Here is a 288,358-nt window from a genome sequence, read left to right as displayed (position 1 = left end):
GAAAACAGAAAGGGGTGGGGGGGGGGGGGGGGGGGGAGGAGAAGATGTGGCCAGTGGTGGTGGGATCACGTTGTAGCTGCCGGAAGTTGTGAAGAATGATAAGCTGGATGCATAGGTTGGTAGGGTGATAGGTGAAGACCAGGGGATCTCTATCGTCGTTCTATCTGGGGGGGATGGGATAAGGGCAGAAGTGCAGGAAATAGAGGAAATATGAGTGAGGGCTTCATCAATAAGTGGGGTGAGAGCCCCATTTTCCGGAAAAGGACATCTCAGATGTCCTGGAGTGAAGGCCTCATCTTGAGAACAGATGTGGCAGAGATGGAGTAACTGAGAAAAGGAATGATGTCCTTGTAAGTGACGTGGGTGAGAGAAGCTATAGTCTAGGTAGCTGTGGGAGTTAATAGGTTTGTAGTAAATGCTGGTGGATAGTCTGTCTCCTGAGATGGAGACAGAGAGATCAAGAAAGAGGAGAGAGGTGTCAGAAATGGACCAAGTGAATTTGAGGGCGGGCTGGAAGTTGATAGTGATGTTGATGAAAATGATGAGTTCTGCACAGGTGTAGGAGACAGCACCAATGTAGTTGTCAATGTAGCAGAGAAAGAGTTGGGGAGTGGTGCCAGTGTAGGTTTGGAACATGGTATCTTCACATAACCAACAAAAAGGCAGGGAAAGGAGGCCCATGCAAGTGCCCATGTCTACACCAGTGGAAGGAGTCAAAAGATAAGTTGTTCAGGGTAAGCATAAGTTCTGCCAGGCAGAGGAGGGTGTTAGTAGAGGGGAACTGGTTAGGTCTGGTGTCTACAGAAAGTTATAATGCCAATAAAGTAGGCAGTTATTAACGCAAATAGTACATTAATCTTTATTGTATGGGTGTTAGAGAATAAGAATAATTAATTATATAGGGCATAGGTGAAACTATACCTGGAGCAGTGTGGACACTTTTGGTCCCCTTACTAATAAACAATACATTTGGCTTGGGTGGTGTGTAGTGAAGGTATATTAGAGCAAATCCTAGGATGACAGAACAACCCTGTGGGAAGAGATTAGGTCAATGGGTATTTATGGAAGAATTGATTCCTGAAAATTATTGTTTTTAAATAAGAAGATTTCATTGAAATGTACAAAATCTTATATGCTGGAAGGTGAGGATCTGTTTCTGCCATCTGGAAAGTGTAGAATTACATGTTGTAGTTTCAGGCTAAGGAGTAGGCCATTTGTGATTGTGATAAAGAAACAAAAATCATCATTTAAAATTGTGATACTGAATTGATGTGAATACTTAATGCTGCTTTCTGTTGTAATCTACCCAGGAAAAAGAGTATGGAATCAATGCCTTTTGGCACCAGGACTTTTGATGCTTCCTAGCCAATGAGAGACTGCCATCTTTGTTTCTCTCTGGGTCTTTTGACATGACCAAGCAATCTATATCATCTTTTAATTTTGTTTGACAAGATTATACAATGGGAATTTGTCAAGAAAATGCAGAACCTATGCAGAACTAAAATACATACTCCATGTCTTATAACTCTGGTTGTAGTTTCCTATGAACATATTTTGATTTTAGTAGTTGTTGATCTGTCAGGCAGCTTGTTCTTTCAGCTGTCCTGAAGCTGAACAACAGTTGGCAATGCCCACTCCTCTCCCATATTAAGTACAAATATGTTGCAGGATTGTGTTCATCCAAATCATAAGCACTAATGGTCGCAGTAGTATTTTTGCTCTTTCCTCACTCACTATAAAGTTTCCTATGTCTGTTGGTGGCCAGGAAGGAATGTGGCTTTTAAAATGTGTCCTGACCACAGAATTAAAAACCAATAGAATGATTGTCTTAACCAAGCTGGTAATAACATTCTTTTGCTGGCACCTGATATGGTTCAGTGACGGCACTTGTCCTTGCCTCAGAAGATTGTGGGTTTGCATCCTCTGAAGACTTCATTACTTAATTCTTATAAACAGTACATAAATATTTGCAGTCTGGTACTCGAAAAGGGGTACACTATTGAAGGTCCCATCTGTTGAATGAGACATCACACCAAGAGTCCTTGTCAAATGAATTTAAAAGATTGCATGGCAATATTCAGAGAAGAGCAGAGGAGTTTTCACTGGTGTCTCAGATAATATTTATGCAACCAATGTCACTAAAACAGATTTTCTGTTTACTTTCATATTGCTGTCTGTGGGAGCTTGCTTGAACAGATTGGCTGCCATACTTCCAAAAATACAACCCATTTCAAAATTTCAATGAACGACAAAGAACTTAGTTATTTTCTGAAATCATAAAAGTGGTGGATATATGCAACATTTTCCTATCTCTAGATCTCTGGCATTTCATAATAGTCATAGAGTACCATAGCACAGAAACAGGCCCTTCGGCCCATCTAGTCCACGCCAACCTGATCTTCTGCCTAGTCCCGTCTACCTGCACCTGGACCATATCCCTCCAAACCCTTCCCATCCATGTACCTCTCTTAAATGTTACAATTGAACCAACATCTACCACTTCCACTGACAGCTCATTCCACACTCGCACCACCCTGTGAAGAATTTCTCCCTGAGATTCCCCTTATATATTTCATCTTTCACCCTAAACCTATGTCTTCTAGTTCTAGTCTCACCCACCCTTTGGGGAAGAAAGCCTGTATGCATTCACCCTATTTATTCCCCTCATAATTTTGTACACCTCTATAAGATCTCCCCTCATTCTCCTGCACTTCAGGGAATTAAAGTAATGAGTAGATATGCAGAGAGCAGCTTACAACGAGTTGCCAAGCTCCGGCGTAACCTATTCAACCTTTCCCTATAACTCAGGTCCTCAAATCTTGGCAACATCCTTGTAAATTTTCTCTGCACTCTTTCAAGCTCATTGATACCCCTCCTGGAGGTAGGTGACCAGAACTGCACACATACTTCAATTTCAGCTGCACCAACGTCTTGTACAACTTCAACATAACATCCTAACTCCTGTAGTCAAGGGTAAAGTGCCAAAAGCTCTCCTTACAACCCTATCTACCTGTGACACCACTTTCAAGGAACTATGGATCTGTATTCCCAGGTCCCTTTGTTCTATCGCACACCTCAGAGCCCTACCATTCACTGATTTGTTCTCCCAAAGTGCAACACCTCACACTTGTCTTCATTAAATTCCATCTGCCATTTTTCAGCCCATCTTTCGAGCTGGTCAAGATAACGCCGCAAGCTTTGATAGCCTTCCTTGCTGTCCACTACGCCCCCAATCTTGGTGTCATCCATAAATTTGGTGATCCAGTTAACCACATTATCATCTGAATCATTAATATAGATGATAAGCAACAACGGACCCAGCACTGATCCCTGTGGCACACGACTAGTCACATGCCTCCAGTCAGAGAGACAACCATCTACTACCGCTCTCTGGCTTCTGTTGAATGTTGAATCCAATTGGCTACCTCATCCTGAATGCCAAGCGACTTAACCTACTGGAGCAGCCTCCCATGTGGGACTTTGTCAAAAGCCTTGCTAGCATCCATGTAGACAACGTCCACCACCTTTCCCTCATTGACCTTCTTGGTGACCTTCTTGGTAACCTCCTTGAAGAACTCTATAAGTTTGGTTAGACATGACCTACCACACACACAAAGCCATGTTGACTATTCCTAATCAAGCCCTATCTGAATATTTACATATCCTGTCCTTTGGAATACCTTCCGGTAATTTACCCATGACTGACGTCAGCCTCAGCAGCCTGTAATTTCCTGGCTTATTCTTAGAGCCTTTCTTGAAAAACGGGACAACATTAGCCATCCTCCAGTCCTCCGGCACCTCACCCATGGCTAAGGATGTTTTAAGTATCTCTGCCAGGTTCCCAGAAATTCCTGCACTAGCCTCGCACAAGGTCTGAGGGGGCACCTTATCTGGCCCTGGGGATTTATCCACCTTCATTCGCCTCAAGACGGCCAGCACCTCCTCTTCCGTAATCTGGATACTGTCCATTACCTCACTACTCTTTTGCTTTAGTCTATAGTCTCTGTGTGTCTCCAGAGTAAATACAGATGCAAAAAATTCATTTAAGATCTCCCCCATCTCTTTCGGCTCCATGCATAGATGACCATGCTGATCTTCAAGAGGACCAATTTTGTCCCTTGCTACCCTTTTGCTCTTAATATAGCTATAGAAACCCTTGGGATTCTCTTTCACCCTGTCTGCCAGAGCAACCTCATGTCCTCTTTTTGCCCTCTTGATTTCTCTCTTAAGTGTTGTCTTGCATTTCTTATACTCAAGCACCTCATTTGATCCTAACTGCCTATACCTGATATGCGCCTCCTTTTTCGTCTAGATTTCAGCATCTGCAGTCTTTGTTTCTCCTTTTTCTTTACCAGGGCCTCAATATCCCTTGATAACCATGGTTCCCTAAACCTGTTAGCCTTGCCTTTTATTCTAACAGGAACATACAGATTCTGTACTCTCAATACTTCACTTCTGAAAGCCTTCCACTTACCAAGCATCTCTTTGCTGGAAAACAGTCTATCCCAATTCACGCCTGCCAGATCCCCTCTGATGCCATCAACATTGGCCTTATTCCAATTTAGAATCTCAACCCAATCCTTAAGTCCTATCCATAATTATCTTGAAACTAATGGAATTATGATCACTAGATCCAAAGTGTTCCCCTACACACACTTCTGTCACCTGCCCTGTCTCATTCTCTAAGAGGAGATCCAGTATCTGGCTCTCTCTAGTTGGGACCTCTACATATAGCTTCAGGAAAGGTTCCTAAACACATTTGACAAACTTTATCCCATCCAATCCCTTTACAGTATGGGAGTCCCAGTCAAAATGTGGAAAGTTAAAATCATCTACTATCACAGCCTTATTTTTCTTGCAACTGTCTACTATATCTCTACAGATTTGTTCCTCTAAATCCCGCTGAATATTGGGAGGTCTACAATATAGTCCCATTAACGTGGTCATCCCTTTTTTATTCTTCAGTTCCACTCATATTGCCTCAGTAGACGAGCCCTCCAGTATGTCCTCTTTGAGCACTGCCATGACATTTTCACAGATGAGTAATACCTCCCTCTCTGTCATGTCTAAAACATCAGAACATTATGATTTATTTGAAAGTACCTCAAAGCAGTGAAATAGTGTTTTGTATTTTAAGGTATTGTCTTTTCCATACACAGGTTGATAGACGCAACCAAACTGGATAGTGGTGTTGAAAGGTTTTCTCTGGTTTATAACTGGGCTTTCCCAGAATCATGCTAAGATTCCATATCCTACGAATAAAACAAAATGCCAGGTCATGTTTGGTAGAAAGGATGTAAATGATGGAAGGTAAAATCACTTTTCTGAAAGAAAGCTACTGCTGTCTTTTTCATTCTATCTCGTTACCCTTGATCCAGATATGCATTGTGAAGGATTGTCCACTATCAAGAAGCACAATTTGGGTTATTTGTGGTTCGTAATAGGGTTACGCTGCTTTGATTTGGTTTTGATGTCCTAGATTACCCTTCTGCTTTATTAAAAGCACTACTGGTTGAGGTGTAAAAATAACCAAAACATTTATTTGAACAAGTCTCAAATTTTATTTTTTTCCCCATCTGCATTTAGATACTCTTTCTCCAGCTTCTAGTCCATCATCAGTAATCTTACCTGTTACTCCATTAACCCAAGATGAAGCTTCCACCTCTGGGCTATGCATAGAATGTCGAGTGTGTGGAGACAAGGCTTCTGGCTTCCACTATGGTGTCCATGCCTGTGAGGGCTGTAAGGTTTGTGTGTTATCTCAGTGTTATTTATTGAAAATTTGTGAGGCTTTTTGCTGATTTTGTTAGAGTAATGTGAGAATTTATTGTTATCAATGTCTCCCCCAGGGTTTTTATTGCTTTGCATTCAATTCTGACAGTTTCCTTCATTTGCTCAGCAGTTTGGTACCTTGGTTTCAGTTGCTTGGCTTCTGTGATTTGTCAAATCAATCTTGGAATTGGCTAATGTACTTGCTCATCTGTTTTGTATATTAGCAGTACTAGTTGAAATGAAGTCTCCACCTTCCAGGAGTGCAGTTTACTCAGACCTCTTCCCCATCTTTCCCACCCAGCCACTTCCCACCTATTCCCCAGATAAGAGGTTTGCATTTGATTGATTGAATCATTCATTGTGTTTTTAAGCAGCTTTATCCAGTCCAATTTAAGTTCTCCAAGGGAAATGTGCAGTCAGATGCCTATTGCAATATTATCATCTTCTTGGTGAGACAGCTGTTGGAAAGTATTAATCAGTAAAGCCCCTATATATTTATCTTGTACACATTAACAATACATCATCTATTGTGAAGATATAGGTTTAACAATTTTAACAGCTTCCACACAAAATATCTGAATGCATTTTTGAGGTCTGCATTTTTCTGAAAAATTAGTTTGATCAATAGCTTAGTCTAGATATTGGATGCTATAACACTGTTATTTTCAGTGCAATGCAATCCAGTATACATAATTGATCACCAACTCGCCCTGCTCCTAACTGCAAAATCTTAAACCCCAATCATGAAGTCCTATCTCTTTGTTCTCCAAGGTCAGACATAGCCCCATTCCCTGAGACACTGACCCCACTGATGACCATCTGTCAACCATCTTCCATTAATTTCCCACCCAACCATCCGGTCCACAATAACTCAACCTAATCCCTCCCCTCCCAGACCATCATGATTTTTTGACTCCAGTAGTAGGTGACACCTTTTGAGTTACACCACAATCCTAAGCATTATCCAATATTACAACAATGGGTCTATAACCTGAAGAGTTGCAAGCATATTGCATTACTCTGAGTGCCATTGTGATACCATTCTCCCTTATCTAGGCACCCAAGTTCGAATATACATGACTAACAGCAGGTTTTCAAATGGTGGTTGCTTAGAACCTAAGTTACATTTTTCCTCCTGACTATAATTTCTCCAAATTTTGTGGAACTTGACTGTTTGAAGGTTATATTTATTGTCATAAGAAAAATAAAGTGATTGTCAGAAAGATTCATTCCTGAGATTTTAGGGCTGATTTCAGAATCCATTAGGTGTAACAAAAGAATGCATAAAATCTGAATGGTAATAACTATATGCCAAGTGACAGAGAATCTAATTCCTCAAGTCATTGCTGTTTGGTTTCTATGTACCGTGCACTACAAATGAGAATTGACTAAAATGAGTTAGTCTATGTAATCGGACAAATAGCTCAAACCACGCGAAGCCTGATCAACTTTTATCTTACGGTATCAAGTATGTTTTGGTGTTGATACACTCAATCCATCAAGTACTTGCAAATTTGACTGTTTTGGAATGCCTCCACCATCTGCAAAATTTGAAAATGAAGTGTTTTGCATATTTTTGAGGCAAAAAGTTGTTTATAACCTGGAACTTGCTGTCTGAAAGCAAGCGCTGCTAGTAGTTTACTGTTGAGCCTGAGAGCTTCCAACTAAGTTCTCATGCTGAGCCTCTGGCAATTTCCACTTTACCTGTCAATCGTCGTGTAGTGAAGGTCACATAACCATGTTCCCATGTTAACCACCTGGGAAAAGGGATATTCCCAAAAAATCTTACAACTGGCTTTAAAATTCCTTAAACATCCACTGTTCCCTGGTCATTGCAGAAAAAGCTGAGAACTTCATACTTCCTTCATGGACAAGTATCAGCAAACCACCCCCACCCTTAATTTCACCCTCTGCCCTGCCATCTTTCAAATTCCAAATGAAACAAGAGACTATATTCCTTCCTGGGGTCTCATTCAGAGACATTTGACTTCGAGGCCTCTCACCAATCAGTGATGCAAATGCACCAAAAAATCTCAGCAGACTCTGGATTGCTGGAAGGGATGGAACTCACCGATGCATAGGACAGAAGAAGCAGCCCTAATTGGCAATACAATAGAAATCCAAGGTGGAATCAATGTTTCAGTCTTTTAATGATCCAACAATGGTTTTAATTTGGAAAAGTGTGCATAATGAGTTCATCTTGTAAGTAACACTACTCTATATGAGAGTCGGATAAATGACTACAGGCCATCCCCGGGTTATGAATACCTGAATTATGGTACCCCTATCTACGAATGATCTTCCATCATATTATTAAATTCAAAAGTCTGACGTATGTACATATGTTTGTTCCTATGAACGGCAGAAGTAGTTTCTCTCCACTTTTAGAAATTGTTCTTTCAAATTAGTCTTATGTGCTTTTGATGCCATTTGTTACAATACTGTAGGGGTATGGTTACTATATTGAGTGATTTTTGTGTATTTTCTAACTTACAGACAAAATCGACATAGATGTCTGTAAAAACGGCACCCATTCATTACCCGGGATAATCTGTACTTTGCTTAAATTGGTGAAAAAACTATGCTATTGCATTGTTCAGAATTGTTAATCATGGTATCAATAGACTCATTATTGACAATTGACTCAGTTGACAATTCATTTTGGATTATGGCTTCAATTCTAGCTGAAACCATGGCTGTAGAATGACAAGTTTATAGTTCTTATTACCTACTGTTTTCAGAATGTGTAGTTACGTTGTCTGTGTTATGAAAACAATAAGGTTCAGAGGACTATTTGGGACAAGGGATCAGATTAACAAGTCAATATTTTTCTCTGAATGTTGTTTGAGAAAGTCACAAAAACAGTAATTAAATACTACTGTTCAAGTCAAGATTTATTCAACTAAAATCAAGCTGCTTCATAATTGCCACTTTGACTTTTATTTTACAGGGTTTCTTTCGGCGAACAATACGATTGAAACTGGACTATGATCAGTGTGAGCGCAACTGTAAGATTCAAAAAAAGAACCGGAACAAGTGCCAGTGCTGTCGTTTTCAGAAGTGCCTTTCTGTTGGAATGTCACATAATGGTACGTGAAGGTGGCTTTCTGAATATCTGGGGACAAAATTGAAACATTATGTTTGACTCTGATTAAGAAGTGCCGACGTTGTTTGCTGGTTCTGGATTAATGCATCCCTCTTTACCATTAACATATTCATGTTGTGACCCATATTGTACACAGCACATCCCACTTTGGCTGTATTATCTAAATTTTGTATGGTGGATAAAAGCAGCGGCTGGTTGATGGGTTGGTCAGCAGTTGCTTGGAGCTGCACTTTGGGAAGTGGAAAAAAAAGCAGCTGAGACAATGCTTCGGAGAGAGAAGAAAGGCAAGTTTTGGCTTTAGTAGTGGAATAAAGAAAGGAAATGTCAGCAGTAAAAGGGAATGGAGGGAAAGAATAACATACTAAAGGTTAGAATATAGTTAGTACTGCTCTAACATTTCTCAAAGACAGGAGGATTCTGTGAAAGCTAAATTAATTTACTGAAGTATGTGAGCAACTTATTAAATATCAGTAGTGCTAGTATAACTTTATAATGGATGTTAGATAATGCCATCTATTATAAGAAAAATAATCTTTTTACAGTATATTCCATAGTAAAACTTTGAAATATTAATAACATTAAATGGTATCAATCTTCCCAGATTTTCTGTGCTAACTGAGGGGGTAGGGATTGCCAGCGTCATCTGAAGAGAGAGATGTCATCTTGGAGTGGAAGTGGGAAAGAAGAGTGCCCACTTGAACTAAAAGAATGGACAGTGATTTAGTTGCCTCACTATCCTCTAGATCCTATTACTGTTCCCCAACTCTTAGCTTCTTAGAACCATGAGTCTATATCTCCCTGAGGAATTGCTCTTCATGTCATCCATATTCTCGCTGCTACCTGAATTGAATGAATTCTGTCTTCCTCAAGCCAGGCATTGAAAAGATTAGAGATGCCATTTTTGTCTTTATTTCTCCTTGAACAGAGAGCTAACCTGTCTTTCTCAACCACCACCCTCCTTTATTTGGCTGAATTTGTTCTTACATTGAACAATTTCTTCTTTAACTCACTTGCTGTAGTGGTAGAAAGCCATATAGGCCAAACTATGCCTATTTTTTTGTGGGCTATCGGGAGTGTTTCTTCTTTCATTCCTACTTGGGTTCCCACACTAAGCTGGCAATATCCTGCTCTCAGCATCAAACATTCTTTTACCAAGTCTTTTACCTTCCTTATCTCCATTTTGGAGAGACATTAGCAACCAGTGTCCACTACAATGCCATGGTCTTCCACAGCTACTTAACTACACTTCCCCTCACCCTTCCTCCTGCAACTAATTCCAAAGCGCATCTTCCCCATCTCTGTTCCATCTATTCGATCAGCACTGTCTTCCACACCAGTGCTTTTGTTATATCTTTCCTTTTCCTCAGTCATTGGTCCTCTCTCCTGATAGATGACATGTGTTTCAACTGCATCTATTCCATTTCCCACAATTATACCCTAACACCCTCTTCTAATGAACTGAAATAGTATAATTCTCCTTGTTCTTGCCTTCCATCCTACCAGCCTCTTCACTCAACAAACCATCCACCATGGTATCCACTACATCTCACACCACCAGATGTTTCTTCCCTTTCCCTTTAAGCATTCTGAAGGGACAGCTCCCTTCGTGATGCTCTGGCTCACTCTTCCATCTCCTCTAATACTCACTCCCCTTCCCAACAGGAATTTTCTGTTCAAACAAAAGAAGATGCCACGCTCTCCCTTTTGCATCCTCCCTAACCACCCTTCAAAGCACCAAGCTCTCTTTCCAGGTAAAGTTCTAATTTACTTTCTTACAATTTAGTGCACTACATTCATTGGCCACAAAGTGATCTCCTCTGCACTGAGAAAGTCAAACACAGACTGGATAACTGCTTTGCATAAGGCCTCCATTCGGTCTGCAAGGTGACCCTGAACTTCCACAGCTACTTAACTACACTTCCTTCCACCTGATCTCCTGGATTTCATTCCAAAGTCCAACATCCCCATCTCTATTTCTCTATCTCTATCTCACTGGTGCTCTTGAGCTCTCTGTTTTCAGCGTCTTGCCCTATTCCACTGAAGCCCAGCATAAGCTCCAGGAACAACACTTCCTTCAGACAACATGTCTTTCAGACTCATTAAGGAGAGGAACAATTTTAGATAATCAGCCAATCCAGGCTTTGCTTCTTACATTTCCAGTATTCATGTTTTTTTTTAAACCCCTTCTGGTAATTTTAGATAATTATTTGTATTATTCTGCTTATACCTCCAACAACCTGCCTTTTGTTATGAACTAATGCCTTCACCACGCTATTTCACACCTCCTGTCATTTGATCCTGCCTTCCCTCTATCCAGAACAGAAATTTGCTAAATCTCTGCCCCAGCTTCCAGATTCTTTGCATCTTAAAACCCTGTTTTTCAGTTCTGATAAAAAGTCAATTAACTGAAATATTAGCTCTTTTGCTTCCTCCTGACCTGAATATTTCCAGCATTTTCTGATGTACTTTAGGTTTCCAGCATTTGTAGTATTTTGGTTTCACATCATTTAAAACCCTTCTGCCATGGTTGTTCCTTTTTCACAAATTCTGTCCTGCTCCCTAACCACTGACTTGGATGGAACCCAATAGTTCATAAGCTTGGATTGAATCTGAACAGAGGTTTAGATCCAGGCTGATAATTGCCCACTTTCACTTCTGCACCACTGCTTTTCTAAGCTCACATATTAACTGTTGTGCTGTCCAAGAAGTTTTATGTGTTTTTGCCTCCAGGTTTGATGCTGCACTGCTTTCCTTACTGGCTTCATTTTCCCCTCTCCATAAACTATAGATTGTCAAAAACGTCAGTTGTGGCTCACTGATTTCAAATTCCACTCTGGAATCTTGGTACTGCTGCCTCACAGCTCCAGGGACCTGGGTTTGATCTTGACCTTGGGTACTGTCTGTGTGGAGTTTGCACATACTCCCCATGACTGTGTGGGTTTATGCTACGAGCTCCAGTTTTCCTCCTCCTATTCCAAAGACAGGCCGATACATTAACTAGCTGCTGTAAATTATCCCTTAGCATAGGTAAGTTGCAAATGATCCACAGGGAAACCTGCCCAATGACCTCGAGATCTCCAGCCAGCTACACAACCTGTCACCCCCCCTCATCACTTTGATCTGAGGCCCCTTGACCCTGCAAATCATCCCTGATTTTAAAAAAAATGTTTGACTTCCCATGTCTGCTTTCTCCAAAGCACAATCCCAGCCCTCTTTAATCCCCTCTATGCACAATTTCAGTCCTCCACGATTTCCCCACCCAACCATGGGAAATCTTCGTGTATTGAAATTGTGCCTCACAAGTTTGATTGAGTTTTGTGAAGAGGTGACAAAGACGATTCACAAGGGCGGGACACTGGATGTTGTACACATGGACTTTAGCAAGGCCTTTGACAAGGTCCTGCATGGTAGGCTAGTCCGGAAGATTAGATCACATGAAATCTAGGGTGAACTAGCCAATCGGATACAAAATTGGCTTGGTGGAAGGAGTCAGAGGGTGGTAGTGGAGGGTTATTTTTTCAGATTAGATACCTGTGCCAGTGGTATGTCACAGGGATTGGTGCTGGGTCTGCTGTTGCTTGTCATATTAACAATTTGGATGAGAATATAGTTGGCATGGTTAGTAAGTTTGCAGATGACACTAAAATTGGTGGTATCGTAGAGAGTGAAGATGATTATCTAAAATTACAATGAGATTTAGATCAATTGGGGAAGTGTGGCACTTTGGTAAGCTAAACCAGGGCAGGACATGCATGGTAAATGGTAGGGCCCTGGAGAGTGTTGTACAACAGAGAGGCCAAGGAATACAAGTATATAGTTCCTTGAAATTGGAGACACAGGTAGACAGGGTGGTGAAGAAGGCATTTGGCATGTTTGCCTTCATTGGTCAGGGCATTGAGTACAGGTGTTAGGACACCATGTTACAACTGTGCAAATTGTTGGTGAGACCACACTTGGAGTATTGTGTATGGTTCTGGTTGCCCAGCTATCAGAAGAATGCCACTAAGCTGGAAAGAGTGCAGAAAAGATTCATGAGGATGTTACTGAGACTGGAGGCCTTGAGGACCAGATAAGCTGTGAGTTTTTCCCCTGAAGAGTAGGAGGCCGAGGGGTGACCTTACAAAAAGGTATATAAAATCATGAGGGTCATAGATAAGGTGAGTGGTCACAGTCTTTTTCTCAGGGTAGGGGAGCCTAAAACTAGAGGGCATAGGTTTAAGGTGAGATTGAAAGATCTAAAAGGGAATCTGAGAGGTCACATTTCCATACAGAGGGTAATGGGTATATGGAACGAGCTGCCAGAGAAAACTATAGAGGCAGTTACAATTACAATGTTTAAAAGACATTTAGACAACTACATGGATAGGAAAGGTTTAGAGTGATATGGGCCAAAAGTAGGCAAATGGGACTAGCTCAGGGAGACAACTGGGTCGGCATGGACGAGTTGGGCCGAAAGGCCTGTTTCCATGCTGTATAATGCTGACTCTGTAACCCCTTCCAAGCACGTTGCTAGTTTTTTTCCATTTTCCCCCAGCACATTACCTTTGCTCCCTATTCCTCCTACATAGCCATACACAAGGTCAGTGCTCCCTGGTTCTTCCTCCTCAAGTGCAATGCTCTTTGTTCTTAATTTTCCACATCCCAAACACAAAGCTGTTTCTTCCCAGCTTACCTTGCTCACAAGCTTGTTCCTGGTTCTTCCCCAATCTCTCAACATAATGGCAGTCCCAGTAACGTCCTATTTCGCTGTTCCTTTCTGATTCTAGTTTCTGCTCTTTCACCACCGCACCCCCCCAAATTCAAGCCACAAGCTCAACTAATACATTTTGGTTGAAAAATTGGGTCTTCAAGTTGTTTTTGGCAAGTTTTACATTACTGGCTAGCATTTGGCCAGAATGGGAGTCTTAAAGGTATAGAATTTTGCTGCAGTATAAGGTTCTGTATGTTGGTCAAGGGTTAGGACAACCTAATAGTAATCATGAAGTTAAGAATGCAAGTGGATAAGAGTGAGCAGCCTACTTCGAACCATGGGTTGTGACCGCAAGTGAGATTGCAATACAAGTTAATGGGTTGACAATGCACAGGCCATACTTGACCTATCATTTTCTCAAACACTGTACCACACCCCCCACCAACCACCACCCACCCACTGTCAAGGGACCATTGACACCACCGCACCTCCAACACTATCAGGTCCCTCTTTTCAACTCCTGCTTCCTTGGTAGCTGATGTTCACAATTGCAGGACCGTTACCCATCTCAAGCTCTTGCAATCTCTTTGCCAACAAGAATCCAGAAGGTGGGGGAAAGAAAGTGATTGGGGTGTGGAGGAGTTGGGGGAGAATGAACGAGTGGGTGAAGGCCTTCTTACTTGCTCTGGTGGGTAGCAAGACTCCCAGGGGAGAGAGGTAGGGATGATAGAGAGTTTAAAGAAAGGACACAAGTAGGCAGAGAGAGTGGAAAAATAAATATGTATGTGTCTTTGTGTGTGTGCATGCATGACCTCCATCTCCTTTCTGTTGCTTGGGGGCCCAGATCTTTTCACGAGCTGGGAATTATGAAACAGTAGTGCAGACATCCTGTGAAAGGATGGATTTGTATTTCATGAAGCACTGCCACTTTCCTAAGATGATACCCAATGGTCTTAGTTTGTTGGAGAACAGATTGATAGACTTCTGTGATATTCCAGAAACCAATCTGAATACTCATCAAGGCAGCATTCTCAGCTTGCCAGGCTTCCTCTGCAGTACACAAACATTTGATGGAAGTTATTAGATTTTGTATCCTTGTGGGTTCCATGGGTCATTTAGTGGAGGTAATCATATATTTCATATCGGAATGAATGGATTCCAAGGGCAAAGCTCAACTCTTCCGTTTCCATACAATTGGATGTGGCCTTTCTGGCAGGCTTCCCAGTGCATTACTGACTTGGTTATATATACCTAACAGTCACCTTCTTCAGCATGCCCATTGAAGTCTTCATTTCTCTCTGCACAAATCTAAGGGTAGATGTACTTGTGTCATCCTGTCACCTTGTCTTAGCTCCCATGCATTTGTAAAGCAAGAAAGTAGCTTTTTTTTTGATAGGGTTTCTTTCTTGACTTCCCCAGATTCTTTACAGCCAACAAAGTATTTCCAAAGTATAGTCACTGTTGTAATATATGATTTGAGGTAGTCAATTTGCATTCATCACTGTCCCACAAAAAGCACTGTAGTTTTGATCTGATTGGTAACGTAAAAATCATTTTTGAAAGGTCAGAGCTTCACTGTAGATCTAAATTATATTGAAAGACCTACAGGCTGTCCTTGGGTTAAGAATACCTGACATATGGATACCTCTACATACGAACAAGCTCCCATAATATTATTAAATTCAAAGGTCTGATGTACGTACATACTTTCGTTCCTATGAACAGCAGAACTAGTTTCCTCTCTCTTTCCACTGTTGTTTTTTATTGGTCTTGGGTGCTTTTGATGCTATTCATTACAATATTGTGGAGGTACGGTTACCACATTGAGTGATTTTGCGTATTTACCAATTTGTGGACAAAATTGACTTATGGACGTCTGTAAAAACTAAACCCATTCAGTACTCGGGGATGGCCCGTATAGCAATTTAGTAGTCATAGAGTTTACAGCACGGAAGCAGGCCCTTTGGTCCATACCTCTTTAATCCTTCTTATTCATATACCTATCGAAATGCCTTTTAAACTGCTTCCTCGGGCAGCTCGTTCTGCATACCCACCATCCTCTGTGTGAAAAAGTTGCCCCTCACGTCCCCTTTAAATTTTCCCCCCGCTCACCTTAAATTTATGCTCTCTAGTTTAGACTCCCTATACTGGGACAAAAGAGTGTGACTATGCCACTCATATACATTAATTCAGTTCTTAATACTGTATAGGACTGCAATTCTCAAGAGGAAAAAATCTCCAATAATTTTAAATCCAGTATGATTACAAACCTCAGTGTTTGTACATGGTTATTCTGCTACTAGTTTGCATAGTGTTGTCCAGTAGGTTTGACCTTCTTATGAAAATCAAAATTAACTGCAAATGCTGGAAATTATGAAGTAAAAACAGAACATACTGGGAACATTCAGCAGGCCAGGCAGCAAAGAGAAACAGTTAATGTTTCAGGTCCAAGGCCCTTCATCAGAACTGGGAAGGAAAGAAAACAAGTTGCAGAGAAGGTGGATGGGGGGATGGGTAGAACAATATCTTTGTTAGGGTGAGTCCAAATAAGTAAATTGTAGGAGCAAAAATGATGGAGATGAAAGAAAGTGGGAGAATGGATTCCTACAGGAGGTGGGGGGGGGGGGGTGGAGAAGTAGAGGCAAGATAGATGTTGATAAATGGGCTTGTAATGGATGTTTGTGGCTAGTCTATCTCCAGAGATGATGGAGAGAAGGGGAAGACAAGAGTCAGAAATTGACTATGTGAAGGTGAGAGCAATGTGGAAATTGGCAGAAAAGATGGTGACATGTTTGAGTTCTGCACGAGTGCAGGAAGCAGCTGCAATGCAGTCATCAATGTACTGGAAAAAGAGTGGAGGGAATGGGCCTGAGTAGGACTGAAACAAAGACTGTTCCACATATCCCACAAAAATATAAATGTAGCTTGGGCCCATGCTAATGCCTAAAGCTACACTTTTAATCTGGAAAAAGTGAGTGGAACTGAATGAGAAGTTGTTCAATGTTGAGGGCAAGTTCAGCCAAGCGAATGAGTGCCTGACAATGAGGTCTGACTATGAGACTGATTGGAATCTGTGGGCTATGATAGAGTAATATGTCTCACTTTATTTATTTTGCTTTTCCATTACTCAGCCCATTGGCCTTGGATTTTTTCACCAAGGTAACATAGTACGTATGAATACGAGATCTATAACCCTTATTTAAAAGTAAAAGTTGTGTAAGATTTTCTAAGTACTTCAGTTAGAATTGAAAGGGTAGGAGATGCAATTGTTGCCGGTTAATATTTTCACAGTGATATATTTAGTTTATATGCAGGTGTACCATTAATTATACTTGCCAAATAGATGTTTCTTTTATTTCTTATAAACCAGTGATTTAGTAATCCTTTCTGGCTTTTTGGCCTTTCTGGCTCTACTTTTTTAATTTAAACTCTAGCTGCTCATACTTCCCCACCAAAACTTCTTTCTTAATTTTACCTATGTTTTCGGCATGGACTAAGACAACTGGATCTGTTCCCTCCCAGTCCAAGCTCCACTTCAATCACAAGGTGATGTTCTTAACCCTGGAAAAAAGATAAGCAGCACAGCCTTCAAGACTTATTCTTGTGGTTGCAGAACACTATCTATTCTCCCAACTATACTGTTCCCTACCTTAACAGCATTCCTTTTTATTTCCTGAACTTGAATGGCTCCCTTTATCCCAGTGCTGCAGTCATAAAACATAGAACATTACAGGAACAGGCCCTTGGCCAACCACGATGCCAGTCTCACTAATCTGCCTGCACATGGTCTGCGTCCCTCTGTTCCCTGCCTGTTCATGTGTCTGCCTAAATGCTTCTTAAACATTGCTGTCATATCTGCTTCTACCATCTCCCCTGGTAGCACCTTCCAGGCACCTACCACTCTCTGTATAAAAAAAACTTGCTTCACAAATCTTCTTTAACCTTTTCCCCCCCCTCACCATAAACCTAAGCCCTCTAGTATTTGACAGTTCTGTCCTAGGAAAAAGATTCTGACTATCTCACCAATCAAAGCCTCTCATAATTTTATATAATAATAAAGAAGAACAAAGGGGTGGCTCCCACATGCAATGGCTGGAGTACATTACCTGCTCTGTCATTTCTTTCATAATTTAGTTTATTCATTTTTTTTCATTTGGCTATTTATAAATTTTTAATTAGAATTTAGTCCAGGTGTTAATCTGATTTTGATTATACCCTTTGCTCTTAATTATAAGTTAGAGTGAATCTCTTTAAGGTAGAGAAAAAAAATCTATAAATCACACCATCCAGTTACCTTCCTGCAATCCTGGCTGTTGGAAGAAGGCTGAGGAGTCATTTGACAACTTTGGACTCCCTTCTAAGGTTAATTCTCAAGAATAGTTCAGTCTGACTTCTCCCCTCCTCTGCCTTCTCTCTTTCTCTATTGATCCCCAGGTCCTATCTTCTTAACTGTCTCTGTTTATATTCTTTATTTCAGGAGTTTTGAACCCACATGTCAGTCACTAAATTAATTGTACACAGCTGTTCGGTGGCCTAAATACATGGGAACACGAGCACAAGGGCAGGTCCTTCCAGCTTATTTTACAGTTGTGAGAATCGGTCCCTTCTCTTACCACCAACCTCTCCACCTCCTCACCCCCATATCTGCATTCTATTAGTTTTTCTGTTAACTTATGAGCATGACCATGGCATTCAAATGTGGCTGATATGATAGAAAGGTCTTTGTCTTGACTAACTACCCAGGCAATTAATGATCCATGTGACAGGCCATGCACTGCTGTTGTGAGTGAGAAGACAGATTTGGAGGGTCTCAAAAGTAAAGGACTCTGAACACAGTCTGGCAGGAAAGGATTTTATTTACAAAGACAAACGCGGGGAAAAGGTAGTGGGGGAAGCACACACACATGCACCGGTGATAGCGAGTGTGGGAGAATGGCAACAGGGATAAAATACACACACACACAATGAACTGGGTACATACAATCAAGGAAAAACAATACGACACCCACCAGCCTTGACTCAGTGCAGGCACAGCTCTATGCTATCAGGGATACTAACTAATTTCTCCAGCGCCGTTCTACGGTTTCTCGGCCTGGAATGAAGCAGATGCTCCTAATCCTATTAAACAGTGCACAGCTTACCAACAAGGCATCCCTCAGAGACAAAAGAAACAGAACCAAGCACATGTGGCACTCTTTATCGTGCTGGAGGGCTTGGGGGTCCAACCCAGGTAGTTCAAACAGGCCAATGGCCTGAGGCCAAGTACAAAAGGTGCTTAAAGGGACCAATGGTCAGGTGTTCACTGATGGGTGGGGTGGAGCCAAACCTTGATTGACAGTGGTGTGTCTTCTGACCAGGTAGGGGCAGTGCTGTCATGTGACAGCCACGATCCTTCACAATACAACTGCAAAGATATTACTCTCCCTGTTTTTACATATCTAGGAATAGTTGACCTTGTTCTGTAATAAAACAGAAAATGCTTAAAGTACTCAGCAAGTCAAGCAGTATCCCTAGAGAGAAAGAACTAAGTTATTTTTCAAGTTACTGACATTTTTCATTTCACCACATCTATGGCTTTGGTTGGACTCTCTAATATAAATGTTTAATGTTTTATTTGAGTATTGGTCTATGTTTTATTGCAGTGCTCCATTATTTTTACTTGCCATACCTTGTGTTTCTGTTTATCATTCCAATTCCTGGTTATTTTTTTAATCCTGCTTCTGTTTATAAATGTGTCTTTCCTTCTTTACTCTTTTCCCCCTACATTTACCTCTCATCTTTTCTTAATATCTACCCAAACACCCCATTTTGTTTTCACATCTCATATCCATATTTGTTCTGCATTGATTGCCACCAGATTTTTGAAGACTGCTCCTCCCTTACTTTATTGCAATTGTTGTTTTACCATTTACAACCACAAACCTATGCACAACCCAGTCATTTTCTCATTTCCCATGTTTCATACCTTTCCATCAGTTAAGCAATACCTCATCTCTAAATGTGACATACACAAATTTAAAAGTACATGTATGGTGAGAAACTTACAAATAAAATAATTCACAAGACTTATTTTAGACGCAAGATGGTGCTTAAATTTATTTCAGTTACATTGTAGAAAGAGTCCATTAACTTAGCAAATAAAAGTATTACATATTTATACTTTCTACATTTCACACTAATTTACATTCACTGTTAACTTTTTCCCCGAATATGTCTAATCCTATTGTCCTTAATCAGATAACATATATTGTCTAAATTCCAGTGTGATGCCAGTAAGCATCCAGATTTTAAAAAAAAGATCTTTAGTGATCCATGTTATTATGATGTGATACGTTTATCCTTTATTGCCTGCATCTTAGAAATTTGTCCCTTTCCTTGAACTAATTTCTAATCCATTGTTGCATTTTCTGGGTATTGTGTATCTGCCTGTGTAGAAGATTATCAGCCTTGGAACTGGCTGCTGCTGTTGCCAGAACTTGCCAGAAGCCAAGGAATGGTGATGGGGGTGGTGCAAGAGCCTTGGAACAATGGAGAGGAAAAAGGGAGATGAGGAACTATGATGGAGAAGGGTTGGGAGTAGTGTGGATCTGGATTTGAGGAAGGATGAATCATCTGGAACGGGGCTGAGTAAGGGAGAGAGTGTGGCAAAGTGAATGGCCATAAGTATCAGCAATATGAACTAGAGAGGAGGAAGTGGGGAAAATTTGGCAGCGTGCACTGAAAGGGAAAAGGGTGTGGTGGTGGTAGGAATAACAACACAAACAAAAAGCAGAAATGAGGGAGAATAACCAAAATAATGACAAGTGACACCATCAGCTGAAAGGGGTAATGAAGGAGAATAGTACCTGCATGAATGATGGAAGGGCGGTTGAAGTTATTTCTTTTCCTACCTGCACAGCTATTCGTTTTGGTCGAATGCCACAATCTGAAAAGGAGAAATTAAAAGCAGAGATCCTAACACTAGAGCAAGATGTACAGAATTCACAGATGGCTGATCTTGTATCTCTTGCCAAACATATGTATGAGGCTTACCTAAAGAATTTTAACATGAATAAGACCAAAGCCAGAGCTATTTTGACAGGAAAAGCTAACGTCCCGGTAAGTCATTGTGATTATTCTTCTCTAACCGAGAAATAATGTGAAAAATTTGGCTCATTAATATAACCATGGTGCTCACTTTCTATCCTGTCATTTTACCCATTTCTTCCAATGGGCAATACCTTGCTTTTTAGTTTTGAATTTCATTTCGCATAAATTGTCAATTGCAGTTAATCATAGACTTTAAGAACTTATCCCATAGGAGGAGCCATTTGGTTCATTATATCTATACTGGCTGTTTAAGTGTGGTGGTCCTTAGTCCTGCATCCTTTTTGTCCATTATCTACTAGGTTCCTCATCCTCAAGAACCTGTCCTACTCCCTTCTAAAGTTACTTATGGAATTAGTTTCCACCCCACCTTTTCAGGTAATGCCCAACAATTCTGAGAAGACATTCTCTGGATTTCTGCCTAATGATATTAAAACTGTGGCATTTTGTTGCTGATATCATTTGTGGTAACCACTCAAGTAAGTGGGGGGGTTGTGGTCGTGGGAATCTCCAACTAAACTCATGATGACCTTTTGACAATTTCTGTTGAATTATAGAAAGCTAAATTTACAATGTGATATCAAACATTCCACATGATACTTTCTTATACTACTGGACCAGATCTAGAAATCTGTGCAAGATATAGAAGACAAATGAAGAAAAGGTGAAATTAAGGAAGGGCAAATAGCTGTGGTACATGGTGTAGTGAAATTATCATCATCTTAATATTCCAAAAACTTCTTATATTATTGCTCCTCCCAGCTACCTTTCTTCTCTTTTGCCTATCACCTTGTTATGCTGTGTCTGCAATGTAAAGAAAATGAGGTGAGAAATGGTGTGCAATACTCAGAGTGATGAAAGCTTTGTAGTTCCTTGTAGATTTGTTCTTTAAAGTTCAGTAGCATGGAAAGTATTATAAATGACTGGCCTCTGATCACATTTTGGAATGAATTGAGAGTGTAACAGCTCAAAATATATTTTAAAATGTTAATTCAGAAAAAAATGACAGCTTTTTAATAACATATTTTGTCATTCCAGTGTAGGAGGTTTGTTCACGATTAGCATTGGGTATTATGGGTCTACAAAATTTAAACTGCTTTTATTGTCTGGTTATTATTTTCCCAATATGACCCTACATGTTCTCCTCTTCCTTGTTGGTTGGTTTTCATAAACAAGTTAATTAACATCACCCATCACCATTGAGTTGACTTGATGGACCTGATGGTCCTCTTCTTTCTTTTCGTATGTTCATCTTTCCTTTGCTGTAAGTGCCATTCTAAGTGATGTGTTTATGGTATGGACAAACTGATCCATTATCGATGAGTTTTTCCTTTTTCAGTATGTCCAAGATTAATAAATGCACAAATTTACCTCAAATAAAGCCAAGTTGATCTAAAATAAAAAATCCCTTTCAGTACCTGGCAGTGCTGCTGTGAACATCTGTATATCTGATATACAACCTATCTAATTGAACTATGGCTGCTTTTATACTTATCTGGATTCTTCAACAATGACTGCTACATTTGCTCTAAAAAGTACTTAAATGATTTTTCTTTGGTTTGGGAATTTGACACAGAAGAATGTTATGATGTTTACTAATTCTTGAATAATATATTTTCAGCCTTTCGTCATTCATGACATGGAGACATTACGCCTAGCAGAAGAGAATTTAGTATCAAAGCAAGCAGTAAATGGCATCCAGAACAAAGAAGCTGAAGTTAGAATCTTTCATCGCTGTCAGTGTACATCAGTGGAAACAGTAAGAGAACTGACGGAATTTGCAAAAAGTATCCCTGAATTTGTAAGCCTTGACCTCAATGATCAAGTGACCCTATTAAAATATGGAGTTTATGAGGCCATGTTTGCCATGTTGGCATCAATTATGAACAAAGATGGGCTGCTGGTGGCCTATGGAAATGGTTTTATGACTCGGGAATTTTTGAAAAGCTTGCGGAAGCCTTTTAATGAGATAATGGAGCCCAAGTTTGAATTTGCCATGAAGTTCAATGCATTAGAGTTGGATGACAGTGACCTGGCTCTCTTTGTGGCTGCCATCATTCTTTCTGGAGGTAAGAATGAGCAACATAAGTAGCATTTTGTTGAACAATGCTTATTTAACTGTCGAAAGTGCTCAGTGTATTGGACTTAACAGAAAAAAATGTTAATAATCTTAACAGCAACAGAATCTATGATAAGTCTCAAATTTGTTTACTCAAGGACATTTGCTTTGGTGTTGCAAATCCAGAATGCAAAGCAGATAAGAAACTATTTTTCACCATTCCAAGCATAGATAATAAAAATAGAATTCAGAAATGAAACACTCTCCATAAAATTGTTTGCATTCTCCACCTGAGCTCATTGTATAGCTGTAGTTTGCACATTAAGTTCTGTAGCTACACAATGTCAGTTGTCTCCCTGTTAATTAAAGGTAGCACTATGAACAATACTGTTGTAAAGGAGACCACAAACTGAAATAGTTTCATTCATATAATTACAGTGGAGAGGTGGGAGCATTGTTTAAAATAACACTCTCTTAATTGTTTGTTTTCCTTAATCCTCTGTGTTGCTGGACAAAGCATTTTTCAGTATGATGCTACTAGATCCAATCTGTTCAAACGTTTTGTTTACATTTTTTAAATATTGTTTCATCTAACTCATTGTGATGCAAATAAATTCATGATGAAGATTTGAGACAGACTATGTATATAAGTGGTAAACCAATTAGATTAAGAACAAGTAACAAATTATTATCTTTTAGATGCAAGTTGTATCTAACTGCTGAAAGAAATGGGCATCAACCTGAATTTAAGTGTTCTACATTTTAAGTGAAGTGTGGCTTTTGTGCAAAGCTAATATTATTCTTGTTTCTGTGATATCAGTTAAGAACAAATTAATACTTCACATTAGCATTTATCTCTGTTCCCTGTGCAATTAATAAATTATGTGTATTGTGGCGACTCACCGTCTAGTCGGGCGAACCGGCTCGGCAGTCGGGTCGCGCGGCGTCGGAGCGACGAGGCCCAAGATGGCGGCGGGCCTCGTCTTTCCGAGCGACGGGGAGAACCCGCGCGCGGGAAAGTCCTGATGACGTAGGACTTACGTCATTGCCGGTTGTTTTGGTCGGGAACATTCTCCCTTAAAGGGCCCGCGCAAGGCGGGAAAATAAACCAGTTCTGTTCGGCAATCCTCCGAGTAGAGTCTTGTTTTATTCCGTGGTAGCAACCGCTACATTGGTGACCCTGACGGTCCAAACGGCTTTTGGACCCGCGAAATGGACGACAGCGCAGCAGCCAACGCAGTGGCCCTCAAGCTTGCCCACCTTTTGGTCACTTCGGCCCAGCGTCTGGTTTGACCAGGCCGAAGCGCAATTCCACCTTCGGCAGATCACCTCCGACTCCACGAAGTACTACCATGTGGTTAGCTCTCTGGACCAGGAGACAGCCGCCCAGGTTGGAGACTTCATCCAGTCGCCTCCGGAGGAAGATAAGTACCCGGCTTTCAAAGACCTTTTGATCCGGACCTTCGGCCTCTCCCGTCGTGAGCGCGCCGCCCGCCTGCTTCATCTGGATGGCCTGGGGGACAGATCCCCATCCGCCCTAATGAATGAGATGCTGGCATTGGCCGAGGGACACAAGCCACGCCTGATGTTCGAACAGGCCTTCCTCGAACAGCTCCCCGATGACATCCACTTGTTGTTAGCTGACGCCGACTTCAGCAACCCCCGTGAGGTGGCCGCCCGGGCAGATGTCCTGTGGAGGGCCAAGCGCGAGAGCGGTTCGTCCGTCAGTCAAATCACCAGGCCGCGAGCCCAACGCCCACCTCGCCCGGCCCCAGCAACCGAGCAGCCACGCCCCAGGAACGCAGACGACGACACGGGTGACCAGCTGTGCTTCTACCATCAGAGGTGGGGTGCGGAGGCCCGTCGATGCCGCCCACCCTGCAAGTTTCAGGGAAACGCCAGGGCCAGCCGCCGCTGATGGCTACGGCGGCTGGCCACCGACAGAGCCTCCTCTTCGTTCAGGACAAGAAATCTGGACGGCGTTTCCTCGTTGATACTGGAGCGGAGGTCAGTGTTTTGCCCCCGACAGGCCGCGACACTCGTGACAGGCCACCAGGTCCTCTACTCAATGCCGCCAACGGTACAACGATACGGTCTTTTGGCACCCGTACGCTTCAATTACACTTTGGCGGCAGCCGTTTTACCTGGACCTTTACCCTTGCCACCGTCGCCCGACCACTCCCAGGAGCTGATTTCCTTCGGGCCCACAACCTGTTAGTCGACCTGCGAAGGAAGCGGTTAGTCCACTCTAGCACTCTCCGGACCTATCCCCTGGGAGAAATCAGCCCACCAGCCCCACGCCTGGACTCCATTTCCCTTTCTGGCGACGATTTCGCCAAGCTCCTCGCCGAATTCCCATCGATTTTGGCACCTTCGTTTACAAATTCTAGGCCCATACACGGGGTACGACACCACATCATTACCACAGGGCCACCCCTTCTAGCCCGTGCACGACGATTACCTCCAGACAAGCTCCGCCTGGCAAAGGAAGAGTTCCGTCACATGGAGGAGCTGGGGATTGTTCGCAGGTCAGACAGCCCCTGGGCCTCCCCCCCTGCACATGGTCCCCAAAGCCACCGGAGGGTGGAGGCCCTGCGGCGACTACCGCAGGCTGAATGACGCCACCACCCCGGACCGCTATCCCATCCCTCACATCCAGGACTTCGCAGCGAACTTACACGGGGCCCGCATCTTTTCCAAAGTGGACCTCGTTAGGGGATACCACCAAATCCCGGTCCATCCGGATGACGTCCCCAAAACTGCCATTATCACCCCATTCGGCCTGTTCGAATTCCTTCGGATGCCGTTCGGCCTTAAGAACGCCGCGCAGACCTTCCAGCGGCTGATGGACGCGGTAGGCCGAGACCTGGACTTCGTGTTCATTTACTTGGACGACATACTGATCGCCAGCCGTAACCGCCAGGAACACCTTTCCCACCTCCGCCAGCTGTATTCCCGCCTCCGCGATTTCGGCCTCACGATCAACCCATCCAAGTGCCAATTTGGACTTGACTCTATCGATTTCCTCGGCCACAAAATCACCAGCGACGGGGCAACACCCCTACCCGCCAAGGTGGATGCTATCCGTCATTTTGCCCGCCCCGACACAGGCAAAGGCCTACAGGAATTCCTTGGGATGGTCAACTTTTACCATCGTTTCATCCCTGCAGCAGCCCGTATCATGCGCCCTCTGTTCTCGCTGCTGGCTGGTAAGGGCAAGGACATCACCTGGACTGACAAGGCTGCGGCTGCTTTCGTTAAGGCCAAAAACGCCCTGGCAGATGCCACGATGCTGGTACACCCCAGGACTGACGTCCCGACTGCCCTCACGGTAGCCGCATCCAACACCGCGGTAGGTGGAGTACTGGAACAGCTACTCGAAGGCCGCTGGCAACCCTTGGCATTTTTCAGCAAGCACCTTAGACCGCCCGAACTGAAGTACAGCGCTTTTGATCGGGAACTTCTAGCACTGTATCTGGCGGTCCGGCATTTCCGATACTTTTTAGAAGGCAGGCCTTTCACTGCTTTCACCGATCATAAGCCTCTGTCCTTTGCCTTCTCCAAAGTCTCCGATCCCTGGTCAGCTCGTCAGCAGAGACATTTATTCTACATTTCCGAGTTCACAACTGACATTCAACATGTCTCCGGAAAGGATAATGTCGTTGCTGATGCACTTTCCAGACCAACCATCCACAACCTATCCTTGGGTGTCGACTACACGGCCCTAGCTGACGCACAGCAAGCCGACGACGAACTGCCCAGCTACAGAACCGCAGTCTCGGGTCTGCAGCTCCGAGATTTCTTGGTTGGTCCAGGTCAGCGGACCCTACTTTGCGACGTTGTGACTGGTCAGCCCCGCCCTATAGTCCCTGCAGCCTGGCGGAGACGCGTTTTTGACTCGGTACATGGGTTGGCGCACCCGTCCATCAGATCAACTGTCCGACTGGTCGCCAGCAAGTTTGTCTGGCATGGCCTGCGCAAACAGGTCAGTGAGTGGGCCAGGACTTGTCCGCACTGCCAGACGTCAAAAATCCAGCGACACACCAAGGTCCCACCACAGCAGTTCGAGCCTACCCGTAGGAGGTTCGACCATATACACGTCGACCTCGTGGGCCCTCTGCCGGTTTCAAGAGGAGCCCGGTACCTCCTTACCATTGTGGACCGGTTCACGAGGTGGCCTGAGGCAACCTCCCTGACTGACATCACAACTGATTCCTGCGCCCGGGCGCTGCTCACAACTTGGGTCTCACGTTTTGGCGTTCCGGCCCACATCACTTCAGACAGAGGCACCCAATTCACTTCCAGTCTCTGGGCTGCATTAGCGAACCTGCTCGGGACGCAGCTGCACACCACCACGGCCTACCACCCTCAATCAAACGGGTTGGTGGAACGTTTTCACCGCCATCTGAAATCGGCCTTGATGGCTCGCCTGAAGGGTCCTAACTGGGTTGACGAGCTGCCTTGGGTCCTGCTCGGCATACGCACTGCCCCCAAAGAAGACCTCCGCACTTCGTCAGCTGAGCTTGTATACGGGGCGCCACTAGTTGTCCCCGGGGATTTCATACCTGCCCTTCGGGACCAAGGGGAACAACCCCCAGCAGTCCTACAAAGACTGCACGAGAAGCTTGGCGCCTTGGCCCCGATTCCCACCTCACGGCACGGTCAAGCCCCATCCTGCCAGCCCAAGGAACTACGGGACTGTAAGTTTGTTTTCGTTCGCAGGGGCACACCTCGGGCGCCATTGCAATGACCATATGAGGGACCGTTCCGAGTCATACGGAATAACGGATCCACTTTTATTTTGGGCATTGGAGGCAGGGAACAGGTTTTCACGGCGGACCGCCTCAAACCGGCCCATTTGGATCCGCAACAGCCTGTCGAGGTTGCCACGCCGCGACGTCTAGTCGGGCGAACCGGCTCGGCAGTCGGGTCGCGCGGTGTCGGAGCGACGAGGCCCAAGATGGCGGCGGGCCTCGTCTTTCCGAGCGACGGGGAGAACCCGCGCGCGGGAAAGTCCTGATGACGTAGGACTTACGTCATTGCCGGTTGTTTTGGGCGGGAACATTCTCCCTTAAAGGGCCCGCGCAAGGCGGGAAAATAAACCAGTTCTGTTCGACAATCCTCCGAGTAGAGTCTTGTTTTATTCCGCGGTAGCAACTGCTACAGTATCTTTTTAAATATTCCATAACAAAATGAAATACCTTCACTGGGCGTCATAACAAATAATAGAGCATGGAAACAGGCCCTTCAGCCCAACTGGTCCATGGTGACCATGATTCCCATCTAAGCAAGTCCCATTTGCCCACGTTTGGCCCATATCCTTCTAAACCTTTCCAATCCATGTGCCTGTCCAATTACCTTTTAAATGTTGTTAATGTACCTGCCTCAACCAGTTCCTCTGGCAGCTCATTCCACATACAGACCACCCTCTGGGTGAAAAAGTTGCCCCTCAGTTTCCTATTAAATCACTCTCCTCTCACCTCAAATCTATGTCCTCTTGTTCTTGATTCCCCATCCCTGGGGAAAGACCCTATCTGTGCCCCACATGATTTTGTACATCTCTATAAGATCATCCCTCAATCTTCTATGTTCCAATGAAAACAATCCCAACCTGTTCAACCTCTCTCCATAACTCAGTTCTGGCAACATCCTCGTAAATCTTCTCTGCACCTTTCCATCTTTCCTATAGCAGGGTAACCAAAACTGAACACAATGTTCCAAATGTGTCCTCCTGAACATCTTGCAATATAACATCCCAACTTCTATACTCAATGCCCCAACTGATGAAGGCCGGTGTACCAAAAGCCTTCTTCACTACCCTGTTTACTTGCAATGCAACTTTCAGGGAACCATGTACTTGTACTCCCAGATCCCTCTGTTCTACAACACTCCCCAGGGCCCTACCATTAATTGTGAATGTCCAACCCAGATTTGTCTTCCCAAAGTGCAACACCTCACACTTAGCTGAATTAAATGCTTATTTGCCATTCCTCAGCCCACTTACCCAGCTGATCAAGATCCCTCTTTAAAGCCTGATAACTATTTTCACTGTCAACAGCACCACCTATTTCAGTGTTAACTGAAAACTTACTAACCATCCTATATTCTCATCCAAATCATTTATATAGATGACGAATACCAATGGGCCCAGTACAGATCCCTGGGGAACACCATTAGTCACAGGCCTCCAGTTCGAAAAACAACTTTCCACCATCATCCTCTGCTTCCTACCATCAAACCAATTGTATATCCAATTAGCCAGCTCTCCCTGGATCCCATGCAATGTAACTTTCCATGGAAGCTACCATGTGGAACCTTATCAAAAGCCTTACTGAGGTCCATATAGACTATATCTACTGCCCTGCCCTCTTCATAATCATATTTTATTTATGAATTTAGATTTGCCAGCATAGTTTATATGTAGCATCTATTATAGTATTTCGTGCTTAACATTAAGTTAAAAATTTATTTTGGCACCGTTTGGTGAATTGACACAGTAAATGTCAACCGTGATTTGACACAGTAAATGCTTTGGAAGGTTTTCCTATCACCATACTCAATAGCTTTAGTTGCACTCTGAAATTTTAGTAATAAAAACATTTGCTCATACTTTCTCAGGATTTTTTATTTGCCCCTCTTGATTCTTTGATTTCAAATATCTTTGAGGAATCTTTCAACTTCCTGTATATTGTTCCTCAAAACTCCATTTTAACTCATTCACACAAAAGCAGAACAGATTTTGGCACTGTTGAGTTAACCTGTATTTTAATAGTATCTGATGGTAATAACAGCTTACTGAAGTAAAGTTTTTTTTTTAATACATTCCCTATCTCAGTTGGCATTTTTAGTTGTTTTAATACTTCCCTCTGGCCAGGAATCAACTTCCTGTCACTGCAAACTTATTAAAATACAATCATATTTCTGTGTAGGATGAAGGATTGAGCCTCAATTTCCAGTGCAAAAGTTCTTGCCTATCTTGACAGCAAGATCTTGTCATCATTTTTTAATTCTTCCCCTTGTCTAACAGTAGGCCAAATGGACAGACAGGCAGAGGGAAACACCGGTAGTGGGAGAATGTAGATGGAGAAATTTTGGGAGATAATAGTCGGCTATATAGGAAATCATAATTCAATCAAAATCAAATAATTTTATGAAAGGGAAATTATGACAAAGTTATTAGAGTTCTAATAAGTAGGGTTGATAAGATGCCACATATAAGACTATTGCATGATGTCAGAGCTGTCGGCATTGTGGATAACATGTTAGCATGGCTAGAGGACCGACTGATTAGCAGAAAACAGAGTCAAGATGGTAATTTTCAGGATGACAAGTTGCAAAAAGTCACAGGGACAATGCTAAGGCCTCAACTATTTACAATTTTATTGACCAAGAATATTTTAGTGAAGTTTGTTGTTGATATAACAAAAAGAGGGAAAGCAAGTCATCAGAAGGACACAGAGTCTGCAAAGGATCATAGAAAAGTTAAGCAAGTGGGCAAATTTTTCAAGATGGAGCTTAAAGTGGAAATGTGAGGTTTTTCACTTTGTTAAGAAGAAAATTAAAACAGAATATCGTTGAAATGGACAGAAATGATCTAAATGTCCTCCTACACGGTTCATAAAGTTAGTATGCAGGTATAGCTAGTAATTGGGGAGGTAAATGGAACGTGGCTTTTATTATAAAGGACTGAATATAAAAGAAGGAAACTTTCTACAAACTGGAGATCACACCGGGAATACTGTGTTATCAGGTTATTTCAGAGAAAGTTCAAAAGGTTGATTTCTGGGATGAAAAGGTTGTACTGTGAGGAAAGACTGAGCTAGTTGAGATTATACTCATTGGAGCTCAGAAGAATGAAGGGTAATGTTATTGAAAACTACAAGATTCTGATAGGGTTTGACAAATGCTGAGAACATTTCTCCTCAAGGCAAAACTTAGAATTACAGACCAAAGCTTCAGAATAAGGAGTTCCTTTTAAAACATAGATGAGGAAGTTCTCATGATGGTTATAAATCTTTGGAATGCTCCACTCGAGAGCTGTGGAGGCAATAGCATGAGATGGACAGATTATTGAACCACAGGAGCATCAAAAATTATGGAGAGTGGACATGAAAGTAGAGCTGAGGCCAAGATCAGATCAGGCATCTTACTCCATGGCAACGCAGGCTTGAGGGACCTTATTGGCTACTCTTTTGTCTTATGTTCTTGTAAGACAGTAAAATAAAAAAGGGTTTGGGGTGAATGATTGGCAATTCAGTGGCTTGACAATCAGGAGATGGAAAGTGACACTTGTTGGGGGAGAGATCAGCAATTGAAGGGCTGTGGGGAGGAGGCCAGTGATCAGAAAGACCAGGCTGAAATTGGTTGGGTTAAAGTTGGTAATTGGGGTTGAAGGAGGCAGAAAGCCTGTTGAAATACCCAAGTTCTGTTTTAACATACATTTTTCAAAAGACGTATTCACAGTGAAATTTGTTTCTTTTCATACAATTTAATGTCAAAGTAGAAGTCACATTAAAAATGGAAACACCAGCAATTACATATCCTTGCATATAGCATGTGCAATATGCATGAAAGTTGGTTGAATGATTTTTAATTTTAATTGTTATATTTAAGTAAAGTTTGATTTTTACTATTCTTAAGGCCCCACCTGTTTATAAAAAATTCTTGATTATGCCAATTTTGGGTACACACAAAAGACAGGCAGGATGAGATTTAAAGGGCAGTTGGTATCTGCAAAATGCGCAACTATTGTGTGTAATTTTGGCTATAAATTATAAATTAATCCCCCACAGGAATGCCCACCTCATTTATATTAAACACACATAGCTTAAGAATGAAGTTTTCCCAAATTGGGTAATAAATTTCATCCATGAGCTCCCATTAATTAAATATAAACTTAGTCTGAGGCTCTTTTAACCACCATCTATGTTTACAGAATTCTTTTGTTCCACTCAATAATATTAAGTTATTTATTTCATACTTAATGCCATTACAATCTTGAAATTTAGGATCGTAGAATGACTACATAAAAAGAATAGTTGGCCATAAAATCTGCATGAGTGTTTTCTCTGCATGAGTGGTCTGGTCTAATCTATTCTTCATGGTTTCCCAGAATGTTTAAATATATACCTTTGTTGAACAGCCATTTAAAAAAAAACCTATCATCATGTGTATAATTCATAACAAAAACTTAATTGAAGAAATTTCCGTATTCCAGTATCCCCTATATACAGAAATTTCATATGTACACACTGTAATTCTGCAGTGGTTCTATGTAAGCCTTTTCTCTATTGTCTCACCAACTAATTGAAAGGAATTATCGCCATCCACCCAATAACAATATAAATTGAAAACTTCTGGCAGGTCACATTACTCCCTACATCCCTAGGTAAGTAACCTTTACATCTCTAGTCTCTCTTCATACCAATCCTTACTCCTGAGACCATGCTATTGAGCCGTTGAGAATATGTTGAAACTTCCTATCAGAACTGAAATGTGAATTTTCCAGCCAAATGGAATTTTTTGTAATGCATATAGTACGGGAATTGCTGTGTGCTATGGATCAGTTTCCTTGTTATAAGCGGAGCTCGTAATTTTCAGGGAATGTCACATGGAAAATCTCAGAAGACCTTTTATACAGCTGATACAGCCAAGACACCAACTCTTATATGAACAATCAGTCTGGAAAAGAATTTGCTGTATCCTGTATTGTAAGTCAGCCCCTAGAGGTGGAGAGTAAGATTTTTGACATCTCTAACAAAAAATACAACTATTGTGAATCTTTTGAATTGTTGGTGTAAAAGGTATCTTTGATATGAGATAGGGTGTACACAGGAAAGTTTGGTAAAAGATAATGTTCATGATAAATGAGAGGTTCACCCATGGAACATTAGGGTAGTGACAAAATGCTGGTAATGCATTAGATTTTATTTCAATTTCCAACATCCTCGGTATTTTACTTTTTTCATTAGAACATTGAAATAGTTAATTCGAGAGTTAACAAAACCCTTGGACGATGGTTTGAGCAGAAGCTAAGCAGAGGTGGGAAAGGGTTGGAAACTTAGCTTGTAGTCAGGTAGGGCACCAAACAACAATTTGCATTTATATAATTCTTTTAATTAGTAAAATTCCCCAGTCACTTTTTGGGTGCATTATATAACCTCAGACCATATATGGAGATATTTGGGCAAGTGACCAAAAGCTTGCTTTGAGAGAAATTGGTTAATGAATGAAATTCCAGAATTTTGGATTTAGGCAACAGTCACTAGTGGTAGAGTGATTAATGTAGGGCTTGTCTGTGAGGCCAAAACTGGAAAAGCACAGGGATCTCAGAGGGTTGTTGGGCCACATGAAGTTGTGAACTTCTATTTCCAGTGTCAATGGCCAGGGAGGAAGACGAAATAAATAGTGAGTAGGGATTTTCTGGTAGGGACTGAAGACTAATGCTTTTATTTGTCCACAAGGTTTGAAAAAACTAAATTATTATCATAGAATTTTATTGGCCCAGTGAGACCATTGGGTCTATTAATCCTTCACTCCTGGACCACACCAGATGACTTTGCAGTTGAAGCTAAGTTTTATAATACTTTATAAAAAATAAAATGAGAAGTTTAGCATTAAATGTTTAATTTTTTTAATAGATCGGCCAGGTCTGGTTAATGTATCACAGATTGAACAGATGCAGGAGAGCATTGTTCAAGCCCTTCGCCTCCATCTACACAGCAACCATCCTGATGCCATCTACTTATTTCCCAAACTTCTCCAGAAGATGGCTGATCTCCGCCAGTTGGTTACAGAGCACGCACAACTTGTCCAGAAGATTAAAAAGACTGAGGCAGACACTTTTCTACATCCACTTCTACAGGAAATTTACAGGGATATGTACTAAGATAAATGCAGGTTGTCACCAGTATTAGACGTTACAAATCTTCGAGCACTACTAAGAATAATTAAGAGTGCGAGGATTACTTGTTAGCCAATAATTGATACACAGTGCTTCTCTCAGGTTTGCTTGACACGATTGGCTGAATTTTGTGCCTTGAGACAATGTAGTTTATTTCATCTGATCAAAATTACAGTATATTTTTAAATTGATTAATCCAGTGTATAATTGAGACATTTGTAATTAAAGCAGATTTGTTACAAGCTAATCTATAGTTAATTACAGTAAGTTATCAAGAATGCTAAATTATCTATTTTCATTGCCCTAAATATTGAACCTAATCAATTGTGTTCCAACAAGATGAAAATCAAATAGTTTACTATGAAACTTAAACTGAAAGGATTATTTTCCATAAATATCAATCATTGCACTCATTAAAATGCAGAGTGAAAGAGTCCACTGGTATTTCATGCAACATTTTGTTTTCAAAGATTTGATGTATGTCTTCTGATTTTTACATTCAGTAATTCAAACCATACAGCCAGAAACTTTGTGAATAAATTTTAAGCCTTCACAATTTTAGACAATTGATGAAATATTTATATGATTTATATACTTTTATATTTTCACATCATATAAGTCAGTTATAATAAATCTGATTCTGATTGTGCAGAAAAGGAGAAAACCACTACAGAAGGGATTAAATTTCTGAACACTGAATACATTAGGATCCTTATTATACTTATAACAGAGTAATTAAGTCCAGATCCATTTCTAAAAAATGGAAAGCTTTCTGACCCGCAACTGAAAACTATACTCTAATGAAACTGCTAATAATAACATTTCAATATTCTTCAGACCTCTACCTCTGTTTAAAAAAAATCCACACTGCTGTAATTTTATGTGATGCATTTATGGTTATTTCATTCCATAAATTAAACCCCTTCTTGCAACATCTTTGTAAATTTATGGTGTTCAACCTGAGATTGAAATAGTGAGAATGGTGTTTTTTTTGTGGTAGTGAGGTTCATGTTTAAAATATGATTTACAGAATTGGGTAGAGGTCACTTCTGTCAGATCATTAGTGGGGATAAGAGGTGAAAAGGAATTTGAGTACTTATTGAAGTTATAAACCAAAGTAAGATTACCATGCAGCACAAAAGAACAGTGACCAGATTTTGCTGACAGAGCAGGTTGGTTATGGATGCCTCTGGTAGATAAATTAGATTAATCTATAATCTGTGCTTTTCAGTGTACAAACAAAATGTTCATTGTAGATAAACTATTAAAAGTGATGACATATGATCTTTTATCTCCTACACATCCACACTGCAAATTTAGTGCAGGTATTTTTAGTTAGGTGGTTATTATCAGACTCAAAATGTTAAATCATTTTTGCACTTGGAAAAGCTTTGACTAAAGGTTAATTTTTTTTATTTAAAGGGAAAGAAACAGAATGCTTTCGCCAAATTTTTGAAGTTAGTTTCAGTCTGTTAAATAGTCCTTTAATAAGTGGTCAATTTTTAAAATAAATTTTAAAGCTAATGTTATGCTTATGCAGTATAATTCACATTAAAATTAATTACAACTTGAACTTTAAAACAAAAGTTTTATGGAAAGTATAAATTAGTATTTATGTAAATTTTGAGGTCATATACTCTGACAATTCTGGAAATGAGATTTTTTTCCCCTCTTCAGAGACTCATTTTTAAAAAAAATTATTGTGGAGTGGTGAAATGCCTTAAGCTGGCTTTCTAAGTACTTCAAGATTGTTCACTACTGTATGCTATTTCCCTCATTCATGATTAAATGTAAATAATTGAAAACACTAGTGGACAATTTTACTTTGGCCAACATTAAAACTAATACAAAAAAACAAATGTATAATTTGAGCAATTGTGTATGTGTATTTGCATGTATAAAATTGAATGGTACTGCCAAATGCTTTCTCTCTCAAAATAATAGTAATTTGCCTTCATGTTTGGGGCTTGAGCACTTTCTTAACTCTTGTATGTCATAACTATATATTTGTTGCACAAAACTGTATTTTTCTACTGAAACTTTTATGACATTGTACATTCATTACAAAATGCCTTTTCTTGAAATACACAATTTCTAAGTGTCCTTTAGGGATTTGTACAAGGACATTCCAATCTTCCACCAATTGACTCTTAACCATAGGAAATAGACTGAAAATAATTTAGATTGTGAAATATCAAACTTGATGAGGGAAGACTGGAATAATACAATGTCAGAAAAGTATAAATCCAACATAAAAATATTGAATTTCCTATTTTATTGTTTATGTGGTACAGTTTTATTTCTACAATAAATTGGTAAGATAATTCATTAGATTTTCAATTCTAACCTCATCTTATTTGACTCCTGCAGGATACTTTTTTTTATAAATATCCTATTCTTTCCCATAATCCTTTTGATTCTAACATTTAGATTTAACACAGATGATTTCTTTCATATGCTGGACTATAAATTTCACATTGTATACAGTTTTCATTCAGTAGAGTTTTCCACAGCGTAATCACTTATCCTAGGTTCACCTACTAAACTCCTGTCAGTTTCTTAATATGAATCTTTAACAAATAATGTTATTTACCCTTTGTAATTGTTTATCCAGCATATGAAAGCAAAAAAAAAAATCATGGCCTTTCTTGTCTTTTGCTTGGTATATTTTCATTGTGCCTACCGTACACTTTCATTTTTCAGACCTTTTTATTTTTTTTAAAGGGAAAGCAAACCGGTATCGGTTGCTAAATATGAAAAGTAAGAGCTTTTTAGATGAGCTAATAGTTTAGGAAATTATATTTTCCCAGCTCTGAAAATATAACATACATTAATTGTTACATTTAAGTTAAGCTAAACCAACACAAATGAGGTACCTGTTTTACGCATATATGACTAACATAGTGCAATCACTAATTTCTTATGCCCAAGCATCCTTTGGTGTACCTGTAAGTTCTTAATAATGGTACTTAAACAATCTTGGTTTCCAGATGCTTTCCTACTTCTAAGATTTTCAGTATAATAACTGAGGCATAGAACAGTAATTATTAGATGTTAATTACATTGGAATTCAAACTCTGTAATTTAAAAACAGATTTTAGGTAAATCAAAGCCCATTTTGAAAAGTGAATCCAATTGTTTGCAAAACCACTGGGAATCTCAGTATAATACTGGATTCCCACGATGCTCTTCACCTTCCCAGGAAAGTAATTACACTTGAAGTTTGATTACAGTAAGACAGAGAGTATGTTTTGTACAAGTCGGGTAGCATTCAACACTGTAATTTATCAGTTTTAGGGATCCAAATATGACACATTTAGAGAATTTTGATTTTGTTTGTTATGCTTTGTGCCAGTCTTTATGCCTTTCCCTCTGTCCCATTGCTTGTTTGCCATCCGTTCAATTTAAGGAACATCTTAATTGTTAATTAGAGGACAGTGTTTAAATTTAGTGCTGTACTAAATGTTGATATTGCCAAATTGGTGAAAATCTAAATAGTCAATCAAGAGTGCTTCCATTGAGTAAAGAGGTAATACTCAACTCTAAAATATTCTACCACTATTCACTAATATCCTATGTACAGAAGTAAGCTAGTGATTTATAAACTAACAAAGATGGCACTAAATAGCAATATCTGCTGTCAATTAAGGTATGCTTAGTTATTTTATACTTGTATTGATTTTCTCCTTTTTATGTATTGCATGAACATTACAAGCATAAGTGGCATTAAATGGATAGCTAGGAATAGTCAACAAAACCTAATGCAGAAATTAGTTCTCAGATTCCCGCAGCAAAATCTGAGAGATTTAAAGCTTTGTCAGAACACTTGAGACTGAATAAAACCCTACAAACACACTTAGTAGGTAAACATACAGAGTAGGCATGACAATGTTTTTACGTTTGTGATTGCTTTTATGTTACCAGTTGTTTTTGTTTAACAGTTTTCATTGCATTTACTATTTTTAAAGCAGGAAACAAATTGAAACAGACTATGAATGTTCTTAGTGTTGCAGCATCATATGACAGAGGTTTATATTGCTGCCAAGATATTCCAACATGATGCATAATGGATAAGTGTGGCATTATTAAAAGGATTTTTTTCAGCAGTAGCTCTAATATTAGGGGAAATCTGAAAGTTCTCACAGAATATTGTATTCTTTTGTGACATGAGCCTTGAGTTTCATGTCTGGATGTTTGAGTGTGTTGCATACATTTAATTTCCAGCATGGATGTTCTCAGAAATATGTGGGCTTGGTTTCCTTTTCAGTGATATATCCATTATTGAAAATGATGAAATTTGGTTATTTTTTCTCAGTGATGCAAAAACAAAGTCATGATGTCTAAAATCGGCCGTTTGCCTGACCTTCAAACAGATTGTTGTCTGTTTGAGATACTAGCCAATATAATGTTCAAGTGCCAGAATCCTAAATTCATACAGCCAAAAGAAGTTAATTTCTAACCTTTATTGCTAATGTTTCTTGCAAACTATTATCAGTAATATTACAAAATATTGTATCAAACTGTATCCATGTGAGTCCAAGTAGCTTATTTCCTCAGGTTAAATCAAAATCTTATAGAAGATGTGTAAATAGAGAGGGATGTTGTTTCTGAAAAACAGATTGATAACCTTGGAATGGCATACAGACCCAAGACAGAACAATATTACTTTTGCACTTTATCATAAACGTATATTGATTAATTACTGAATATAGTTCATGCTGGCAACTATTTAAAATATATTATATGCATGGAAAATGCATGGGGAATATTGCCAGTAGGAGGATCATTAGGTTAGGTTTCATAGCAGTTGTTATCCTTTTCCACAATAAAATTTATACTCGGATGTGTTCTGTAACTTAAAAATAAGGGATAGTGCTTCAACATCCAAGTTAGATAATAATGCCTTTTTTGAGCTGTGATTATTTTGTGTGCGCGCGCGCGCAAGAAGTTGGTGTAAATACAAACGAAACTTGTGTTGTTGAACTCAATGGACTTTGAAATCAAAAAATGTTTGTACTTTCACTTTTGAAAATCAATAAACTGAATTTAAATGAAATATGAAAATGTGTCACGTTATTTATGGAAGTTTCATAATCTAAATATGGACAACTACAAATTTGCTTCTTCCACGGCAGAAATTGCTAAACGAGTCAAAGTCGGGACGAAAGAACAGGGCTCACTGCCTTCGAGGCAGATCTTAGGTTTGACAATGACAGGAAGGTATCACGTTGTAGGATTTAATTCAGTCGTCGGAAATGAAAACTTGCAGGCATTCTAATTTGGATTATCAAAGGCTATGAAAATAAGAACATAAAAAAAACAATTTTTAATTTGTACTAAAATTTGTGTCAGAGCTGCGGTGCACCTGGTCTTGCACCTAGATGCCACACCACAGACACGCATGCTCTTGCTCCACCCTCTCGGCACCTAGTTCCCTGCTTTCCCGTTTCACCTCGCCATCCTCCGGTTACTCGCTCTCCCGGGGTTAGGCTGTGCTCTGCCCCACCAATGCCTGCCGCCTAGCTCCCTCGATTTTTCCCCAGTCTAACCTGGCAGGAGCTCCAGCTGCCCATCCAATGGCGCCTACACTCGGCGAGTTGTGGCTGTAGTTCACGGTGCAGGCGAAAGGTGAGTCTGGACATTCAAAATGGTGGTGGCCGACTGAGGTGCGGCGCCTGCCGGAGAAACGGCCTCCATCCTCCGGCAGTACCTGAGATCCCCAGAAAGGTGTTCGCAGCCTCATAACTGATGAGCCGCAGTTCTCGAATAACCAAGGGCGCCATGGAACTCTGTGCAACCAAGTACCAAGAACAGGTCAGAACTTTTAAGTACGTAGCTATCATTGGTTTCAGGAGAATAGTGTGCAATTTATATGTATATCGTACTTTTATCATTATAAGTCATGCAGCGCTGCTAAATTCTATCAAATAAACAATTTTAAAAGTTCAGTTATTAATGTTATTCGGAAAACCTGAGGCAAAATTTAGTTTTTGTTCGTTTTCAAATAGTAGTTTGTTACAGTTCCCATCTTAAGTAGCATACTGGTGTCGCAAGGTATTGAATGCAGTATTTCCCTTTTTGAAATTCCAGTTAATATTTTATTTCTTTAAAACAAAGTTCAATCGTCTGGTTATTTTCCTGCTCATTTTCGGTATGTTAGTTATTGCATTTACAATGACATTCAGTCTGACATTGGTTTATAGCTACACCTAGCACTTGCACTGTTTATACCCTATCTGTACACGTTACCTATATAGGAAAGTTAAATTTGTAATCTATCAGTAATATTATGTAAAGTGTGTATGCTATCTCTATGCATCCGAAGACATGTAGTACCTCCAACTTTGTACCCATTGTGGGTACAATTACAATGTTTAAAAGACATTCTGACAGGTATTGTACATGGGTAGAAAGGTTTTAGAGGGATATGGGCCAAACACAGGCAAATGGGACTAGCTGTGGTCAGCAAGGAAAGAAATAAGGTTGGTCTTCCAAGTTTAGGTTCTAAATTGAGGGAAGGCTGATTTCAATAGCACAAGAGAAGTCCTGGTGAAAATAGACTGAGAGCAGATGCATGCAGGAATAACAAGATCTCACAAGTGGGAGTCTTTAAAAAGAGTTAGTAAGAGTTCGGGGACAGCATATTAAGATATCTTTATTAATCACATGTACATCGAAACACACAGTGAAATGCATCTTTTGGGAAGAGTGTTCTGGGGGCAGCCCGCAAGTGTCGCCACGCTTCCAGTGCCAACATAGCATGCCCATAACTTCCTAACCCGTACATCTTTGGAATGTGGGAGGAAACCAGAGCACCCGGAGGAAACCCATGCAGGCACAGGGAGAATGTACAAACTCCTTACAGACAGTGGCCGGAATTGAATCCAGGTCGCTGGTGCTGTAATAGCGTTACGCTAACCGCCAAACTACTATTCTGGTAAGGATGAAAGGGAAAGATGCCAAGGTTAGGGAACCTTGGAATGAAAAGGATATTGAAGATTTGATCAAAAAAAAGGAAGCGTATCACAGGTATAGGCAACTACAATCAAGTGGGTCCCTTGCGGAATACAGAGGGTGTAGGAGAGAACTTTAGAAAGAAATTAGGAGGGCAAAATGGGGCCATGAGATATCCATGGCAGGCAAGATTAAGGAAAATCCCAAAACGTTCTAATAAGTATATTAACAGCAAGAGAGTAGCTAGGGAAAGAGTGGGTCTCCTTGGGGCCAAAGGGGTCATCTACATGTGGACCCAAGGGATGTAGGAGAGGTCCCAAATGAATACTTCACCAGAGGACATAGAAGGTGGTGAGCTCAGGGTAGAGTGTGTTGATATTCTGGAGCATGTCAGTATTAAGAAGGTGGAGGTGTTAAATGTCTTGGGGCAAATGAGTGTGGATAAATCCCTCGGACTGTTTGAAATCTATCCCAGGATGATACGTGAATCAAGGGAGGAGATAGAATGATAAGATCTCTTTATTAGTCACATGTACGTCGAAACACACAGTGAAATGCATCTTTTTGCATAGTGTTCTGGGGGAAGCCCGCAAGTGTCGCCACACTTCCAGCGCCAACATAGCATGCCCATAACTTCCTAACCCGTACATCTTTGGAATGTGGGAGGAAACCGGAGCACCCGGAGGAAACCCATGCAGATACGGGGAGAACATACAAACTCCTTACAGACTTCCAGAATTGAACCCGGGTCGCTGGCACTGTAAAGCGTTATGCTAACCGCTACACTACCAGAGAGGCTGTGAATTTAGTTGAGAAGGAAAAGGAAGCATATATAAGGTTTAGGAAGCTAAAATTGAACAGGGCCCTTGAGGAATATAAAGAAGCCAGAAAAGAACTCGAAGGGAATTAAGAGAGCCGGGAGGGGCCATGAAAAGTCCTTAGAAAGTAGGATTAAAGAGAATCCCAAGGCATTCTATACGTACACCCAGAGCAAGTGGATAACTAGGGAGAGGGTAGGACCACTCAAGGATAAAGGAGGGAGCATTTGCTTGGAGGCAGAGGATGTGTGCGAGGTCCTAAATGAGAACTTTGTGTCAGTATTCACCAAATATTCACCTTCACAATGATGTGAAGGACGGTGAGATTGATGTGGAGCATGCTAATATGCTAGCGCATTTTGAGATGGATAAAGAGGTGATGTTGCATCTTTTGAAGAATGTTAAGGTGGATAAGTTCGCAGGGCCTGATGCGATATATTCCAGGTTACTGAGAGAGGCAAGAGATGAGATTACCGGGGCCTTGACCAAGATCATTGCGTCCTCTCTAGCCACAGCGAGGTCCCGGAGGACTGGCGAGTAGCTAATGTTGTTCCTTTGTTCAAGAAGAGAATTAGGGACAGTCCTGGAAACTATAGACCAGTGAGTCTCACGTCAGTGGTAGGGAAGCTATTGGGATAGGATTTATGAGCTTTGGGAAAAGCGTTGCCTAGTTAGGGACAGTCAGCATGGCTTTGTGGTGGGCAGGTCATGTCTATTTAACTTGATTAGTGACAAAGGTGACGATGAAGCTAGAATAGTGGATGTTGTCTATGTAGACTTTAGTAAGGCATTTGACAAGGTACCTCCTGGTAGCCTCATTCAGAAGATTAAGATGCATGGGATCCATAGTGAATGGGCCACTTGGACTCAGAAATGGTTTGCCTGTAGACAGAGGGTAGTGGTTGATGAGTCTTTTGCTGGCTGGAGGTCCATGACTAGTGGTGTTCCACAGGGATCCAAACTGTAAACTTTGCTGTTTATGATGTATGTGACTTGGATGAAAACGTAGATGGGTGGGTTATTGAGTTTGCTGATGACATGAAGATTAGTGGATAGTGTAGAAGTTTGCCAAAGGATACAGCAGGATATAGATCAGTTGCAGATATAAGTGGAGAAATGGCAGGTGCAGTTTAATCTGGCCAAGTTGAGGTGTTGCACTTTGGGAGGTCAAATGTAAAGGGAAAGTACACAGGGAAGGTCCAAGTCCATTGCTCCCTGAAAGTAGCGCCAAAAGCCGACAGGGTGGTAAAGAAAGTGTATGGATTACTTGCCTTTATTAGTCGAAGCATTGAGTTCAAGAGTCAAGAAGTTATTTTGCAGCTTTATAAAACTGGTTAAGCTGCATCTGGAGTATTACATTCAATTCTGGTTGCTGCATCAGAGGAGGGATGTGGAGGCCTTAGAGAGGGTACAGAAGAGGTTCACCAGGATACCGCCTGGATTAGAGGGCATGTGCTATAAGGAGAGGTTGGACAAACTTGGGTTGTTTTCTCTGGAGTGGCAGAGGCTGAGGGGAGACTTGGTAGAAGTTTTCAGATTATGAGAGGCATAGCTAGAGTAGGCAGCTGGAATCCTGTTCCAAGCATCCAAATGTCTATTACTAGAGGGGATGCATATAAGATGAGTGGGGGAAAAGTTCAAAGGAGAAGTGTGGGGCAAGTTTTTTTTACACAAAGTGGTGGGTGCCTGGAATGCACTGCCAGGGGTGGTGGTTGAGGCAGATATGATAGAGACATTTAAGAGGCTCTGAGATAAACACATGACTATGTAGAGAATGGAGGGATATGGACTATGTACAGGCAGGAAAAGATTAGGTGTCATTAGCTTAGTTACTTCAGCACAACATTGTGCGCTAAAGAAACTGTTCTATGAGATTGCTGGGCCCGTCGGAGCCACAGGCAAGGTACTGGAGGATACTATTGTTCCTTAAGAAGGGCATCGTGTATAAGGCACATGCTAGGGACATTACTGGAGAAAGTTCTAAGCGATAGGACTTACGTACATTTGGAAAGGCAGGGCCTGATCAGGTATAGTCAGCATGGCTTTGTGCAGTGGAAATCGTGTCTCACAAATTTGATGGTTTTTTTGAGGAGGTGATTAAGGGTGGTAGACATTATCTAAATGAACTTTAGTCAGGCATTTGACACAATTTTGTATGGTAGGCTGGTCCAGAAGATTAAGACACATGGATCCAAGGTGAGCTGGCTAATTCAATCCAAAACTGGCTTGCTGATAGAAGGCAGAGTTGGTGGAGGAGGAATGTTTTTCTGATTGTGAGTCTGTTACCAGTGGTGTACCACAGGGATTGGTGCTGGGACCTATTTTGTTTGTGAAATATATTAATGATTTGGATGTGATCGGTATGGTTGGTATGATCAGGAGGTTTGATCAGTAAGTTTGCTTACAGCATAAAAATTGGTGCGTTGTGGATAGCAAGGAAGGTTGTTGAAGGCTACAATAGGATATCGATCAGATGGAGAGCTAGATGGAGTATTGGCAGATGGAATTTAATCCCGACAAGTGCAGAGTGATGCATTTTGGGAAATCAAATAAGGGTGGAACATATACAGTAAATGGTAGTGCCCGAAGTAATGCTGATGAACATGGAGACTTTGGGGTACAAGCCCAGAGTACCCTGAAATTGGAAACACAGGTAGATAGGGTGATGAAGAAGGCACAGGTCAGGACATAGTATTTAAGAGTTGGGACGTCCTGTTGCAATTTCACAAAACACTGGTTAGATCGCACTTGGAGTATTTTGTACAGTTCTGGTCACCACTCTGTACAAAGGATTTGACTGCACTGGAGAGGGTGCAGAGGAGATTCACCAGGATGTTGCCTGAATTGGAGGACTTTAGTTATAAGGAGAGATTGGACAGGCTGGGCTTGTTTTCCCTGGGACAGAGGAGATTGAGGGGTGACCTGATCAAGGTATGTAAGATGATGCGAGGCATAGATAGGGTTGATGGTTAATCCTTTTCCCATCAAAGGACAATCAAAAACAAGGGAATGGGTTTAGTGTGAAAGGGAGGAGTTTCAAACGGGATCTGAAGGATATGTTTTTTTACACAGGGGAATGTGCTGCTAGAGGAGCTGGTGGAATTGGATACAGTCACAACATTTAAAAGGCATTTAGTCAGGCACTTAAGTAGGCAAGGCATAGAGGGATATGCACCCAATGTGAACATACGGGATTAATGTACATGGTCAAAATGGTTGATCTGAACATGTTGGACTGAAGGCCCTGTTTCTGTGCTGTACATCCCTGACTCTATATGGTATGCATGTATATAACAATGTGTTAATGTTTTAGGATGTGGTACACACACATTTCTTGGAAAGAGCTACTCCACATTTCCGATTGAAGTTTTGCAGCTACCTGCAGGAGTTGTGTTTAAAATCCCTGCACTTTCCACATAGTGAATTATTTATCTGTGCTAGGAGGGAGCAGTTTGATGTCCTCAGTGAGCAGAATGCCATTCTCAGTTACAAGAGATGCTACCCAAGGGCAGCTTTCAGTTCTCCAGGATGTTACCCAGCTGTTGTCTGCACAGAGAAGGATGTTGCAAGTCAGTGGATTCCCCTCCTGCATGATCATAAATGCCACATGTGAATTCATTCCCTCTCCTGCAGGAGCAGAGATTTGTGTGCTCCAGTCATCTATCCTTCCAGTGTGACAGAGAGTCCTGCTGTGATTGCACAGACGGCTTTGAAGAGAGGAGCAGGGGCCAGACACCTGTGACTCTGGGTCTGTCAGCTGCCTCAGCTTCTATTCTGGAGGATGGTAAGATATCTTTATTAGTCACATGTACATTGAAACACACAGTGAAATACATCTTTTGCATAGAGTGTTCTGGGGGCAGCCCGCAAGTGTCACCACGCTTCCGGCGCCAACATAGTATGCCCACAACTTCCTAGCCTGTACAATGATGGTTGTGTGGTCAGGGTCCCAGCAGATTGGTGCATAATTGTCTACTCAGTTTCCTGGGAGTTCACCCGCTGTCAGGTTCAGGACACTGTTCACCTCCTACCATAAACTCTTGGCCAACGCACTTAGACTTACCTCAGTGTTTGCCATCCCAGACTGCATCAGCTGGACAGGAATAGTAATCTGAAGCTAGCCCATGAAAGGCCAAGAGCTGCTCATGGTTCATCAAGAGCATTGGGAGCAGATTTAAAGAGAAAGGGAGTAGTCGTCCAATAGCCAGACTGCAGACACAGTGGGAACACCGCAACATAATCTTAGCTGTCAAAACCAACCAACAAGTTGGTTAAAAGGGAATGGTAATAGGGTATTTAACTTGGAAGACAAACAAGTTTCTGGTGATGTTTTGATTTCACTTCATTATGAAATAATTTTCAATATATAAGTAACATTTAGGTTTGAAAAAATCTTTTGGGTTCCTGAACAAATACAATGTGTGGAGGCTGCTTTGGTCCTGCAGTCACTTGCCTGCTGCATAACAGTGATATCTCAGTAAAGATACTAATAGTACGCATTTTATATCAAATGACTTAAAATCATGGTGGATTGCAACAGGGCACTGAGGGATGCTTTTCAAATAATGAGTGCTTCACTACTGCGCAGGATGGGAGTGTGAAATAAGAATGACTGATGCCATTCCTGTTATGTAATTTGGGTACTAAATCAGTGTGAGTTGAAGTTGACTTCTCTCACAACTCTCCTCCCCTGCTTGGTATGAGCATCACTTTTAATGACTTTAGGGGGAGGAGAGGGTGGAGAATATGAGCAAGTGCAACATCCACTTAATGTTGCCTTAATCTGGAGTCTCTTCATCTCTGTCAGACACAAGGTGGTAACAGCAGATGAGATGGCATTAGAAGCAATTTCTTGAGCAGGATAGCGTGAAGATAGTAATCACAGTTGATTGGTCCAAGAAGAGTGATGAATCAGAGTTATTCATTAGCTGCCCATTGTGCATCTTGGTCTCGTCAATTAAGACTGAAACTCCTGAGAGTTTTCTAACTATTGATAGAGAATAGATTACATTGGCTTGAACTGTTAACCCTTCAACAATCCATCTCCCTAACCTCTGCCTGCTAACTAACTGTGTTGAGATGTTTGTGCACACAGCTGCATTGACTATAATGGTAACATTTGACCAATGAGGATCAACAGTAAAAGTGTTAAAGCTTTTGATTATTGTTAATGCCAGCAGAGTGCTCTTGCAAGGGAAGTGGATTGTGTGCAGAGTTCAGAATGCTTTAAAATATGATCCATTGTAGCAGTTGCTACCGCGGAATAAAAAAAAACTCTACTCGGAGGATTGCCGAACAGAACTGGTTTATTTTCCCGCCTTGCGCGGGCCCTTTAAGGGAGAAAACTCCCGCCCAAAAAAACCGGCAATGACGTAAGTCCTACGTCATCAGGACTTTCCCGCGCGCGGGTTCTCCCCGTCGCTCGGAAAGACGAGGCCCGCCGCCATCTTGGGCCTTGTCGCTCCGACGCCGCGCGACCCGACTGCCGAGCCAGTTCGCCCGACTAGACGGTGAGTCGCCACACAACCCCCCCCCAGAACCGGCGAGACAGTCCCCAAGGTCCGTGGGCTGTGCCAGCGGCCGCTTAGGGGGGCGGCCTCTGCGTCGCGGCGTGGCAACCTCGACAGGCTGTTGTGGATCCAAATGGGCCGGTTTGAGGCGGTCCGCCGTGAAAACCTGTTCCCTGCCTCCAATGTCCAAAATAAAAGTGGATCCGTTATTCCGTATGACTCGGAACGGTCCCTCATATGGTCGTTGCAATGGCGCCTGAGGTGTGCCCCTGCGAACGAAAACAAACTTACAGTCCCGTAGTTCCTTGGGCTGGCAGGATGGGGCTTGACCGTGCCATGAGGTGGGAATCGGGGCCAAGGCGCCAAGCTTCTCGCGCAGTCTTTGTAGGACTGCTGGGGGTTGTTCCCCTTGGTCCCGAAGGGCAGGTATGAAATCCCCGGGGACAACTAGTGGCGCCCCGTATACAAGCTCAGCTGACGAAGTGCGGAGGTCTTCTTTGGGGGCAGTGCGTATGCCGAGCAGGACCCAAGGCAGCTCGTCAACCCAGTTAGGACCCTTCAGGCGGGCCATCAAGGCCGATTTTAGATGGCGGTGAAAACGTTCCACCAGCCCGTTTGATTGAGGATGGTAGGCCGTGGTGGTGTGCAGCTGCGTCCCGAGCAGGTTCACTAATGCAGCCCAGAGACTGGAAGTGAATTGGGTGCCTCTGTCTGAAGTGATGTGGGCCGGAACGCCAAAACGTGAGACCCAAGTTGTGAGCAGCGCCCGGGCGCAGGAATCAGTTGTGATGTCAGTCAGGGGGGGGGTTGCCTCAGGCCACCTTGTGAACTGGTCCACAATGGTAAGGAGGTACTGGGCTCCTCTTGAAACCGGCAGAGGGCCCACGAGGTCGACGTGTATGTGGTCGAACCTCCTACGGGTAGGCTCGAACTGCTGTGGTGGGACCTTGGTGTGTCGCTGGATTTTTGACGTCTGGCAGTGCGGACAAGTCCTGGCCCACTCACTGACCTGTTTGCGCAGGCCATGCCAGACAAACTTGCTGGCGACCAGTCGGACAGTTGATCTGATGGACGGGTGCGCCAACCCATGTACCGAGTCAAAAACGTGTCTCCGCCAGGCTGCAGGGACTATAGGGCGGGGCTGACCAGTCGCAACGTCGCAAAGTAGGGTCCGCTGACCTGGACCAACCAAGAAATCTCGGAGCTGTAGACCCGAGACTGCGGTTCTGTAGCTGGGCAGTTCGTTGTCGGCTTGCTGTGCGTCAGCCAGGGCCGTGTAGTCGACACCCAAGGATAGGTTGTGGATGGTTGGTCTGGAAAGTGCATCAGCAACAACATAATCCTTTCCGGAGACATGTTGGACGTCAGTTGTGAACTCAGAAATGTAGGATAATTGTCTCTGCTGACGAGCTGACCAGGGATCGGAGACTTTGGAGAAGGCAGAGGCTTATGATTGGTGAAAGCGGTGAAAGGCCTGCCTTCCAGAAAGTATCGGAAATGCCGGACCGCCAGATACAGCGCTAGAAGTTCCCGATCAAAAGCGCTGTACTTCAGTTCGGGCGGTCTAAGGTGTTTGCTGAAAAATGCCAAGGGTTGCCAGCGGCCTTCGAGTAGCTGTTCCAGTACCCCACCCACCGCGGTGTTGGATGCGTCTACCGTGAGGGCAGTCGGGACGTCAGTCCTGCGGTGTACCAGCATCGTGGCGTCTGCCAGGGCGTCTTTGGCCTTAACGAAAGCAGCCGCAGCCTCGTCAGTCCAGATGATGTCCTTGCCCTTACCAGCCAGCAGCGAGAACAGAGGGCGCATGATACGGGCTGCTGCAGGGATGAAACGATGGTAAAAGTTGACCATCCCCAGGAATTCCTGTAGGCCTTTGACTGTGTCGGGGCGGGCAAAATGGCGGATAGCATCCACCTTGGCGGGTAGGGGTGTTGCCCCATCGCTGGTGATTCTGTGGCCGAGGAAATCGATGAGTCAAGTCCAAATTGGCACTTGGACGGGTTGATCGTGAGGCCGAAATCGCGGAGGCGGGAATACAGCTGGTGGAGGTGGGAAAGGCGTTCCTGGCGGTTACGGCTGGCGATCAGTATGTCGTCCAAGTAAATGAACACGAAGTCCAGGGCTCGGCCTACCGCGTCCATCAGCCGCTGGAAGGTCTGCGCGGCGTTCTTAAGGCCGAACGGCATCCGAAGGAATTTGAACAGGCCGAATGGGGTGATAATGGCAGTTTTGGGGACGTCATCCGGATGGACCGGGATTTGGTGGTATCCCCTAACGAGGTCCACTTTGGAAAAGATGCGGGCCCCGTGTAAGTTCGCTGCGAAGTCCTGGATGTGAGGGATGGGATAGCGGTCCGGGGTGGTGGCGTCATTCAGCCTGCGGTAGTCGCCGCAGGGCCTCCACCCTCCGGTGGCCTTGGGGACCATGTGCAGGGGGGAGGCCCAGGGGCTGTCTGACCTGCGAACAATCCCCAGCTCCTCCATGTGACGGAACTCTTCCTTTGCCAGGCGGAGCTTGTCTGGAGGTAATCGCCGTGCTCGGGCATGAAGGGGTGGCTCTGTGGTAATGATGTGGTGTCGTACCCCATGTGTGGGCCTAGAATTTGTAAACGAAGGTGCCAAAATCGATGGGAATTCGGCTAAGAGCTTGGCGAAATCGTCGCTAGAAAGGGAAATGGAGTCCAGGCGTGGGGCTGGTGGGCTGATTTCTCCCAGGGGATAGGTCCGGAGAGTGCGAGAGTGAACTGACCGCTTCCTTCGCAGGTCGACTAACAGGTTGTGGGCCCGAAGGAAATCGGCTCCTAGGAGTGCTTGGGCGACGGTGGCAAGGGTAAAGGTCCAGGTAAAACGGCTGCTGCCAAAGTGTAATTGAAGGGTACGGGTGCCGAAAGACCGTATCGTTGTACCGTTGGCGGCATTGAGTAGAGGACCTGGTGGTCTGTCACGAGTGTCGCGGCCTGTCGGGGGCAAAATACTGACCTCCGCTCCAGTATCAACGAGGAAACGCCGTCCAGATTTCTTGTCCTGAACGAAGAGGAGGCTCTGTCGGCGGCCAGCCGCCGTAGCCATCAGCGGCGGCTGGCCCTGGCGTTTCCCTGAAACTTGCCTCACCATCCCTTAGGAAATAGATATTTAATCCAGTTTTAGATTTCCCTACACCGGGAGAAAGACTCTATCTGTGCCCCTCATAATCTCTGTAAGGTTTACCCATCAGCCTCTGACACTCCATTGAAAACAAACCCATCTTCTCCAATCTCTCTTTGCACCAAAAGCCCTGTTTCAAGCGACATTCTGGTGAATCTCTTGTTCACTCTTTATAATGTTACCACATCTTTCCTGGGGTGTGGCGACCAGAACTGTACACAACACTCCAAGTGTGACCTAACCAGTGTTTTGTACAGTTGCAACACGGCATCCCAACTCTTCATGCCTCAGCCTATGAAGGCAAGCATGCCAAATGCCTCCTTCACTACCCTATCCACCTGTGTCACTGTTTTCGGGGAGCTGTGAACTTGCACCCTTGGGTCTCTCTGTACATCAACACTCCTTGGGCCCCTTCCATTTACTGTATATGTACTGCCAGTATTTGATGACCAAAATGCATTACCTCATTTGTTCTGATTGAAGTCCCTCTGCCACTGTTCCACCAAACTTTCCAGCTGATTTACATCCCTCTGTATCCTTAGAATACCTACTTCACTGCTACAACGACCAACTTTTGTGTTGTCAGCAAACTTACCAATCAGACCAATAACTAGTTATTTTTATATAACATGACAAACAACAAAGGTCCCAGCACCAATCCTTGTACACCACTGGTTACAGACTTCTAGTCAGAAAAACAACTGTCCATCACTACCCTCTGCCTCCTATCACCAAGCCAATTTTGGTTCCAGTTTGCCAACACATCTTGAATCATATGTTTTAACCTTTTGGATCAGCCTACCATGCAGAATCTTGCCAAAAGCCTCGGTGAAGTCCAGGTCTATCATGTCTACTGCCCTGCCTTCATCAATTTCTTAGTTACCTGCTTACAAAAACTCATTCAGATTTGTGAGACAACACTTCCCTGCCCAAAACCATGCGAAATCCTCACTGGCCTGTAGGTTCCTGCCTACCCCTACTGTCTTTTTTGAACAAGGGAATGACATTTGCTATATTCCAGTTTTCTGGTACATTACCTGAGGCTAACGAAGATACAAAAATCTCTGTCAGAACCCCAGCAATCTCCTCCCTTGCTTCCCATTGTATCCTGAAACGGAGCTCTTCAGGCCCTGGGGGTTTATTCACCCTAATGTAAGCCAGTGTCTTTATCACTTCCTCCTCCCTGATACAGACATGTTCCAGAATATCAGCATCCTTTCCCCTAACTCTCCAGCTCCACTCCCTGGTGGATACTGATGAGAATTATTCATTTAGGACCCCACTTGTATCTCCTGGCTCCACACAAATTTCCTCATTGGTCCCTGAGGGCACCACCTCTATCCCTGACTACCCACTTGCTTCTAATATACTTAGAAAAAGTTCTGTAATTCTCCTTAATCCTGCTTGCCAAGGCCATTACATGTCCCCATACTTTGTTTCCTACTCTATCCCCTATAAACTTCAAAGGGCTCAGTTGATACCTGACATATGTTTTTCCTGAGGAAACCTTCGATTTCCTTTGTTGGCTAAGGTTCCCTAATCTTACCATCTTTGCCTCTTACCCTAAAGGAACACGCTGCGTATGAACTCGGTCTCACTTTTAAACGCCTCCCATTTATCGGATGCTCTCTTTTCCCTCCAGCAGCTGCACCCAATCTCCGTTCACCAGGTCCTGTCTTATACTATTAAAGTTGGCCCACTCCCAATTTAAGACCCTAACGCTAGGACCAACCTTGTCTTCTTCCATGACTACCTTGAAACTTACTGAATCATGGTAACTGTTCCCAAAGCGTTACTCCATAGACACTTCCATCACGTGCCCATCCACATTCCCTGAGACAAGGTTGAGTACAGACTTTCCCTTGGAGGGTTCTTTACGTACTGCGTATTTAAAAAAAGCATCTTGGTTGCATTTTACAAATTCCATCCCATTTATGCTCCTTGGACTAAGCCAATCCCAGTCACTATTGGGAAAGTTACCCTGCCCCATAACTACAACCCTATACATTTGACAACCAACTACAATTTGCCTACGTGTTCTTCTAACTCCCCCAGACTATTGGGAGGCCTGTAGTATAATTCCTAAGTGATTGCCCATTGTTCATTAGGCCAATCCCTCCAGCATATCCTCCCTGAGTATTGCCGCAATGCTGTCCCTGATCAGCAGTGCAACACCCCTTCCACTTTTGTACCATCCATATCACAAATGAATTTTCTCTACCCCAGTAGTTCTCCAAATCCACCCCGAAGTCAGCCCTGTCCCCCAACAATGACTATCAATATGGATTCTAAGAATGGAGGCAATGTTTGAGCTCCAGTGTAACAAACTTATAACACTGGAGGCCTTCAATCTGTCAGGCTCCTAGCAGAGTAATCCCCTCGGTCCTTTTCTCTCCTTACTTTCTTTTAACTTATTTTCTCTCTCAAATGCCCAGTAACTTTCCTTTGATTCTTTTGATACTTGCCTATAGCTATTCTTGTGCTACTTACAGGAGGCAATTAAACTTTGGGGATGTATTTGGGATGTGGGAGAAAGCTATGATCAAACGCAGGTCCCTACTGCTGCGGGGCAGCAGCACTTGATGACTGCGTCAGTGCAGCTGATACAAGACGATCTCTGGAAGAAAATTCTTATTCTGAACTAGCTGTCCATTAAGGGAACAGAAGCCTATTCTATGCATTATGAGCCCCTGAGTTTTCTGAGGAGTGTACAGGCAATGGCAGCCCCAACCTTGTAAGCTGCTATTGCTGGCAAATCTCAGAGCATTGAATACCACCTTACCCTTGTCAGAATTAAAGAGTACAGAGTTGTCCCTCCATACAGGCGTACAGAGAACCAGGTGACCTCTAATGCTGTCATAAACAGTAAGCTGTGATATATGGCTGAGATTAGCAGCGGCTGCTTGGCATGACCTCAAGGCCAGGATGTTGGGTTACTATGACCGTCATCATTGCAGTGTGAACAAAAGTAAAGCTGAATGTCACCCCATTAGCATGTCATACAAATCAGTGAAACACAGCTACGCTGTCTCTGAAAACTTTGAGTTGTTGCACTTGTACCTTTCTGCACCAGGGTCCTTTACCCTGCCTGTGATACCTAGGCTGAAACTCCTATTCACTGAAATAAGTTTAATCATACTGAGGATTTTGACAGAAGTTTCACTAGGTTGTAGTCAGTTGTGTATTGTGCATTGGCTTGAGACGTGCAGTGCAAGGCAAATGTCGTCATGGACCTTGTGTGGCTGATGTACAAAACATTCTCAATGTGTGCTGAGCTGTACTAATAGCATTTTACATTTATTTAGTTCATGTGCCTTAATGAAAAACCTTTAAAGATTATAATTAAATTACTGATTGAACATAGCTGTGGTTGTGAGGTACATATACCATTCAAAGTATAAATGGTAACATGTACAAACTTCAAAAAGCATCAATGCTCTACACATTTCAAACACACATCAACATTTGAAATTTGTTAATTATGAGATTTTTTCATTGTTAACAATCTTCTGCAATGCTTCACAGTATCACATACAGGTTAAAGTAGTAAGACTCATTCGAGCCAATGCAAATCTTGATGCAAGTTAACAAGAAACTTTCTCCTCTATCCCATCAAAAACCTAAAAGCAGATAAGCTTAAGGGCAGACATTAGAGTCATGAAGATGTTACAGTTCCATTATGAACACAATTATCTAGTTAACTGAAGAGCAGAACTAAATTCATTCAAATACTATTCATACAAATATTAATAGCTATGCATTACCTTCATGGACACCCAACCTTGTTACTTCAATCTTGGTGTTAAACACGATTGGCTGAATGTAATCAGTAAATAGCTGACCGACCACAAGCATGGGAAGATCCCAGCTTCAATTCCTTGTATGTGCTGATACAATTGGTTTCAGTCACCAGTTAAGCTCAGCACTGTTGATTATCCAGACAACTATGCTGAAAAGATCTAGTGTAGACATCAGGTCAAAAATCAGTTGCAAAGTTTTTTTTCTTATTATTGTTTATTTCTTCTTAAATATCTACTGTAAAGGGAAGAAGTATGCTTCGAAGTATTATTTTCTTCCACTTGGACTTCAATAATTCTCTCTTCTTAAGCAAAAAAGAAACTACAGAACTACTGTAAAATAACCAATTGCATCTTCCAGTCACTGAGGTGGGAAATTTCTTCTCAGTTGCTTGTGCTAAATTTGCATAAGCAGTGCAACCTAGAGGTAGAGGTAATGTACCTCATGTTTATATGAAACCGTGATATAAAAGGTATTATGCCTGGCAAGATGTCACTTGGATAAATGTTACTTTCACTTGTAATGATGGGTAGCTTATAATGTGGATGTTAACATTGTCCCTTGACCCCCATATTATGTCCAGGTTGCACTGTATTTAGATTTCTAATCCCTCTCCACAGTTCAGTTACATTGAAATCAAAGGAGCTGAACTTGAGGCATTTAGTACAAATGACAATGGATGAAATGTCAATCTTGGTGCAGATGGTTTCTACCATACCCACTGTGTTCATCATTACCAGTGGAGTGTTTCAGTTTTCATTGGTTTTATTGGTAAAGATAGCACCACAATTTGATATAGTTTACTAACTTCTTAATTAATTATAAAAGGACAGTGATGTTTCAGAGAAAAGCTCTCTGCTAAAGAATAGATACTTTTATTTTCCCTGTAAGTAGGTGGAGAAGACAGTGCTTCTGAATTTGATTCCCCCAACAATGATTATTTTAATTCAGTATTATTTGTAGTTTTAAATCTAGGTCTCTACTAAAATTATTTTTTGTCTGTCTGACATCTGATTACATTGAATTAGTGATTATTACAATAAAGTTCACTAATTCAAGTGTCATTAAATGACTCTACCTTATAATGTATAAATCACAACATAAGACAATAGCATTAATTTTATCTGATCCTTTAACCCACAATCCAGAGACAGTTTCCAGACAACTGTAACTTTAAGTTGACCAATGGTTTTTAAAAAAATTTGTTCTTTTTCAGATTTGAATCTTTCTTAGCTTATCTAACAGAGCTTGGAGTTGTTTGCATTGGAGCAGACAATTACGGTCAAACCCCTCCATTTTTTTCATAGTACAAATACCATGCTTAGCCTTATTACTTTTCAGTCCTTTGCACTAAGATTAAATGGCATCAACTTTCATAATCCTGAATGTATTCTAGTTCACTTATTGTGATGTTTGCACCAATTTCTCAGCCTCCAACCATCAGCTTCTTACAAACCGGCTATATTGTAAACCGTTATTCTGTGTATTATTAATGGATTGCTTGCTCCTATGCCAGTAATACAAAGAGCAGCTAAGATCAGGTGTTGGGTGCTCATAAAAAAGGTATTGAAGGTGCTTGAGATACTACTAATCAAAAAGCTGTTAGGAACAAGTAGCTGCACATCTCTGGAGCCTAGAAGCAATGTTGGTTGATTCATGACTCTTGATATCTGTATTAACATTTTTTACTTTATTCATTTTGAGCAGATGAATGATTGATAACTTCCCCTGAATTCAAAGGATTTTTTTTTCCTGATAGTACATCGGATCTGGTCTGTGTTGAATGTTAAATTACAAAACAAATGGAAAAATTACATTAGTGTAAGATGTATTGTGCTAAGTGACTTTTATGACCTTGATGACTTCAGTGAGATACCTAATGTCTTTCTGTATCAACAAATTTACTTTACATCCCCCCAAAAACAGAAACTCGACAATAGTAAACCCGCTACAAATAAAAGTCAACAGTTGCATCTGGCTTGATTGAGGAGCAGAATACAATTAATTTTATTGTATAATTAATTTAAGCAAATATTCTCATTAGAGCAAGTATGTATTAAGTTATTATCTCAATCAGTGTCATGACTGTTGTTTGCATATTCCACTACTCAATGTACTCAAGACATTTTTTCCAAGACATAACTGTCACCCGATTCAGTCTTCAATCCCATCCCAGCAAAAATACAGTAACAAAGGGAGAGTTCCTACCTAACTTACAACTGGCCTGCTTGGTTTCCTGCTCCCTACGCCCTGGTCTTCTCTGCTGCTCGCTCCCTCCAACTCCTGCTCTGATAGTCTGCTTGCTTACTGCCTGGTCCCAGCATCAGTTCTCGTTCCAGAGACTCCATTTCAAAGTGTAACAGGAAAGTTGTTAGAATTTTAGGTCTGCAGGTTTGTAAACCAGGAAGAAATTTTCATAAAGTTGGTCCTTTGCTCTGAACAACAGGAATAACTGGAGTGAAAGTTTAAAAAAACATTTCAATCACTAAGCAGACCATTCTCAAGGTGATTTCAAGTGTTTCACAGGCAAAAATGGCAGAACAAAAGAATAGTTTTAAGTATTTTAGGACGGTACAAAACTTAATAGGATATCATCACCTACATAACAAGCAAACATTAGAGAGGAATGGAGGCACAAGATTCCAAAGGCTTCTATTTTCCAAGTTAAACTTACAATGTGTTTTCTATCACCACAAAACTATGAGCTGATATTACACAATAGGAACAACTACAAAAGACGTAAATTTTATGACATTGGTTTCTATAGTTGCTTCAGTACCAGAGCCAACAGTTCATAAATATATATTTTTAAACACGTTAAGCAAATAAACAGTGCATTTTTCAATTCAGCGACATTCAAGTAATTGCTGTGTCTTCTTAGGGAAATTTTAGGATGTATGGCTACAGGTTTCACCACAGATGTGTTTCTCGTATTTCTGCAATAACCTGACTGGCTCGTTGCAAGGCCTGTGTGGGAAGAAGCAGCACAGTCAGTTTTGACACATCTCTGGAGTATTTGTGACCAGTAATTTTTAAATAAGTGTTTTACATTCCTTAACTAGTTAGGCACAAGAATTCACCAATAAAATAGTAAGTACTGTACAAGGATTAAAAAATCCAGTCTGAAAATATAGAAATGATAAGACATTGGCTCATGCACATGGTTCTCTTCAGCAAGTTTGATTCCAGCCGGTCAAAAAACAATGGAGAAATCAGACATTTCCTTTTCTTATTTAAGAACTTCGAGACGAACAGGCTGTGTCATCCAGCCATAGTTCATAAATAAGCAATGGAATTCTATGAAAAGGGGGTTATGAAAGATCCTTTCTTAACAGTTAATACCTTAAGCATGTCTGCAGCTTCCTTCCTGCGCTGGGCCATATCCTCTGATTCAGTGAGGAGGTCTTCTAACAGCATTGACTTATACAGTTGACCAACAAGTTCACTTTGGAGATTGTCCTTCACATAATTGACTAGGAAATTCATCACAGCCTTTGGCACACTAATAGTAGTAGAAGAACACGTTAGTTTTGTTGACAAATTACAGGCAAATGAGAACAAAATCAACCGAGAAATGCTCAATTATCTAGTTAATGAGGATTATAGTTTTAATTGTAAATCTGACACTGCAGCTGGAAAACGTCCACAATTCTTAAAATGTTATTAATTTTCAAAATGTTTAATTTCATCCAATTCCAAGTTATAGGAGGCCACCTTATACTACACGTTCATAATAGAAATGCCTTGCTGAAAACTGGTTTCTCTTTGTGCATCCAAGTGATCTTTCAAATTATTAATTTCCTTTACTCATTTTGGATGAACCAAGCCAGTGCTGAGAAATAAAATTTTCCACTCCATCTTCAAACATTGTCAAGCTAATTTCAGCACGGAGTAGCTCCAATTAGTTTGATGGGTTGCATTTGAACCCACAGCCCCTTGTATTTCTGAGCTGCATTTCAGTAACTGAGCATCTTAACTGGCTTTTTTTTTAAAAAAGCCAGTTATGGATAGACATACAAATGTTGAATGGCAGAAGTCCAAAGGGTAATCCCCATTACATCATAACAGCCAAAACTGAAAAGGTTTCAAAAAGCAGTGGTGTAATTAGGTCATTATAAAACTAAAATAGGAACAGAAATTGCTGGAAACACTCAAGAAGTCATGCAGCATTTGTGGGGAGAGTGTGAACATTCCTGAATATTAGGTCATGTACTAAACCTGTCCAGGATTTTGTGATGACAACACTAAAATAGGTGGTGTCATAACAGTGACATTTGTTTCCAGGAATTAGAGGAATCTTAATCAGCTGGGTAAGTGGGCCAAGGAATGGCAAATTAAGTTTAATTCAGGTAATTGTGAGGTGTTGCATTTCGGGAAGACAAAATCAGGGTAGGACTTGCAGTGAACAGTAGGGCCCTGGGGAGTGTTGTAGAATAGAGACATCACAGATAGGGTGGTGAAGGCGGCTTTTGGAATATTGTGTTCCATTTTGGTCACCTTGCTATAGGAAAGATGCATTGAGCTGCAAAATGTGCAGAGGAGCTTTACAAGGATGTTGTTGGGCCTCAAGTTATGGAGAGAGGCTGGGACTCTATTCATTGGCATGTAGAAGAATATTATAAGAGGTGTATAAAATCATGAGGGGTGTAGATAAGGTGAATGTGCAGTCTTTTTCACCAGGGTTGAGAAATCAAGAACTAGAGGGCATAGGTTTAACGTGAGAGGGGAGAGATTTAATAGGAAGCTGAGGGGCAAATTTTTAAACCCAGAGTGTAGTCCACATATGGAATGAGCTGCCAGAGGAAGTGGTTGAAGCAGGTACATGGATAGGTTTAGAGGAATATGGGACTAGTTTAGATGGAAATCTTGGTCGGCGTGGGCCTGTTTCCGTGCTGTACGACTGGAAGAATGATGACCTCTGAAGTACCAGAGGCTGATCAGCAGCTGTGGAAACTAAGTCCAAAGCACCATTATTCAAGGTTAGCTTACTATTGCAATATATTACCCACTGTTGTAATCTGCTTTTGCAAGCAATATAAAAGGATTCAAAAACTATTTTCACTCCTTGCAACATAATAATAAAAATATAATTAAAAGCTGGAGTAGGCCTTTGGGCCTGCTGTCGCTCATCAAGATCCCTGCCCCAGCTTGTGTTACGTGAACCAAGAACATAAGCAGGAGAAGACCAGTCTTGGCCTCAACATCACTTTCATTCCCCTCGACTTTCGTGTTCTAATTTATAGTAAAATGCATTTTAAAGCAATGTTAGTGTTGAACAATAGGTAGGAGCACTTACCTGTCCTGGATATTTTTTCTCACAATCAAAAAGTAGGATTTAATTAGTCGTTCAATCACTTCACAATCTCGCTGCTCCCGTGCTGAAAGCTTACGTGAAACAGGAACACGCTACAAAAATAACATCCATTTTAATAACTGCATGTGATACTGCATGAGACACAAAAGAACCTGCATGCTTATGGTAGAGTTCTGATGGAGAAAATGGTTAAAATATAAGGAACAGGAAGGGAAACAAAACAGTGAAACTTGAGATATTTTGGTTTGATTTTACAATAAAAATCCAGGATTAAGAAGTCATTTTTATCCTTGTTTTTTTTTCCCTACAGATGACTTTTCTGCACCTTTCAGAGAAATACTTGTGCCAAAACTAATTTTTTCATAATTAGTAATTAGGGTAAGCCTAGTAATTTCTAAAGGTAGAGACATGTTTGGCACAGCTTTGTGGGCCAAAGGGCCTGAATTGTGCTGTAGGTTTTCTATGTTTCTATAATTCTCCCACAGAACGAGGTCAGTACACAAGGGGAAGAACGAATGATAACAGACAAAATTTTAAAGAAATTGATAAGGGAAAGCAGCAGTGTTTAGAAAGTAAAAGGTATGTTGAACCTATTGTACTAGGGCATTGCCACAACCGTTGATATTTTCCAACAGCCCTGCTATCCAAGGAAGACAGAACAACTGAGAACAGACTTGCAGCCTACCACATCGAGGAAGTTTACAGATGGTCCCCTGTGCGGACTGCCAGCAGCAAGCTGCTTTGGTTTTTCTTCAGATGATCCTTCATCTGGCTTTGATGTGGATGATGTTTTCAACATTCCTCTCCAGTTTCCAGCTGATGCTCCATCCTGATTCCCATTCTGTATTTGAACTTCTTTACTTAAAGGCTGAGATGGAGTAGCAGAAGACACCAGTAACAAAGGCAGTACTAAACACATTGTCTTTAACATTGGCCCCTTAAATTATTTCTGAAAGTGGCTCAGTTTACACTGCACTTACAACTACAAAACATGGATAAGAAAGCCTGGATTAGAGTTTTAGGATGTGGAAGTTTGCGGACGTTGCCTAGATTAGAGAATATTAGCTACAAGGAGAGTTGGATAAACTTGGATTGTTTCCTCTGGAGCAGATGCCAAAGGGAGATCTGACAGAGGTTTATAAAACTATGAGGGGCATAGAAAGGGTAGATAGTGTCTTTCTCCCAGGGTGGAAATGTCAAATACTAGAGGACGTGGCTTTAAACTGAGAGTGGGGTAAGTTTAAAGTGTGGGGAAGCTTTTGTTTTACATATAGAGTGTTAGGTGCCTGGAATGTGCTGCTAGGGGTGATGGTCGAAGCAGACACAATAGTGGTGTTTAAGAGGCAGGGAATGGAGGGATACAGATCATGTGCCAGTAGATTGGTTTAGTTTAATTTGGCATTGTGGTCAGCAGAGACAGTGTGAGCTGAAGGGCCTGTTCCTGCGCTGTTCTGTGTCCATCACCAGCATTACATTATTTATTGACATAGCCAGGCAGAGAGAGGTGGCCTTATATACCTGCAAGAGGTCAGTTCCTTTCATAAGACTGTAAGAAGTTGCAAAATGCATTTTTAAAACATTGGACAATTTGGAGCTACAGTCAGCAAATGATTTGGCATGGATTGCACGCAGCAGATGGGCAACCAACCTTTCCCTCCAGCTCAGCAGAAGCAGGAGCAGCAGCAGACTCCTGGGAAGGAGCCGACAGAGCACTGGAAACTTTAGAAGGCTGCAGCATGGAAGGAAAAGTGAGTAAGAAAGTTTATTTGTGAATCCAAACATTTATGCCTACTTCATAAAGCACTTTTGGCATTCTTACAGCTGCATCCCCTTTACAGAAACAGCATGAATAGATAATGCAAAAAAAGTTATTTATAAGCAATAAATGTTCCCATGCCAACCATGCAAGCCAATAGCTGGGAAGATATTCAACAGTCCCAAGATGTCAAAAATCCTTTAAAAGCAAGGGTTATTGTATTAAAAACCACAAAAGCAAAATAATTCAGGGCTTTTCCCCTCAAGTTCCCACTCCTCCTTAACTCCCTGCAATTTTCTGGCAACATTCATATCGCAGGACTTTATTAACACTTGTTCAAACCAATGCCAACCAAAAGGCTTGATTGACTGATCTGCTGTTTTTCCCTTTACAATTCATACAGATTTGCTGCCTTTCACCTCCACCACCCCCCCCCCCCCCAATGGTGAGGAATTTGCCCTTCAGAGCTGAGGTTGAACCATTTACCACTAACTTGAATTTCTAGCAAATCTCACCTTTTCTCGAGGCAGAGCAGGGGGTGGCTCCCTTGCTAATCGGTTACGCCTTTGCTCCTGAGAAAACAGAAATCACTTTCCGTAAATACAAAAGTTAGACTTTTTTTTAAAAAATCAAACAAGATTTACAAGCCAAGCTTTATTTTTGCATCCTTGGGGAAATGCATCCACTACCAAAGACAAGGCAGTCAAACAATTTACTCCTAGATCTTAGTCACACCAAGGTAGCAGCCAGTCTGTGCATGACAGCAACCTAGAATCATCCCCCGTTCAGCAGAAAAGCATCTGGCCACAAACAAATGAGGAACCCAATCCTGGAATGAGGAACTCTGGTGCCCTCCAATGGTGCTTCAATACACTACAATACATTGAGAAAAATACTTGGACCTGGATTTGCTCATCTCCCAGCAGTGTCTGGCAATATCTCAGTGGTTATCTCTGGATAAGAGCCTTTAATAAATATTTCCTTCTCTTATCCATTTCTGTAATCATCTCCTTTAACTGTGAAAGTTACTTTCCTTAGAGAGGTTGAAATCAGTCGACAAGGGAGAGGTTTACAGACCTTTAGTATGTAAATGGTAATTGCTGAAATGTTAATAATTTATAACGGTTTCCCTATCAGGACCCACTGACATGTGAATTGAGATACAGATGTGCAGCATGTTCCTATACTGAGCACTTGGCATTGGAGTAACCTAGAGCTTGCATAGAGGTTCCAATGAAAGGTGGATGTGCACTTCCTGTTTTGATTTTCAAGCTTTTGGATGATATTACTTCAGCAAATCAACAGAACTGAGTACAGAATTCTCACCTTGTCATTTTGGTTCTTTTAACAGACTGCAAGGTCCAGCTAGGTTTGTGCAGTGATTCAGAAGGATATTATTCCAATTGTTCAACTTCATATCACTACTGCACTGCTGGAAGATGCTGATCTGAGATTTATTTGGGTTTGTTCTTCCAAAAAAAAAAATTCACAACTCACTGCTGAATGACAGCTGCCAAACCATCACTGGCTACTTTAGGGCAAGAAACATCAACAGGTTGTTCACCTTGCCTAGAATAGCAACATCAGGAATCTTGAGTGCTGTGGCCAAGCAAGAAGAAAGGAAGTGACAAACTAAAGATGCCAGATACCCTCTACGTGGTCACACTGCTGCGGAAAAAATAAACTTCATGACCTCAGTAATGCAGCCAGCTTTGTGTCTTGTCTAGCAGTGCATTGTTGATCTGTCACCACTGCAACAGATGTAGAACAGCACAGGGACAGGCCCTTTAGCCCACAATTAATTAAACCTGCAACTAAACTAATCCCTTCTGCCTCTGCAGTGTCCATATCCCTCAAGTGCCTATCTATCCAAGAGCCTCTCAAATGCCTCAATGTTGGCCTCCACTACCACCATTCCAGTACATTCCAGGCACCTACCACCCGCACACCTCCTTATCCCCCCCCCCCCCACCTTAAATGCATGCCCTCTAGTATTAGGTATTTCAAATCTGGGACAAAGACACCAGCTGTCACTCTATGCCTCTCATAAACTTCTATCAGGTCTCCCCTCAGCCTGCATTGCTCCAGAGAAAACAACCCAAGTTTGTCCACCCTCTCCTGATAGCACATGCCTGCTAATTCAGGCAGCATCCTGGTAAGCCCCTTCTGCACCATCTCCACATCCTTCCTAGCAGATGGATTCCTTGCAGCGATCCTCTCCGCAAACCCTTCACAAACATACTTACCCTTAACCATTGCAGCCTTTTCCTGCCAACACATTGCAAGACAAGGAGATAAGGTAAATGAAATAGAGGGATGAGTTGACAGATGGAAGGGGAATTCTCTGGGTGCAATGTCAAATCTCCATAGGAACAGAGGCTATAATGGGTGAAGATGTACAAATAGTCAATCTGCCCTTATGGAAGCCTCCCATTCTTGCATTTATTTAGGAAAATATCATCAAGTTAGATTGCTTACTGCATCCTAAAGTGCTCTAATCAGTAGTACCAAATACTTGAGGTACACCAGTTTTGAGACAGAACACTGCATTAATAAAAGTTATAACTTGTACCCAATCACTGATACTTATTTTCATATAAAAATGACCAATATCAAAGATTCTTAAACAGGCCCATTTTCCCTAATGAATGCCTGTTGCATAGTATAGCTATCCAAAATAAAGCTGTCACATCCCTAAGAGCGACAATGTAAACATATCCTGAATTTTACCACAGAAATAAAATACTTGACCACTGTGAATTACCCATTAGTCATTTAAGTTTTGGAAATTTAAAATTGAATTTTATGTTCCACCTATAAAATATTGCAAATATCCGCAGTAAATAAATGAGCACAATTGTCAACAATATAGCAGATTGTTATTCAGGATTGGAAGGTAATGAATAATAGTTAGTAATCAGAAATGTTACAAACCTTACCTCTATGTTACTATTCAAAACTCCACAGGCATCTGCAAAGTCAGGGTGCTTTGTATTGATGTATGCAAGCTCAATGGCTACCAAATTGTGGACCTAGAAATGATTAAAAAAAGTCCTTGAAACAGCAAAAGCTGAAGTGCATAAGCCAGTTGTACCAAGCCCAGCCCATTAAATCTAATTACTCAAAGATGCAGGCATAAAGTAATCGTTAATGATTTGTGTCCTCTAGGCTTCAATACCCACTTGCCCAATTATATCAGAAACATTCCAGAATTTTACACGTTTACAAGTGGTGTGATTATGTTGGGCTGGATCCTGCTGAGATTTATCAGCAGCTTCATTCAGAGATGGTATTCAGCCATTTGAAGACAGTTGTAAGACCAGATCTTTGCGCACACACTGTGAAAGGCCAAATCCGTTTGCCCACCACTGGAGTTCTCGTGGTGTCCAATGATGAAGCTCCACGTCTACAATTCCCCAGAATTACACCGAGGGAGGGGGGAGAAAAGTCACTACTTAGATCCTGCACCAGTCAGACCTGGCACAGGATCCATGACCTCTATAATTTCATGTATATTTTTGCTTTGGTGAATTATTATAATAAAAACCTTAAACTTCACAGTGGCAAAAGTCAGCCCCAGATTTTCTGGCTGTCAGGTGTTCCAGGACTGGGTTCCCCCTGCAGTTGTAGGCATTAATTCCAGACAGTGAGCCCAGTACAGCACAAAGCAGCCCAGAGCATTATCAATGCTACTCTTCCAGCAAGTTTGTACCATATAGACTAACATTGTCATCTCAATAACTCCAAATCTTATATTGCACCAAACCCTGGTCGTCCAACACCCATGGATGCTGATGTACATTAGTTCCCAGTGTGTGATGCCACAATTCTGAAGCTATTATCCTTGTTTTCCCAATCAGTTCAGAACCCCTCTCTGCTATCTCCAAGCTTCTCCAGTTCTGTTCTCTTATTCAACCCTGACCACGTCTTCAGCTGAAGGAGTCTCCCTGAAATTCCCTCCCTCAATCTTGCTCGCCTTTAAGATATTAGCACAGATGATGTGGAATCTGTACAAGGAGAGCAAATTACCAAAGGGCAAGAGACATTAATGGGACAGATCCCCAAATAGTAGTGTTGATGTAGAAGTGGCATTCAAAGGGAAATTAGAGATACATGCAATAAGAGGATATCTGTAGTCATCATATAGGCTGGCCTACTTAGTAACAATACTATGAAGGAAAAATTCCTGGAATGTATGTGGGACCTAGCACCACAAGTTCCCACAGTTACTGCCTTATATTTTGCCCTTTTCCTGATGTATGGGTCTGCCAAGGACACCAATTCTGGCTCTGGGTAAAACTACCTCATTGCATTCCAATGCACCAAAACATTGTGCTACCACAACAACTCTAGGCCAGACAATTTTGCAGATATTTAGTTACCTCAAATCACTGCATTGAATCTCCCTTTATTGTTCAAGGTTTTACTACAAATTCAGACTTTAAACATGGGATACAATTTCATAGACCAAATGTTAACATCGTTAATTCTTTTTTCCAATCAGCATGAGAGAATTTGCAATTAAAAAATTGATCAGAATCATGAAGAAGAACATATATTGAGTCTTTACAACTTACCATATCATTGGTAACAGGCAATCTCCTGCGCAACAATGATGTCACAACTTCCACAATGGCATCATGGAGTTTTGGAAAACGGAGCAATTCCTAAGAAAGAGAGGACGAAATACACCAGAAGATCAACATTGGGTTGAATATAGGAAAATTCAGCTCTCCACATTAAATAACAGCCAATGACCAGTTCTGCTCAACAGATCAATGTCAGTCAAATTGGATTAAATAGTTAAAATAAAAACAGAATATGCCAGAAATACTCAGTAGGTCAGACTGCATCTGTGACAAGCAAAGCGGAGTTAGTGCTTCAGGTCAAAGACTCTTCATCAGAATGTTTAATCCTAACTAATTGATGAAGGGTCTTCAACCCAAAGCACTAACTGTTTTTCTTCCCACAGATGTGGCTTGACTTGCTGAGTATTTCCAACATTTTCTGTTTTTATTTTAAACTTCCAGTATCTGAAGTTTTTTATGGTTTTGAATATTACAGTTATTCAAATGCACACCTACAAGGACATTTTATCTTTTTAGTTCTAAGATAACCTCAAAGTAGGAAAAGTTAACAGGTACATCTTGTGTTAATTGTTTTACCTTTTCAATAAAATATACCAATTCTCAATAAACATCTCTGACCTGACATTTAGGTAGCCCCTTTCAAATAAAAGCTTGCAGCACAGAGAATGATTGAGAAGCCTCTGTACCTGTGTGCTATATGTGCTGCAGTGCTGTATAATCCTTTGCATTTCTTCATGGACCAGTTCAACACATCGCAAGCTCGGTTCCTCCAGACGTTTAATCTGTCGTTTCACTAACAACTCAAAAGAGATTTCAGGAACAAAGAGTGCTGGACGTGGACCCTAAATACAACAGATTGAGTTAACATCTCACTCCTTCAGAAGCACAGTAAAATTTGTATCAATGTTCTAAACAAAACATCAGAAGTGATGAGCAGATGCTCTCCCATGTCAAAATCCTTCCTAGATGGATGTTGCCAGGAGGAGCTGAAGAGGTATACAATTAAGATGAACCAAAAAAAAATCACTGTCATAAACAAAACACAGTACATTATTATGAAGGATGAAAAGAAGCAAAGCGTACACTTCAAATGTGGGCAAGTAAAAACAAGCACAGAAAAAGCCCAGTTATCCAGCACCTCAGCACCCAGTACACTCTTGTAACGGGCTCTCTCAAGATCTGTCAACTAAGCAGCCTTCAAGAACTTTCCATAGGGCTTTAGACAGGCAGCAGGAGATTGAGGGCAGCAGGGACCAGAAAAATTGCAAGACGTTAAAGAATTGAAAGCTGGATTTCCATCATCTGCATCATACTCTTGATTAACTAGCATTCTGCATTAGCAGACACATCGGTCTGACACATGCCGGATAACCAGGCTTTTGTATAAAAGAGAACAAGTCAAGTAAAGTTTTCCTTACTGATTCAAAACCTTGACTCTTAAAAATGGGTTCTGCCTACTCACAGTGGCATTTCTGATTGCAGTGAGAATGTCAATAGTATTGAGTCCACCCAATGCATCTACAGATTCCAAAGTACGTCCAAATGTTTCATGAAAAATGTAGCATATTCTTGCTCCACCACAACTGGAAAGAATACAAAAAAATGGTTATCCCATCACTGATATCTTAAACCATAGTAAAGGGAATAATCAACTGAAAACAAATTTCTATGTAAAGACACAAGAGCATATGCACAAAATCCCTTGTATTACATTTGTAAAAAAGTGCAAGTAGAATATACTTGTGATGAGTGACAGTGTAATTTGAGCCAAAAACAAGCAACAGAATGGCCTCCTTTTGTGCTGTAAACATTTAGCTTTATGCAGGAGCAATCAGCTAGCCTCATTCCATGGCCTCTCCTCTTCGCAATGAAAATTCGTTCCTTTCAGGTACTTAGCCCGCTCCCTTTTGAACATTACTATTGAATCTGCCTGCACTACTACCCAGTAGTGCAGTCCAGTACCCAGGAGAAAGATTCTCATGTTTCACTTTTGGTTCTTTCGTCAATCACCCTCATTCTAATATCTGAAAACAAACTTGTTTTCTCCTTTTCCCAGTCCTGATGAGGGGCCTTGGACCTGAAACATTAATTTTGTTTCTCTTTCCACAGATGCTGCTTGACCTAAGTGTTTCCAATAATTTCCAGTTTTATTTCAGATTTCCAGCAAAAGCATTTTTTAAGAATTTTCATTCCATATCCTCTGGTTATTGACTTTTCTCAAAAGAGAACAGTTTCTATCTACACTACCAATATCCTTCAAGATTTTAAATACCTGTAGTAGATCTCACAGCCTCCTCTGTTCCTAAGAGAGCAACTGAAACTGCTCTACTCTATTCACATAATTAAACCCACTCATCGTTGGAATTATTTTAGTAAATCTCTTCTGCACCCTGTAGAGCCTTTAGATCTTTCCTAGTGTGGCACCCAGAATGGGACACAGCACTCGAGTTGTACAAAGCCCTGGATCCCATATGCTTTTTCTAACCCATTTCTCAACTGTTCCACCACTTTCAATGAGCTATGCAAACATATTGTCAGTTCTCTATCCTCTTGACTCCTTTTAGAACAGATTCCCCAGGGTTACATCATCTCTTCACATTTCAGAGGAATAAATTTCATCTGCCATCTATCTACCCATTCCACTACCCTGTCAGTATCTCCTGGAACTCGACTACTATCTTCCCCATAGTTCATCACACCTCTGAGCTTTGTGCATCTGAAAATTTGAAAATGGTGGCCTGTACATGCAAGTCCAAACCATGAGGCAAACAGTAAGATTTTACTAAGGGTGGCTAAATTAGATCACCCTCTTTTAGTGCTTCTCTTGCAGCCTCATCTTTGCTGAACTATTTTTATGAGCATGTGAATCCAGAGCAGAAGTTGGCCATTTGTGTTCTCAAGCTCCATCATTCCACAAAATCATGACTGATCTTACTGTAAACTCAACTCCTCATTCCTGTCTGCCCACAGTACCTTTCACCTTCTTGTATATCAAGAACATATCAACTTGTTTTAAAAATGTTCGCTCTCTTGCTCAAAGGGCAGTGAAAAAAATGACCCTCAGAAAAAAATATCACCCCATTTGTTTTAAGTGGGCACAACCCCTTATTCTTAAATAGTGACCTCTAGTTCTAGACCCCTCAGAAGTTTTCCATGTTTCAAACAAGTTGACTTTCACACTTCTAAACTCTAGGTGACACAAGCATAGGCTGCACATTTCCTTATAACTAACTCGCCTATTGCAGTTATCAGTCTAGTAAACTTCCTCTGAACGGCTTTCAGTGCACAACCAGCCTTCCTCAAATCAGAGCAATACTGAACACAGTACTCCAGATGTACACAATACTACTGTACCGAGTGCTCCAGATGTACACAATACTGTACACAGTACTCCAGATGCGGTCTCACCAATGCACTATAAAGTTGAAACACCATTCCCCCCCCCATTTGTATTCAATCCCTCCAGCAATAAATGACAGTGGCCCTTTACAAATCATGCACTTGGACACCCAGATCTCTCTGCATCTCTGAGCTTTGCAACCTCTCCTGCCAAAATGGACAGTTTCATATTTTAATCACATAATTTTCCATTCTCCAGACCTTTGCAAACTCACTTAACCCTATATCTTCATGGTAAGAAAACTGCTGGAGGAACTCAGCGGGTTGAACACCATCTGTGTTTGGGAGGACTGGGGGAAGAGGAATTGTTGCCATTTTGGGTCGAGACCCTGCATCTTTTGTGGTAGTTAGAGGGTTAAAAGCAACCATCTCAGAACAGAAGAAAGGACAGAATTTTCAGTTTGAACCAACATTGGGAGGTTGATGTACAAGAATGCTCACTGAGAATTTTTTTAAAAATGAGCAAGAAGAATGATAATGACTTAATTGAAGGAGTGAATCTCCAGGACTGATTGACTGCAGACTGCAACCAAACCAGCATGAAGTAACAGACAGTATCCCAAAATAACATTCACTCAGCTTCACTAAGCAGTAGTAATAAATTGTAAAGTTAGCTCCAAATCACCTTCAACTTTACTCAAACCTTAAAGATGGGCAGAAGAGCTGGCTGTTACTACAGTAACATGAGATAACTAGAGGTCTAGATTAACACTGCAGAATACCCAAATGATGAGACTTTGACTTGAGACCCACCTGGGGATTCCAGTCTTTGTATGAACTGTCAGGAACAATCAATGTCACATTCCTCTGTACTGGATTGGCTCAGCACCAAAAACTAGAATGCTACCCAATTGGTGAAGTGGGAAATGGAAGTGATGCTGTGGCAGTCAATTGTCCAGTACATCCACTGCTTCCTCTTCGTCTACTGCACATTACCTCCTCAGAAAAAGACCATAAATTGATCAAACATGATTTCTTTTTCACAAAGCTCTGCTGACTTTACCCAAAGTGCTCTACTCTAACATTTGTAATAATAGCTCCAATAATTTCCCCATGACAGATGTTAAGCTAACTGGGTTGAGGTTTTGTGTTTTCTACAACATTTTGAACTTCTGCACAAGTGTTCAGGTGTCTTAGGCCAGTTCAAACTCATTTTTGCCATTTCTTAAAAACCAGGCCATGGAACTTAAATGTACATCCCTAAATCACATGAAAATACCACAGGACTATACATATACAGTACATACTGTGGCTACAAGAGCAGTTCAGAGGCTGAGTGTTCAGTGGTAAACAACTAGTTCCTGACTCCCCAAAGCTTTCCACCATCAACAAGGCACAAGGTGTAATGGAATCCTCTTCATCTCCCTGCATGAGTACTGTTCCAATAACACTCAAGAAGCTTAACACCAATCAGAACACCACACCCACACTCCCCTAACCTGGAACTAGATCAACGTTCCTTCATTGCAACTGGGTCAAATTACAGGATCAAGGATGGGTAATAAATGTCATCTTTGCTAGCAACCAGAAAATTCCATAAATGAATAAAATGATAAAAGGTATGCAAAATACTTTTGTGTCAAGTGTTGATGTTAATGAGCAGTGCAGAAGATTACTTAGAGAAGGTACTAGGCACTAGCAATTATACTGGATGTACAGATAACAAAAAAGCAGCCTGCTCACAGTTCTGAAGTTTCAATGTATTTTGCTGTTCCCTCAATTGTCTGGCAATACTCAGCTGCGAACTTGGTAATAAGCTGCAAAAGAGTGGCACTCTTGTCCTCTACCGGTTCGCCATAACTGTTCAATAAAGATTGGTACTGAGCTGCCAATACGTTTATCCTGGTCTTCAGCTCTGGCAAGCAATCTCGGATATGATGCATGAGCAATCTAAAAAAGAAATAACAATATTTCCTCAGAGCAAAAAAATTGTGAGAAAATAGAATTAGATAGCTTAACTCGTACACCACCAAACGCCCAATGTGCTTGCACTTGACTTTGCAGTTAGAACACCTCACTGCATCATCCATCGAAGTGCAGTTTAGTCGAGTAGCTGTCATTGGCAAATACAAGTCTTTTCAGAAAACCCAGTGTACGAATAAGACCAAAAACATTTTTTGGAGAATTGGCCAAATCCTGGCCTGCAACAGCAATCGGAAGTTGTGGGAAGAGGTGAAAGTGTGGAACTGCACATCATCTCTCTTAACATGCTGAATAAATACAGAGTAGCAGTATTTATTGACAACACTGCACCAGCCATAGAGTTGGAAATCGGGCAGGGTGTATGAAACATAGCAAACCATTTACCATGCACGTCAGTTCTCTGTGCAGAGTCTAAATGAGCAAAGAAAACAGCAACTTCTCCCAGCGAAAGCAAGGTAACTTCAGAAAAATGCAGAATGGAAGGTAACTACATTCAAATATTGTGCACAAAATAAAGCCCTATCACATACACTCATCTGTACACCAGGGTGATTGACAAGACAATTATCTGGCCATCTTTACTTCAGCAAGTTTTAACAAATACCAGTCAGGGCTCCATAAAGACTCTCTTGGCTGCTCAGTACATGGGCGGAAGAATTGTCTCCAAAACATGGCATACAAAGGATTGACTTTACCTGCAATGCTCTTTTGTTAAGTCAGTTTAACAAAATATTACCTGTTCAAAGTTTTGGCTAGATATTTGGTTCCATTTCTATTAGCAAGTGAGGGATATTTCTTTTGTAGAAATGCATGTTCATCCTTTAAAGCATCTGCCACAGATTTCTTATTGTTGATATCCAGTTGACTCCTGAAGAATACACAGATAGCTTTAAATACAGCAATCAGTGCACCAAAAAAAAAATTCTATTTGTAACCCGAGAACTGTGATAAGCAAAAGATATCAATCAATCCTAGACACTGATGGGACAGCTGTACTTTTCATTATTGTCAATACATATTCCTGTTAAAATTCCTGGAATGAATCTCAGGAATTTAGTCACAAAAAATTGTTTCACTACCACTAAGTGACAGGTTTTGGATTTACCATCATCTTTCAGTCCCAAACTATAAAAATGTTGAAAGAATGTGGGAAGTAACACTGAGAGATTGTTTCACAAAAGGTAGAAAGAAAATGTTTATCAGCGATTGAAGGGAAGATTTAAAAAAAAGGAATTGGAAGGAAAAAATACCTTTCCAGCTGAGAGAATGCATTGGGAACCTGCTCCCAGGCTTTGGCCAATTTAAGCTATCACATTGAAGTGGCCCAGAATCATTCTCCCTTTGTTGTTCCCTCCCCGTGGAGATGTAGAGACATGACTAAGATGAGGAGCTCAGTGGTCCTGAGGATGTGGGCATGATGCTGAATCTCATCACTCCATCGTATTTCAGATGGCTGTATGCTACACACACACACACACACACACAAACATTAACACACAATGTCTCCTCCTCTCTCTCTTCCTTTCTTCCCTAGACTGCCTCACTTTAAGTTAAGCTTCCATCAACACCCATCACCATAATGATTGGTGACTGAGAGGTAAAGTGCTTCAATCCTCCAGCAACGGTAATAATGTTTTTAAAACAGTTATCTGACTAGACATAGGAGTTCTCTCTGCTCCTTTTGAGGAAGTTAGAGCCATACAAGGCTCCTCAACAAATGCTTCTCATTTTAAAAATAATTCTCTCTAATATCCTAGTTGTTGTCTCTTCTAACAATCTTCATTGTAGCGTTCCAATAGCATGGTAGCATGGACAATTAATCCAGTAGCTTTGGCTAACAATCCAAATTCCGTGAGCTGGGGAATTTATATTAAGTTTAACAAAAAAAAATGAAGTTTAAAAGTTAACATGACTATTGAAAGTTCTGGTTGTCACTAATTACTTTGGGGAGGGACATCTCCCACCCTGTTTGGGCTATATATGACTCCAGCCGTGTAAGAATGTGGACGATTCTTAACCAGTCTTGAACTGGGAAAGGAGTCCAATAGGTCAGTAGAGCAACAGCTTAACCAAGGTTTGATCATCAGACAGCATCTAGGTCTCCTCCATCAACATTCCAGGGCATGTCCTCCCACTAGGAGGCAACAGAACATTGATATGTTCAGGGCAGTGGCCTGGAGAATGCAGAATATGGATTCAAGATTCTTATGAAGTCTCATGACCTCTTATCACACATGGGTAAGAAAACTTACCGATAACCATCCAGTACCTTCCCTGAGTTGATGGATCATAGTCTACCACATGCGAGAAGTACTGATTGCAAGAGCACAGATATTAAAATCCCCACACAAGTAAATTCTAACAAGAGTGACTCGGCACCACCACTGGCAAGTTCTGATGGAAACAGCTGCCAGACTGCAACAGGAAAAAATACCCTCATCTATCTACCTACTGCAGTTATGCAAAGCTGTATTGGTAACAAGTGCCTTACGTGGGAATCTCATCATGCCAAGAACACATCCACTGCTGTATGGCCATGCAAAATAGGACAGATTCAGAACTGACCTAGCAGATCAAAGATGTATCCTTGAGAGAGTGAGGGATATCAGCAACAGAACTGTATTCTTCTACAATCTGCAACCTCGTGGCCTGGTCCATCCCCCTCTCTGTGAGCATGTTTAAGCCAAGGAACTAATGTTGGAGCCAGAAAGACTGTTGAACAACATGGCAGGAGCAGCACCAAGCATAGCACAAAAACAGGAAGTTACAATGCAAAATTATCTGCACGTTTTAACAGCAGCACCAGTATATTTACTGATAGAGGCAAGGAACTCCATAACCCAAATACGAGATTAAAACACCTAAATGCTACCATATCCATTCATGGATGATGGTGTCAGTAGTTAATGGGAGGAAGCTCCATGAACATCCCCTTTCTCAATAATGGTGCAGCCCATCACGTGATAAAGCCACAGGTGTCGAGTGGAAAATCCATCCTCCTCCTAAGGTCCTCACCGTCAGTGAAGTCAGTATTCAGGTAATCTGATTCACTCCATCCTATATCAGGAAAAAGCCAAGTATCCCAGCCAGAGCACCAAGACTTGTATTGCAAACCTAGCTTTGTCTGTAGCTGAGTAGTTCAAGAAGTCGATGCCATGCAGGACAAAAGAAACTGCTGAACTGACATCCTATCAAGCACTCTGAGCCATTACTTCACCATGCCTACAGTGTATGCCAGCAGCCTTGCCTGAACAGCAGCTCTCAAACTTATTACTTCATTTACCAACTAGAAGGCTAAAGACATGATATAGGATGGCCACCATCTACAAGTTCTCTTCTAAGTACCTGGAATTATATGGCTATTCCTTCATTGTGACTGGGCCAGTTTTCTTAACCTGACATCAATGTGGGAGCATCTTTGCTGCAAATATTTCAAAAAAATGGATAGCTCACAACTATTCCCTCCTAAACCAACACTGCAACATACCTGTTGACAATTCCAATGATGCCCAGTTTGACTGGGATAACTCTTCCCATAAGCACATCCATAGCATCAGTGCCAGCATCCATAAGATCTAATTTTGTGATAACAGCAAGTGTTCGCCGCCCTGTAGATCAGACACATTGTTACCTGTTGAAATGCGTTACTTGAAACAACAAAGTCAAAGACTTTCAATGCAGAATATAGCTCACAAAAATGTTGAAAATTCCTTTTCTCCCCCCTTCTCACAAATTACTTCCTCATATCTAATTACATGGATTATGAAGCCTATGAATACTTCCTAGAACATTCTTGAGAGGAACATTGAGATGTGGTAGAGCAAGAACATGACCTTGGCCTTCAAGCTGCTTACCAACATTGGTGAAAGTGGTCTTGGGCAGACAGCCTGCTTCAATACCCCTTTCTGCATCATCCAAATTCAATGATTTGTTACTACCACCCTACAAATGGAAGCCTAGGAATGACTGACAATGGAACTACACATTTAAACTTAGACGGTGCAACTGGTAATGTACAACTATAGCTACAAGGCAATCTCTTTCACCACCTTACCTTCTGGGTCAGCTTCTCTGGCAATTTTAAGTGATTCCGAGGTTGCCATGTCAGTATTGGCAGCAGTGACAGATAAGATGATTGAGTTTGGGTTGCTGATGTACCGCAGTATGAGATCTTTTATCTGCAGTTCAATATCTCGAGGCTGGTCACCCACAGGCACCTAAAAATATTGCACTATGAGTACTAAGGCCACTGCTACAAATCTAATGTAACATCAAAAGATGCACAAAATATTCATCAGGTTAGGCAGCATCTGTGGAGAGTGAAAGAGAGTTCATGTTTCAGGTCAATAGCATTTCATCAGATGCGAGGTCATTTCGTGACTTGCTGAGTACCCACACAAGCAGCATCTCATCTTCCAGGTGGGCAGATTTCAGCCCTCAGGATTCAGCACTGATTTCAAAAATTGCAGATAACTAGCCTTTCGAAACGGTCACGTTCAGATGAAAAGTTGTCGATCAATAACGTTAACTGTTTTCCCTATCCCTACCAGTGCTGCCCAACCTGTGTTTTATTTCAGATTGATTGCATGTTGCATCCTACAGTTACAGCATTTCATATATTTTGCTCTCCTCTCCTCTCACTTCACTCCTTTCCTTCTGTTTACATCTCTGCCAGATAGACCAGCTGTGGTTAACAAACCTCCACTGCTGTCTCTCAGCCAGCATCATCCACACTTGCATTATTCAGTCTTGGTCTCTACCTGATCACAAACATGCGATTGTTCTATCAACCCCTCCTCTTCAACTTAAATAAGTTTGATATCTAACTTTTCCTTGTTCTGATGAAAGGCCATTGACTTGAAACATTAACTTTCTCTCACCACAGATTCTGCCCAACCTGCTGAGCATTTCCAGCATTCTGCTTTTATTTAAGTTTCCCAGCATCCACAGATATTTGATTTTCAATTACTTGCTACATGTATGGTACCAATATTACTTGTCCATTTTCAGCCCTTGGAAAAATACTGTTCAAGTTTTTTTTTCATACAAGCATGAACTGACTCATTTAAGATGACCAGGATGACTAGGTCTGGAGCACTGCTGTCATAGGCTGAGATAATTCTGCAGCATGAAGGAAAACTATTTTCAGTTTTCACCCAATGCCTTCAATTTTATATTACTTCTTGATTAAATGTTGCCCCTTTTTTTGGAAAAGGCACTCACAGTCTAATCTTGTCCCTGGAATACGGCTCCATTGTTCATGATTTTACCAAAGTTGCAATGAAATATGAAACCAATTGATCCAGGAAGAATCCAAATTTTTGAATACCTAGACCTGTTCTGAATCTTTCACATTTAGCATTGACAGTACCACCCAATTTTCTCAGTGTGAAAACATGACTACATCACAAGGGTTATATAGTTATCACTACTATCTACGTAGTTGTGGATAGATTGATAACATGGATAGACTTATCCAGTGGTATCTAACAGGCTTATCTCACTGTTAGCTCTATCATCACTTGCATAGACCCAATTATTCAGCTATGTCCTTCAAGCCGGGGCCAGTTAAGGCAGTAATTGTATTACTAAGTCATTTTTATTACTGATACTCGTTCCCCACCTAGAGCATATTCCTGGCATTGCTAACTTCAGCACTTTCTCCAATGGTATTCAACATTAAGGTGTACTTATCCAAAGCTGAGGAAAAGTGATAGGTTGTAATCAGCACGAGGTTCCCTTGCTTATGCTTGCATAATGCCCTGAGACATCACAGAATCTTGGCCCACTTTTGAGACTCCCTGGTCTACTGCCTCCAATATATACATCACCATGCAACCACACAGAGGGTGAATCCTGCCAGTGGGACAGGGATGGTTATGGAGGAATCTGGGCCAAATGTTGAAAGGTTAAGTGAGGATATTGATTAACTTGTATGTGGGTCAGCTCCCCCATTTTTGGCACAAGATAGTGTGACCAGGACTTTATAAGGTCACTTGGGCGAGTATGCCTTCATCAATGTCTGAATCCATGCCACATAATCCATCCAATTTTATTCTTATTGGAATGTCAGGTCATCTATTTGTTAGAAACAACCACATCGCTCTTAATCTGGAATCATATTTTGCTGGACAACAGATTTCTTTTTCTGAAGGTTGACAAACTAAATAGGTTGATCAAAACAGACAAGATCCTAAGGTGACTTGACAAGGGTAGACGCAGAGAGGATTATTTAATTAATTAGATCTAAATTCTAGACTCAATTATGACATTTTCAGGCCATAATCAAAGCCTTAGAATTACAATAGTATAACTATTGTACACCAATTCCACATGTTAGATTCTTTCAGAATAAGATGGAAGACGACTGGGGAAGCTGAAAAGTTGCATGTGATATAAAAGAGGACAGAAATCATAACAAAGGATATGAAGTAGTTCATTGCTAATATTTAGTGATTATTTCATCAGTCGTGCAAGGTATCTGATAATCATTTAAATATGAACGGAAAATATCCTGATGCACTAACCTTGGTCATTCCAGGAAGGTCAACAAGTGTAAGGTTAACAACATGTGGTGAGAAGATCCGGAGGTGAATTGGTTCATCACTAATTCCCTGTAAAAGAAAAATTATATAAATGAGTTAAGAATGCATTGTATTAGGTAATGGTTTTGGAAACTACAAGTTCACACAAATTTTAAATACATGTTTTGGAGGATATCTTTTTTGAGACAAAATCATGCTGACTTTGTCTCCCCAGGTCACGTTTACCTGGGATGTATGTGGAAGGCCATTCTCATTAGACTCATTTCACTTTCCCTGGAGACAACCCAATTTCAGTTTGAATAGTTTGTGCCTTTGGAGGTGCAGCAAGGAGGCTCTGTTTCCCAAACCACCTGACAGCACTGACACTCGAAGACCGAGACATTTAAAACTATTCAAATTGAAATTATATTAAAAAATACCTAATTTTTAAAAAATTAACTACAAACATAATTTTTAAACAAAAACATAAGATATATACCTCTTTGAAAATCAAAAATTAAGACTGTAAATTCAGAAGGCCTTTGACAAGTCTGCAGAAAGTTGGGAGAGTGGGCAAAGTGGCAGATGGAATAAGCATAGGGAAGTGTGGGGCTATGCACTTTGGTGGGAAGAATAAAGGTGTAGACTATTTCCTAAATGGGGAGAGAATTCAGAAATTGGAGAAAGCTGAAAGGTTAAGTCGGTTTCTTTTTCCACAGATGCTGCCTGACTTACTGAATGTTTCCAGTATTTTCTGCTTTTATTACCTACCTCTTTGCCTGTTCTTCATTTCCCTTACAACCCCTATCAAAATCAGTTGGGTACTGGATCCTGGATGGAAAAGGTGGATCCTTGGGGAAATCTCAGCAAGACTGTCGTCAGCAAGTCCCAGAGCTACAAATTTGACAGCACCTTTGCAGAAGTTGTGGACTTAGTGCAGTTTACACTACTGAATATTAAAAGTACTGTTCAGAGTCACCAATATCCAGGCCATTGTGCTTCTCTGGGACTGGATGTTTGCCTTTATGTACATTTTCAATGGTCCCCATTTACAAAACATGTAATTTAAGAAGCAAGGCTCAGAGGAAGTGCAACCAAGCACAGTAGACAGATTCCTGGGTTGTCCTATTAAGGAAAGACCTATCCTTGAATTCACATGAATGAGAGGTGATCTCACTGAAGCCAAAGATTTTGAGAGGATACAAAAGACTGTTTCCCCTGAGTGTTGGACCAAAATGCATAAAATCAGGATAGGTGATGGGCCATCTGGTATGGAGACGAGGGGAAATGTCTTCCGTTTGGATTGTGAATCCTAATACTCCAGAAGTTTTGGATGCTCACTATATATATTCTCAAGATGCTGATAGATTTTGCAAAGGAATCATAGAACAAGGCCACAGGGCAAAAGTGAAGGTGACGTTGAGAATCAACAAGGATATTGAATGGTGGAATATCCCTACCACATGGCCTACTTATGCTCTTCATCCTTAATCTTTTATGTTCTTAAACTTACCTTATTGCCACCAGAAACTCTTTCTGTCTCATTTTCTATTTCTTGTCTAATTTCATCAAAATCTGTGTAGATCTGAAAAGAATAGAAATTTTTTTTTAAGACATTGGCAAAGTATCTGGTTGCTCCCCAACTCATCCTCATGTCAGAAAGAAACAACATTAAAAGACATAGCAGTATTGTCTCAATTCAACAATAATAATTTTGAAAAATAAGGATAATTCAATATTTATCACATAGATGGAGCAAAAGGGATTCCAAAAGCCAATCAATATATTATATGATGTTAGTCATTCCAATCAGGATGTCCACATCCAATCAGTAATACGCTTGGTCAGGGACTAATACAATTGGCCTCAGAAGACCTGGAAAACAGGAGTAGGTAGGGAGCACCATAAACTAGAGCTTCTTCCTCTAATCATTATTTAATATCCATGGCTGATGAAATTTACTTGTGGGCATCTGTTCTAATGGTCTTGGGGTGCTGCTCCTGATGATTACTCAATTATCCTTACAGGAAAACAGGCACATGTGAATAACAGCAAACAGTTTCAACTTTACGTGCAATAGTTCCACCCTCACACACCAAGTACTCTCTAAATTGGTGAACAGCCTTTCATATAGGATCATAGATTAACATGAGCCATTTAAAACTTCAGTAAAAGCAGAAAGGGGAATAAAAGGAAAATGGACTGCCAGATGAGAAATTGATTATTTAAATGTAGCTGTACTAAACTGTGATTTACAACTCCTATTTCTTGATTTCCCTGGATTTTGGGTGAACATATACATATCTTAAGCTTATACAATAATGGAATTAATAGTCAACAAAGAACAATACCTTATTTTTTGTGTGAAGAAACTTTCCCCATTCTTCTGCATCAATTCCTTTAAATAAAATTAAATGAATTAAAAATTTAAATATTAGATAAACACCCAAATTAATTCAACCAAAGATTAAACTGAAATGAAAAAGGTGCATATTATAAAGGAACAAAAGAAAAGACTAACCAAGGTTAAGTTATACGAGTAAGACTAATTTTCCATGCATTGACAATGACTGAATGAAAAACTAATCTTAATGGCAAATGAAGAACCTCCTCCTCAAAGAAAATCTTAAATCTTAATTTAAACAAGCTAACTGCCTGTCAATGAGTTAAATTCTAATCCACATTAGGAGATGAAAGATTCAGTCACTGTGTGTCATATTGCCATCCCTCGATCCATTTCCCACCTGGGTCCTTCACCACTACACAACACCAGTTAAACAGCTGAAGGGACTTAGAATCCACTCTTCAAATGCTTTGACTAATTTAAACAAGGATTGTGTTATATTAATCTAAAACTGTCATCTTCCAGTACAGGAAGTCCCCAGGTTACGAACGCCCGACTTACGAACCGACCCCCGTAAAGTCTATTATTTTAAAAAAATCGAATTACACACAATGGTTCATACTAACGAACGGGCGGATTACTTTGCGTGACGCTCAAAACACTGCACGTTTTAAGCGGTTCGTCGGCCCGAGGGAGAACTGTTACTGCATTATTATATTTATGATGTTTTAGGTAAAATATATACTATATACTAAGACAAACATTTGACTAATTGACGCTAGATGTGAACTGTATGTAACTGTTCCGACTTACATACAAATTTGACTTACGAACAGACTCAAAAACAGAACTTGTTCATAATCCGGGGACTTCCTGTATTACACAACTGCATTCTACTGGCCCTTTATCTTAGAACCATACAGCACAAAACAGGCCCTTCAGCCCACCATAAATTTTGCAGAATAAATGCAATGCAACTCTCATACAAGATCAACTGAAATCTCTTTCATATTGATACAATTATAAAAAGCATCATATTCAGGAAATTAAATGTGGAATTGAACCATCTTTACAAAGCTGTAACCACCTTCATGTTTAAAAGCTGAATCATGCTGGCTTTGTTGAAGCACCTGTCACTTTACTTTGCTAATGGACTCCACTGGGCTTCATTGGCAGAACCTGAGAGTGGTACGCTCTGCAGTATTACACTGGCGAATCTGTTTGTTCAATCCCATCTCAGTCAGACCTAGCATAAACTTGGAGTCCCCATTCACTGAAATGAAGATTCCTGAACTAGAGATTAGGAGGATTAATTACTTATTTTAATATTTTGATCATTTCTTAGTGTTTTAATTTTTTTTTGCTTAGTAATCTTTTGATATTGCCGTAAAAACTCAAAGAACTGTTACGGATTAGGTTACTATTTGGTGAAAGTCCCTTTAAGACATAGCACAGTAGAGAGAGAGAGCGAGAGAGCAAGAGTGTGTCATGATTACGACAACAGTTTTGGATCAGACAGTCAGAAAGGAGAAAGAGGAGAAAGAGAGACACTGCCTGCTGGTCTCTGTATCGATGGATGAAAAACAATCCACATACGGATTTTTGGAATAATCCGGTGGAGTCCACTTTGTCATTAACCTGTAGAAGGAAACAGGTATTTCTGTGGATGGCCGCGATTCGAATGCCTTTCGGGGTGGCAGATACTTTGGAACAAAGGAATGGAAATCATCAGTGACTGAGGTGTCGTATGGGTTCCATTGTGGAACATTTGGATTACGTAATTTCTCTCTATTTTCTCTCTACATTTCCTCTTCAGTCAACGGTGGTTTTGCAGAAACCTTTGCTCACATTTCACCTTATGGCTTGCTGAACAGAACTTTGAGAACTATTCCCGGACTTGGAGTTTGGGAATTTGCCACACACACACACTTCGAGTTTAGTTTTTGGGGTTAATGTTTAAGATCTAACATTTTTACTTCTAACATTCTTACTTTTATTTTTCTTATTATCATAAGTAGTTATTAATAAAATAGTTTCTAACACTTATACATGACTTGGTGTGTTTCTTTTGTTGCTGATACGTAACAAAATTGGGGGCTCGTCCGGGATCGATCCCAAGATTGACGATGGTGGTCTGAAATCGAACTCAAGACTGGTACTAGAGGTCTGGGTTTGAACAAATTGAGGTCTTATTGGATAACTGATTGTGGTTGATCTGATAAAATTTTTTCTTGACTGGCTTGTGTGTGTGGAAACCAGCAGCAATGGATATTGATGCATTTTTGGAGTCATCAACCCTAGAGGGATTGCAGGTGGTGAAAAAGGATGATTTGGTAAAAATTGCTACAAAGCTAAACCTTAAAGCAGTAAAGCAGTCTATGAAAAAAAGTTATTCCTAAAATGATAGTTGACTATTATCTGGAGTTGGAGGTGTTTGAGGTGAGTGAGTTAGCCGAGTTTCCTGAGATTAAACCAGTGATTTCTGATGTGACTTCTCAACCAGAGGACTTGGAGGAGTAAGAGGTAAAACAGTTTCCTGGGAGGGTACCAGAGCTTTTGGAGGCCCAGGTGCAACTAGCAAAGATAGAGGCTGAACGAGAACAAGCGCGAATGAAGTTTGAGTTGGAACAAACTCGACTGAAGTTAGAGGCTGAGGCAGAGCAAAGGAAGATAAATGCCCAGATAGAAATGAAAAGGATGGAGATAGAAATGAGGAAGATGGAGATGGAACAGAAAAGGATGGACTTAGAAATGAAGCGAAGGAGTTCTGTTAGAGCTAGGGCTAAGAATTAGCCAAGGCCGATAGTCCTGTGCAGCCTGATGTTATTCCCTGTGACAGCCTGATGTTGTTCCCTGTGACAGCCCTAAACAGGAGGCAAATTATGATGACTTGTCTGAGACTTTTCTGTCTTCACTGGGGGATCAAAATCCTCATGTTGAGTCTGAATTTAAAGATTTGTCTCTGTCCAGGAAAGAATTTATAGTGGAGCAGACTAAAGACCCTAGGCTTACTGAATTGAGAAAAAAAGCACTCTCAAGTGATGAGATGGTAGGGAAACCTATTCCTGTTTCTGGTGAACTCTTTTCGAAGGTGGTTGTGGACTGTGTTAGCCCATTGCCAAAGGATTGGGATGAAGGAGATTATTTACTTTTGTTTGCAGTGGGAGAATACAGGAATCCTTAGGATTTGAACTTGTGTCTGGACATCAAGAAGGAGGAACTTTAGAATTGCTAGGGGAACAATGGGTTAATGAGGAGGTGCATTTGAATTTGTTCTGGAGACGGAGAGCCAGGTGAGCTCACAATTTTAAAAACTCTCATTATCCTCTCTACCACTGGCCTGACTAAGCTAGCATTGTATAAAGGTTCGACTGAGATTCAGATGACTATCAATAGTGAAACCAAGGAACATCAGCATGGTGTAGTCCTGCTTGCCAAAATCAAGATCACAAGATCACAAGACAAGGGAGCAGAAGCAGGCCATTCGGCCCATCGAGTCTGCTCCAAGGAAAAGGGAAAAAAGAAATGGGGAATGGGGGAGGAAAAAAAACCTATTCTAATCCCAATTTCCGGCCTTATCCCCATATCCCTTCATATCCTGACTATTTAGATATCTATCTATCTCCTCCTTGAATGCCCCCACTGCTGTACGTGGCAAGGAGTTCCACAAATTCACCACCCTCTGGCTAAAGAAATTTCTCCTCATCTCTGTTTTGAAACTGTACCCTCTAATTTTAGGATTGTGCCCTCTGGTCCTGGACTCACCCACCAAGGGAAACAGCCTAGCCACATCTACTGTCCTTTCCTATCAACATTTTAAATGTTGCTATGAGGTCCCCTCTCATTCTTCTGTACTCCAGTGAGTACAGTCCAAGAGCTGACAAACGCTCATCATACGTAAGCCCTTTCATTCCTGGAATCATCCTCGTAAATCTCCTCTGAACCCTCTCCAACGTCAGCACATCCTTCCTAAGATGTGGGGCCCAAAACTGTGCAGTATTCCAAATGAGGCCTCACTAGTGCCCCGTAGAGCCTCATCAACACTTCCTTACTTTTATACACTATACCTCTCGAAATGAATGCCAACATAGCATTCGCTTTCTTTACCACCGATCTGACCTGGTGGTTAACCTTTAAGGTATCCTGCACGAGTACCCCCAAGTCCCTTTGTACTTCCGTACTTTGAATTTTCTCTCCTTCTAGATAATAATCTGCCCGCTTATTTCTGCTTCCAAAGTATACAACTGCACATTTCTCAACATTGAATCTCATCTGCCATTTCCTTGCCCATTCTCCTAAACTGTCTAGGTCCCTCTGCAATCTTCCTATCTCCTCAATACTCCCTACTCCTCCACCTATCTTGGTGTCATCCGCAAACTTAGCCACAAAACCATTTATTCCATTATCCAAAAAAAGAATCAGTTTCAATTTCTTCCATGTTCATAAAATTCTTTCTTCACTGACCAGAATCCAAAGACAAAAAGGAGTTTGTAAATTTGCTCAGAGATGGATCCAATCTCTATTACTGCCAAGAAATAGCATGGCAACCTACAAACTTGGTTTTGTAGGCAATTATCCTTTTTATTGCCAGAAACTTCAAAAAGTATCCATCAATTAAAGATCAGAAACACTAATCTTTGAAAAGCAAGCAAGCTGCATATTTGTTGGGCCAAATATTACATCTATGACAATCTCCCAATAAGGCACAATTCAAAATTCTCTAAGCCAATTGAGCCAATTTACCTATAGATAGAATGTGCACAGATGATGACACTAAAACACCTAACTCCCTCAGCACATGACAAACCTGAGAGATGGAGGAGGACAAAGTGTGCCATTTGGCTTGGGCAAAAGTAATAGCTGGTCATACTAGTCAAAATTAAGCCTTGCATTCACACAGGAGACAACCTTCCCTGGATTGGAAATCCTCTATACTTGAATAATAATTTGAATAGCAAAACAATACTTCCATTACTCAGGGGAAAAATCAGAGCATCGCACTGTACAAAGTAAATAACTCCATAAAATAGCTGCAAAAAGAGACCACCTCTATAATGAACCACTAATTACATTGTTCTACTGTATAGTCCAATTGTAATGGAATGCAAATTCATTACTTTCTTGCCATGCAAGGATTTTACATACTTTAAAATGAGGATTGCCATTAAGTATAGCAAGTCAGAAATCTTTGAATGCACAAGTAAAACAACTATGTTAAGTGATATTAACTGTCATTTCACCTATTTATTTTAAAGAGTTGAGTGATTTATGTTGAATTGCATTTAATTTTATAGCCCAGAAACAGGCCATTTAGCCCCATAGTCAACATTAGTATTTACTCTCCACACAAGCCTCCCCCTACTCGACTACACCTCATTCATTCAACATATCTTGATAATTCATTATCCCTCATGTACTTATTAAGCTTCTCCTTAATACCAACTTTTCTATTCATCCCAACCAGTAAGCAAGTTCCACATTATCACTACTCTCACTAATTAAATACCTCCAGAATTGTTCACTGGATTTACTGGTGACCATCTTATACTTAAGGCCCTTAGTCTGGATTCCACCACAACTAGAAACTCCTTTATTCCTACTTTCTCCAGTATTTTTTTTAAATGAACATATTGACTTGAATAGTCACTAACAAAGTCACTGAAAAATAACATTCCTTAATTCATGTGCAAAATGCTGCAGAAGCTGATTACATTTTATCTTTAAACATCTACATCATTCAAGAAAAAAGCAAGATGTCCCATTCCAAGATGTCTACCTTTGCTGCACTACCAGGAGTTTCATCAGAATTGTCTATGGTCACTTGGGGCCTCTTCTACACATAATAGCTGAGATCCTACCAATCATACTTTACGTAACACAAGAGGTCATTTGTCACTTCGAGTTTATGTCAAATCTCAAAACATTTCTAACAGTGCTGTTCCCCAATTTATTTCCCATACCTTACATGCCTATCAATTCCCACAGATTTGCTTGCCAGCCACCTACCTTGGGGATAACTTATGGTTGCCAATTAACCTACCAGTCTTGGAAAGTGAAAACAGAGGACCTGGGGTGGGGTCACAGGAGAGACGTACTAACCGAACAGAGACAACACCCGAGGTCAGGATGCATCCTGTCATTCTTGCAATGCCCCCTTTTAAAATATTCAATCCAGCACAATAACCCAGAGACAGGCTTTTCTGCAATTCAAAAGTCCAACAATTATTCTTTGGTGGCATACAATTAGAGAATGATCCATAGCCATGCAGAGAACATGGTATACAGACAGGAAAACAAATGAAAGCAGAAACCTTTGTAAGGCTGGCCGTAATTTTTCCACGCGGCTGCTTCTGTAGTTAGAGAAATAGCAGAAGGGTTAAGTGGTTCAGCTTAGAAGATGCAGCTCACAAAATACATTTCCCTCATGCAGACTGAAAGACAAATACAACAGACACTGCATTCAGATTGCCTGAAGTAGAAAAACAAAGTTCGCGCAGCCAAAATTTTTATTTTAAAAATATCTGTCATTTAAGCATGTTAGAAATTTGTAAACTTGAGAATATGATTAAAGCAATCAACTAAATATTTAGCTTCCCAATGCATTGAAAATCATTGAAATTTTCTTCAGTGTTCACCATCACTCATCCAGACTTACCTGCATCAGACAATCAACACTCTGGACTGTGAGAGGTGCCGGGCTGAAGTGATGAATGATGTTAACAGTTGGAACAGAAAGGGTGAGGGGGCTGAAAATAACTACTGGAATCCAAGATGGCAACAACCGGGTCAATTCTGATCTAACTCAACTTCCCAATGCAATGGGAATGGCACGATGCAAAGAGCAATAGAGCAGAAGTCGAGCAAGAGTGGTGGGATTGCAAGGCAGTGAGTAAAAATGTAGAAGCTGAAGCAAGATGCAGAGATACAAAGTGATGAGAGAGAATTAGAACCGACAGGACTGATGGGATGTATGGAGCAGCAAGAGAGCAGAAACAAGACATTTTGTCATGCGAAACAGTTACAGAGAACAGAGCAAAAGTGTTAGGAATATAAGGAGCGCGGTAAGGAGAGGGAACAAGAGGATTTGGGACAAAGAGCAACAGAAGTGCTCAATGAGATATAAAATGGTAGGAGCAGAGCAAAAACTGCAACATACAAGGCAGCAACCACACAGGATACAGCTGAGCAGACGTGTGGCAAATACAAGTGGCAAAATGGTAAACATCTGGCAAGTTACTAGTAGTGTGCTGCTCTTTATAATATACAAATCTGATGAAAGGACTGAACATACCGTCATCATCACCCGATGCTTTCCGCTGTTCTTCTGGAGAAATATTCACTAGCTGCAGAACCAGAGGTCTTCGAGTCACAATGCCAGTACCTCTGGGGAGTAAGTCCCTTCCCACTAGACTCTCCAGCACTGAGCTTTTTCCACTACTCTGTCAAGAGTTAGAGAACATAAAGAAATATAGTTTTCAATTGGTTCACTTCAGCTGGAGAAGAGAATAGCTTTTGGTATTGGTATGTTATTGTCAGTTGTACTGAGGTACAGTGAAAAACTTACAAACGGTTCATACAGATCAATTCATTACACAGTGCATTGAGGTAGTACAGGGTATAAACAATAACAGAGTATAGAGTAAAGTGTCACAGCTACAGAGGAAGTGCAGTACAGGTAGACAATAAGGTGCAAGGTCATAACAAGGTAGTTTGCGAGGTCAAGAATCCATCTCATCGTATATGGGAACCGTTCAATAGTCTTATTACCATGGGATAGAAGCTGTCCTTGAGCCTGGTAGTATGTGCCCTCAGGTTCCTGTATCTTCTGCCTGATGGGAGAGGGGAGAGAATGACCCAGGTGGGTTGTGTCTTTGATTACGTTGGCTGCTTCACCAAGGCAGCGAGAGGTATAGACAGAATAATGGATGAGAGGCTGGTTTCCATGATGTGCTGGGCTGCGTCCACAACTCTCTGCAGTTTCTTGCAGTCCTGGGCAGAGCAGTTGCCATACCAAGCCATAATGCATCCAGATAGGATGATTTCTATGGTGCATTGATAAAAGTTGGTGAGTGTAAAAGGGGACATGCCAAATCTCTTTAGCCTCCTGAGGAAGTAGAGGCGCTGGTGAGCTGGTTGGCTGTGGCGTCTACGTGGTTGGACCAGGACAAGCTATTGGTGATGTTCACTCATAGGAACTTGAAGCTCTCAACCCTCTCGATCTCAGCAGGTGCATGTACACCAACCCTCTTTCCTGAAGTCAATGACCAGCTCTTTTGTTTTGCTGACATTGAGGGAAAGGTTGTTGTTATGACACCATGCTCTATCTCCTTCCTGTACTCCGACTCATCGTTATTTGAGATATGGCCCACTATGGTGGTATCATATGTGAACCTGTAGATGGTGTTAGTGCAGAATCTGGTAACACAGTCATGAGTGTATAGGGATTACAGTAGAGGGCTAAGGACACAGTCTTGTGGGGCACCAGTGTTGAGAATAATCGTGCTAAAGGTGTTGTTGCCTATCCTCACTGATTGCGGTCTGTTGGTTAGAGTCAAATATCCAGTTGCAGAGGGAGGTGTTGAGTCCCAGGTCTCAGAGTTTGGTGAAGAGTTTGCTTAGAATTATAGTATTGAAGGTGGAGCTGTAGTCAATAAACAATCATCTAACGTTGGTGTTTTTACTGTCCAGATGCTCCAGAGATGAGTGTAGGGCCAGGGAGATGGGCGTCCACTGTAGACCTGTTTTGGTGGTAGGCGAATTGCAGTGGGTCGAGGTTTTCAGGGAGGCTGGAGTTAATGCGTGCCATGACCAGCCTCTCAAAGCACTTCATGATGGTGGATATCAGAGCCACCGGTCAGTAGTGATTAAGGCATGTTACCTTGTTTTTCTTAGGTACTGGGATGACAGTGGTCTTCTTAAAATAGTTGGGAACCTCAGATTGAAGCAAGGAGAGGTTAAGTATGTCTGCAAATACCCCCGCCAGCTGATCAGCACAAGATCTGAGCACTCGGCCAGGGACACCACCTGGGCCAGATGCTTTCCTCGGGTTTACTCTCCGGAAAACTGATCTTATGTCCTCGACGGCAACCACGGGTTCAGTTGCACTGGAGGCTGTCAGGGTGGGTGGTGACAAACCTATCCCCTTCTGTTCAAAATGTGCATAGAATGCGTTAACCTCATCAGGAAGGGATACACTGTTATTGAAATATGCTGCTCAACTTCGTTCTGTAGCCCATTATAGCATGCAAGCTCTGTCACAACTGACGAATGGTCTGGGACTCTATTTTGAACTGGTATTGTCTCTTGGCATCTCTGATAGCCTTACGGAGGTCATATTTCGAGTTCTTGTAAAGGTCAGGGTCACCTAATCGGAATGCAGCAGTCCTCGACTTCAGCAGGGAGTGCATCTCCCAGTTCATCCATGGTTTCTGGTATGGGAACACTCGTATTGTCCTCTTTGGTGCACAGTCCTGAACACACTTGCTGATAAAGTCTGTGATGGCAGTGACATACTCATCAAGGCTGGCAGCTGAGTCTTTGAACATGGACCAGTCCACTGACTCAAAACAGTCGCATAGAAGCTCAACTATTTCCTCAGACCAGCACTGCATGACTCTCAGTACTGGATCCTCCCATTTCAGTTTCTGGTCGTATGCAGGGAGAAGCAGCAAGCCTGGTGGTCTGACTTACCAAAGTGAGGGTGAGGGGTGGATCGGAAGGCATCCTTGATGATTGTATACAATGGTCAAGGGTGCTCGGGTCCCAGGTGGGACAGGAGACGTGTCGGTAGTACTTTGGTAACACATTCTTGAGATTGGCCTGGTTGAAGTCCCCTGCAATAATGAAGAGGGCCTCAGGGTATCCTGTTTCAAGGCTGTTGACCACAGAGTATAGCTCATTGAGTGCAGGCTTCATGTCCATCTGGGGTGTGATGTTGACTGCCATCAGGATAGCTGAACTGAACTTCAGTGGTAGGTAGTATGGGCGACACTTCACTGTTTGATATTCCAGGCAAGGTGAGCAGGAGCTCACCAGGACCGTCACGTCCGAGCACCATGAGTTATTGATTAAGAAGCAGACCCCACCATCTCTAAATTTGCCCAAGGATGCTGTGCAGTCCATTCAGTGGATTGAGAATCCTCAGGTTGGATGGCACAATCAGGTGAAGCAGGTGCAAGCCATGTTTCGGTGATACACAGCACACAGCAGTTCCTCAGTTTTCTTTGGTAGGTCAGTCTTGCCCTTAGTTCATCAACTTTGTTCTCAATGGCTTGGAAGTTAGCGAGTAGTAAGCTGGGGAGGGGGGTCTTGTATCTATGCTGTTTCAACCTCACCTGCAGCCCAGCCCTCTTACCACATTTCCGAGGTAAGTCGGTGCAACGCGTCGGTCCTCGAATGGAGCCACCTGGTAAATGATTGCTTAAGGACAGACCTTTTATACATGGTTAGCAAAATTGTCAAAAACTGATTGGATTATCCAAAATAAGAACAGAATTAATAGAAAAAGGCTGAAGTGTTTGTAAAATTGTACTTCAAATATTGTGGAAATCTAAATAAACATTACTTCTGTGCAGCATATGGCTAGCCAAGCTTTCTCCACAGTAACCAACCTTTGGCTTTTTGTCTGAAGACTTATTCCATATCATATACTTGCTATCAATAAGACTATCTACTGCTACCCTAGTATACTGGATGTCTCGAAAGCTGTAATTAGATTACAAATCAGCTGCAATCTCAAGTAGCATAACTGGCTGAACTGCTACATGGCTCGACTTGCCTCAAGTAACTGAACAGACAGATGCTCATTTCAGGCCTCCCCTTTGTATAGTCGAACTGCTTCAAGATATAATTTCACCAATTTCGATACTAATACAATTTTAATTTAATCACCCATTTAAGATTTGGTTAGGCCACAGCTAGAATATTGTAGCCAAATTATACTAAGAGTACGATAAGAATATGGAATAATGCTCTAAGAACCAATGCATTTGTTGGTAGATAAAAGAATGTAAAGAGGTGATCTGATGAAAGAATTAAGAAGTGCTAATCACAGGTAAACTATTTTCATTAATCACTGAACTGATAACCAGATGATATAGGTTTATTTATGGAATGAAGGAAGGTCAAGAGGTTTTCTGTCAGAAAATGTTCACGTCAGACAGAAATATTGCAAGGAGCAGAGTCCCAATAAGCCTGAAATAGTTAGAGGATTTGAGTTTTTTTTTTAAATTTAGGACAATATGGGGAAAATAGGAGGGCGAAGTGGACGTTTCCCCTCGTTCTCCACCACACAATTCTAGCACGCGAGAATGAGGCACCAGCAACCACTGTATCTTTTTTATTGGAACATTTTGAAATAGAGATATCCAATCATTAAACTCACACACCAACATTATAAAATCGTAAATTTGCAGATTACAAAATTACAAGACCTCAAGAGAGAAAAAAAAAATCACAAATGTAAATCTAAATAGTAATGAGTGAGATTAAAAACTGGGATCTCTTACGCTGGATTATTTATTGAAGTCATATTCTAAAACTAGTCGAGCTGCTTCCAAAACCTTCATGTAATAATAATAATCATGAAATGAAAACAGGACGAGATGTGGCTATGAAGATGGCAACAATGTTGCTGTTATTGTGGCAAGTATACAGACATATAAAAAAAATTTAATTAGTCATCACACAGGAATACAATGCCATTCTCAACATAAACAACGTGATTAATTCAGTCATCCTGATACCAAGATACAGATGATGATCTAGAACACTTTGGATCGAAATACCTTTGATCATATAGCAAAACAATCTCTTCCCTCGACAGCATTCGCCATAGGGCATTTAATTAGGCCTCAATGCTGGGTACCCTGGCCTAGGCAAGAAAGCTGATGTTGGTTTATTTATCCTTCTAGTAGACTTAGACAATTTTGCAAAGGCATCATTGGTGGTACCTCTCCAGCACCTTGAAGCAAAATATCCATTACAAAGACCCTCGCTGGATTACAAATACCCGACATATGGACACCTCATACATAGGAACAAACTTTCATAAATATTAGTAAATTCAAACGAAAACCAGTCTTGAAACAAAAAAACTGTTTAAATGTAATTGCCCCACAGGAGGCCATTCAAGAGAGTTGCTTTGGAAATTGACAAGCACTCACTTTCATTGATACTTGTGCAATGATATTCTGTTAAACAATGCAACACCCACTGATACTTCAAGCCCATCGAAACCAGCAGTGAGTGTGGGACATCCTGATTCTGTACCATTGTAACTGGGCAGGGGAAGACAATAAATAAATGTTTGTGTAATTGGCCCTCATCAACGCTATTCATTACAATACTTTGAGGGATGGATACTGCATTGAGTGATTATGTGCATTTTCCAATCTATTGGCAAAATGCACTTAAGGACATCTGTGAAAATGGAACCCGTTTGTAACCTGGGGGCAGCCTGTACAGTGCCTTTAAGGGAGGAAAACTTTCCAAGGCACTTTACAGTTGTATTATCACAAAGGAAAACAGTTTCAAGGCAACATAATGACAATGTTAGAGCAAATGAATAAAAGTTTTGTCAAAGGCATATGTTTTAATAAGAAACTTAGAAGAATGGGTATAGAGGGGCCAGGAGATATAGAGAGGGAATTCCAAGATTAGAACTGTGGCAGCCTAAGGTGTAGCTACCAGTGGGGGAGCAATTAATGTCAGGGATGAGCAAAACACCAGATTCAGCAGAGCATTAGGATTACAGAGACTTGTAGAGCAGAAGGAGATTAAAGGGTTAGGATAAGATCATGGGGGATTTGGAAAAGATGAGAACAGCAAGAGGAATTTGGATAACTATAGATTTATGAAGAGTAGAACAAGTGAGGCTTGGTAGGAGAGTTGGAAATAATTATATTAAGGGATAACAAATACATGGATGAAGATTTCAGTAGTGGAAATGAGACAAGAACTAAGTTGGATGATGTTGGTGAAGGAAAGATAGACCATCCATCACCAAGATGTCATTTATAGTCTGAATGACAACCAAGAGTTGCATGTGGCAGCAAGATTGCAAACAGTCAGGTTCAGTTTTAGGCAGCTACCAAAGAGACGAATGGAGTAGGACATAAAAAAGTTTAACAGCGGGAGTTGGCCAGTCAGTCCCTCATATCCACCTTACCATTTAATAAGATCAAAGTTCATCAAGTACAAACTCAACTCTGCTTTCATGGCTGTCTTTTACCCAATTGCTTACCAACCTCTAAGTCTGTCATAAAACTACTAACATCCACCACCCTTTGAGGTAAAAAGTTCCAGAGACCTGCAACTCTCTATCCTAAACTGGCAATCACTAGTTCCAGATTCTCCCACAGGAGGAAACATCATCTCCACATCCAGCCTGGCAAGATCCTACAGGATCATATACTTTTTAAATCAAGGCTCTTCTCACACTCCTGAACTTAAAGGGACACCAGCCTAGCTTGTTCAACCTTTCCTCAGAAGCCAATCGACTCATTCCAGATATTAGTCCAGTAAACCTTCTCGCTTCAACATATTAACAGCCTTCCATAAATAAGAGGACACAGCATTTCAGATATTGTTTCGCCAGTGCCCTATCCAACTGAAGCATAACCTCAACTATTTTAGAACTTAATTCCCCTAACATAAATGATAACGTTCTGCTAGATTTACTAATTACTTACTGTACCTGCATCCCAGCCTTTTATAACATCCCTTTGTAGTCTCTATATCCACTTTACAACCTACTTTCTTACCCATCTTACTAAATTCATTAGCGATTTATTAACCATACCTTGAGTCTTCATCCAGGTCACTGAAGCCCAGCACCGATTCCAGCAGCATACCACTGTGACATCTTGCCAATCAGAGAAAAATCATTTATACCTAATTTCAGCTTCCTCCTAACCAGCCAATTTTCTATCTGCCTCCAATATATTATCTCCTACACCATTATATTTTCTGCAATAATCACTGATGCAGCACTTTGTCAAATCCCTTCTGGAAACCCATCCACCAAATACCCTTTATCCACAAAATGAACTCCAATGAATTGGTCAAATGCAATTTTCCTTTCACAAAAGCACATTGCCTCTGCCAGATTATCTCGACTTTTCTCCCCCCAAGTGTTCCACCATAACATCTTCAATAATAGCTTCTAACGTTTCCTCTCTGACAGTTTGTGGTAGGGACAAAGCTGCATGTAGGCGAGAAACAGGAGAGGGAGGGCCAAGGACGTGCTCTTGGGGCACCAGAGAGTGCAAGGGAAGAGAGGCCGACAATAGCGATTCTCTTCCACTGGTTAGATGGTCAATGTTGGAGGAGTGTGTAACCAACCATGAGAAGCTATAAACGAAACAAGAAGAATGAGAAGGGTCATTTTTGTCACAATCACACAAGATGTCATCATTGACTTAGCCATGTCTGCACTGTGGCAGGGCAGAATCCTGAATGAAGGGATCCAGTAAGGGCGAGAACCTGACCTGAACTTTCCATATTTTCCATGCTTGACCTGACCCAGAAGTATCTGCAGAATATTGCATCTAGAAAGTCATTACGAGCCAGGCTTAACATTATGCAAAAAATGCCCCTTATTCATCCCAAACCATGCACAACTCTCTCTATCCCCACCTCTCCAAATGATGGGCAGATGTTGGCAATGAGGTAAACTTGAAGCTGATACCCAGGAAAGTGCTTCCCCATCCCAAGGGTACATCTCTTATGAATAATCTTGCGTCAGCCTTCTCTCATACTGAATAACAATTCCTAAAGTCCACTTCTCCACTGTTCAGCAACATGGGACCACACACAAGTGGTTCCATTCCTACCCATCAACATTCCACAAATAAACAAAGACCTGCACACCAGAGAGATCCATGTTTCTAGCCGTGCTGTTCCAGTACAGTTATGGCCCTGGAAACTCCCTGATATCAGGATAAATTTAGTCCGACTACTTACCACCCAATCAGCCACTCCCCAAGCATAAAGAATGGTAGCCATCAGTGCTGCAAGTATTCACTGATATCATGCTTACCCACAGTCTGATGCAGTTCCCAAAACCATGTCACCTCTAGCCTTCTCCATAGCCTTGACCCAGACACAAGGCAATTCCCAGTAGAGCACAAGAGTAGCTCCTTTTGAGTGAACCAAGGAACCCATCAATGGTGAGCACCATGGGTCTAAAGGAAAACTCTCCAGTAACTGGATATAAATTGACATATAGGTGATTATATAATTCAAAGTCACTCACCACACAACATCACCAATGAAATGTACTTCTTCGGGGAAAAGTTCTCAGCTTGTTACTACTTCAATGATCTTTCCTAAAGTTAAGGGTTGGTACTGTTTCCTGAAAATTCCACAGCACTACACTCCATTTTCTTTGACAATGATTCTCCACAGAGGAGGTCAACAACTTTGATGCCTGGACAAACAAATGGCTGGTAACATTTATGGCACAGATGTTTCAGGAAGTGATCACACCACCACCAACTGGAAGCTTAATGACCACTCAAAGATACTATTGCTACAGGAGTCAGGCAAACAAATATATCTGTGACAAACATCGTCAAGGATGCCTACCATGCTGTCCAATCCTTTTTCTCTCTTCTACCTTCTGGGAGAAGATACAGGAGCCTGAAAACCCAGACAGGCAGACTCAAGAACAGCTTCTTCCCGACTGCTATCAGACTCCTGAACCAATCACTTATTTCACATCCCCTTCTGGGTGGTGCTGCCACGTTCTCAGACTCTTAATTCGACCTCTCTTGGTTATTCTGTTATTGACACTCTGTCATTTCTGTTTGCACAACTTCAGATTGCATCACTTTCTTTGTTATATTTATTACTAACATGTATACTATTTACTCTAATTTCATGCAAGCAAGGAATTTCACTGCAATCTGGTATATATGAAAATAAACTAATCTGAACCTGAGTAACTCACCCATTGAACTCTTGAAGCCCGTCACCAAAGCTCAAATCATAGTTATTATAGATTGATCACAATTTCCTGATACACACAGCCTGATAAACTGAATGGTAGCTAGGACAGAGCAATCCATTTTATCCACCCTAACTGTTCCCAGCCACTACCCCCATCCTTTACAATTTACAATCATGTGTTAAGGCTGATTCACAGCATAAACTGTAGCAAATTAACAACTTAGTTCAAGGATACCACCTTCCCCCACACAAACTTTAACTTAGAAAAACAATTAAAACATCGTTGAAGGAACATCATTTCCAGGTTCCACTCTAGATCTCAGACCATCAAAACTGACAAATCCCTTCATAACTTTTAAAAACTCTAACAAAGTAAGGGCTTTCAAAATTTTGAAAACCCTTACTTTGTTAATCTTCAAAATGTGGTCAATTAGAGATGGCATTACTCACACCCAGAGAATTAAAAACAAAAGGACTCTTCTCCTCTCAGTTTGAAAATGATCCATCCTTCAAATCTAGTTTCTCTAACAAATGCTCTCTTCTATTGATACAATATACAGGCAAGGAAATGTCTTCGTATAAGACAACAATGCCTTGTGCTGTTTTTCCCATCACTTCCCTTAACCTCAACTTTTCTATCTGCTCCAAATGAAAATTTCCTTCAGCTAATCTTTGACTTCCGTCATAAACTCTATTCCCTTCTCATTGGGAGACCCTCGTAGCCTGCTTAAGGTGAATAAGACATTGTGTCTGATTTTGAAGTGTGCTCCAAAGTGCACATCTTCCAAATTATCAAAATTAGATCCTCTTTTTTAGTTCTAAGTTCTAAGCTACTTCAGCCTTCTGTCATTTACAAATTTCTGTAGATATATGGTGGAGAGCATTCTGACTGGTTGCATCACAGCCTGGTACAGAGCCTCCTTGTACAGGATTGCAAGAGGCTGCAGAGGGTTATAGACTCAGCCAGCTCCATCACGGGCACAATCCTCCCCACCATTGAGGTCATCTTCAAGAAGCAGTGCTTCAAGGTGGCGGCATCCATCATTAAGGACCGTCATCATCTGGGACATACCCTCTTCTCTTTAATACCATCAAGGAGGTGGTACATGAGCCTGAAGACCCAGACTTAATGATTCAGGAACAGTTTCTTTCCCTCTGCCACCGGATTTCTGAATGATCCATGAACAATATCTCATTATTCCTTTTTTTTTGCACTATTTATAGACTTTTATGTCTTGCACTGAATTGCTGCCGCAAAACAACAAATTTCACGTCATATATCAGTGATAATAAATCTAATTCTTACTTCTGTCCACAACAACTTTGATTGCTGCAATGCTCCTGACTGCCTTCCACTGCCAACATTCCACAGAATCAACTTGTCAAAAATCCTGCAGCTTGTTCTCTATCACACATTGTCCTATCAATCATCTTGTCTTCACTAACCCACACTGGTTTTCTACTGACATCAAGAGATAATGCCACAGCCATGATCCTCTATCTTATCTTCCAACTTTGACCTCACTTTACGTCACACTATCAAAAGGCAGAACCTTTAACCATCTCTGCCCTAAAACCTCGTTCCCTCCAGTCTCCTCTCCTGCTCCTTCTCCATAATTGGACTGCTCTTCAATTTCCCCACCCCCATTGTTCTACGAAGAGCTTCGGGATATTTTGTACATGAATCAGGCTGGCTATACAGTACAGCTTGCTGCAAGAGCAAAGAGTGAATGAAGAAACTTGCACAGAAATCAAAATACATTAAGGATGAAAATCTGACATTTTACAAGCTGGAAACACATTGCAAGGGAAAAGAGCAGGTGAATAGTGTGGATGTGTACTGCCGCATGGGACCGATGAGCGAGTGAGTGGGAGCCGCAGCTGCCGCCCGTTACCTGTGTCCCCACCACCACGATCTGCGGCAGTTGGATGATATCGGCTCCCACTGTGTTGAACACTTCCTGCAGCTTGTTAATGACCGGAATCAGCGCCTCCATCGCTGCTGCAGACAGAACGCCCCGACCGACACCTTGTTCCCTGGCCAGACCGCTGCGTCTCTCGTCGACCGACCGCTAGTTGCCGAGGGTTCAGAGCGCCTCCATTGCCGGCAGCAAAGCCGAACACCGCTCAAGGAGAAGCACCAGGCCGCCGTCAGAGGCCGGGGGGCAGCATCGTCACAACGCATGCGCGGGAGGGGAGGCCGGATCGCGCACGGCATGATGGGCGTCTTCGTTCAATGACGCCAGCTGAGGAGTGAACTACAACTCCCATCTACCCTTTCAAAACCGGGCGCTCTGATTGGTCCCCGTGGGGGGGACAAGTAAAACTCTGGTGATCCGCTGTCCAGTTGTTGGAAATCCCAATGGTTCGGCATCAGAGGCTAACTCCTGCACTCCATTCAACAGACCGCGGCCCCAGCTGAAATTATCTGCATGGATGGCATGCAAAACAAATGTTTACATAGCACCTTGGTACATATGACATAATAAACCAATTTACTTTAATCTTTAAACTCCTAAGAGCCCTGTTCCGCACAATCCCTTTCAACTCGCCCAGTTCTGAGTACAGCACTCCCTTGAAACTTACTGGTTTAACTGGAAAATTTATTATGTTACTGTACTGTATAATATTCTGTAAAAAAAAATTGAATTGCATTGGAATATTCATTGAAATAACATCCAATAATGTGGAATAAATAAGAAAACTAAAGGTGCATTTAACAAGGATAATAGTGATCATGGATTACTATAATGAAAATCACAAGGGTCATAGATAGGGTTAATACAAACAGTCTTTTTCCCAGGGCTGGGGAATCAAGACCTAGAGGGCATAGATTTAAGGTGAGAGGGGAAAGGTTTAAATGGGAACCTGAGGGGCAACCTTTTCACCCAGGTGGGGGTCAGTATATGGAATAAGCTGCCAGAGGAAGCAGTTGAAGCAAGTACATTAACAATATTTAAAAGGTACTCAGATAGGTACATGGACAAGAAACATTTAGAGGGATATGGGCTAAACAGAGGCAAATGAGACTGGCTTTGATGGGAATCTTGGTCAGCGTGGACCAGTTTGGCTGAAGGGCCCGATTCCCCTACTGTATAACTATGACTCTGGACTTGTGAGAATTTATAATGGAGAATAAAAAAAAGGCAGAGGATTTAAACAAGTATTTTGTCTGTTTTCACAGAAGAAACACAAAAACTCCCAGAAACACTGGAGAGCCACAGAAATAGTGTAACTGAGGAAGTGAAAGAACAAAGTATTAGTAAAGAAATGCTACTAGAGAAATTAATGAGTCTGAAAACTGATAACTCCTAAGGACCTGAGGATTTAAATCCAAAAGTTTTGAAAGTAGTGGTGGATTTTCCAAAATTCTGTAGATTCTGGAATAGCTTCTGCAGGTTAAAGGGTAACAGAAGTGACCCCACTGTTTAACAAGGAGAGAGAAAACAGAGAAGTACCAGCCTGTTGGTCTGACATCAGTAGTTGTGAAATTGCCGAGTAAATTTTTGGAGCTGCAGGCTGACATTTCCCTGGGTCCTGATGGGCTGAAAAGATGTGGCTAGTGAGTTGGTTGATGATTGATTTTCCAAAATTCACCGTAGTCAGGGAAGGTTCCATTACATTGAAAACAGAAAATGTAATTCCTTTATTCAAAAATGGACATGTGAGGGAAACAAAGCAGGAAATCACAGGCCATTGAAAATAAAAAAAAACTGCAGATGCTGAAACAGAAAATGTTGAAAATACTCAGCAGGTCAGTTCTGACGAAGAATCTCCAACCTGAAACATCAACTCTGTTTCTCTTCCACGGATGCAGCCTGACCAGCTGAGTATTCCCAACATTTTCTGTTTTTGTTTTAAACTAATGACTAGTTAGCTTAACATATGCCAAAGGGGAATGTTGGAAGCTATTACTAAAGAAATAGCAGGGCACTTTAAAAAAAATCAACATAATCAAACAAAGTTAATGCAGTTTCAAGAAAGGAAAATCATGTTTGACCAATGTATTGGAGTTCTTTGAAGAAGTAACATGCTGTGAATGGAGGGGAGCTAGTGAATGCATTATCATTAAGATTTCCAGAAGGCATTTGATAAGGTGCCACCTAAAAGGTTATTGCAAAATAAGCTCATGGTATAGGAGGTAACACATTGGTGCGGATGGAAGATTGGCTGGCTAACAGGAAGCAGAAAGTAGACATACTTGGGTCATTTTCTGGTTGGCAAGATGTAACTAGAGTTGTGACACCCGAACAGTGCTGAGGCCTCAAATATTTAACAATTGATATAAATGAGTTGGCTGAAAACACCAAAAATAAGGTTACTAAATTTGCTGATAACACAGTAATATATACAAAAGTAAGCTCTGAAGATAAGGAGGCTACAAAGGGATACAGACAGGGAGAAAAACTCATCCACTTGGGTGACACACCAGGGTGGGAAGAGATGAAACCCTCTAGTAAAGTGTGTGATTGGCAAGGAAGGAGTAGGAAAGACTAATTCTAACAGAGTTCTTTTCCTGACAAAGCACTCGGAGCATGGTCTTGTTTTAACAAACACCTTATTTTGTCAAAAGGATTAGCACAAGACCACATGGCCCAATCATTGGCACCAATACCACCATCCAAGTGAGGAACCACAAAAATGTCAACTCACTTGCACTGTGATGAACACTGATGACAGCTGGACTGACCACCACCTGATCCACACTATTATTGCTATCAGACTATCTCAAAGCATCAGCATTAACAGAAGTGTCGCCACATGCTCTCAAAGACCCCATAATGATAGTTTTCTCAAATGGTGCCTCACATACTATTGACTCCCAGACTACCAGAGCCACAAGGTGTCCAGACCTTGTAGGCTGCCCTGAAGTGGTTTTTCCACCAAGAGCCACCTGATTACAGTTAACATCCTTCAGTTTTTCTCAAGCCGGACACCGGAATAGTGTTTGGGATCTACAGCTCCCAATCCCACCGCTTATTTCTTACAGTGAATGAAACCAAAAATAAAAAGCTCTCATGAACCACTATGCCTTTTCCTTCATTCATTTCCTTCCCAAATAACAGTCATTGCAGCACAAAAAATTCCAAATATAAATTAAAAATCACATTTTAATTTATTTCATATTTAATTGCTGTAGAGCTATTTTCCTCAACCCTATGAAAATTTTGTACAAATGAAGCTTCACGTAAATGGACATCACAATGGACACCTTAATGACCTCTCTCACTCAGTGAGTATAAAAGTCTATACATAGTACAGTGGCTGCATGAAATAGATGGCTGTAAGTGATCTTGAGAGCTGATTTTACAAATCAAAAGTTTGAGAAAGGTATGTCATCAAATTCTAATTCAGTGCCACCATCCAGTCAGAGAATACAATTTTTTCATGGTTATTTTACAACTTGGTTAAAGATTTCAATTACTAACTAATATATAAATCTAATTCTACTGTATAATCCCAACTCAAAAACATTCCAGCATAATTCTAATTTAGCGCATTGGGATCAAGTTTGCACATCAAGGTCTCTGTTGCTCACCTACATTTACTTCAGTGAGGAAAATGTAAAGCACCAGATGTTTCATTTTGCATATAACTTATAATGACGGCAATACACCATGAACTATAATGCCTAAATTACCAGATTGAGCCATTTTACAATGTGATAATTTTTCTTTCCAACTCTAAGCAGTGACAGTCCATTTGTCAGTATATGTTGCTTCAAAACCAGCACTTGTTCTGGTTCTGTCACTCGCAAGTGATTAATCCAAATTCCACCATCTGTAATCATCTGGTACCTGGAACAGAAGAAGAAAGAAAAATTCTTAGTGTAGTTTGGATTTTCAAAAGTATTGTTCCTTCAGTCAACCAACTTCTATTTCAAATTATTGTTTGCAAGAGAATTCAACAAAATAACTGTATCAAAACCAAAACTATTGCAGAGCTAAAACTACTTAGAGAGATTGACACTGACATGTTAACCATTCCCACTCAAGTGGATAATATTATAAAGAACCGTAGCATTTGATCATTGTTCCAGCTCAAGTAGGTTTGTACGGCACATCAGTGACTTGGATATAAATCCAGCTCAACCTTTCATCGTAAAGTTTCTGATGAGTGTGGATCACATAAATGGTCAAAAATAAAATCACAAACTCAAAATGTACAGCTGAGACAGAAATATTTTAAAATAAGAATCCTTAATGGACTGCTATAGAGCTGAACTGTCAAAATGCATGGCACTAGCAAGGTTGGAAAGAATAAATGATGAGGTCATGTTATACTGATTTCCTTAAGAGTTACTTTGCCCCAACAACTCCTGAACACAAGCATTTGCCACCTTATGTTATAAAGTTCTGTGTTGGAGACATACCCTCTGGGACCATCTGGAATAGCATTGGCTTTGCGGCAAAGATCCAGCACCGTTGTACCTGGCTCAAGCAGATTCTCAGAGAATGATGCTTCTTTAAACAATTCTTGTAGCTCTTCATCTGACATAGTCTCCAGTGCATCCATACTGTTATGATAGAGTGCATTTGTGCATCTGAAAGGAAAATCCATAAAACTGAACATAGGCAGTGGTAAAATACAGAATAGGATTTCATACACAAGAAATTCTGCAGATGCTGGATGTATCTAGAGCAATACACAAAAAGTGCTGGAGGAACTCAGCAGGTCAGGCAGCATCCATGGAGGGAAATAAACAGTCGATGTTTCGGGCTGAGACCCTTCATCAGGACTGGAAAGGACGAGGGTAGAAACCAGAATAAGAAGGTGGGGGGGCGGGGGAGGGGAGGAGCACACGCAGGCAGGGGCTAGATGAGATCAGGTGACAGGCGAGTCCAGGTGAGAGGCGAAAAGTAGTGGGATGGGGAGAAGATGTAATAAGCTGAGAGGAGATGGGCAGAAGAGGCCGAGGGCTGAAGGAGGAATCCGGTAGGAGAGGGCAGTGGACCATGGAATAAAGGATGGGGGGAGGAGAGGAGATGGGCAGGTCATCAAGATGGGGGAAGGGAGCCATGAGAATAGGGGAAGACGAGGGGGTGGGGGGGTTCCATTGGAAGTTAGAGAAATTGATGTTAAGGCCATCAAGTTGGAGACTTCCAAGGCGGAATATGATGTGTTGTTCCTCCAACCTGTGCCTGGCCTCAACGTGGCAGTAGAGGAGGCCATAGGTAGACATGTCAGTGTGTGGAATTGAGGTGGGTGGCCACCAAGAGGTCCTGGCTGTTGTGGTGGATGGAGCGAAGGTGCTTGACGAAATGGTCACCCAATCTGCGTCAGGTCTCACTGATGTACAGGAGGCCGCACCAGGAGCATCGGATGCAATAAATGACACCCTCGGACTCACAGCTGAAGCGCTGCCTCACCTGGAAGGATTGTGTGGGACCGTGAATGGTGGTGAGGGAGGAGGTGTAGGGACAGGTGCAGCACTTGGTGCGATTGCAGGGACAAGTGCCAGGGGTCATTGGTGGGGAGGGACGAGTGGACAAGGGAGTTGCGGAGAGTGGTCCCTGCGGAAGGGAGGGAGTGAGGGGAAGACGTGTCTGGTGGTAGGATCCTGTTGGAGATGGCAGAAGTTGTAGAGAATGATGCGCTGGATACGGAGGCTTGTGGGGTGGTAGGCGAGGACAAAGGGAACACTGTCCCTGTTAGGTCGGTGGGGGGCGGGGGTGAGGGCAGATGTCAGGAGGTGGAGGAGATACGGGCAAGGGCAGCATTGATGGTGATGGAAGGGAAACCCCAGTTACTGACAAAGGAGGACGTCTCTGCTGGCCTAGAATGGAAAGCCTCATCATGGGAACAGATGGGGCAGAGGTGGAGGAACTGGGAGAAGGGGATGGCGGCCTTATAAGTGACAGGGTGGGAAGAGGTGTAGTCAAGGTAACTGTGGGAGTCAGTGGGTTTGTAGAAGATGACTGTGGTTAATCTGTCTCCGGAGATGGAGACAGAGAGATCCAGAAAGGGGAGAGAGGTGTCAGAGATGGACCAAGTGAATCTGAGGGCAGGGTGGAAGCTGGAGGCAAAGTTGATGAATCTGAGGCTAGGGTTATAGGCTGAATTGTACAGAAAAGTCATAGGTTTAAGGTTGGCAACCACACACATTATTAAACAAAATTTCTCCCAACCTGCGGAACCATCAACCAGCCAAATCAAATTACCTTTTGCTCAGGGATGCCCAAGACCCCATATTGAAAACTCATGGCCATGTCTCCCCCCCACCCGATTCTGAAAACAGATTGCTACCTAGAGTCAAGCTGACACTTCGATAAAGAAGCATAACTGTGCATAACAGGGTGCAAAATGGGGAAAGTTGGGGGACAAATGATACCAGGGAGATTAAACACAGTTTATAAACAAAGGCAGTGAAAACTCTTTGCTAAGATCATAAAATCACTTTGGAAAATACATAACAGTTGAATCCGAATCAAATTTATTATCACTGACTTGTATGACGTGAGATTTGTTGTTTTGCAGCAGCAGTACAGTGCAAAGATATAAAATAAATCACAAAAAATAAATAGTGCAAAAAGAAACGGAATAATAAGGTAGTGTTCATGGGTTCATGGAACGTTCAGGAATCTAATGGTGGAGGGGAAGAAACTGTTTCTGAATCATTGAGTGAGAGTCTTTAGGTTCCTGTACCTCCTCCCCAATGGTAGTAAGAAGAAGAGGGCATGTCCTGGATGGTGAGGGTCCTTAGTGACGGATGCCACCTTATTGAGGCACCACCTCTTGGAGAAGCATATGAAGTTTTTCAGGAAAGTCTCATGATCTCCATCTTTAATGAAACTTATGTCATCAGATGATGGTGGTGCATCAGGAAATAAGTAGCTGAAAATATTGCCTAAAACATCTGCCTTAACAGTAAAAATGCAATATAATTAAAAAGGTATCAGGAAATCAATTCATATTGCAAATATCCTGAGTTGGTATTGAGGTCAACCATAAATCCAGTGGAAGAGTAGAGTGTGCCACCATCATTTGTCTAACGTGTCCACAGAAACAGGAATAGCTATATAGCGCTCGCGGTCATGGCTAATCTGTGACTAAACTTTTCCCTAAATTACTCAACACCCCTGATTAACAAAAATATCAATTGACGATATCAATTGCCATATCGCAGCAGTATTTCTGTATTAACTCATTTATTAACTTTACTTCTGAAGATTATGACTTTAGTCCTTAACTTTTCAATGGAAATAATTTCTCTCTCTTTACCACACGAATTCTTATTACTATCTTCAAAACTTCAATCACCTTTTACTCATCTAAACTCCAGAGAATATAGCTCCAATTTGTGTCAGCTCTGTGTTATTTAATCCTTGATGTTGATGTAGCATTCTAATAAATTCATGCTGCACTCCTTAATATACCTTTTCCATATATCCTTTCCACTTGCCTCCAGTTTAACAGTCTTCATGGCAAATCAGCTGCTAGACAGTCTTCATTTCCGGCCTCTATTAATCAAATGTGAACAGGGCCCAAGGCACCATTGCTTTTCTGCTGCCATAGGTGTCCCTCTGCCAGTCACTGAAGCTTGAGAACATGTACTACCAGACTCAAGGACAGCTTCTATCCTATTGTTATCAGACTCTTGAATGGACCTTTCATACACCAAAAGATGAACTCTTGATCTCCCAATCTGCCCCTGCACATTATTTGTCTACCTGCACTTTCTCTGTAACTGCAACACTATACTCTGCATTGTTTTCTTTTTACTACCTCAATGCAACTATGTACAGCTTTTAGTTGCATCTTGGTAAATGTGCCAATAATAAACCAATACAACCAACTATCACTTCCTAGGGGTTTGAAAAACAGATCCTTAATACTCACCTTTTGGCAGATTCTAATCCTTCTTTTCCATGAACCAATTTTGTGACTTCTGCTGCTAGTCTTTTCTGGGCAATGCGCTTTCCTGGATCTTTCTTGTGATTGACCATAATGCTTTCAATCTCAGGAAGTGGGATGAAGGTAAAAAGCTTCAGATATCTAAAGAAAAACACATTTAAACCAAATGATAGAAATAAGTATGTTTCATGATAATAAAATTACACATTGTTTCATCCAAAAGCAACGCTTTACATTAGAAGGAAGGCAAGTCTGATATCATATCTATGCTAGTAGAGAATGGTAAAGGTACAGGTCATATACACCTGTTGAAGACCAGAGACAAAAAAAGGGGGAAAAATATCAGGGTACAAATTACACTTGTGTACTCAGGGAAAACACCCTGATCAGCCATCCATTCCCCTCACTTTTTTCTCCCCACAAATTCTGAAATAATGTTCCTCATTTGTTAATGACCACTCAAAATAGGTGCAACAATTGTTGCAATTTTATTTCTAAAGAATTATTAAAGCATACAAAAAATTATAATAAGGTAACAGCACCATGTTTCAAACTGGAAATAGCCAGGTACCCAAGTGGAAACTGAGCCCAAGCCATTCTTTAATTGTAAATACTTCTGAAATGAGAAATGGTTCTTTCAACACCATCTTAAAAAATTATGAGTGATGGAGGGTGACAATGGAAGCAGAAACTACAGCAGCCCACAAATGACATTTTTAACAGACTTTTAAGTTTTTGACAATGCTGGGTCTACATCTTACTGAATACTGTTGTTTTGAAACATTAAGAACCAAGATTTGTTTGCATGTCGAATATTAATAAAATAACTGTTACTTAAAAATATGGAAGGAAATGTAAAAGAGGCACTGTGTTCTAACCAATCTTCTAAACCCAACTTGGAAGACAAAATCCAACAACTGTCTTGGTTAATAAATTGTACTGTTTGTGTGTTGTATTTAAGCATGCAAGCACATAATTTTTTAAAACAGCCCAAAACTTAAGAAAGAAATAACTTGCCTTTCTACACTTGAATCCGGTTGCCTCACAAAATACTGATAGAGTTCAAAGGGTGAAGTCTTGTTTCGGTTTAGCCATACCGCATTTCCTGCAGTTTTCCCCAGTTTATCTCCTGATGCACTGGTCACAAGTGGTACCATGATGCCATAGACGTCTTGACCGGTCACCCTACAGGTTCATAAGTTTTCTTTTCAATAAAACTACCAGCAGAAAACAAATCCATATCAACATCTAGACACTTGCAATGAAAAACGTGTACAAGAGAGATTTGCTTTACTTGCTAATGAACTCGTATCCGGACATAATGTTGCCAAGTTGATCGGTCCCTCCCAGTTGGATCCTACAGCCGTGGTGTTGATATAAATGATAGAAATCGTACGCTTGAAACATCTGGTAGGTGAACTCGGTGAAGCTCATGCCCTCGGGGCTCTTGAGGCGGGCCTGCACACTGTGCCTGCTCAGCATGGTGCCCATGCGAAAGTGCCTCCCCACAGTGCCGATGAACTCGACCAACTCCTTGCCCTCATACCAGTCCGAGTTGTTGACGACGCTGACCGGGCCCAGGGTCGTAGCCTCGGCATCGCTACAGAAGCAGGCGCGGTGGTTGCGGAAGACGCCGAGGATGCCCTCCTGGATGCTCCGGGCGTTCTCCCGCACCGTGTCGGCGCTCACCGCCTCCCGCTCGCTGCTGCGGCCGCTGGGGTCGCCCAGCCGAGCCGTGGCTCCGCCCAGCAGCACCAGGACGCGGTGGCCGGCGCGCTGGAAGTGCAGCAGCCCGACCAGGGCGAGCAGGTTGCCGACGTGCAGGCTGTCGGCGGTGGGGTCGAAGCCGCAGTACAGGCCCTGCGCGCCGGCGGACAGCAGCCGCTGCAGCCCGTCCGCCGCCGGGAACACGTCCTTCAACAGGCCCCGCTGGTGAAGCTGCGAGATGTTCCCGCCGCTTTTCCATCGGCTCCGGACTCGGTTGCCGGCCCTCGCCGAGGCCGAAAGGAAGGATCGCGGCGCTCTCAGTAAACCCAGCAGCGGGGCCGCCTGCACCACGGCCGCCGCCATCCTGGTAGCCTCCCAGTGACGTCGCGCAGCCCCGGGTGCTCCAGCTGGGCCGTGTGGGGCAGCAGAGGAATGCAGTGATGAATGCTCTTGGACAAAGATTTTTAAAAGCATTAATAACCGGTTACCAGCAAAACTACTCTCTATGTGAGAATTTAGTCCATTCAACAAATAGGTTTTAGATCATGGATCTTTCCTTGCCTTTTTAAATTGTAGTCACTTGATTCGTTTCTATTTATTGGCTTATATTGCAATCTCCTCCAAAAAAAACATGTTCAACCTTAAAATCCATCCATGGCTCTTGTTCTGAAGAAGGGGTTTTCAACCTGAGATGTTGAATCTGTTCCTCCTCCCATAGATGCAGCCTAATCTGCTGAGTATTTCAAGCGTTTTCTATTTTTATTTTAGATTTCCAGTATCTGCAGTTTTTTTTTCACTGGCTTTATTTATTTTATTTGCCGATAGTAATGCGATTTTCTAGTTCAGGTGGATACCAGTTCGTTCTCCTGCAATCCTTTCCCTATAGTCACAAAGTTGCCCTTGTCACATTTTTATCCTGCACTTCTTAGTTTCTGCACAACTTTTACTGTCTTTGGGTGTCATTCATTCTACAGTGCTGTTATACATACTGTAATTCATCACTTCACATCTGGGTTCTTTTCATAGCATTTTAAGTAACATTATCCTCCGGTTATGATGCAGTGTAGTAGAATTGAGTATTTGTTACTGGAATAATGATCTAGTAATAGAATTGCAAACAACACTCTGGAAACTGGCAACCTAGTTAAATAAAATACTTGCTAAAACGGTGCTGTATAGGGTACCTGGCCCAGTTTGATCTGAGGCTGCTATGGGAGTGATTTCCATATGATGTTATCCACCCAAGCATTGCAATTTATGGTTGTTTTGCACATTAACCATAACTTAAGGAATAAAATCAGGAACAAACCCATGCAGTATTCCATTAGGGCTGGAGCTCCTAAATTAACAGTTCTCAACTGGAACTGCTGCTGGAAATAGGGGTCAGTTGAGGATGGATATAGAAACAGACACAGCCCACTTCACCAGTGCAGGAATGGAGATGAGTGAATGACCAAGGAGAAAATTGCAGCACTTGCCTATCCTCCCCAAACCAACACCAGACTAATAACTGGAGAGGATCCAACCTGAAAAATGGCCAGAGGTGTGGTCCACCACTGGAACTGAATCAGATTCCACAACAAGAATTTGGCTAAGATATGTCCATCTAAAACAACACCCAAAGGGTCCAGCTTCCTTTAGTTAGTGTGCTTTTTCTATTTTTGACCCTTACTGTTCTATGTCATGAGTTTGCAATCCCATATTTCAGCTGTATTGTCAAATGTACACTGCACATTGACTGACATCACTGCTCTGCACCTGCAGTCCCTCCGCAAATGCATGCTCCACAGAGGGAAGCCCATGATCCAAAGTTCCCTTATACACAGTGCACATTGTGAGGTCCTGATCATGAGTGAAATGAAGTGTAAAATTAAAGTGCATAGAAACATTCTCTAAGGAAACTAAATTCACTTAATTACACCTGGAATAAAAGCAACTTGTATAATGGTGACCATGAAACTACCAGACTGTTGTAAAAACCTGGCTGGTTCACTATCAGCCTTGGGAGGAGGAATCTGCAATCCTTACCTATCATGTGATTCCAGATCCACAGCAGTATGGTTAACTTTTGACATTCCTCTGCCATGGACCAGCAATCCACTCAGTTCAAGGCAATTTGCCTTGCCCACGTAATCCACATCTCTAAAGTTTGTTGTATATTTCCACGTCAGTTCTCAAGCTGTGTAACATTGAGCCAGCCTGTCACCTGATGAATAGATGCACCTCTATCTTCTAGGGATGATGTCTCAACCAACCAAATGTTAACTCACCTGTACATTCATTTTGCTCCGCATCAAGGTAGATTTCTGTTTCTCTCAGTCACTTCCTTACAGAACATGTTGCGTGCATCTTTATTGAGTTTACATTAACTTCAGTTTTTGATTTGCCTTTTCCAACCCACCAAATGCAATTATATCTCAAAATTAATTTGGAACCTTTACAAAAGTAGTTTTTATCCATGTGAAGATGGACACCCCACTATGCATCCAGCCACATTAGAGGGGCTCCCTGCAGAAACCCAAAGGCAGCTATCAAGAATTATTGAAATAAGATGACCAGGGTAAGATACAGATGAAGTCTATTGAAAGAATCTGGCATCTATGTCCCCTTGTATAAGGTCTGAAATTGACACTAAAGGCTTGTGTTTACCATTTCCTTAAAAAAAGCCTAAGTAACAATTCTTGCCGTTGGCTACCATGAAGAAAGGAACAACAGAAAAGATTGCTTTGGGCCTATTGTGTATTTCAACAGCTGTCACCTAACTTCATCTTACCACTTAGCATCTTTTCTGAGCAGAAATCTGGAATTCCCAGGTTTCAAATTATTAGGTTAACATTACTGCAGCTCCTTTTTGTGGAGAGGTGTGGATGATTGCTTTGTAGCATTGTGCTTGAATTTGTTGGCTCTGTATTTTACGAGAGAATCATGACAAAAGGGTGAAGTGTTGGATGGAGTAAGGTACCTGTGAACTGGCCGGGAGGTTGAATGTGGATTAACGTTGTGGTAAATTCTGATAAGTGATAGTCTCTTGATCTGATGAAGCTTGTTGTAAGGTACTGTTTTACAATTTAAAGTGTTCAAGTTGTTAAACAATAGCATTTTCAACATTTGGATTTTACATTTTCATTTTATATTTATTCCTCTCATACAAGTAAAGGAAATTTGGGAACAAGGTACAAAATTAAGGTATAAAGACACAGTAATTCTCTATTTTCTATGCTTACTGACAGGACATACAAGTTGCCAGATTTATTGTGGAGCTGTTTGCTTGCTTCCTAGAGCAGCATTTTTCCACTTCGAACCAAGCTGGAAGAACCAAAGCCAATTTAAACTGGTAACGTTCAGTACCTTATCATCTGGTTCACTGCATCCAATGGGCAAAGATCCTCAGAAAACAATACTGCAGACTATTACTATGCTCTGATTGGTTGTTCATATGAACACTAATGAAAATCATTATAAAAATAAATGAATAAAATACCCCCTGCAAATACCCCTGGTGCTGTGTAATGTGTGAAAATAACACTAAACCTTATTAGAATAGTCAAGGTTAATCATTGTAAATGGTAATGTGTTAGCATAAGTGCATCTTTGAAGATTGTAGCATAACCGATTTTAATTAAACAACCACCTCTATATACATTATACTTCACTGCATTTCGTAATCAGGTGTTGAATGAATAACTCAGGAAAAGTACTATAAGCAGGTGATTAAATAAAAGACATTTGGAAAACAACAGCAGAATTTCATTAAGAACATAGCTTCATTGATCTGATATGTACAGGCCACTGTTGGGAGGTGAGAACACTGAATAATGCTCTGGCTCTTGAAATGATAGCTTTCAAAAGTGTTAAAACACTTCTTGTAATGTTTTTGAACTCAAACCCTAGCTTGTCAGCTGGACACAATTTAGGTTGTTCACACTGTAGGATGTAGAATCTTAGTTTTTAAATTTTACAAGTGCAGATATAGTACAATGGCTCATATTCTCAACAAGTGCTTGGTGTATGTGAAAACAAAATTTGAACCAATTCTATTAGCATTTAACAAACTCTCTAACATTTTTTTTCCTTTTTGGAGTCACTGAACAGGACAGGTTGAAATCAAGTTAACATTTTTGGGATTCATTTTGAGTTTATAGCTAACATAGCACCATAACAGAATTGTATCACATGCATGCCTAACAATTGAACGTTATCCTCTTTTGGTGTGCTAAAAATGTATGGCATATAATGCTAATGCCCAGTTGGATTCCCCCACTAATCACTCGGCAGAGCTCTCCCCTTGGTGGCTGCAGACAAGTTGCATAAAAGGCTGCCATGGAGGAGAGGGCAAACACAGGGGAATGAGGGGCATGATGATCTTGTATATTTGCCCATAACCTACGGAAGATCATCTGCCCTGATCAAATCCACATGCTGTACACTACCACAAAATGCAGGATGATCAGTGCTGAAATGATCGCCAAACATAGCTCCAATAGTATAAGCAGACTCCAATTGGTGATGGAACTTTACAGATTTCAAATATCCTAAGCTTTGAAAATTGAGACTGGCAGATGTGTGCTGTTCAGTGATGTAACAATGAGATCTTTTAAATGAAACCCCATTGTAGTTCTCAGCCCATTTTCTCCTAGGTTTTTTTGAACTGTTCAGCAAACGTCACCGGTTGAAGCCCAGAGTTCCAATCTACATTGGTAAGGGAGGAAATACACAATGTGCAACTTGTGACATCATTACGTTCATGAACAACATTGAGGAAATGTCAGATGCTCTCCAGCAAACTGCCCTTAGAAGTGCTTAGGTCAGTTTCTCAATGGGCACAAATTTGCTTAGAAATGATCTCTAGTGTGATGTAATCCAGAATAAATTGCATTTTGTGCAATAGGCACTAATGCATTTAATTGCTAGGCAGTGATGTCATTACTGAGGATGTAAATTTCCTTCAAATAGTATAGCTTGAAAACAATTAATTATTTTTGGGATTCATATTGAGTTTGGGATTTATTTTTGGGATTCATTTTGGGATTCAAAAGCAAAGACTTTGAGTTCACCTTTGCTAACCCATTAATCCAAGTGTTAAAGGCAAGCAAATCCAAAGATTGAGGTAATCACTTTAAAGCACCTTGGCAAATCATTACTCAAACTGAATGAGTTGATTAGGTGCGTTTGATCATCACTGGTCCAGTCTGAGGCATTTCTTTTAAAATAGCAGGGAGAAGCATAACCAAAGAAACTAATTCACAACTCATCCTGACTGGTGATAGCGACCCCTTGGATTTGGTGACCTGGTGACCTTAAGGTGGTTAAAAGGACCATGGAGGATTGAAACTTGAAAATAATTCTATAATATAGAATACTTCTATTGATTCACTTTTAATACTGTACTGATTGGAGATTTACAAAGACTGTATATACATGAATTCTCATGCCAGCCAATCAATATTAAAGAACACTGCAATCATTTTCAATTTAAACTATGCTGGGAATTATGATATCAACGATACAGCCTGTGTGTGCTAACATGTTGAAGTGCTAATACAAATTAAGCAAGTTTGAGGCTGGGTGATTACAGTGAATGCAGAACAATATTTAAAACAAACATGCAAAAACAAGTCTTCCAACGTGTAGAGCGCAGATACTGTAATGTAAAGCATCTTCTGCAATGTGGAGCAAATGGAATTAAAGATCCATAGCACTCATTCACAAAACTGGTAAAGTAGAATAAAAGATAAAATGACACGTGTACGTTCTCTAAGTCATCGTGCACAGTGGAGTTAGTGTAAGCATTCAAGTGAATGAACTCTAAAGTGCTCCATTTACCACATAAAATTAACCTTTTCTTTAAAAATGGAGTGTTTAAAATTCACAATACAGTGCATTTCCCTGGGATTTAATACTATCTGGCTTACTATCTGGTTAACAAGCATTCTTTTCGATGATAATTTTTTGCAATATCATTAAATAACTTTTTTTTTCAAGCGGAGACAATCTTCAAGAGCAACCTGCTCCCTCACAAACTTATTATAAATACCATCTGCTTTTTTGTCAGAAAATGCATTTACATCTTAAGAACCTTTTATTTTAAGCCCCTCTTGAACCATTCTAATCTTGCTCAAACATTGTCCCAGCTGATCATGAGCTGTACATTGAAAAGATACATGGGACGGTTCTGTGGGCCTGAGGTGGTACTGAGCATGAACAAGTGCCAGGGCATCTTAGATGAAACTGAAAGCAGGTGGTGTTTGTGTAGGGTTGGTGGGAGAGTGTGAATGGAGAGAAGGCATGTCAAACTTCTCACTCCTTTCTGGATAAGGGTAGCATAAATGGGTTATATATTTTTTTTAAAGAAGCATTATCAGCAGAAAAATGTATTTAACAAGCATTTCTTTGACACGACTTAGGGAACAGGTTTTTGCCTTGTGGTATGTGTGGCAAAAATCTAATTCATTTATAAAAATATTTTTGCACATTATCTTTAACAGATCATATCTGCCATGAGATACCATGGAATGATATCCTATTTAAAAAGATTAATTGTAGTAGCTTGTTTGGTCTCCATTTTGTTGCATGTTCAAGTGAAGAGAACCCTTAATCTCCAGACACATACAAAAATTTCAAATGCTACAGTTCACTTGAATTAAAGTTGAACTATTCCTGCTCCAGATCATTTTATAATGAGAGCAATGACAGACAATGCTTAACTTGCAATACTGGGCACTTGTACTCAACAAAATTTCTCTGATCAGTGGACTGGACAGCAGGAGCAAAGCTTTCCAGTGATCTGAACCAGGATTGCTTTTCAAATTCTACATATAAACAAAGTCACCAAACATTGCATGTTATAGTTAAAGATGAACAGGTAGCAAAGACTGTTAAACAATCAAGATAAATAGATCATTAATCCACACTGTAAAGTAATTAAAATCAGCAATTTTGCTTTTCTCTTCAGCTGCTCATTTTCCTATCACATTTTGTGAGAGGCTCTTGTCATTTAGCATCAGAATATTTAAATCTGTTTGATCTCATCATTCTACAGAAAATTTGCAAGCAAGGAGAATGAGCTGTTTTTCCATATATTGTACATATTTACATACAAGATAACAGGATCTGAAGGCAGTAATGAGTTTAAACTATTTCATTTGACTTATTTAGATTATACTCAATCGGACCCTCTCTTAGTGTGTTATGGAGCCTTTGACTCTATAATTTATTCAGGTTAAAGTGTCTATCTTGTTAAAGATATATTTTTGGTGCCCAATATGTTTGTTTTATGTTTATTTCCTGACTGAATTTTTGTAGATGATTTTCTCTCCTCCCAATTTATAGGGTCACCCTCTTCTGTCATCAAATACTGTTCATAGTCTGAGGGGATGAGAGATTAATCTTCCCCCAGGACAAAGGCAATAGCACTGCTGAACACAATTATGAAGATTAGCATGTTTCTGCCTTTTTCTGATTGTCAATTCCATCCTTGGTTGACCATTTGCTCAACTGAGGGTGGAGAGTCACCACTGAAATCCTTTATTAAGAGTTAAGAGATTAACCTGTTCTCTTTTGTCAATGCCAATTCCTATCATTTTGTAGTGCAGCAAAATTATCACTATTAAATGGTTGCTGGATGCCTTTAGTTTAGGAAGCTGGTTAATTCTTAATAATTAACCACTTTATATGCACATGTACCTTTGGGTATACCAAGTTAACCTGCACCTGCTACAGGTGAGGCAATAAAAGGGTACTTATAGCTTTAATAAATACAATAATACATCATTTCTTTGCCACTGCTTAAAGCACAAGGAAGTCAGACAAATCAATTTCAAATACAGAGATTAATAGTCTCAAAAAAAAACTTAGGTTTGTTCTTTTGTATTGAAACCTCAGAAGGCAGTCTGGGTATCTGAGCTATGGATCACAACTTCACAGTTCATAAATTCCCATTCTGCCTATGCATCATGTGCACCACATTAAATTTACTGCTTGAACAAAAAGCAGTCAAAAAGACAGAAAGTATAACATCACCATAACTTAGAGCTTATTTAAATGTCCAGTGTTTTCTTAAATGCTATAAGTTCATGCTGGACTGTGTTTATGGATAACCCAGACACTCAAGAGATCTGGTGTCAATAATTACAAAAGTGATTGAATAATGCAGATGTTGGTTGCTGTAGGATTGTTCAGAGATGTAAGGACAAGAGATAGTGAATACAGACATTTCATTTGAAGAAGATTTACATTTTTTTTCCACATAAGATACCACATCCTTTAAGTGGCTTTGGATTCTCTGCGCCATCTACTGGTAGCTTAACCTGCCTCAGACCGAATGCTTAGTCAACAAGTAGAGGCCTCATCGCTACTGAAATCATCATTGTCTGTGGGTGTTTCCCCCTTTACAGCCATGCTGATTATTTTTAGCCATTGTTGCTTCTGATTATCAGAGTCTGCAGCAAAAGTATGGATGAACCTCGACTGTTTAAGGCTGAACACATGAGACCCATCAACACCTCGTGGATTTTCTTCTATCGTATAGCCAAGAAGAGGAATTGTGGCTAGTGCCTTCACATCCTAGAAATAAGAGATCAAAACAAAGTCATTTTGTGAAATATATTTTCAAGAAATCATATTTAACTACAGAATACTTAAAAACTTTTGCAGAAATATCATTGATCCATACAGTTAAATTTTGGGAAATAATTATGTTTATTGAAACTGGCAATATAAGTAATTGAATGTTCCCTTCCAAATATTGAAGACTTACCTATATATTTTATAGATATAGTATATATTTTGGCTGGAGCTCTGGCCATCTAGATTAAGGTTTACTTTAAAATCAGGAATGGATAGAAACTCTGTCGTGTGCCAGCACTTATTTTCCATATATTGGTTTGATTCTGCTAGTTATCTTTTATAGGCATAAAAATCACTTGCACATTAACACCCTCAACATTTCTTCCCGTAAGTAATAAATGAGGGGATTTAAGTGGCTGAATAAACTCTCTTACATTTGAACATTAATGTCACAACTCTTCCATCTTAGCATCTCACACCACTACTGCCCTTGTTAACGTCGTCATATTGTTTTCTCAAATAATTGTCCTTGATGTCAAACAAAGACATTGTAACAAACTAAGTGATCATTGTTCATGATGAGCAGAGATATTGTGAAATTTTAGTCAAAGAATGATAAAAAAAATTAATATATCAAATTTCTGGTCTTCGGGAGGCATGCACCAGATTCCCATTATGCCAGACTGTTTAAAGTTTTCAGGTTTACATATGGCCCAACATGGCTGTTATAAATCCTGTTTGATATCAGCACTTCTCTTCAGCGGTAGTCTGTCACTGTTTGCCTTCCTAAATAATACTGGCAATAATGATTTCCATCAGTTGAGTGCGTACTAATACAAACCATTATACCATCGCTTAGTTTGAATTTGGACCAGAACAGTGGCATTTAGACAGTTCAGTTCATTTAACTGAATGGTTGTAAATATATAATTTCCCCATTTTATGTTCACTGGTTACTGTTACTGTTCTGTGTCTCTATTTATTCCAGGTGAATTTTTATCCTTTTGCTTCATCTGGACCCACTATTTCTGGTTATGATAAGAAACTTCCTACCCAATTTCTCTCTCTTTTGTGTTTTCCAATTTTTTTTGGCTGTTTTGTCCTATTTTGCACATTAGTACATTATTATGGAATTTTACAGTATGGAAAGAAATCATTAGGCTCTCTACGTTTTGTAATTAATTTATCCATCTACTCACCACACATTTGCCTTTCCCCCATATTCTTTAGAAGTTTTCTTTCCTTATTAAGATGGATTATGCTTCCACTACTGTTCCTAATATGACATTGTGTGTCCCAAAAGGACCTTTAAGGAAATTCACTAAATCACATTGTTTGCTGATTAACTTAAATTAATGAACTGGAAATTAAACAATACAGTCCCATTTTTCAAGCCTTAGGCACTCTACTAAGGCTGCTGTGTAGGAATCAAGAGCATCAGCCAGGAAGATGGTGAACACCACATTGGTAAGGTCTAAGAAGCATCCTTTTCTGAAGAAAGAAATTTTGCATATAAAATTAAAGGCCTAACACCTACTTATGTCTCTGTTTCAACATTTGCAGGTTGTCTGAGTGGCGGAACGGAGGTGGGGGTTTTCCCAAAGTGCAGTCAGCTAACAGTATCATCACTGACTTCAATCTGGAAAAATCCCCACCTCCCTACTGTCCCTCAGACAAGCTGCAATCAAAAGTTACCAACTTGAACATGGAGCTAGGGGAGCATTAATGCTCCTTCTAACCACACACCACAGTGACTGTAGAACATCCTTCCACTCACACTGTTAAGCCTGACCCATTAAACCCAATGCATCAAGCTTCTTCCTACCCCACAACGCTTAACCGATTAATAACCAGCTTCCAGATCATCTTCCCCATTAGAGAAGCTTTTGACCTCGATCTGTGTTTACCCTAGAACAGGATCAGCATCAATATTAGGGACAAAAATTAAACGCCAAATATTACAGATATTGGAAATCTGACAAAATTGACAATGCGAGAAATACCCAGCATATCAAGCAGCATCTGTGGAGAAGGAGCAGCATTTCTGTTTCTCTTTCTCCACAGATGATACCTGACCTGCCAAGCATTTTCTGTTTAAATTAATAATTGGGACAATTTTTGGTTGCAAATCTTTTAGCAGAGAGAAATTTAATCCCTTATTCCCTATTCACTCCTGGTCTATGGTATGGGCTCCAGCCATTTCCCATTCAGTTTCCCCATCGTACTCTCTTTGTGATTTCTACATTAGCTTCAAATTCAGAGCGATATCTGCAGAGAAGGTAAATGGAATAGATTCCTATCAAAAGGATATCCAGCGGAACTTTTATTAACTGACATAATATCCAGACTCTTTCCAGCAGAAAACTGGGTCAACCTTTTTAGAACCTGAAATAGTGGCTCTGAGATAAGGCTGTGGGCTACTGACAAGTGCATTGTTCACCTAAAATTCCTTTCTGGTAGTTTATCAGATTAATCCATTAACTGAATATATCAACCAAAAAAAAAGTAGAAAGAAATCTTAGATGAATAGATTGAATTTAATATGTTGCTACTCCAAAGTGAAATTGCCATGAGTTTTTAAACTTCAGAATGATTGCTTAGATTAACCAGTCCAGATTTTAGTATGCACAGCCAAGAACCTTACTACGGAAGCTCTTGAAACATATCAGCACGTGGATGGAAAATTCTACTAAGAACCAATATTCAGAAATCAACCAACTATATATTGAATCAATTCTACAAAGCTATTAAAACATTAATTTAGAACAATTAACTGCAATTTTCAGTACTTTCTGCAAAACTTACTACATTTCCCATGGAGTCTTCTCGCATATAGTGATGCAAGAAGAACTAGTAGAACCAGTGACCTATTAGTTAAGGATTAACACACATACCTGGGGCGCTCCATACATGTACAGAACCAATCCCTCATTCTTAGGAATCACACACCACACTTTCTGCCATGGTTTGGCAGGCTTCTCCAGATAATGAAGAAAATTGCAGATGATACAATTTTCAGAGACTTCAGCAGCCTCAATCTGAAAGGCAGAAGGTGGAGTGGAAATTCAACAAAAATCAAAGTTGATTGGAGATGCAAAAAAAAACAAGGCGCAGATCACTTCCATTAAAGTCACACAGATTATAAACCTCAAAACAATTACCATAAGCTTTGCAATTAACCTTTTTTCCCCTTGGATTACTATATTACAAGAGACATTTGCCATATTTGATCATAGAAAGTGGTTGACCACAAGATGGTAGGCTATTTTAGATCAAGTATTTGGCCGTACTACACATGCAATCACACATCCTGGCACACTCAGAAAACTATGGCTCATACCTCAAGAATTCCTTTCTTTTTTTTATCATCTTTCTCTTCACTGTCAGTTTGTCCTGTTATTATGACATAACAATCTTTACATACTTTGTTGGGTTTGTTGCTGTCATAGGCAAGGCTTGCTTTATAATCAGAACACTTCCAACATACAACCTGGAAAAAGAAGTGACACATTTTACAACCTCCTCAGTTGAAAATTCCATTGGTTTCAGATACCTGAGCATATAATCCAGATTAACATCCCTGGTTCAGTACTGCAGGAGTGCAGAACTGTCACTGTCAGAGGTATTGTTTTTCAGATAAGACTTAATATGGGGCCCATCTGCTCTCTGAGGTGGATGTTAAAAAAATTCCATGGCACCATTTCAAAGTGTAGGGGATTTATTCCCAGTGCCCTACCTAACATTACCCATTAACCAAAGTCACAAAACAAACTATCGGGTCATTGCTCTTTGTGGACAAATTTACACATCAACACCGATTACATTTCAGTAAATTACTGAATTATTTTTAAAGTTCTTTGGATGTCCTTGACACTTTGGAAGATGTTATAGCACGCTATTCTTTCTGTCATTCACACAGCATTCCATTTGTCAGCCATCATGGTGAAGATAAATTAACTTTTAATTGTATTATTTACAAATGTATTATTGAAGCTCACCTTTGTGTGCTCTATGGGTCTGTTACTTAATTGGCCTAAAACTGATTTTCATTTTGCCTCTTCCTCAGCTTTTATTAACATCATCAGCCCTCCCACTGTAGCCTGCATCTAGTGCTCACATCTTCCAAAAAGACTACTTAGGGTTCTTCTTCCTCTACCTGTTCCTGGCTAGTTCACATGGGGAAGGGGGTAGGAGATCACATAGGGTGGACCATCATGTTGCAATGAGGAAAAAAAACACAATTACCCAAGACCATATCAAGATCAGAACTGTTTGAATACTGAACAGCTGAATGATAAAGAATTTTCAATTCCTTATAAAACAGTACACCTTCCTACACACAATTGGTACCAATAGATCCAATAGTTACAAAACAGAATTAGAACTCAATGAGTTTGCCACTTACACATCCACATGCACGACAGTGATGTCTTCGCCTCGTCAGTGCATTGAAAGGTTCCTTACATTTCATGCACAAAGTAACTTCATTGTCACGAATCCACCTCGGCGCCCTCATTCCCAATTCTGCTGTCTTTAAGTGGTAAAGAAATGAAATAAAACACTTGGTAACAAAGATGAAAAGTGAAAGCAATACAGTGTATGAACTAAATATTCTTTATAAATCGAATTGGTCTGAAAACCTGGAGCCACTTAATCAGCATGTAAATTTCCTGTAAGCAGCTGAATCTTCTTGAGATCCATTGAAGTTATAAAGACTCTATCACAGTCTTTTAATATATCAAACCCTGCTTTGTTGTTGGCTTGGCTGAGGGAATTGATGAATGTTTGAACTTAACTTTAGTATTCCAAATCCTTCAGTCTGTGTTGTGGTTTCCTGTTTCCTCTGAAAGGAGGAAAGAAACTGGAGTACTCATGTGAGTGTCAGACCAAGGCTGTTTATCTGACCTCTAGTGTTCTAAGTCAATCGGGAAACATGCATGAATGGGATTAGAAATAATTTTTAGAATGTTACTTGTTAATTTTTTGCATTAGAGGTATAAATTTCAGGAAGGCAGAGGTGGATGGGGAAATTGGAAAAAAAAGCAGGACGGAGGGTAGAGATAATTCTGTTGCAGTAAGTTGCAGTTGTAGTAATGGCAGTAACAATGCTGCACCCTCTTAAAAGAAAATAATTCAATCTTGAGTTATGAAATTTATTTCATAACATCTCAGTTTCGTTGCAATTCTCTGGTCATGAATGTTTTTGATTTACTGATATAAGTTGTGGATAAATTACTCTAATATGAGATCCCTGTGCAGTCTACTTCATAAAATTTTCCTCATTTCAAATTACATTCTCGTCAGATGAAACATAAAGGCATTGCTAGATAAACAAAAAAAAAGCATAACATGAGAACTGAGAATCAGTATTATTATAAAGAAATCCCAAATTTCTCTTAACCATTAAAGCATCACAATATTCCAAAAGTCAGGAGAAGAAAGCCCCACTAGTAAACAAAGTTTAATTAAATGTGTTCTTCACTGAGTATTTTATCTCATTTACTGTAAAAAATTAAATTGACAACAATGTCAGGCAATTTACTGAACATCAGGGAACTTACTGAAACTTCAGAAGCCTGGTCCTCCCCTTCTTTAGCTATTGCAGATCTGAAAGTTTCATTTTTCTGATTAAAATCCTGTATTGTATATTTTAGAGCCTGTAATAAAGTAAGAAAACCAAGGAAAATAGTACAGAAAAGACTACACAAAGATTAGCAAGTCAAACACTGCAGATTCTGAATTACTTAGTGGCTAAATACAGCACAGAGGATGTGAATGTATCATCTGGCTCATAGGGGTAGAGAACAAACTAATCAGGACTATCCCAGATAGGAAATGGTTTCCTTTATCATTAATATAATATTTGATAAAGACTTCATTCTCTTCACCAATGAAAGAAGTAGAAGCTGATATAAGCAACTGCATAACAATAAATCTCAACGGTGTGTTAGCATCAGTTATACATATGACATCCTTCCCACCACAGCTAAAAAGTACACCTCAATGGTGAGTTTGGCCCTGTCTACCATCAACAAGCTCATTTTAAATATAAAAACAGCTTCTTTCAGGAAATGAAAACAGTAGCCTCTTAGCTCCACTAATGGAAGCTTAAACCTATTCAAACAAAGAACCTTGCTGTAATGCTGGGGCATATAAAATAATAACAATTAACCTGAATAAACTCCCTTCGCAGACTGAGTAATACTGGTTATGAGCCTTCGTCCACATAAAATACTTATAGAAGAATCTAAAGTAGTCAATTGTCGCAGAAGTGTTGTTTAATGATCGGTAAGAACAACATGGGGTGCCAATTGCATCAGGCTAAGCACATCAACACTTGCACTCCATCAGCACTTTCCAAATGCTTGCATCAAGCACAGGTATGCAGCAGATACACCAAAGTTGCTGCTGCCCTGAATTCAAAAACAAAAATAGTAACTGGGAATATAGCTTCCTGTAAATACAATCAGGGAGACTATGTTCCCAACTAAGGCAACTCTTGGCCTTGCTAAATTAATCCAACAAAATCCGGAGCACATACACCATGATGTTTTGAAGTGACCATTACAGAACTGTCTCAGGTAGTGCGTGTAGGCGCTATTGCAACAGTGAGAAATCGAGGTCAGTATACTATGGCACTTAAACAACACCAAAAGGTGAATATAAATAATTCTTGTCTCAAGCATTTTAAAAACATTCAACATTCTATCCACCAGAGGTGAGCTCCCCAGCAATTTATGGACGAGACAAGAAGTGCTCTGGACCCAATAAGGTTTTGGACTGGTTAAAGGACAATCTAATGTCAGAGTACAGTGATTTTCCACAGATTGCTGAGCAGCTGCTCTCATCTCTAGCACACACGCACATCCAGAGCAAAGTATCAATGATGATGCACTCATGTGATTCATCCATGTTACTGAAACATGGAGGGGAGAGAAGAGAAGCAGCAGCTATTAGTGAGTTGCTATAGAGTAAGCTATGTGAAGTCACTCGAAGTTGATGCAGGGGATATTAGTGTTTTGCAAGTTGATTATTATCTGTTTTTCGAGATTCAAACTGTAAAACTGCCCAGTTGTAAAGACTGAATTTCCTTGCACTCAAGAACATTTAGACAATATCTATACCATTTAAAAACAGCATTGTCAAGTAATGAAAGATGCACTCAGTGGCTATCTCCATTCTCTGTGCCTCAGTAGATATCCACCACCCACCTAACCGTTAAAGAATCTCCTTTGGTGTTTGACATTTCTACCCTGAGGAAAAGATTCTGACTCTCTACCCTATCTATGCCTCTCATAATTTAAAAACCTCTACCAGATCTTCCCTCAGCCTCCGATGCTCCAAGGAGAACAATCCAAGTATGTTCAACCTTTCCCTATAGTTCATACCCTCTAATTTAGGCAGTATCCTGGTAAACCTCTTCTGCACCCTCTCCTGTCTCAAGATCTTTCCTATAATGGGGAGACCAGAACTGCACAGTATACTCCAAGTGTGGTCTGACTAAAGTTTTATACAGCTGCAGCATGACTTCCTTACTTATAGTCAACACCCCTACCAATGAAGGCAAGCATGACATATGCCTTCTTTACCACCTTATCCACTTGCATAGCCACTTTCAGTGAACTATGGACCTGGACCCCAAGATCCCTCTGTACCTCAATGCTATAAAGGGATCTACCATTAACTCTATACTTTCCCCTTACATTTGGCCTCCCAAAGTGCAACACCTCACACTTGCCTGGATTAAACTCCATCTGCACTTCTCTGCCCATAACTGTAATTGATCTATATCCTGCTGTATTCTTTGATAGTCCTTTACACTGTCCACAACTCCACCAACCTTCGTGTCATCTGCAAACTTGCTAATCCACCCATCTACACTTTCATCCAAATCATTGATATATATCACAAACAACAGAGGTCCCAGCACCGATCCTTGTGGAACACTACTGGTCATAGACCTCCAGCCAGGATAACAGCCTTTCACCCCTACTCTCTGTCTTCTATGGGCAAGTCAGTTTCGAACCCAAACTTGCAATTCACCCCGGATCCCATGCATCTTTATCTTCTGAATCAACTTACCATGAGGGACTTTATCAAATGCCTTACCTGGTCCATGTAGATAATGTCCACTGCCTTACCGTCATCAAGCTCCTTTGTCACCTCCTCAAAAAACTCAGTCAAGTTTGTAAGGCATGACCTGCCCTACACAAAACCATGCTGAAGTAGGCCATGCCTTTCCAAATGTGCATAAATCCTATCCCTCAGTATCCTCTCCAATAGCTTCCCTACCACTGACGTGAGGCTCACTAATCTACAATTACCTGAATTATCCTTATTTCCTTTCTTGAACAAAGACACAACATTTGCTACTCTCCAGTCCTCTGGGACTTTTGCCTGTTGACACTAAGATCCTTGTCAAAGCCCCAGCAATCTCCTCACTTCTTTCAATATTCTGGGATATATGCCATCAGTCCCTGGGGACTTATCCACCTTAATGTTTTTCAGAAGACCCAGCACTACCTCCTCCTTAATCTCAAGATGTCCCAGCACATCAGCATGCCCCATTCTGCTTTCACTATCCTCCAAATCCTTCTCCTCGGTGAAAAGTACTCATTGAGTACCTCAGCCACTTGCTCTTATTCCAAGCACAAATTCTCTCCTTTACCCTTGAGCAGACCTACCCTCTCCTTAGTTATCCTCTTAGGTTTCTCTGAATTCACAGAAACTCCAGCAGGGTATTGTTGGAACCCCTTAGAAAATGGTTAAGTTGCCTTCTGAGGAAAGAAATCATCCAATGGACTTTAACAGCTAAATGGTAAGCAGTGTTAGGGCCAGGAACTCCCCAAGGTGAAAATCCGACATCCTGATCCATGTTAAGGATCAAATGATTTTATACCAGGTAATACATCAAGTGAGTGAAGCAGTTCTGACAATCCCGAAAGACTACTGTGGACTGATGAGGTAATGGAAGGAAAGCTTGAACAACACACTCACAGGTAAGAGCCTGAAATAACAACTGAGGTGGGCAACTGGAGACAAAGGTTAGAAAATTAGTAGTTTTGCAGCTGTTATAAATGAGATATCCCACCAAAGTTTGTCAGGTAAGATCCAGTCCAATACCACGGCTGGCAACTAAAATGTAGTCGTATAAAAGTATGACCATTTAAATTATTGTACAGGACATCTGAGTAGCTTTTAGGTTAATTAAGAGGATTCATAATTATCTGCTAACATAAATACATTGAAAATTAAACCTTAGTCACGATTTATGTGCTATTGTAACCTAAAATTTTATAGCCCAATAAAACCAGTTGTGCAGGACATCTATGTCATATCAGCTGTGCAAAAATGCTCAATTTCCTGGGGGTGGTTCTGTGATTTCAAGCCTGTTATCCATATAGGAAGGTGTATATTGACACAAGAAAGTTAAAAGGTTTAATAGGTAACTGCCAGTTTCAAAAAAGGCGTAATGTTCAGATCGTTGCAGGGACTGCTCCTTTTACCTCAGAGCATACTGCCATCTGAATCTCCTCTGCTACACAAGAGAAAGTGTTACAGCCATGCAACGTGCCACCTCACTGGTCACCACGAGCAACTCTTACTCTCAGCCCTAAACTAAAGAATGATGCTCCTCTTCCTACTTAATATAAAGACTACAAATGGTGAACTTGATGCAGTATTGTCCTGCCTTCTGATGAATGTGGACTCAAAGCAAAGAGAAATCATGAGATGTTCTGTCATGAATTGCCAGACTCACATGGAAGTCACAATGGTAATGAGAGCATTGACCAGAAAAATTAACACCATACCAACTCTCAAGTCTTTTAATGAAGTAATTATTCATGGGGAAACATTTCATTCCATGGGGAAATGTACAGTTTTATAGATGAACTTGTATTTATAAAAACTATAAATTTATTTTATTTTGAAATGTTTATTCTTGTAAAAAAAACTATAATTTATACAAAAAAACCCTCCAATAATACAGCACCTTGGGACTATGCTAGTGCCAAATTCACGGATGTTCCAGTCTTTTGGATGTTATTCACAAACCTTCCCAAGTTCCTGACCCCCCCAGTGAATCAGACTCCAACACTGACTCCAGCACATACCTGGCCCACAGTCCAGACCCTGGTCCCTGCCAAACCCCAGACCCCGGTCCCTGCCAAACCCCAGACCCCAGCCCCTGCCAAACCCCAGACCCCGGCCCCTGCCAAACCCCAGACCCCAGCTCTGATCACACACTCTGAACTCCTGGCACATATTCTGGATTTATTAGTGAGCCAGATGCCAGAGCATCAGGAGTTCCAAACAAACAGACACCAGATTATTGGTGTGTACATGAAAAACCATTCATTTCATATTTAGTCCTGCTGGTCTCTTTAATTTGAAAACAAAAATTATCTTTGACAATCTGTACATCTTACTAGTGAAATAAATAATAGGTATATAAGAATTGCTGTATGGAATGAAGATGAAGGGCCATCCATCTAATTCCCCTCCTGCCATTCAAGCATTCACACAGCCCAACACCAGTAGAGCTGTTAATTAATCATGGCAACTCATCTCTTAACTCGTGTACAGCAGACCCAGACACAGTGCAAGCGTGCTGAATGAACTATAGGCCTAAAGTTCAATTGGCTGATTAAATTCCAACTCTGAGCAAAATTTGAAAAACTTGCTTCAGTTCAGTATCAAAATGTCAAGTTGCAAGATATCAATGGCATTTTATTCTGTCTTTACCTTTATCCATTCTTCCTTGTCTTGATCAGAGCTGAAACAAAACAAAAACTTGATCAGAAACACTCCAGAGTGCTCACAGTTGAGGAATGTTTCCTCAATCCTTTGCACATAACAAAACTGTAAACACATTCCCTTTCATATAGGTGGCAGAAAATCTGCCCAGAAGTACCAAAAATGTGTTCTTTGCTCCAAAGATCTACCCGAATACCAACCTGGGTGCTGTTTCCTGTCACAAGGATCGAAGACAATTTATATCTGAACATGTTGTAAATATAATGCATCAATTACGTACTGTTTTTTGTTGTCACTTGCACTTATTCTATCCCTGCAATAGGGTCACAATCATGTATTAATCCACACTTTAATTCAAATACTACAAAATATTGACATACATCATAAACTAGCATTCTACATCTGATATCATAAAATATACCATTCTTCTCTGAAAAGTTACTGCTCTCCTTATATAGTTTGGTTAAGTTTTATAAATAAAGTTAATAAAATAAACTTTGTTAGTTCCCAGTAATAAACACATTAAAATAAAATATATACATGGCATCATCTGTGTTAACACAATAGGAAGATTATAGAAACTGAAATTTCTAAATCAAGCAGAATTGGTAAAGATACACAAAGTAACTAATCACAGTTCAGGCCAAGTAGCATTAAAATGAAAACCAAAAACTGTAGATGCTAAAAATCTGAAATTAAAACTGAAAATGGAAACACTGAACAGAATGGGCAGTGTCTGTGGAAATGGAAGCAAAGTTAATGTTTCAAATTGAAGACCCTTTGTCAGCACTGGGAGAGAGTAAACAGGTTAGTTTTAGGTACAGAGACGGTGGGGAGGGATGGACAGAACAAAGGGACCATCTCTGAAAGGGCGAGACCAGAGTTGCCATGGGCTAAGATGTAGATGGAGTCATCTTAACATTAACTCTGTTTCTCTTTACATAGATGCTGCCTGACCTGTTGAGTGTTTCCAGCATTTTTTATTTTTATTTATGACAAAAATGGATCTATGTAGACAAGCGTTAAAGAAGATTAAATGTGAGTCGGAGCCCCTAGTCTCAATTATTATTGTGGTTGTCCTACAGGCAAATGTGTATCTCAAGGCAATGTGTACTTTCTCCCAGATGACTGAGAGTTTTCCAAATAAGGATAAATATATTTTAAACCTGCAGGTGGAGCTAGCAGATCATTGTTTTTGAATCTTGCATACAACCAATTGTCATCCATCAGTAATTAAGGACATGAGATTCATTTGAAGTACTTTCAGCAAGGTATGTACTCCATATTCAGTGCACGTCAATACACTACATTTTTAGTAAATTGGTTAAGGCAATAGTTAACCCATTAAAGCTGCGTTGATTTCAAATAGTTATCTGCAGATAAACATGTTTATCTAACAAAGTGTGAGGAGATTATGTATTTCATCCACCTGTTATTGTCATTCTTTAAAAAAATCATAAAAGCATAAAATCTACTTTAACTTTGAACAGTGAAAATAATTTGTCCTGATGCAGAGTCTCGATGGGAAATGTTGACTCTCTCTTTGCCTCCCAGGTGCTGACCAACTGAGTTTCTCCAGTACTTTGCTCCAGATCCCAGCATCTGCAGTCTCTTGTGTCTCCAAATTAGTTTGTTACTTTGATTTCATGCCTGTAGTTGCATGACACTGTGGCTACCAGGCATGTTGTCAGTTAACACAACCTGAAAGTGGCAATGCTCAAAAATACAGCAAATTCAACAAAATCGCAGAAAGGAATTGATATTCCAACGATGAGGTCAGATGGTCAGATTTGATTACACTAGGTTCTATTCACTTAATTACATTGAATGACATTTCTTTTAGCTTGTTCTATATTCAATTATCTAAATTATCTAGATTTGATAAGTGTTTTTGTTTGCTAAGAAAAATAGGATGAATGAAATATATACATGAAATATAGGATGAATAAAAATAGATGAATGACAGAGAAATGGAGGGCTATGTGGGAGGGAAGGGTTAGATAGATATTAGAGCAGGATAAAACGTCGGCACAACATCATGGGCTGAAGGGCCTGTACTGTGCTGTAATGTTCTATGTTCCATGCATTGTTGCTGTTTAAAGGCACTCCAATGCAAAAATCCAATGCTGGATACCAATTTGAGTGTTACAGGACACTGAATGCACCCAGGATTTCCACTCGTTCTAACCCATCAAACCTACAGTCCAAGGTTATCACACAAGCCTCAGGTTGTCTAAATAAAGGAGGAAAGATGCTGAGCTGTAAGAAATAAGGTATAATTATCTTATTAGACTTTCATAACTTAACTCAGCAAAAACAAAGAACTGCTGAAGAAATGAGGCATGTGCTTCCTCATCTGCTCACTTTTCTGCTTGGAAAATAAAAATTATAGTATTCACAAAGGAACAATTCACTTCCAACATTAAATAAATGCAATCATACGTAAAACATTCAACATGATGGGGATCAACCACATTTTTTGCACTTTTCTTGTTACTCAGATGACAACAACCAGTTTAAGATCATTAACAATCTACTAAAACCTACCTGAAATATTCTGTTTATTATTTGTGAAATGCAGAATGTTCCCATCTGAGATATTAAAGCAAAACACATTCCCAGCTCAATTAAGCACATAGAAATATCAAGTTAAGTTTCTCCTACTTCCACAAATGCAAATAATATCCCCCAATGTTAATCTGTTGTATCAGAATCAAATTGTTCTCAACACCCACATCAACCAACATTATAGCCTCTTGGTTAGACTACTAATTGACTGGAAAATTTGAAAAAGTTCTGTGCAATATATTTATGCTAGCTTTCAAAAAATAAGTAAGGTGTGTATTGGATGCAATATTTTAAATATTTTAAAAATATTTGATGAAAGGACTACACCACGTTTTGACTCTGGGTTAACAGTTCATGCAGTACTTCAGAACACGTGCCCAACCTTATCAGATCCATATGAAATGCCCTGTCATAATAGAAGGTTATCTTCAGAATGTTTAAACAGAGGCCCTAGTTACATGTGCAGGTGAACAGAGAAATCTCACAGTTCTCCAAAATGACCTGCCAAACATTTGATCCCAAGCAACATCACAAAATGAGATTGTCTGATCATCCATCTCTGAATAGGACAGCATGATCTTCCGATACACAACTTATAATATCGTAAGGGAGCACGGAAAAAAAACCCATTCCACTCACTGAATCAAATCACTCCCATCCCATCCCCCTGATCTTTCCCTATACTCCTGCAAATTACTTTCCCTCAAGTGTATATCCAATTCCTTTTTAATAGCCCTTATCAACTCTGCTTCTACTACAAGACAAGAAGTTCTTGATCATACTCAATTTCTGTGTAAAAAAATGTTTCTTCATGCACCTTTTCCAAAGTCTGAAGTACTTTGGAATAATCAGTGTATAGGAAGAGCTTTATATGAATGTCTGTTCATTCTTTCTTGCAGTTGAAATACACTGCAGTCCAAAGAGAATAATTTTACATCAGTGAATATCCACAAAAGCAATTTTCAGCTTACCTGGCCTGCAACTCTAATGTTCGTTCTTTTCCAGAGACCTGGAATGTGTTTGGATAGTCTTTGTTATGGGTCTCAATGACCTAAAGTATTAAGAAGCACAAAGAAAATATGTTTGGGTGACATGACTGAGAAGAGGTAAATTATCTGCAGTTCACTTTTAAAGAAGAACTTAACAGAGAGGGAACCTACATTTGGATATGACTGTTCTGCTCAAATTTCAGTAGCACAATCCGAATTAATGGGTGGGAAACATGAAGCTTCCTGATCAAACCTGGAGGTAGGCTAAGGTGACCTATCTTCTTTTTGTGTTGTTCCAAGCCTTGTGTCAGAAGGTTGCAAGCACAAGAATGGCAATGATCCCAGGCAGCAGAGGCACTCAGATCAAAGGCCTTCTGTTCATTGGCACTGCTTAGATCACGGACGGTCTGCAGATTGTTGAGCATCTGAGATTAATTCAAATTGGCCTCCAAGACTAGAGTTAATTGCAGCAAAAGAGGGTCCCTATTTGGTAACTGGTTGGACTTTGTTCCCTTCAGGTCTGATTACTTGAAGGTTAGATTGATTGTGGAGTAGGTTTATATAGGTCAGCACAATATCATGGGCCGAAGGGCCTGCACTGTTCTATGTTCTAAGGTGCTGGGCATATGATTCTGAGCAACTGGGGCAGGCAGCAAGAACCAGTTGGAGCCTATAGCCAAGGTGAAGCAGAAAATGGGATAGTGTGAATGGTCATCAGATGCAAGATGCTCTCAGTGCTACTGTATATGGTGTGGGTGTCACCACATCCATCACCTACATTGCAGCAGACTTTCATTTTACATGAAGATTGGGAAAAAACATGTCACCTAGATACAATGTACAAATCTTGAAAGGGGGTGAGAAATATCCCCAACATGGCCCTCATGCAGATGGCTGCCTACGTAAATCGTTGCATCAAGCTGTGCACAGACCCTGGTACCCAAATATAAACAAGGTTGACTGTGCGCTGAGATTTTCTCCAGACCTATGTTGTGAAGGATGGGTCTGGTCAGGCTGCCGTGGAATCTGCTACACCACCTGCCCCTCATAGAAAAGTCTGAGTAGGAGAATACTTTTGACCACAAGTCAATCAGACAGTAGTCATTATGGAATGTCCTTGAGGTCCTACAAGAAAATATGATGATGGATTCAGGCAGAATGTTCCCCTGAGTGGATTGTCAAAGTCATATGGCAAAATACCACATCATGAGAACTTTCAAACTATCACTAGACCTCTCTTGGCTGGTGGTGAGAAGCACCGTCCTTGTCAGATCCTTTATGTACAGCTGGAATCTCAGTGCCACTGGAAGGTGCCCTTAAGGTCACTGTAGTGGGAATGAGACCATCATCTATCTGTTTCTGGAATATGGGTTTGCCAATAATGAGATGTAGTGGTCTTTGTTAAGGTTCATGCAGAACAGCTGCCTAAAGCAGGACTTGTGCTCTATGGGCAGTTCCCAGCGACACACACCAAGACAAACATTAACCACTGCTGGAAGATTATCAACTCAGTGAAAGGCACGCATTGGTCTGCTCAGAACATGCTAGCTTTCCAATGGAATGGACTGTCCACAACCAACTGCAGCAGACTGTTCTTTCTAAGATGCAGGTCCATGTGCTGACGGACGTGCTGAAGCTTTGATGCAGCTATTGCAAAGGCTCTGTGGGGAAAGGCCACAGTTTAAGGCCAACACACCACTACATACTGAGCAGCTGGAAGCTATGTAAAACTTTTCTTAAACTTATTGCTCATGGAATATATGTGAAAGAATATATGATGATATATGTAAATCTTGTAAACAAATAGATGGCATGGTTGTACAGTGAACAATGCCTCTGAATGCACTGTAATATATGTTTGCTAATTTTATGAATAAAGTATAATTTTGGCAAAAAAATTGACAAACCTTCATGCCTTCAATGCCAATTTTCGTTCGAACAGTATATCTTGTAAATACCAAACTAAACTTTGGAACACAGTACAGCAACATGTTGTTTAACTGTTGGGATAAAAAAAACAAAATAATTGTTAATTATCATCCAATATAAATGTAACAGAATGTGTATCCTGGAGTTGGTTTAAAAATTTTAGCTGCAATTTCATGCCATTCTTTTTCAAAAAAGCTCAATTAAATAACACAGAGGGTGGAAGCCACTCAGTAAAACAGGCAACCAAGTCAATAAGGAGCTATAATGTTGCCTCTTCCCATTGGATAATTTCATATCTAATGGATTACAATATTTTTCTATTTAGAGCAGGGACATACCTATCAATCCAAGTACTGTACGTTCTTTTAGAAGGTCAACAAATATGTGGACTTCATTTGGAGCACTTTGCATCAATGTCCATGGTTTTGAAGAGGGAGTGGGGTGGGAAACAGATAAAAGGGTGTGTGGGGGAAAGGAATGAAAAAAGTTGGACAGCAACTAAGAAGTTGAGAATTTGAAGGCAGGCCTAGAAAAAGCAACACATTTAAAAATGTTTATTAACTAGGAACTGTGGAAGGCATCCACAAAGGCCAAGTTATCACACAGGAGGAAACTTACACAAAGGCGTTTCCTCCTAATCCATGAACCGTGAACATTTTCAAGAAAGTGGGTTGAAAGTGCAGGGGCACAGGAACGTGATCAGAAAAGATTGGCTTCAGTCATGATTGGGATGGGGCAGTGATCTGGACTGGGAGAAGAGATGATCAAAGGGAGTATTCAACTTTGGTGATAAATCAGGAGTGGTCAGAGGAGAAATGATCAGGCTCATAGTGATATTTGTATGATGGGAAGGGAAAGACCACCTGACAGACAATTTGGGGAGGGAGGTGTCGTTATTGGTGGAGAAGTGCAGGACATGGGGTGATCAGCCATGATAAAACTTTCTAGAATGTACCAACCTTGAAGAAGACAAATACCTTGGACTCCTTGTTAGTGCTACAGATAGGGTCCAGCTCTTTAATGCTACGGAAGGTCTCCACCCTCTGGATCAGGACTTGCTATAACGCGAGAGGCCCTGGCCTTTCACAGGTCATGCATGCCCACTACATTTTTGTGTAATTCCAATGGTGCATTTTATGCTAATTCAAGTCACGGCACGTGCCCAGCAGTCTCGATGCATTCATGGGCATGATCCAATTTCGGGAAGTAAACAACTAGTGTACAATGTATTTAATGTGTTTAGCAATTGGGTTAATAATAAAAAAAATCCACTGTGTGTTGTAGGAAAACACTGTGTTACTTGATTGAATTTCTCAGCCATAATATCATTATATCTGCAGCAGTGAAATACACACTGAATAGAATCTGGAAGCAAAGATTATGGAGGCTTCAAGGAGACCGAGCTCTCCACAAGGACATAGTTTTCTACTGGCATGGTTACCCTAAGCTCAGGAGGCTGTACCTGATTCGCTAACTGTGTAGTGACTCACCGTCCGAGCAAGCGAACCGGCTCGGCGGTTGGATCGCGCGTCGTCGGAGTGGCGAGGCCCAAGATGGCGGTGGGCCTTTGTCTTCACCAAGCGACAGGGAGAACCTGCGCGCGGGAAAGGTTTGATGACGCAGCGTATACGTCATTGCCGTTTTGAGTGGGCGGGAACAGGCTCTCCTAAAAGGCCCGCGCAAGGCGGGAAAATAAACCAGTTCTTGTTCTGAAACCCTTCGACTAGTGTCTTGTTTTCACATCGCGGTAGCAGCTGCTACATTGGTGACCCCGACGGTCCAAACGGATCTTGGACCCGCACAATGGACAACAACGCAGCAGCCAACACAGTGGCACTCAAGCTGCCCACCTTTTGGACACTTCGTCCCAGCGTCTGGTTCGACCAGGCCGAAGCACAATTCCACCTTTGGCAGATCACCTCCGACTCCACAAAGTACTACCATGTGGTCAGCTCTCTGGACCAGGAGACAGCCGCCCAGGTTGGAGACTTCATCCAGTCTCTTCTGGAGGAGGATAAGTACCCAGCTTTCAAAGACCTTCTGATTCGGACCTTCGGCCTCTCCCATCGTGAGCATGCCGCCCGCCTGCTTCATCTCAACGGCCTAGGGGACAGATCCCCATCCACCCTAATGAATGAGATGCTGGCATTGGCCGAGGGACACAAGCCCTGCCTAATGTTTGAACAGGCCTTCCTCGAACAACTACCCAATGACATTTACCTGCTGTTGGCCGACGCCAACTTCAGCAACCCACATGAGGTAGCTGCCCGGGCAAATGTCCTGTGGAAGGCCAAACGCGAGAGCGGTTCGTCCGTCGGCCAAATCGCCAGGCTGTGAGCCCAACGCCTGCCTAAACCAGTCCCAGCAACCGAGTGATCACACCCCAGGAACACAGACGACGACACTGGTGACCAGCTATGTTTCTACCATCAGAGGTGGGGCGCGGAGGCCCGTCGATGCCCTCCACCCTGCAAGTTTCAGGGAAATGCCAGGGCCAGCCGTCACTGATGGCTACGGCGGCTGGCCGCCAACAAAGCCTCCTATTTGTTCAGGACAAGCAGTCTGGGTGGCGTTTCCTCGTCGATACTGGAGCAGAGGTCAGTATTTTGCCCCCGACCGGCCGCGACACTCGTAACAGGCAAGAAGGTCCTGTACTCAATGCCGCAAATGGCACAACGATATGGACTTTCGGTACCCACACACTTCAATTACAATTCGGCGGCAGCCATTTTACCTGGACCTTTACCCTTGCCACCATTGCCTGACCACTCCTAGGAGCCAATTTCCTTTGGGCCCACAACCTGTTAGTCGTCCTGTGAGGGAAGCGGTTGGTCCACTCCAGAACTTTCCTGACCTACCCCCTGGGAGAAACCAGCCTACCAGCCCCGCACCTGGACTCCATTTCCCTGTCTGGCAACGAGTTCACCAAGCTCCTAGCTGAATTCCCATCAGTTTTGGCACCTCAGTTTACAAATTCTAGGCCCAAACACGGGGTGCCACAACACATCATTACCACAGGGCCACCCCTTCATGCCCGAGCACGACGACTACCTCCAGACAAGCTCCGCCTGGCAAAGGAAGAGTTCCGTCGCATGGAGGAGCTGGGGATCGTTCGCAGGTCAGACAGCCCCTGGGCCTCCCCCCTGCACATGGTCCCCAAAGCCACCAGCGGGTGGAGGCCCTGCGGTGACTACCGCAGACTGAATGACGCCACCACCCTGGACCACTACCCCATCCCTCACATCCACGACTTCGCAGCGAACCTACATGGGGCCCACATCTTCTCCAAAGTGGACCTCATTCGGGGATACTACCAAATCCCGGTCCATCCGGATGACGTCCCCAAAACTGTGATTATCACCCCATTTGGCCTCTTCGAATTCCTTCGAATGCCGTTCGGCCTTAAGAATGCTGCGCAGACTTTCCAGCGGCTGATGGACGCGGTAGGCCGAGACCTGGACTTCGTGTTCATTTACTTAGATGACATACTAATCGCCAGCCGTGACCGCCAAGAACACCTTTCCCACCTCCGCCAACTGTATTCCCGTCTCTGTGATTTCGGCCTCAAGATCAACCCGGCCAAGTGCCAATTCGGACTTGACTCTATCGATTTCCTCAGCCACAAAATCACCAGCGATGGGGCAACACCCCTACCCGCCAAGGTAGACGCTATCCGCCATTTTTCCTGCCCCAACACGGTCAAAGGCCTACAGGAATTCCTGGGGATGGTCAACTTTTACCATCGGTTCATCCCTGCAGCAGCCCGTATCATGCGCCCTTTGTTCTCGCTGATGGCTGGTAAGGGCAAGGACATCGCCTGGAACGACGAGGCTGCAGCTGCCTTCGTTAAGGCCAAGGACGCCCTGGCAGACGCCACGATATTTGTACACCCTAGGACAGACGTCCCAACCACCCTCATGGTGGACGCATCCAACACCGCGGTTGGTGGGGTACTGGAACAACTAATCAAAGGCTGTTGGCAACCCTTGGCATTTTTCAGCAAGCACCTTAGACCACCCGAACTGAAATACAGCGCTTTTGATCTGGAACTTCTAGCGCTGTACCTAGCGGTCCGGCACTTCCGGTACTTTCTAGAAGGCAGGCCTGTCACCGCTTTCACTGACCATAAGCCTTTGTCCTTCACCTTCTCCAAAGTCTCCAATCCTTGGTCAGCTCATCAACAGAAACATTTGTCCTACATTTCCAAATTCACAACGGATATCCAATATGTCTCCAGAAAGGACAATATCGTTGCTGACGCACTTTCCAGACCGACCATCCACAACCTGTCCCTGGGTGTCGACTACACAGCCCTGGCTGATGCACAGCAAACCGACAACGAGCTGCCCAGCTACAGAACCGCAGTCTCGGGTCTGCAGCTCCAAGATTTCTTGGTCGGTCCAGGTCAGCAGACCCTCCTTTGCAACATCGCAACAGGTCAACCCCGCCCTATAGTTCCTGCAGCCTGGCGGAAATGCGTTTTCAACCTGATACATGGGTTGGCGCACCCGTCCATCAGATCAACTGTCCGACTGGTCGCCAGCAAGTTCATCTGACATGGCCTGCGCAAACAGGTCAGTGAGTGGGCCAGGACTTGTCCACACTGCCAGACATCAAAAATCCAATGACACACCAAGGTCCCGCCACAGCAGTTCGAGCCTACCCGTAGAAGGTTCGATCACGTCCACGTTGACCTCGTTGGTCCTCTGCCAGTTTCAAGAGGAGCCTGGTACCTCCTTACCATCGTGGACCAGTTCACGAGGTGGCAAGAGGCAACCCCTCTATCTGACATCATGACTGATTCCTGCGCCCGGGCGCTGCTCACAACTTGGATCTCACGTTTTGGTGTTCCGGCCCACATCACTTCAGACAGAGGCACCCAATTTACCTCCAGCCTCTGGTCTGCATTAGTGAACATGCTGGGGACGCAGCTGCACACCACCACGGCCTACCGTCCTCAATCAAACGGGTTAGTGGAACGTTTCCACCGCCATCTAAAATTAGCCTTGATGGCCCGCCTGAAGGGTCCTAACTGGGTTGACGAACTGCCTTGGGTCCTGCTTGGCATACGCACTGCCCCCAAGGAAGACCTCCACGTTTCGTCAGCTGAACTTGTGTACGGGGCGCCCCTGGTCATCCCAGGGGATTTCATACCCGCCCTTTGGGACCAAGGGGAACAACCCACGGCAGTCCTGCAAAGACTGCGCAAGAGGCTCAGCAACTTGGCCCCGGTTCCCACTTCGCAGCACGGTCAAGCCTCATCCTGTAAGCCCAAAGAACTACGAGACTGTAAGTTTGTTTTTGTTCGCAGGGGCACACCTCGGGCACCATTGCAACGACCATATGAGGGGCCGTTCCAAGTCATCAGGAACAATGGGTCCACCTTTATTTTGGACATTGGGGGCAAGGAGCAGGTCTTCACGACGAACCGCCTCAAACCGGCCCATTTAGATCTACAACAACCGGTCGAGGTTCCAGCACCGCGACACAGAGGCCGACCTCCTAAGCAGCGGCTAACACAGCCTGCAGCCCTTGGGGACCACATCGCTGGTTCTGGGGGGGTTGTGTAGCGACTCACCGTCCGAGCAAGTGAACCGGCTCGGCGGTCGGGTCACGCGTCGTCAGAGTGGCGAGGCCCAAGATGGCGGTGGGCCTTCGTCTTCCCCGAGTGACAGGGAGAACCTGCGCGCGGGAAAGGTTTGATGATGCAGCGTATACGTCATTGCCGTTTTGAGTGGGCGGGAACAGGCTCTCTTAAAAGGCCCGCGCAAGGCGGGAAAATAAACCAGTTATCGTTCTGAAACCCTTCGACTAGTGTCTTGTTTTCACATCATGGTAGCAGCCGCTACGACTGTTCATTTAACACAGTGGAAGCCATTTAATGTGTGCCTGAATGTCTGAAACGTGCTCCTGTTAGAGAACACTCCTGAATGAGAGTGCAAAGTCCATTTTTTCCTGCTTATGGCAAATGCTGCTAGGTTGTGTGAGCTCGAAGAATTCTATCAATGCAAAACTTTATAAGAGAGAAAAACTGTAAACAAGTACCCTGCAATGACTAAACAACTAAACAAATCCCAATGAGAAAAAGATTTTCCAAAAATTTTTGTGATAATTAGTTACCTTTTGAATTTCAGGACATTTAGGCATTCATGTGAATTTAGTAACTAGTTAATGTTTATATTAATTTTATATCAGCAATTGTTAATGCTAGGATCTTAACAATGGAGAGCATAGTGTGTAAAATGTTAGTAATATTTCGATTTGAACCACAAACCAAAAGGAAATGAAACATTTTGCCTGTGCATGTGTTACACTGTTTGAAGATGAACATTTGTTCTATAACACTAGCATAATGAAGCTTGGAATTTGTGATGTGAATAATCATAAGGCTGTCTGCACTCCATTAGAATAAAGAAAATCTGACAGGAACTTCAGTTAAATATGGAAATCCTGAACCTGGCATCAGAGATTATTCTATCACTCAACAAGGTGTACTCTGGCAGTCCTTGCCATCAGACATGCTGTAGAAATGACTAGAATTTGTGAACTTGAGGTTCGTACCTCAAGTTTTGTATGAAAAATTGCTGAATAAAATTAGACCCAGTGCATATAGGAGAAAGCAACACTTTAATGTGCAGTAATCGTCAATTACTGCTCAAAAATCACTGACGATGAAAAATTCATCTCACAATCAAAATTAATGCTGGAGAGAACTTTTTTCCATCCTTATCTCTTTCCATCCTTATCTCTTTCCATTTTATGCCCTCGTTATTTCTCAATCATTATTTCACTTTCTGTACATAATTTAAATGTACCTGTCAATTGTAAATGTGGTTTGGGCTTGGCAGGTCAGTGAGGCTAAAGTTTTTCCAACATGACTTGTTTTAATGTTATTGCCAATCCTCTTCACAAATCCCAGTCGAGAGTGCTGCGCTGTATCTGGTGCTAGGTTTGAGGAATTTTGCTGCAGACTATCCCTGGGTTAAGAACACCTGACATTTGGACATCCCTACATACGAACAAGCTCCCATAATAGCATCAAGGTCAGAAGTCCAACGTACACACAAACATTCATTCCCACGAACAGCAGAACTAGTTTCCTCTCTCTCTCCGCTTTTAGTAATTGTTCTTTCTTACCAGTCTTATGTGCTTTTGATGTGGAAGTTTGGTTAGCATATCGAGTGATTTTTGTGTATTTTCCAAATTAGGGACAAAATTCTCTTATGGACGTCTCTAAAAACGGAACCCATTTATTACCTGGTGTCAGCCTATATCAACTCTTCAAAAAGTGTTCATTCACCATTGCTGAGAGCAAATACAAACCAATGTAATCTGACCCACTACAAGGAGCAACTTCAGATGTTGAATAAAGGATTTTATACAATAAGCATTGCACACATTGAAAATAAGTTTAAATGAAGTTTTCCTTTAGAGAATGAAAACTGAGGACAATGGACGGGAGATTCCTACCTTAACATCGATGGACATCCTGTTTCTGCCAGATCTCTGGCAAATTTTCAGTGAAAGGTAACAGAAAATTGTGAAAAAATTCCCCAGGTCTTGCAGTAACTGGTCAGCATTATCAATATTTTTTAAAACAACTACATTTTATTCTCATGTACATCCGTCTCAGGAGGTGGATTCTATCCTCCCATCGAGTATTGGACAATGCTGTCTCTGGACGAAGTGGCATAAGCTTCTCTGGTGCCAATTTTCTTCACATCAGCCAAATTGAACAACATGAGCAACTCTTAGGCTGGAAAGGAAGGCATTTACCTGGTTTCCAGTCTGTGCCTTCATAATGTCATTGGTACTTACCAAGAAAAGATATCTTTCCTGTGAGGAAGTGTTGCGAGCAGCCAGTTTAAGGATCTGTCCCTCTTTAATTAGTTCATTTGAAGGATTAACTATATCCTCCTCTTCACCACCTAACATTTCATACACATTGATCAACTTCTTCTTCACATCAAACAAATTGAACAACATGAGCAACTCTTAGGCTGGAAAGGAAGGCATTTACCCGGTTTCCAGTCTGTGCCTTCATAATGTCATTGGTACTTACCAAGAAAAGATATCTTTCCTGTGAGGAAGTGTTGCGAGCAGCCAGTTTAAGGATTTGTCCCTCTTTAATTAGTTCATTTGAAGGATTAACTATATCCTCCTCTTCACCACCTAACATTTCATACACATCGATCAACTTCTTCATCTTTTCCTAAATGCAAACAAAAAATGTATAATTTATAACCCAAATTTATAATAGTGGACTATTGGAAAGAAAGTACATTCCTTTTCATTTAAAGTCATTTTCTTTCCTGGTTCTAGGTTTCAATTCACTAGGCCATGTACAAGATGTTTGAGATGTATAAGATCTTCATACTATTTTGGGAGCCGCTAATTAACTAGAATGTCAGATTACTCCACAGATGGGATTTGGAAGTAGTCCTGGTTGACAGTTATTCTTAGTTTCAGGATTTGCATTTCCATCTAAGCTTCTGGCTTTAGATTTCTTTAAAACAGTGATTAGAAATTTGAAAAGATTAAAAATTTGCCAAATGCAAACATTCATCGGAACATTTCATGTTGCAGTTCTGACACAGTGCACCAATCATAGCCAAGTGTGATTTATTATAAGTTAACCAATTTTTCACATTTACTCCAGTAACTAGGAGTGGAAACATTGATGGACAAACCTCAATGTAATTTCAAATAAATCCTAAGATTTTAATTAGATTAAGTGCAATTATATAATCACCATGGATATTATCTTTATATAAAACTCTTGGAGTTTATGTATCCCAGATGAATATGACCAGTGTGTTTATTATTATGTTTATTAATAAATTATGCTTAAGAAAAGTCTGTCATGTTGGAAATGCTCACAAATGCTAACTGGCTCTTGACTAAATGGACTGTAATTCTGCAGGAAAATTGCAAGGGGAGTAAACAAGGATACAGTGGAATCTAGGACTCAATCAAGAGCAACATTCAATAGAAACACAGAGGGCGCCAGCTCAACACATCGTGTGTGTGCTAGCTCTTTGCAGGAGTAGTCCCAAATTAATTTAACAGTTCCTGTTATATCTAGCGTCATGTATATTTCTAAACTTTAAACAATTGTTGGATTTTATATTAAAAGTTATAAACCTAGATCATTCCCTGTGACAAAATGTTCAATGCTTTTATCCCTCCATGTAATTTTTTATTGAATACTCTCCTGTTTCTCTGACTGATTATTTTAAATTAATGACACCTTAGTCACTAACTTCTCACCCAGAGGAAATGGGTCTTCCCTGATAACTGCTTATAATTTTAAAATCTTAAATCCTTTAAGTTTACTCTACTGAGTATAAATTATTTCAGGATCTCCTCATAATTTTGGTTTTGCATCCTTGGTGTGGAGATGCTGCAGCAAAACGCCATGCTCTTTAACATTGTTTCTAAATATGCAGTTTTTTGGTATCAAAGGTGTCATTCTTCCACTTTTTTGACTTTATCAAAAAATTCAGTGAGACATTTTTGTTTTACGGCTAAATTTTAACAATAGATTATTTTGTTTAAAGTAAACTATTAACAAAAATGACAAGATCATATAAATACATATAAAAAAACATCCAGCTCTCTCCATATGCGATTCAATTTACTTATTGCCTCCATAATTTGAGTTGGTAATGTGGCAGCCAAGTTCAGCAGAGCAACAAAAATAACCAGTAAGAGTAGCAATTTTATATGAATAATGGATCACAGGAATTGGGTCAGCGTGTGATGCCTCCAGCACAAATTAATCCTCCATTATGAATTATTAAATACAGGTTATATACCTTTTTTTGCCATTGCTCACCCTTACAGTTCTATCATTAGACTTGCGTTAATGGGTATGTGCCACTGAAAATCATTTACATTTCTCCAGCATCTTGAACATTGAAATCTAACATGCTGCAGTAAATCTGGTTTGACAGCTGGCTGTTAAACAGAAGCAACTGCAGAGATCAGGAAAACCAGTGAGGCAATCTCTCCGCTCATAAGCTTCAAAATGAATATTTATTACATAAATTGCTGTCAACTATTTCCAATTTGATTGGATTTTACTGCACCAGCTCTTCCCCTGACCAGCAAGAACTCAATGATAATTATTTGCTCTTTCACTCAAAAGCAGGTAACCCTGACATAGGTCCACTTTCTAAAAAAAACCCAGAACCACTTAATGCAGATTTAATTCTTTGCACTCACCATCATACGGATTGCCGCATTCGAATGGGTGGCGGCAGTGGAGATAATTTCAAGGGACTCTGTAAATATTAAATAGATTAAAGGATATGTTATTTAATTATTAAAAATCATAATAAATCCAAATGTGTATCACCAAAACAGTTATTAATTATAATGTTTAAAATAAAATTGTCAAAACATACAACTAATCGAAAATAAAGGACAGAGTAATTATAAGGCAAATAATTTGACTGGAAAAAAGTTCAGGTGGCAGCTCTGAGAGTATCTCATCATAGGCGAAGGAACCTTTGGCAAAGTAACAATGTTAAAACTGCTATTGTGCAATTCTGCAAAGAGTCATCCTCAAGTATGCCACGTTTCTAAATGAAACTTTTTAGGAACAGAAGTTTTTTTGAGGAGGTGACGAAGGTGATTGAAGAAGGTAGAGCAGTGGATGATGTCCACATGGACTTTAGTAAAGCATTCGACAAGGTCCCTCTTGGTAGGTTCATCCAGAAGATTAAGATGCATGGGATCCATGGCTGTTTGGATTCTGAATTGGCTTGCCCATAGAAAACGGAGGGTGGTGGTCAATGAGTCTTACTTTAGTTGGAGGTCCGTGACTGGTGGTGTTCCACAGGGATCCTTTTCTTTATATATAGATATATATATACACACACAAACACACACATAAATGACTTACATGAAAATATGGATGGGTGGGTTAGTAAGTTTGCAGATGACACAAAGATTGGTGGCATTGTTCATAGTGTAGAAGATTACCAAAGTATACAATGGGATATAGATCTGTTGCAGATATGAGCAGAGAAATGGCAGGTGGAGTTTAAGCTGGCCAAGTGTGAGGTGTTGCACTTTGGGAGATCAAATGTAAAGGGAAAGTACACAGTTAATGGCAGGACACTTAAAAATGCTGATGTACAGAGGGATTTTGGGGTCCAAGTCCATAGTTCCCTGAAAGTGGCTGCACAAGTTGATAGGGGGTAAGGAAGGCACATGGCATGCTTGCCTTTATTAGTTGAGGCAGTGAGTTCAAGAGGCAGGATGTTATATTGCAGCTTCATAAAACTCTGGTTAGGCCGCATCTGGAGTATTGCATTTAATTCTGGTCACTCCATTATAGGAAGCATGTGGAGGCTTTGGAGAAGATGCAGAAAAGGAGGCTGCCTGGAAAAGAGGGCAGGTGTTACAAGGAGAGGTTGGATAAGCTAGGGTTGTTTTCTCTGGAGCGCCAGAGACCTGATAGAAGTTTATAAAACTATGAGAGGCATATATAAACAGCTGGTATGTTTCTCATTAGAGTTGAAATGTCTAATACTAAAGGGCATGCATCTAAGGTGAGAGGAGGAAAGTTCAAAGGAGATGTGCGGAGAGTGGTGGGTGCCTGGAATGCACTGCCAGGGGTGGTAGTGGAGCCAGCTATGATAGAGGCAGTTAAGAGGCTCTTAGATAGGCACATGAATATGCAGAGAATGGAGGGATATGGACCATGTGCAGGCAGAGGGATTAGTATAATTAGACATCATTAGCTAATTAGTTCAGCACAACATCGCTGGCCAAAGGGCCTGTTCCTGTGCTGTACTGTTCTATGCATGTATTGACAGGATAAGCTTGTGGTGCCTCAAGGATCTTAGCTGGGACTACAATTATTTACCATATTTACATGACATGGTTGATAGGATTGAAAGTCATATTTCCAAGTTTGCCAATGGCAAATGATAGGCAGTAATGTAAGCAGAGTGGGTGGAAGCTTTAAATAGTAAAGAATTACTAACAGATTAAGGAAATAGACAAAATAAGTAGGTAATAATTTACCAGCCTTGCTGGGAAATTATTCGGCAGCGGTCATACGCCATGAATGATTAAACAATGGGTTTTCCAAAAAACTTTTGATAATGGTAGGGCTATCATAAACAAGAGGGCATAGGTTTAAAGTGATAGGATGGAGTTTTAAAGGGAATTTGAGAGGAAAGTTATATTACCCAGAGAGTGGTTAATATCCAGAACTCACTGCCAGAGGTGGTGGAATCAGATACAATCACTGCGTTTAAGAGACATCTAGACAGGCACTTAAATAGGCACAGCATAGAATGACATCAACCTAATGCAGGCAAATGAGATTAGTGCAGATGGGCCAAAAGTTCGGCCTGGACATGGTGGGCCGAAGGGCTCATTTCTGTGCTGTACTTTATGATTCCATGTACCACACATTACGCTAGTTAACAAACTTGAACAAAGAGATCCGTGCAAGACAAATTGAGAAGATGTAAAGAGAAACTATATGGCTTCCTTGATTTATAAACTGAAGCACAGGGAGGAAAGCATTGTGCAGAACAGTTAAAAATATACTGCTTAGGTCCCAGAGGAACATTCTGTGCAGCTCTAGATTGCACCTTTTGGGAAGAACCATGGCTTTAGGGCATGCAGAAGAGGCTTATTCGAACAGTACTGTGCTTTGTTAAGAGCAGAAAAGGTCAGGGAAGATTTGATGAAGTGTTGAAAGTCACGAAGAACAAATAAGGAGAAAATACTTGCAGTGGTAGAAGGGTCACAATATAGGAAATTAGCAAACGAATGAGAGGCGAGGAAGTTACTTTACTTGAGGCAAGTAGCTATGATTTGGAACACACCACCTGAAAGCATGGTTGAAGCAGATTCCAATATTCAAAAGGATATTGGAAAAGTAACCTGAAGGGAGAAAATTGACAGGGATCTAAGAAAGCAAGGGAGTATGAATAACCAGGTTGTTTCAAAGACACAATGGGCTGAATGGCCAATTTTGTACCATATTATTCCATGATGATATGAATTGAAATCAGTGCAGCAAACTAATCCATAGTTAAGCACAATGTATATAAGAAAAGACAAAAGAAATAACAAAAGTGTTTGTCTGCTTATTTCAAGAACTTCTTGTATCTAGAATATTTTGTCTTCATTAGCCAGATAATATATAGTGTCCATAAGGAGAAAGAAAAATAGCAATGATTTTAAAATCAAGAATCAGAACAACTTGTACTTTTTTTTACCATAAATGGTGCAAAAATGAGAAATTAAACCTCACTCACATTTACAATATTACAAGGCTGTGACAGAAAAGAAGGCAGGCCAGGGTTCTATGGATATATGTGACTGGTTCACATGGTTGTGCTTCTGTAGTTAATGATGGTCTATTGCACATCAGTGACTCCTACCCTGCACTTGCTTCTGAGACCTGGACTACCTGTAGCAGGTACTTCAAGGTGTGGAGACATACCATCAATGCAGTCTCCACAATATCCTCCAAATCAACAGGATAGATATGTGAACCAATGTTAATCTACTAAGCACCGAGGCCCTAAATCCATTGGGCAGGCCAAGTTGTTCAGATGTCTGGCACAAATACTGTATTCTTAGCTCTGTCACATGAAAAGATTACCAGTGGACAAAGGAATAGATTCAAGAATGTTCTTAAACCTTTCTTGAAATAATGCAAGATTTCCATCAATTCCCAGGTGTCACTGGCCAATGACCACTCAAAATGGAGAGGGATGGTATTGAGAACTCTTAAGCCCATATGTTGGGAGCACCCAGAAGCCCTGCATAAATGGCGGAAGGAGATCATTACCTCAAAAAAAAACTGCCCACCAGTCCACCCTTTTAGGCACCTCCTGCCCTATTTGTGGAAGAGTCTGAGATACCCACATTAGCCTCATAAGTCATCTCACAACCCAAGGAAGCAGAGTTGATACCAGAGATTCTCAATCTTGAGGAACTGCCTAAGAAGAAGGAACTAATGAAAGATGAGAGCCGCATTGGTGCTTTGGCTATCTGTTTGCTCTAAGGTACACTGAAACAGATGTTTTAACAGTGCTCACAATTGTTAAATTTGGTTCCATCTTTTACATAATTTTCAACCTAATGTGATTCTGCCTTACTATCTATTCATAAAAAAGAACATAATGTTCTGTCCTAAGTCAGAATGAGCAGACTGTCTTGTCCAAGGGGATAATATGCAGTGCCGAAAAAGAAAAAAGAAAACGTAACAAAAAATAGTGTAAAATTTTGCAAATTATTTAGCTTTTCTTCAGTATCCAGAAGCATTATTCTGAGGTAACTAATTAAAATCCAAACAAAGAATCAGAGTATTGATCTATTTTGAAAATAATTTTAAGGTTTCCTTACTCTCAGCATCTTTCCTATCTAAAGAGTCCTGCGGTAGTTTCTTCAAATAATCCTTGAGAAGTAGCTCATAGCGAGGAATTCTTTGGACAGGTTCTAACATATGATGTTGTATTGTGAGGGATCCACAGATCTCTTGTTTCTGAAAAACAAACACTCTGTCAAAAGTGTATAAGATTTGTCAAGTGAAACATTATAACCAAAATGTGAATTACATGGCATAATTTTGGGAAAACAGAACACTACACTCATGAGCAAGTCAAGTCTGCTATCAGAATGGATTCCTTATCCTTTGATGAATTTGTCAGTTTGTATAGCACGCCAGTTCAATTTTTATGGCACTGTGTTAAGTGATCATAGCTAGATCAATCAAGGCACTTGAATTCACTTAGTGGTCAGGGGCATCAAAGGTACCGAAGTATGAAAGATCCTCCCCTAGACAAAATTCCTTGCTGTGCACAATGTTGGCAGAGATTGCATACATTGCACATCTCTAGTTACCTGCTTTCTTGTAGCATTGTAGTCCTCATGGTGGTTGCATGCCCAAGATAAGGCATTACACGATTTTGATCCAGCCACAATGAAGGACAGTAACATGCATTCAAGTTAGAAAGCTGCGTGGCTTGGAAAGGAACATTGAGATGGTGGTGTTCTCATTGACATTGTGGCTTTTGTCCAGGTAAGTGCAGAGTATTCCAGCACATTCCTGACTTCTGTCCTGCATTTCTGGAGAATTTGATGTGGCAGGAAGTTTTAATGAAGGACGGGTGATATATTTCCAAGTCAGGATGGTGCGTGACTTGGAGGGAAACCTACAGATTGAGATGTTCCTATGCACTGGTTCCCTTGTCCTTCTTGGTCGTAGAGGTGTCAGACTTGGGAGCTGCTTTCAGGGTAGCCTGGCTGAGTAAACTGCAGTACATTTTGAAGATGGTACACACTGCAGCCATGTGTGCCAATAGTGGAGGAAATGAATATTTAGGGTGGTGGATGAGATACGAATCAAATGGCTGATTTGCCCAATCAAGTGGTATTGAGCTTTTTGAGAGTTGTTGGCATTGCACTTATCTAGGCAAGTGGAGAGTAATCCATCATGCTTCTTACTTGTGCCTTTTAGATGGCAGATTTCAGGTGAGTCATTCAAATTAGGATACCCAGCCTGTGACCTGTCTTGTGGCCATGGTTTTTAAGTGGCTGGTCTAGTTAATCTTCTGGTCAATAGCGACCCGCAAGATATTGATGGTGGAGGAGTCAGCGATGGTAACGCCTTTGAATGTCAGGGGTCAATGGTTGGATTTTCTCTTGTTGGAGATGGTCATTGCCTGGCATTTCAACTGAATGTTATCCAGGTTCTGCTGCACACAGGCATGGGCTGCTTCATTTGATGAAGATATGAATAGAATTGCACACTGTGCAATCAGCAGTGAACGTTCCCACTTCTAGCCCTGTGATGGAAGGAAAGTCAGTGATGAAGCAGCTGAAGGTGATTGAGCTAGAACACTGCCTTGAGGAACTCATGCACAGATGTCCTGGGGCTGGCCTGATTGAGCTCTTAAACACCACAACTATATTCCTTTGTGTGAAGTATGACTCCAGCCAGCCACTAGAGTGTTGTCCCTTTGATGCCCATTGATTTCAGTTTTACAGGGTGCCCCAATGCCACACTTATTCAAGACGTTGCCTTGATATCCAGAATACCCAGCATCTGCTCTGCTTCCAGAGACACTGCAATCATTTACCATCTGCTCACTAAGACAGTGGCCCAGAAATTGCAGGATTGTCACAGCTCATAGTGAGCAGCATGAATTGGATTCATCACCCTTTGGATTATATTACTTTTGTCCTATAAATTGGGAATGCTTCTAATTGACTTAACATTAACAGAACAATGAAATGTCTGACCCACTGCTCTATCCTTGGCCAAGAAAGCAAAAGAACAAAAGAATGAGTTATGGGGAAGGACGCCAGCATCATTTACCCACACAAACCCCACTCCCTTGGCTTAGTTCATTTACTTCATACTTAATGCATCCAAAGCATATAAATGCAAATTTTTTTGATGATTGGTATGTACAACAAAAGAAATTTGGAAAAATAATTTTTAAAAACATTCACTTTATTCCACCAAGGTGCATGAAATTGCGTAAACTTCTCTTCGTCAGGCTCAGCTGCAAGTTCAAATGTTGCAATCACACTTTTAAAATTATTAATGTCACCGTCACTTTTAATATAAACTATGTCAAATTGTAAGAGTTTCACTTTAAGTTATTCATCACACCTTTAAGTTGGGAGTTGATTCACCCTTGTTATTACCTGAATTTCCTCAACGATAGCTTTGAACTGTGGTGATCTGCCCATCCATGTTTTCAGTAGTGCCATGGCCTTTTCAAAGTTTTTCACATACTCGCCGTACATCTTCAGAAATGGAGCTAATTTCTGCAAAATATCCCCTATCTGTGGTGTAGTATTCCTACAGGATATAAATTCAGCTATTACAAAAAAGGTTTCTTAAGAATGAGCAATGAGTGAACCCACAGTACAGTATATTGTGTTGTGTGACGGGATGCTGGTTTATGAATTGGAGTTTATGATTCCCAAAGCAGTGAATTTGTCAAGAAACCCACTGTGTAAGGAAAGCACCCGTTTGCAGAATGCCTCATAATAATTTCAAGGGTATGATCTTATTCCACTATTCCCTCCCAAATTACAAATTTATTCTCCAGCAACAAAAATAGTTTTGCAAAAATAGAGATGATTGGTGGGAAAATTACAACAGAGCTCTCATAAGCAAGATATTTCTCTGCACTGATTTTTCAAAAAGGCACTGTATAGGGAAGTTGTCAGCAGTGGTCTGGCTTGATCAGAATATGGATGTAAGAAAGTGGTTTGAAAAGATCCATGGACACTGATTAACAGAGAGAATCTAGTTAACACTAATATCTAATAATAACACTAATGTGGGCAGGCATGGTAGTGTAGCGGTTAGCGTAACGCTATTACAGTGCCAGCGACCCGGGTTCAATTCTGGCCACTGTCTGTAAGGAGTTTGTACGTTCTCCCTGTGACTGCATGGGTTTCCTCCGGGTGCTCCGGTTTCCTCCCACATTCCAACGACGTACGGATTACGAAGTTGTGGGCATGTTATGTTGGCGCCGGAAGTGTGGCGACACTTGTGGGCTGCCCCCAGAACATTCTATGCAAAGATGTATTTCATTTTGTGTTTCGATGTACATGTGGCTAATAAAGAAATCTTATCTTATCTCTCATATGAGATGAGTGATGAGTGAAGGGCTATTTCATAGAATTTACATCACACCATGTGACCCAAGTGCTCAGTGCCAGCATTTATACTCCACTGGATGCACCCTACAGCACACCTGCTTAGTCTATCCACATTTTCTTATTCCTTCATATACTTTAGCCAACTACTGTTTAAATATATCATGCTATTCACCTCAACTGTTCTATGCAGTATTATGTTTCACCCTCTTTGAACTAAATAAACAACTCTCCGCCCAAAAAAAAATCAAAAAAGGCTGAGTGAACTGTGGTCTTTATCCTTAGACGATTAGAATTCAAAAGTTAAAGATTATGCCAAAGGAAATGTAACACCTGGAGGAATACAGTCAGTGTTCAGTTCGGGCACCACACACTGGAGATGAAAAGGCAAATGTAATGTATTCTAAACCTCACCATTCAGAAAATGTTCTGTTTCTCCTTTCTTCCTTCAAAATGAGTAATCTCCCATTTCCACGTGTTATGGTCTACCTGCCACATCCACTTAACCTGTCTGTATTGTTTGATAGACTCCTTGTGGCCTCCTCAAAGGTCACTTTCCACTCTAGCTCTGAACTGTCAACAAATCTGGATACATTACATTTGTCTTTTTATCTCAGTCATCTGTATAAATCATAAGTCATTAAGGTCCTACTACACAAGGAATAGAATACACAACTGAAAATGATCTATTTATACTTGCTGCTTTCTGACCTGTAACCAATCCTTCACCAATACTAATTTCTTACCCTCAAACTCATGAGCTTTTATTTCATCTCATTTGATTGAGAGAATCATCTGTTCTCTGTATCATAATGTGCTTATCTAACCATTAAACTATGCAGCTAAAAATTACTGCCCTAAGTATAACCTTCTTACCTCTTCCTTGGCAGCCTCTTGGGATCAAGTTTTTGTAGATTTTGAGGTGAATGATGAGGTCAATGTGAAAACCATAGACTCTTCCACAAATGGGGTAGGAGATGGCTTATGGGGCAATAGTTTGTGAGGTGGTGTACTCCTTATGTCATTTACACAGGCCTTCTGTGTGCTCCCGATACAGACTTGAGGATCACTGTATCTTGAGTGTATCCTGAATGTTGAGGAATTGTTGCAAGGAAGCTTTGGGCACATCCTTGAATCATTTTTACTTACTTTCCATGTATTGGAAAATCTGTTAGTTAACAAGTACCTTTCAACAAAATTATGTCTACTGACCCTCCCTTAAGTTACTCTGTGACAGGAAGGGAAATAGATTACGGAAAAAATAAAAAAAAACAGAAAATACTGGGAAGATTCCAACAGGATCTGAGAAAGAGAAGTAAAGTTGATGTTTCAGGCCAACAGCCTTCCGTGAGAATAAGAGACAGTTTTAAGTTTCAGAGAAAGGGGAGGGGTGGAGAGAACAAGGGGAATGTCTGTGAAGGGATGGAGACCAAGAGAAGCAGAATGACAGAAAAGGTGGTCGTGCCAGCTTAGAGGGTGGTACAGACTTGTTAATTGCATTATCTGTCTGGAGGACATGTAAATCAAAGGAAATGAATACCCAAGGGGCAGGAAGAAAGAGAAACTGCAAATATCCCAAACACAGCAGTTGCCGGAAACAAAGGAAAGTGTAAAAGATATCTACCAAGTCAGGTAAGCATTAGTAGAGAGAAAAACTGATCTGCTGGGTATGTCATGCATTATTTTTTTATCTCAGTCTTTTGTACCTCAGTGTTCAGCACTATTTTCCCCCACACTCCTTTCTTTCTACTTTTACCTCCTCTAGACAGAAATCAGCTGCCCCTAACAGGCTGTCACCATCACCTTTCGTGTCACTCAGTCTCTCTTGTTCCCCATCACAGACATTTCTTTTGCTCTCTTTACCCTTCCCCTTCTCTGCAACTTAGTCCAAATTTTCCCAGTTCTGATGAAAGGGCATTGACCTGAAATATTGAATCTCTTTTTCTATCCACAGATGCTGCCTGACATGACGAGTATTTCCAGCATTTTCAGCACATGCATTTTCAACTTTAGAAGAGAAATTAATCAAGGTTCTTGCTTCTGATTAGTAGTAGAGGAGAACGGAGAGATTATTGGGATCCTCGTGATAACGTTAAACATTTTGCCCACATTACTTGGCGTCATGCAGGTATAATTTCCAGGTGCCAAAGCACTAGGTTACTGCTGGTACTTGTGGACAAAGCACACAGACTTCTGGAAGGTGACAGTATCCATCTCTCTGTGACACCTACCCTTCACAAACCCCTTGCAGGAAAACTCCATGCATTGCACACTTCTCTGCCTATCAAGAAAATAAATTACATTTGTCTTGCACACAGTAAACTATTCATTTTTTTTAATTGTTAACTTTTAACAGGAAATACAACAAAAAGAAGAATTTTTAAAACTCACCAAAGATTCATGCGCGTTTCCAGCTCTGGCAGTAGAAATTGACTGTGGAAGACATAAATGGATGAAATGTTGGAAAAGATTTTGGCCACTACCTCTGCAGGAAAGGAACCCTTGCTGTTGGCTTCCTCCAACAACTTGGCACAGAAAACCTGCAGAGCAAATTAAGTGAAGCATTAGCCTTAATTAGTTGTGCAAAAATTAATATCTATAAAATGGAAGGTTCAGGTCCACTAGTACTGTAAAGTCTACAAAATGAACTTATCAGCTTTAATGTCCAAATCCCCATTCAACCCATTGAAGAGTAAATTAAACACTCATCAGGTCAGGCGGCATCTGTGAAAAGAGTTAATATTTCAGGCTGAAGACCCTACATCAGGCCTTGGATCCAAAAGTTAACACTATCTCTCCCCAAAGATGGTTCCTGATCTGCTGAGTGTTTCCAGCTTTTCCTATTGTTATTTCAGATTTTCAGCATCTGCAATTTTATGATTTTCATTTGCAGTGACAGACCCAAGTCTGCTGATGATAAAAAAGGATGGCAGTGTAAGCTGTGAGAAGGATGCAGAAAGGCATCAGGAGAAATTGAGTGGAAAGGCAAGAATATGGAGGATGGAAAATAATATGGAAAAATATGAGGTCATTCCCTTTGGCAGATTACATAGAAAGGTGGATTGCTTTTTTTAAAATGGTGAGAGATTGAAGGTGTTGACGTTCAGAGAACCTGGGTGTTCTTGTAAACAAAAAAAAGGAAATTAATGTGCAGGTATAGCAAGTAATTTGGAAGAGAAATAGTATGCTGGCCTTTTGCATCAGATTAAAGACATCTTACTGAAATTACACAGGGCCCTGGTGAGGCTGCATCTGGAACACTGTGGATAGGTCTAATCACCCCACCCAAGTAAGGACATACTTGCAACAGAGGGAATACAACATTGGTTAACGAAGTTGGTTCCTGAATGGGGGAACTGCCCTAAGAGGAATAATTAAGCAGATTGGGCCTGTGCTCTAAAGTTTAGAAGAATGAGAAGTAATCCCATTGAAATATTCAAAATTCTTACGGGTTGGACAGAGTAGATACAAGGATGACATGGGTGGGTGTCGAAAACCAACAGCTACAGTCTCAAAGGGGTCAGCCATTCAAGACTGAGATGACAAGAAATTTCTTCACCCAGAGGGTGAGTGGTGAACCTTTCAAAGGCTGTGAAGGACAGAGGCCAAGTAGGCCAAGGCACAGATAGGCAACCCATTCTCTTTTGAATGGATTGATTCTTGCTGAACGGGATGTGTCCAACTTGCTGAGTGTATCCAGCATTTTCTGTTTTTGTTTATTTCTCTTTACATTTAGTTTCAGTGAGCTAGTCAAACAAAAGGGGGAAAGGACACTATGAACTCCTCACCCAGCATTGATAGTCAGCAAATACAAGCAAAAAGCCAAGTTGTGTCTTGTTCATTAGCTCTTCCTGCTCTCTCATTAAATGTTATGTAGCTACAGAGTTCAGAAACCACTGCAAATAAAAAGTGTTTTGTTTGACTTCTACATCTTTATGGTAACATCTAATAAAGGAGAAATATTTCCTTCCTCAACAGTTTTGATTCATTGAGAAAACTGCAAAAAACACGTTCAACTTTTTAATGCAAATTCTGTTGGAATTCTGAATTTCACCCTAAGTGTTTCATTCATAGATGAAGCAAAGGATTAATACATCTTCAATGAGTGCCAGACACTCTTTGATACAATTTAAGGTGATTCACAGGACCCATATGTCGAAGGACAAGTTAGCTCGTTTTTATCACCATATAAATCCTATATATGATAGATGTAATTCAGAGGTGGCTTCTCTGACACATGTTTTGGTCCTGTCCTCTTTTGGAAAAAATATTGGAAGGTCATTTTCAACATTTTTTCAACTGTATTGAATATTGATTTACAACCTCACCTAATCACTGCAATTTTTGGATTACCAATGATGGAATCTGGCCACCTATCTGCTGCTGCTTGTCGTGTGATTGCCTTTGTTACATTAATGGCCAAGCAATCCGTTTTGTTTAAATGGAAGGATCCAATACCCCCCACCACTTTTCAATGGTTTTCTCAGACTATATCATGTTTAAACTTAGAAAAATTAGGAGTGGCACTGTTGATTCTTCGCTTAAATTTGAGGGAGTTTGTAGTCCATTTATTCAATATTTTCATATGATATAGATCCCTTTTCAATAATCTTTGAATTTAGAGGAGCGGAGTTGATGATATAATAATGCTCTTTGTTCATCGAGAAATATCAGTCCAGTTTTTTTTTCTTTTGAAATTTTTGTTTTAGTTTGTTTCATTTTATTACTTACAATTTTTTTTCCATTTGGGTTTTTTTATATAATAAATCTTTTTCTTTCTCCTTTTGACTTTCTTTTTGTAATATATTCGTTTACCAAGAAACCGTAGGGCCTAGAATTTTTTTTTATTCTTTATGATTATATATGTTATGATTGTCCTCCCGATCTCTTTGTATTACGTGTATAATTACTGATGTTATATCTGTATTAATCTGAAAATTAATAAAAGGATTATAAAAGAAAGAAAGAAACAAAGGAAAGCCTTGAAATTATATACTTCCTACCATGATTTCAAGACATCCCAAAGTACCTTAACAAGATTGGAAATTTGTAGTAAAAACGCTAATGCAGCAGTCAGTTTGCACACAGCAGGATCCCACATTGTGATTTTGACAGAAGACTATACAAAGCAACAATTGTTAGAATTCTTGTATAAAGGAAAGGCAAACACGGAACAAATCAAACATTAACCTGGTCCAACAGATGAAGTCTGTTCACATAAGCTCTCTCTGTCAGCAAAAGCTCATTAGCAATTTTATACAGCTTTTCTTCATTTGTTTCCTACAAAGAAAAACAGTTTGCATTAATATGGAATTATTGGCCCATAATTTGCTATTAAGAATATAGGAAGGCCAGTGGAACTCTCTGTCACTTGTCTACAAACAATACCACTTCAGGTGATGGCAGACATGTGATCAAACCTCAGGAAAATGGCATATCACTGCCAGGGTCATCAATAAAATGCATTGTGGATACAAATTAAACTTGACACAGACATTAAGAAATCATCTGAAGTGATACAGAATGACAGTTTTGAAGCCATTTAATATTGTGCATATTTTTCATGTGGTCTGATCACTGTCAGGATTTGAGAGATGAGTTAAGTGTTAATTACTGCCAGTGTACCCTTGTTCCAAAAATTAATAATCAAAGCCAGTAGTCTCAGTCTTTCTGGATTAATTATTTTTTTAAAAAAGGTGAAATGTCATTTCTATTATACTTTTAATTCAATATTTTCTTCCATTTTCCTTTCTGTACCCAATGTGCAAGTGAATTCACCCATTTTCATTTGCACTTCCTTCTCATTCACAGTCCTTCAACACATTGGTTAGGAGGTACTCTTTACATGGATCTTAGGGGCCCATTTCTTTCAGTAAGTCTTTCAGTTTATGCTTCCATCAATCTACAGTGTAAAATTTTGTTAAGACTAAATGGGCAAGGGAAAAATCTAACTGACTGTTGAATTGATTCATACAAAAATTATTTTTCATATATCATTATGTATGAAAGGCAAGTCCAGCAATGATTTGATAATCAAAAAGCTTGGTAATATTCCACATACAGAGTTACTAATGAAGAAGGTCACAATTGGGAGGTATTGGTGGGTAGCCATCAACTGCCTCAGCAAGAGCACCAGAGAGGCATACAAGGATACAAGATGAAAATGGATAAAAAAAAGTTATCCATATTTTTAACTGTAATCAAAGATAGTATGCCTCACAGGAAACACATGTCACATTCAAAGTGCCAATTTCTAATGTTATTAAAAATGAGCAGAGAAAACTTCCCCTATGTGGAAATCATTTTCTCTACTTAAAGTATTGAGTATTCTGGTCTATTTATTTTGAGCAGTATACAAGAAATATCCTGTCTGAAGATCTCCAATAGATTATTGGCTAATTGTGATGCTGAGTCATGTAGATAGCCCAGTTTTAGAGCAGGAAATTCTGAATTCAGTGCATTGGAACAGGGTGCTCCTGGAGATTCATGTTCAGAGAGTTAATGAAAGTGGATATTTTGCACAACAGGTTGTGGATGGAAAAGTATTGAACAAGTTGAGAGCTTTCTGCAAGCTAACCTTTGCAAGGTCAACAAGACCACACTAATAGATGACTATAATAACATAGAAAATAGGAGCAGGATTAGGCCATCCAACCTTCGAGTTTACTCCACCATGCAAGAGGATCATGGCTGATCCTCTATCTCAATACCATATTCCTGCTCTCTCTCCATACCCAGCGATTTCTCTTGTATCTAAAGACAAAGGCTCCCTTTTGACAGTGAGCACTGAGACCATTGTATGTGATCCAGCAAGATCAGATGATAGATGACACCTGATATATTCAAGTCTGTCCCTTGGACTCACAATACTACAGAATGGCACCATTTATTGAGGAGAATGGCCTGAATTGGAGAGGGTGAAAGTTTACTGCCAGTTGCAAATGATGAAAGTATTTTTACTGCTGTGAACAGATGAAGCCACCAGAGACAACAAGGTGAATGGGTTTGATGTACATATGGGTTATGGACCATAGGATGGCAGGGAAATTATACGAGAGAGGACAAGGTATTGAGTTGGAGACAGGAAGGGTCAAATGAGTTAATTAAAGCAAAGTCCAAGGAGAAAACATGGGTGGATAACTCGGGGATAAACTCAGACAGGGTGTGAAGAATGATATATGGAAAAGCTTTTTAATAAGGGAGGGGAAATAAGGTGTTACGTTTAAAGGCTAAGGTGGTACTGGGGGAGGAAGGCAGTGACCCAAGTTTGAAATGAAGAACCACCATGACAGTGCAATGAAAATACAGGGTGGTGTAGGGGTGGGAGGGAGAGCCACCACATTAATGCTGAGCAATAGTAGGCAAATCAGCCACTGAAATAAAACGAAGCACTTTGTTGTTTTCATGGGTGATTAACAGAAAGAATTGGGATTATTTAATTATGTAAAATGAAAAAAAAAATTGCAGTATAAGAAATGTATTGGTAGGGAAACATTGTCAGCTGGTAAATCTTGAAGTGGGTAGAGAAAAGAACCCAAGCTTGTTTAGATATCCTTGCAGTATGGAAGACAATATTATGAACAACATACTGTTTGTGGTCTAACCAAGGTTTTCCACAAGTTTAACATAACAATGTTGAGTTAGCAAACGGACAGGAAATGTATATCTGTGTTTGGGAGTGTCGTTGAGCTCTGAAGCAGAACACATTTCAACCCCATCCTAACCATAACATTGTACTCCCTACACACACAGACACACACCCATCTCCATGGAGCTTAAGCCTCCTAAGGAATAATAATGAAGAGGTTACTGAATATTTTTCATTGTATTGTTGGAAATAAGTCACTTGTGGTCAAGGTCTCGGTCCGTTGTATTAAAGGGGAAGCCATGGTTTTGAAAGAAGGAAGATGTTTCAGAGGCACCTGTGCAGAATATCTCATTATCAGAACAAACACAACAGATTGTGAAGAACTGGGAGAATGGAATGGAGTCTGTAAGGAGGCAGGGGGAGAGGATGTATAGTCAAGATAGATGTGGATAGTCAAGATATAGTGAGTTTTAAGTGTGTTGCCCCTGAAACGCAGATGGGGAGACCTAGCAAGGGAAGAGATGAGTTAGAGATGGACCACGTGAATGTTTGAACGGAATGGAAATTGGCAGCAAAAGTGGTGAAATTGTCGAATTCCTTTGAATGCAGGAAGCAGCACCAATCCAATCGTTGATGTACTGGAAAAAGTTGAGAGAGTTGGCCCAAGTAGGACTGAAACAATAACTGTTCTCTATAGCTCACAAAAAGTCAAGTGTAGCCTGAGCCCATGCGAGTGTCCATGGCTAAACCTTTGATATGGCGAAAGTGAGTGGATTGGAGAAGTTGTCCAATGCGAGAACGAGAAGAGCCAGGTAAATGAATGGGTTATGAAGGGAACTATTTGGGTTTTCAAGCAACGAAGAAACAGAGGGCCCTCAGACCTTGTTGATATGGGATGGAGGTGGAAAGAGATTGTATATCCCTAGTGAAGGTGCGCCAGTTGAGACCAGGATATTGGAGACTGTTGAAATGCAAGGCAGGGAGATGGGAAAGGCACTAGGGTATATAATTTTACTGAAAATGTAATTTCCATATTTGTATTATTTGACTTTTTTTGATTATAAATGATTCTGAGTGCACTAGCACTGCTGAAGTATGTCCTTGTTTAAGGATGATAACATTCTTCATTAAGCACAGGCAATTAACACCAGCAGAGCAGCTGTTGCATTATTGCAGATCTGCCCCACCTTTACTAGGCAGGTTACGAAAGGAGTGCTATCAATAACATCACTGCTGAAACACCGAAAGAATGAATATACTGCTAATGACTTAAAAAGTTTAAACATACTCTGTGAACTTTGGAAGATGTTTGAACAGCCTGCAGTGTGTTCTGAAACTGCCCGGACAAGTGTTCCAATGTTAGCAGAATATCACATTTGTCTACATGGCACCATGCAGTGCTAGTTTATTTGTGAATGTTGAACAATGGTTCTAGTTGACCCTAAACGCTCCAATATGTTAGTAAAGGAAGAAATATCATTAGGAGCTCAACTCATGCTGGGAAAATGTTAAATGCACTGAGGTGATTTGCGCTCAGAAATGTCTGTAAACTTCTTGATCATGCAATTTCATAAAAATAATGTGAGGCCAGAGTAGGCTATTTGGCCCCTTGTGGCTGCTCTCCCATGCAATAAGCCAGTGGCTCATCTCTTTTCCGGTGGTACTTTTCTGCACTACCACCATATCCTTCAATTCCCTTAAGTTCATCTGGAAATGATTGCTAGCATGATCAATCCTGGATTAAACTGTCTTTATGTGTGACTTGCACATGAAAAAATGTTTGCTTTGGATCCTCATTCTAGACACATAATTGTTAGTCCACTGCATCTTTCCTTGACCCCTTTTCAGTTCACAACCCATAAGCTTGCTAACCTCAGAATATTTGGAGCAAATTTCTCCAGATACAATTATCCTGCAGTTTAACAGGAGAGTACAAGATTAGGTGTGTGACGGATTCCTTACCTTCTTTTCTACACTCAATTCATTTTCAGTTGTTGGTATTTCTCCATTCCAAGTTTCCTTTGCTTCCAGAACGGTCTGTGTTTGTACTTCAAATGCCTCTCTTTGTTTCCCATGTGGATTCGAGACAGCATTTAGGTCATCCGCTCTTGTGTGGCTATTTGTAGATGGCAACTGATTCAAGGCAGCAGCTTGTTCCCTGTTTGGTTGTTTATTGTTCATCATTGGGTTTACTGTACGACTGCTGGTTTCAGTGCAATCTGCTGGAAGTGATTTTACCAGTCCATTGGCTGGCTGAAGCCCTGTATCGGAAGCAAATTCTGCAGCACAATTTGCTTTCACAGTGTCTGTCCTCTGTCGCTGAAGAATAGGGTGGTCCGACAGCAGTTTCGGCTGATGAGAATTAATCAAAGGTCTTGCAGGATTTCGAGGAGAAGGTGACCCACTTTGAACGTCTTTCTTCAAATCATTAGGGCTCACTGGACTATCAAAATGTAAAGCTGTTATTAATTCCTACTCATTGGTTAAACAACACCTCATTTCTTCTATGTGCTGCTGCATTACAAAGGAAGTTAAAAAATACATAAGCTGGTTGTTTTTGCTGCTTTCTGGCTGTATGAAATGATGCAGAAATACATTCCCAAGAGGGCAAGTGCTCCATTTCTACAGAACAGAAATAAACCTACTTAAACAAGCACACCACATAACAGAACTTGCGAATGGAGGTCAGTCTGTTGTACTGTGATAAGAAGTGGCTTCATCCATATATAAATTATTTTATTACCCATGAAACGGTTTGGTGTATTAATGAAAAAGAAGCAACCCTATAGCTAAAAAATATATTTTCTTCCTTCCCCCTTCTCAGAACTAACCAGCTAAGACAGCAGCACTGTCTGTCATCAGCAAAGATCCAACTTCCAGACATTTGGAGAACTGCAGACAGTGCCACGCCTTGAACAAGTTGTCTTGAGGTTTCTGAGTTGTACTGGCTGAGCCGTGCACCCTTGCTTCCAAGAGCAATTATTCCTAAGAAAATATAGGGTCAGATCTTGCAAGCCAGGTCCCTTCTCCAGAAATCCTATCCCCTACATTTGCCTGGGTGGAATACAGACTCCATACTCTGGAGTCCGGAGACATGGTACAGGCAGCATGGTACTGGGCTGTGGTGACAAAGTGGGGAGGTACCACCTGCGAAATGCTTCTGACAGCCCTAGACAGAGGACAATGCTATGGGGAAAATCTCTGTCCCTGCTTTGACTTTTGTCAAAGCTTTCTTTGATCTTAAAGGCTACTAATATGTCTCTCACATTCAGAAAGCTTTTGGCACGCTGGCCTTCATCAGTCGGGGCATTGAGTATAGGAGTTGGGAGGTTATGGTGGAGTTCTACAAGACACTGGTGAAGCTGCATTTGGAGTATGGTGTTCAGTTTTGGCCACCCTGCCGTAGGAAAGATGTTATTGAACTAGAAAGAGTGCAGAAAAGATTTACAAGGTCGTTGCCAGGATTTGAGGGATTGAGTTATAGGGAGAGGCTGGACAGACTAAGACTTTTTTTCCCTGGAGCGTAGGAGACTGAGAGGTGATCTTATAGAGGTGTATAAAATTATGAGGGGCATAGATAAGGTGAATACACTCAAGTCTTTTTCCCAGGGTTGGGAAATCAAGAACTAGAGGGCATACGTTTAAGGTGAGAGGGGAAAGATATAATAAGAACCTATGGGCAACGTTTTTACACAGAGGGTGGTAAATATATGGAATAAGCTGCCAGAGGAAGTGGTTGAGGCAGGTACATTAACAACTTTGAAAAGACGCTTGGACAGGTACATGGGTAGGAAAGGTTTAGAAGCTTATGGGCCAAATGGGACTAGCTTGATGGGCTTCCTGGTCAGCATGGACCAGTTGGGCTGAACGGCCTGTTTGCGTGCTGTATGACTCTATGACTAATTTATTTATTATCTTTGCCAGTTCTGAGAAAGGAAGTTTGACCTGAAACATTAACTCTGTATCTCTTTCCACAGATGCTGCATGACTTGCTGAGTGCTTCCTTCCACAAAGCCATGCTGCTTTGGGCTTTGGAGAGTGTTTCATTCCCATTCTTTCTAGCATGTCTCTCTTTATCTTTCTTGCTTCATACGTAATGCCATCTCTGTTCCCTCAACATCTACAATGTGAACAGAAAACTTCATCTAATGTTCTATCTGCAGTTTTCAGAACTAATACACCTACATCTTTGCACTTTGTTTATATTCTGCATCGTTTACTAGAAAATCCACTATTCCATTTCATTTAAAAATAAACTACCCCTGAGCATATATTGAGGAAATAGAATTTACCACTTTTGCGCATTCTGCCAACTCATCAATGTCTTCTGTAACTTCCTTAGGTCTACAGAATTGTCTGCTTTGTTTTTGCTTTCGGATTTGATAACTACTCCATTTAGCTCTCCACCAAAGTATAACTGGGATAAAGAGAAAGTGACAAATACTGTGACAAAAATAGGATTTATAGATCCCTAATAAAACGTGGGTTGGTTTGCCTACAAATAAAATCTAATTGAATACTTTGGAGAATATTTGTGTCTCCTGTGCAACAGAAGTAAGGCATCTTCTTCCTGAACAGTCAATTTTGACCAACAATCCTGGCCTCTATCCTAAAGGTTCAGCCAGGTAGTCTACCCAAATCAGGAGGTAGCACCTTTTCCTGTGCAAAATCAGGTCCCTTGATACAGAAAGGATTTTGATTTCCATTTCACAACTGACGGGTTAAATGATCTCCCAGCTGGAGCCCAAAAGCTGCAAAGGTGGAATATCTATACCCTTATTTACCAGCCATTCTATCAATGCAATTTGGTACATGGAGGTACAACAAACAGCTATTTTACTAAAATTGTACCAGCAATTTGCAACCATCTTGAAAAGGATTGCCAAAGTGATGCTACCATTGTAACAAGGCTTCCTTAAGAAATTCATATTGCACTAAATTCAGAAATGGTACAAGAATAATTTAGATGTTAATTGATAATAAATTATCATTATTGTCAGCCTGTTTTCTGCAAGGTTCAGTTCTACAGTCCTGCAGTATGGAATGATGTAAAACCCACTTGAATGATACTTTTTCAAATATCATTTTAAATTAATAAGAAGTGAAGTCTAGACATAGCAAGAAGATGCTGGTAACACTCAGCAGGTCAGGTAGTATCTGTTGAAAGAAAAACTGTTAAACATTTCAGAGCCAGGACCCTTCGTCAGAACTGACTTATGCGTGGTACAATAAAACATACTGGAAGATCGTTCTGCTCCTTTTACACATGAGTGAATTAAAGATTGCTAAGTACTTGGTAAAAAATGCAGTGCCTTAACTTCAGTGGTTTTCATCAGCTGGTTGACCCATAAAGCAATGTCTTTCAAAAGATAAAAATAACTTTGCTCCAATAATTAATTCATTCATCTGGAAGTGAATGGTGAGCATGGGCTAAGAAGCCAAGGGCTAAAGCAGGTAAGAACAAGGTGAAAAGACTTGCTTCATGTAAATGGCCTTACATACGACTGCTCATCGGCATGCATCATTACCTGCTTCCTTGAAACCGGTTTATGAGATCAGACACCTTGCCAACTTTCTCTTTGCACGGGCTGGATGGTATGAAGGTGTCCATCCTCGCTTTCTCACTGTGTAATGCCTTGTTCTCTGGAGTTTGGCTTGTCTGGTGTATTGGAGAATTTTGAAGATGTGAGGGTTTTCGAGGCACTGAATGAAAACAGGCAGAATTATTAATTTTTATTTATTTATGGAATTATTGATTCAAGAGTTGCTTCAAAACATAAAGCAGAAAAAAATGGATTCAATCATTTTTTTCCACTCAAGATTTTTCAGTAGAAAACATGCCCAGTTACAACTTTACTTAGTTTCACTTATATGTTGATTCCAAATCAATTGTTTCATTAAAATTGGGAGTATTTCTACTCTCACTAGGATCTTAAACTAGGGGAAAAAGAATCAATTAATAATATCATTCCACTGTTCCACTGAATGAGTTTCTGTTAAATTTGGTAATGCTACATGACTAGTACAATACAATTAAACTGCAGAAGCAAAACCAGGAGGTAACACTGTTTTCACTCAGCATTACATCTAATTTCTAAAGATATCAGAGGAACATGAAAAAATATTTCCCCTTCTAGATTTCGCATCCCCCATGAATCTATCCTTTCACATCGCCTGCCTCCCTCTCAACACATTTTATTCAATATTTATATGCATTTCCTACAATTCTGGAAAATCTGTCTTTCGAAAAAACACCTCAGCCTTTCACATTTTCGATGCTACGCCACCCCAGCTTCAGCCTCGATGTCCAAGCCTGCTTCTTCAATGCAGCTTACTTCCCCATCGCTGCTTCAGCTTGCTTTCAACTTGACTCTCCTGTAAGTTCTGTTTTGTTTAAATTTTCAACCCGCCGGGCCAAAGTTTCAAGCTGCTTTATTTGCAAGTCATGATATACTAAGCTATGCGTCCTTTTTGAGACGTGAGCACTTAATCTGGGCTGGAATGCGAAGATAGCATGGAAGAATTGCCGTCCGAGCCGTCTTTTATCAGGATTCACCAAGCATTGGAATGAACACACATGCAACGTATGCACATAAATACACACACACTCACATGAAGCATTCACACATACACATACATGCACACAAAAGCACATGTACACATGTGCGCGTACACACACACACTTGCACTCATGTAAACAGAGTTGAGAAGTTGCAATTGCTTGAAAAACTTATCAAAATTACTCAACTGCACCAGATTTCAAAGCTCATGAAATCTGGTCTTTATATTGTCCACATGAAACTCCACATCCCAATGAAGCCTTGCAATTTTTAAACGAGCCTTAAAATTTACAAGCTCTTAAAAAAATTTGGTAGAAAAGTAAGGTATAATACTCAAGAAATGGAGCTACAGTACACTGTTTTTGTGTATCGTGGGTGTGAGCAATCTCTTGGCCTTGCCATTGGCTCCGAACTCCCCTGGCAGTGATCACAGATCTACCAAAATTTTCTATGGCAGGTGGACCTCTGGCTGCTGGAGAGCTTCTGGCTGTGAGATCCCAGGAAGCAGCAGGACCTCTGGCTTAGTCTTAGACCAGGGCAGGGGACTGGGAGTGGGTAGGTTGGGAACAGTCTTTAAGTTTAACATTTTACTTTTATAGTTCCTTTTATATTCATTCATTGGTTAGAGTCAGAAAATACAAATGATGCATTGACTAGCAGAGAATCTTGCCCACCAACTGTGTACAGTATATCAGAAAAATGCAAGTGTACTGACAATGAAATTCCTTTTACTAATTCTAGCTTGTAGAGCCAGAGTTCAGCAGTTCCTGTTGATCGTACACAATCTGAAAAAAGGCCCATAATCTGGAAATCAAAAAAAATAAATAAGAGAAATTACAGTTACTTACAAAAACAACTTTACCCACAATTATAAAGCAGATGACTATTCTTGTTGATTAGACTGCAAGGCTGAGGGAACGAGCTGAACTGAACCACAGGAGATAACATTAATATTCTATATGTTTCATGCACAAGGGCCGATCAAATGTCTTCTTATGGGTGCCCATGAGACCAGAGCAAAGGACTTGTGAATTCTGGTGGGAGCTTGACAGCATCACTGAGGGTTTCTCTAAGCAACCACTACTCCCAGGTAGGAAGCCAGTGAATAGTGGGTCAGATATGCCAGCCTGTACCTTTTGCCATTTCCCTTTCCTGATTGGAACAGATGCAGCAGTGGTTGCTCCTCTGGGCAACCAATGCAAGAGTAGGAGGAGGGCCCCTGGGATGCAGAGGAATTTGCCAAGAGTAGGAGGAAGATGAAGGGTATGACCACTATGGCATGTTCAGGGAACAGTTGTTACATGAGCATCTGAGCAAGGGGCAATGCTTGCCTAGACTTGGAGGAGGTGATGACCAAAATTTCCCACGTGATGAACCCACAGAGACAGGTCACAATCATTTGGCCCATGGTTGTGAATGTGATCGTCACCATCAGCTGACTTGCTTCAGCATCATTCAAGGTTGCTGGTTATGGTTCACCAAGCAGGTAAGAGTACTCAGCTCGAGGCAAAATGAAATTACTTCCTTCTCCTGGGAAGTTGAAGATGGCTCTGAGGAATAACCTTGAGCATTTGGCTGAGAAGGGATAGATTTAGACTGCATTCTCTTGCTATTAGTTACAACAGTTTGGACTAACAGCCAACTGTAGGGGTATTGGTTGCATGGTAATGATAGGATAATGGAAGCAATTCTCCCAAGCAAGGAAAGCTAATTTATGCTTCTCTGAGTCACTGTCTGGGCAGCAAATCAGGAATTGCTTTCAGTAGTTGAGTGATATTTTTTGGAGAATTCCAGGACCCAACTTCCACATTTGGCTTCAGCTCCACACAACACCTTACGCAAGGCTGGTGCTGGACTCTTTCGTGCTTCTTGACATTTCTCAATATTGCATGCAAACCTCCACTGAGCACTTTGCACATACCTAGAAGCTTCATCTGTAAATGAAAATCAAAAAACTGCAGATACTAGAAATTTGAAATGTTAACTTGGTTTCTCTTCCTATAGATGCAGCTTGACCTGCTGAGTATTTCCAGCCTTCATCAGTAGGTTGCTAAATCAATGTCTTGAGATGATTTTCCTGCAGGAGAATACTGTGATCTCACCTGCAGTGGGCTGGTATCTGGTCTTCCCTTAACCCATATCTAGATTCAGACCATTCATTCCTGGGGACTCACCAGATCCAATCTCACCTCGAAGCTAATTTTCACAGTGCTGAAGGTTCTGGTTTATGAGCTCATGACTGCAAGCATCATGTCGAGACATTGGATGTCTTTTTTAGCACCACCTTGTTGCTGATCTGCCACGACTTCACTGGTTGGAAATCCTCAGCTGTTTGAAAGAAGCACTGGGTGGGTCATATTGAGAGGAGAGGGCAGTAGGAGGGGCCCATCAGTTACCCATCTGCAATTACACCATCCGCAGCATGAGAATCTGAAGAGATTGTGAGATGCAAGAAGATGGTTTGGGTAACCACTAGCTTCAGTAATCTCTGTGCTGCAGCTTTCCCGGGCCAGGGGTTCAGGGGAAGGTAATAAATAATTACCAGTGAATCCTACACCAGCTTGATGGGCCAAAGAACCCAGAGCTGTCTTCTCCGGGGACGATACTATTCCTCATTGATGAAGAGTACTGATGATGAGCATGCTGCATTGAAGCGTGTGTAATGCTGGTTACGTAGTTGGAAAGAATGGGATTTCAAGGTTTGAGGTGTTTAAGTTTCCTGTAGCCATACATTCAGGGTTCTTCAGGCTTTAGTCTCTGCATTGACAATGAATGCAACTTAATTCCAGTGCCACCTGACAATAGAGAGCTTCCTGGGTGAAAAAGCTTTCTCCTCCTCTTCTTCCCCTTGTCTAGCAAGACAACCAGAGCCATATGTGAAAATCAGGAGCCCACTCTTTAATGTGCTTTGCCACTGTTTTTTTCATTTGGCCAGAATCTCTGGAATTACTTTTTAATTAATGTTTGTGGGCAATGCAAACTTTTCCATTATGAGGTGAAACTGTTGCTTCGATAGTTCTACAGTATCTGGTTTCAACTGGCATAAACAAGACTGCAGCTCGTGGATATCCACTAAGGAAATAAACAGTTAAGTGCTGCCTGCATGGCGAACTCACAATAATGAGAAAGGGCATGAATTCTGCACGTGCCCTGCATCAGTCAAATACACTCAGGTTAATTGCTTTTCACAATTCCAGTACACATTTTCCAGTGCCATCCAATTCCACCCCCAATATATTTAGCTGTGAAAAAGGCAAGCGAAAAATGCTGTTTTCCAACTTCTGGTTTGGTTTTTCTGTCACTGATATGGTCACAGAGGGAAGTGAAAGAGGATGGATCTCAAAACTAAACTGCCTGAGGCTGCACTTTCTTTCTTTATTCAAGTCCCTAAATTATCGAATTGTGTCCATGACAGTGTTGAGACTGCCACTCAAGTGGAAAGTCAAATGTAAATGTTTCAGAGGCAGCATTAAAATTTTATTATTTTCCTAGGGAACAGGGAATAATATTAGCTTCTCTGCTCCAAGGGAATATAGCTTTCAAACAAAATCAACAAAACTGGGATTTCACAAATCTTGGACGTTCGTAAGATTTACATGTAGACTCAAATTATGACATCCATAATACAGATGTGCTCTCCCTTTTTTTTTCCTGTGCATACTTTTAATCTACAATTCAAATAAGGATGCAGTATTGCTACTGATTGCAAAATTGAAACACGTCCTGACCAGAATTTTGAGTTAAACGAAATCAGTAAACTGGGTTACACCAAATAACCACATTAAGGTATTTAAGACAGAATTACAAAACCACAATTTAAAATAATCATGTAACTAACAAAAGTTATTCAAAAACACTGATAATTTGCTGCATAGAGTTTCCACATGAATTGGTGTTAAGAGTCCTGAATTTGAAATTTCATTGCAAATCTGTAAAGCTTAAGGCTAATTCCAAACTTGGGAGGAAGCTGGGCAGATAACCTGAAGTTGCAATCAAATATCAACATAATGAATTTGTTGGAATACGTTAGATCATCAAATGGTGGCAAAAGAAATTCACAGTAACTCAATATTTTAAGTGCAATGCATGTAAATCCCATGACCAGTGAGAGTTAGCTGAAAAGAATCTGGGGTAATTGGTTCCTTGACAATTTGATAATTCCAAGTCTTTCACCATGCATACTCTGCCCAATGGCCATCCTTTTAATGAAGAACTTTTTGACATTAGGCTTATATTTGTCATTTGCAAGTTTTAAACTGTGACCCTTGTTACAGCTCTTATACAGATGAGGAAGAACTATTCTAAATCTGTAGCCCCCGATTAAACAACTTATTTATTGCTTGAAATACTCAAGGATTATCACCTCTGGCAGCCTATCAGCAAACATGTTCAGCAAGCTGACTATTCACTATAGAGAAGAACTTCCTTACTTCATCCCCAAGTGTGCCTTTAGTATTTTGAAGCTGAACCTCCTTATTGTGCTGCCAAAGTTTAAATATGAAGGCTCCAGACCAAATTTTTCATGAAATATGAAGTCACCTCTCAATTGTTCCCTTTCATAGGTAAAAGACCAAATTTTCCAGTGTTTCCAAATCACTCAGTTCCTTAACAGAAAGAGCCTCCCACTATCTACTCTGTACAGTCACTTCATCATTCAAAATGCTTTCATCAGATCTCCCCTCAGCGTTCTCCACAAAGAAAACTGTCCAACCTCTCTAATCTACCATTGTCACTGGGACCTGAGATGAGGAACTACATTCTTGTAATTTTTTTTCCTGGACCCTCTTTAATGTTTTCACATCCTACCTGTAACATGGGAACCAGATCAGTTTTGAAATTTGTTGTTCTGTTGTGGACAGAGTTTGATAGGACCATTAAGCAATTTGAGAAGCCTTGCCACTGTTTTGCCCATAGAGTTCAGAATTAACTACTCTTAATTGTTTGTTGATCTGCTGTGACAGAACAGGTTGATTAAAACCCAAAGGCTCTATCATCTTCATTGGTATAAGTATTCAATGATGGCATTGAGTAGTTACGCCACCCTTGCCTTTTCTAAACTCCATATTTTAATTTGTGCCATTATATTCAGTGCTTTATGTTACAGAAGCAAACAACAATTCTGTTCATTTGATAATGTATGTAATTTCTACTTTTCAAACTGCAAATGCAATTATTGAGTTTCTGAATCCAATTATAAAATGTAGGGAGCCCAAAATCGATTCATAGTGCACTCTCCCATGCAGGAGCAGAGGGACCTGAGGGTATGTGTGCACAAGTTATTGAAGGTGGCAGGGCAGGCCGAGAAAGCGGTTAATATGACATACACAATTCTCGGCTTTATCAACAGAAGCAAAGTTTAAAGGAGGAAGTCATGATGAACCTTTATAAGACTCTAGTCCAGCCTCAACTGGAATATTAGGTCCACTTCTGGTTGCCACATCACAGACAGAATGCGAAAGCATTAAAGGAGGTCCAGGAAAAAAATTACAAGAATGGTTCCTGGGATAAGGAACTACAGTAACAATGGTAGATTAGAGAGGCTGGAACAGTCTTCTTTGTGGAGAATGCTGAGGGGAGAGCTGATGAAAGTATATTAAATGATGAAATGACTGTACAGACTGGATAGTGGGAGGCTGTTCCTGTTGATGGAAGGTAGTTAAGGACCAAAGGTGGCACAATAAAGTGGAAGAGAATTAAAAGTGTCCTGAGTAAAACTTTTTTTTTTACATACCATGTGGTTAGAATCTGAAATGCACAGCCTGCAGGCGTATGGGAGCAGGTTCCACTGTGGCCTTCAAGAGGGAATTGGATGAACCCATGTAAAGAAATTTTTTTTTAAGGCTGCTGAGAAAGGACTGATGGATAAAACTGGCGAGTTGCTCCAGTAGAGGGTTGGCATTGACGTGAAGCACCGTCTGGCCGCCTTCTGTGTTAATAACAATTCTATGATTCTATGTTTCCATGCTGTACGACTGATTCTATGATCCTATGGTCTTTTTTGTTGTTGTATAGCAGGCTGTAACATTTTTCCTCAGTCAAAAAAACTCGAAAGATAGTTTTGTTGGCCACTATTTTCTTTGCTTTTGCTGCAGTTAGCATTCTCATACTGATAATCTTCATATTTATTTTGATAACTGATTTCATTGTTTTACCATTCCACTACCAGGAAATTTTGTCTTTTGACTTCCTTACTTTCTGAGATTTTCATCTCCTATGTGCTGAGGCCAAAATCCATTGGAATATCTCTAATGGTAGATACGAGTTCTTTATTTTGCTTCAGGAGGGAAAAAATTATGCGTTATAATCACAACTTCTTCTGGAACACAAGCACCAACAAATAATGAAGTACCACTTGGAGAATGCATGAGTTTATGTATAACTTGGACACTGAAAATACATGGATTTATAGACATTTCTAAGTGTCAATTTGATTGAAAACACTTTTGTTAGCTTAAATGCTGTTATGGATTTAATCACATAATCTAGTTTGAAACATGGAGTAATGAATGAGTAGAACATTTTAGAAAGGCCTTCATAGGTAGAATTTTAATCCTGTTTTATTGTTCGGGGAAAAGATCACATGACAGTATTTAAAGAAGAGCAGGATTATTTTCCTCGTGTCCTGGCCAACATTCATCCCACAAGCCACAAACCATAACAAATTGTTTATTCATCTTATCTAGTATTTGTGGCTTCCAAATTTGCCTTGCAAAACAACTATAACTGCAATTCAATAGCCATGAACTACTTTGGACAGATGCCATGCTAGATCTTTGTACTATTGCATGGAATAGTTTGCTTTCCTTCTGACCAGGCTGGGATACCTCTTTCTCAGGCTAAACTAAGAGGGTCATTTTGGTCCATGTTTCTTGTTCATGAGCTCTTGCTGAACTGTGTTTCTGTTAAGGTTGTGCTCCAGCATGTCCTGCAGTGCATCAGTGTATTATGCATTTGCTGGGGAGGAGATCAGCTCTGGCTTACGGTTATCTCCAGTGTTCTGAACTCAGCAGTAATCCTTTAATAATGTCCACCTTTTCCATGTATCCAGTCTAAACAGCTGCTTCTGGGAGTAATCAGAGCTCTCTTAGTACTCCAGGATAGCAGTCAGGCCTTGCTCAGGACTTAACCATGCCGAGGCTCCTTACTTCAGGCAGAATTGCATGTGGGCATTTTCTTTACAAGGACAGCATCCCTGCACAGGATTCAAGATGAATAGGCACATCTCTAATGCGACCAGTGCTTCTCTCAGAATGCTGGAATTGTTCCATTCATTGCTATTTTATATAGCCCATCTACCTCTCACTCCTTTTTAGCTTCCTAACATATTATTTTAAAAACTTTACCACAGGAAGAATCCTCATATTTTTGGCTCTCTTGCATGATGCAAGTAGATTTCAAGGAAATTCTAAATAATAACATTAATATATCACTGCACACAATTTGAACCTCCAACATCTAGTTCACATTTGATCAATGAATGTCTACATGAGTCACTTACCTTGAGGCTTTGGACTTGTGTGTGATTTGACTGTGCTTGGGGTATTTCTCCCATTTATGTCCTGAGCATCATTTCTTGCTGTACTCCTGAAAGTCGTCTGAATCGGCTTGGAAGTATTTGGCAGACTGGACCTACACTCTGATGAAGAAACCTTTAAGTGGTTGAAATTGTTGGCTGAGGATAAAATAACAGAAAGAACCATTATAAAGATCAGTTGGAGTTAGCATTTTCAGTATAGCAATTTATTTTAGACTATCACACATCTGGAGGGTATGTTAACTGCATACCTTTTGTTGAGTTGCTTTTAACAGCAAAATATTATCAATGACTCAATTTTTCATAGTTAGTAGTCATTACTGTTATGGAATAAGGTCAGTCTAGATTCACCTTGAAAGAATGTTCCGTTTGAACCATTAGTTATGCCAAAGAAAATTCTCTTCAATGAAAGCCATGAGGTTTCATTTTGAGATTTATCTGCAGTGGTGGGTGTGCCTTTTTACTCTAGTCTGTCTCCTGACTCCTCTAATACTTTCCATGCTTTTGATGCTTTTGAAATCTCACCTTGTTTCACGTCTCAGATCTCTCTTAAAATTCTATCCTCTGTTGCTCACGCAATTCGCAGACCAAGTTGTGTACCGTGACATTTACTGTTTTCCTCCCTTTGCTCCTCCATCAAGCAGCATAGCACCCTCAATTAATTTCAGTCTCCATCCTGTCCTCTCTCCACTGAGCTCATTGTCATAGTGCCTTCCATGTGGACTCTTTTCCCCAGGCTAATGGCCAATCTCTTTCCCTCTCATGCAGTCCCTTGATCACTTTCCCTCAATCACAGACAAGGTCACCTCTGATTATCTATTTGTGTACCACCACTCTCAACCCCTTCCAACACAATTCCTTCTGCGTCCACCCTGGAGATATCTCTCCACCTATCTACATCCTAGTTTATGCCCCATGTTCAATTTTCCTCGTTTATTGTGCTGCTGTGCATGATAGAGGTGAATGTCTCTTGGAGAATTAATTCCTCATGAAAAAAATGTCTTTACATATTTGTTCAAGAATGAGAATGCTTGGAATTTCAGTTTAATATTCCCATCAATGTGTCACGTTTTGTAATACTTTCATCTCCTGATGTAAATTGTTCCATGCAATAAACAAATCAGTAACTTAAGCTTATGTTATGCAATCAGTGTGATATTTTCCTACAACTGAGAGATCAGGAGGATATACTAAATAATCTTTATTACTTCCTTTCATGAATCTAATGGTAGGTTGTTTGCCATTATCACACTACCCCATGTGCCTCGTACATAAAGACAAATTTTAGTTAATTAATCGGAATGTTGGACATTCCTGTGGGAGCAAAAGCTGATTTATGTGATGAGCATTATTGTGTAGTTTTACTTTGTGGTAAGGTTTCTGCATCTTTACATCCCATGCCCTTTCCTGCTAATCTAATCGATTGTTTATTGTCCCATCAGATTCAGGTTTTGTCTTTTATCATTTCTATCACATGCACATAATTAACTGCTCCAATGTTTGAGCATCAAATGACAGTATTTAACATTTGTCAATACAAAGTCATGATGTACTATTCTCCATAAGTCCCATCTTCATCTGGCTGGAAGGAGTTGAAATATAATGTAATAATAATTTCTTATTATTTTGACTCATCAAAGAGCCACATAAACACTTCACATTTCATATGAGTGACTCAAGTGACCATAGATTCTTCTGTTTTATACAGATTATCTTTTCTTTCGTAATTTTAAACTTTACAAGGGGGTAATTCTCGACTAAATTAAGATATCTTTATTAGTCACATGTACATCGAAACACACAGTGAAATACATCTTTTTGCATAGTGTTCTGGGGGCAGCCTGCAATAATTATAATATTGGTCCAGAAAGTGATGAGAAAATAGTGATAAGAAGTAGAAACACTTTGGAAAAATTGAGGGCAGGAGCAAGGTGACAGGACTTGTATAATTTCATTATGTGACTTCCAGGCAGAGATATTCTACAGTGCACAAAGCCCATATCTCAAGAACCATCTCTCAGCACAGGCAGACATCAAGGACAAGATTCACCATTCCTTTCAGCACACCAGCAGAGCCATTGACTATCTGAGGTAAAGAATATTGGAACTTCACACTTGGCACTTAACTTGTGGTCTTCACTCAACAATGGGTTGCAGGCATGTCAAAGCACTGGAGAGGTACCACCAATAGTGTCTCTGAAAAATCATCCAAATCTACTGGCAAGATCCCCATCAGCAAGGATCATACCTTCTTTTTGCTGCTACCATAAGGCAGGAGGTTCAGAAGCCTTAAGTCCCACCAGGATCAGGAACATCTACTTTCCTACAACCATCAGGCTCTTGAACCTACCTGCACAACCCTAACCCTACCTCAGCAATAGAACACCACAGACTACCTCTTGCAATACCATAGACTTATCTTCGATTGTTTTAGTTTTATTGCACTAAAGTCTTGCTTTTGTACAGCCTTTTTTTTGATGTATGATTTAAGTACAATTTATGTTCTGTGTGTTGTTTGTACCTATGTGCCAGTGATGCTGCTGCAAGGAAGTTTTTCATTGTACTGTACTTCACTATACTTGTGTACATAACAATAGACTCAACTTGACTTGACTTGAGAATAACTGAACCAATGTCAATGTCCTCTCCCAAGCAAACAACCCAAATCGAGATTCTAATTAGACTCAGCCAGTTCTGATATGTGGGCCACATCATTTGCCTGTCCAATATCAGTCTTCGAAAGCAAGCATCTACACAGAACTTGTCACAGTAAGAGATCACCAGACAGCAGAAGAACTGACAAGAAGGAATACCCTGGCCCACCACCAATCAAAATAGAGAGGTCACTAAGAACCTTGAACCTCTTTGTCAAAAGCATGTGGAAGGGAGCATTACCTACCACATTACCATCCACCCACCCAGTTAAACACCTCCTACCCCTGTGGCAGAGTCTGTGGATTCCACAGCAGTCACCTCAGAACCCACATAACTGAAGAGGAAGCAAGTCATCCTCTATATGCAGAAACATCCTAAAAAGTTAACCATTTCTGGACCTAAAAGTTTATAACATTCTACTATTTAATGTATGTGTCCTCCGTTTATACCCCTCTCAAAGTGCAACAGCTCACATTTCTTTACCTTGAATTGTTTGTTCCCATGCGTTCACCATCCCTTCGTTCTCGTGTCTATCCTTTGCATGGATCAAATCTTTCACTACTTCCTTTCAGTTAGTTTCTAGACAATTTCATAGTTCCCCTTAATCTTCACTCCCATCACCTTTTTGCTTTTGAACAATAATTTTACATGTATGAAACTTTCATTACATTAACATAATCCACAAAGGAAAGAGCCACCACATGCAAGATTCAGTTCATACAAGGTTAAGGCAAACTTAAACACTTAGCTCACTGATAATTTTTATGTCACACTTAATGAATCACATATTTTACTTGATATTTGTTCTGCCAATGAGAACAATCCTTGTGTAGATTTAGTTGTGTCAGAAACAAGTACCTTGAGGACAATCAGCACTTGGTACATGCTGTTCTCTTATGTTTGTTTTACATTCAGGAAGTATTTCATCCCTTGGAATGTGTTGCTGCTTTGGCTCACCCACAGCATCACCACTGATCCCACATGGTTTGATAAACTCTGGTAGAACTTTAACAAAATTAATTACCGGCTAGTTAAGATAAACATTTCAAAAAAGATACAACAAACTTAAAACTGTAAGATATAATAGTGCATATTTTTTTAAAGATCTGTAAAACTATTACTTAAATTAACAAATGTACATTGTTGGATAATGCTGCCTTCGCACCCATTTCCTGCTTTCATCATTGAAAAAAATGCTCTCTTAAACAAATAAGATAAAAATGATAAAGTGATTAGAAGTAAAAACTGTATCTATGCAGCATCTGTGGAGTTAGGAACATAGCTAATGGGGGATGTTGTATCTCTGCTTCAGGCTGGCTGGAATAGTAGCAGGTTATTAATTTCAGTCCACCTTGAATCTGCATTGTCTGGTTTTAAGGGGGTTGTGGGCTCATTTCAATATTTAAATGAGGCTGCATGCCTTATGGATTACCTTGACTTAAAGTTTTAAAATAGTTGGGGTTCCAGGCCCCAAGAACTATGAGAAGATTGAGTAGCATTGCCAGATCAAGGATCTGGTATACTTCACTGAGACTCCAACTTTCCCTTTGTCCCTGCCATTGCAGTAGCTGCCACCAATTCCCCCCACCCCAGGCCCTTACAGCCCTCCTCACCTTCCCTGATGTTGGGTTAGCTCCCCTCCCCTGAGCCCTGCTGATCTCCTCATATATTGAGCTCAATCTCTGACCCTTCCTTAATAATTCCCTCCTCCTGTCACTTCTTGTGTGTGATCTGGTGCTGATGGCCCACCATCAGCCTCTCTGTTCAGCTGCCTGCACTCTATGGAGAAGGAAATACTGGGGTGAAGTGACCTCACATTGTCACATGACCCACCCAGCGCCTTACCCAGCAAATACTGGGGCCAAAGTTTCAGGTCACTGATTCTTTGCCAATAGTTTGTATGGTTTTGAACAGCTACAGGGCCTGGTGAAGTGGGAGAGGACAGGGCTGGATGAAGGAGAAAGCCTGTGGTAGGCAGAAAGGCAGGAATGACTGTACAAGTAAAGGGGCCATAAGCAAGGTGAATACAAATAAACACAAGATGGGTCTACACTACGACAGAACCATTACCAACATAACTGTCCCAATTGATCTGGAATTGTTAAACTTGGTGTACCGTTTGAAAGGCTGTAAAATGACTAATGGAAACAAGATGCTGTCCCTCAAATGTCTGCTGAACTTTACCACAACTGTACAGTAGCTCAGGGTGGGTGTGGGTCAGAGAATTACAATGGCTACTAACAGGAAGCTTAATGTCATGTGGACTGAGTGGAAATCTTCAGCAAAATGTCACCTAATTTGCATCAGGTCTCCTGAATTTGGAGGAAAAGGTAATTTGTCATGGCAATTCAGCAAAGCAATTTTTTTTTAAATGTCAAATTGATAATAGCAATGAGTGGGGCAGGAAACTTCCAGAGTGCACCTGGCATTAAGTAGAATTAAACAACACTGACTTAAGGCTAGTGAAAAGGGTTTCAATTTCAAGCCACCATTATTAGTTGTCTTTGGGTGGGTCCTCGGGAAGGAACAACAATGCTGTTCATTACAGAGGTCCTGGAAGAAGCACATTTTCTCCCCTCTGCTTGATATTTATGGCATGCAAATGTACCTTTTTAGTGACAGTTTTCAGTATTCCCCGCAAATGTGGACCAGGCTTTCCTTAATGTTGCTGGTATGGGGCCCACTGTGTACCAACACTTAACAAAGTTTTAGTTACAGGGTGTTGGACGCCTTTACCAGTATGGCGACTTGTCCACCTTCAGCATATACAGTGGCATGCAAAGGTTTGGGCACCCCTGGTCAAAATTTCTGTTACTGTGAATAGCTAAGTGAGTAAAGGAGAACCTGATTTCCAAAAGGCATAAAGTTAAAGATGACACATTTCTTCAATATTTTAAGCAAGATTACTTTTTTTATTTCCATCTTTTACAGTTTCAAAATAACAAAAAAGGAAAAGGGCCCGAAGCAAAAGTTTGGGCACCCTGCATGGTCAGTACTCAGTAACACCCCCTTTGGCAAGTATCACAGCTTGTAAACGCTTTCTGTAGCCAGCTAAGTCTCTCAATTCTTGTTTGGGGGATTTTTGCCCATTCTTCCTTGCAAAAGGCTTCTAGTTCTGTGAGATTCTTGGGCTGCCTTGCATGCACTGCTCTTTTGAGGTCTATCCACAGATTTTCGATGATGTTTAGGTTGAGGGACTGTGAGGGCCATGGCAAAACCTTCAGCTTGTGCCTCTTGAGTTAGTCTTTTGTGGATTTTGAGGTGTGTTTAGGATCGTTATCCTGTTGTAGAAGCCATCCTCTTTTCACTTCAGCATTTTTTTTTACAGACGGTGTGATGTTTGCTTCCAGAATTTGCTGGTATTTAATTGAATTCATTCTTCCCTCTACCAGTGAAATGTTCCCTGTGCCACTGGCTGCGACACAAGCCCAAAGCATGATTGATCCACTTCCGTGCTTAACAGTGGGAGAGGTGTTCTTTTCATGAAATTCTGCACCCTTCTTTCTCCAAACATACCTTTGCTCATTGTGGCCAAGAAGTTCTATTTTAACTTCATCAGTCCACAGGACTTGTTTCCAAAATGTATCAGGCTTGTTTAGATGTTCTTTGCAAACTTCTGACGTTGAATTTTGTGGTGAGGACACAGGAAAGGTTTTCTTCTGATGACTCTTCCATGAAGGTCATATTTGTGCAGGTGTCGCTGCACAGTAGAGCAGTGCACCACCACTCAAGAGTCTGCTAAATCTTCCTGAAGGTCTTTTGCAGTCAAACAGGGGTTTTGATTTGCCTTTCTAGCAATTCTACGAGCAGTTCTCTCAGAAAGTTTTCTTGGTCTTCCAGACCTCAACTTGACCTCCACCATTCCTGTTAACTGCCATTTCTTAATTGCATTACGAACTGAAGAAACTGCTACCTGAAAATGCTTTGCTAATAGCCTTCTCCTGCTTTGTGGGCATCATTTATTTTAATTTTCAGAGTGCTAGGCAGCTGCTTAGAGGATCCCATGGCTGCTGATTGTTGGGATGAGGTTTGAGGAGTCAGGGCTTTGAAATTTGCATTACTTGGCCATTCCTAACGATGACTGTGAACAAGCCATAGCCCTAACAAGCTAATGAAGGTCTGAGACTTTGGTAAACGTTATCTGAGAGCTCAAATCTCTTGGGGTGCCCAAACTTTTCCATGGTGCTCCTTTCCTTTTTTCACTCCAAAAATGTACAAAACAAAAATAATACACTAATCTTGTTTACAGTGTTGAAAAGAATGTTTCATCTTTAACTTTATGACTTTTGGAGATCAGTTCATCTTCTACTCACTTAACTATTCACAGTACCAGAAATTTTGACCGGGGTGCCCAAACTTTTGCATGCCACTGTACAGCATGACAATTTAACACTTGAAATAAACTAGTGTGGCCTAACCAAAGTTCAGACTTCTAAGAAAATATAACCAATACATTTAGAAAAATCAGTGATCTAAGATCATTCAATACAGGCAAACCCTGATTTATAGCAGTTTGGGTAACAGAAATTCACCCTTAGGGAATTCACAAATCACTACCAAAAAAATCTGGGATACAGAATAAAAAAATTACTCATATGGAATTAGTGTGAAAAAAAGTTGATAGATAAATGCAAAATTTAGTTTTTGTTCAACTTGCATTTCTTGACACATGAGCAGATGCACGGCTTCGTGTTACAGAAAATTGCGATATGGAACGCAAACCCCAGCTCCCACGATGATGAGGTTGTCTGTAATACCTTTATGTACTGACTTTGTAAAATATGTGTTGATAGAATACATGCAGCCAGTGAAGCCAATTAATAATATTTTCACTGCCATCCCTTCTTTCAAGTGATACCAGATGAAGGGAAAGAGTATTATTACTGCCAAATATTTTAATACTCTTTAAATCTTTGAAACTATTTACAGAACCAACTGCATAAAAGTGGCATGCTTTTTTCTCCACTGTCAGTTGTTTTTATATTTTCCATATTTACAGCCTTTTTGCTGAGGTTGCATCATTCAGCAGCAGATATGTTTTCTTTATTTTGGTGACTGTAACATTTTAAAGGTTTTGAGGAAACAATTATATTTATGTTCTGAATTTTAAGAAAAAGTATTTGTACAAGTCTTAAAAACATATATTCCAATCAAAGTTGGTTGATGATTGAAAAAAGACCTCTGAGCTGGAAGACTGAGGACTTGAGTCCCACTCCAGAGACTTGAGCTCAAAAATCTAACCTGACAATCCAGTGCGGTATTGAGGGAGTGCCAAAAATTTGGATGAGATTCCAAACTAAAGATTCCCTACCCCAGCTCATTCACTTGGATGGATGTATAAGATACCATAGCATTATTTTGAAGAGAAGTGCCACAAAGTTGGGTTTCACTTCTTCTTAGTGCTCTGAACCATTGTTGTTTTACAGCACTAACGCCTATCCACCTCCCTACAAAAAAAACGTGTGAAACTAGCTAATGAGACATCTGAAACATCGCAAGAAACATGCTAAAACAGCTTGGTTCCTGGAAGCACACTGCTTTCAACAATTTGTTGTGGACCAATCTGAGAAGGCTGTAAAACTCATAATGGCACACCCATTGATCCCCAGACAGTAGCAACTCAAAGCCACGGAAGAGGAAGAGGAGAGGCAGGCAGCCCAAAGATTTAGTGAGAGAGACCTGGAGGTAAATGCCAGGAGGAAGTCCTCCTGGGGGTCAGCAGGGCAGGAAGATCAGGCTGGGAATGCAGGGATATCACCAGGTCCAACATATGAAGAGGGTGGCAGGAGGTGGCCACCTTCAGGTGTGAGAATTCCCACTGGATCCAGCCATGCAAAAACATCAGGCTGTGCTGCACAAAAAATACCAGTGTGTCCTGCAGATCACTGGGGACTGTGGTAGCAAGTGATTTCACTTACTGGTTCAGGGATTCATTTATGGACATTGTGTAATCAGTGCAGGTGGACCCCACAAAACAACATCTAAGGGATTATTTAGTATTAGCTGGGTTATTCTACATGATTATTGGTATACTACATTGCTGCGGAATGTGGAGCAGGTCCCTTGGTTTGCATTGAAGATTATGATTTTGCAGGCTCATCATGAGAAGTGTCCCTCTATCAAGGACCTCCCTATATACTGAGTGGCTAATGCTCGTCCCCTGTGCTCAGCTGGTTAATGAGGCGACAGTTACTGAACAGGGACATCCAATCCCTTCAGCTGGGTAGCCTCCTTCTTTTTCCTGCTGCTCTGCAGGCTCAGGGCCACCTCTGGCACCAACTCTGGGATTTGGATTTGGCCGAGCTGTGCCAAATATTTCTTCGGTCTGTCTTTGAAAGAAATTGAGAAGAAAGTTCTTTGGGTATAGGGCGGGGTTGAGGCAAGGATGGCGATGGTGGAAGGGCATGTGTGATGGAAATTACACATCTGGTTTGGATCATGTACAACAATTACACTGAAGTCAATGGAGATCAGACAGTATCACCTCCAGTAGCAGGAATCATCTCGGTATTGGTATTGGTTTATTATTGTCACTTGTACCAAGGTACAGTGAAACTGATCATACAGGTGGATTCGTTACACAGTGCAGTTACATTGAGTTAGTACAGAGTGCATTGATGTAGTACAGATAAAAACAATAACAGTACAGAGTAAAGTGTCACAGCTACAGAGAAAGTGCAGTGCAATAAGGTGCAATGTCACAACAAGGTAGATCGTGAGGTCATAGTCCATCTAATTGTATAAGGGAACCATTCAATAGTCTTATCACAGTGGCGTAGAAGCTGTCCTTAAGTCTGGTGGTACGTGCCCTCAGGCACCTGTATGTTCTACCCGATGGAAGAGGAGAGAAGAGAGAATGTCCCGGGTGGGTGGGGTCTTTGATTATGCTGGCTGCTTCATCAAGACAACGAAAGGTAAAGACAGAGTCCAAGGAGGGGAGGCTGGTGTCCGTGATGCACTGGGCTGTGTCCACAACTCTCTGCAGCTTCTTGCGGTCTTGGGCAGAGCAGTTGCTGTACCAAGCCGTGATACATCCAGATAGGATGCTTTCTACGGTGCATCGGTAAAAGTTGGTGAGAGTCAAAGGGGACAAACCAAATCTCTTTAGCCTCCTGAGGAAGCAGAGGCGCTGGTGAGCTTTCTTGGCCGTGGCTTCTACGTGATTTGACAAGGACAGGCTGTTGGTGATGTTCACTCCCAGGAACTTGAAGCTGTCAACCCCCTCGACCACAGCACCATTGATGTAGACAGGTGCATGTACACTGCCCCCTTTCCTGAAGTCAATGACCAACTCTTTAGTTTTGTTGACATTGAGGGAAAGGTTGTTGTCATGACACCATTCCACTAAGCTCTCTATCTCCTTCCTGTACTCTGACTCAATGCTGTTTGAGATACGGCCTACAACAGTGGTATCATCTGCAAACTTGTAGATGGAGTTAGAGCAGAATCTAGCCACACAGTCGTGAGTATATAGGGAGTAGAGTAGAGGGCTGAGGATGCAGCCTTGTGGGGCACCAGTTTGAGAATAATCGTGCTGGAGGTATTGCTGCCTATCCTCACTGATTGCGGTCTGTTTGCTAGAAAGTCAAGGATCCAGTTACAGAGGGAGGTGTTGAGTCCTAGGTCTCCGAGTTTGGTGACAAGCTTGCTTGGAATTATTGTATTGAAGGCAGAGCTGTAGTCAATAAACAATAGTCTAACGTATGTGTCTTTACTGTCCAGATGCTCCAGAGCTGAGTGTAGGGCCAGGGAGATGGCATCCGCTATAGATCTGTTTCGCCGATAGGCGAATTGCAATGGGTCTAAGTTGTCTGGTAGGCTGGAGTTGATGTGTGCCATCTTTAGTACTTTGAAGCAGCATATTAGGCCCAACTATATTCAAAAGTTTCAGCAATGACTTTCTCTCCATCACTGTCTGTCACTGATGATCGCTGAATTCAGCAATATTTGCAGTTTCTGAGATTATGTCTGTTTATAGAAAAACCTGTTCAGCATTCACGTTTCGGCTGTTAAGAGGCAAATGACATTCGTCCCAGTCAATGACTATCTTCAATGAGAGAGCACTTAATCACTTCCCCATGAGATTCAGAGATATTGCTATCTTTTAATCCTCTACCATTAACACTTGGGGGGTGGGGGTAATCATTAACTGTGGAGTGTTTAAGTATTAAAGGTAGCTTTGTTACAAACTACATACCCATCCTTAAAACTGATAAGACACAATCCAACTACCATGTAGAAAGTTCAGGGCTTGTTACCATTGCAATTATCTACAAAAACGTAAAAATCAGAATTGCTGCAGTCACACAAAAAAGAAAGGAAGGTAAATTATAATTGAGCAATAATGGCAAATTACTTTTACAGGGAATACAACGTTATGGTTTTAGCTCACAACAGTGTATTCAGATGCATGATACAAGATGAAATGTAATTAAATTTACATACATCATGTTTTCAAATTAAAGTTCACTGAAATATGCAGGCAAAGATAAAGAGAAATTGCTCATGGGATATGAGGTTAGTGCAACAAAGTGGCCCTCAGGTAAAAGATCTGCCTCTTTGAAAAGATGGGCACAGTGGTGCAGCCAGTAGAGCTGCTGCCTCACAACTCCAGCAGCCCAGGTTCAATTCTGACCTGTGGCACAATGTATATAGAGCTTGCATGTACTTTCTGTAACCACATGGGTTTCCTCTGGGTGCTCTGGTTTCCTCCAATATCCCAAAAGACATTCAGTTGGTTAGTTAATTGGCCACTGTAAATGTCTCCTAGTGTATGGGTGAGTGGTAGAATCTGGGGAGACTTGATGGGAATGCAAAGAGAATAAAATGGAATGAGTGCAGGATTGGTGCCAATGGGCACCTGATAGTAGGAGCGGACTCAGTGGGACAAAGGATCTGTTTCTGCTCTGTATCGGTCCATGACCCCAGGACCTCATTGAACGGCAGATCAGCAGTAGGAGCTGCTTCTTTTCCTTACATTCCCAACATAACTCAAGAGGAAACTCTCTGAAAGTGACTGCATAAAGAAGGTGTATAGTACGCTTGCCTTTATTAGTCGAGGCACTTACTCCTGAAGTTATGTTGCAGCTTTATAAAACTCTGATTAGACCGCATCTGAAGTATTACATTCAATTCTGGTCGCCCCATTATAGGAAGGATATGGAGGCTTTGGAGAGGATGCAGAAGAGGTTTACCAGATGCTGCCTAGATTAGAGGGCATGTGCTATAAGGAGAGGTTGGACAAACTTGGGTTGTTTTCTATTGAGCAGCGGAGGCTGAGGGGAGACCTGCTAGAAGTTTATAAGATTATGAGGGGCATAGATAGAGTAGACAGCCAGTATCTTTTTCCCAGGGTTGAAATGCCTAATACTAGAGGGCATGTATTTAAGGTGAAAGGGAGTAAGTTCAAAAGAGATCTGCGGGGCAAGTTTTTTTGCACAGAGAGTGGTGGGTGCCTGGAATGAGCTGCCAGGGGTGGCAGTGGAGGCAGATACGATAGAGATGTTTAAGATGCTCTTAGATAGGCACATGAGTATGCAGAGAATGGAGGCATATGGACTGGTGTAGACAGAAGGGATTAGTTTAGTAGGCATTTAATTACTAGTTTAATTAGTTTGGCACAACATTGTGGGCTGAAGGGCCTGTTCCTGTGCTGTACTGTTCTATGTTCCATGAAAAAAGAAAAGGTGAGACTGATGATCATCAGAACAATTCTGAAATATTGCACCACATAATTCCATGCGAATTAATCAAGCCATTTCAACGTGTGGAACAGAAAACAAATTTTGAGCAGTCAACGGGAATTCAGATCCTTAAATAATTCCTTTCATTTTTTGTAAAGTTGGGCAACATAATGGACAAGCTCCCACACCTGTTCTTCCGTTTAAAACTTCTATATAAATGCAAATTATTGTGTTGCTGCTAGCGTAATAGATCTGTATTTCAGCTGGTAACAACATTACCACAGTACCCAAGTAATATACATATTTTGTAATGATAGGATTACATTACAGAGTTCCTCATATCTTCAGTTCCATATTCAAATTAATTCCATTTTAGATTAAATAAAGATGAACAGTCTGTGAATAGTTTACTAGTGGAATTTTGAGTGGGGCATTTTCAATTACAAAGACATAGCATTAATTAATGGTATGCTGATAACAGAATGAGACAGTATCCCAGTAGATGCAACTAGATCACTAATATAATCAAAAGCAAAAAAAAAACAAGAGGCTGGCAGCGTGCAATAAACAGAAAATAATGGAAATATTCAGGAGGTCAGTTTTTCCAGCAGACACAAGAGATTCTGCAGATGCTGGAATCTGGAGCAACACACACAAAATGCTGGAGGAACTCAGCAGACAGGCAGCATCTATGGAGGGAAATAAATAGTCAACGTTTCAGGTTGAGACCCTTCATCAGGACTGGAAAGGAAGAGGGTAGAAGCCAGAATAAAAAGGTCGGGGGAGGGGGAGCAGTACATGCAGGCAGGTGATAGGTGAGTCCAGGTGAGAGGGGGAAGGTAGGAGGGGAGATAGGTTGAAGAGGCAAAAGGCTGAAGGAGGAGGAATCCGGTAGGAGAGGGAAGTAGACCATGGAATAAAGGGAAGGAGGTGGGGAACAGATAGGCAGGTCATGAGGGTGGGGAGGGGAAAGAGAAGGGGTGAAGGGACCTCAGGAATGAGGAGAGACAAGGGGGTGGGGGGGGAAGGTGGGAGGGATTACCGGAAGTTAGAGACATCGATGTGGAGGCCATCAGGTTGGAGACACCAAGGCGAAATGTGAAGTGTTGTTCCTCCAACCTGCATCTGGCCTCAACGTGGCAGTAGAGGAGGCAGTGGATAGACATGTCGGTATGAGAGTGGGATATGGAATTTAAGTGGCTGGCCACTGGGAGGTTCTTGCTTTAGTGGCAGATGGAGCGAAGGTGCTCGATGAAGCGGTCACCCAATCTGCATCAGGTCTCACCAATATAGAGGTGGCTGCACCGGGAGCACCAGATGCAATAAATGACACCCTCGGATTCACAGGTGAGGCACTTCCTCACCTGGAAGGACCGTCTAGGGCCCTGAATGGTGGTGAGGGAGGTGGTGTTGGGGCAGGTGTAGCACTTAGTGCGGTTGCAGGGATAAGTGCCAGGAAGGTCATCTGCGGGGTAGGACGAGTGGACAAGGGAATCACGGAGAGAGCGATCCCTATGGAAAGTGAAGAGGGGGGGGATGGGGAAGATGTGCCTAGTGGTGGGATCCCGTTGGAGGTGGCAGAATTTGTGGAGAATTTCAGAAATTTAGTTGTCCTCCTTTATACATAAAGATACCTTTTACATAAAGCCCTTTTCATCTTTCCAGCTTACTCTTATGCACGATCATTTATTTAAATGATCCATCACATCCATTTTGACTAAATAATTTCACCTTAATTTTTATCCATTTTTTAAAAATTCAGTGGAGTAACATAAGCTTTTCATTAAACATATTTTCCTATTCAGCTTCAAAAAAAAATACTGGGTAGAGATTTGTTATACATTTCTATTTCACTATTTCATGCTCAGAAGCCAACCAGATTTCAACATGATATGCAGCTGTGACATTTGGTGGAAAAAAGTTGGAATGCTGTCTTGTTGATCTTTGCCTTTAGATCTTTAGATCTGAAAGCACATTGCCAAGCAGTGTGGCCAATGTAGATGGAGGCAATAGGTAAAGGCTAATGGATTTGCTATATATTCTCACTGTATTGTGTTTGTTTTCCTTCAGCCTTTTACAACTATCAATTGCATTTGGTTTAAAGTTGACTGGTTAGTGCAAAACAGAACAAATATAAGCTGCTGCATTCTAAAGAGGGACACAAGAAATTCTGCAGATGCTGGATGTATTTGTGTACTGCATTCTAAAAATGCTAAAGGTATGACTTTGTACTGCTGAAAGTAAATAGTACAGGTATGAAATTATAAAGCATTAATCAACATTCTTGTTAGTTCTTGAATAAATAAAAATTCAAAGCAAATGCTAGAAACATTATACTTAGCAGTTTTAACAGAAGGTTATTGACCTAAAATACGAAATCTGTTTTTAATCCAAAAGTGCTTCCCATCCTGATGCAGGTCCAGCATTTTTGTTTTTATAACAAAAAGCTCCAGTATTTGAATTAGAAGTGAATGTCAGTAAGATTACATTCTCTTTAAGTTTTAGCCAAGCTGAAGAGAGAGAAGTGTAATGAGCTTAGAGTCTTAGTGCCTGTCTGTACTTAAAGACCACAATCTACTTAGAAATCCCTAGTTAAACTTGGAAGAAAACAAATCATGAGTGAATATGCCTATTGTACCCACATCAAAAACATCTTTACATCATGAAGTATTGTTGCACTGCCACGAACCAATAGTTAGGTTTGAATTCTACCTCATTCTTTAATCTATAACTCTGTTTCTACAGCTGAGTCCTTTCCTCTCGATAAGTAAATACATCACCCGATATCATACCCACATTTTTGGGTTTGATATTTGGTTTTCCCAAGGTTGGTTGACCTCACCTTGGATAGACATATTATGGATTCCAACTAAATCAAGTGTCCATGTGGAGGGGTAGAGAAAATAGTTGCCTGGAGCAGATTTGCTCAGCCTTACTATCCAGTGATCAAGTTAGAAATTATGGCAGGTGTGGAGAGGGAATGGATAGTTCCTGAAAGCACTAAGTGCAAATGCAGTCTGGAATTAATCATGCCCATTATACCTGGCACAGGTTACACATCATGTTCCCATCACCTGATACCCAACATGCTTTAATTCATAACCAGAGTGCACAATTTCATGAATGGCTTGCAATAGCTGAAGGCAGAAAATGCTGACTGAAATCATGCCTGCAGCTGTTAAAGAGAAGATGCTTGTTGTATACAAACACTGATCGGATTTATTGCAAATATCGGGAAGCCTGCTGGTAGGGCAGAGAGAAGGCAGCTGAATTTTCCAAATGCGTCTGGTCACCATGGTGGATGATCGGAGGGGAGAAGTCATCCATGCACAGCGCCCAGAAAGCTCAATATTGAAATGATTATCAGAGGCTTTTACATTCAAGGTCAAGGCAAAAGCCAAGTACTTGGGACATGGATTCAGTACAGCAAAAGTCACAAATCGGTGAAGACACAATATCTCACTTCCCAAAAAGGGCATCATCAGCCTCACACACCTCCATGAAATACATCTCACTCACTCACCTTACAAACATTGCCATCAATCATAACACACACCTAATTTTCTTGAGAAGACGGTGGGGAGTGGGGAAATGGATGGCACTCTGAAGAACTTTACTGTTTGTGTTGAAGGTTCTCTTACAGTGCTGCTAGGTTAAGAGTTCCAGGATCTTGATCAGAACAAGGGGAGAAACAGTAAATATATTTCCATGTTGTGATGGCTGGAGACATGGAGTGGAACTGGTATTACCATGTACCTGCTGCCATTGTTTTTGGCTTTACAGCTGAGGGTGCAGGCATGTGCTGTCAGAGAAGCCCTGTGAGTTACAGACACAAGGTATGTGGACTAAGCAACTCCACTTCTTGTCACTCTTCAAACAAAACTTCATGTCACTGAAGATCCCTTGCATAGGTGGGGAGGTGTCATCAGGCAAACACCAAGTTACCACTGCTAAACACCAAGTTTTCTGTGCATGGCTAATGCATGGTATGCTTTGGGAAGGCTGGCATCAAATCATCATTCCATGAGTACTGCCATCACCAACTACATACCACTTCCAGCTTGTACATCATAGAGACCATACAGTACGGAAACAGGCCCTTCAGCCCACCGAATCCATGCCAACCATCAATCATTCATTTATTCTAATCTGACATAAATTCCTTTTTTAATTCTTTCCATATTCTCATCAGCTTCTCTCAGATTCTACTACTCACCCACACACGAGGCAATTTACAGTGGGCAATTGGGATGTGGGAGGAAAATGGAGCACCAGGGGTAACTCACATGGTTACAGGGAGAACGTGTAAACTCCACACAATCAGCACGAGGTCAGAATTGAACCAAAGCTTCTGGAGCTTTGAGGCAGTGCTCAATGCCTTTTATGTATGCTTTGAAAGGGGGAATAACACTACACCTGTGCAAATCCCCACAGCATCTGAAAACCCTGTGATGTGTCTCGGAGGCCGATGTCAGAACATCCTTCAAGAGGGTGAACCCTCACAAGGCATCAGGCCCTGATGGTGTACCTGGCTGGGTACTGAAAACCTGTGCTGTCCAACTGGCTGGCGTGTTCAAGGATATCTTCAACTTCTGACTGCTGCGGTCTGAGGTTCCCACCTGTTTCAAAAGGGCAGCAATCATTCCAGTGACCAAGAAGAGCAGGCAGAGCTGCCTCAATGACTACCACCCTGTAGCACTCACATCTACCGTGATGAAGTGCTTTGAGAGGTTGGTCATGGCTAGAACTAACTCCTGCCCGAGCAAGGACCCGGACCCACTGCAGTTTGCCTACCGCCACAAACGCATTCTCACTGGCTCTCCACTCTGCTTAGGAGCACCCAAGCACCACGGGACATATATCAGACTATTGTTTATTGATTACAGCTCTGCGTTCAACACTATCAGTCCCTCAGTAACAATAACCAAGCTTCAAAACCTGGCCCTCTGTACTTCCCTCTGAAACTGGATCTTTGACTTCCTTATTGAGAGACCACAGTCAATGTGGATCAGCAATGACATCTCCTTCTCACTGACTATCAACACAGGCACACCTCAAGGATGCGTGGTTAGCCTACTGCTCTGCTCTCTCTACACTCATGACTGTGTGGCTAGGCACAGCTCAAATATCATCTACCAATTTGCTGATGACACCACTGTTGTTGATAGAATCCCAGATGGCGATGAGGAGGTGTACAGGAGTGAGATAGATCAGCTGGTTGGTGGTGTCACAACAACCACCTCACACTCAACGTCAGCAAGACCAAGGAACTGATTGTGGACTTCAGGGAGGGGAAGTCGGGAGAACACACACCAGTCCTCATTAAGGGGTCAGCGGTGGAAAGGGTGAGCAGCTTCAAGTTCCTGGGTGTCAACATCTCAGAGGATCTACCCTGGGCCTAACATACTGATGCAATCATGAAGAAGGCACACCAGTGGCTCTACTTTGTTAAGAGTTTGAGGAGATTTGGTATGTCACCAAAGACTCTTGCAAATCTCTACAGACTTACGGTGGAGAGCATTCTGACTGGTTGCATCACAGCCTGGTATGGAGGCTCCAATGCACAGGATGGCAAAAGGCTGCAGAGGGTTGTAGACTCAGCCAGCTCCATCACGGGCACAACCTTCCCCACCATTGAGGACATCTTCAAGAGGCGGTGCCTCTAGAAGGCGGCATCTATCATTGACCCTCACCATCCGGGACATGCCCTCTTCTCATTACTACCTTCGGGGAGGAGGTACAGGAACCTGAAGACCCAAATTCACCTGATTCAAGAACGGCTTCTTCCCCTCTGCCATCAGATTTCTGAATGATCCATGAACACTACCTCATTATTCCTTTTCTTTTGCACTATTTTTGTAACTTATAGATCTTTATGTCTTTGCACTGCACTGCTGCTGCAAAACAACAAATTTCATGTCATATGTCAGTGATAACAAACCTGATTCTGATTCTGTGGCTCTGCTAGTTGCACCACTGTGCTGCCCAAACATGCTGTTACGGTATCCAATGAGTTGAGCCATGAGCGTGGGTCACACTAAAATTGAGGAATTGTAATTTGCAATAAAAACCGTTTGTAAATCGTCGTCCATCTTCAGAAACTAGCTACCTAGCCTAATTTTAGAGCCTATGTGTGTTAGATAAGAAAAGAATGAGCTTAACCTACCATAGCCCCAGTGCTCTGTACTGCTCTACAGGGGTGCACTCCATATGCGCATGTCAGATACTGGCCTCTAGAGAGCAAGAGCTACAGAGACAGAGCGAGACAGAGAGCAAGCGTGAGAGAGAGCGAGAGCACGTGTCTCTGCCAGTATTGTACCCCTCTCAGAGGTCAAATATAGAGCCGGATTGATGAAAGTTTGGAAACAATCGGGTCTCTGACCTACTATGCTCTCACTCAAGTCTTGAAGTAGCAAATGGGCAAAGTGGCATAACATTATTTCAAAACACTTAGTTATGAATCGAAGAATAATTTTGAAAGATATAGCCAATTTGTTTTACAACATTAATCCTGAAATGCCGAGGCAGGCTTCTCTTAGGGATTAAAATCTTGTGAAAACAGTACCACTATACTGATAGGAACAAAATAAAATAATAAGAAATAGAAAGAATTATTGCCCAAGGAAAAATAATTTCTAGCACTATTGTCAGTAATTTCATCCTGACCTACTTATAGCAGGGAGATTCGCTTAGTATTACCACAATGTTCTCTGTTCTTTGTCAACTGCCATGCCTGTGCAGCCTAGCATGTCTTTTTCTTTCATATTTCTATGAACAACCCTGATCAGGTCTGAAAATATTGCTAAAATTTTGAGATTGATTCAGTTTTGCATTGGCTGTGGTAGGGCAAGTTTTGACCTTATGCTTAAGCAGATCTCTAACTCAGAGCGCTGCACTTTGGAGCTCCCATCTTTCAGAAGACATATCAAAAGGAGGAGCCCTAATGCCTTCTCAAATTCGTGTCAAAAAACAAAAAAACCCATGGCACTATTTCCGAAAGAGCAGGGAAGATCTCCTGATGCCCAGAAAACTACTTAACCTTCAACCAACACCTAGAACAGATTAACAGCTCATTAACTAAATTGTGTGCACAAATTATTGTGCACATGGATCCTACGTTACAACTGTGAGTACACTTCAAAAGTTCTTCAGAAATGTTATCATGTTGTGAATGATACTCTAAAGTGGCAATGCTTCTATCTTGTTTTTCATTTTTTTAAATTCTATATTAATTCTTCTGGCTTCAGTGAAGCAGGAAATAAAATTCTGAACCTGAGTAAAGCATTCTTCCAATATCTTTCCATCTAGTCTTTTTATCTAGCTTTGCTTTACATGCATCATCTCCTCTTTGTGGAAGTTCCACAGTCTGCATAAAGATATTTTTAAAATTCCGGACAGGATTTATCTGTGGCTATCATATATTCAGGGCTTGCAGCTTGAAACACCATGGACCAGGTAACATAAAGCAACATGAGGTGCAATGAAAATTTAAAAGATCATTTGCAAAGGTTAACCATGGACTTACTATGAATTCTTTGAAGTCCGTTTCAGAGTCCTCCTCATGTCTGATGTGCTAAAGTACGGAGGAACCTGGACATGTGTAGTGGTATCCAATGGTATGTAGTGCATGTTGGATGCCACTTGTTTGATGTTAGTCAATGCTTCTGTGTCCACAGACAGCATGGAGCACTCAATCATTGTTACTTAAAGGGGACCTGCCTGATTGATTTGCAGAAACTGGCTTAACAATCCAGAGATGAAGGCTCAAATCCCATGACAGGAAATGTGGAATTTAAATTCAGTTAATAATCTGGAGTCTAAGAAAAAATCATTCACAATGATTGCTACAAAATTATCAGATTATTTTAAGAACTCTTCACAGGAGGGAATCGGTCTTCTTATATGCGACTCCAGACTCACCATTAAGTGACCTAGCAAGCAATTTAGTCCAGGACAGTTAAGGATGGGGAATAAATGCTGGCCATGCCAATGATGCCAGATCCTGAAAAAATAATTAATAAAATTATAACTTTTAGTTTCAACTCATATAGCTACAGTTTTTTCTCTTAATGTAATTATGTTGATTTTTCTCTATTGCTACGATGTTATATATAATTAATAAAGGTGCTGACAGATCCTCCCCAGCTTACAAATGCCTGACTGATGTACAGCCCGTATATATGGATGAGTGTTTGGAAGCAGGCGGGATGGATTTGCCAGCTGCTGCATAACTGCAGGCATCTTCTGCCGGGTGGGAACTCAGTGCATCTTGCAGAGCAATCTAAACAACTGAGTTAACGCCCTGGTTTAACTGCACGTTGGTTGGCCTATGTTTTAATATAAATATATTGCTGGGTGACTGCACTTTCGCCTTGCAAACTGTTCGGGTCACGAAGAGTTCTCGGGAACGACACCCTGTCGTAACCTGGGGAGGCTCTGTACCTCACTTCTTCCTTTCTGATTATGCTTTAAGCTGCTACATTCAGGTCCCACTCCTCCTCTTTATGTAGCCTTGTTATAATTATTCCTCCTGCTCCAATGCCAGAAAAAACTATTACTGCAATGTGGTTGATGTCATGAAAAGGCTTTATGGCTTTCCTCTGACGAATATTCACTGCATTTCTGCTAATGTGCTCATTAATGTGGGGTCTGGTGCCATTTACTCCCACAAATGTGCGCACACATCAGTCATGTAATTTTGGAGCTCTGAGTCTAAAAAAAAGAGTACCAACAATCCCAATTTCTCACTGAAACCCTAAATGGCTGGAAAATCCAATAGGTAATCTGTTCTTGGACTTCTGTTAGTACAAATCTGTGCCAGTAGAGTCTCCTGCCTGGAAATTCAATCACATTGTGCTGTTTTTTACCCCCCAGAGATATGTTATCCATTATCAATTTTATGTTGAATACATCTTGTCAACGATTGTTTCCTGGTGAGAACATGCCACTTGCAAAATTGGAGCGGGCACATCTGGTCGTGATTCTCATTAGTGAGTCTTGCATTTTTGCAGCATCAAGTACAGACCTAATGATGTCAATCAGAATGCACATCTCAACCTATTCATGACATAAGGTGTACAAAAAAAATCTTACAATGTGCGCTCACAGTTCTAATGAAGGGTCTTCAATCTGAGACGTTAGCTCTGTTTCTCTTCCTACAGATGCTGCCTGACCTGAGGAATATTTCCAACATTTTCTGTTATTATTTTAAAACTCAGAATACATTGCCTTCTTCATTTGGGTACTGCTCAAAGGGTCTCTCTGCAGACATCAGAGCACTTCACATGAGAGTTAACACTCACAAGAAACTGCTCATATACATTCCAAAGTTCTCAGTTATTGCTCAAATTGTCAAGTGTTTTTTGGAGAATGTAACCAAGAAGAAATTAATGTCATATTTATCACCCGTGATAATAGCACGAGAAAGACTAGATGTGGCAGGCAACTCTGGAAGGGTATCTGACAGTGGGGGAGAAGGTACAATTTGTAGACCCTATCCCCCTAGCCTCTGTCGGCATCACTGCAGCCTGCAAGCTGTTTCATCAGCAACAGCATAGTATTTGCTGTAAACCCTCAGACATTTTTGGTCTACTACATTAGCGACATAACACTCACGAGTGGAAACCCAAGACCATCAACATTATAGTTAGTCTGAAACAAATCCCTCAAGTCAATCAAAAACATTTACCTTTGTGTAATCAGCAACAACTTTTTGTGAAGTTTCAATGAATGTTCATGGGAGTCAGGTCCAACTTCCAAGTTATAATCTACTGACTATGCAGACATCAGTTGTCACCAAGATCAACTTCCTATTTTTCTCTCTCCCAATGACACAACACATTCAGGAAACGCTGCAAGCTATTGGTGTGAACAGCAGTGACATTTAGCAAGGGATTAGTAACCTACGTGCAACACAATTATGACTGTGTATCAAGTTCCTTATTCTACCATTCCTGTTTTTGCAGCATAATAACTTCCCTTTCTTGAAATGTCCTCTTGCCATGATATGTCATTTGTCATATTGAAATGGAAGGTCTCGACTGGAAAATGCATCTGATCACTTGCAAGTGAATGACAGTCTTACCATCCTCTTGTTCAACTATCAGCACTCCTATCGCTTTATAATCATTTCTTCCACACCCCTGTAACACCCAGTAAATAAAGCTCTACAAAGAGATTCTGTATAGAGGAGAATTATGGCCCGATGTACATCAGGGAGGCAAAGGGTTCATTAATTGGTATTCTTGGCCTTTCTAATGGCAGCCTGGCAGCAACAGTGTGCTTTGTGCATGCTCAGTAGGTATCATGGCTTGGAGTCAGCCAAAGTTCCCTGGACATTGCTGGCTGCCAAAATGCTGGAAGGAGTGGGTGGGAAAACATGATGATCAGGCAAGAAAGCACATGATCAGGCATAAAAATGAATGTTGGCATGGGCTCAAAGAGCCACATGGCCTACTTCTGCTGCTTTGCTTCTGTTCTAATCTTCTTAAGTTCAACTCACTGTACTTCTGGTGAAGATACATTGATGGAGGAAGGAGCTGCAGTAGCATGTAAATGAGAACGGCTACGTAAATGGAGGTTGGACTTATAAATCTGTTTAGTGTGTACTTTATCAATGGGAATTATATGAATCTAGTGCTGTACAAAGACTAAACGGGAAAACAATATCAGAAGTAACAAACATAAGAAGTAACTCAAAATTTAGCAAAGAATCCTTCCAGAGAAATTTAATTTGGTTTGTGATTTGGGTATATGTGGTCAGAGCTCCCAACAGCATCAGTTTCATTTCTCACAATTCTACTCTCACCCTCTCTCCTCCCACCTATAACAAGGCTGTGGGTCCGCTTGTTTTCCCATTTCACCCCACCAGTCTCCACATTCAATGGCTTCCCCTGTAATTTCTGCTACCTCCAATGCGATGCCACCATGAGGCATGTCTTCTCCTCCCTTCCCCTTTCACCATTCCAAAGGAACTTTTGCCTTTTCAACATTCTGGTCTACTCTTCCATCTCACTGAAAACCACTCCCCTTCACAGGGCACCCTTCCATGCAACTGTGGGAGGTGAAACCATTTAACTCCTCTCTTCCTGTCACCTAGCTGCACAAACACTTCTTTCACATAAAGCAGCAATTTACTTGTACTTGTTGCAGATTAGTATGCTGAATCCAGCGCTCACAATGGAAAACCAAATACTGATTGCTTCACCATTTTTGGAACATCTCTGTTCAGTCTGAAAAGGGTGGCCCCTGAAGTTCCAGTTGTCTGTCACTTTCAATCTCTATGCGCACTCCTACTCTGACCTCTTTGTCTCTGGCCTCCTGCACTTTCCCAACAAAGGTCAATGAAAGCTTGAGGAACAGCATCTCATCTTTCAGGAGGCAGAATACAGCCTTCAGGACACAACGCCAAGTTCAACAGTTTCAGATATTCAGCCATTCCAGTCTTGTAGCTCACATCTCCAGCATTCAGTTTTCTTAACCCTCCCTCCTCTTCCTGAATTTCATTCATTGTCTCCCACTTACAGACATTGGTGTATTATTGTCACTTGTACCAAGGTACAGTGAAAAACTTGTCTTGCATACCGATCGTACAGATCAATTCAATAAACAGTGCAGATACATTGAGTTAGTACAGAGTGCATTGAGGTAGTACAGGTAAAAACAATAACAGAGTACAGAGTAAAGTGTCACAGCTACAGGGAAGTGCACTGCAGGTAGACAATAAGGTGCAAGGTCATAACAAGGCAGATTGTAAGGTCAAGAGTCCATCTCATTGTATAAGGGAACCGTTCAATAGTCTTATCACCGTGGGATATAAATTGTCCTTGAGCCTGGTGGTATGTGCCCTCAGGCTCCTGTATCTTCTGCCTGATGGGAGAGGAGAGAAGAGAGAATGACCCGGGTGGGTGGGGTCTTTGATTATGCTGGCTGCTTCACCAAGGCAGCGAGAGGTATTGATGAAGTCCATGGAGGGGAAGCTGGTTTCCGTGACGCGCTGGGCTGTGTCCACAACTCTCTGTAGTTTCCTGTGGTCCTGGGCAGAGCAGTTGCCATACCAAGCCGTGATGCATTCAGATAGGATGTTTTCTATGGTGCATCGATAAAAGTTGGTGAGTGTAAAAGGGGACATGCCAAATTTCTTTAGCCTCCTGAGGAAGCAGAGGCACTGGTGAGCTTTCTTGGCCATGGCATCTATGTGGTTGGACCAGGACAAGCTATTGGTGATGTTGACTCCCAGGAACTTGAAGCTCTCAACCCTCTCGACCTCAGCACCGTTGATGTAGACAGGTGCATGTACACCGCCCCCTTTCCTGAAGTCAATGACCAGCTCTTTTATTTTGTTGACATTGAGGGAAAGGTTATTGTCATGACACCACGTCACTAAGCTCTCTATCTCCTTCCTGTACTCCAACTCATCGTTATTTGAGATACGGCCTACAATGGTGGTATCATCTGCAAACTTGTAGATGGGAGTTAGAGCAGAATCTGGCCACGCAGTCATGAGTATTTAGGGAGTAGAGGGCTGACGACGCAGCCTTGTGGGGCACCAGTGTTGAGAATAATCGTGCTGGAGATGTTGCTGCCTATCCTCACTGATTGCGGTCTGTTGGTTGGAAAGTCAAGGATCCAGTTACAGAGGGAGGGACATATGTTATTCAGGAGACTTTACCAAATTTCAGCTGGGTTCATCACCATTTATGGTCATTTGATCTCACCCTATGATAGACCTTCCCTTTTATCATCTTCACCCCTCCCATCTTTTTCTTCAACTTATTGCAACTTTTCACAGTTCTGATGAAAGGTTAATTCTGCTTGTGTCTACACAGATAATGCTTGACCTGCTGAATATTTCCAGCATTTTCTACTTCTTATTTCTGCCTGCAATATATGAAAATTGGCCATTTTAATCAGTTCTGATCCATGGATCAGTCATTGTGTGCTGAACAGAAGCAGACAACATCCCCAGGTTTTGTGACAGGAATCATATTGAGACTGTCGGCACAAACCACATTCTAGATTAAGTTGAAGAGAAACTACTGGCATCTCCACTTGTGCAGATGCATGTGGAAATTGGGAACTTACTGTTCACAGGTTCCATTACACAACTATTCAGTACCTATAAGCATGAAGGATATGAACACGTGACATGTACTTTTTAGATACCCAATGAATAAACAAAAAATGTTTGATTTTTGTCTTGCATACCGTTCGTACAGATCAATTTTAGTCTGATTTTTTGAAGAGAACCCATGCTCACAGATGCAACAAATCTGATGTAGGAATACCGTGCTGAAAATGACCTCTAAGAACCACTTTCCAGTTCAAAAATCAACAGAAAGTTCACTGAACTGTGAACTTTGTCAGTGAATGAAGAATCTAGGCCAATGAGTGCTCTGTATATGACCTGGTATCCTGGTATCCACTGACTGAAGAAAGGTAATGGAGATGCGCTGCCAGTCACAGCCCTTGGCTATACTGGTCCAGTCAGTGGGAGAGCAGTTCATGTCAGACTGCGCTGTGCACTGTAACATAATGTATTTTATCATCAGAGACAGACTGGTTTCATGCTTTTTCTGAGCAAAGAGTCTCATCTTCTGACACTAGTTCAGCAGTGCTGTGTGGAAATTAGTAACCTGAATCAGATTTCTGTTTATAGATTGTAAAAAAATTAAAATAGCACAAACTTCGAATCAATGATATTTTACTCAAATCATTGGAATTTAGGTGGTGTTGCTCATTGCAATCATTATTGTAGAAACATCACTGAAGTAGTTTTTTTACATGCCTCCTGCTCAAATCTCTTTATCATTTTTGTTTGTCCTTTAATTTATAAAGTTGTGTCATAATTCATCCAATTGAATTCTTTGTAGTCTGGAAGGCAATTTTGTTACTTAGTGATATGGAGTCAGTCAACTGTGACAAGTACAATAACATTTACACTGAGCAACATCACATGATCGTTCATGAGATAATCAATGTCACGTGATCAAATACCATGGTTTTAAACATTACATGAGCAAATATAACATAATCAAACTTCCAGGAATAAGTCAAACCATATTTGGTGGTCTCAAATACACCCCAGTAGAAGTACCTGTACTAGCATGGGATATATAATATGGTGACAGCTCTTGTATTAACCTAGGATTTACAATGTAAAGATACCACTTGTACCAACATGGGATCTACAGTAGAAAGTTAGCACTTGCACCACCACTTATTTGTAGCTTCTGTAGTATAATAGCCTAGCATCTATGGTATAAAGGCACCACCTGTGATCAACAGTCTAATGACAGCAATAGTATCAAGCCTGAAGTCTCAAGCATGATGAGACTGATAATTCACCACACTAAGAATCTTGGGTGGAAACTGTATGTCACTGCTGTAACCAGGACACTTACTGTATATGTGTACTAATGTGCTCATCCACTGGACAGGTAATTTAAAAATAATGAACTGAGCCAAGCTTCATGTTTAAGTTATGCTGGTGATATAATTCAGACACGTTTTTACATTGATAACATATTAGAATTTTGTATTGATATTTTATTTTAATTATGTAATTATGAATGGTTTATTAACCTTAAGATCATTGACTCAATGATTATCATTTTCAGAGTTAATTGAACAGGGATGCTTCATATTTAAAGTGTCTTTTGATTTCTAGGTAAAGTAAAAAAGCTGGGTAAAGGCAAAAAATAGTTTAAATATTGGAGGATTTTTTTTTCTCAAAAAAAAGTAGGAAAAGAGAGAATTTATAAAATGTATCAGTTTTGGAAACACCAAATGAATACTTACACTAGAATAAAAACTGATCAAATTGGCCAAAAAAAATACAAGCAAGCAGTTTAGTGAGAACAGTGTGGAAAGCATTAGTGGCTTACTGACATTACAGAAATAGCGACAGTCTCATTTCCCTTCAGCGCTTTCATAGTGTGACCCATACAGCCATTATTTTGTAATGGCAAAAATTACCTCTAAATTCAGAGCTTTGCCATTTGTTACATCCAGTTGGCCTTGCTAAACTAACTGCAGATGTATTAAAAAAATGCCCTCCTGTATTATGAACTTTCTCAAATGTGTTTTTATTAAGCATCACAGCAATCAAGAATCTCCCTTCAGCTCCTGAAGGTCCCTGATGTTGAATTCCTGATTGGCTTCTCACCAAACTACCAATTCTTAAACGTTTGCATTTAGATGGTGAGTGCTGGCAAAGTGTTTAATCATGGGACCCAATTTAACCTAGTCTAAACTACATTCAATATCCATATCGATTGTGGCTTGCTTTTGATTAGGAGTGATGGAGTGGCAGTCAGGACAGAATCCTGACTGTCATTCTTCCAGTACGGTTGGCAGAACACAGGCACTTATTGTGATGCACACACACCAGCCCACCTGAGGGCTGCCAACTCAGCGTGAAGCAGGGGCCAAAAACCTAGGTGCTTCTGGTCTTACTACTCTGCACTATACTGTGCCACTGTGGGAGACCCAGTTTCCAAATGTTCCATCCATTTGTTTCCTATAAGAGAAACATAACTGGTTCTTATAAACAAGCAAGTCCAAACTTTTGTGGTAAGTAAGGAGCTGATACATTCACTCTAATTGACACCAGAGACATTCTTTCTAGATTTTAAAAGGAAATCTCAGTTTGGTATTCAATGCCTGTGCCAATGGAAAAACGATCCTGGAACATTTGAAAGGCAAGCTTCCTGGCCCAAATGGATACAAGTTAATTAACTGAAAGATAACAAAAGAGCAGAAAAAAACTCATTTGCAAATCCTACACCATTAATTGTTCCTCCTCTTTTCCTACACTTTCCCCTCTATGTCTCTAAACTTCCTAAAATTGTTTGCTGAAAGTGACTTTGACTTTTTGTTTGCTGGCATGGAAATTCTGCATGGAAAATATGTGGAAATTTTAGACCAAAGGCTTTAAGACTATATGAAAAAAAAATCAACAAAACCAAAAGGAATCTCATTGTGGTGTTTGACTGGAAAGCAACTACCTTACATAACTCCCAGATGTTGTCCCTTCCCTCCAATACCAAGGTTGTTCTCCATCCATTTTCCCACCCTCACTTATTTGACACCACAAACTGGATAAACTCAATGCAAAAAAAAAGTCTAAATTAGTCAAGACTAAGCAGCAGAGACATGAAACATTAGCTTTTTTTTAGTAATTAACTACACTGCAATATCCAGAAGTCCAGTTAACATTTACAATGCTGAATTGAAGTGAAAATAGGCCAACTTCCCCAAATAAAATTTTTTGCTGACTTCTTCCTCCTTCAATTTGGCAAGCAAAAATATTCTTTGTGAAAACAAATCTGAAGAAACAGAGCTGAGAATTCAAATGGCTTGAAGGTATAATTTTTATTGCATTCTTTTGAAATGTGAATGTGAATTATCGAACTGTGATCTATGTCACTGAGCATCTAGGCCAAAAGTAATGTTATGGTACAGAATTAGCTGATATCATTTTGGCCTGCAGGAAGAGCCAGTACATAGCCTCGATGATCGATGATCCTGGGTCACAAAGGAGAGGAAGAGGAAGAGATGGCCAGGGCTTCTGGTGCTGATTACTGCTGCAATCACCCATATATCAAAACTCAATAAGGGACATGTTCAAATTCTAAAGTCCCTGCTAAATAGTAGAGCTACATTGATTCAATACACAAGTGGTAGAGGAACTCAGCAGGTCAGGCAGCATCCATGGAGGGAAATAAACAGTCGACATTTTGGGCCGAGACCCTTTATCAGGACTGGAAAGGAAGAGGGCAGAAGCCAGAATAAGAAGGTGGGGGGAGAGGGAGGAGCACAGGCAGACAGGGGATAGGTGAGATCAGGTGATAGGCTAGTCCAGGTGGGAGGGGGAAGGTAGTGAGTGGGGGAGGGGGAGAAGATGTAATAAGCTGAGAGGTGAGAGGTAGAAGAGGCCAAGGGCTGAAGGAGGAGGAATCCAGTAGGAGACGGCAGTGGATCGTGGAATAAAGGATGGGGGAGGGGAGGAGAGGGCAGGTCATCAAGGTGGGGTGGTTGCCTTGATGCTCTTTTGAATGGAGGTGATGTGCATAAGGTACTCTGGAAAGTGATCTTTGTAATCAGAAGAGGACAGAAATGGTGAGTATAAAGGGAAAGGCCAAAATTCCAGAATTTCAAATCACACCTCCAGGATTTATGTGGTGCATTTGTACATATTTCTGTAAATAAGTCATGTAGCAGAGGATGATATACAAATACCATTTCTAGGGACTTCCTTGCTGTTTGAATTAGAAGAAACACCCTTGTCCAAACCTACCCTGCCCTATATCTGTTATTTGACGTAGAACTTACCAAAACTCTAGCAGTATCCAAGATTCATCTTTAGATACTTTACAATTGATGATAAGGCTTGAAAAAGTTTAAGAAAAATAGTAAAAGTATAAGCATTGCACTTTTCAGAGGCACATGTGAAAAGTCCATGGTTGCAAACAAGAACGGCAGAAACTGGGCATTTCACGTGGCGTTAGTGTGTTTCACGTGGGTCCCTAGATCGAGGGCAGACAGGGAGAATTCAAGGGAGCTCCATTTGCTTGCTAAACTTTAAAGGCACACCAACTATTTTAAAGTAAAATTAAAGTAAGGAAGACGATGTTAGTTTGCAATTAGTAACATTGTAAATATGCAGCAGACTTGAGTACTATGATAACTTAAGGCAGGAAAAAAAAAGAAAATAGCAGCTTACGCATGAGCAGGCTTCAAAGGCAGCCTATGGTATATAATGAGCTGTGTGAATCATTCACATCCTATATAGAGAGGATGGAAATCAGGGCCAATAATATTTCTGTGGTAGAAGACATTTAATGCTGCAATGAGAGAACGCAAGCAAAAAAATAAAATCCACAGAAAATTCAGCACAGATAATAAACAGGGTTAATACCTCAAGTCAATGACCTCACATCAGATTTCCAGGACCTGCATTTTTGTTTACATTATGAGAAACCACAAAGATTGGTTAACATGAGCAGAATCGTATAAAGCAGAGTGTTTATTACTTAAGTTGATGCTCTGCCGTGTTTACCACATGAGTCATCTGATGTTGGGACCAACCTTTGATTTTCAGACTGTCATTTCTGGACGAGTATATTTCAATAACAGCCACTGAGGTTGCTCAGTGAGATGTGGTACTATGGCAGATCTACCATTACACTTAGAAAGGATTTCCAAATAAAACTTCACAGTCTTTCTATTATTGCATATTTGAATTTTCAACTCGCCAAATGGGCACATTAAGTAATTATTCCCATGGTTATTATAAAAAGCATTTTGAAGAGCTTATGTTGGACACACTGGAATTATCTATATAAAGGCTGTTGTCAAGAGTTTTGTGTTTTGAACCCAATAATGATAAAGATTTGGGGGAAGGATCTGCCCACAATGTAGAACAATAGCACCTAAGACACCATTATGACCATGAAAATGTTCCACTCCACTAGTCCAATGCATCCATGTGGACATTTGTCAGAAGAATAGTGATAATTCCCTTGCATTTATCAGCATGCACTCAAAAACTAATTGAATTCAAAACATACAGGTACTTGTATGACAGTGGAGGGTATCACTGAAGAGCTGAGATGGATCTTTGCTACGTATGGACCACTGGCAAAGTTAGTGTCCAACCACCATAGTTTTGTGTGATGTCAAAAGCACAAAACATTAAATGATATTTGATTGCTTTAATGGGGCAGCAGACAGTTCTGTATCTTTGTTAAAAGAAGCCTTGAAGAAGCAAGTGTTTCAAAGTTATACTAGCTTCATAGTGAATCATCAATTAGCTAACTTTTTGTTTAAATACTCCACACTCTACCACTGTTTTTACTCTGACATAGTGATAATGCATTATTGTCTTCACACACAATTCAGCTTGGTACAGCCTAACATAGAGGGGTGAAAAGAAAGGCAGTAATTGAAGCAAGAGGCAACATTTTGGGAAGAATAACAGCAATTTTGACTGAGTGACAGCTTAATACCAGTGAATAAGACTCAGCAATGGGCCTTGGTGAAATCGTCCAAATCCATAGTTTGAGAACAGTACTTAGTTCATATCTGAAATCATATCAGAAATGTACATACATATCAAATGATAATAGCTACAAGACATTTAAGTAATGTATGATAAAGAATTTATTCCTGATGTCAATGCAGAGCCAATTACTTTTCAAGAGTATCATTAAAACAGTGAGTCATGGCAAGAGGGTGTAAGCTCTTCAGTTCCAGGAACAGGGACAATATCTGAGACAAGTGCTCCATGGTGTATTACATAGCACTAGGGCTGCAGACTGCAGAATTTGGAAGAATGTAAGGTGATCTCATTGAAACATACAAAATTCTTATAGGACTTGACAGGGTAAATCCAGGGATAATGTTTAACTAGGGATGAAATGTCTAGAACTAGGGGTCACAGTCTCAAAGTAAGGAGTCAGCCATGCTGGCCAAAAGATTAAAAATTTCTTCACCCACGATTGTGAATCTCTTAAATCCACTACCCTATAGCACTGTGGAGGCCTGGTTACTAAGTACATACAAGACAGACATTGATAGAGTTTTAGATATTAAGGGAATCAGGGGATATGAGGTCAGTGCAGGAAACTATCACTGAGGTAAAAGATTGACTATGACCTCACTGACTGGCGGAGCAAGAATGAAGGGCTGACTGGTTTACCCCTGCTTGTTTCTTAGAATGTCAAATCAATGAAGAAAGCCAGTCAACAAAATGAATATGTAAAAACTATATATAAATATGAAAAGTGATTAAATATGTTTTCTTTGAAGAGGAAAAGCAGTGTGGTGTATTTTTACATGGTTATGCAAATAATACATTTGGTTAGATAGTGCAGTGGTGTCACATGCACAGAACTCCTGGCTGTGAAGCAATAAAATAAATAAAGCTCCTTTATTCTTTAACTATTGCTGTAGGTAGAACTTACCAATATAGTCCTGGTGGTAGCCAAAGTCTAACTCAGGATTTATCTCAGTTTGTTATTTTTGTTTAAGCACCTTAAATCCAAAAGTGGACATTGAACTGAAAATTTAGTTTGACTCAGAGTCGTAGAGTCATACAGCATGGAAATGGGCCCTTCAGCCCAACTCATTCATGCCAACTGTGTTGCCCAGTGAGTTAGTCCCATCTGCCCGCGTTTGGCCCATAGCCCTGTAAACCTCTCCTATCCATGTACTTATCTAGATGGCTTTTAAATGTTGCTAATGTGCCCACCTCAACCACTATTTCTGGCAGCTCATTCCAAATACGCACCACCTTTTGTGTTAAGAAGATGCCCCTGATGTCCCTTTTAAATCCCTTACGTCTTATCTTAAACCTATGCCCTCTTGTTTTTTGCACAACCTCCCTGGGAAAAAGACTATGTGCCTTCACCCTGTCTTTTCCCCTTATGATCTTGTATACCTCTACCAGGTAACCCCTCAATCTCCTATGTTCCGGAGAATAAAGTCCTAGTCAACACAACCTCTCCTTGTAACTCAGGCAACATCCTGGTAAATCTTTTCACACTCATTCTAGTTTAATGACATCTTTCCTATAACAGGATGACCAAAACTGTACACAATACTCCAACTGTGGCCACACCAACATCTTATATAACTGCAACATAACTTCCCAACACCTTGACTGATGAAGGCCAGTGTGCCAAACACCTTCTTCACTACCCTATTTGTGACACTGCTTTCTGCAAACTATGCACCTGCACATAAACAAAAAGTGATTTCATTTTAATCTGAGTACATAATAACTTAGATACATGTTTTAATTTGAACCAAAATCTTTGGTCCATTTCCACCGCTGGAGTAAGTTTCAGTAATGTGCTCTTGGCTCCATTAGATTAAGTCAAGGCAAGGTCAAGTAAATTCAAAGTGATCAGATACACTGATTTTCCTGGGCTCTATGTGTAGGAGGGGAGTGTTGGGGAGAAATTTGTTGGGGGTCGGGGAAGAAGAGAGAAATGGGCAACGGGTACAATTTTCCCTGCTGTCTGGCCTCTTTTTCATAAAGCTAAGTGTAGCTTTACTGGGGACCTCCTGTCCCCCATGGCCCCAAACCAGAGATGATAATTTTGGTTTTTATTTGTATGCAATGTTTATCCTGGTGTCCAGATACCTTGATGGAAGCAAGGCTGGAATTGTGAAGGTGTGAAATCCCTCTGATATTTTGTGACATGTCTGGAAGGGCCCTGAAGCAATTGTGGTCACCTGCCTGTACAACCACATGATTTTCACACAGGATGCATCTTGGGTTTTGAGGACATTTGAGATGATTATAATCATACATTGAATACTACAATTCAACATTCTTATAGCACAGCCCTCAGGAAATACATATCCACCAAGTTATTGTAAAAATAGCACAAACATAAATGCATGTTCCCCAATCTCCTAAAAACCTACAAAAGTTCAAACTATGAACAATTATCAAAATTAATGGCCAGATCAGACCAAAAGTGCAAATTTAAATCATCTGAACAGCATTTTCCAAATTAAGCGATAAACTTCAAGAAGAATGTGTGCTTTTGCACAAGTACAATGCTAATGATACACAGATAACAGCAGAAAAAAGGACATTCTTAAATTTGTCAAATATTAAAAGACTATCATACCTTTAAATGCCAAATATTTTGGAAAATAAACAAAGTTTTCACTGCTGTATTTTTTCACATAACCTCTAAGTGCTGAGTTGAAGGAAGTACCAAATGTTTTTTTAGCAATACTACACCACTTCCTCTATGATAAATGCAACACCAAATGAGAGAAGAACAAATGCTTGTGGTGTAGAGAGGGACAGCCCATGTGTTCCTTATTTCTCCTCATTTTCCAACACAAAGCCAATATCATTCAACAAGCCACTCCTTGATTTAACACCATCAACATGCATCACACACCATGATGGGAAAATGCAGAAGAATAAGTATGAATGCCCAGGCAAGACCAAAGAACCCCTGGAGTTAATCCCCAACAACTGGAAAAGATCATTGAATGTTGATGGGAGCAAAAGTGTTGCAGTAAGAAGTGAATGAAGGACAGAGCATAGTGGTCTACTCGTACGGATGTCCTCAGTTCAAGGAAGGTAGAAAGATCATGTGGGTAATGTCATGTTGCAGGATGTTAGAAGATCACAAGAGAGATGGATTCTGGGACAGTAGTGAGAGGGCAACCCTGTCTAGTACCTCGAAAAAGCCTGAACAGAGGGGATCTCTGATTATTAGTAACTATTGAAGCCATAGGTGTATGATAAATCAATTTGATCGCAGATATGAAATTGGGACTAAAATTAAATTTCTCAAGTGTATTAAATAAATATTCCCATTCGACTCTACCAAACGCCTTTTCAGCATCTAATGAAATAACACATTCTGGAATTTTAGATGAGGGGGTATATATAATATTCATTAACCTCCTAATATTAAAATGCAAATGACAATTCTGGATAAATCCTGTCTGGTCATCAGAGATAATTTGTGGAAGAACCTTTTCCAATCTAGAAGCCAATATTTTGGAAAATATTTTGGAATCCACATGTAATAAAGAAATAGGTCTATAAGATGCACATTCAGTGGATCTTTATCCTTTTTAAGAATTAAAGAGGATAGCAGCTTCATAAAAGGATTGTGGTAGTTTACTCACCGATAGGGCATCTTTAAAAATTTTTCCTAACCAGGGAGAAAGAAGATCAGAAAAAGATTTTAAAAATTCGATTGTATACCCATCGGGACCAGGTGTTTTACCCGAATTCATTGAAAAAATTGCCTTCTTTATTCCTTCCTCCGAAATGGGTGCATCTAATATTGAACGTTCATTACATGATAATTTCGGAGTCTTCGGTCCCTTAAAAATTCATGCATTAATGTAGAATCCTCAGGGAATTCTGATTGGTATAAAGAAGTATAAAATTCTTGAAGATTTATTAATTTGTTCATGGTCCACCGTATAGTCACCATCTGGTTTACAGATTTTAATAATCTGACGTTTAGTTGAAGCAGCTTTCAATTGATTGGCAAGCAATCTACCAGATTTGTCACCATGTATATAAAACTGGTTTTAAGTAATTGATTTTCAGTTGGAGACATTAATAGTAAACTATGTTGTAATAAGTTTTGTTCTTTTTATAAAGCTCCAAATTAGGAGCATCAGAATATTTTTTAATCGATTTCTTTAATCTTATCAGCCAATGTACATATTTCATTATTAGGAGTGGCGCTGTTGATTCTTCGCTTAAATTTGAGGAAGTTTGGAGTCCATTTATTCAATATTTTCATACGATATAGATCCCTTCTCAATGATCTTTGAATTTGGAGGAGCAGATTTGACGACATAATAATGCTCTTTGTTCATCGAGAAATATCAGTCCAGTTTCTTTTTCCTTTTGAAATTTTTTTCCCCGTTCGTTTTGTTTTATTATTACAATTTTTTTTCCATTTGGGTTTTTTTATATAATAAATCTTTTTCTTTCTCTTTTTGATTTTTTTTGTAATATATTCGTTTACCAAGAAACCGTGGGGCATAGAATATATTTTTTATTCTTTATGATTATATATGTCACGATCGTCCTCCCGATCTCTTTGTATTATGTGTATAATTACTGATGTTATATGTATTAATCTGAAAGTTAATGAAAAGATTGAAAAAGAAAAAAAAGATTTGCTTGGGGGGCTAGGGTAAGCACTTCTACTCCACCTGGCCTACAGGCAGTGTTCCAAGTGGCACCTACCCACTGAATCTAGCATTGCCCACCCCTCTTTAACTGCTAATAAACCTTGGAACACATTCAGCAGCTGATACCATGCATGGCACAAAGATGATGGCCAGTGTAGGTCAATCATTACAGCCAGAAGTCCTTGCTGCAGGTCAGATTTCTTGGCTTAACTATTTTCAACTATTCTCTCAATGATCTTGCTGAGATCAGGGTTGAGGCTCTTCAAGATTATTCTAAAATATTCTGTTCTATGGCCAATAATGAAGCAGCACATAACAACACATGGAAGCATTTGGGCCTTGGGCTGACAAATAGAAGATAAAACCTCACAAGTTTTATGCAGTGACCATAACCTCCCTCAACCACATACAGTTTGACAATTGACTCGATTAGAAATTTAACTAGACCAGATGCAATTTATTCCAGGCTACAAGACCACAGTAAACTCTAGTTACACTGACAAAGACCAATGGAATTCATACCAAATATCTGCATGGTTGAAGATGTTTGAGAAAGACAGAGCTGTCCACTTGATCAATATCTCCACCACTGGTGCACTGTGATTTCAGCAGCAGCCATTTATGGGATGCAGCAGACCTTCAAACTTCCTTCAACAGCACTTCACAGCCCATTGACCCCCCACCACCAAGAATAGGAAGAGGCCGTAATATTAAGGGAGTACCTCACCTTCAAGCTACATTATTTCTTCATTGTCATTAAATCAGAGTTCTGGAATTCTCCAAGTACCATTGTTGGAGCACTCACCAAACAACAATTTGCAGTTATGTAGTGAATTTAACATAGAAAAATGTTCCAAGGTGCTTCATAGGAGCATAACCAAACAACAATTGATACTGACCACATGGTTCTTTGCCAGAACACAAATAAGATCAAAATTAAGCAGTTCACAACTCTATCTGGTTTACGTTAGTTGTAACATCAAAGTGGTGATTATAAGGTATGGTTTGCTATACATGTCTACATTACATTGCAGACAGATGCCTCAGCACATCACCTGATAAAGAAACCAAGACTTGACAACTCCTTCCAGCCAGTTCTGTCCCTCAACACCATTTATAGCAATGTGCTGAGCTATCCATGTCTCAGCATCTATCAAAATTAATTTACAAAGAAGTAACAACCTGCTGATAAAGTTCCTCAGTTCCAATAGATGAAACCATGGGTTGAATGTCTCCCCATGCTGTTTCCCTAGAGTAGCATGTATCACCATACTGCATTTGCATCTTCCAGGGAACTCTGCTGCTCAAGTATCTCATGAGTTGTTCCTGCTGTTCAGCTAGAGTTGGGTCAAACCTGAAGCTGGTTACTTGTCTAATGACCAATCTCACTGGTGGTGAGTGGGGGTGCAGGGGGACTTGGACAGCAAGTAGGTAAAAGCACAAAGAAAAGCAGTGAATCGGGACCCCTTAGGACCAAAGTACCTTCATGCACATGATGAAGAAATTCTCTGAAGCAGACTGGAATTTGATACCTAATTCGGATGATGTAACAGAACTCTAAAGGTATGGATGTTGATGAAATCTTGTGATTCATGAAGGTCAGAATCTTCACGTGATGTAACCTTGCAGCCAGGGCTCCAATGGATAGGGTGGTTCCAGTTGGGCAAACATTAGGTGGCCTACCACTACTTTATATTAATAAGTTGCCCAGCTTTAGTTAGTTGCAATCAACCTGTATAACCTTGAGCCTCTAAATCCAGGCTCTCTCAACATGTACCTAAGCTTCTTAAACAAATGCTCTGGTTGCCCCCGGAGGGAGACAGGGTTCACAGTACATCTGCAAATGTAGATGCCCCCATTGGATTTCTCAGCAGATTGGCTCAAGGATTCAAGCTTAAACATTTGCACATGACAAAAATCTGGAATACCAAAATAATAACTAATATAGCCTATAATTCACGGAGCTGTAAAGAGTGGTGGAAACACAATGCACAATAAACTTACAACAGTATGAATGATTCACAGACAAAATTTTAAAAAGGCAAGGAATGGGACTAATTTGACAGGACTGTCAGAGCTGACAAACGACAATGGGTTGAGCGAAAAGTTCACTATTGGTGGGGAGACAAACTGAAGCAAGCAGATCAGTCTTCAGTTATACACCCCACCCAACTGCATACTAATCAATCAAAAAAACTATTTTGTAGGCTATTTAATAAGCAGCTGATGCACTACCACCCATTTTGCCACCACCAGCACCGACCCCCCCACCACCGTAATTGTTAGACTTGAATTCTACTTTCACTGATTCCAGAAACATGTAAATATCTTTGATAAAGAAGCTATTCACTTTGACTAATTATGATACTGAAGAATAAATAGCACACATAAAGGATTAAACTGATGTACTGATTAATTACATGATGTTGAGAATTAGCTACATCACTGAATGGTGACTGAAATTGGATGGAGCTGGTGTAAATTTTGGTGGTTCATTTATAGAAATAATGAGTTCTTTTGGAAAACGATACTTTTATTCTTTTATTCTGCTTTCTCTTTTATGCTGGATCAGACAGAGCCAATAGGTGCATTATCCTCGTGGGAGTACTCACAAAGGCATCAGCATTGAAGCACTGCAGTAAAAGCAGAAAATGCTGAGAAATCACAGCACATCTGTTCACATCCAAAAAGAAAGGTGGAGCTGGATTCTGAGCAAGGTGACGTATGCAAAGTACCTACTTGTCTTTACTCTTTTCAGAAATGAATGGGTCTGTTATTAATTTCCAGTGCTTTATTTTTCAAAAGAAATCTAATGTCCAGCATTTGTATTTTTTGTTTCTTTACAACCTAGCTGAGCCAAGAGAGCTGATCAATTACAGAGCCAATTTCTGAGCCAAGAGAGCTGATCAATTACAGAGCAGTTTCTAGGAATCATCTAAATGCATCATCTATGAAGATCCCAACCGCAAATCTATTCAAAATTAGGTTGAGAAGACTGTTAACCATATTATATACCATCAATAAGAATTCTGACATATAAACAGGCAAAGAGATTGAATTAAAGAAGATATGTCAAATTGAACCAGAAGCAATGTGGGTCCAGTTGATGAAAGAGACTTCTTTTCAACTGTATTTATTTGATTCTTAAGAACTCCACTCTTCAAAATAAATACTGTTTCTAATTTAAATGAATATGAGGAGCTGAAGCTAGTGCTTAAGTTTTATATTCCATTTCAAGGATGGACTTAATCCTTACATTTCGGGTTTACGTCAAAATTATAATAAAGACAGATTAACAGGAATAATTCCATTGACTAAAATCCTGATAAAATTAAATAGACTCATCAAATCAAATGAGAAAAATAACATCAAATAGGAATCTGTTAATAACATGGGCAGAACTGCTGCCTGGAATTACTGGACGTTAAATTTCTAAGACATTTCCTAGTTTAGGCATCATGTAACACTTTCACAAGACACCTTACAGTCCACTAGAATTCACCAGCTATAACCTCCTGTTTCTTGATAGGTGCCAAATACCTGCACTACCAGATCGAGGCTTAGGCAAGACGGGGGGGGGGGCGGGGGGTTAAGTGTGGAGGCGGTCCAGAGAACTAACAGAAGTGACAGGAGATCAGAATCTCAAGGTCATGCTTGTGGACCGAATAGAGGTATTCTGAAAATCATTACCCAATCTGCATTTTGTTTCCCCAGCATAAAGCAGACCTTATCGTGAACAGTGGATGCAAGATATAAGCTTTTCAAGTAACCTGGTGTTCTGAAATCAGTGTTTGGGGCCCTGGTCAGTAGGAAGAATGGAGGTAGAAGGGTAATTAACAGGTTTCACTTTTATCACACATGGATATTTGCTCTTTTCGAGCATTTGAAAATCTTTTATGTATGTTGCATGACATACATTTTGGACACTCATATTTTATAACTATAGCCATGTGCTGCTGCTTTGCTGGGTTCAAACTGATATCCAAACCAAGGTACTTGCCAGAAGAGTGCAGATCCAGTCCTGCAGCCTGTTCCCATTCAAGGCTCATTTGCTTGTAGACCATCCCATTCAGCACCTTAAACATTCACATTGCCAACGATTCAACCTAATTGCCGTGTGTGCCAGCTACAAAGATGCAGTGCGGCAACTCATCAAGGCTTCAGCAGTATTTCTGAAACCTGCGGCCTCAGAAGAGCAGTAGATACACGGGAATGCCATTGGTTAACTACATGACCCTAACTTGGAAATAAATGGCCAATCCTTCATTGTTGCTGGGTCAGAGTCATGAAGCTCCCTGTCTGTGGAACTACCTTCACCACACAACGAATGCTGTTCAGCGATATTTTTTCATGAGCATTTACAGTTGGGTAATAAATACTGGCCTTACCGTTGATGGCCACACCTCATGAATGAATAAATATGCATTACGATTTGTGCTTGTAACACTGACATTTCATGGATATAGGAATAGAAAATGTGAAAAACTGGGTGAATATAAAGTAGCAATGAGTTTACAAAGTTAATGAATGATATTAAATTACGTCAGCTCTACACTGAGATATCATTCTGCATTTGCTGATTCCTTTCCAAAACGATCATTCTACATATATCTTTTTCAATTAATGTAGACTTACGCAATTATAAGATCAATACTAGGAAAAGGTAATTCTGTCCTTACCACATAACTCACAAATATACTTTCCACCAGGAGTACTTCATCACAAATAATCCAGCTGACAATTTTACTAAAATCTACAAGTGCTAAAACCAATCATAGAGCATTGCTGTCATCCTCTCTTCTCTTGGCCAAGGTAAAGTTACTGAGTACAAACTAAGGAACAATCCTACACCTTTCTTGGCCTGTCTGGTCACCAATATGCACAATCCATTGGACTAGCAGGGAGTTACTGCACTGGTTGGAGGAACTGAAGCTGCTTTGACAGTACCCAGTGAAGTATAGTTCACACTCTGAAATAAAGTAAATGAATTGTTTTAATTTGAATTTGCAGAGTCATTTGTAATATCATTGTTTTCCTTCTAATTTAGGGACTTTAATAAACTCAAATGAATAATTGTCAAACTTCTCTTTAAGGTACTTCTGGTATAAATTCCTGACTTAGTACTATTGAAATATTCTATCACGGTGCCTAAGTATTCAAAATGCCTTCCAGAATATTACAATTGTAATCAGAATTCTGGTCCATAAGACAGAATCGACCGTAAAAATACCATGTAGCTCATTAAATCTATTTCTAATATTCTATCAAGGATTCAGTCCACCTAATTTCCTGGGAAGAGATTCTTCATCCTCCTTTCCCACGTATATCGAACAAAACACCAGACTATCTACCAAATTATACATTCTGTACTGATTTTGTCACTTCTGCCATGAAAGTACCACAAATTATTATTAAAAAATTGGGAGAAGCATATCTTTTAAAGGTGCCAAAACACTACTGATGTAAATGGACAGAACTTAGAATACAATGCAATACAGGAAGAAGTCTATCAGTTGATGCTGAGTCGCAGCGTGGCAGGAGAGGCCAATGTGCGAGAGGACAAACTTTTCATAGTGGACACAGGTGGAAGTCAAGATGGAGATTCTACCTCCCAGCCTACCTGTGGGCTTCAGCCTGGGCTATCTGGTAGTTCTCTGACTTTACCAACCTTAACCTGTCTTCTCCATTCACAGTGTCATGGGCAGGGTTCTCAACAAAGGTGGAAATTGTTTACTCTCTGGCCTAGCTTAAAATAGACGACAGAGCTTTCACATCCACAAAGAAAAGTGCTCTGTACACAAGCCACATTTCACAGGCCTCTTAACACATTATATCTATAGGCTTGCATCAACAGCAATAATGTTCTGAAAAGCTGCAATTAAGAAGCTTCTAATGTGTGCAATAAAGGAATTGGCTTCTCTTACCAAGCCAAAAAGATTGCTTTGAGTGCCAACAGTCCAATTATCCATTCACACTGTAAACAGTTAGAAACCCCATTCAGAAATTATAGATTCAATGAATGAATAAGAGGAATGAATAGAGGACTTTGAATTCAAGAAAATTATGACCTTAAGTTTTTGACCTCCTGGCATTCTATCTTCTTTCCCTGGATTTTGGAGGTCACAATGGATCACAGAGTCCAGTATAAATTAATTTTCCTAGAGAGGCTGTATCATGCTGCGTGTTACACTTCTGGTGGCCCTTTGTTACCTCGGTCAAGGAGCCTTTTTATTCCTGTCCATCTACAGAATGCTTTTTAGCAAATGTTTACACTATTAGGTATATCAGATTTAATTAATGTCTATCTTCATCAAAACCCACACATTTTCACTACCTGGCAAAATTCATTGAACAATATCAAACCGGGGCTCATTTTCTTCATCTTAAAATTCACAGGGCACTGAAGCTGAATGTAGTGTCATTACTTCTCCTCATTAGTAAGATGAACTATTTGAAAAACAAATCAAATTTAGTTGAAGGAACTCATAACTCAAGTAATACTCTTTGTAATCTTCCATAATTCACAGTGGAAATGGTGAGAAAATTACTTTTGCTGATATTCTACACATACATACACACTTATTGATGCAGATGAAATTCAGAATTACCCAGAGTTTTGTTGGGTCTCTGCCAAACAAAAGAACAGAAGCAACTTCTTTTCTGAACAGAAGGAAGAGAGAAGAATTACAATCAAGGACGGAAAAAAAACACAATCACCATGGCTATTTCCCTCCTTGACTGGAGATGGACACTTGGTCAAATGAAAAGGAGAAAGGTAATTCAGTGATCCATAGTTGAAAATATCTCAGTCAATGACCTCATCCAAAACTGGAAGTATAATCACCTCAGTTTAAAAGCACATTGTCCTCAGAACAACAAGGTGCTGGCAAATCCTTGCTTGGAGTAAATTGCATCAAAGTATAACATTGCAGAATTTACATATATTGTTTTAATAATCTCAATAAAAATTCTGAAACTTCTCCTTCCACAGGCAAAAGAATTAACTGACTTATTTTACTGAGATTCTGTCTTTCCAGTCAAAGCTGAATACACTTTTCAACTTACTTGGTTCCAGAGCAAGAGAGTTTTGATGGGTTTTGATGAAGATAGACATTTAATTAAATCTGATATACCTAATAGTGTAACATTTGCTAATTCACCATTAACAGCACTGAATGGTGTTGGCGCAAATTCGTTGGCCACTGATTCATACGGAATCTCTGTATACAATGCTTTCATAATGCGTATTAAAACAGGAACCACATTGCATGATACAGGAGCTGCAAAAAGCTGAATTCCATTGCACATTGTACAACAGACAAGCTAATAAGGGAACTTTCAATGCATTTGGGAGGATGGGTTTACATGTGGCTGCAAAAAGGAAAATCCCTAAAGACAAAATGGAATCTTTCAATGACATTTGCTACCAAATTGATTTAATTACTGACCACTGGTAAGGTCTCCTGTACTTTGTTTTCACTTATTAAGCTTCTGTACAAATGGTAATGCTGCACAGGGTGCAGAATAGTTTTTCCAAAGAAATCATAACATAAATGATTAAAACAAAGTGAAAAATAAATTTTTAAGAATTACTAAAGGCAAAGAAACAACTGTTTAATTTGCTTTTATGTTGGCTTCGTGCTCCCAAATTTTTGGTTGATTTGCTTTATACTCTACTTATCAACTATTTGTGAGCAATAGTTTAGTTTTTAAATGTCATGCACTATAAATTAATTTTTGTACTAAAATAACAAGGAAAAAACAAAAACACCTAAAACTATTTGCTACTGAGATGCTGATGATCACTGAATTTGTCTGTGGAGGCAACTAACAGATGCAGAGGAAAACAAAACATTTCAAGGCTTCAGTCACTGAAGTACCTCTGCCAGAAATCTTGAAGCAGAGTATCTTCTCATTCTCTTATTCACAACATGTGCCTAATCCTCAACTCTACACATTTTCCCATGCTTTTTATATAGAACAACTGCTATTCAGTTTTAGAGGTTTAAATGAATGAATGAAGCAATTAGTGTTGAAAAAATATCAAAACTTATCACCAAACTTATCTGTAAATTTAAAACATAACAGGAATTTCGGAATCAAGCCTTATGAATTAGTGAAAACAAAAACCCAGACTGACTTCTCATCTGAGAACAGCAGAATGCAAGCTGTGGGCTTTTGACTTTTAACTCTTTAAGGAAGGCAAATATCTTTATATTCTTGTAATAATCTGAATCTTTTAAACCTTCAGTGGAAATAGATAAAAAAGAAAATCAATAAAAGGTGTGCAAGAAATTGCAAATCAGTAAGTTCATTTACATCAATGCATTTATATAACAATTTTTATGGAGTAAAATATCACAAGGCCCTTTATAGGAGCATTATCAAAGAAATTTAGCTCAAAGAAATTTAGCTCAAAGAATTATAAAGGGATACAAGAAAGGGTTTGCTAAATCAGGAAGGTTTTCTTCTTCCTTGGTTGTGTCTTGAGGTTGAGGATGACTTATTTCCACTGACGTGTGGATTATGAGGTGGCTGATGAGGCTTATGCAGGTTCTGCAGACTCTGCCACAGGTGGGGCAGGAGGTCGTCGTTGAGGTGGGTTAGTAGTCCAGAGGTATGAAAGGTGGTGTGCTCCTTCCACTATTTCTACTGGGCTTCCGAGTGCTCCTGATGAAGAGACCCAAGGTTGCCCATGAGTTCCCAGATGCTCTTGCTCTACTTTGAGGGGTCATAGGCCAAGGATTCCCACAAATCATTGAGATTATTACATTTCATCAAGGAGGCTCTGAGAAGATCTTAAAGTGTTTTCTCTGTCTTCCCGATAGTCATTTGCCCTAATAGAGCTTAGAGCAGAGACCATTTTTGGGGAATCGGACATGTCTTTCTACTCGAGCTGCCTGCATGTAAGTAGAGCCTTGATTCTGGGCATGTTGGCTGGGAGACAACACTAAAGCATATACTGCCAATGGATTTGCAGGATTTTGTGAGTTGGTTCTTATTCAGTCCTTTATGCTGACACTATCAGTTGTCCATGCCACTAAAGCTTACAGGAGGACAGGGATTGCTGTTGCTCCTTATAAATCATGAGGTTATTGCTAGGTTTGACATCTTGATCTTCAAATACTGTTTTCCTCAGTTGGCCAAAGGTTTTGCTGATGCACTGGAAGTGGTGGCAAATGTTATCATCCATGTCTGTTTTTGTTGAGATGTGGCTCCTGAGATAAGGAAAATCATCTTTATTGTCAGGAGGCTGTCCTGTAGAATGGAGAGCAGGTTGGTATAGGTCCTTTGTTTTACAAATGCATAGTGCAAGGCCTGTTTTCTTATGTACTTCAGTAGGCATGGTAACAATGAGAGAGGTCAGCTGATGAGTGTGCACATACACAGGAATCTTCTGCATACTGCAGCTTGGTGGCTGAAATTGACCTTGGTTCCAGAGCACAGGCGATACAGAGGTTCTTATTTATCCTGTACATTAACTCTACTCCAGAGGGAAGCTTGTTAAGGGGAGGTGCAATATTGGGGAGAAAGATTGAGAACAAGAGTTGGAGCAATAGCATAGGCCTTGCTAAAAGTGTCTTAAAGAGGAAAGAATTAAAAAACAATTTTGAGGTTGTATATTGGAGAATGTTGTGTAGCATACAACCTCACGAGACAATGGAGAGGATGGAGTAGATGCTCAGCTCATGGTTCAAAAGGATGCCAGCTTGTGAGTAGTCTTGTTCAGCCTCAGTCAGTGGCAATAGAGCAGATTGGTGGTTAAGGAACAGAATGAGTGAGGGATGGAGGAAGATTTCAAAAAAAACAAAGCAATAAAAGATATTTTTGACATTTTCTCTCTTTGTTGTGCTACCCTGCAACCTTGTGATTTGAGATGCTAATTTACTGATTAACAAAGATAAACTCCATGACTTATAAGCTGAAAAATATTAACTATAGAGTTCATATTCCTTTTGCATGTGTAACACATGTTTTTGCACCATTCTGTTTCTACTGTTCAAAATAAGTACATATTCTCCCCTAAGGCTTCAATAAACACAGGTCACCACAAAAAAAGAACTATGATGTGAGGTTCATGGAGCACTCAACAAGAAAACCTACAAAGTGGCTAATGCGCAAAATGGAAATTCAGATTTGCAATGCAGGGATGCAGTTCTGAGATAGAAATTAAACACATTCTTTAGGCAGATGTAGCTTTACTGTATTTAACTAGTATTGCATCTAATCTAGATGTTCTTGATGCAGATTCGAAAGGAAGAATTGAAAAAAAACATTTTGTCTTCCAACAACTAACATTCCTCATCAAAGTGAATAAAGAAATTCAAGATTTTATTCCAGAGGCCAATTTTCATTAAGTAGTTTTATACAAAGATAACATTTCAGCAAATCAATATTATATTTCATAAATCACAACATAATTCTATTTCTCTAGTCATTTTCCAATTTTTCTTATGCTCTTTCCTCTCCTTCCACCCGGCATATAAAGCAACAGTCAATTACTCCCTATGCAATTATTATTTCAGGACACAGTACCATTAAAAAGAATGATACCACCAGTATCAAACAACCCATGCAATGTATATATCATAGTCAAATCTTTTTCACACTGGAATTTTTGTGTCAAGAATTGTCAGTGTCAGACCTCCGAGGTTAGGAGATCGCTAAAAGGGTTAAAAACCCATTGGTGGTAATGATCAATAAACAAGCAGACATGACAGCAAATACCACATCTTCACAAAACCATTTCTGCACTAGTAGCAGATTATAATACCAACCGTCAGCACACAACTCAACCATTAACATCAGACCTGGTAGTTAAACTGGATTTCAACACAAGATCAAAGTCATTGATCTTTGGCAGCATATACCTCACTGATTCCGCCATTCAATACAAACCTGAAGGGTTGTTATATTACCTGGCATAACCTTTAATCTATTGCTGAAAGGGCAGAGTAATTGTTCAACACTACACATCCTCCATGTCTGCCTCCTCTGCAAGCACAATCCATTGAAAACACATTGCTAACATTCCTTCAAGTTTCAACAACTCGTTTGTTACTGCAAATGTTTTTAATTCACCTTAAATTAAAAACAAGTCACACAACAACAATATTGAATACAAGTATAAAAAAATGAATAGGAAATTGTATTTATTGGTAGGACTGACCTTATGAAAGCAGAGCTAGCTGTCTTGGCTGGCAGCATTGCAGGTTTTCAGCATTTCCCATTCAACTGCTCCACTAATCAAGCACTTATTGCTTATTAGCAGACTGCATCTTTGATATTTCTCTTGCACGCGATGTCCTGCTTCTCGCCGACCCCAGCACAGCATGAACAATTGCATTCCAATAGGGACTGAGCAGATGGTTGTTTCCAAGGCAACTACATCTATTAAAACTACTGGCAGAAGGATGTGACTGCTGTTAACAGCAATACAATTGCTAGCATTGTACTACAATGAGCAGGAAAAAGCTGCAGTGCTGACTGAGCATGCTCAGCAGGTATTTTTGCCCTTTGACCAGGTGATATTTTGGGTTCAAAAATCTCAGCTATTACCAGGTGATATTTTGGGTTCAAAAATCTCAGCTATTAAGAATCCCCGCAATTTGAAAAGGAATGACATTCATGTACAAGTAACTTGCTGGCAAATGGAATCATTCAGGCAGTTTCCAAATTGCAACAATGTACTTTCAGCAAACCAGAGCAACTGGATGATATCGCTTTACTGATACTTTGGGGCAAAAATTCCTTGTGGTTTCTGATGAAAGGCTGACAGTCCTGTGGAAAAAATGTGTAGACCGACTGTGCCAAAGCTCCACTGATTCTGGGGATTCATTTCCTCCATATGAGTGGCACAGCAGGTAGAGCTGCTGCCTTACAGCTCCAGCAACTGAACCTGACCTCTGGTGGTGTCTGTTTGCATTCTCCCCATGACCCATGGGTTTCCTCCAGATGTTCCAGTCCCTTCCCACATCCCAAAAAAAGGACCTGCTGGTTGGTTAATTGCCAACTATAAATTGTCTCCAGTCTAGGTAGGTAGTAGAAGAATTTGGGAGAGTTAATGGGCACATGAGAGAGAATAGATTATAGTGCAGTGAGGTGGATTGATGGGATTGTTCTGAGAGCTGCCAAAGACTCAATGGGCTGAATGGCCTCCTATGTTGTAAGGAACTATCAATATGAATAAAGGGAGTTTCCAACGACCTCCTACAGGGCAACCTTCAGCAGGGGGGCATAATTGTGGTTGGGGTCTCTCCACATTAGGAGAGGTCTATTCCTTTGGCTCAGTCAGAAACAGGATATTTGTAGCGGTTTGTAAACAGACCAATCATATTCTCTTCCACAAGAGCAGATACAAGTAGGTGCTCTTTACACGTCCAAATTGGTTCCCACCTATGGGGATCAAAGTGAACAGAGGAGCAGAGTCAGGCTGAAAAATCCCCTCACCTCCCCAGTGGCATTAAGTTGCTAAAATTACTGGTTGTGGTGGACAGGAGGAGGTTAGAGGTGCCCTGCATCTGTTGCATGGCAAGCAGCTGCTTTTCATCTGGGCTCTCATAATCTGTTGGGCAAACACCAGAATATTGTCTTGTATTTTTAATCTCCATTTACAGTTACCGAAATGAAATACAATTTTGTGCCTTTAAATCAGCATTAATATTTGAATTACAGATCATAGGAGATATTGGAAAAGTAAGCATTGTTCCTTGGAATAGAAGAGATTAAGGATTTCATGATGATGAGAGGTTTTGGTAAAATACATGTACATTCCTTCTGGGGAATGGGACAGTGATCTGATGTCAGAGATTAAAACTCACTGCTAAGAGAGAGGGAGGACCAGGAAAATATTTTTCACCGAGTTATTGAGGATCTAGCATTCTCTTTGTGAAAAGTTGGTGGAAGCTGATTCCATTACTAACTTTGTGAGTTGAATAGGTGTTTGAGCAAAGGAATATGTAGGATTACAGGTTAAAACATTGAGGATTAAGCATGATTGCTCTTTTAAAGAGCCACCTGCTGTGCTGTCAGCTTGTACGATTCTATGAGAGACACAAGGAATTCTGCAGATGCTGGAATCTGGAGCAACACACAAAACGTGCTGGAGGAACTCAGCACGTCAGGCAGCATCTGCTGAGTTCCTCCAGCACTTTTTGTGTGTTGTATGATTCTATGATATTCTTAATATCATATCACAACAACAAAGATGCCAACCGATTAGCTCAGAGCACAGTGAGGGTAATTCATATTCAACGTTCTCCAATTTTAGCCTGACAGATTAGATCAACTCTTAATATAACCCAAAGAGAAAAAGCCCGTAAGATGTTCGTTATTAGTTCTCTGTCCATATAACCAAGAAGGGCTTGAGAACGTTTTTTCTTAATTTTGAAAATACTACTGATAAGATTTCTAGGTAATTTAGTAGATCCTACAGTTGTCCTCCCAGTACAATTGCTTTTCCAAAAACACATTTCATTTACTTCCCCTAGATATATATATTTTTGCAGAATTTGAAGTCAAATTAATGTTTTTCTCAAAATTATTTCAATGGATATAAACCCTATCTTTAATTTTCTGAGCCATCTATTTTTGCATTGACACACATATTCATCAAGTAGTCTCTCAAGGAACTAGCAAAATGCATGGAGATTCATTATAGAAGAACCACAAGGCAAATGAAGCTAATGTCTAAGATAGATTTGGAAACTGGATTACAAGATATGATGGTATACAAACAATAACAAATGCTTAAAGAAGTAATTCCAATCCACAATGAACAAGAATCAAAAACCCCATAGGAAAAGTGGATCAATTATTTGTAAAGGATAATACTAGATTAAGGGAAGAGCTTATGGTGCTGACAAAATGAGTAGTAAGACTGAAGACTGCAAGGAATTTGGGATTCAATAAATGACGTCCAAAATATTGATAAATAATGAAAGCAAATTTGCAAAGAAGGTAAAAGCAGAACATGAAAGTTTTTTTTATTCATTCAAGGGATGTGGGCTTCAGATACTGAGCCAGCATTTAATTACCCATCCCTAGTTGCCCTTCAGAAGGTGGTGGTGAGCTACCTTCGTGAACTGCTGCAGTCCTTGAGGTGTGGGTGTACCCACAATGCTGTTAGGGCGAGAGTTCCAGGGTTTTGACCCAGCAACAGTGAAGGAATAACGATATATTTTCAAATCAGCATGGTGTGTGGCTTGGAGGGCAACTTCCAGGTGGTGGTGTTTCCATTCTTTTGCTGCCCTTGTCCTGGCTGATAGAGTTTGCGGATTTGGAAGGTGCTGTCTAAGGAGTCTTGGTGAATTGCTGCAGTATATCCTGTAGATGGTACAAACTGCTGTGCATCGGTGGTGGAGTGAGTGCCTGGTTGTGGATGGCGTGCTTATCAAACGGGCTGCTCTATCCTGCATGGTGATGAGTTTCTTGTGTTGTTGAAGCTGCACTCATTCAAGCAAATAGAGAGTATTCCATCACACTCCTGATGAGCCTTGTAGATGGTGGGCAGGCTTTGGGGGAATTAGGAGATGAGATACTCACTGTGGGATTCCTAGCCTCTGACCTGCTCTTGTAGCCACCTTGTGACATTGGGGGACTGAATGTCAGGGGGCAATAACTGGATTTTCTCTTGTTGGATATCGTCATCGCCTGGCACTTGTGTGGCATGAACATTACTTGCCACTTATCAGCCCAGGTCTGGACTTTGTCCAGGTCTTGTTGTATGTGGATGTGGACTGCTTCATCATCTGAGGTTGGTGAGGGTGCTGAACATTGTCCAATGATCAGCCAACAAACATACTTCTGACCTTATGACTGAAGGAAGGTCATTGATGAAGCAGCTGAAGATAGTTGGGGCTTGGACACTACTGAACATGTTGGAAAAGGTTGGCAAATGTAAATGTAAATTCCTCACAGGTAGAGGCAGGAGAAATTCTAATGGGAATTAAGGACATGGCAGGGGCATTAAACAAATATTTTGCACCCTCATTTACAAAACACAAGTCTGGAAGTAGGAACATGGGAAGAAATAAAGAGTCCAATAATATTGAAGAAAATGAAATGGATGATAGCAATGAAGTAGCAATGGAGTAATTAACAGAACTAAATGCCAACAAATCTCTTGGGTGATGGCCTGTATCCCAGATTTTTAAGAGAGGTGACTATAGAAATATTAGATGCTTTGTCTTTGATTGTCTAAAATATGGAAAGGTCTCTGCAAATTGGAAGGTAGAAAATATAACACTATTATTCAAGTAAGAAGGCACAGAACAAACGGAATTATAGACTATTAGTCTGACGAGTAATAAGGAAAAAGCTAGAATCTATTATTAATGTAATTGGATGCTTAGAAAATCATAATATGATTGTACAGAGACAATAAGGATTTATGAAAAGGAAATTGTGTTCAACAAATTCTTTTTTTTAAGGTTGTTAGAAATGGGATGAATGAGACACAAGTGGATTTAGTGAATTTCGATATTTAAAACGCATTCAGTAAGATACTACACAACAGATTATTAAGACTTGTATGATTATAACTGAGGCTGCATACCAGCTCCAATTCCTGGCTACAAATCACCCCCCAAACCTGGCCCTACACCAGCCCCTGCTCCTAGCCACACATCTGACATCACTCATAGTGACACACCTGCCCCCATTCTCGATCCCACATCTCCCTTCACTCCTGAGCAGGAGTAGCTAAAGTGCTGCAACGTACCCACTGATGAGGCTGTCACTGTCAGCCAGTTTGCGCCGCAGCCTGGCCTCGCAGAAGTGCACAGGCTGGCGGTTCTCAGAGGAGAGACAGGGAAGGCATATGCAGCACTTGGGAACAGTGAGGTGTGGGCCAGAGAAGGTGCAGAGTGTGTTGAGCAGAGGGTCAGAGGAAAGAAAGGGGGAAGGGTGCCTGCTGCTTAAGGAAGGAAGGGGGCAAGCAACAGAGTGAAAGGGGGAGAGAAGGGAATGTAGGGGTTAGATGGTGAGAGTATGAAGGGGTATGGTGAGAGATCAGGTGAGATTTCTGTGATAAGGATGACCAAGAGAGGGGAAAGGGGGAGGATGTGGTGGGGGGGGGGGGGGAGTAATAAGTGAGGGAGTTATTGTGCAAGGATATTTGTGCATGCTGACAGGCACCTGTGCTTGTGTCCATCTATCTCTGTGTTCTAATGTTCACACTGTAGAGCCTAGTCAGGAGCCTTCCTGGACCCCTTGCTGCTGATTAAGACCTCACTCTGGCCCATTTGTGTGGTAGCTGGTGTGCAATGGCTATTCCACAGTAACTCACCCACTGCAACTTCCACTCATCAGTACAAAGTTCAGGACCTGGAACATGAGGATTTTCATGGACCACCTCAATGGCAACAGATATGAACACCAAAGGCACCTCAACTTCATTCACTGCGCTGCAGTTAAATCATGCCTGTGTATATGTGTGTGCATGTGGAGGGGCTCGGCTCTGAGTCAGAGACCCAGGAATCTGTGTTCTGGTTAACCAGACATGCCCTGTAATTATATGTTATTGCTGATACTAGAACTACAGTAGTCATAGTAGCAGCAGAGCAGTAGTCATAGTAGTATAAAGTTTGATCTCCTTATCTATGGAGTTATATTTGCCTTAGGGGGAATGTGAGAAAGATTGACAAGGTGGATTTGTGGTACAGGGGAATTCTCCTAGAAGGAGAGATTAGTTAGGTTAGCACAGTATTCACTAGCCTTCAGGAGTTTGCTCTGATGAAAACTACAAAATTCTTAAGGGGCTTTACAGAATAAGAGGGGTTACAGCCTCAAATACGGTGCTGACCATTTAGGGGAGAAATGATGTCAGTCACTCAAAGTGACTCTTTGGAGTGTTCTACTAAAGTGCTGTGGATGCTCAATCATTGTATACAGATACAAAAAAGATGAAAAGATGATGTGAAATGTGGATTTGTGATAGGGGAAAATCGGTCAGGCTTGAAGAGTTGAATACACTTATTACTCTTATTTTTGTGGTGTTATTCACTGCAGGTTCCATTTCACAAGTTAAAAAGTACTCTCGTTAAACTTAAATTTCCCAGTCAAGAAAGTCCCCAATTAATGATTCAAGATAGTTTTGACCTGACTGAATAGAGTGTTTGTGTACTCATTTAGTCTGGTTAGATATATTCTACTGATTTTCTCTTGCCCAGTACTTTGGAAGTATACGATTGATGTTACAGAAATGTCTATTGGCAAATGAATAGGACTTTAGGATATTAGTTCTAAACTTTTATTTATTAAACAAAAAGGTTTTTTGTGTAATACAATTTTGTGCAAACTAAAGTGGCACTAATCTGTACAAAGCAGGAAGATTCTGGGATAGCAACAAATAAATCTGCTAAAGGAACTCAGCATCTATGGGGAAATGGAATTGTTACATTTCTGGTCAAAACCCTGCACTGGAATAATTCCTTGCTGAGTTCTTCCAGCAGGTTATTTGTTGGTCCAGATTCCAGCATCTGCAGTCTCTTGTGTCTCCAGATTCTAGGATAGCATGGATAAACAAGTGCAGGGAAGGTGATGTGCAATTAACCTACGTTTTCTTGACTCAGTCCAAGATTCAAGCAAAGTACTTGCTGTGATCATATTACCATGAGTTTGGTGGTCACAGGGTGGTCTTACATTGAATGCTTCACTAGCCAAATGCTGCGTTGAGAATTCAGAGGCAGGATATGCTGCCAATTGCAATGTGTATAAAGATTTGTGTAAACTTGAGGAAATAAAGTATATAATTCTTTTTTAACCAATACTTTAGTGTAATTGCAAATTATACTCAAAAGTAAAATATAAATAATTGATTAAGATATGGCAATGCAGGTTGCATTTTCGAATTGCTGAATGCGGGAGTTGCTGGATGCCAAGAATGTCCCAAATGAGCGTGTCTCCATCTTGAATCAGAGGCTGACAGAAAATTACTAGAAACTTTATATCCAAGCAAATAGAATGAGTGACAAACACATTCTGCTCAGTCAGGTGGAGGAAAGGGAAATAGCACTGTCACACCTACTTTAAAGCAGGCAAAGGAGACTTCATGGGAGCAGACAGGGAAAGAGCCAGTTGAGAAAAGCTCTGCAGGATTGTTGCGGCCCACCAAATAGTGTTCCTGCATTAGTCACAGCCTTGAGGGAGGAAAGCTAGATAAGAGCAAGTAAAATCGAAACATTGTTGTAGCAATTTCTTTGACAGAGGCAGAAAGATTTCTGAACAAAATGTAGTCATGCCAATGTTACGATCCATAATGTTTGGACAAGATTGGGGTGACGCACATTGCAGGGATGCATGTTAGAAGCAAAATTGTATCTTCAGTTGCAATGAAGTTATACTATAGATGCACTGTATACTACTAACATAATAGCTGCTGGAAAGTTTGAACTGTAAAGGCGACTCCCAAGTTACTGCTGATTGGGTAATGGAAATTTTCCCTTACAGAATTCATAAATCACTACCTGAAAATTTGAGATACAGAATAAAATTTGCTCTCATGGAATTCATGTGGAAAAAAAGTAAATAAATAAACATAAATTCGCATTACAGACAATCACAATACAGACTGTTTTCTAGAAATGCAACCGCTCATTACACAGGGGTCACCTGCACTTCAAAGTAAAAAGTCTCAATGTTCACTTAATATGGTCATCAAAAAATGCTTCCATATAAATGTCAGCTGGTTTGCTGCTTTCAGAACATCAGGACTTGGTTAGTAAAAATGCTTTTTGGAAATCTTAAAACAGCGGAAGATCCAGCTGGTCCCGATACTTCAGTGGAGGTGGAGAGGGTGCGAAGGGAAATATGGCAAAGCAGCACATGGAGGTTCTATCGAGTTTCATGTCAGGACCTTGTCGTAACTTTTTCCTTTTGTTTCCTGCCAGGCAGGAAAGCCAGTGGCAACTGGAGGCCCTTGGGTTGGTCTTGGAAACTGTAGGGGGCCTATAATAAAAGCTCTTACCTTTTAGAGCCAGCAGCTGCTGCCTCCGTTTTGATTCTGTTTTCCTGAGCTCTGGGAAACTGGCCAGCGGTGGATAAATTTAGATCAAGCTCCCAATTGCACTCTGGGTCCTGCTATTAATAAAACATACCACCACCAAAACAGGGCACTTGCTTACCTTGCTTACTTGCCCTCATTTAAATGGCAATTTGCACAGCGCATTGGGCTGGCATTACCCTACCTATGCCAAACAGTCATATGGGGTCCTTGAAATCCTGGAAATTTTGGGAATGACTTTGGTATAGTTTGATATTTTTGCATACAAGGGGTCAAGGAACAGGTGTGCGTCCTTAAAGGTGTGCTGTGTGGTCGCTGAACTAAAGACCATACCTTCCTTCCTTCCTTCCATGCTCTCTATAAAATATAACATCCAGGACCACGGGTGGTCTGGGGTTTGGGAGAGAGGGGGGCTGGAGGTTGGTTATGTGACTGGGTCCTGGGGGAAGAAGTGGTATGTGCTGGCTGGCTGGCTGGATAGATCACTACCTAATGTGAGATCAGGCCCTCGATCAGGGGGCCAAGGGGGTTTGGGTGGGGATCAGAGAATTGGAGGATCATGGGTTGGGGTGTCATGCTAATCAAGGGGTCAAGCAACCAGAGGGATCAAGGGTTTGGGGAGTTGGATTGATTGGACAATTACTGATTTGTGGGATTGAAAACTTAGGCCAACAGGAGAGGTAGGAATTAGAGAGATAGCAGAGCCATTGATCAGAGTACCAGGCCAACTGAGAAGAGTCAGGATGAGCCAATCACTGGTGGGAGGGTGGTTAGTGCTCAGGGGTGGCATTTAGGAGAGGCAGGGTTGGTACCATGGGGAGGGTGTTGCCTAAACGAGAGGTAAATAATGAGAATGTTCTATGAAGATATGGGTATCCTGGGAGTGTCTGGGATTAATTTGCCTTGCAATGCTCAAAAACAACTGATACAGAGAGCGCGGTTTGACTTGATGCAAGCTGACACTGTAGTTGTGTCCAGTACATGAGGGTGATCCTCAACCAGAGTTAAATCTTCAGAGGGGTACAATTTGACAAAGAAATGTTCACTCCCAAGTTGATTTTCGGTGTAGCACTTAACTAAAAAGCACCACACTTACAAATTTCTAGGCCTTGGTACTTTATAAAAGTTCCGTTAAACTGATTAATCAAAACCAGGTCCACTAACTTTGCCACTAAATTAAGAATTCTTCCAATCTATTGTGCATAAGTAACCAAGGATTCGCCACTGGGATCACTTGCCTTTTCGTAGAACTAACATTAGTATTGGCATCAACTTCATCCCAACTGAATCCTTGGTAATAAGGTGGGAAGAACTTATTTTAAATTCAATTCAACTGAATGTATAGAGTTGAGTACAACAAACAACAAATAATTCAGCATCTACTTTGCACTGACAACTAAAATCAAATTTCTCACCAAGTATTTTGATGCCACACTAAACATCTACGACAAACCTTCTCTTGATAAATTGATGCAATTGATTAATTGCAGAAACACATGTTTCCTGCACTGGCAGTGACTTTAAAAATCAGATCAACAAAGTCTATGCATGTGCACACTCTGGCATAATTACTCAAACATTTTAAATAAAGAAGGGATATTAAGCACACGACTGTGTAGTGGAGCTAGAAGGTGCAACATTTTACTGACCACTGCTTTCTTGCAGGAAATGTAAAAGAAAAAATATTTCAAAGTGCAACAGCTATACTTAATATCAATATCTCCTTTTGCTCATCTTTTTAGGCAATAGCTTCCATAAGATACCCAGAACCCTACATAAAAGGTAGCCTTTGAAAGTAATTTTACAATTGTCCCAGACATGGTCCAGAAAGGATATTTATGACAACTTCTCAAACAATGAAGTTATTTTAAACAAGTTAAATAGTAAAGGTTATGAACCGTGAAGTGAAGGCATTACTGTGGAGGCATTGCAAAGATATTTGATAAAAATACTTCCCCCTAGAAATTCATCTGTGCAAAGCTAGAAGAACACTTGTGACAAAGTTGAAAATCGTGTTTAACACCCTGATAATCAACTTTGCACACTTTGCTGGGGTGTTATTGTCAGTTGTTAATATCGTATGATCATTTTAGTGTAGGATTTTCTTAATCCCAATCAGCAGGTTTCTCCAGCAGATTGTTTGTTGCTCCAGATTCCAGCATCTGCACACTCTTGCATCTCCACTGTTCCTCCAGTGCCGAGATTGCCAAAATGATTTTGCAGGAGTGCAACACCGGAACTTCATTTCTAGCATGATTTTCAACCACCTTGGTCTCAATAAAGACAGCGCTGGCTGTTGAAAGACAGATGAGCCAACATTTTCTACAATTTAAGGCTGAAACAACATTTTTAAAGGCCTAGTCATACTTAACTTGCATGCATTGTCAGCCACAGTGCATCCTGCCTACTGCACATGCCAACCCTTCCTTGCGTCTTCAATACCTTGCTGCAACTCTCAGTGACACTCTCTGCTTCATCAGACCAGACTTTTCCTTCAGACCACAGGAGTAGGCATAATGGGCGTGGGCTTTGCTGGTTTCCCTAAAGAGCAGGCATCTGGAGACTGCACCCACATCCCCAGAGACTTCCCTGGCAATGTCCTGTTAGGAGCATCTGCCATGGCTCAGTCAGGATAGGCAAGAGTCCTGTATTAGAAGGGACATTCCATTCTTCAATGGAAACTTGTCTGCCTAGTATTAAATCACAATCCTGTCCCTTAATTATGAAATTAGAATACTGGCAATCCTATTGTCAATGGACCCCTGTAAATACCATGCCACGCCACATCACATTATAGCTGTAGTTGATGTGATCCACTTGACTCTTGAGGTCCCTGTCAGTAAACCTAGGAGCACTGTCCCTGCCTTTAGGGATCACAGTGGCAGCCACGGGGAACAGAACAACAGCCTCTAGTAGCCAGGAGGTTTTATGCATTTGTGCCTTTAAAAACTGGCTGATGAGCTCACAGCTGTCATTCAACCAACAATGAGAGACACTAAGAGCCCACTTTTTCCAGACAGCTCGAATGAATTCCACAATATTTTAAGAACTCTATAATAGGGAGCTATGTAATAACATTTTAACATCCAATAAACAGTACAGATGAATTTCTAGGCCTCTGATTTGAAAGGTTTTTGCCTTTATTATTAATGATTTATTTCCTACATATTTGGATGAATGATACAACTTTTAGCATGTGAATTGAATAGACTTTTGGACCACTTCATTATTCCTGTGTCTAACATACGATTCCATCAAAAGAACCTCAGGGTGCCATGCAATTAGGACGTGAAAAATGGTCATTAAGCCTTTGGCTGCCTGCTATGTTTTAATGAGACAGGTACTTAACTGGCTGCTTTTTTTCCCCCATATTCTCCTAGGTAACAGAGGAGGATCACCAAGTCCACGTACATCGATGATTACTGTAAAATGCAATTTTCTTCACAAGACAACACAAAAGTCAATCATTTACATTTTTTAGAAATTTATATAAAAATGCAAAATTACCACCAATTCAGTCAAGATTTCCTCTGTGCACCATGTCCTAGCCTGCCTTCTATTGTCAGCTTTGTAATATGTTGTAGAGCCAAACCTACAGCTGAAAAGTATAAGCAAATTGCATTGCAGAAAATCTCCCTATTTTGAGATAATTTTGCCTTTAATATAAACGAAGAAACCACTGAGGCAGGGGCCTGAAGAAGAACCCAGCCTAAAACGTGGTCTTGGTTTTCACTTCACCATAGCTTACTGGCTGGTTGCTTTTCCAGCAACTCCAGTTTTTTTTTAATTTTAGGGTTGCAGCTTCCTGCTTTTCACTTTAACTACCTAGATGAACAAACTTGCCTTTCACTGCTCTTTCACATCCTCAGGATACCTCAAATTATTTCATATTCAATGTAACCTTTTCTGAATTGCTATCATTCTCATTTTGTGAGACAAGATTACAATAACAGACCCCACAATCAGTAATTGCCAGCAACCAACCCTCACTCTGACACGTATCAGTCATGACCCTTTCTGTTCTGTAATGTGGTCTTCTCTCCCAGTGGTTCTCCTGACTCACAAACACATGAATTAGGTGCACGAGAGCGCCACTCAGCCTTGGGTCTATTTGTCCATTTAACAAGATTACGGCTGAACTGATTGCAACCCTCAAGCATGCATTCCCATCTATCCACAGTTACTTTTCACCCCCTTGCTTATCAAATATCTATGGACTTCTGCCTTTAAAATGTTCAAGGATTCTGCTTCTACTAAACTTTGAGGAAGAGAGTTCCAAAGATTCACAACCTTCTGAGATTAGTGGAACAATGGCGCAACTGGTAGAGCTGCTGCCTCATGGCTCCAGCGACCCAGGTTCAATCCTGACCTCCAGTTGTCTGTGTGGACTTTGCATATTCTCCCTGTGACTGCATGGGTTTCCTCTGGGTGCTCCAATTTCCTCCCACAGCCCAAAGGTGTACAGGTTGATAGGTTAATTGGCACTCTAAATTGCCCCTCAGGTGTGTAGATGGGTAGAATTGATTGGAATGTGGGAAAAATAAAATGGGATTTGTTGTAGGATTAGTGTGAGTGGGTGCTGGGTAAGTGGATCAGCGCAGACTCGGTCAGCCCGTCTCCATGCTGTACGACACTGACTATCAAAAAAAACTTCAGCACTACTCATTGCTAGCAGTGAGGAATTTCTAGTTACATGATCCTCTTGGAATGATTCCGGGGATTAACATTGGTAGACAAATAGCTTCCCGGCCAATTATTTTATTAAACTACCATGAACAAAATAAGTACAATTTCTAAACAACTGTAAAACTGAAAATATAGTTGTATTGAGCAACACTAAATGCAGCAATGAATTGTATTTGCAAAGCAATTAGTTAAGCTATTTGCCCTGAAATGCTTCGCAAAAAACATTGTCAAAGTTTCACAATTAATCACATGGCCAGATGACCAAAGGCTTAGTCAAAAGGGTGGGAGATGTTTCATCTTACAGGAGGAGAAGGGGGCAGAGAAGTAGAGAGGTTTAGGATGGAAACTCCAGACCTTTGGGCTGTGGGAGTGGAAGGCATGGCTGCCAATGGTGACACAAGATGCAGATATCTCTATTGGGTGAGTGGCTGGATTAAATTACATGCATGAGGAAATGAAAACCACAGAAATATTTCAAAACAAGGATGGTAATTTAAAAAAATAAGGCATTGCTTGGCCCATTGTGCTGACTGTTTCCCAAATACTGCACATTTAGAAGGAGCTTGCATAATTTTAAATTTGCTATTGAAATTACTGGCTACTTTGGTACATGGGCCAACAAAATAGTGTTCAAACCCATATTTGCTACTGGACGCTTTTAAAAATTGATACTGTTTATTCTACTCGTCATTTACTGCTACTGCCAGAAAGAAGCTTGAGATATTTGAAAGGAAAATAATTGTAATGCATGCATAAGAACTGGTTGTTTGACTCTCAGTCATTTCCTCAGGGTCGAGGATGATTCCACTCCAGTTCCACGTGTTCTCAGGTGGCTGGGGTGACCAACGTTGGAGCCCACAAACTTTCCCACAGGCAGGGCAGCACATGGTTGGGGGATCAGGCAGATAGGTAATTTAGGATGTGGTGTGCTCCCTCTGTCATTTACGCTGGGCTTCTATCTGCACTTGCTGAATGAACTCCTTCCAAAACAGACAATGCTCCCTCTCTATTTTGAACAGTCATGGGCTGGGGATTCCCAAGTTGATGGAATATTTCAATTTTTCAAGCAGGCTTTGAGAACATCCTTCAGCCATTTCCCCTGCCCTAGTAATCTTGCTGTGATGGAACTTGGAACAGAGTGTCTGTTTTGGGAGTCTGGTGCCAGGCACGTGAATGCTGCAGTGTTCCCATCGGAGCCAACTAAGTACAATTAGGGCCTCAATCTTCAGGATCCTTGCTGGGAGAGGATGCTGACCTTGGTTCACTTATCCTACCAATGGATTCGGATGATTTTGCAGAGACAATGGTATCACTCCAGTCAGTATCGCAGACATATACAGAAGGGCAGGGATTGCTGCTGCATGGGCTTTGTACCAGATTTGATGTTTCAACTGTTGAACATTTTTTTCCCCTCAGATGACTAAAGCCTATATTGGAGCAGAAGAGCAGGTAGTGAACTTACTTGTTGATGAGAGGTGGTTCCTGAGATATGGGAGATGGTCCATGTTTCCCACAGTCTTGTTGTAAAACTTTATTGTCAGATGGTGCACATCAGGGGCAGGTTGGCAGAGCACCTTTGATTTACAAGAGTTCAGTGTAAGCCCCAATCTCTCATATCCTTTCATGAACAAGTTGACGATGACTGCGGTTGGCACTGGTGTCGCTTTGATTCTGAAGTGGAGGTGACATAAATTGAACAATTTCCTATTGATCCTGTAGATTAGCTCCATTTTATTCAGTTGTCAACCTGAAATGTTAGCTCTGTTTCTCCCTCCACACATTCTGGCTGAGTAATTCAAATAGTTTGCACTTATTATGAACAATATTATCAGCCCATTTCAGTACAATCCAAAGTGGAAGAGGGTAAGCTGAAAACAGTCACGTCAAGAGTTTTTTTTTAAAAAGAAAAGCAGTGTCCAAGAAGGTAGGTGACATTTAAGGCAGGAATTCCACAATCTAGGGTCAGAGTTTAATGCCCTGGCAACAATCCAGAGAAGGAAAATCAGACAAGATGATTTTGTGACTCCAAATGTGACAGCGGGAATGAGGAAAGAGGGAAACTCCAGTGTCTTCACTAAGTCAGAGAGTGAATCAGGATGCAAGGTAGTATGAATGCAGAGACACAAGTATGGAGAGCTTTAAGAAACAATCGATAAAGGATACTCTGTTTAAAAACTCTACCTCTACGTATTTGCTTATTATTACAGCAATACAAAAGGAAGGTACAGACACTAGAATAATTAATCCACAAATGTTTCTTTGTAGATCTGTTTACACTTCTTGCTGCCTCAGTAAAGCAGCCAACAGAAACAAAGACCTCACCCACCCCAGACATTCTCTTTTCTCCCCCTCCCATTGGGCAGAAGATACAACTTGAAAGCACATACCACCAGGGTCAAGGACAGCTTCCATCCTGCTGTTATAAGACGATTGAACAGTCCCCTTGTATGATAAAATGGACCCTTGACGTCACAATCTACCTCATCATGGCCTTTCACCTTATTGTCTACCTGCACTGCACTTTCTCTGCAACTGTAATACTTTATTCTGCATTCTGTTATTGCTTTCCTCTTGTACTGCCTTGATGTACTGATGTGATGAAATCATCTGTATGGATTGCATACAAAACAAAGTTTTTCACTGTACCTCTGTACATGTGACAATAATAAACTAATTTACCAATTTAGATTTTAAAAAAATACACATACCTACATAGATTAAGAAATGCTACAAAATTCAACATATAAAGTTTAATTATTAAGGTTTTTTGGACAATATGTACCTGAGAATCTACCCACCCCCAAGAAATAAATTAAATACCTTCATTCATCTGCATTTCCTCTTTAAGCTTCTTCATCTGTTAAGAGTGAAAGAGCAGTGGGTAAATCTGCACCCAATGTTAAACCTTTCATGCATAACTGGGGGTATGCAAAGAGAAGAAACGAGGTCAAGGAAGGCACCCGAGCAGCACGGCATCCAGAATGTGGAAGGTTTGCAAAAATCTACTTGATCATAAGCTGGGACCCTTAGCAAGCCAATGAACATCAGCTACAAATGGGTACACTTCTAGATGCAAAGTGACAGCAGCTGTAAAACCACAATGACTAAAATTAAAGCTGTAAAGTAACACTTGTTTTTCTTCGTTAAACTGACTACATAGCTCAATAAACCTAAATATATTTAGAGAAATACTACTAAAGCACTTCCTCCTGTGTTGCAGCTTCAAGGTTAACTAAGCTTCCCTAATTCTTTGCTTCATTATACTTAACATTTGTCATATCCAGGCAGCTAAAATGATGCAAATATTAGAAGTGTTTTGATGAATTTGATGAAAGAACCTGACTAAATTTGCATAGAAAAAATGCTCTATTTTGCTGTCAATAGGTATAGCATTTAAAGTCAAAAAAAGGAGCAAATGCAGCATAATGGATTTTTTCCTCAGAAAATGTTTTTATGAAAGTTTTGATGAAGTGCATTTCTACACACTGAATTTAATACATTATAGATTTAATAATTGTGGCCCACTCACAAGGTTGTCAGGCAAGGAATAAAGACTTGAATTTAAATTAAAGCTTTTACGATATAATGAAGTGTTAGATTATTTTATTTCAATGAAGTGCCCTTGAAGTTACTGTAGAAACAAACATCCCAGTAATTGATTATAATCTAAATGTAATTAAGGAACATTCCTTTTGATATCATAATTTCCAAAATCCTTTGGGTAAACTATGTAAATTAATGGAGATCAGGAAGCTGTTGTGTGCTGTCAAATTAGACTAAACGTATGTAAACTCACATTGTTAACATTAAATGTCATCTTCCATGGACTAAATTTGACAAGAGTTAGTGGGAAAGCTGCAGTGACATCAAAAGCAGATTCTTGTTTTTTTAAGAATTAAAAAAAAACTTTTTTTATACAAGGAAGTCAGATATGAAAATATTGCCCATTAATGTGCAAATCCTCTGCATTAATAATTCTTTTAAATTCATTCTTTCACTGATAAGATCAGCACATATCACACATCTCCACTTCTGAGATAGTGGTAACAGACTTCCTCCCTGAACTGCTGACAAGTTGTTCCTTGAAGAAGTCCGTGGAGGCTACTTCAGAGGCTGGTTAAGAGTCACACACTTTTGGGAGGGACTAGAATCATAAATAACCCAGAATAAGTCATTTCTTCTGTGAAGAACACCAGTGAACCAGATGGGGTTTTATGACAATCTGACAGCTTTATGGTTGGTTTTATTGGTAGCAGCTTTTGCCTGCATAATTTTAATTTGCAAAGTCATTTCCTCTGGATTATTAGCTCAGTAATATAGGAACTGCACTTACAAACCTTACTGAAATAAAGTAAGCCATGTGATCTCCCAGTCAGTGATGGGTGATGTGTGAACAATCCAAAACTAAATCCAGTCAGCATCCCTGCTACCTGATAAATAAGCCAACCCCAGTTGTGTAATGGGATGGTTGACGTTTGCTCCATTCACTTGTATGGGCTGTACTCATAATTCACCTTGTTTTGCTTTGTCCATGGTGTAGACTGGTTTCATCCTACAGTAGTCTTGCTATCCATCGATCATTTCTACACAAAATTTGACTCAGCTAGAATTATGCTGCACACTTCTTCTTCCATTCTGAATCCTGCTCAGTCATTGCCCTAGTTCTCAAATGTTATCCATTAAGCTTAGTACACTGATTTCAAAACCCTTGTAGTCATCTATATGTCACGTATTGCGTTCCCCAGCCCTGCACCCCATCTCATGTTCTGCTCACTGTTTCCTCTCCATGGTAATGTCTTCAGTCAATAGGGACCCTGCACACTGGAAAGCTCCTCCCAAGTATTTCCACCCTGATTTTTTTTTGTTTATTTTCAGAATTTGAGCATCACCAGAGGGCAGCATATGCCTAACTGTCTTTGAAGAAGGTGGTGATGATCTGCTGTGTCAGATGAAGGTACTTCCAATAGTATTGTTGGCTATTGACGAAGAAAAAGAAATATTTTTCCATCAATATATGGCGCTACTTGGTGGAGAATACAGAGGTTATGGTGTTCCCAAACAGCTGCTGCTTCATCCTGGGGTAGAGGACTGGTGCCAATCATGCAGGCTGCCTTGTCCTGGATGGTGTTAAGCTTCTTACATGTTACTGGCAAATGAAATAAGTTTCGCCTTGTAGATGGTGGAAAGACTTTGGTGAATCAAGAAGTAAATCACTTGCTGCAGAATACCTGCTCTTGTAGTATTTCCACAGTATTTATTGCCTGGTCCAGTTAGTTTCGGATCAGTGGTGACCCCTGGAATGTTGATGATGCACGATCGGAGATGGTTCTTTCTTGGCATATCCTAAATGTAATTTAATATTTCCACAGTGCAGGGCTGAATGTTTTCTCGGTTTTCCCACATGCAGGCAGGGACTGTTTCATTTTCTGAGAAGCCGTGAATGGAATTACCTGGAAGCATGTACCACCAGGCTCAAGGACAGCTTGTATCCTGCTGTTATAAGACCACTGAACTGTTCTCTAGTACGATAAAATGGACTCTTGACTTCACAATCTATCTCATTATGGCCTTGCACTTTATTGTTTGCCTGCACTGCACTCTCTCTGTAACTGTAACACTTTATTCTACACTGTTATTGTTTTACCTTGTACTACCTCAATGCACTGTGTAATGAATTGATCTGTATGAATGGTATGCAAGACAAGTTTTTCACTGTACCTTGGTACATGTGACAATAATAAACCAATTCCATTTCTGGCCTGATGATGGAAGGTCACCAATGAAACAGCTGAAGATGGTTGCAATTAAAAAAAAACTGTCCAGGTGCAGCAATGTACTGGGGCTAAGATGTAAATTATCTGAGTAACTAACCCTAAAGTTCATGGCATTCCAGCTGACTGCAAGGCCATTTGCCTGGTTATCATTAGAGATTATTGCACATGTCAGGGGTCCTTGGTGTGCTATGTGGCAGACACACAGAGGATCTGGAATGAAAATCACAGACTTTAGAAACCCTACCAGTCCAATTTCTAAAGAAATGTGTTTGGCAGCACACAAAAAAGACACCAACACAAGAGACTGCATATGCTGGAATCTGGAGCAACACAACCTGCTGATGCAGGGTTTCGACCCGAAATGTCGACAATTCCCTACCTCCCACAGATGCTGCTTGACCGACTGAGTTTCTCCAGCAGATTGTTTGCTGCACAAAAATGTAGCGCTGCGCAATCTAATTTCAAGACAATTCTGTCCAAAACAAATGGGAGGTAGGAAGATGTTGATATTTTGGGAGTGCTGGGTGGTATCTAAGTAACTAATTTGCAATCTGAAAGAAAATTAGGGCTCTCCTGACTCTTTGAAATAAACCAAATGTGGTTGTACACTGCAGCGTTTGCTTCTGGTTATCAAGCTATCTTACCAAAACACTGTATATTGTTTTGGGGGTCTTCTTACATAGGTGTATTTAGTGTCTGAGTCCTCTGTTGGACTGTGATGTGAGGTATCAAACAAATTCACATAGACCATAGAAAATGCAAACAAGCTTGTCTGTTTATTACAATGGTTTCTCTGAGTTTGGCTCTAGAAGTTTCTAGCAACAGCTCAGAGAACACTGCAAACAGTACTTAGAGTAGCAGCAGCCTTAAAGCAACAGTCCCTCACAACCAACCCAACATACATCATGAAAGAATCTTTCACTCAATGCAACTTTCAAGGTACACTTATTCAGAAGTCAATTTAAAAAACATAAAACATGATTTATTTTGTCTGCACTAGTTGAAGATTACGACCACGTATAGATGAAAGAAACATGAGTGATGTGCAAAATGTTATGATAATGAAATCTGAGTAATTTAGAAATATCATTTGAATCCTTAAGTTTGATTTACATTGTGGCCCAGAGCATTTGTCTGTCTTTGTTGACTGATTTAAATGTCTTGTACCCACTACAAACATATTCACTCCATTTGGTGTTCACAAAGAATAATATTGTGCACTGAAGTATTAAAAATTGAGACAAAAACTGCAGCTGCTTGTAATATATGGTATCATTCTGACAATGTGATGATTCAATGCTTTATAATGGACCTGGAATTGATGTTCAGTGGTCATGACCACTCCCAAAAGCAGACCTCACATGCTCTCTGAACCATTATGTAAATGTAATAAGATCCCAAAATCCAAAATAAGACTCCTGTGTTCATGGTTCAAATTATCGGAACACACTGCATGGCATAATGATACTTCCTTATACCGGTGGTAATGTAACCAGCTGTGACTCAGTAACAACACATTCGTTCTGAGTCACTGGCTGCTTCAGATTCTGGTCAATGATGATCTTCAGGATATTTGATGATGGAAGTGGTGGTGAATTTCAAGGAGAGCTGTTTGGACTCTCTTGTTTGAGGTGGACAATGCCTGGCACTGCCATGGCTTGAATGTTACTTGCCACTCTACAGTCAATCCTTTGAATAAAAACAAAAAATGCTGGAGAAACGTAAAAGATCAAAGACCAGTGAAGAGTGAAATATTTAGTTTTCTATTTTTTTTCAGGATCTGGGTATCACTGGCACGTCAACCAATTGTAGTCGATCTCAAAAAGCTGTTGAGAAGTTAGTTTGAGGTGCCTTCTTAAACTGCTGCAATCCTGGTGAAGGTACTTCCACAATGCTGTTGGGCAGAGAGTTTGAGACCCAGGAACAATATATTTCTAAGTCAGGATGGTGTGCAATTTGAAGAGGGAGTGGGGGGCACATGCAGGTAGTGGTGCTCACATGCCCTTATCCTTCTTGGTAATAGAGAACATGGGTTTGGGAGGTGCTGTCTGAGTAACCGAGGGAAATAAATGCAAAGCATTTTGTAGAACCATGCATGAGGACGACTGTGTCAGGCTATTGCTTAACTAGTCTGTGGGACAGCTCTCCCAATTTGGACACCAGTCCACACGTGTTTAAGAGGAGGATTTTGCAAGGTCATTTGGGGTTGGGAGCCTATCCAGCTCTATTTCAACACAGCAGTCAGGGTACAAATAAATGTCTTGCTAGGCAACCAAGAGTCAACCACATTGGTGGGGTCTGGAGTTGCACAGAAGGGTAAGGATGGCACATTTCCTCCCCTGAAGGGTAATTTTGTATTAAATGTATTTTTTGCAACAATCTGTGACTATCATTACTAATGAATAGAATTTTAAAAAATCCAAATTATTCACTTAATTTGAATTCTACAACTGCCACATTAGTCATGTTAGTCCAGGCCTCTGGGTTACTAGTTCAGTAACTTAACGACTATATTTCAGGTTGGTGAACTTTGAACTTTCAAAATTTGGCCAGGTCTTGCTATGTGAGGAAAGGACTTATTTGAGGCAATGGAAATATAACTGAACATTGTGCAGTCATTAACAAACTTCCCTAATTCTGACCTCAGGATGGAAAAGTCACTGATGAAATAGGTGCAAATGGTTGAGCCTCAGAAACTTGCCGGAGCAATTCCTGCAGATACATGCTGGAGCTGAGTGGACATGGCAGTTACAGAAAAGTTACAGATGCATAAAGAAAGCCAAAGTAGGGCAGAGGAATTGAAGGAAATACAGGTCTTACAAAGGATGAGAAAACCTGTAAGTTGCACTGGTAACTCTGGATAAAATTAAAGCCCATAACATGTGAAAAGCAAGGTATTCACATAGCTCCCCCCAGAGCAAGAACAGGATACTGCAATGGCTGCAGACACCCAGCAACACATTTTCCCAATTTCACTGCAAATTTATCCGACAAAAATGGTCTCGAGTAATCAGCCATGAACTGATGTAATGATACAAACACTGCATACACTGCTGGTATCTGCATTGATTTTCTAAATAAAATGCAAATTAATAATATATCTTGCTGCTTTCCAGGTGCTTGCACCATTCCTAATGTGACAAAGCAAGCAGCTGATACTGCATTTGAAAGGCAGCTGATAAATTAGTTCAAAATTGGTGGAACTACCATATTTTAAAAAAAAACAGAGGCACGTTTACTGACATAAGGAGTAAAATATGGGCAGTGGCTCTGGACTGTAAAAGTTACAAATCTTTCTCCAAAAACTAAAAATATTCCACCTCAGTTCAAATTTTGAAACACTTGATTTTAAGCCCTACAGCTAGCTATTCCAACCTACAGTTTTAATAATATTGTGATGTTAAATTATACTGCCGTAAAAGCAAGATTTCCTTTCTATAATGTGGATTGAAATGAACCTGGCTTATAAAGAACAATCATGTGATTCTGTCTCACAAATACAGACCTTACCCCATATGTTCTAACGAGACATCATACCTACAGAAGGAGAGGACAGGAGTCAGCTTCAGCCTGATCAGCACCAGAATCTCCAGCTCCAACTCTCTGCACCTGTGAAGGACCAGTCTCGGCCATTCAGATCAGAGGCAGTACATTGGATACTAACTGGAGAGGGCTCTGGCTACGGATGAAAAGGAGAAACATTTACATTACCTTCATCACCTTTATCACTCCCATGGACAAATCCATCCATTCTTTTTGCATCGTTTGAGAGTGTGCTTCGAGTACTTCTGGTGCTCCTCAATAATGATCCTTTTCATTGATGGCTCCTGGCATGATGCAATTTTAGCTACGCAGAACTAGAAGAGGCTCCATCTACTGATCCCTTTAACCATCTCCAGCCACTGTCCTATGGCAACTATAGGCTTCATCTTCCTGTAGCTGGGTAAAAATATCTCCATGCATACATGCACTGTCACCAGAAATATATGACTGTAGACCACAAAAAAAGAGACTACAACAGTCCTCAAATCAAAGTTCTTCCTCTCTTCCTTTGAACTCTTCAAATTCCACCATTAGATTGGCCTTTTACCATTTGAGGGGTGATTGTGGTACGCTGGTCTGAACCTCATCCAGAGGTTGGATTAAAAGGCCACCACCTCTGGGCTTCCCAGGTGATCACTTCAGACTTTCGTCCCCTTCCTGTTTACTACTGGAGCCTTTGTTTTGGGCTTCAATTATAAATCCAGGTTATCAACTAATATTCTTCATTAAATCTTTCACAATTTATTGTACTGATTTCACAATCCCATCAAAAGCCTTTAGCAAATTTCAAAATTAGTATTCTGATTCAAATTTTACAAGAGTGGAAGCTCAATGAGTACTCTCAGTTTTAAAGGTTATCAGGCCTACAATGTAGGGATCTGCAAGGAAACAAAAAAGTTACCTTGATATTTACCTGATACGAATGAAAATCATAAAAGCATCCACCACAAGCTGTCAAACTGCCCAGAAAAGTACTGGTTGACAAATTTCATTTATCTGCATTGCACAATAACCACTCTCCCCAGCACAGCCAGATGTACATTAAATGTTGGGAAATATACAATTTTCTGAAGTTTTCTGATTTTCAATTTTCATATTAGAAGGGTCCCAAATCTTGAGATCAAAACTCCTGGAGTTCTGAAGATTAATTTTGAAGAGGGGGGGGGTGTGGAATTACTTTATGATTCCTGGCAGATTAGCTGTTGCAGAGAAGAGTTGGGGAGACAGCCACAGGACAACACAATGTACATGGTGCAGTCAGCATCTGAAATGATATGGTATTGGTTCATTACTGTCACTTGTACTGAAGTACAGTGAAAAACTTGTCTTGCATACCATTCGTACAGATCAATTCATTACACAGTGCATTGAGGTAGTACAGGGTAAAAACAATAACAGAATACAGAGTAAAGTGTCACAGATACAGGAAAGTGCATTGTAGGTAGACAATAAGGTGCAAGGTCAAACGAGTCCATCTCATCGTATAAGGGAACTGTTCAATAGTCTTACAGTGGGATAGCAGCTGTCCTTGAGCCTGGTGGTATGTGCTCTCAGGCTCCTCTATCTTCTGCCTGATGGGAGAGGAGAGAAGAGAGAATGACCCGCGTGGGTGGGGTCTTTGATTATGCTGGCTGCTTCACTAAGGCAGCAAGAGGTATATGGAGGGGAGGCTAGTTTCCGTGATGCGCTGGGCTGTGTCCACAATCTTGTGGTCCTGGGCAGAGCAGTTGCCATACCAAGCCATCATGTATCCAGATAGGATGCTTTCTATGGTGCATCAATAAAAATTGGTGAGTGTCGAAGGACACATGCCAAATTTCTTTAGCCTCCTGAGGAAGTAGAGGTGCTGGTGAGCTTTCTTGGCTGTGGCGTCTACATGGTTGGACCAGGACAGGCTATTGGTGCTGTTCACTCCGAGGAACTTGAAGCTCTCAACCTCGGCACCATTGATACAGACAGGAGCATGTACACCACCCCCTTTCCTGAAGTCAATGACTAGCTCTTTTGTTTTGCTGACATTGTGGGAAAGGCTGTTGTAATGACACCATGTCACTAAGCTCACTATCTCCTTCCTGTAGTCCGATTCATCATTATTTGAGATACGGCCTACTACGGTGGTATTATCTGCAAACTTGTAGATGGAGTTAGAGCAGAATCTGGCCACGCAGTCATGACTTTACCTACTATTTAGCTAGCAAGATGTGATCTACAAAATGGATAAATGGATGGATACATAAACACTCAAAGAATATGAAGACACAAACTATTGCATGGCAGATTAAATTTTAATTCAATTTCAATCTGTAATGGTTAGCGTAACACTATTACAGCACCAGCGACCCAGATTCAATTCTGGCCATTGTCTGTAAGGAGTTTGTTCGTTTTCCCTGTGTCTGTGTAGGTTTCCTCTGGGTGCTCCGGTTTCCTCCCACATTCCAAAGACGTACAGGTTAGGAAGTTGTGGGCATGCTATGTTGGCACCAGAAGTGTGGCAACACTTGCAGGTTGCCCAGAACACTCTATGCAAAAGATGCATTTCACTGTGCGTTTCGATGTACATGTGACTAATAAAGATATCTTCTCTTCTTTATAATCCAAACATTTAAATTTCTGCCATTAAAACATCTGATACCATTAAATAATACTTTATCTTATGCCCGTGACTCAGCCAAGGAAAAGCATGGTCAGGGTCGTAACTGCCAGTTGGTGGATGCCTAAATGGGAGAAGAATATGAGGCAGGAACTACTGCTTTCTGCTCCAAAGTGATCCACCTGAACACAACATCTGGAAATACTTTCCTCACATTCACGTAATCATAAAATAGAACAGCACAGAAGGAACCATTTAGCCAAAGTGTACCCAAATCTCTTCGGTATTCTCCCCAACGCCTCCATGTCCTTGTTAAAAATTTGTTGCCCCAAAGAATAGCAATCTAGTTAGTCCCACTCATATCCCTATGCCAGTTTCTCCTTCAAGTGTTTATACATTTCTCTTTTGAAAGCTACTGTTGAATCAGACAATGAATTTTAATCCAGAACCACTTGCTGCTTAGAAAGTGTTAAGTAAATACCTTATGTCTGTACCCTCAGGTTATTGACTATTAACTCACTGAAGATTTTATCTTTATGCTATCTAAGACCTTCATGAATTGAACTACCTACTTCAGTTCTCCACTCATCTATTTGCTCCAAGGAAAACTACTGCCTGTCCAGTACTTCCACATTACAGTATTACAGTCGTCCTTTATCCCTAAAACAACTCCAGGAAATCTCTTAGGTACACTCCCCAAAGCTTTCATGTCCTTGTTAAAAATGTGTTGCCAAGTTAGACACAGTACTTCAGCTGGAACCAATCTAGTATTTTGTAAGAGTTTGTCATAACTTCTTCTATGCTAGAAAATGGGTCAGTATGCATCATAGCAGTAAACAGCAGACTATAATACAGAATTCCAGATAACCTAATTGCATTTTCCTTCAGATAAATGCAAATAGATCACAAACTCTTTCATTACACTGTTTTCCCATTACACTTGGATGTACAGCCATAAACTAGTTTATAATTTTACTCTCGTTATTAGTATATGCAAAATATCAATCCACAATATTACAGTATTGCATGTTAATGATATTTGCAATGAGAAAATGAAACTAATCACTATTATAATTATTGTTTCATCAAAACTGCTACAATGTATTTGTGCATATTTTGGAGTGATATTACTTCTAAAGTATTGAACTGAATTACTGATTCAACATCCAACATAGCAGGACTCTTGTAAAGACTTCACCTACCAGTAAAAGTAAGTTGTGAGTCTGAGACTTTGAAATAAACAGCTGGGTCCATTTTTCTGACCTGTACCAGTGACTTGTTTTCAGAAAGGTAACTGTAGCAAACTGCCTCCGACAGCTTGCCTGAGCAGTCGAGTGTATTTCCTGTTCACACCCTGAATAATACTGGAAATAAAGCACACCAAAATATTCAGACGTCATCCTATTTCCGCTTCTATATTTAACACACCAGATTCAAACATATTGGGAGGAACCTGATGATTTCAAAAGACAGCTGAGACTTCACAACTACTATTATAATTGAAAGATTTTACATGCATGATACAAAGGAAGAAACATCTTTAATGATAGCACCTCATTGAACAGTATTCTGGAATTCAACAGTCCAGGACATGACTTATGATTTATTTTTGAGTGGTACTTTGGACACCCTCATGCCAGATAGTTAAAAATGTGAATGTTTAGATGATGACTATAAACATTTTGCTTCAGTTCAGATATGTTTAAAAAGCACCTGAGTTAGTAGTTACTCTAAACACTCAAGAAACCAAAATTCAGTTTTAACTTGGGAAGGTGAGGAGAGAGGAGTGTTGAATTGGGTGAGTGAAATTGGTTGGATGGAAGGCAGGATGATCAACCACACCTGAGAGCCCCTGGTTTTAAACCCACAGGCCTCATTTTAATTTGATTGATGAGTCAACACTCTGCATAGTATTGCACCCTGGTGATGAGCTGGGCCATATAGCCACCTGCAAGTGAGGTGCAGCAGTTTACTCAAGCATCTGGTAATTACTTGGCATGAGCACGTCAAAGGTTACAACATAGGCTACAGCTGCTTTCTACTTGCTCTGTTGAGGACATTAGATGACTAATGATTACCAAACCTTCAGAAAAGATAGATTTCATTGATTGATACTTGGGTAAGAAATTAATCAGTATTGGAATTAAATTCATATCACATTTGGCTCTTCGTTTGCACTGTGATTTCAAAGGAGCTCCTGAGTTTGCATTATCAGTGTCAATGTCATAAAAGGTAGTTGAATGGCTTAAATCATCTTGAATGTAGATATGAGGAAGCAGTGGAGGATGTAATAAGGCTTGAAAAGTTTACAAAACAGAAGCATAACTCATTACTAGAATCTTATAAAAAGTAACTTATTCCTATTATGACCTGCTGCAGGCATTAACGTGGGTTTCTTCCTCACTCTTACTCTGATCTTCCTCATCCAATGCAGGCTGTGCGGCAAGGCTACAGTGGCTGAGCACGCTAGTTAGGCTCATATTCACACAAAGTTTGCTATCTTCTGCAAACAGCATAGTACTGGCTTTGAGAGATTAATTCACCTAGCTTTTACTGGGGAGTTGATGCAAGTTCAATAATTTAGATAAATAATCATAACCCCCATCCCCGAATCTTGATTTGTACGTACTTGTGAGGGCCCATGTCCTTCTTAAGATGGCAGATGATGCAAAAGGAGTTGTAAGAATTACAATGGTTTTTAACTGTAGCAGATGCTTAATCCCTGTAAGCAGTTTGGAAAACTTGTTGAGTGACGTTTCAAGAACTGGCAAATGACATTAAACTTAGAAAAGTGATGTGTCATAGATGTAATCCACCTTATGTTAAAAATGCATACAACCTACAGGGTACAGAATTGAGGACAATGGTGCAATAAAAATATCTGCTTAAGATCGAGATGAATTCCTGTGGGCATCCAAATGTGAAGAGGAGGTCCCAGAGTCACTCTCAATTGACAGAATCAAAGACCATTGTGAGGTCAAAAGAAGACCATGTATACTGGTTGAAGCTGCACACTGCACTTCTGTTAGGGCTGACTAGTGTTGAAAATCATGTCCATCGGGCCTCTAGATGGACAAAATCCACACCGTCATACAGGGTACAGCTCCTAAGCCACAAGGAAGAGGTGATTGAGAGGAGCATGATGATAGTTTTTCCTGTGGCAGACAGACATGAGGGAGACTCCTCTGTAGCCACCACAATCAGATTTGTCTACTTTCTTGGATGACCTCAATTACAGCATCTCTGAAGCCCCCTGGCAAGTCCTCCTCTTCTCAGACATGGGAGATGAGCTTCTGAATTTGGGATTGAAATTCCTTTCTACCAAGCAGGGATACGGTCCCCTCCTGAGGCTTTGTCCTTCATTTGGCCTTTTCAACTCCTGGCTGGTCAGTGGTGCCAGAGACTCTGGACCAGACAGTTTACTGTGGGATAGTTAAGGACATACATGATAAGGAGAGTCATGGTGGAGGAGCTCCTTCCAGTGTGCACTACCAGTCTTTCTGTCCTCAATAAGTTTACCACCATTCTTTACTCTCAGAGGGTGGGTTCTTGGGTGTTTTGGCTGTAGATGACCTTGTAGAAGAAACTATAATCAGCAAGTGTCTGCAACTCTGACAATTTTTCCATCCATCGTCTATTCTTCAGAATTTCTGTTGGACCTTGGCCTTGAGGTGCCAGTAGAGCTGCTCCTTTTCTCTTGAGGCTTGCTGGAGCCTCCAATCCAAAATCACTTGTGCTTGCAGTTGATAACCTTTTTGACCTCCTGGATTATTTTCCTCAAGCCAGTCCTGGTGTTCAGTGGTAGTAATGACAAGAGTCTCTTCCTAAGAGCTAATTATGTGGATAGTCAAATGTGTGCATAACTGAACTAGTGCAGATTGATGCAAGCTTGCTTGACATCATTTCTCCAGCACTCTTCCCAGTCTTTCTTGCTGCAACTCCTCTTCAACAAGCTTCTCAATGAAGTGGTGCTAATTATAGAACCAATGGGAAATTATTCACTCCCCCCCCCCCACCCCAGAACAAAGATCACCACAGCTTCGGTCATTGAGCTGCAGTACGCAGATGACTCTTGTACATGTGCACATTCAGAAGACGAGCTCCCAAGTCATCAACTAATTTACTGAACCATACAAGAGGATGGGCCTTACACTTTACCATCTCTAAAACAAAACAATCCTTTACTAATCTACCTTCCACTTTACAATATCTGCCTTTGACCATAAAGGTCCAGGGTGGGACATGTGGATCACTCTCCATAATCTGGGAAGCCACTTCCCAATAAAGGCAGACATTGATGATGATACTCAACATTGGCTCCTGTGTGCTAGCACAGCTTTGGCCATGCTTCGAGCAAAAGACCAAGATTGCAAACCTGGCATAAAAGCTCCTAGTCTACTGGGTCCCTGTGATCCTTGCCCTCCTGAAAGCTTCTGAGACTCGACAACGCAAGTACCACAAGGCACTGGAAAGATACCAATTGCACTGCCTCCACAAAACCCTCCAAGTTCACTGGCATAAGCCAACCAACGTCCTCTCCCAGTCAGGTTCAAGGGGCATGCCACACTGTTTGTATTCCTAACATTAACTTGCTAAAGGGGAGGTACTTTGTGCCTATTGCAGGTGCTGGAAGGCATTCTACAAATGAATATAACCCTGGAAACACTAAAGAATGACTCAATACAGGAGGTAATGACTGGAAATTTCCAGATGCTGCACTGGAGACTTTGCTGGAGGAGGCTGAAACTGGGGAAGTTGTCCTGTAAACGCAGGGAGCCAGGAGGTCCAGCATCCTCCAAACATATGCTCAGAAGGCAATGGGACAGATAGCCCTGGAGTTCACTGCAGTGTCAGAAAGGGTTGAATTACCTCCTATGAGCATTAAGATTAGGGAAAGCACCAAAGTGCCATATCCTGCCAACTGCAGTTCCCTGGGCACTGGGTTTTCTTATGTGATTGAGCAACACAAGATAAATGCTATCTTTTACTTCCCTTTGTTGATGACAAAGGCAAGCAAACTAATTAATCACAGATATATTGTTATGCATATAATAGTAAGTAAACTATATAAACCAGGATGCCTGAATAATTCCCTGCTCATTTTTATAAATTCTCTTGCTTTTACTTAGAAAAGAAATGCAAGTTTCAAACAGGAAGGAACCTGATTCCAGCATAAAGTTTAATGGAATGATAAATTAAACACATTGACATCAGTTTGCCTACAATATGATTAAGTTGTAATAGATTTATACACTAACAGTCCTCCAGCAAAGATATGAAATTATACTACTGTTTCTTCACACTGAAAACACAGTAGGGGTAACTACAGTAAGACACAAAGCCTGAATTAGTTCCTCCTCCCCCAGTATCAGGCAAAGCTGCTGAATAGGAAGCAGCTGTTTCCAGTTCTTGCTCCATAATATATGCAGATTTATAACCTTGTCAGTAAAATCATTACAATCTCTGTGGTCTATTTATGTATGGGGTGCCTTTAAGAACAAGAGTATATCACATGGTATAACTGATACATTGTTGTGCCCAGACACTGGTCGTTTGTTGTTAGTTAATGGATGCATTGGTTAAGTTCTCCCTTGGCCTGTATGGATCATCATTGCATTTAAGGAAATCCATGACACTAAAATATCCTTCCAACTCTCGAGACTCCTTACCCCTTCCATTTTTACCATATAACCTTATTTTCTTGAAAACTTAAAGTTTTAGGAGGCAAGTGTTCACTAACCTGATAGGTTCTTGATGTAGAATGCAATGGAGATATCAGAATGGGCCAGAAGTTCCACTTAAGAGCAGAAAGATTGAAGTTATCCACTTCACCTCCTGGAAGTTTGCTCCAGTTAAGTGCTGATCCTGAGACATTGGTAAACCCCTCTTGGAGTCCAATGGGGCACCACAGGTTTCCTCAAGTTTCCCGGCACTTAGACTGCTGAGCCTGCATCACGTCAGAAGGCCTACTAAACCAATGGAAAGAAACAGCTGGCCACAGAAGGGGAAGTTACCTTATACTTGATTTCCTTCATTTAATTTGAATGTATCAAATTACTTTCCGTGTATATGAATGTTCTCTAATATGTTGTTTATTAACTTTAAATCATGTATTTTATATGAATTTTATTTTTTAATAATGCTGGAGTATCTTTGAATGTTTGCGATTAGTATCTATTCACAAACATTCAGTTTAAACAACAGTTTGATCGCCAGTGATTCTGGATGTTGGGCTTCTAAATGTCAAAGCCATTCTGGGAGAAGAACCTGACACTTGTACTTAGAGAGGACCCGCACGGACTCTCCAATCACTGGGAGCTAGCCTCACTGTGAAAGACTGCACACTGCATGAACTAGCATGATCCAAGGGCAGGCAATTGGCGGGCTTGGGCAGCTTGCCTGGCAGCAGAGGATGCCCCCTAGTGTCCACTCATACTCCATTCTATATATTCACACGGAATTTTTTTTAACAAATGAATAAAAACTATTTGCTTTGGCTTTTCCATATAAGAAAATGGAATGTGGCCAAATCTTATACTCTTTTCAGAGAAGTTTGAAACGTATCCTTCAAGTTACATTTACCACAGAATAATTAGTGCTGTTGATATTTAATTCTAAGTTTAGCTGACAATTTGCATAGTTCTCAAAATATGGGTCTCATGCTTCTTTATTACGCTAGTTCTTTGTCTGTCACAAAGTCGGTAATTACATCACAGATTAATCCGATTCAAAATCTGATCCCTACTGAAAAAAAAATTAAAACTTTTACAATTTGTTTTGGTTTTACTGCTTGTCATGTACTTTGGAAGAGATCTGACTTCATCAGGTGGGTGGATGGATCACGAATCTCCCCTTCTGTTGAACAATATGTACACAAAAAAATCATATCTTTCCTAACATTTTAGTCCAGTGACAATATATTACCATCTATTTTACCAAAGGTAACATTCCAAATTTATTTTCCAGATTGGTCTCAGGCATCCACTTTCAGCTTACTACACAAAACACAGAACACTACAGGCCCTTTGACCCACAATGTTGTGCCGATATTTTATCCTGCTCTATGATCCATCTAACCCTTCCCTCCCACATCGACCCCATTTCTCTGTCATTCATTTTCTATCTAAGAGTCTCTTAAATATCCCTAATGTATCTGCCCCCACAAACTCTGCAGGCAGTGCATTCCATGCACCCACCACTCTGTAAAAAAAATCGTACCCCTGACATCCCCCTTATACCTTTCTCCAATCACCTTAAAATTATCTCCCCTTGTGTTAGCCATTGTCACCCTGGGAAAAACCAATCTTGGATTGACTGCAACCCAGACTATCTCTACTGTCTAATTAAGTACCAAAGAAAACCTGTAAAAAATGTGTAGGGTTATATTTTTTGGCACTTAGGATGTTGGCACAGTTCATAAAATAGATTGATTCAGAACAATTGTCCCTGTCCTATTAAACAAGCCAGACTTGGTTTCTGTAACTGAGCAGGCTTAGTGGAACTGTCAATCAGCCCACTGGAATGAAGACACAAGAGACTACAGATACTGGAATCTGGAACAAAAGCAGAATGCTGGAAGAACTCAGCAGGTCAAGCAGTATCAGTGGAGGCAAAAGGTGCACGTTGACATTTGGGGTCAAAGTCAAAGTCGAGTTCATTGTCATATGCACAAGTACATGTATGCACAGGTGCAATGAAAAACTTACTTGCAGCAGCATCACAGGCACACAGCATCAGATACCCTGCATCAGTACTGAGGAGAAAGAGGAAAGATTGCCAGTATAAAGCAGTACAAAGGGAATGGATAGAGGCTGGTAGGTGATGGGTGGAACTAGGTGGGGGAGGGGATGGGAAAGGTGAACAAAGGGCAAAGAAAACTGAGGATAGGTGAGTGTGTGTAGGAGAAAAATTCCAGGTAGCTTACAACCCAATGGTAGGAGCATTGAACTCCCAGATTCCAGATAACCCACACCCTCACCTGTTCCTCAGTTTTCTTCACCCTTTGTTCACCTTTCCCATCCCCTTCCCCACCCCCCAACCTGGTTCCATTACTCATCATCCCCTCCCCCATATGGTTCCACCCATCACCTTCTGTCACCTCCCCACCTCACTGCTATATATTGGCAATCTTCCCTCTTAGTCCTGATGTGATACCTCGACCCCAAATGTCGACATACACCTTTTGCCTCATAGATGCTGCTTGACCCACTGAGTTGTTCACCATTCTTTTTTTCTTAGTCCATCGGAATGTTCTCCTAAGATAATCTCTCTCTAAGGGTCAAGCAAGGCAAATGCAGAGATATGTAGGAAAGACTGAACTGTTGGCTCCAAATCGGCAGGCTACAAATTAACTACAGGGTGACTAGAGATAAAGATGCCACAGGCTTGTTCCAAAAGTAATAAACTTCTTCAGGGATGCAGAGAGAAGTGATGAGTTTTTGAACACAAATGTTCACCGGATGAAACGTAGCCACTAATAACAAACTGGCTTTGGTGAGACGTGACATTGATTAGTTGAATCAAAGCGATGTTTGTAATGATCAGATACTCACCAGGACAGAGGTCTCATCTTCGATTGATCAAGAAGTGATAGTTAAATGTTTGTAGATTGGTTAAGAAAATGGTTGTCTATGACATGTCAGCATAGATTTGGATAATACAGGTCATGTCATATGTAATAATATTTAGGACAAAGTATTCATTGTACGAATTGTGATTATCAAGCCAGCCTGGAACACTATCTGGATGACTTCCCCGTATATGCTTGAATAAACTGGAGAACAAAGGGATAAGAGTTTCAACTAATTAATATGGGGATGCAGAGGATGATTGAACTCCCTCAACAAGTGGTTCATTGAGGGCTTGAAACACTTCAATCAAAACAAAAACATCTCCTAAAGAATATAACATATAGCATTTTCTTCAGGCTATAGGCAAAGGAGTATTAATATCAAAATTATTTACATTATACTTTGATTCTCTGAAATTCTCCAAGGGTCTCCAGCTTTTTATACACAGGATCAAAACTCTGCATAGCATGTGAATTGTGGAAGAGCTGAGGTACAAAAAAAAAAGTCCATCATAGAGTCATACAGCATGGAAACAAGCCCTCTGGCTTCCCAAGTCCTCACTGACCATCTAGCACCCATTTACACTAATCCTATACTGACCACATTTTATTCTCCTCTTATTTTGCCCACAAAATGACATACACAATGTGTGCACTCACATTTGTGCTGCAAGTTGCACTGGATGTCATTTTGGTGAACATGTTAACATGTATGTTGTTCACATCTATTGAACATACGTAGAGTAGACAGAATATGACATCAATCAGAGTGCAAAGCTGGTAATAATGCAGTTCTGCCTTTTTGCAGTTTGATGTTCCAACTAATGCCCTCTCTTGGTCATGCCAAATTGACATGCATTCACCAACAAGATTTGCATCCTACCTGAATTACTTAAGGGGATCTTTGATTTAGTTGCTGAACTTCACTACCATAGATTTTTATGGTAAAGTCTTCAGATGTGGAATGATCTGTCCTTCCCCCACCACCACCCCCCCCACACCCCACAGCTTTTCCATGAACAATTTGTAATAAACTACAGCAGTACTGCCTATAAAATAATGCTTAGTATTTTACATAAATGGTGGAATATGATAAAAAAAATGATTTTTACAGTTATATGATGGAGAAGTCCACTGTGCTCCCTGCGTTTGAGCCTCCCTGACAAACCAAAGGGCAACCACCAGATGACAAGGACCTACAGCTGACAACGTGGCTCGTGATTCTGCCGTACAACCCATGCACACAAAGGTGCCACCTGAAGTGAATCCATTCTTCTGTTACGCGGACATTGTTTAGCAGACGCTGGCAGTACCCGGAAGTGTCAGTTATACACAGCACAACCTTACATCATGAAGCCACAGCTCTCAGCACCAGAGTTATTAGGAGCAGAGGATGATGAGGATGAGAAACTGGAGAAAGAGGAGGCATTGAAAGAGGAAGAGGATGAGAGAAGGTTGACTAGACCAGGCTGAGATCAAACACCAGTGAATGCAAACCTAATTGCCTATTCAGTACATTTTCCCTTCCCTCTATTACTGCCAATCATAAAATCTGTTCAGCCACAAAGAAAAAATAAAAATCAGTGCAAAATAAATATTCTATTCTTTCACTAAAATGATTGGTCAATGCAAACCTCCAGCAGCAAATTAAACAAGCTAGGCAGACTTTGGGTCTGCTGACCACCTTAAATGGATACAAGTTTGAAGAGCGGAGTCCTTGGCTTCGAACAAAATTAATGAAAACTAAAGAAAAACTATTAGAAAGTAAATATATGAAAAGGCTGAATATGATAGCGTTAATGCATTGTGTCACACGGATTAACTGCCAGATCACACACAGTTTTTCTGGTATCACTCTTGTATCATTTCTATTTTCATATTTGGTAATGTAGTGAGCAAATTTCACAAAAGGAACATTACAGATGATCTGCAGAGGGAACAGGTTCTATACAGTAAATAGCTATTACATATCTTCATATCTTATGTTACTAATTTTTGTGTTGGCTTCCTGGAAGACAGCCAAGAAAAATACTTGATACCGCCTCCTTTTAACAATAAAACTTTCACAACCAGCACAAGGGTTTGGGATTTTACAAACAAGGTTAATTGCACTAGCAATTTAATCATTAACTATTAACATTCATGCCACCACTGGGTTTCTTGTAGATGTCTGCATTCTTTTCTTGCTGTATAATTTTCAATGAATCAACACTAATTACAATTTACTAAGAGATGGAAGTATGAAATGTAAAATCTAGGTGCAAAACCATTAGTTTGCAACACAAGTTTCTACCACCTGCAAATACCATGGGGCATTCACTGACACCCACAGAGGTGCAGTAAATGGCCACTGCATGGCAGACCAACAACGATGTTGGTGATAAGCTTGGCACTTTAAAATATAGTGGTGCCCAACGCTCCAGGCATTGGGCACTCTTGAATGGTCTTGCACACACTTTCCTTTGCACCCTGGTCCACAGCAGAGTGAACTAACAAAATAGCAGGCAAGTCTAGGAGCAGTGTCAGATCTAGGTAATCCTGGGGAAGAAAGGGTCCAGTGGCTGAGCATCAGGAGATGCAGGGATGGGAAGGGATGACAAAACAGCAAGAGAGGGCAGAGCCTATTGGAGTTTAGGCAAGTAATTAAATAAAAGGGACCTACCCAAGTCTGGTTTGAAGTCTGGGACACACCCTTTGAATTATGCTGCTGCAGTGTAAACAGTACTATTAAATCTTCATTGTTCTAAGAGTGCCTACCCACAAGCATTGCTTGGAACCATGCATATTCGTTTCCCCAGCATCACTCTGAATGAGTGTCGCATGCATGATGTCATTTGGCGACATTGGCATAAGCGTGTTCAGGATTGGAAGCACCAACCAAATTTCCAAAACGACAACTGAACCTGGAAATTGTAAACACATTCCACTCTGGAAAGAACCAGCCCTAAACAGCCCTGACAAAAGCAGCCCTACATGTATGGATTTCAAGACTTGCTTATTCTAAAGGAAGAGAACAGTCAAATATACATCATGCAGACCATCACATCCAAATTCAAATACCTGGTTGTTCTTTTTTTCTCTATTTGGTACTTCAAATCTACAGGCTAAGGAAGCACATTTCATTATTTTTCAATGGATGAGACGCACTAGAGACTTGACTTAAATTAAGGAGGGAGAGCATTCTCTTCAATCTGGAGTTTGGACAGCCAACAGTAAATGCTGTCTAATGAGAGACACAATTCATTTTCTGGTTGCTCAGAACTGAAGTGGTTGAGTCAGCTCCCTGATCACAATAGCAGTGATATTATTTGGCTGAGACAACCTTCTCTGCGAGGGGATAACTTGATCAACAGAAGCCATAATTGTTTTCTAACCTGAAGTGGCCATGGTGACATTCAACGTTCACTCTCCACATTACTCTCACTACCCCAGTTCACAGAAGTACACAACGCTATCCAGATCCAGAGATATTGCCCATATCCAACTCCTCTCCAATCCTGCCATAGCAGCAAAGTGCAGTGTGTTAATGTGCTGTTAAATTAGATTGTATGTCACCACGTTTTAATGTGCCTTGCAATCCAATTTATATGAAAAATAGAAGAATATTAGGGACTTATGACATGGGATGCCAAATCAGCAGTTTTTGTTCTGGGCCTGATGTGTGACACACCGGTACAGTGAGGCCCCGGACAGACACAGGCCCTAGGTGGCCCTGAGAACTTGACTCGAGTAGGTCCACCTTAAATAAATTGGAAATCTGCCCTTCCTAGGGTTGTGACTCCCACCACTCCACTTCATGACCCTAACATGGCATTAACTCCATCCACTGATCTGTTGCCCAACCAAACTCAACATTACCCCAATTCCCAAAACCCTCCCTGACCACTGACCTACATCCAACTCCCTGACCGCTACTGCCAATCATACCCCACTATTAATAACCCCCAACTGAACAACAACTGAACTCTATGAGTACCAGCCATCACCTACCGACCTCCAACTGCAACCCAAAAACCCCTCACTCAACCACTCTGTGCCAAGGGCAGCCAGTTCCCAACTTTCACTCATCAACTGGATGAATGATTTCCTCCCGACTCTCACATGTACTGACCCCCAATCCTTGACAACTGACCTTTGACCTGACCCCAACTCTTATTTCTAGTCTTCTACTAACCATTTGCCATCAACTCAATCCTGCCCCTGCACAGAGCGGATTTCCTCTCTATGCACTGCTACAGAGCTCTTGCTTTAGTCTTCCTGCCCTACTGAATTTCTTAGCAGCAGGTCTATGAAGAAACTCATTTGTTGCCCACCACTTCGGTGCACAAAGGGCAGAGCACTTTCTAAGTAGTGAAAGATTAGGTAATGTTGACGTTCAGAGGGACCTTAGTGCCCCATCCCTGTACACAAGTCACGGAAGGTCAATGTGCAAGTGTGGCAGGTGATTGAGAAGGTAATGGTATATTGGCTTTTTTTTTTAAATGAGAGGATTTGAGTATAGGAGTCTTATTGCAATTATATTGGACCTTGTTGAGACAATTCTGGTCGCAATCCCTGAAAACAAAAGGATGCACAGAGGGAGTGCAGTAAAGATTCATTAAGCTAATTCCAGGGTTTGCCAATGTAAGCAGTTGCCTAGACTTGCATTCTCTACAGTTTAGAAGAATGACAGGAGATCTCGGTACAGGTCTCGACGAGGCTGAAATACGCAGATGAAAAAAAACAACAAGATGCTAGAGGAACTCAGCAGGTCAGGTAGCATCCATGGAGAAAAGCAGATGGTCAACATTTTGGGTCAGGACCCTTCTTCAGGACTGAAGATGGGAAAAGGGGAAGCCCAATATACAAGGGGGAGAAACAGAGCAGTGATAGGTTGACAAAAGAGGGGAGGCAGGGTGGGCACGTTGGTGATAAGTAGATGCAGGTAAGAGATAGTGATAGGCAGGTGTGGGGGAGGAGGAGAGAGCAGATCCACTGGGAGATGGATCAAAGGTATGGAGGCAGGCAGCATGGGCGGGGGAGGGGAGGGGGTGGGTGAGAGAGAGAGAGAGAGAGAGAGAGAGAGAATAAATAACGAGGAGAAAAAAAGAGATAGGCTAGGAAAGGGAAGAAAAGAAGAGGCAAGGTGGGGAGGGGCACAGTTGGTTTACTTTAAGTGGGAGAATTCGATGTTCATCCCATGAGGCTGTAAGGTCCCAAGACAGAAAATGAGGTGCTCCTCCAGGCTGTGTTTGGAATTCTCCTGGCAGTGGAGGAGGCTGAGGACTGACATATCTGTGATGGAGTAGGAGGGGGAGTTGAAGTGACTGGCAACAGGGAGATGCAGATCACTGTCACCTAGTCCAAGTTTGGTCTTGCCAATGTAGAGGAGGCCACACTCCAAGTGCCTCTTCTTTTCTTCCCTTTCCTAGCCTATTTCTCTTTTTTCTCCCTGTCATTTTTTTCCTCTCTCTTCCTCTACTCCCTTCCCCCTATGCCACCTGCCTCCATACCTTTGACCCATCCCCTGGCTCTCCCTTCCTGCCCCACATCTGCATCTACCTGCCTCTACCTATCACCACCCTGTGTCCACCCTGCCTCCACTCTTTTGTCCACCTATCACTGCTCTGTTTCTCCCCCCTATATATTGGGCTTTCCCTTTTCCCATCTTCAGTCCTGAAGAAGGGTCCTGACCCGAAACGTTGTGTTTCTCCATCTCAGAACTGAGGGTCATGGTCTCAGCATTCAAGGAAGGCCATTAGGACCAAGATGAGGAGAAATCCTTTCACACAGAGAGTGGTGAATCTTTGGAATTTTCTACCCTGGGCAGCTGTGAAGGTTCAGCCATTGAGTGCATTCAAAACCAAGATCAATAGGTTTCTAGATATTAGCAGAACCAAGGAATATGGGGATAGTTTAGGAAAATCCCACTGAGATAAAAGATCAGCCATGATCTTGATAAATGGCAGAGCAGGTTCAAAGAGCCAAATAGCCTACTCCTGCTCCTACTATTGTTCTCATGCTCACAGTCGCTGTACAAAGCACTTTAATTAGTGCCAAATAAGCTTCAAAGGAATGTATTTCAGAGGCTATGTGCAAGGAGCTGAGGTATGTTGCATGTTTAGAATTACTAACTAAGCATGAATTTCTAGACATATTCTGCATTTTAGGATTTATTCCTGTAAGAGGTTCATAAACAAAGGCTCATAACAGTGGGTGAATATACTATCCTGCGTATCTACTTATACCATTCATGCTGAAGGCTGTGAAACTTAAATTGCACCATTTGCCATAATAGACTATGTTTTATCATCAGCGTGCGTACATTTTAACAGATGCACAAGCAGCACAAATCCTGAAGAACTGCGGGTTCAGATCAGTTGGTTTCCATCCCTCAGTTATGGGTACTCCTCGATTCTCTAGGTGAAGCTGATAGCTGCTAACAATTTTGGCTTCCAGCCAACCCATAAACCATCCTAATCTCTTTCCAATTAAATGTTAGAATCATTAACTTCGAGGGAGGTAATTCAGCCCATGTTGTCTGTTCTGGTTCTTTAAAAGAGCCATCAACTTAAAATCAGTTCCCTTCTCTTTCTCCACAGCCCTACAAATTCATCCAAATTCAAGTCATTATTGAATCTGCTTCTGCCTCCATTTCAGGAAGTGCATTCCAAGAGATAAACAACTCACAGCGTAAACAATGTTCTGATCCCACCTTCAGTTTTTTTGCCAATTACCTTAAGTGTATGTTCTTTGGAAAAATTACCAACTGTTCTGCCATTGAAAGTATCCCTAATTACTCCAACAAAACCATTCATAATTTTCTATTTCTCCATTAAAACTCATTTTAACTGCAGCTTGTCTGGTCTCCCAGCACAACTAAAATTTCTCATCTCTGGAATGGCTTAAAAGTTATTGAAAATATCTATTGCATAGTACTTACAAAGTTGTGCTAAATGACAGAATTCCTGGCCCTCTTCTGATTCTGTTTATAATAAAGTCAAGGATTCAACACTATTTTCTGCCTTCTCAACTTGTGCAGCTGCTTTCAAAGGTTTGTGCATGCATACCATTAAACCTCTCCACATCCCCTTTAAAATAGGACCATTTAGTTTATATTCTTCTCATTCTTATTCCCAAAATTCATCACTTAATAGTTCTTTATTATCAGATGAGTTGAGTAACTTGAGACACTGAGTCATTCCATCACATCATGTGACTTGAGAAAAAAGTTTTGCAAACACATTGCTTGTCAAGACTTGAATGGCTATCAGCCAAATCTGGAATTTAGCAAGAACCAATCACATGAAAGGCTGTACAGGGACATTTACAAGCAATAAAGGCATCTTGTTGCCTTGACAACGACTATGCTCTTTGTTTTCCATGTATTTTTAATCGCCAAACTGTATTTGCCATCTTAGTTCTGTAAACACTGCATATATTCCACTTTTTTGGCATTTGGTGAACTGATGGATAATGCAGAGAAATCAAATCCAAGTTTTCCAGTCAAGGAGTTATAGAGTTACGGACTACATTGAAGCAGTTTACAAATGAATTCAGATTATCCTGATTCTACAGTGAAAAGGTTGATGTATTCACTGTTCTATTATCATGAAGAGCTTCCAGATATAAAATATTCAGGAGAAAATGTCATGATCTGTCAAATTCTGCACATAATGTCACAATTTGAACAATTGAGGAATAAACTTGTAATTAACCAAGTTAAATTGTCACAATAATTGTGTTTGCATTTCAGATAAAACTGAGCTACTAGACAGGGACAAATTTGTCTGAAATCAATATCCTTTTCCTGGTCCTAAAATGTCTTGTTACACTACCACCTTTGAAAATCAGGATTGATACTATTTAAAATCAAAGCTCCGAAAATACCAAGTTTCACATGGAGAATTTAAGTTCCAATTAGTCATAGAGTACTACAGCACAGAAACAGGCCCTTTGGCCATCCAGTCCATGCTGAACTGATCTCCTGCCTAGTCCCATTTATCTGCACCCCAACCATATCCCTCCAAACCCCTCCCATCCATGTACCTCACTTAAATGTTACAACTGAACGTGCATCTACCACTTTCGCTGGCAGCTTGTTTCACACTTGTTATTTTGATATTTTCTTTCGGCCCACAAGAATGGTTCAGGATTATACTATAATACAAAAATTCTGTCCTATTTTTGTCCTCAGGACCCCCAGCCAAGTTACAAAAATTTTTATGGTGTCAATTATTTCACTTGCAATCTCTGCATTCACTGTTGATGAACTTCCAGATGTAAAATAGTTAGGAGAAAATGTCACAATCTGTCAAATTCTGCACATAGAGTCACAACTTGAACAACTGTAGCATAAAACAGTAATTAACCGAGTTAAATTGTCACAATAACTTTGACATTTAAGTCTGGATTGTTATATACTTGTTTTACTTGGCAGAAAATGAGCTGTTGCTTCTCCCACTAGAAAGAAGAAAAAGATGACTAAAAGCATCAGGGCCATGGTTGGATCTTCCTGAAAATGGCCATGGGGATCGCAATATGTGAAACTGCAGGCATTAAAACAACCATGTCACCTGCTCAGTTGACTAATTTCTACATCCATCTAGCCACAGCAGCACTATTCAGAAGCCAGGTATATCGCAGAGAGCCAGTGTCATGAGTGCTAGCAGAGTTAATGGTGGCCAGCTTTGGTTAGATGTAGCCTGCATCAAAAAATGGAACTATCTTGTGGTGGAATTTTTTTTCTGACCTGAGAAATACTGAAGAATGGGGAATATTGGGATCTGTACATTTTCAGATGCTGCTCTGGAGGCCCTGGCAGAGGAACACAAGAAAATAGGAGCACGTGTAGGCCACTAGGCTCCTCAAATCTGCCCTGCCGTTCAATATGATCATGGCTGATTTATGCTGGTCTCAACTCATCTTGTGCATTTGTTCCCCATAACTCTTGAATCCTCAATTTTCAAACATTTATCCATCGCCACCTTAAATATATTTAATGACCTGGCCTCCATCACCCTTGGGACAGAGAATTCCAGAGATTCACCACCCTCTTAAAGAAGAAAGTTCTATGCACCTCAGTTTTAAATGACCGGCCCCTTATTTTATAATTGTATCCCCTTGTTTGTGATTCTCCTACTAGTGAAACAGCTCAACATCTACCCCTTATGATCTAGTATGTTTGAATAAGATCACCCCTAATTCCTCTAAATTCTAAGAAATGCAGAACCAAATCATCTATCTTCTCTTTATAGGACAACCCTCTCATCCCACAAATTAGCCTGGTGAATCTCCTTTGGACTTCTTCTGATGCTACCGTATCCTTTTTTTTTGAAAAAAGGTTAGGGGACCAAAACTGTGCACAGTACTCCAGGTGTGGCCTCACCAACATCCTGTGCAACTGCAACAAAACTTCCCTTTTCCTAATGCCTGCATATAAAGACCAAGATGCTGTTCGCCTTCTTAACTACCTTGGACATGCCTGTTAATTTTTTGTGATTCATGCATTAGAACACCTAGATCCCTTTGAACTTTACTCATTTGCAGTGTCTTTTCATGTAGATAATAATCTGCCTTTCGATTCCTCTTACCAAGTGCACCCACATTAAACTCCATTCGCCACATCTTCACCTAGCTGCTCAGTCTTTCTAAATCCCATTGCAGAATCACAGTGTCTTCATCACAATATGCCTTTCCACCTATTTTTGTATCATTGGCAAACTTGGAAACCTTACATTTCATCGCCTCCTCCAGGTCATCAATGTAAAGAGTAAAGAATTGAACATCAAGAACTGATCCCTGGGTTACTCTGCTATTAGATTCCTGCAGTCTGAAAAGGATCCATTGATTCCAATGCTCTGCTTTCTATGTGACAGCTCATTTGCAATCCTTGCTAACACACTTCTTCCAAAACCTTGGGCTCTTAATTTGTGCACCAACCTCTCATGCAGCATCTTGTCAAATGCCTCTTGTAAATCTAAGTGCACTACACTCCCTCTATCCCCGTTCCCATCACATCCTCTATGTTAACTTGGTTTGATTCAGCTTTCCTAAATGAGTAGTTATTTTCTCTTTGATATTGACTCTAGCATCTTGCCAACAATAGATGTTAAATTAACTGCCTATAGTTCCCACCTTCTGTCTTCCCTTTTTGAAGAAGGGAGACACATTGGCTCAATCTTCTGGTACATTTCCGTATTTAGCGAGATTTAAAGAATTTCAAACAATGGGTTCACTATCTCTGCAGCCACCTCATTTAAAACCCTTGGGTGCAGGCCATCAGCTCCCAGCATTTTGTCCACATTTAGCCTCGTGAGCTTCTCTAATACTTTGTCCCTTGCAAATGGGATTTTTTTTTTCCACAAGTTCCTCCATGTTATTAGCTCATCTATTATCTTAGGGATATTTGCAGTGGAAAGCAGACAATGTATAAGAACACCCAACTCCCCACATCCATCAACATTTCCCGATCTGCCACCATTTACACAGCACTCTGCATTTCCGTTTTTTTCAACCAAAGTGGACATCTTCACATTCATTCATGGTATACTTCATCTGCCATCGATTTCCCCCCCACTTACTCAACCTGTCTAACTCACATTGACAAATATGGAAAAATTATATTCAGTTCCCTCACTCAAATAATTCCCTCAAACAATCATCCCTACCATATCTCACTGGTAACCATCTGTCACCTTCAGAAAAATCCATTAATTCTTATTCTCTGCTTTGTTAATCATTTTCAGTTCATGTCAGTATATTACATCAAATCCCATGTGCTTTAATTTTGCACACTAATCTCTTATGTGGGACTTTTATCAAAGGTCTTCTAAAAATCTAAATACACCACATCCAGGAGTTCCCCCTTAGCTATTCTAAGTTATATACTCAAAAAAAATCAAGGAGATTTGTAAAACTCAGTTTCCCTTTTATATATCCTAGTTGATTTTGTATAATCACATTGATATTTTCTAAGTGCCCTGTTATCACATACCTTTATAATAGTTTAAGCGTTTTCCCTAATATTGTTGTTAAACTAAACCAGCCTGTAATTCCCTGTTTTCTCTCTCACTCGTTTTTCAAACAGTGGGGTTACATTTGCCACTTTCCAGTCTGCAGGAACACAGTTTCATGATCTATGGAATTTTGGAAGATGACAATCAATGCTTCCACTATTTACTTTGCTACGTCTTTTAGTACTCTGGGAGCAGATTATCAGACCCTGCAGACTTGTTGAAGTCAATGACAAAAGTTAAGCCCAAAGAACCTGGACTCAGTTCCATAAAATATTAATGATTTCCTATAGGTTGTTGAAGTTACCAGATGCAAATCGCATGATTCACCAGCTCCACAATTGTTTACCTCAATTCCGTAATTCCCTGTCAATATTAGGGTGGCACAGAGGTTCAAAGGGCAGCACAGGAATTCAGGTAGTGCCACTGCCTCACAGCTCCTGCAACCGGAGCCCTCTGTGGAGTTTGCACATTTTCCCTGTGACTGCACAGGTATCCCCTGGGTGCTCTGGTTTCCTCTGTTAATTGCCCCTAGTACATAGGTGGTGGCGGGAGAATCAGGAGGAGTTCACGTGAATAGTTTACAGGGAAAATTAATGGGATTGCTCTGTGAACTGGCATTGACATAATTGGTTGAAAGTTTTGATGCAACTTTGCAGAGCACTGGTGAAATGGCCTCCTTCTATATGTGATAGGAAATATGGATCTTGCCTTTGAACTAACCAATAAATTATGTGGATTATCAGTTTTTAAGCTGGTGACTGTCAGTGACACAGTGCTCATCTTCTGTCTTTTTGCATTTTTACCACTGCCTAGCCATGCTGGAGTTCATGAGTAGCTAGAAAGAAAAGGACACCAGGGTAGGGTTGTTGTGGGAGGGAGGGACAGGTAGGGAATTATGTAGTGCATGCTAATGCCACCTGTGGTTTATAAATCAAAGACATTGTGAGATGAGGGACAAATGAAATGGGATAAAGAGCATTAGGAAGAAAGTTACCTTTTTAATCGAATATTTCAACCCTGTAACTGTCTACAACCTCAGCAATAGTTCTCCTGTCAAGTTGGGTACGGTCTCTTCTAGGCAGGTAATGTCATGTTGCCACACCTCTCCAAGCTGATTAACTGTTGCTGCCTGTAACTATGACAAGCTTTATTCTGCCAAAGAGAGGGAAGGTTGTCATTGAGCATTGTACCACATGTTCAGGTTATGGGGTTGTTATGTTTTATTGCTAGCAGTGAAATGCGCAGGTGAGGCTAACATGATGTTATGGCAAACATGTGAATATAGCATGCCTTGATCGATAGCAATTGCTGGTAACTGTGCAACGTTGGTGTGGTGAATTGATCTTTTTTTCAGACTATTAGTGCAGAAGACATGAGAGGATGCATTCACTGACCTTGACCACATGTGCAAGTTGATTGAAATTCTTGCAGCATTGCACTCAGGTTCCAAGCCTCGTTCTTAACATTGACCTCCAAAACTTCAGCTCCAAATGCCTTTACAGAATTTTTTTAGTAAGCTTCTTGATTCACTGTGGCTAGGGTAAGTGAGTGGGCAAGTCATTGGCAGATGACACAGAAAGATGTGAAGTTCTCCACAGTACCAGGAAGAATGAGAAAGCAAATTATGAAAATAGAGTGAAACCACAAAATATTGCAGTCCTAATAATTGAAATACATAAATTTAGCAAGTAATTAGGAAAGTAATGGATCGGTGGTCTTTATTTTGCAAGTGATGTGGAGTATAAAAATAGTAAAGTTTTGATGCAACCTTACAGAGCACTGGTGAGATTGCACCTGGAGTACTGTGTACAGTTTTGGTCTTCATATCTAAGCAAGGATACACAGAGAAGGTTCACTCGGTTGATTCCTGGGGTGATGGGATTGCTGCAGAAGAAAGGTCAAGCAGCTTGGCCTATATGCACTGCAGTATGGAAAAATGAGAGGTGATCTTGTTAAAACCTACAAGATGAGGACACACAAGGGACTACCACAGATAAGATTCTGAGGGATACTGACACAGTGAATCCTGAGGGGATATGGAGTTATAGGGGGAAAACTTTCAAAATAAAGTGTTGCCCATTTAAGTTGAAAATAAGGATAAAATTCTTCTCTCAGAGGATCATGAATCTCTGGAGTTGTCTACCCCAAAGAGCCGTGAAGGCCATGTCATTGAATATATTCAAAGCAGAAATTGACGGATACCTAATCTCCAGGCGAGGCAGGGGAGAGTGAGAAAGTGGAGTTGTGTCCACAAATAGATCAGCCATGTTCTTATTGAATGGCAGAGTAAACTTAAGGGGCTCACTGGCATACTCCTCTCCTGTTTCTTATGCTCATAAAAACATCCCACCTCCCTCTTCTGCTCCAGTGGAGCATCAGAAAATGTTGGACCTTGCTCTGTTCCTCATGTACTTCCATTGTTTGATGTCTTCCAGCTAAGATCAAGTTCCAAGGTAGCTGACAGCACCTTCTGAGGAAAGAAGGTGCCTCCCAATGATTGACACTTGCCTCGTACATGATCATGCAAATGATCTGGCAGTACAAAGTTGCTGCCTGCTTGCATCAGAAGCAATGGGGGTGTAGGTAGACTGTACACTGCGATCACTGTGCAATCCCTGTGCCAGTCTTCACCAGCTGTCAATTTAACCCACTTAATACTTACCTCCTTGATAAATCTAAAACATGGAGTAATTTTCAGTTATATCATTTTATAATATTTCTCCATATAAATGTTGAGGACCAAGTAAGTAAAACAGTTTCTTTTTTAATTCCCGGATCATTGAGAAATTACCAATAAAATTAGGGTTTTCTAATCAGAGTTTAAAATTTCATTTTTTCCTGGTTTGCCCTATGCAAATATGATTGGAACATCATAATCAAATTGAAATTAAAAGCTAAAAGTTATATATTAACTCCACAGTGTTTTGGGATGCAGTCCTCGTTCCATATCTCCCAATTATAAAATTAAGCAGTTCTAAGCAGACAGAATAGCTATCAAACTGAGCCTTTCTGGTCTCATCATTCACATTGAATAAACTTTTTGTATATATTTTCTGCACCACCCACTTTTTCCATTCTCAAACCCCCATCAATGAAACTTGTATGAAATCCTATTATTGGATGCAAGGCAGACATTTGTTGAGGACCATTTCTGAGTCCAATATGGTTATTACATCAGAAGATGATACCCCAAATTGATCCTTGAGCAACCCCTGAATACTTGCAGTGAGCTCCAAGCATGCTTGAAGCAACATTTAATTTGGGCTGGTTAGGGTGCCAGCATCCCTTCTTAGTCAGGTCCTGGGAAGGCAGGAGAGATGAGGTGATCATGGGATGCCAGTGGCTCAAGTGTCAGTAACTGAAGTCTCAGTAGTGCAGTTGCTGCATTCCTGCTTCTCCTGACCCAACAGTTGGCCTTTTCAAAAAGGAAGGCCGATCACTCACCAGGTGGATTCTCTTTTGTGCTACCTGCACTGTAGAAAATATTATTTTAACTACTATTCCTGAAAGTATTAAGTCCAAGAAAAGGGACAATTTTGAGAAACAGTAATATAGAACACAAAGTTCAACAATGAACTTTATTCTGGATAAAGCAGCAGATTAAAAATATGTTGCTGGTATCATCCTGGAAACTATTGTCCAGTGAGTCTCACGTTAGTGGTAGGGAAGCTGCTGGAGAAGATTCTCAGGGACAGGATTGATGAATATTTGCAAAACCATGGCCTAATTAGGGACAGTCAGAATGGCTTTGTGCAGAGCAAGTCGTGTCTTACTAACTTGATTGAGTTTGTCAAGGAGGTGACAAAGGTGATTGATGAAGGTAGAGCTGTGGATGTTGTCTATGTGGATTTTAGTAAGGCGTTTGATAAGGTCCCTCATGCCAGGCTTATCCAGAAGATTAAGATACATGGGATCCACAGTGACTTGGCCGTTTGGATTCAGAATTGGCTTGCTCGTAGAAGATCAATACGACTTATTGTGGTTGGAGATCCATGACTAATGGTGTTCTGCAGGGATCCACACTAGGATACATATAAATGACTTGGATGAAAATGTAAATGGGCAGGTTAGTAAGTTCACAGACGATACAAAGATTGGTGGCATTGTAGATAGTGTAGAAGCTAAAGGATACAGTGGGATATAGATCAGTTGCAGATCTGGGCAGAGAAATAGCAGATGGAGGTTATATGGCCAAATGTGAGGTGTTGCACTTTGGCAGATGAAATGTAAAGAGACAGTACGCTGTTACTGGCAAGACCCTTAACAGTTGTTGTGCAGAGTGATCTTGGGGTCAAAGTACATAGCTCCCTGAATGTGGCTACACAGGTTGATAAGACGGTAAAGATGTACGGCATGCTTCTTTATTACTTGAGGCACTGAGTTTGAGTCAGGAAGTTATGTTGCAGCTTTATAAAATTCTGGTTAGGCTGTGTCTGGAGTATTGCATTCAGTTCTGGTTGCCCCATAACAGGGAGGATATGGAGGCTTTAGAGAGGGTGCAGAAGAGGTTTACCAGGATGCTGCCTGGATTGGAGGGCATGTGCTATCAGGAGAGGTTGGACAAACTTGGGTTGTTTTCTCTGGAGTGGCAAAGGCTGAGGGGAGACCTGATAGAAGTTTACAAGATTATGAGAGACATAGATAAAGTAGACAGCCAGTATCTTTTTCTCCATGGTCAAAGTGTCTGATACTAGAGTGCATGCATTTAAGGTGAGAGGGTGCAAGTTCAAAGGAGGTGTGCGGGGCAAGTTTTTTTTACATGCAGGGAGTGTTGGGTGCCTGGAATGCACTGGCAGGGGTGGAGGTGGAGACAAATACAACAGGGGCGTTCAAGAGGCTCTTAGATAGGGACATGAATGTGCAGAGAATGGAGGAAAATGGACATTGTGTAGGCAGAAGGGATTAGTTTACTTAGGCATTTGCTTACAAGTCTAATTTGTCTCGTACAACATTGTGGGCCCAAGGGCCTGTTCCTCTGCTGTACTGTTCTATGTTCTATGCTGACAGAAAAAGGATAGAAAATTGTAGTTGTACAGGGGCTTTAGTATCCCTTCCAAATATTACGAAGTGTTGTACAGAGTAGTTACTGTTGCGGTAACAGAAACACAGCATCCAATTCCCACACAGTAATCTCCCACAAACAGCATTGGCGATAGTGACTAGATTCTTAGTTTTAACGTTGAATGAGGTACAATATTGTGCGGAGCACTGGGGAATAATTCTTCAAAACAGTGCTTGGGGATTTTTTACTTCCTCAAAATGAGAAGAGTGGGATTCAGTTTAATAACTCATTCAAAAGATGGTGCCTCCAGTAGTGTAGCAGTATCTCAGTACAAATGTTATATACTCCTACTATTCCTTAATTTTAATCTGCTATGAGATGCTGATTCACACCCAGTTGCAAAACTCTTCAAAGTGCATTAGATTTTAACAATAAATTCAGTTTTCTCCCCATTTTTCCTGGTCACCAAGACTGCTCCCCGACCCTCGCTGAAACCATTCTAAGGGAGCCAGTAGTAATCACTTGACAGAACATTAGGCAAGGTAGCCCTTCAAACTTTTCTAACAATAGGATGCAAGTCAACACTCTTACAGCAACAGAACTATGATTAAACATTCAGTGGAAAATGTGAATTCTGTCTGCGGCTTAAGCTCCAAACAACTGATACCAGATGACAGGATTTATTTCTAATCATGCTCTTAAATGAGGCATGATTTAAATCCACATCCATATTACACTTCCTGAATCTCAAGCTGTGAGACTGAAGGTCTTGATATGCTGATTTGACATCTAACCACCAAAATGACAATGGTGCTAAAAATAGCAGACAGCTCAAATCAGAGGATAATAATTGGCGAAGCTCAGAGTCTCGTGTGCCTGGTAATCTGCTTTGTGGCATAATTTAAAAACTGAGAGAAACATAATAAAATTACCTAGCATGGCACCGAAATTCCTCAGATAACTGTGAGATCCCACTGCTCACTGGCCCCTGTGTGGGCGTTGCCTGCAATTAGGCAGGCAAAAACCCACAGGCACTTTGCAGGCACTCATTTGCACATGACTGCTGATACTCTGGCAGCTGCCCTAGAAAGTGATCATATACGTACTCTGAGAAAGAGAAATGATCAGCGATCTCTTAAAGTGTTTTAATTTCACTGGGGACCCAGGCTACTGGTCTATTTGACCAGACATTCTCAGAGCAACCTGATTCTTCCCTCCACCAATGCTCTCACATATATCTGGACATTTCTCTCCCAATGCAGGGGCACTGTGGTCAATTGTTAACCAGCTGCTTCAAACAAGAAACTTATATAGCTCAATCATTCAGAGTCTATTCAATGTATCTAACCTCAGCAATTGTTACTGCATGCAAATAAGAGGACGAGAACTTTTTTTTGGATTTCCTCTGGATGTCATCATGTTCTCACGCTCGAAACATTCTGTACTGAGAACAGTATGCAACAAATAGTCTTGATTGCTGTGTATGTTTTGAAGCCGTGTGATAAAATGATACATAATGTATTTTGTGCCTCTAACAGTTAGCCTTAAATGGTATCATTGTAAAATAGCTTTGAATAGGATAGAAAACCTAAACATTCATTCACTCATCTCCCAAGAATGTGCTGGCAATTTAAAACTGACTTAACCTGGCGTAGAGTAACTTTACACACATTTCTGTATGTTTGAGCATACATCAGAATATTCCCACCTTTTTGTTTATGCTACCACTTCATTCCAGTGCAAGGCTCCCCCACTCCTATGTACAGGAGTGTAACATGTAAAGTTCATTTGCAGTTAGATTTTTAATCCCACTTGTCGGTAAAATGACAGATCCTATTCAGTACCCCAGTTTCTCATTAAACTGACTTGGTTGAAGGACCAACACTCAAACTTTGCTTCACTGAGATCTGTGATCTACTACCAGCTGAAGTGTGTACCTGGACTGCTTTCCCCACCAAGGTCAAGGTTATGGTCACTCTCAGTTTCCTAACCTCAGAATCATTCTAGGTTGCTGTTGCTGATCTCTGCCACATCTCAGTTTGCTGTCACTGCTGCATTATGGAGGTCACCTAACTCCAAACTCGAGGAGCGAGGACAACATTAATTATGAAGTCAGTTGTGAAACTTGAGCAACCAGAATTGGCTTGCATTTATTCAAACTTAATATTTCCTTCCAATTCACAACATTTGTATACCTCAGAGAACAAACATGTAAATCTTCACATATGCACAATAATTATCAGTACGATGAACAATGTACTTCCTACTTTTCTGGAAAAAAGTGAATTAATGCCCTTTCCACACATGCATTATTTTACACACATTTAATTTTGGCTGTCCAGTGGTGATGCAGTAAAAAAATCACACAACAATCTGCACTTGCTGCAATTAAAACCTGCATATTCCTATGATAGAAGTAGGATCCTTTTTAATCAAACCCAACAAGTTATAAAACCACATGTGCTGTATAAATCAAAAAATCAAACAGTGGGAGAAATGTTCAATTGTTGCCCAGTAGTTTCTAACCTGAAGAGTAAGCAACAACTGAATGTCAGGATCTCAGGATCCTCTCACCTTTCAGACAGGCTTTTAAAATTCACAACCCCAGGCTTCAGTTTGCAAAATTTTTCTCTAATTTACATCGTGACTGAAACCTCACCTTGTTCCTCCATATTGACACGGTGATCAAGAAAGCACATCAACGTATGTACTTTCTTAGGCATCTGAGAAGATTCAGCTTGTCCACAAGGATTCAACCCAGAGGTGTGCTATAGAAAGTATCCCAATGGGTTGCATATCAGCTTGGTATGGCAACTAATCTGCTCTAGACTGTTGGAACCTGCAGAGAGTGATAAACACTGCCCAGATGAAAACACTATGATGCTAGAGGAACTCAGCAGGCCAGGCAGCATCCGTGGAGAAAAGCAGGCAGTAAACATTTCAGGTCAGGACCCTTCTTCAGGACTGAAGATAGGAAAAGGGGAAGCCCAATATATAGGAGGGAAAAGCAGAGTAGTGATAGGTGGACAGAAGAGGGGAGGCGGGTTGGGCACAAGGTGGTGATAGGTAGATGCAGGTAAGAGATAATGATAGGCAAGTGTGGAGGAGGAGGGGAGAGTAGATCCACCAGAGGATGGGTCAAAGATAAGGAGAGAAAAGGGAAAAAAAAAGGGTAAAAAAAAAGCTAGGCTAGGAAAGAAGAGAGGAAACATGGTGGGGGGGGTGGGTTGTGGAGAAGGGGTGTGGGGATGACTTAAAGTGGGAGAATTCAATGTTCATGCTGTTAAGCTGCAGGGTTCCAAGACAGAAAATGAGGCGCTGTTCCTCCAGTTTGTGCTTGGAATTCTCCTGGCAGTGGAGGAGGCCGAGGACTGACATATCAGTGAGTGTGGGAGGGGAAGTTGAAGTGACTGGCAACGGGGAGATGCAGATCGCAGTTACGGACAGAGCACAGGTGTTCTGCAAAATGGTCACCTAGTCTGTGTTTGGTCTCACCAATGTAGAGGAGGCCACACTTGGAGCACCGAATGCAGTAGATGATACTAAGGGAGGTGCAGGTGAATCTCTGTCTCACCTGAAAAGGCTGTTTGAGTCCCTGGATGGAGGTGGTGTAGCGGGGACAGGTGTGGCACCTATGGCTGGAACAGTGGAAAATTCCCAGGGTGGGGGCAGGATGGGTGTGGGGGGAGGGGAAGGAGGAGGAGTGAACCAGGGAACCACAGAGACAGCGATCACTACAAAGGGCAGAAAAGGGATGGGAAGGGGAAGATGTGCTTGGTAGTGGGGTCCCGTTGGAGATGGTGGGAAAGGTGGAGAATGATGTGTTCAGAGATGTGTTAAATACGAACATAATATAAAAAGCTCACATCATTCTCCGCCACCTCAATCGGGACCCCACCACAAAGCATATCTTCCCCTCCCCACCCTTTTCTGCCTTTCACAGGTACCGCTCTCTCCGTGACTCCCTAGTTCACTCCTCCCCCCCCCCCACCCCCCCACAGCCATCCCACTCCCACCGCTCCCACCCCGGGAACTTTCCACTGCCTTTCCTTGATAGATCTGCTCTCCTCTCCACACCTACCTATCACTATCTTTTACCTGAATCTACCTATCACAACCCTGTGCCCACCCTGCCTCCCTTCTTTTGTCCACCTATCACTGCTCTGCTTTTCCCTCCTATATATTGCGCTTCCCCTTTTCCTATCTTCAGTCCTGAAGAAGGGTCCTGACCCGAAACATTGACCACCTGCTTTTCTCCACAGATGCTGCCTGTCCTGCTGAGTTCCTCCAGGATCATCGTGTTTTTCATCTAGATTCCAGCATCTGCAGTCCTTTGTTTCTCTCCTATAAACACTGCCCAGTCCACGACAGGCATGTCACTTCCTTCCATTCAGTCCACCTTCAATTGCTTTGCTTTGGGAAGCTTATTAAAAGCATCAAGGATGCCTGTCACTCTAACCCAAACCCTTTTCTCCCTTTTACCTTCCGGGAAAAGATACAGGAGCTTGAAAGTCTATATGACCAGACTGAAGAACAGCTGCTTTTCCCACTGAACCGATCACTTCTTTCAGATCCACTTCCCAGTGGTGCTGTCATATTCTCAGGCTCTCAAATACTACTTCTCAATTATTCTGTTATTGTCACTTTAGCATTTCTTTTTGCACTACTTCAGATTCAACTGTTGTATGCTCTAACTGAATTTATTCTTACCACGTATACTGTTTACTCTGTGAGCTTCACGCAAGCAAAGAATCTCATTGCACCTTGGTCTATATGACAATAAACTAATCTGAATCTGAGCCAAGTCACTTTTCATAAATATGAACATATTATAATAAGCTCAGTAATGTATTTATATCCAGGTCTCTATCAGAGAAGGGAAAATAGAAATGAAAAGAATTACTGTTTAAAAAACAAAGAAAAAAATTTCAAATGAAGAGAGAAATTATGAGAGATGGGATCATGTGGGTTGAAAATTAGGTATGTGTCAAAGGGAAAGAATTTTTTGGAGAAATCATGAAGACTTAGAAAAGTCTGTTTAACAGAACAATACACAGCCCATTGGCAGAATATACAAGAGTCTAGAAAGGAAAAGAACAATCAAGTCCAAAACAAAACAACAAAATGGGGAAAGAATAGAAAGTACTATTAGAAAAAGGACATTCATCGGGGCCAAGTTTAAACTCAAGCTCAAACACTCTGAACTAATGAGTTCAGTCTTTTTTTAACAAGGTTACGTTGGCTTAGTTCCAAGCCACATCAGTGCCCATAAATCACAGAAAAGTAATTAGTAACAACTGTAGCCCAATGCATAGTCCTATTCACCTTCTGAATGACTGGACTATGGCAGCACACAAAAAAAGATTAAACAGAAATATTTTAACTTTAAATCTAAACAGTCTTCAAAGTCTTATTTTGTTGCTCAGAATTAATCCTTCCCTTGTAGGTTTTGATCAGTTTGCAATTTTTAATTCACTTTCTTTTTGTCTTCTTCATCACTTTGTTTTAAATAGAACAGAATCTTGGTCCAGGAGGTGAAGTTGGGAGAACGAGGACAAACTTTTGATACATTAATGCTCCCTTGCTAAGCCATAGTGCAAAAGATGGTGGAACTGCACAAAATGAAACAGAAGGAGATATTTCCTCACAGGTATACCTGAACCTAGAGGCTTCATCGAAATATCCTGCATCACATGCTTGTCTGTTCACTCCTCCACAGGAAGCCCAAATTTTGAGTCTGTCACCCCTCTAGCATAACCTCATGTAATTCCTGGGTAATGATAGGGGCAGGTAGGGGAAAAGTAGGAGAGGGGGCAATCATGCCACATGGAGCTTCCTTCCTTTTCAAGATAAAAGAAAGTCCTACTAGGTTTGCTTGCCAGACTAATCCGTACCAGCAGAAGATGATCAGATCAGACCAGACCAGACCAGACCATCACCAGATATGTGCAGGGCAACTCAGTTTTATTGTGTGTGTTGTCAGGCATCTTATTAGCATATGGAGGGACTAATTAAATTTTCTTGATGCTCACCCACAATGTCCGAGACCAAAAATAACATAACATGCTTTTATGGTATCCTTGGTATGCCATAAAAACATGGCAATTGTTGATAATTTCTGCCCTAATTTGTTGCATGTTTTGTTTTTATTTTTATCCCAGATTTTCAACACTGCCATCCACTAAAAAATATGCATTGACAATAACGTCATTGTTAAATTGCCCATATAATTCTACATGAAGTTATAAAGTTCTTTTATTTTGTTTTACTTTCTTAGTGTTTTACAACAAACATTAAATATCTTTCTCCTTTCCTAACATCAAGATCATCCTCCTCCAAGATATTTGCTAGTAATTATAAATTCTTGTATGTTTATTATGTGTCAACATGAAACAGTACTATTTTGAAGACATTACAGCAGTCACAGAATAAGACCAATCTCTCAGATACATGGAAAGATTAGGTCAGAGGACTGGCATGATATGAACAATGCAAACCTTGTCTTGTAATTCTCAACTTGAAATGGAAATGTGAAGATAGAGAAAGAACATGAAAGGAAACCAGCTACTAAATAGTACTTTGCAAATTCACTGGAAAGTTTTAAATGAATAATATTCTTATTTTAACTGTAGTCTCAAACAAAGCTCTCTTGATCTTTTACTTGTGAATAATTGTAAGAATCATAAAGCATGATAGGGAACTTAGCTGACAGATAAAGAATTATGTAGCTAATATGTAAACCACACTTGTGCTATTGTTCCTGCTTACTATGGTAAGAATTTTTGGTTTTATCTGAGGAGATGTCGCAGATCCTATTTGTTATTTAGAAAGATTGTGAACAGAGATGAGTCAGACCAAACCTGTTTGGTGATTAAGTTGGCAGACACAATAGAACATGAACAATTGTTTGAGAGACTGGAGGTCTGCAGGAGGAATGGGGTAGGAACGGACGTACATGATTTGCACGAGAGTTAATGGTAAATAAACAGCCAAAGGTATCATGAAGTGCTGACCTAGTTAGTTCATGAAGGTTACCTTGGCTCTTCAATGGCTATGGCAAGTTTGACTACGAGTGCCAACAAAATCGAGTGGACTCTGTGAAAGGCCGTGTACGGCCAATGATTGAATGCCCATTTGAAGATTCAGGGATAAAGCTAAGGATTCATCCACGCACCTGGCTTCTTTTCCAGCTGTGCTCCATATGAATACATGGCTGTGTTCCAGGTTCCTGATGCTGCTTCTGCCTGCATTCCCAGCCCTACATCCAGTTGCAGACCTGGTCCCAATCTCTTGCTGTGGTCCTGCCAAATTCCCTCTGTGGTGTGGGAATGCTGTTCTCAGCCCTTCGCTAAGGGCAGATGGCGAAAGCAGAGACAGGATAGCATGGCCAGTTAACAGTGGCTATCTTGCTGTGGACCAAGAAACTTCAGTCTTCAGAGATGCTATGGAAATATTGTATTGGATATATGTTGGGACTCTCTCAGTGAATAAATGGAAGAGAGTAAAAAATGAAATTTGCATCCATGCCAAACTGACATGGTATGCACGATCAAAGTCCCTCTAGCAAAAAAAATACTATATTTCAGACACTATTGATTTACAATCAAGAACTTGAGCACGAAGTGGGAGAAGTGGATTCTTTCCATTTTCTCAATGCTGTTCCAAAAATCCTTTACAGCAATGAACAGTTTACCCAAGATCCCTATCTAGAAAAACAACAAATACTTTGTGTATGTGACTCATTTTCTCAGGATCTGGGCATTATTTACTAGGCCAGCATTTATTGCCTGACCTTCACTGCTCTTGAGAAGGTGAAGCGAAACTGCCTACTTGAACCACTGCAGTACTTCTGGTAAAGGTTCTCACACAATGCTATTGGGTAGAGAGTTTCATGACTTATACCACTATTTCTTTATCGTTGCTGGATCTATTTCCAAATTAGGATGGTACACAACTTGGAAGGGAACTGGCAGGTTGTAGTGTTCCCATGTGCATGAAGCCTTTACTGGTTTAGGAGATGCTGTTGGAGTAGCCTACGTGAGTAAAGGCAGTATATTTTGCAAATGATACATATGCCAACCACTGTGCACCAATGCCGGAGAGAATGCATGTTCAGGGTGGTAGATAGATTGCTCCCACCTTTCTCCCAATCCTCCAGTAACACTCCCCAACCCTCTGATCTCACAAATAAAATCCACTCCCCACCAATCTTGCTCCAGGAACCCCCCATGGCCCTGGTGTCAAGCCCAATATCTCAATCCTGAGTTCCCAAAGGCCCAGCCTTATAATTGAGGTCTTGATCTCCGTACAATTCCCACCCTACTTCAGCCAGTTGGATGATTGCCAACCAACCAATATGGCACCAATCACCTGCCACCCCTCATCCCAATCCCCAATCACACTCCCGAACATCCAAGATCGAAGACCTGACCCTCCTATATCATTCCCAAATATCTGTAATCTTGCATCTGATCCTCTCAGTCTCATTTCTGACCTCCCTCTGCACCTGAGACACAAGTCCATGACAGAGGTTCTGACTTCCCATAACTCTGGCCAGTTACTGACGTCACCATCATCCCTGATCCTGATCCCTGCCTCCATTCTTCACCTTCCCTGCCTGCCTGACTCCAGGCTTCAATCCTCACCCTGTTGCCAATGGCCCTCTCTCCCCTTCTCTCCTCAAACTCGACAACAAAATGCACCACATCCTATCAACAGCACCTATGTGTGTGGGCTAGATTAAACAGATTGCTCATGGGTCGTTTTTTTTTGCAGCTGAATTTTTTTACTTCAATTCAATCTTAAGATGTCTTCACATAGCTCAAAAATTTCATTAAGTACTTAATTACAGTGGATTCCAAAAGAGGGAGCATACATGTCTTTGCATGCACATACACATAACTGATATATATTGAAAACAAAACTATTTTTGTCAATTTACTATTTGAGAAAACTATCTAATTCTAAAGGTAGTAATTAATAAAAACTGATTTTAATGATTTGCAAAGAATAATATAACAATTAAGATTAAAAAGGACGAGAAGTTCAAATGGATAGAAATAAAGAGGGGAATTCCTTGAAGAGCTGGTTATGCTTACAACAGAAAAGTGATTCAGTCTGGATGGCATGCGAAATAAAGTAACTACAGTGTGTATCATCACAGTCTTTCAACCTTCATTAGGTATGTAAGTGGTACAAGAGGACAGGAAGCCATAGTCCGTAGACTTGAACCTTCTTCTGTTTCAAATATTCATTTTCACACCATCAATATGCTGTGGTAACTCGTTGGTTTCAGATGACGAAAATCAGCCAACTTCTCTATTGAGACAATTGGCAAGTAAGGTGTGTGGTGGAGGGTAGGGATGGTAGCAAACTAAAATATTTTTGAGAATGTTCCTCAAGAAATTACAAAAACTTTTAAAAATTCACAAAATTAACTTTTCCACCAATGCTGTTAGGGATCACAGATTTGTAAGTTTAACTCTAGGCACAATTGCAATTTACATACACTGCTTATTTACACACTAAAATTAGAAATGGGATGACCAAAGCCATTAACTTCTGTCCCTACCACAAACTGTGTCTCTTATCCATAACTCAGCCTGTTCCCTGACAATTGTCTGAAACTGGATCAGAATGTTCCCCATCTTGGTGTCACATCTAACCTTGAAATGACCTGTGAATCATAGATCTAACTCATCCCTGCAACTGTGTAATTCCACTCCAATGAACCTGGCCCCATGCCTCAGCTCATCTGTGGCTGAAGCCCTCATTAGTGCCTTTGTTACCATTTCAAAGCACTCCTGGCTAGCCACTCATATTACACCTTCTGTAAAACATGCACCCAACACACCTGTGCTTGCTGAATAGAAAGCACCAATCTTAAAAATCTTTTTAAATCAAAGTCTTCTCTAGTTCTGTTCTACCCTGTCACTGTAATCACCTCCTGCCCTATGACCCTCAAAAATATCTGCATTTCTCCAACTTCATTTCTGGATAATCCTTGAATTTGAACGCTCCACCAATTGATGATCACGCCTTCAGTCATAGGACTCTCCACTTCAGAATTCCCTTGCCAATTCCATTTGTTGTAATGTTTACTTATGTAGTCCAGTATCAATATGCTCAGCTAAAGCTCTTTGCAACATTTTGTAACATTTAAGGACTAATATAATTTTTTTGCATACAAGATCTGTATATTTAAACAGCCTCCCTCCTGTTCTGTGTGCAAGCTTGGGACATCTAGTAAAGGTTTGCCTGCAACCTAATCAATTGTTAAATAGATGTCTAAGCTCCCCACTGGATTTTCAATACCAGCCATTTTAATAAGTTCTTTGTAATATGAATGAGATTAGTTATAATTTAGTGTTAAAACTGTTTAAATTATTTACTGCAATTTGCATTTGATACCAACACAGTTCCTTAATAACAACATAAGAATCAGGAGGAGAAGTATGCCATTTGGTCCCTAGAACCTGCTCCATCAATCATCAAGATCATGGCTGATCTTCCACATCAGCACCATGCCCACCTTGATTCCTCTAATGCCCATTCGTTCTTGGTTTTGAATGAACATAACAAATGAACTTCCACAGCTGTCTGAGGTGGAGAAGCCCAAAGGTTCACCACTGAGTGAAGATACTTCCCCTCATAGCAGATTTCTCTTCATCAGTCAGGGGTAATATTTTCCTTGCATCTAGTCCATCAAGCTCTTTTAAGAATTCTGTAAGTTTTAAGGTCAAGGGAATAACATTCAGATAAACCAAAGTAGGTTAAGCAGATTGAGCAAAGGAGTTCACGATCATAAATATTTTGATAAAATAAATCGAAGAAATTTGTTCCCATTAGTGGGCAGCACTGGTAGAGCTGCTCTTTTGCAGCTCCAATGATCTGGGTTCAATCCTGACCTCTGGTGCTATATGTGTGGATTTCATCAGTTTCCCCCAACTGCTCTGGTTTCCTCCCATATCTCAAAGATATGCAGGTCGGTAGGGGTTAATTGGCCATTGTAAATCGCCTCTCCAGCGTTGGTGAGTGATAGAGCGGGTGAGAAGATGACTGGAATATGAGCATTATAAAATGGAAGTCATGTAGGATTAGTGTAATGAGTGTTTGATGGACATCAAGGACTCGGTGGGCCAAAGGACCTGTTTCCATGCTGTAAGATTCTATGACTTCATTAACATATGGCTCAAGAACAGAGGGGACAGAGTTGAAATCTTGGGCAAAAGATACAATGAGAATGCAAGAAAAACCTCTCTTACATAGAAGGTGGTTCTGATCCAAAGTTGGTTAGGTAGGTGCAATGGGAACAGAATTAATCAGCGTCTTCAAAAGGGAAATGGATACACACTTTGCAAAAGAGTAATTCATAGGGCTGTGGGGAAAGAGCAGGGGAGTGACTGATAGTATTTGCTCTAGCAGGTGCTGGCATACACTCAATGGGCCAAATGGCTAGCTTCTATTCCATGATTAGACATGCAAAAAAAAGTTTGATACCTGCCAAATAAATGAAATAATTAACGTAATGAAAAAATCTTTGCTATTAATATATGGACAGATGGTGAAAATATAAAAGTAACAAGCTCCTGAAGTGTTTATGTATGTCCATTTAAATGATAAGGTGATCATATAAATTTATGCAAGTATATGATGATATAGCTTCACTTGTTTTTAAATTCAGTTTAGAGTAGTCACACAAAAATAATAATTCCAAGAACTTGTTCAGCTCTGGTGCACTTCTGTTGCTGATAATTCTGAAAGTAGTTTGGTATTTTAGCTATCTGAGTTGTATTTCATGTTAAGCTAACTGAAAAGGACTATAAATAGAGATATTCAAATACTCTGGTTGATACGTAGATGTCTCAAAGAAAAACTACGCTTGGCTTGGTAAATGATCAAGCACTTTGTCTGTAGACTGGCTGACAACATAATTTGCAGCAACCAGCTGTGCACTATATGAAAATACACAAGCAGATTACATTCATAAAAATCCTGGTAGGACAGCAATTCCCCCAGAAATTTGGTCGCACTTTATGAACTATATTGTATATACTGCAAGTTCTATACTGGCTGTATGTGTCCAGGGAAAAATTTTCCCATGTAAACCTTTGCAAGAAAAATTGTCTGCACTCTAACAAGCATGTGAGATCGGACCACTTGCTTTAATAATAATTACAGCATTGGTTAAGGCGCGATTGCTGATGACTGTCAAGGTGGCCAAGGCAATAGAGTTTTATGAATCTGAAGCTGAAGATATTTAAGGTAAGGATAGAGAGCAACACAAGTAAGAAAAAGACCGAAGTGTTTATGTGGGGCAAAAAATTTCTTAAAAGGATCAAAATGGAGTAGGAGAAATAAACTGGAAATAGTTGTTGAGCAAGAAACAAATCAAAATAGGAAACTTTTAAAATGGTGACCAAGAGCACAAGAGAAATACATCACACCAAGTAGCCAGTATTGACACACCATTGAACAAATAAATAATTATTATGGCATGAACTATGTGCACAGACCACAATGAAGATGACAAAAGAAAAAAATAAGGTCATGAAAGAAGTCATTAAAACAAATAAAAAGGCAAAAAGTACAAAAGTTAAATTATCAAAGAATTGAGGGAAGTTTAGACCAATTAACAATTCTCGTGAGAGAAAGTTAAAGTTAACCAGGATTAGTTTAAAAAAAAGTATAGATAGTGAAAATGTGGAATAGTCAGCAACCCAAAAGGGAAAGTCTTGCTTGAGTAATCTCATTAAGTGCTCTGAAAATGAAATGGGGAGGGTATGGTACCATAAGCATAATATATCAAGTCTTCCAAAAAACCTTTGATCAACTCTCAGCAAGCAGGTTCTTCACTAATGTTTGTATATGTGAAATTGGCTGTATGGATAACTCGCTGACTAGAAATCCAAAAGCAATGCGTCGAAAAATACAGCGATTTGGCCCAACAAATGGTGAGGAGTGGGGGTGAGGCAAAAGCAGTTCACTATAAAAAAAACTAAGAAATTGCAGGCAGAATTTTAAAATGTGCTGATGTTTCAGGATGTGAGCATGCAGTAATAGAAAGTAGGACTGTGACAAATTGCAAGAAGACATTAATAAATTTGCAAGGTCATATTTTACCAGCTAGATTAAAGAGGCAACATATACTTTGGAAATGTGTCAAAATAAGAGACAGGGAGAGAGAGACTGGGGATATACATAATCACAAAGTAGCAACAAACATTAAAAAAACAAAAAAAAGTTTATTTTTGGAGGGAGAGAAATGAAGGGCCGAAAAGTCAAACGTATAGAAATTTGATTATACTTAGAATACTGAGAGCAGATCAGGCTTCCCTTCAGTCAAGGCACCAGAAGAGATGCAAAGTATATTTATTGGAATTACACCATAACTGAGGGGTTATACCCGTCAGGAAAAGTTAACACAATGCAGCTCTTTCCTCATAAAAAAGAGATTGAGGAGTGAGCTGATTGAGGTCTTTAAGGTTGCAGAAGTGTTTGATAAGGTAGATATAGACAAGATATTTCTCACTGAAGGGAAAAAAAAAATGGCATTAAGGATAAGATTGTCACTAAATTTTCCTATAGGGAATTCAAGAGAAACTTATTTTTACCCAATCAGATATTAGTATGAGGAACTCACTACTATAGGGAATGGTTGGGAAAATAAATGGATGAGTTTCAGGAAAGGCTAGTCAATGTGTGGGAGGGAGGTATAGAAGGATAGGAGTTAGGTGAAATAGATCGAGGACAGCTCATATCAAGAATAAACAATGGAAAGGATTTATTAGACTGAGTGGCCTGATTTTCTGCTAGGAATAGTTTGCAAAATACTTTCTAAATTTGGCAAAAAGGTTAAAGCTACAAATTACTGAAATGAGTTGTTTCCTTGCACACATATAGATTCAGACTCTGTACATTTAACGAAAAAATAAATATAAAATTACCTCAATAATGTTTTTCCTCAAAAAAATAGAGCAGTGACAGCTAGAAGTTAAAAACAATATGCCAACTGTTCAGCCAATTGATGCTAAAACATCCTAATAAATAGAATGCACCAAACATGATAAAACTGCACATTCTGTATCGCTAATTATGTCACAGCTTTACATCAATCCCATGATGTTGAGGAGCTGAGGCTTTTGAGCAAAAGGACACCTCATTCTATTGTAAAATACATATTTTTAATCTATGTCATTTAACGTCTGATTTAAAACACAAGAAATTTCAGTGTATATTTGGAATTAACAAGAAAGGCAGCAGTTTAATAAACCTGAGAATGTAACTGGAGAACAATGAAATAACAAAATTGAATGGGAAATGTTCTCACAAATTGATACAAGCATTTGAACCAACAGTATCCACTGAAAGCCCTTACACTGCAAAAAAATAACTTGCTCAAATACGCGTTAGTTGGTTGCATCTTTTTGCTTTAAAAAGCTTGAAATGCCAAATGTTATAGACTTTCAGTGAACATTGACAGTTTTACACATTGTTCCTACAGTGGCATTAAAATATCCAAAATATGCTTTTTATAATCTTCTTGTCATTCTGCTGAGAAGAAGCCCTGCATTGTGGTTTTAGTAGTCTCATTAAAATCTGGAGAAATCTAAAAAAATCAGAGGACACTTTCACCACAAGAGATATAAGAGTAGAAAAATGACCCCTGGGCTAAACGAGCATTGTCAATTCATCCACTGAAGCTCTGTTCCACTTCCACTTGCTTTTTAACTAGTGGTTAGTCTCATTTGAATTGTGTGGGCAAATGAGACTGGAGATAAATATCTTGGTGCTGTTGGTTAACTGCTGGCCAAATCATGCACCAGAAAACCAAAGCAAGGTAATACCAACCACATTCAAAAGACTAAAGCTGTTAAGAGGCAAAAGATGTGGATATTCCTTCCCTAGATGATTTATTACATCTTTTAGTATCTCATAAAATGCATGCTGAATCCATTTTAGAACTATTAGTTCTAACTATCCTTTAAAGCTCATTATCTCCATAGATATGATTACCAAATATTAATATTCTATTTTACTTACATAACTTGACATACTGGCTGCAAAAAAAAAGCAGATCCTCAGTTTAATATCCTGAAGTCCATAAGGATTTGAACCAATTATTTTGCTCAAGCTTTTGAATGAAAATCTGAAATTAATTGCAAATTGTGATCTAGATATTTAAAAGTATGGCATCTTTTATTTTTAATACTTGTGCTGATCAATCATTTATCAGTAATCACATATTGTTGGCTACAAAAAGAAAGAAAGACTTTAATGTGAAATAATCTGTATGTGCAGCACACCATACAGCACTCAGACTAGCACTACAATCCAAATTTCTAACAAGCAAAATAAACAAACAGTATCCCCTACTCATCTGCAACCAAACTGTCCCAACATGCATTCTCTACTTCTTTCCTTCTGAAGGTTGGACAGACTAGGTCTATACCTGCTGGAATTTGGAAGAATTTGAAGGGAGGTAGGGAGGGGAAGGGGCAGATATGGGGAAGAGGATTTTTTTTTCTCTTTGTGGAATCTGGAAGTAGGGGTTACTATTTAAAAGCAAGGGGTTGCCCACTTATGACAGAGATGATGATTCCTTTTTCTCTCAGACAGTTGAGAGTATTTTATACATTCTTAGAATATTTTTAAAACAGGAGTTAGGTAAATATTTGATCGTCAAAGAGGTAAGGGATTACTGCAGGTAGACAGGAATACAGGGGTGAGGTTACAATCAAATTTGATCAGATCTTATTAAAAGCTGGAGCAGGCTTGAGGGGCCAAACTGCATGCCTCCTGCTCCTGTATGTGTGTTCCTCAGATAGAAGAGATTCTGCAGATGCTGGAATCTGGGACAACACACACAAAATGCTGGAGGAAATCAGCAGGTCAGGCAGTATCTACAGAGGGAAATAAACAGTCGATGTTTCGGGTCGAGACCCTTCATCAGGACAAGTAGCCACCTTAATATTTTTTCAATGGACTATGTGCATCATGCCAAACTTTCCAAAGTTTCATTTAGATTCCCTACAACTTAACAAAAGATTGTGAAAATTCATAGTCCTATCTTCAATGCTTTACACATAATCATGTACATTTTAATTTAACCTCTTCCAGAAGGCTTCTTGAATCTACTTTCAAGATTTGGTAACTTCAGTACACGGTTTCTAATTGGCAACTAACTATTCATTTTAGGCCTATGTAGGTTACTCCAGTGCATCATGAAGTACCCTGCCATATACAAGCCTACACACAGATCAACTTGATTACCCAATGGTGAGGCTTAAGCTTCCTTTGTGTTTATCCCACTTTGACTCGGAACTCTCTCAAGTGTTTCCAACAGTTTATTTGTAGGTGCTCTATTTGTATAGTGCATCGAGAGAAAACTGCAATTTATCCAATACACAAGATTGCATACTTTAAATAACTTTGGCATAACTAGAAGCTCTAATCTTGATTGTTATTATGTAAACATATATTAAAGACTGCTGAATGTATTCAAATTACATGTTTAGCATTACCACGAAATGTTTGAAGTTGCACAATAACACGTCCATTGTAATTCTCCAAGGCCCAAGACAACTCAGCAGTAAAGTGCATATGGGGTGTTTTGCTCTGCTTTGGTGTTCAAATAAGGTTCCAAGTTCAGACTGCATTTGCATTATAAATTTAATGCTATTGAGAAACAAACCCTCTTCACAGTAACAACAACTTTCATTTATACACTGTCTTTAATGTACCAAAATATCTCTGGGTGCTTCATGTGACATCATTAAACAGAACTGGAGATCCAGCCACATTACAACAGATGACCAAAAGCTTGATCAAAGAGATGTATAAGGGAGGACAGGTGGAGAGGCAGAGAGGCTTAGGTAGGGAATGCATGACCAACATTAATGGAGTGACTAAAATTTAGGATGTACAAGTGGCTGGAAATGATGCAACACCTCATAGGTTTTCATAATGGAATTTATTTGAGAGGTAAAGGTGAGGTCATAGAAAGACAAAAATAAAGATGAAAATTATAAAATAGAGGCACTGGTTAATTGAGAAACTATGTACATCCATAAGCCTAGGCCTAATGAGCAAAACAGACTGAAATTTAGGATATTGCTGCTGATTTTCAGATGAGCTCATGTTTGAGTTGATTGAAGATGGAAGACCAGCCAACTGGGTGTTAAAATAATCATGTCATTGAAGTAGTGAGGTACTGATGAAGGATCCCATGGAAGATTACCAAAGATAGGATAGAACTGGGCAAAATTACAAGGTGGAAATACAGGCAAAATGGATATGATCTTCACCACTTGAGACTACCAAGAGAAATGCAGGGAGGAGGATCAACCAACATACACAGGCTTTATTGACCTCAAAAAGCCTTCATCAATTTAAGGGGACCATGGAGTATCCTTCTCAAAAATCTAGACTCCTGGTGAAAGTCATCTTACGAGTTCTACACGATAACGTGCAGATGATAATCCTAGCCACAGATTCTCAAGAAATTCAACCTCCATGGAGCCTGGTATCAAGTAAGGCTCCGCCATTGTTTCTCGATTGCTCATGTTGGAAAAATGTCCCTCACCTCTAACATACTGCCTACTGGAGTAGAGCTAATCTATGGGAAAATTTGGAAATTCTTCAGCCTTCTGCCTCCAACCCAGAGGCAAGGTCACCCTAACCTCAGTCATTGAACTACTGTATGCAGATGATGCTTCCAATATGAACATACTCCAAAGCCAAGCTCCAAATCATAATCAACTTATTCATTGAAGAATAAAAGGAGAATGAGCCCCAACATCCTCAAAATAAAGGTCCTCTACCAACTTGCCCCCACTGTATAAACACTGCCCTCTGACATAAAGGTCCGTAGCAAGACCCTGGAAAATCTGAACCACTTCCCATATATTGAGAGTATCTTTCAGTGAAGGCAGGAATTGATGAGGAAAGTCATGAGCCTGCTGAGCACCAGTAACCCTGAGGAAAAGAGTGTTTATAGATCAAGACTTAAAATCTAGCACAGAGCTATAAGCAACCAGGCAGCCATATGTACCATGCAGAGTCATGGACTACCGAGGGCAGACATCTCAAAGCACTGAAGAGTAACCACCAGTGGTGTCGACAAAATTCTGCAAATACACAGTCAGCACAAGTGAACCAACATCAGCGTCTTCTCTGAGCCACCTTCTCCAAAGTTAACTCAATTGACTGTAAAGGACAGGTCACACTGTTCGTTCGCCTAACACCAGTATCCCAAAACAGAACTCTATTCCGAGCTCCGTCATGGACAGAGAAAACTCAAGGATGTTCTCAAAACCTCCTTGAAAAAAATGTAATTACTTTCTCTGTCAGCAAGATTTCAAGTCCATAGTTTCTCCACTTGTTGCTTATAACAATCCAGTTTTCAATTACAAATAACTTTTGAAGACTATTTTAAGGTATAATAACCTATTTGTTTTGAAACATGTTAGCAGGCGCCGAATGCAAACGAAAGGAAGAAGGGTGAGCTTTCCAGCTGTGGGATTTTTGCAGATAAGATGAAAGGCGGAACTTTCCTGACAGACGCCCTGCGATTAAACACTGGAACGTATCCCCAGGAATGGGGGCGACATGTAGACACCAACTCAAAAGTCACAATCAAAATTCCCTTCTCATATTTCCTCTCCGCAGCATTCGGTCTAATGTTGTCTTACCCATTTCATCCAACGCCTTCCGCGTGGGGAGCGAAGATGTAGTCTCCTTTTTTCTTATCGCAGTCCTCCTGAAATCTTGCTGCATAGTGACCCGCTGTACCGAGGAGAGGCGGGAAACGCAAAATCCAACCAAAAGATCACAATAAAGCCAAACTCTGCAAATAGTTCACATAGCGCCAGCACCCACTCGGTGCCTGCATGTGGTTAGTGCATTGGCACCCGCGGAGACAGTTTGCGAAACGTCTCCAACGCCCATCAATCACCGAAGTTACCCCGCCTCATCGCCCAGGTAACCCCTCCCTTTCACTCGGGTCACCTGGCGCCCTCACTCAGGTAATCCCTCCCCCATCTCCAAGGAAACCCGCCCGATCACCAAAGGGAACGCTGCCAATCCACCCAGTTAACCCCGCCCTCGATCACCTATGTGACCCCGCCCTAAATCGTTGACAGCTATTCCATGGGCCGGCGAGCTCCCTGACTTCTCATGTTTATAGCTTCAAAACCCATGCTTCATGGACGTTCCGAACGCGAGTATCAACAGCATGTGAAGATAATTGGCAGTCTTAAAGAAAAAATGGACTTGAAGGTAAATAAGAAATATTTCTTGTTTTATCCAAAGAGGTGTTTTGGAATCGTATTCATTCACTTTTAGACCATAAGACATAGGAGCAGAATTAGCCCATTCGGCCCATTGAGTCTGCTCCATCATTCGATCATGGCTGATTTATTTTTCCCTCTCCTGCCTTCTCCCCGTAACCTTTGACACCCTTACTAATCAAGAATCTATCAGCGTCCACTTTAAATATACCCAATGACTTTGCCTCCACAGCCATCTGTGGCAAAGAATTCCACAGATTCACCACCCTTTGGCTCAAGAAATTCCTCTTTGTCTCTGTTCTAAAGGGACATCCTTCTATTCTGAGGCTGTGCCCTCTGATCCTAGACTCTCCCACTACTGGAAACGTTCTCTCCACATCCACTCTATACAGACCTTTCAATATTTGGTAGGTTTCAATGAGATCCCCCCTCATCCTTATAAACTCCAGCAAATACAGGCCCAGAGCCTCCTCATTTGTTAACCCTTTCATACCTAGGATCATCCTTGTAAACCTCCTCTGGACCCTCTCCAATGCCAGCACATCCTTCCTTAGATATGGGGCCCAAAACTGCTCACAATACTCCAAATGTGGTCTGACAAACACCTTATAAAGCCTCAGCATTGCATCCTTGCTTTTATATTCCAGTCCTCTCGAAATGAACGCGAACATTGCATTTGCCTTCCTTACCTCTACACCCTATACACTCATGCTACTCCCTATACACTCATGACTGTGTGGCCAGATTCTGCTCTAACTCCACCTACAAGTTTGCAGATGATACCACCATTGTAGGCCGTATCTCAAACAGTGATGAGTCGGAGTACAGGAAGGAGATAGAGAGCTTAGTGGAATGGTGTCATGACAACAACCTTTACCTCAATGTCAACAAAACTAAAGAGCTGGTCATTGACTTCAGGAAAGGGGGCGGCGTATGTGCACCTGACTACATCAACGGTGCTGAGGTCGAGAGGGTTGAGAGCTTTAAGTTCCTGGGAGTGAACATCACCAACAGCCTGTCCTAGTCAAATCACGTAGAAGCCATGGCCAAGAAAGCTCACCAGCGCCTCTACTTCCCCAGGAGGCTAAAGAAATTTTGTTTGTCCCCTTTGACTCTCACCAACTTTTACAGATGCACCATAGAAAGCATCCTATCTGGATGTATCACGGCTTGGTACGGCAACTGCTCTGCCCAGGACCACAAGAAACTGCAGAGAGTTGTGGACACAGCATTACAGACACCAGCCTCCCCTCCTTGGACTCTGTCTTTACCTCTCGCTGTCTTGGTGAAGCAGCCAGCATAATCAAAGACCCCAACCACCCGGGACATTCTCTCTTCCCTCCTCTTCCATCGGGTAGAAGATACAGGAGCCTGAAGGCATGTACCACCAGACTTAAGGACAGCTTCTACCCTACTGCGATAAGACTATTGAACAGTTCCCTTATACAATGAGATGGACTATGACCTCACGATCTACCTTGTTGTGACCTCGCACCTTATTGCAATGCACTTTC

At 40.8% G+C, this 288,358-nt stretch overlaps 4 protein-coding genes and 1 long non-coding RNA gene across 18 annotated transcripts in view; 2 read left to right on the top strand and 3 right to left on the bottom strand.

The window, feature by feature from the left end:
* Positions 1–38,666, top strand: part of LOC127578143 (peroxisome proliferator-activated receptor alpha-like) — a 60,475-nt gene extending 21,809 nt beyond the window's left edge. For all 4 annotated transcript variants that reach the window (XM_052029751.1, XM_052029752.1, XM_052029755.1 and 1 more), the window contains 5 exons: positions 5,587–5,747; positions 8,723–8,861; positions 20,467–20,666; positions 22,276–22,723; positions 33,354–38,666. In XM_052029751.1, the coding sequence (XP_051885711.1) occupies positions 5,587–5,747; positions 8,723–8,861; positions 20,467–20,666; positions 22,276–22,723; positions 33,354–33,601 (1,196 nt within the window). In that variant the 3' untranslated portion in view covers positions 33,602–38,666. The remainder of the gene's footprint in view (positions 1–5,586; positions 5,748–8,722; positions 8,862–20,466; positions 20,667–22,275; positions 22,724–33,353) is intronic.
* Positions 38,667–56,474: 17,808 nt separating this feature from the next.
* Positions 56,475–98,091, bottom strand: LOC127578243 (dynamin-1-like protein). Of its 4 annotated transcripts, XM_052030011.1 has the most exons (20): positions 97,535–98,091; positions 86,980–87,127; positions 86,000–86,038; positions 79,696–79,742; positions 78,858–78,929; positions 77,348–77,434; positions 74,875–75,037; positions 74,308–74,428; positions 71,557–71,688; positions 70,581–70,787; positions 66,961–67,081; positions 66,185–66,340; positions 65,487–65,576; positions 63,849–63,941; positions 61,425–61,481; positions 60,802–60,882; positions 59,839–60,021; positions 59,136–59,245; positions 57,182–57,341; positions 56,475–56,806 (listed from the first exon to the last, which is right to left on the bottom strand). In XM_052030011.1, the coding sequence occupies exons 1-20, from the start codon at positions 97,634–97,636 to the stop codon at positions 56,750–56,752; spliced, it is 2,226 nt and encodes a 741-aa protein (XP_051885971.1). In that variant the 5' UTR covers positions 97,637–98,091; the 3' UTR covers positions 56,475–56,749. The 4 variants fall into 4 exon arrangements, with proteins under 4 accessions (XP_051885971.1, XP_051885973.1, XP_051885972.1 ...); XM_052030013.1 differs by lacking the exon at positions 60,802–60,882; XM_052030012.1 differs by lacking the exon at positions 86,000–86,038 and having other exon boundaries at positions 97,535–98,090.
* Positions 60,028–62,606, top strand: LOC127578244 (uncharacterized). Its single transcript, XR_007957500.1, has 2 exons — positions 60,028–60,901; positions 62,261–62,606. It is a non-coding gene; the product is annotated as an uncharacterized LOC127578244 (long non-coding RNA).
* A 2,645-nt stretch (positions 98,092–100,736) lies between the features above and the next one.
* On the bottom strand, positions 100,737–107,695 carry yars2 (tyrosyl-tRNA synthetase 2, mitochondrial). Its single transcript, XM_052029990.1, has 5 exons — positions 106,789–107,695; positions 106,512–106,679; positions 105,480–105,635; positions 102,013–102,183; positions 100,737–101,437 (listed from the first exon to the last, which is right to left on the bottom strand). The coding sequence occupies exons 1-5, from the start codon at positions 107,673–107,675 to the stop codon at positions 101,272–101,274; spliced, it is 1,548 nt and encodes a 515-aa protein (XP_051885950.1). The 5' UTR covers positions 107,676–107,695; the 3' UTR covers positions 100,737–101,271.
* Positions 107,696–112,561: 4,866 nt separating this feature from the next.
* LOC127578231 (FYVE, RhoGEF and PH domain-containing protein 4-like) lies at positions 112,562–286,459 on the bottom strand. Of its 8 annotated transcripts, none has more exons than XM_052029984.1 (19): positions 248,728–248,848; positions 244,190–244,351; positions 171,318–171,491; positions 162,788–162,962; positions 159,222–159,702; positions 154,862–154,951; positions 152,063–152,211; positions 148,706–148,862; positions 146,396–146,534; positions 142,238–142,296; positions 140,073–140,222; positions 131,989–132,081; positions 130,064–130,143; positions 126,513–126,543; positions 121,328–121,423; positions 120,172–120,297; positions 119,107–119,256; positions 118,661–118,804; positions 112,562–115,763 (listed from the first exon to the last, which is right to left on the bottom strand). In XM_052029984.1, the coding sequence occupies exons 2-19, from the start codon at positions 244,239–244,241 to the stop codon at positions 115,530–115,532; spliced, it is 2,580 nt and encodes an 859-aa protein (XP_051885944.1). In that variant the 5' UTR covers positions 244,242–244,351; positions 248,728–248,848; the 3' UTR covers positions 112,562–115,529. The 8 variants fall into 8 exon arrangements, with proteins under 8 accessions (XP_051885944.1, XP_051885943.1, XP_051885947.1 ...); XM_052029983.1 differs by lacking the exons at positions 244,190–244,351; positions 248,728–248,848 and adding exons at positions 189,633–189,728; positions 193,380–193,451; XM_052029987.1 differs by lacking the exons at positions 244,190–244,351; positions 248,728–248,848 and adding exons at positions 191,612–191,693; positions 193,380–193,450.
* Between the last annotated feature and the right edge of the window lie 1,899 nt (positions 286,460–288,358).

The sequence above is a fragment of the Pristis pectinata genome, chromosome 15 (genome assembly GCF_009764475.1).
Source record: "Pristis pectinata isolate sPriPec2 chromosome 15, sPriPec2.1.pri, whole genome shotgun sequence".
Taxonomy (NCBI): domain Eukaryota; kingdom Metazoa; phylum Chordata; class Chondrichthyes; order Rhinopristiformes; family Pristidae; genus Pristis; species Pristis pectinata.
Note: the sequence above shows the minus strand (reverse complement) of the source record. Positions and strands in the feature narration are given on the sequence as shown.

Excerpts from the sequence above, each read along its gene's own strand:
- LOC127578243 (XM_052030011.1), bottom strand. The coding sequence starts at position 97,636 with ATGGAGGCGCTGATTCCGGTCATTAACAAGCTGCAGGAAGTGTTCAAC. Across the intron at positions 71,689-74,307 it reads ATCATTGGAATTGTCAACAG|GAGTCAACTGGATATCAACA; the intron begins GTATGTTGCAGT and ends TGTATTCTTCAG. Across the intron at positions 65,577-66,184 it reads GCAGCACATATAGCACACAG|GAATTGCTCCGTTTTCCAAA; the intron begins GTACAGAGGCTT and ends TCTCTTTCTTAG.
- yars2 (XM_052029990.1), bottom strand. The coding sequence starts at position 107,675 with ATGCTTTTAAAAATCTTTGTCCAAGAGCATTCATCACTGCATTCCTCT. Across the intron at positions 105,636-106,511 it reads CCGGATTCAAGTGTAGAAAG|ATATCTGAAGCTTTTTACCT; the intron begins GCAAGTTATTTC and ends GTTTTTCTTTAG. Across the intron at positions 101,438-102,012 it reads ATTCCAGATGGTCCCAGAGG|GTACCAGATGATTACAGATG; the intron begins GTATGTCTCCAA and ends CTTCTGTTCCAG.
- LOC127578231 (XM_052029982.1), bottom strand. The coding sequence starts at position 286,332 with ATGCAGCAAGATTTCAGGAGGACTGCGATAAGAAAAAAGGAGACTACA. Across the intron at positions 148,863-152,062 it reads GAAACGCGCATGAATCTTTG|GAATACTACACCACAGATAG; the intron begins GTGAGTTTTAAA and ends TATATCCTGTAG. Across the intron at positions 140,223-142,237 it reads ATGCGGCAATCCGTATGATG|GAAAAGATGAAGAAGTTGAT; the intron begins GTGAGTGCAAAG and ends GTTTGCATTTAG.